Genomic DNA, 219,027 nt, shown 5'->3' with positions numbered 1-219,027 from the left:
TAAAAAAAATAAGATCTATATATTCATATAAAATATTGCATTTTACCAACTCTTGCTCTTCTTTGCTTCCTGTTATCTACTGTATATTTCACCAATACAGATGTAAAAAAGCAAAATTTTTAAAAAGCAAAAATCTTCTATAGCAGATAAAGCTTAAAATGGTTATAATTTGTAGGTTAAAATGTCCAATCATAGATACATGGGATAGGGGTGGGGGGAAAGGACACAGTTTGAAAGTCAACATTAATCAAGAGGATTCAGGAAATATAAGACTTCAGGGAAGCCCATGTGAATCCAAGTAAGTTTAAGTTCTTATGATCCTTATGATGAAGCATCTGTGTAACCAAGAGACCAATTAAGAAATGGGAGACTTCATTATGCATTTGACTAAACAGAAGTTTCTATTATGACTTCTATTGTTTAAAATGGTAGTGCCTAATAGAAAGGTCTTTATGGAGATACGAAATGTTGTTTATCCTGTGACACTCCAGAGATTATGATAATCCACTCTGGTGATCCACTCCATGTTATGTGTTATGGGCCTTCACAAGCAAGGGTTCACACCAAATGAAGATTGTGGATTGGCAGTGCTGTAGACAAAGGTCCATCTGACACAACCCATCTCATTCAAATAAAACCAGTCTTTTTCTTACAGCTTCCCTGTTCCCTGTTGCTGGTTGCCTTTCTCTTAGACTCCTGACAATTTTCTTGTAAATAATACGCTAGAGTGTCTTAATGAGGGAGCCAATTATTGGGTGCAGGGGAATAACAGGCTGCTGTGAGCCTCAGTGAGATTAATTTCAATTATCGGAATAAACTGCTCCATGCACAGTGGTTACTGAAAGGATACCAAAATTGTGTGCTTGTGATATTAACATCCAGAAATATTCAAGTATACAGAAAGAAACAGACACTGATTACTTCAAATTAATATTTTAATTTTTTTAATGTTTAAAAACACCATGAAACAGAATAAGTTACCTTAACACGCTGCAATATCTCCATCTAACTCTTACTGGCTTTATTTCCAGAAATGATTTTGCAGAAATTGACAGAGTAAAAGTTGGTTTCCATCACAATACAAAGCATAGTTAAAATGACTGAGGACTGGTTGGTTTGAATTTCCTATCCATCTTGGACATTTCCAATCCTACTTGCCTAACTTTCGGATAACTACTTGGTGGAATCTTTCTTGGCTTTATCTACCTGACAAAATCTCAAGTTCTGATCTTGTCACAGGCTGACCTCCCAATAACCTCCACTGGTGAGCTATTCCTAAAGTGAAGTTCCAGGTAGAATCATCTAGATAATATTTTTTTGTGTTTTGTATCATTTCCAAGGAAAGTGGCAATTTGGTCCTTTGCTTGCTTATGGCCCTCTTTGCATGCCAGGTTGCTTTCCACTTATACTTGCCTGGTTTTTAATAAGATCAAAGTAGAATCTTGCAGGGGGCTGCCTAGGTTAAAAACAAGCCAAATTGCTGTTGCAGCATTAGAATTGAAACCCTCCACCTTTGTACATACATGTGACATCAACACACATGCCAAAGGGATGAGGCTTGCATTGCGGTGCTATGATGTCCAGTTTGAAGCTCCCCTATAGATCTTGCTGGTTCAAAGAAGGCTCTAAAACAGGCATGTCCAACCTGTGACCCATGGGTCACCTGTAATCCTGGACAGCTAGTAATGCAGCCCCATAAGATTGTGATATTTCAACATTATAATGTGATTTTAATTATATGTAATGATGTTAACTATATAATATCAACTATATTATATATTTTATATAGGGCCCAAGACAATTCCTCTTCACTCAAGGTGGTCCAGGCAAGTCAAAAGTTGGATATTCATACTCTAAAAGGAAAAATAAAGTTCCCTTCCTAAACACATCATGTCTAAACAACTGGGTTTTGTGTATCTGGAATAAGAATGATGGCAGTGAATTTTTTTTAAAAAAATGATATAGTGTTTTCAAGGCTTGACCTATCTCATAGCTCTAATTCCACAAATATACTTGTTATATATGATCATGTTATGTTCAAAGAACATTATCATGTTTAGAAGTGACCACGGAGAAAGCAGACACACTGTTCTTCTAAAGTATATGTGGAATCTTATAATGCTGACAAAGATCAGCTTTATAAATAGAGGGGAAATCACCCATACATTAGAACATAAGTTATTTTGTATTGAGCCCCTCTGTTGCTTTTAAATGGATGTTATGCTTAAATGGATGTCCATAGGTGGGGGCTTGTGAGAAAAACCAATCAATTTGAAAGACGGCGGTATGCCAGCACTAAATCTAAATTCATTTTAAAATGCAACTCAGCAATTGCATAAATGAAGTCTACGTGCTATGATCCAACTTCCTTGTTTATCCATAATTCCTGTTCCTCTTCTGAATCTCTCAAAAATGGTAAATCAAATCCACTTTTCTAAATCTGAGAAGATGAGATAACAGAGCACAAAACCAGAGCTAAATGTTCTTATTTATGATGTGATGTGAAATTTGTGGAGGGAGCTCTGCCAAACTAATCAGATCTGTAACATTCATGCTGCCTCAGAGGAATACAAGGTCCATCATAGTGCTATGTCCAGAGACCTAGGGAAGGCTCTGCTATTAGCTAGAGAAGATAAGATTGTCAGTTGCAGTTACCTGGAATGCAGCCTGTGTCAAAAGTGAGACTTAAGATATAAGAACTGTTCGATGGTGGGATAACATATTCCCTGTAGCCTAACTAAACAAAGAAGAATTGCAGGACTTTGATATCTCAACTGCAGTTTGCTTCTGTTTGGGGTCTCTATTTTGCAATCTGCTTAAGGATATTTTATGAACCAAGCAGCAACCAAAAATCGAGAAAGTATTGTTTGAAAATGAAATGCAAAAAAAATCATATCAGTGTAAATTGTCAGTGATGATATTCAGATTATCTCTGCCTATTCTCCCTTGGTAAAATAGGCGAATGTATTCTACTGAAGAGAATTAATCATTTTAAAATAGAATTGAATATACTGTATTTTACAAATTATGGCAAATTTTACTTAGAGTAATTTAAGAAAAAAATCTGAGTAATAAATGAAAGCTATTCAATCAGCATAATGGTTTTAAAAAATCAGTTTATCTATTATTGAATGTGAAAGAAGAAAGTTTCATCTCTTGACAGCCAATACAGAAAGCAATCATACATTAGTTTATGCAATGGACCAAACTTGTGCATTTTTATTAGGACCAAGCAAAATGAAAGAAAAATGGCTTGCAAGTAATTTACACAGTTCCAACCACTGCCATAATGGCAGTTTTTTCCTACATCCAATATTTCATTGACTCAACTGTACTAGGAGCAGGGGTGGGATTCTACCAGTTCGGACCAGTTTGAGTGAACCGGATGTTAAAGTTACATCTGGTTTGCCAAATAGGTATTTCAACTGACCAGCTGGCCCCACCTACCCCACCCTGCTCCTCCCAGGAGTCTCTATGTGGCCCATTTTTGATAGAGGTAAGTGCAGGGTCTGCGTGGAGACTGTGGGAGGGGGGAAAACAAGACTTCCGGAAGTCTGGAAACAGGGCTGTTTCCAGCTTCTGGTGGGCCCGCAGGAGCGTGTTTTCACCCTCTCAGAGGCCCTGGGGAAGCCTCCGGACCCTTGGGAGGGCGATCAGAGGCAGGATCAAAGTTCTCTGTCTTTTCTTCCTCTGCAAGGACTCTAAGAAATACTCAAGTGAGGCAATGCATTTGACAAGCCTCTAGGCCGCACTCCTTGAGATCGATTAAGAATATCCTTGCAGAAGCCTAAAACACAATCAATATGGGGGAAATGCTCAACATGAACATGAATTTGGTTTGGCATAGCAACTTCCTCAGTTTTCTCTTGCTAAGGCCCATGGTTTTGAACAGAATGAAACAAAATGGGAGGTCTGACTCACAAACTGCTCCGATACATGACAATAAATAACTCTCTTGGTTAAAGAGTGCAGCTCTTATGTGATTTCATCATATGTTCTCAAGAATATTAGCCAATTTTTAGGCCATAGGAATAAGGAAGGCTTTTTCCTGCTGTTATATGCTGAGATTCCTCATCTTGGGTTATTTTCCTTCTGTGGCCTGGCAGACAGAAGCCTTCTCCCACATATAGTGAAGTAATCAAGTCCCAAAAGACAATTTGAGCCCTGTTGAAAAAACTAAAGTAGAGCTATCATTAACATGGAGAACAAGTCTACAGAACAGATTTGAGAAATTCCATGCAGAGCCTTACTGTAGTCAGTCTGTCATTTTGTAGTGGAGGGAGGCTGAAATTTAAGAAAGGAATCATCCAGTTGGAAGGTAAATCCAGAGAGTCTAATGTATTGAGAAGTTGTGGAACCTTGTTCAAAGTTAACAAAACAGAACAATTACAAATGCTGCATTTGTCAATTAGTCTCATCCTTCTGCAGTTTTCAGTCTAACACAGAGCAACTCTTCCCCTGGGTTCTGGGGCCATGGAATTGAGCCCGTGTTTGTTAGCTGCATGGTTTCCCTACAGCTATGTTATGTTTTTTTATTATCGTTTGTTTCTTATTTATTGTATTGTTTTTTAATCTTTGTTAGCTGCTTCGAGTCCTATTCAGCAAGAAGGGCAGCCATATAAATCAATCTAAAAAATAAACTAAGCAAATGCTTCTTTATCTTTAGGTGTCCAGATTTCATAATTAATAATTCCTTCTATCACACCCTTATTATTTTTACAAATAACTCAAGGTGGGGAACATATCTAACACACTTTCTTCCTCCCATTTCCCCCATAACAATAACTCTTTGTGGTGGGTTTGGCTGAGAGAGAATGACTGGCTCATCCAATTGGCTTTAATGACCAAGGCAGGACTTAAAACTCCTCCGGGTCTCTTGCTTTCTAGTCTGATGCTTTTAATCAGTAGACCAAAGTGCCTCTCCCTACCTACCTAGTACTCAATTTTCTCATATTCATTTCATCTAAATATGCCCACGTCTGCAGATTCTCAAGAAGATTTTGGTGGACAAATATCCAGAAATCCTTTAGAATTCAGTTTTGTGGAATACTGAGGTTTGGATAAGGGACAAAGATAGTAGTAGGAATAAATGGTGTCAACAAAGGTTAAAATGGTGAAACAAAAATTAGAGAAAGTCATAGATTGTCCCCATAGATCTCTTCAGTCTGAGATGCTATTAGCAGAGGTGCCCCAGTTACAAACTCCATAAATGGAAAATTGGAATATATTTCCAACCAAAGAGGAGTGCTTAAAACATAATTTTACTTGATTGACATGCAATACCTTCTACTGAACACAGTAGATTACCAGTGTCTTAACTTTAAGCATCTGAAGATGTCCACAAGTAAAGCCATTTTTAATATTATGTATTTATAAGACATAGAAGGTCACCCAACTAATCAATGTGGACAGTAGGGCAGCATACAATAGATCACATTTTAAAATCCCATGTAATACACACAAACACACACACAATACACACACACACACAATATTGTAGAGGTCATTTTCAGCATCAAGAGTGTGCCACTCCCATCAATTCTGCATATATGCATGTATATTTCTGCCTTTGTCAAAACAAGAAAGAGAATCTTTTTGAAGTAAGATTGATGCCATAAACATTGGACTATATTGGAGCTGCAAATTTTCTGGAATATGGATCTTCAGTGAACTTAGTTTACTGCCTGGGTCCGAAAAGGTTGTTCCATGCCATTGTTCTGCACTTCTGTTTTGGGGGCATTAATTAATAAAAAAAAAATGTAATGTCGAAAAGGATAGAGATCTTACGGTAGTTAATTTATCCCTAATACATTGACCGTTTTTATAATGGCAACCACTTTGTTTTAAAATGTCTATGCTGTTCGCTCAGAGTATCTGAGAGTCACGGTGAGACACTATAGATATTTCGCTGATATCCCAGCTCAGAAATCACTCGCGTGGCCTCTCTTTTTGAAGCAGATTCGTGAGCTTAGTTGACTGCTTGGTCGGTCGTTTCGGATTCCAACCTTTTATGCGTGTTTTCCCCCGTGGGAGGTAAGGCGCGATATTGGATTTGAGACAAAACTGCTGCTTAATCCATCTCTCTTCCTTCGTTCACTTAGGGAAGGGGGGAAAAAGGCGGAGGAGGTCAAGCGGAGGTTAAAACCTAACCTTGGAAGAAGGTCTGAAAAGACCCACTCTCCCCATATATCACTCTGCCCGAGTCCTGCAACTTCCCCAGCGCTCTCATTCTTCCTCTTCGTTTTCAACGGCCGCTTCGCTCGAAGAGGCGCGCAGAGAGATGGGGCCGGGGGCCTGGGGAGAGGAAGGAGAGAAATCCCGGCGGCTTTTCTTGTTGCTTTGCAGTTGATTTGCCTTGCCTTGCCTCTTGCCTTGCCGTTGGGTTTAGCCGGCTTCCCTTCTCCGGCGGGGCTCGTGTGCCTTTAAGAGCCCTGGTGGATTGGAGCACACAACCACATTGTCTGAGCGGCCCTGGCCGGGGAGGAGTCCCCTCCCGCATCTGCAAACTCTGGACAGAGGCAGACTGGAGGAGGTAGAGCGAGAGGGGGAGGAGGAGGAAGAGGAAGCAGACGCCGAGGGTGGTGGGGCTCACTCCTGCCTATCCAAGTTGCCCGCCAGCTGCGCCTAAAAGTTTGTACTGTACGTTTCTGTAGCAGCCGTCATTTCACCACCCTCCCGAAGAAGGGGGCTCTTTTGCCCGCCTCTCTCTCTCCCTCTCTCTCTCCCTCTCTGTCTCCCCACCACCCCACCCCGATTTCCCTCCCTGCCTTTCAGCCCGAGGTTTGCCCCGTTTTCTGCTTTGCTTCTGGGGTTCGCGTTGCACACACGACCAACGCTATGCCCCGGAAGAGTATCGTGGAGGTGAAGGTGCTGGACGTGCAGAAGAGGCGAATCCCCAACAAGCATTATGTGAGTCTGGGGAACTCCGGGGTCGGGGGGTGGGCAGGGTGCAGATGGCCAGGATCTGGCCCGTTCCTGGTTTTTCAAATGCAAAAGCGACCCCCTCGGAGCTCGTAGACAAGGATTCTTCTCTCCTTATGGGCGATGGGGAGGCTGGGAGGGGGGACCGGGGGAGCCTAAACTGGCTAAGAGCCTGCCCGGCGGCTATCCTGACTGAGGATGGTGGAATTGCAGTCCAGTGCATCTGGAAGGGCACCAGCTTGGAGCAAAGGCCCGCTCAAGGATCTCCCTCTCCCACCCTTTTGCAACTTCTGTGTGGTCCCTTTCCTTTCTCGGCTAGATTTCTCCACCGTGAATGCTGTAATGGGAGCATTTCGCCTGTGCTGCAACTTCCTAACGAGCCAAGCAGGAAGTTCTTACTGCTGCCTGGTGTGTTTTCTTTTTTTCTTTTTCCCTTCTCCCGTTTCTTTTTTTTCAGTATTGATTTTACAAAGGCAGGACTCTATTGACCATCCAGCATTTCTAAGTGACTCCGTTGAGAGTCACCACTTCCCTTGGCGGTTTTTTTTTTTTTTTTTGTAATCTCAAAATGTGCTTGAAATGTTAAACTGCTGGAGAGGGTTTGGAGAGCAGCTGCTGTCCTAGCAGAAAATCCCACTACATGGGGGTCTCTCCCTGTTGAAGAGAAAGCAGTGGTTTTTCCTACCTGATATGTCTTCGCACTCCATGCTTTGGGTTTCATAGAGAAAGCCATTTGCCTCCCCTGTGATAAGTCATCTGGGCTTGGATGTAAGAGAGGTATCCTTCAGACAAGATGCTGAAGATGATAAGAGCTGCCTATTCCCATAGACTTACAGCGCAGCCTACAAATACAAAGGAAGAAAAAGCAGTTTAAAAAGATTTTTGGATGATCCGAGTTACTGCCCAGTGTGCTTTGCAGACACTGCAGCGCAAGAGAACTCGACTGCATCGGTCTGTAGCACTGGATTCTCTCTGGGGACTTGAATCCTCAGGGGCCGATGCCTGCAATTGGTTGGATGCTGCAGCGTATCATCTGGAGAAAAACAGAATGCATCTGCAGAATAAGCAAATACCTCTCCTTTCAGGGTTTATTCTCATCTTGAGTATCTGCTTTACTTCCTGATGAATCCCACAGTTAACCAGCCCTGCCACCACTTCATTTAGTGCAATAAACATTCCTTATGCATTACAGATTGGGGTGGGAATGCATTGTTTTAAGCCCCCAAAGAGTTGGCTAGCAACTGAACTGTTAAAAGAATCCAAGACAATGTTTAATCAATTCATAGCAAAAGTGGAAAGACCATAGGAGTGAAAAAACAAAAACAAAAAAAGGTCTGAAGGCTGAAACTGATTGCTCTTGATCATAATGTAGAAAGAAGTTGAGTAGGAGATGGCTAGGATGCAGAGGAGAACAAGGATTGAATGGTGGTGTAGAATGAGACAGTTTTGTTAGAATACAGGTTTCTCGTGTGTTGCAGCCTGTAATTTCTACTTACTGAATTTAAAGCAAATGACCGCAAATGTGTATACCTCTAGTGGGCGGTTTTATATTCAAACTTTATTTTCTTTTTGGCAAAATATACAGTATATATGTATATATCTTATCAGGCATAAGACTGCTTTCTCTCTCTTTTGGGGTGATGTATTGACAATGGGAATCCAATTCTGTTCAGATCATTCTGCCTTTTTATAGAGCTGTCTGCTCATCAACAGTGGGCAGACATTGTGCTTACGAGATTTACTTCGTTTTTGGGGGGAAATACTGGAATCTTATCTATAGGGAAAATAGTAGAACAACAGAAGCCCCTTTCCACTTGGAATTAAGAATAAGGAAAGGATATTTCAGGGCATAGTCAATTCAGAAATATGTTTTCAGGATCAAAGCTCATCTAAGGGTTTTGTTCCCACACACAGTTTGTTATTCAGTTATCTTTGCTTTGACAATTTTATTCAAGATTAGGTAGGTAGAAGAAGTTGTTGATGATACTGCTACTAAACAATATGGAGTTAGAAATTGTTTCAAATCTATTGCAAATTGTCCTGATCTACCAGCCTATTGCTGCCTATATTGTAATGCTTCAGAGTTTTGTAAATAAAAGAGGGGGAAGGAAACTTCTCAAGGATCTTTGAATGGAACTTTTTAAAGGAGGATCCCGGTTCCATTTTTTCTCAGAGGAGCTCAAGATGATATGTACGTGATCTCAGTAGGTCATGTTTTCATGACAAAAACCCACCAAAAAACAAAGGCTCTAGTGATGGATCCCACTCAGCCAGTAAAGGTAGAGTAGAGAGTCCATTCTGGAACTCTCTTTCCTAATCTGAGATTTCCTAATCTGAGTACATATGTCAACATAGCTGGCAGTCTTCCAAGACCCAATATTGGTGTGAGACATTACACAGGGGTGGGGGGAGGAAGAGTGAGGTTCAGAGGGAAAGCAGAAAAAAAGGAGAGAGATTAACTTCTTGTGCATATTTGTTTATTTCCAAGCAGAATTTTCCTTACAGTCAGCAGAACTTTATTTCCAGTTAGGTTTGTGTAAAATGATGGACCAAGTGAGTTATATCTGCTGGGGTTTGGACAGAGATAAAGTTGTTTTTCATCTGTAGGCAGCCTGCTATCATGTTAAACTGAGAGAGAGAAAGAGTTATGGAAAGTCTCATTCTTGCCTGTTATTATACATAATAACAGATACCCTTCTGCTTTAAAATGCACCTGAAAATTCCATACAGAGAAATGCTGATTAGACAGGCATTAGTTTTATGGAGCATTAGAGTGTGCAAGAAAATAGGCGGTATGAGGAAAGGATCCAGGGTGCTCAATGTTAATATTATTACTGCAGAGCACAGAAAAAGAAGGCGTTTTTTTTTTAGTTCTTTGGGGAATGATAGGGAATTGTGTCTTCTGATGCTCACAGTGTAATCATTGTGATAGTATAGCTGTTCATTTCAAATATTTGTAAGGTTTAACCAGCATAACCTGTGTGACTTAACTGAGCCCATCCTAATTCCTATCTAAAACTGAGCTGCTCTGTAGCATTGCTACAACCACTTGTGTATAATCTCAGACAGTGACTTAGCCTTATCGGAAGAATCTCTTTCCCTTTTGGGAGGGACAGATTTAATTAGTTCCTGGTTTGCTCAGGTCATACTCTGCTGTTACATATGAATGGGTAAACTACACCTTACAAGCTACAACAGTACACGCATGAGTCATGGTTTGCCACTTGGAATGTAACAAATACGGTATGGCTTGCTAAACATTGTTGCTAATTGTGTACTCTATTTAAACATATTTAAGTTTGTTCCTGTAGCACCCAACTGTGGTTCAGTGCCAGTTTTGAACCAACTTTTAGCATTAACCTCCTTTCCTTTGTGTGGAACATTTCTTGAGGTTGATTTATATCTGTCCTCAGCTTGTGGATATTTTCTTTCGGAGTATGCAGATACAGGTAGTTCTTGACTGATAACAGCTCATTTAGTGTCCGTTTGAAGTTACAATGGCACTGAAGAAAGTGACTTACAACCATTTTTAACACTTATAATCATTGCGGCATCCCCGTGGTGATATGATCAAAATTATAACATTTGGAAACTGACTCATATTTTTGACATTTGTAGTATCCCTGAGGCATTGTGATGTTCTGACAAGCAGTCAGTGGGGAACAGAGTTCACTTAACAACCATATTAACTTAACAACTGCAATGATTCGCTTATCAACTGTGGCAAGAAAGGTTGCAAAAGGTGGCAAAGCTCACTTTAAAAATGTCTCACTTAGCCACATAAATTTTGGGCTCAATTGTGGTCATGTCAAGGACTACCTATAGTTTATAATTCAGAAATGTTAAGTGGGCAGACAATGCTCCAATTGTTTGTCCAGCATTTTATAAAACAGGTACATGGCAGGAATGGTCACTTCTGGGGAAGAAATGGCAAACTGAAGATAGCTCCATGATAAACAGAACCAAAGACTGTAATGAAATGAAGAGCCAACGAGTGGGCCAGCTCTTCATAATTTCTCTCTAGACAAGGAGCTGTCCTGAGATTACCCACAAATACTCCCCCGGACAATTGCTGCTCAGGAGGAGACTTCAAAATAGCAGACTGCAAGGCAGGTCTGCAGGTTTAGAACTCCCAAGAGATGAAGGGATAATCATCTTGTTCAAACTACAGTTGGGACCTTTAAAAGGAGTTGTTTCCTTTTCTAACCACTTTCAGAAATTGTTTTTAAGTGGGTTTCAGCTATTAGGAATCTTTGGATCAGCAAGTTTTATAGCACTGGAGGAGTTTCTTTCAATCCTTAGTGAAATGAGTTTTAAATACAAGTTTAAGGTCTTAAGTTTTTTTTCTGGAATAAATAGCAAATGGGTGATTAAAACTTTAGTTTTAGAAAGTTACAAAGGGACTAATGGTCCAGATAAATTTGAAATACATTTTTTTTTTAATTATAAAGAATCCTTCCTGTGGGAAAAATACTTTTGCTTTGAATTCTTAAAAAATAGACACTTTTAAAAATGGACACTAAGGGGAACTAGTTACAATTAAAGTTAAAAGTTTTAACAGTTACAATTAAAAGTTACAATTAAAGGAGAAGAGAACTCGAACTCCGTGTATTAATGCAAAATGTAGCAAAAAAATTTAACATTGGACAAGGATATGTTTGAGCAAGACCCAGAATTTCGACCCAGAAATTAATTTTAGCATGTCTGCTTCTATAGGTAGACAGTATGCAAAAGATGCTATGTAAGAGGAGTAAGTATTACCTGAAAAGATTGAGACAGATTTGAAATTGGATTTTAAAATGATTGGCTACAAGAATGACACAGAAAAAGATGTTACACTGTAGATACAAAAGAAACTGACTAATGCCTTAATAATTAAGAGAGATGTTACAAATAAAAATCCAAGAGAGTGACCTGGACTTTGCTATATTAGATTTACAAAAGAGCCTTGTTAAAGTTTGAACTATTTTATGAAAAGGGACAAAGAAAAAATGAAAAGAAATCAAGGTCTAGGACATTATTTAAACTCAAAATCAATATTGTTAGAAGTAAAAGGAATATGAAATTGCTTTATTTGATCAAGGTTAAAATAGATACATTGATATCTCTGATAACAATGGAATTTTGCTGACCTTTTGAAGGAAATGATAAATGTTATGGATTTGTTTATAGATAGATGGGATATGAGAAAAAGACATAATTTATTTAAGGGAAAGTGGTAAGTCACTAAAATTGTTTATACTTGTGATGAAGGAGCAAGTCGCTTCTTTACACATTTCTTTTTCTTTATCCTTGTTTTTTGCTTCTCTTTTTCCTTTCTCTTTTTTCTTTTCTACACCTATTTTTATTTTTATTTTATGTTTTTTAGTTTGTACTAATTTTTATTGTTGTAAACTGCAATCTTTAATAAAATTACTATTTTTTAAAAAAGGATATATAATAGGAAAGGAGTCTTCCCCCGCCTCCGGGCTATGTCTTACACAGAATGTGATTCATCATATTCAAATTTCTGTGCACATTGGGGAATGAACCTGAAATTTAATGATGTATATTTCTACTCACTGTGTGACTGCTTTTGTAGTATTCTTGAAAGGAAAGAACAAGAGTTAGCAATAGCAATAGCACTTAGACTTATATACTGCTTTACAGTGCTTTACAGCCCTCTCTAAGCAGTTGACAAAGTCAGTATATTGCCCCCAACAATCTGGGTCCTCATTTTTACCCACTCAGAAAGATGGACTGCTGAATCTGGTGAGATTTGAACTGCCAAATTGTAGGCAGCTGGCAGTCAGCAGAAGTAGTCTGCAATACTGCAGTCTAACCACTGTGCCACTGCGGTTCATATTTTGTATGGCGGGATGCTGAACCTATGTCCTCCCACTTGTATTATGCTTTTGATTCCCAACAGCTGTAGCCTGCATGGTCAGTATTCAGGAAGATGCAAACATGCAGCATCATAGCAACATCTGGAACCTACCTGCTATAGGAACTGTGGAAGACCAATTGCAGGGAATTAATGGTTGGATCAGCCTTCTAATCAGCTGCCATCCAGATAGTCAGAGAAAATTAGTTGTGGATTTAGACAATAGTGTAAACAGAGGGCTAGGTGGCCTTCATCAATACTAAATCATTATTTGCTAGTTTGAAAACAGGGAGAAATATTTAATGTCTTCTTGTATGTATTGATTATTTCTTGCAAATGTACTTTCTTTCCTTTTTTTAAATGCATTCCTTAGATTTACTTTAAACTATGTGGCCTCATCTGGAGAATACTGCAGAGAGAGGGAGGGAGGGGGAAGAGAGGGAGGGAGTAGGGAGAGAAAGATATATATTTATGAATCTCCATTCTTTGTTACAGGGTATTCTTTACTTACCTTCCATATGTTATTTAGGGTGGAAATATATTGACTTAACTTCTTGGAATAACCTGAAAATAGTCAATGATGTCATAATTTAGTTACAAATTCATGCTTCAATTAAAGACTCACAATTATTACATTTCCTCTTGGCAACTTGGAATCTTTGTCCTCCTCCAAAAATGGAAAGTGCCACCACAAATAAGTTTGCTTTTTTGGATCAGCTACATGACTCTTTAACCCTTAAAAGGAAAATAGGCTTAAGTTTCTATAAACTAGCTTTTAATAACTTTCATAGGAATGTTTGACATATGTTTTCTGTGTAATTTTAATAAATATTTGTTATTTCTGCCACTTGTTCTATATTATTTCTGCCACTTGTTCTATATTATTTCTGCCACTTGTTCTATATTATTCAGCTGTCATACCTGCTTAACTCAGTCATCAAAGCGGAAATATAAGAAAAACTTTACTCTGGGTTCTTATATTTCTATATTTTGAATGTTGGGTATACTCAGGTTAAGAGCAATTTGATTTGGTGCATATAGTGAGAATAATACACAGACTTGTACATTAGTCTCATCATTTTTGCCATGAAGCTTGTAGAAAATTCAGAAGAAAGAGGAACCCGGAACAATGGGGATGCAAATATTTATAGGGAGGTTGAGTGGTACAGGCTGGGAAATCCCAGGGCTTTCATTTGTTGGCTGATTTGGGAGATCTAAGCAGATCCTTGTCAGTGTACCAGGGGTTATTTCTATCATTAGGCAAAACAGCCTTTTCCTGAGTGGCAACAAAACTGGGAAAGACCATTGTGAAGATGATGGAATATTTGAGGACCCCTGATAGCATGAGGCAAGCAGAGGAGTTGGGTTTGACCATGGTCATGACCAAACGACAAGGAAGCAGGGTTTGCCTCCTCCATTTTCTTTGTTACATCCGTTTTTCTCCACCACAAAGCTCTCTTGGCCAAATCAGTAACAAGATACACATGTTGCACTAGGATCTTCTTAACTAGCCTTGCTGTCCCATTGTAGCTTAGTTTAGATTTAATATTATTGAATTACTGTACACAGTGACCCTGAAACACAAGAGATCATCCCACAAAATCAAAACGAGACAGGAAAAAAAATATTCTGTGCAAGACCTAGTTTTCTCAGCTTGTCATCTCAGGTTTGCCAAGAGCAGTTTGAAACCAGAAAATTCCTGCTAAAAGGGTGTTATATGAAATGCATCTATATGTGTATTTGTATGCATAAACAAGCCACAAACTATACTTTTCAAAAATTGCAAGGCGAGGACCAAAAATAATAATAATGAGTCGAATGCATCACTACCACTATAAATTAAAAATAATTGCCTGTAAAATAAGGTATCTAGTATATAAAAATAATTGTTATGCACAGTTGAGATCTGTTTTCAGATGAATGAGCCATTCCCATTTACAAGCAAGTATAGACTTTCTTCTCCCCTCTTTCAGGTAAAACATGAAATAAAAAGAACCAGCTGGAGGGAGAGGAAGGGCAGCAGCCTTGGGGAAAGGAAAAACGGAAAGAGAAAGAAAATTGAACTGGGAAGGAAAATAAGGTATAGAAGCCCAGTTTAAGCACTAGAAAAGGAACTAAACAACTGCACACTTTCAAAACTCAACTAAAAAGTTTGAACGCCACCATGCTTTTCAGTTGCAACATAAATGACCTTTTGCATCTCTCATTGGTTTATTTTCCTCAGTGTCATCTTTTTGTTAGTTTGCCCTAAAATTATTGAAGTTCATCAACTACAGCAGGGGTCTCCAATGTTGGCAACTTTAAGACTTGTGGAGTGAAGTCCACAAGTCTTAAAGTTGCCAAGATTGGAGACTCCTGAACTATAGGGTTGATTTATATTTACTATCTTTGTGTTTGCTCTATAGGTTACAGTGTAATGGATGGATTCTTACATAACACCATAGATATAGGACAGTCTGATGCACAAGGCTGTTCTGAAAGTGCAGGAGGAAAAAGGAGAAGATGTTATGTGCTCTCTGAAAGAAAGGACAAACATGTTTTTTTTAAAAAATGATGTTGTTTCTGAAATCCTGTGAATGAAATGAGTACTGCCGTGAATCAAGATGCTATTTCCATATGAGTAAGACAGATCTGCAACTATAGTTAATTATAGGACCTCCAAACCATTTTTTCCACAATAAGTAGGAAAAATGAGAGTGAGTCATCTTACCATAAGAACCAACGGGCACTATGTACTGTGTTGGAACCAATCATAAATATTCTACTCTGTCCTTTCTAACCATAAACTTGTCTTTAATTTTCTTCCTAAAATCAGCTGCTTTTAGTATGCTGTGATGGGTTGTTGATGCTTTCTGAGCTTGGTGGTTCTCCTGCAGATGTTTCATTATCCAAACTAGATAACATCATTAGTGCATTTGCAAGAAAACAACTAAGCTCAGGCAGCACCAAGGGCTACAAATATTCTCCTTTATTAGTATGCGATGAGCTTGACAAACTTCCTGCTCATTAAGTACTATAGTTGTGAGCAGAATACCTGAAAAGTATACATAACTTTACTTGGGTTGTTCAAACCTTATAATAGCAATAGCAATACCTCTTAGACTTATATACCCCTTTATAGTGCTTTACAGCCCTCTCTAAGTGGTAATAATAATAATCTTTGGAAAGACACAGATCTAGATGATATACGGAGAGAGTGCTAGAATGCAGAAGATAAACACAACCTGCCATCCTGTTGTATGGTCTTCCAGATATACGGGTTGTATTTGAGACTTATAACTTGAATCTGGGAAAGAGCTTAAGATCCAGTAATACTTTACAGTAGGAGAGACACTAGCTAAGATGCTAGTGGGAAAATATTATTGTTGGAATTGGAGTCAAAGGGAAGGAAAAGAAAATGACGAGGAAGAAATAATGGCCTATGATCATCTTGGATTGCTGGAGGTTCTTGGGTGATTCAAGATTGCTGTAGACGGGTTGACATAGAAGGAAGAGAAGAGAATAGCACTGTATGGGATCCTTCTATTTGGTGCAGAATGCCTAGAGAGAGAACAGGATATAAAGGCACCAAAAAGAAAATCAAAGTGTTGCTAATTGCAAGAGGTTGCCAGCCAATTTTAACAAAAGCCCTTGATTAATTCTGGGAAATTTATCATTTTGGGTAGGCATACTGTTAAATTAACTGAAGAAACGTTATTGCCAGAAGACAGATGTTTAATCTAAGAATGTAGATCAATTTGGCCATGAAACAATTCACCTTAATTTTAAGGCAGAAGCTTAAAGAGGGAGAGGAGCTGAAGGTTTGTAACTTTAGCTGAATTCTGCTTGCTTGGATATAGAATAGAATTCTTTATTGGCCAAGTGTGATTGGACACACAAGGAATTTGTCTTGGTGTAAATACTCTCAGTATACATAAAGAAAAGATACATATCTGAAATCATCACTCTTTCTGAGAAGCTATATTTTTCTATCCTGGATAAATTACCACAAAAGTTAAAAATAGCTTGATTAATAAGAACCTTCTTGTGCGTAGTATTTTGATGTTTGTTTGATCCTAAAGAACATACCACAAGGATTTTCGTTACTAGATAATGAGAAATTGGCCAAGTAAAGGGCAATGAGTGCCCAGCTTAAAGTACACACAAATATCTTCTTTTGAGAAGTGCTGGATTTTAACTTTAGCTTGGCTGTAACAGAAGAGTCCAGGATATCTAAAGCATCTCTGCCTTTTCATTTTGCTTCTCTTTTCTGATTTGAGAGGAAAACAGGCTTCAAATAATATCTGATTTGGAATTAATCATATTTATAGTAGGTGGAATATGTTTGAACTTTTATCTTCATGTCTCGGAATAATCTTTCAAATCCAGTTATAGTCCACTTGCTCAGATTCTCATATTAAATTTCCCAAAGTCTTCAATGTTCTGTGCATTTTGAAGCCTGGTTTTTCCCCAGACTTTCTGCACCTATACCACTATACCTTGAAATCAAAACAGTTGCTTTATTCATAGAAAACAGAGCCCATGTATGTTAATCTAGCAGCAATCTCTGATTTAACACCAATTGTATTAATTTTTCTTCTTTTTAAGTAGTACATTGATTTGGTATAAACTTTTGTGAGCTGAACCTTGTTTCATCTTGCATAGTAAGTAGCCAATTGTATGTTTGAAAATCCACAGGAGTACAGACTAATGTTTACCAAGTTGGTGCCCTTTGGATTTCAGGGGTTAAAGCATCAGATAGGGAGACATCATATTGGGGGAAGCTAGTTTACCTAGTTTCCTTGTTGGTTCTGCCATAAAACAAACATATGTAACACATGATTAAATATTAACAGAATAGATCAGATAGATTTTTGTTTAGGATAGATTATTCCACCTGACCCACTAGAGCTAGAGACAGCATGATATACATGTGTTGCTGCATGCCTACTTACAGCCACTTTGTGTCACTAGTTGTCCCTGCAAAACTCTTATACGCATCTTCATAGAGAACTGGGGATGGCTTTTAGAACAATCATCTGGACTTGTCAAAGGATGTAGCCTTTCCATTGCTTTAACGAGAGGGTGTCTCCCTTGGTCAATCATGCTTTTCAATGCATCTCTATTGAATGCTTTGCACAGCCCTAATGCAAATGCTGTAAATTATGAACTAAAAGCTATCCCTTGTTAACAGCTTTCCCAGTTAAACCTTTCATGTTTATCCATTCCTTTCTTTGTCAGCGTTTGTATTGGTTTGGCAAACCTTTTTTACAGTGTGTTCTTGCATGTTGGGGCAACCATTTGAACTACAGGCATAAGAGTTGCTGCTCTTTGGATTTGTATCTAGCGTGTAGTTGAATAAGTCAGACAAAAGGAAAATAAGTGTGATATATGTGAAAGAAATACACACAAATATTGAGATATAGCAGTTTGAGAATGGTGATCCTGTTGAGATCATTTCAATAAGACTTACAAGGAAGAACACAAATTTATTGTGAGGGTGGGCAGTAGGCCTAATTTCATCTCCTATTGTTTTCGGATTTCTGGTCAGTTTGAAGATAAAACCATACGTTGGAAAGCAACCACTCTCCATCAGATTATTATTGTAATTAATATTTTTATTTCAATTGAGTAGTGGATGGTTTGCATATAACAGCTCTGCCCTGCTTTCTTGCCACTTAAAAAAGAATTCCAAAACAGGAAAGCAGGATTTATAACCTATTGGTCTCACCTTCTATAAGGGTGCAGTAATCTTGCTATGAGATTTGATTTCATCAGATTTGATTGTAGTCCTGTCCTACAATCCTGTTTTGTCTTTTATATTGAGACAGCTATATAAAAATCCTACAGATGCAGTCTTTGAAGTCAATGGAATTTAAAAGAAATCTAACCGGCCTCCCTACATCATTTGATTGACAAAGGAATCGTTGGTTGAGCATAGAACAAAGCAGTCATGATTTTATAGAAAGCTGGTGATGTTACTTCTCATATTCTAGAAAAGACAACCCAAGTCTGTTTTTCAAGGTGGCAGAAGTTAAGAAATGTAAGCCCGTTGTCTCTTCCATAGTTAGGAATTGTAGAAGCCATGAATCAGCAAGAACCTGGTATCACCTCTTCTGTTCAACAAACATGATGAAAAGGCCTAAGTGATAACTCATTCCATCAGATGCAAACAGATTAAGCTGATGAATAGGGGACAAGGCAAGAGGGAGAGGAAGGCATGATGATTATGTAGGTGGGGGTTATGTGTGAGACTGATTGTAAGTACCTCCTCAATTAGAAAGTGTAATGTGTTAAAAACTTGTGTTTGCAAGGATCTTCTGAGATACCTTGAAACCTTTCAATGTATGTGAATTCAGAATTTTTCACTCTAAAATGCATAATTTCATTATTCTAAAATGGCAAATTTGAAATCTGTAGTGTCTGGGGGGGGAGGTGTTAAAATGCATGGATATTGGCTTCTCTTTTTGAGTCTTGATGTCAAGTTTGTGTCCATCAAAAGCTTTGTTTGCATAAAAATTCTTTGTTACTAAGAAAAGGTGCTACAGGGGCATCTTTGGATTCATAGTGGGGGATTTAAGTTTAGTGTGTCTAAACCTTTTGATTAAAATACACTTTAGATTACAGTAAGAGGTTCAGTTTCAAAGTAATGTATCATTTACATACAGCAAAGTACATCAGGCTACAGCATAATGTGATAGCCACTGTTTCTTAGATTTAATGTTCTGTACTCACGATTACCACAACTTTAAAAAGGCACAAGATGTCCAGAAATGTTCCCAGGACATGCTTGGAATGCAATGAGAGAAAGCTGTTTAGTCTCTCTCCCTTTCTCCTTCTTCTTTCCCCCTCCCCCTCCCCCCTCTCTTCCTGTTTCTCTCCCTCCCTCCCTCCCTCCCTCTCTCTCTCTCTCTCTCCCCCTATACCTTCCTCCTCTCCTTCCCTCTTCCTCTGTCCCTTCTCTCTCTCCCGCTTCCTCTCCATTTCTATCTAGTATGCCATGCAACCCAATGACTCTAGGCAGCTCACACAAAGAAATTATAATGAGATCAGTAAAAGATAAAGTTAAAACATGGCAAATGCAATACAGTGAGGGGTGTGTGTCTCACTTTCCCTCACCAAAAGCCTGGGTGAAGAGGCAGATCTTTATGACTGTTCTAAACAAACAAAGGCAGGATCTGGATCATAAGAGAACCTTGTTCTGGAGGGCTGCTACAGAGAAGGTGCACTTCCTGGATCCCAGTAAATGACACTGTTTAATCCTAGAAACCTGCAGCATGCCAACCCTGTAAGATTGAATCAGCTAGGCAGATACCATGGGAGACAGTGTGACTTCACAGTGGCTTTATAAAAAGAAATTCCCTTGGAAGGATCATATGGTTATGAATGTGCCCTTGCCTAAAGCAAACTCCCAACTCATATACAAGTTGAGTTTCTGCAGAAACCTGATGTTGTCAGCCAAATGTGTGGGCTAGCAGATACAAACTTAATCAGATAACAAGTTAGAATATCGACTCAATCATTGCTTAAGTCCGCATAAACTTCTTTTCCTTTATGTACACTGAGAGCATTTGCACCAAGACAAATTCCTTGTGTGTCCAATCACACTTGGCCAATAAAGAATTCTATCTATCTAAAGTACATCATTTGTTTGCTTTGTAAGGAAAAAATAAATAAAAGCAGCATTGTAGAATACACCTTTTTATAAGAGCAAAGACTTTCAGATTACTAATCATCTGTAGTTTTTTTTCCCCAGACTGATTGAAAATTACTGATTTGATTAATCTGGGGATCTCCTTCATTGATATAGCTTGTTCAAACTTTGATATAAACTGTCTTGCTCAATGTAGAGGAATGTGAAAATAATTTAGGGATTTCACTGGCACTAGCAATTAGCGTGTAAGTTTTAACTAGTTAAAATTGTCATTTCTATTTTGTTCTGTTTCTATTTAACATTTTATACAGTAGATGGTAAGAGTTCTTTTATATTTTGTCTGTAAGACAGAAATCTGGGATACTCATTCTTTGAGGCACCTTTTCCTTAACTAGTGTTGATTAAGGAATTCCTATAATAATCAGAGAGTATAGCCCCAGGGAAACTGATGACGAACTTATATGAAAGAGTAAGGTGGGGAAGGCTGTTTTTAAAAATAGTCTTGAAGCTTAATTTTGATTGGGTTGGGAGAGGCAGGGACATGCTATGACACAGAGTACCAAGTAAGGTAGTTCCCTAATATATATATTCACTAGTGGGAACATGTTCCATGAAACAAAGACCGAGGGGGCATTAATCTGGGAAAATTACTTCCTCAAGTGCAGATAAAGAATTGAGTGCAATTGGATTGGCTAGGACCTCTTGTGAAAGGAAAATATAATGAAAGGAAGCCAAAGCAATTAAGATAGTAGACCACCAAAGCCTCCAAGAACAAAGAAGCTGCACAAAGGCAGAAGAAGAGCAACTTCAAAGGAAAGTAATGGAAACACAAAGAGGAGCAGGCCAATGAGACAACATGGTTTGAGGAAACTTCATCATAACCAGCTGTAAACTGCTTCAAGATTTCCCCGAATGAGGAGTGAGGTTAAAATGCTGTAAATAAAGTTGGGTCAGAATTAAAGATGCAACAGGCATTTTTCTGCAAATCAGTTATTCTGTCCCATCCATTCTTCTGAAAGGATAATAGCTTAGAGGAGAACGATTTGTCTATGGCGAGGAACTTGATAGCAAGGGGGAAATGTTGGCTTGTGTTTTAAATAAGGATTGATATCTTTCCAAACAGTCCAAATCTTTCAATTCTGTGCATAAGGAAGCCTGCACAGATCTATAACTTTTTACTAACTTGTTTAGATTCTACCTCAAATTATATAGTCTTGACTCCAGCATTCACTAGGAGCAACTCCCAGCACTGTTGCTAAGTCATTTGATTATTCCACTTTCTTCATAACCCAGGGTACAACTTTCCACCAAGACTGACTGACTGGCAACTGGCATGTATTTATAACGGTTTCCAGGGTCACATGATCACCTTTTGCAACCTCCTGACAAGCAAAGTCAAAGGGAAACCAGATTCACTTAACAACTGTGTTACTAACTTAACAACTGCAGTGATTAACTTAACAACTGTGTCAAGAAAAGTTATAAAATGGGGCAAAACTCACTTAAAAATGTCTCACTTAGCAACATAAATTTTGGGCTCAATTGTGGTCATACGTTGAGGATTACCTGTAATTATAGATTTGGGATTTAAAAAAAACTATTGAGTTAAATACAGTGATACCCTGGTACTCAACTGCTTTGAAATTCATTGAATTTGGTACTCAGTGCATTTTGATGTGAAAATTTTGTCCCGATACTCATTGTTTGTTTGTACTCAATGCACAAACTAGAACGTGTCGATGTTAGCTACCTTGTGACTCACTACATTATTCTTTATGGGAAAAATCATCGGTTTTGGTATTCATCATGCCACCTGGAACCAATTAACTATTAGTACCAAGGTACTACTATACAATGGCTTTTGTACTCTCTTCTATTAACAAGAGATTTTTTAAACCTTCCTTGATGACTTATAACTTTGTTATTTGTATCTTCTGATTTATTATTGTATCTTATTTACAATTTATGATTTATCACTTTGCTGTTTTTATATTGAGAGTTATGCATCAGAGAAAGATACCTTGTGGGTTCTTGGCCAATAAAGAATATTCCATTCTATTCGATTCCAGCCATCAAGTGATAGGTTCAACATATCCGTGATTATTAATATTTCTCCCATCAATTTTAATTACAGTTTATGTTTAATTAAAGATACAATTTCTGATTCTCTACTCCAATATTTCTCATGATGTATTCTTCATAAAGTTAAATAAAGTGAGAGTTTGCAACCCTGGGTTTCTCAATTTTGAGTGATTTAGTTCCTTTGTTTGATTGCTTCATTTTGATTTAGTTGTCTCATTTTCCATTTTTGCTTCCTTTCGTACACATTTTTCAGTAGGAAGGATGACCGGTATTCCTATGTTTTTAAAGATTATGTACAAACTGTTATGATCAAATGTGTTTATGTAACTAAACAAAAGTAGTAATTGTGTTTGCAACTCTTTTGCCATTTCTTTCTCAATTAATGTTAACAGTGTAATCATTAACCTGCCTATTTTCAAACTATGTTGGACCCCTAATAGTTCAGTTTCTATATATTATTTAAATCAGGGTAAGAAAGCTTTGAGCATTCTCTTAGTAGTGTGTGAAATAAAGTGCAGTTGTTCAGTGCTATGAGCCTTCTTTAATACGGTTTTGTGTTGTGGGTTATGGACTTTTTCCAGTCACTTGGCCATTATTTTGCTTTCTGGCAACAAAGTGCAGTTAAAGCACTACTTGTGGTTTCTAGCTTGCATAGTTTTAAATAGTTCTGCTGATATTTCATCCAATTCTGCAAATTTGTTGTTTGCAATATTTTCTAGACCCCAGTTAACTTCACATTCCTAGATATGTGACTCTAGTTTAGTGATCAAAACTTTGTCCGTATCATCAATGTTACATGCTTTTTCTATAGTTATTCTATGTATTTACACCAACTCTTATTTATCATCACTGCAACGATAAAAAAATGAAAGAGGTCATATCTTGTTGTTTCATGTTTTTGTTTGCTTTAGTTGAAGATAAAATTTAAAGAAGATCTGAGCTGCTGTTTTGGCTGGCTGATTGGAAGTTCTCCATCTTTGCTTTCACAGCATATATTCAATTTTATTTTGTTGTACCTCATCAACTGATTTCCATATGTAGGTCAATCTTTTAGATTGTTGGGAGGAGGAATGTGCTATAACAATGGCAAGAAGGTTATTAGTGTGTGTCTTGCTTTATTTTATACACCAGTGGCAACTTTTCTCATTCTTTCAGATGCTATTTTACTCTAATTTCAGCATTCCAAGATCTTATAATTAGCATGGCTTTTTTGGTGCTGTGGGTTGATAACATAGTGTATAGACTTGTTCAGCTTTAACTTCTGAGGTTTGAGTTGTAATGTTTGGTATTGATTGGTTTACCTTGGACTCAAATTGAGATCATCTGTCACTCTTGACTTAACTTCCTTTTGTTAATAACAACAGCTACTCCACTTCTTCCGAATTTCTTGTCCTCAGTAGAAGAACTGATGGTCCTCTAATGTAAAGTGGCCAATCGCGGACTATTTCAATTTCCTGATTCCCAACATGTTAAATTTTGACTTTTCTGCTTGGACATCATCATGCCTTTACTACTACAAAGTGATTCTTCATAAAGGGGCTAATTAGAAAACATTGGTTTCTATTCCTGTGGACGTTTTTTTTACTAGATGAATTAGAGATGATGCTTCAGAGTCTAGATGGGTATATCTAGTACAAAAACTCCCTAATTTGCCATTGTGAATTTTGTGTGATTTAGACAATTCAGAAATGTCTAACACCAAGCATGTTAACACTATTGGCCAGTCAGATGCAATATATTAGAACCAATAACTCTGCTGGCATTGTGTATGTTTTCAAATGAATAAGTGCTATGCAGCTGTTCTTATGAGAATTCTGAGGTGATGGCACAGTTGGGCACTTCTTATCTGGCATTGTTGGAAACTGAGACTTCATCTCCTACACAAAGTATAGGATCTCTGTTTTCTAACCTACCTGGCTCGTTAAAGTCAGCTTGCTACATTGAATTAAAACAGTTGCACGTCCTACAGCAGTATATTGAAACTTTTAGAATTGGAAAGATAAATCATATACAAAGTTAGCTGCAGCAAATAAACTGAAATTGATTTTTTAGATACCCATGAGTTGAAATGGACTGATTGTCAGTCCATTGGTTGTTGGTCACTGTTGATCAGAAGATCCTACTATTTACTGCCCAGGATATGAAAAACAAAGAAGAGTCATAATCAGAAAGGATATAGTAAAAACAGTATTCTAGTACAATGTATTCAATGAGCAAATAGTATCAATTAGACTTGGTAGACAATTGTTTAATGTAGTAATGATTTTGGTAATGATTTTGTAGTAGTGAATAGTTTCTGCCTTGTAGGATTAACTATCAATAGTAAAGGAACTGAGAGACAAGAAATAGGTGGCAAACTAGCATTGAGCAGCACAGCAATAAAGACTTGGAAAATATATTCAGATGGTGTTGATGTGTCTGTTCCTACAAAGATTAGAATCGGGCAGGCAATGAATGGTTTTCCTGTAACACTATGAGGTTGGGTTCTGAAGAAGCAGAATAAAATGAATATTCATGCTTTTGAACTTTGGTATTGGGGAAAAAAAAACAAATTGTAGCACAACTCAACCCAGAGTTTTAACTCCAGGCACAAACAATCAGGCGCAAATTATCATGTTTTGGGACATTATTCAAATACCTAGTTTTCTTGAGAAGCTCATAGTGTTGGGAAATAGGGAAGGAAAGGAAAGATGAGAATCTTCCAGAACAAGATGGATGGACTTAGTTTCAAGAGCAATGTTGGAAGACCAGCAGGGCCATATTGAGGACAAATTATCCTGGAGATGGTCTGTATATACGTCACTAAGAGTTAGCTTGATGCAGAGGTGGTATTCAACAGGTTCTGACCAGTTCTGGAGAACTGGTAGAGGAAATTTTGAGTAGTTCGGAGGACCAGCAAATACCACCTCTGACTGGCCCCACCCCCACCTATTCTCTGCCTCCCGAGTCCCGGCTGATTGGCTGGGTCTTCTTTTGTTGCCCTGAACAGGAGAACGGAGCTGGAAAGCAGGTTAGTGGGGTGGGGAGGGAATGGAATTTTGCAGTAACCTTCCCCCAGGAATGGGGAGGGATTGGAGATTTTACAGTATCTATCCCCTGCCATGCCCACCAATGCATGCCCACCAAGCCATGCCCACAGAACCGGTAGTAAAAAAAATTGAATCCCACTACTGGCTTGATGGCACATCCTGACTTGATCAAAGTCCCTGAGTTCATCTCCAAAAGATGTAGGCAAACTAATTCTTATTTTGATAACAATACTATTGGTTCATGCTGCTTCCTAATTTTCTCTTAAGAGGACTTCTCTTCTTCAAGTGTAAATTGTTACAGGAATGAGCCCACCACTTCAAAAATGGAAGAAGAAGAGACATATTATTTGTCCATTTTTTTCCTTTGCACCATGTTGCTCGGGCGACCCTTTTTTCCTTGACAGCTCTGTAACAGTTGGACAAATTACATTTGCATTTCTCCAGCAGTCCAACTTGTCATTTTGGACAGTTTTTTCTTTAAGCTCCCCCCCCCCCCTGTTTTATTTCCCTCAATATGTCAAAGAAAATCTCTGTATGGAACAATCTGCTTGCCAGCTGTTTGTCTAAAAGGCTCTTTTTCTTCCCCCTTTATAGACAGAAACTGAAACAAGGGCCTGTTTAACATAGCAAAGGCATCTTTTTGAAATCAAATCAAATATCAGTGCTGTTCTTTATTTTTTTTTTATTTCTCTGCCATGCATGGAGATTCTTGAAGGATGACAATATATGTGATTGTACAAAAATAAATATAACTTCTTGTTACAATTAACTTTTTTGTACATAAGTGTTGATAATTATATGGGAATTTACTAAATGGGCAGCAGATATATTTTATGCCAGTTTCAACTTCTGAGTTGCCTTTAAGGGCAACCGCATGCAATATGAATTGCGCTAGTTTAGCCAAGATGTGAAAAAAGCACGAATCGCTCTCTTCAACAACCCCTGGTTGGGAACAGATAGTGGACAACTTGACCACAGGCCAGAGAGGAGAAGTGATAGAAGTCTTCATCTAGGGCAGTGATGGCTAACCTTTTTGGCACCAAGTGCCCAATGTGCATGCCCCCTGCCCCGCGTGTGCCCCCTGCCCCCTGCACATGTGTGTGTCCCTGTGCATGCACTCTGCCCCGCACATGCATGTGCATCATCTACGTAAACCCCCAGCCCCACGCATGTGCACACATCGTCCGCACACATGACCTATTGTCCCCCGTGCATGTGCGCACATCATCCGCACACACACACACACACACACACACCACATGCATCTTGCCCCCCACATATGCGCAGCAAAGGCCCAAAGACCAGCTGGCCGATATGCACATGCATGCGCAGCAGAGCTGAGCTGGGGCAATAGCTGGTGTGCCCACAGAGAATGCCATAGGTTCACCATCAAGGATCTAGAGCTTGATGACCATAAAAGACTGAGTGGGACATAAAGGCTGAAGTTGTATCACAGCAAGACAGAGTAAGAATCTCCTGGTTCCAAGGATTTTCCATCTATCGCTCCTGATGGAATCTGTCATGCCCCTGTCAGAATCTGATTCCGAGGGGGAGGCCGATCAGCTGACAGGGAGTGGGAGTGTGGCTCCATTGGCTGTGGAAGAAACTGGGGAAGGGCACAGTCCAGCTGGGCAGAACAGGGGAGAGGTAGAGCAAGGCAGAGGGAATTCAGAGGGAGACCCAGGCCCACCCCCTCTTCATCCTAGGGCACGCAGGGAGGAAAGGAGAAGGGAGCAACGTGAGTTGCATGGCTTATGGGGGAGGAAAGGGCCCTGATTCCCTTCATTAGCTGCAGCTGGGAACACTGTTTAAAAAGGGAGTTTGCGCACAGCAACTTGTTGGAAACAAATCGTGTATTATCTTGTTTTGTCGAGGCGTCTTCCCAACTGTGTGTGTTTTGTTGGCCTTTGAAGTCTGCAATTCCTTATCCTGCCCTGTCCAGTTAATTGCTGCAGCGTGGTTTGTGTGGATTTTTATTTACAGTTTATATGTACTTTGTTTTCGGACTGAATTTCCTCCACTTAAAGACTCTTCTTGGGAGAGATTTTTCTCCATCCGAAGGTAACCTGGACATTGGGGGCAAAGTTGGAGGTATTAAAGGGACTTTTCTTACTTATGTGACTGTGTTGCCTTTGTGCCACACCCTGGGTCATCATAGAATCACGCTACCCTAGAAAGAACTGTGTATAATTTGAGAGTTCTCCTCGGTTCACAATTCCTACTGGAATGGCAGTCAAGGCCTTTGTTGAGCTTTGGCTGGTCCACTGTCAATGTCACTCTCTGCCAATCATTCTCTCTGAGCATAACCCACCTCAAAGGATTGTTGTTTTGGGGGAAATAGGAGTAGGGTAGAGTATTAGGTATCTTTGCCACCTTGAGTTATTTATAAAGAATAATAAAAACTAAATAATCTCACAATCGAAATTTAGTTTCTAGCACTTTCAGCTATACTCATGTGATTGGTATTAAGTGTATCGCAAATACTGCCTCTCCCAGACCATCTTTCAAGACCACGTGTGGGACTCTGCAGTCTGTGCACAAAGGAAGCCATTAGAAATGTGACATATTGCCCTTTATAAAACTGCTATTTCTGTCTAAGGATTGCATCACTCAGTATCAGGGTCTCTCCCACTGCAAAGGTGCGTGTTCACTGTGAAATGAGCTCACTTGGAGTAGAGTAATCCCCTTGGTGGTGTCCATTGTTTTTCTTTCCACAACTGACAACTTGGGCTGAAGAGTTTTTCCTGTGCTGGAGTTGACCCAAGAAACTGGTGCTTAATAAAGCATTTTTAATCAGCATATTTTCAGGGGAAAAAAACAGTGTTGTAGTCACTCTATTACTGTGTTCCTCTAGAATTAAAGTCTGGATCAAATGTTGCGGAAGGAAGAGGTCGTCTTGTCAGGGTGTAATTTATTTCTGTCGGCCACAGTCTTTTAGTAAAGAAACCATGGCAGTATAATTCATCACTTTTTATTGGTCTGTCCTTGCTAGGGCTGCATAGTTAAATGTTGGGGGTAGCAGGCTAAAAGCCTGCTTTGTTTCCTGGAATAATTTATAAAATGAATAATTATTATTATACCAGCCAGAAACCTAGTTAAGCCATTTGTAGAAGAACATTATGGCTGCCATCCAAAGACCTACTTGAAGCATACCCATAGGCTGAAATGGGCCCAGTGAGATAGTTTATAAATTATCAACTCCTCTTTTTTAATGGCCTTTGCTGTGTTGTAGGAAGTGCTGTGATCGAAATGGAAATTCAAAGCTATCTTAGACACACAGATCTGTCTGCCCAGTTCCTTGGATCTTGTCCAGGATCTGGTAAAGTTCATTTCATTTTATTCAGATGGAAAGTTCTGTATGAGAACGGTCTAAGACAGCGGCCCCCAACCTTTCAGGCACCAGGGACCAGTTCCATGGAGAGAGGTTTTTCTGCGAACCTGAAGGGGCGGGATTTTGTGCATTGCCTGCATCCCATGGGTGGAGCTTTGATTGTTTCCACGGCCCGGTTTCTGGCGTGCTGAGGACCGGTGCCAGTCTACGGACTGGGAGGTTGGGGACCCCTGGTTTGTATTTTTTTGTGCAAAGTGTATTTGAATATTTTCTCATCTCTATAAAGTGATACAGATTGGAAAGGAATGTGTATCTTTAAAATTATTACCTCTTTTAAATAATTTGACTGTATTTCTGTTACAGTAAATATGTACACATATTATATGGTAATAGGTACACATAATTTATTTGCCATTCTGGGGATGTTTCATAATACCAGTTGACACAATTGTCCAAACTAGTAGCCCGACACCTAATAAGTATTGTATTTTGTACTCCAATGTCAACTTCTACACGAGAAGTTCAGCTTGTGAGATATATGCACCCTACATGCATATGCCCCTTTGGTTGGTACTTTTGAATAAGTGGTCGTTGTGTGATTAGTTTCTAACACACACATCCGTTCCTCAAATAGAATTCTCAAAATGCCAATGGTGTGAATCAGCCTACAATTTCAGCCTGCAGTGAAATATATATTGAATTGGTAATTGAAGAGCTTTTAAGAAAAGCCCTCCTCTCCAGTTCCACCCCCTCCCCTGTAATTTCCTTCCAAGAACTCACAATAACATGCTCAAGAATGCCGAGGCTCTCTCTAGCTAAAAGAAAGGGTTCCATCCCCTTCCAAAGGAATCCCAGGATGCACTTGGTTCACAAAAAGGCCTGTTGCAAAGCAGCCAACGTGATGACATCATGCAGGCCTTTGGCTCGTGGTGGAGGTTATCTTGCTAAACATTTGATAGCGTTTCAGTAATGGATAGTCTCTGGCAAACTGCCCTGGAAGGAATGAGAATATTCCATTGGTCTGGGAAAGCCTGTATCGGTTGCTGCCTTTCCTTTCTCATAAGTCTTTAATCAGATTTATGGAAACCGCTTTTAGGGGCAGATTTTATTTAAAGCTGAGAATAGTGAAAATGAACCTGGGAAAATAAACACTCACAATATACAGACATGCACAAGAGAAAAAATGGGAAAGGAAAGGAGAAAACATTTGAACCCCTGAAATATGTATGTGTGTGTGTGTGTCTGTGTGTGTGTTTTAAACTAAGTATTTCCTTTATTATTCTTTTTGGTGCAGTGCTTTAGAAGTAAAGCTCAATCATTTCTCCTGCAATTGAGAAATTGAGTTTTTATTCGAGAATGTTTCCTGTCAAAAGCTAGATTTACACCATATTAATGTGGTTTGATTGATTTTGCATAGTATGTTGCATAAACTCAGCTCATGTATTTTGTTTGCTAAACCATCTTTAAACAAATCATGGTTTACTAGTGTGTAGAACAGAGAAGGAAAGCAAACATACAAATGATGCATGTATAGTATACAGGATGAATACTTTGTCTTCATGTATACATAAGGGTGAAAATGGTTCTTGGCCAGGTGAGTGGAAAGGCTAAAACATTAAGAAAGAGTAAGTTATAGGGAGAAACTTGATCACAGCATCCCAGAGATCAAAGGTGGACATAAGCAGTGCAAGATAGGTGGGGGAAAAAGTAGAACAGTGCAAAGGTATGGCATCAGAAGGTGAAGTTTGCATATCCTAGCAAAAATGTACACTTCATTTCCTGGATGGGGAATGCAGAAGGGATTGTGCTATCCTCGCAAATACAACTGGAAAAAGCAAGGCCAAGCATCTCATTTTCCAGTTGTGAAAAACGCATAACTAAAAGTGGACAAAATATTTCAGAATTCAAATGTCGCACTGAAATGGCTGTTTCAAGGACAAAACTGGCTGTTCCAATTGCTTTAGGAGTCTTCTGAAATGATTAAAGGAACAAGAAGGGGAGAGGAAATCAAATTCCAATCAATTAGAATCCAGAAACATTTTGTACATGATTCTGTGTAGCCAAGCCAGGAGAAGTGAGCTAGGGTTTAAAGCAGAGGTGGGAAACTCTGGCCTCTTTATGACTTGTGGACTTCAACTCACAGAATTCCTGAGCCAGCATGGCTGGTTCAGGAATTCTGACAGTTGAAGTCCACAAGTCATAAAATGGCCTTCGTTCCCCCACCCCTGGTTTAAAGATAAGTTGGTGTTTCTGTAACATGTTTCCTACATTTGTACAAAAAGTAAATGAAGACAAAAATGAGACAGCAAACTCTTTTAGTGAAAGCTCTGCATAGTGCCCTGGCATGGTTAGAAGTGGAGCACCTAGGACTAATCCATCACTTAATAAAGACCACCTCACATTTCCTTGATTGACTGAGGTTTAATACACATACAGTCCACACATAATATTTTCAGAGAGGCTCTGAATGAAATTATTCCTACCTTTAAGAACATAGCACCAGGAGTCATAAGCAGCGGTAGATGATTAGGTTCTCCTGGCTCACAAAACAAAAGACAAAACTTTTTCCATTATAATTTGGAAAGGTCACTCCGATTTGATTTTACTACTCCTTGACCATAGAAAAAAAACTTTGGAAATCTACATTTCTTTGGTTTTCTTATAGGGTTTTTTGGAGGGGGAGGGGGGGTGGACAGTTAAAGTTGCTGAGAGCTCCTCCGAGACAAAGGAATTTACTGGAAAGGGAGCACTGGAAAATATATTCCCTTGTGGGAATGTTGCCTTCCCTTCCCTTAGGGAGATTTTAAATGTGAAAAATATGTAGCAAATCCTGATGATGATTAGCATGTTTATTTGTGTCTCTGAAAGGCAAACATTACATTCTAAATGTACTAATTCAAAACAATGTATGTGGCCCAAAACCAAGAATGACACGTGGCAGTTCTTCCAAGCTTCATTGTTTCCCCTTCATTGTTTCACACCTATAGAGGAAATCTTGCCAGACTAAGGACTATACTGTCTGCATCTACAGTATTTTCTGTAAGTCAGGGGTCTCCAAACTTGGCAACCTTAAGACTTGTGGACTTCAACTCCCAGAATAGCTATGCTGACTGAGGAATTCTGAGAGTTGAAGTCCACAAGTCTTAAAGTTGCCAAGTTTGGAGACCTCTGCTGTAAGCTATTAGGGAGGGGCTGTCTTCACCCTCTTTCTCTCACACATGATATCTGGGCTCAGCTGCCTCTTACTCCTCTGGATAAATCCCCAGTTCAGTCTTCTCCTCAGATTCTGTGGCTGAGGTGAATTTAATGTTGATTTTTTAAGTGCTGTCCACTAGGGCTTCTTTTTACAATCCAGTGAGTAGGACTGTATCATCAACAATTCTGAGCCACAAAACATTAGCTGGAGATTAAAATTAATTAGAATTTTAATTCTAGTTGAGAATATCTAATTTAGGATGTGTTTCCTGATAGCTAGGAGCCTATCTATGTTGGAATGTAAATTCATGACTTGCAGAAGTGGCTCTCTTTCAGCTGAGTGTATTATAGGAGAAGGTAAACAGTGCCCTATCAGCTCCACCATCATAGATAATTGTAATTGTCACTGTTGTGCTCTGTACATCTGGAGCTCTCGTGTTGCCTATCTCTGATGCAAGATGAATTGTTTTGGGGAGAATTAAACCTAATATCGTATCAATATAAAGATAGGCTATATCAGTGGTGGCAAAACTTTTTCGGCTCCTGTGCCGATAATTGCACGCGCGCTCATGCGCTGGCGTGCCAACACCCAGAAGGCAATGCATGCTGGTCCCCCCCCACCCCCTGAGCCTGCGCATGCAGTCCCCTCGCGGTGCTGCACATCTGTGCATGCGTGTGTGATTCTCCTTGTTGCGTGCTGTGCATCTGCGCATGTGCATGTGATTTTCCTTGCTGCGTGTTGTGTGCCTGCACCTGCATGCACGATCGCTCCCACATGTCACGCAGCACTGTGCATGCGCATGCGATCACTCCCATGCGTCATCCATTTGCACATATGCATGCGATCCCTCCGTGTGCTGCGCATCTTTGCACATGCACCCGCGACCCCCAGTGTGTGCTGCGTGTCTCTCTGCATGTGCATGTGTCTCCTACGCACCCCTCAAGCATGCGCGCCAGATACCCAACAATCAGCTGTCGGGCAGCGGTGCATGCGCATGTGCAGTAGGGCTCTTTCGGGCAAGCTCTCGCGTGCCGGGGGAAATGGAACTCGATTTCATTGAGCAAGTGGCATCAGGGTTCCGGCACGCATGGCATAGGTTCGCCATCACAGGGCTATATCTTATCTAAGTTATCTAAGTATTTAGAACAGGCTAAGGAAGAGAACAAAATTTCTAGGGAGCATTATTTGGACTAAGGACCTGATTATATATGAATGGACTCTCTAAGATGTCTTTTTTGCTCATATATTTAGATAAGATATAGCCTATCTTTATATTGATAGGATATTAGGAGTCATGATGGCACAGTGGTTAGAATGCAGTGTTGCAGTCTAATTCAGTTCACTGCTAGGAGTTTGATCCTCACCGCTCAAGGTTGACTCAGCCTTCCATCCTTCTGAGATTGGTAAAATGAGGACCCAGATTATTGGGAGAAATATGCTGACTCTGTAAACCGCTTAGAGAGGACAATAAAGCACTATGAAGCAGTCTATAAGTGCTATTTCTATTTGTGCTCTTAAGGTTCTTGTGCAAAGGTGTCAAACTCTATTTCATTGAGGGATGCATCAGGGTTCTTTTTGACCTTGTGGGGTTGGGTGGGCATGACCAGGGTGCATGTGGTCAGGGTGGGCATGGCCAGCTTGACATCACATGTGTTGGGGGCACCTGTGATGGCCTTGGTGGGGCTGGGGAGATCCTCCTCTAGCCTTCTGCCAGCAAAAATAAAGCTCTGGAGGGCCACATGTAGCTCTCCCAGACTCCATTTTCGGCCACAACAGCCTCCTCCAGCATTCTGCCAGCAAAAATGGAGCTCAGGAGGCGGCTTCATTTTCACTGGCAGAGGCACCACGGGCCAGTCCTTCACTGTTTCCAGGGAGGCCCTACGGGCCGGATCTATGTGATTGTACGTGATGCTTAATAGCATTAGTCATTTTTTCTCTCTCCTAAGTGATAATGTGAATTCAGGGTGATTTGGGAAAAGAGTATTGTGCTAGAAATCAGCCTACTCTTTGAGGGAGATGGGCAGTTCAGAAATGCAAAGGTAGGTAGGTAGGTAGGTAGGTAGATAGATAGATAGATAGATAGATAGATAGATAGATAGATAGATAGATAGATAGAGCAGTAGCATTTAGACATACACCGCATCACAGTGCTTTACAGCCCTCTCTAAACATATTGCCCCTAACAATCTGGGCCCTCATTTTACTGACCTTGGAAGAATGGAAGGCCGAGTCAATCTGCTGCATTGCTGGCAGTTGGCAGTCAGCAGAATAGTTTGGTAGCAAAAGCAGGCAAATATTGATCAGCATTGCCAAGTCTAAAAGTCTTTGATCTCTAAATACTCCCTAGTTACCCCAGATAGCAGAGTCTGCAAATGGGTGGGAACTAGCTTAGGGAATTTTCCCTGTTTCTGATACAACTTCTGTTCTTTTTCTTTGCTGTAAAGACAATTGAGTCATTCAGAGTCTCTATAGCCCTCACACTCTTAGGATTATGGGAAGACAAAAGTTGCTGTTGTGAAATTTAACTATATGTCCTCAGGACTTGGATATGACTCAATAATACAAATACAAAGGATAGCAAAGCACTAGTCATGCTTCATCTTTATATTAAATAATTTCATAGAAAGTTCTTTGTCAAACAGAGTGTTTTTGTTGCAGGGGGCTTTATTTAGCTGGAAGAAAAGCTTCAGCTAACATTCTCCCTAACTTTATGGTTTTCAAATAAAAGGAGGCTTTGAGCAGTGACAGAATAATTATTCCTTGCATCAGAATGATAAACTACAGTATGTACCTAGTACCCACTAGAAACCCTTTAATACATTGTGATTAAAATGTGTTGGTCTCTATAGATCTGCTGCATTATCATGCAACCAGAAGTAAAACATGCTGTCCACTCTCAGAAACCATCCTTGGTTCTGACCATGACGCTATGAGAGAGAGACCACTGTCAATACTAGAAATAAATGACAAAAAGCAAGAACAAATGGGCAGCAAACAAATCCAATCCTTTCAGATCTTCCCCGATATCTATATGTTCCCAGATAAAGCAAAGTGAGATGTGCTACTGAAATCCCAGCTTCAATCTGAGATTGTGGCGATAAATCTTACTTAGATGCTTTGAAGTGACATAAAGTCACGTTGGGTGCATCCTGAAATTCTGAAAGACTGTCTGAAAAGGAAAATGCGATCCTCCCGTCTGTTCAAGAAGTATCTCGTAAAGTAGAAATGTGCTCCGAATTTTATATGTTCTCCACGTTCAACTCAGATGTCTTTCAATTCCTCTGTGGATGCTGAGATTGGTTCTGCATATGGCCTTTTTGTACAAATAACCCATGCAAATTACTGCCCAATTTATGGTATCTTCTGTGAATTAGGTTATTTATTCTAGACTAGCTCTTTTGCTGAACACTTAGTATCGCAACAATCCACTTGCCCAATTGGATCTGATATTTCTAAACCATATGTCTTCTTCCCCGCAGGTGTACATTATCAAGGTCACTTGGTCCAATGGCTCAACAGAGGCAATTTACCGACGATACAGCAAGTTCTTTGATCTGCAGGTAAGATTTCTAAATTTCTGTCAGAGAAATTTTACAGCTCATTTTATGGAGCTGTAATATTATTTTACCTGATTTTGTGCTCACACTGTATCTTTAAGGCAACATCTTTTATACTTATGTGCATGCAGCCATATACCTAATATTACTGCCTTGGGTACTATTTTAGACTTGATACAAAAATAATTCACCCTATTTGTCTCCAGACTTTTGCTCAGCTATTTTCTTTTCCTTTGTAATAGCTAGCAGGAGACTTCTTTCCTGTAAATATATAAGATCATTAAATAGGTTATAACAATATTAAAATACCAACTTTTAATCAAAATCAAAGCATATCTATAATTATTATTGAATAATCCAAAGAATCATATCTACATCTGATCAGAGATAAGAAAGATTCTGCTTGGGTCAATCTACCCATGTTTTTAAGTGATCTAGACTAGGTCATAACCATGTTCATATTAGTAACCTAAATAGGAAGAGCTTTATCAATTACATTTCAATTGTGGATTGGATTAATGTGTGATGATAACTTTCTCTTCAGTCACTTCAGACAAAGGGATGATTTTCATAGGAGCAGGATTTTTTCTATAAGCTCCTACTGTTTTGTGCTGGGCAGGAGATTTTAGATGCCACTATCAAGAGAATATTTGAGGCTCAGGGCTGAACATTATCTTTGAGCTTGGTTGTTTTCTTGCAGACATTTCTGATGATGTTACCCTGGTGGGTAATGAAATGAAAAGAAATGTCTGCAGGAAAAACAACCAAGCTCAGAAAGTACCCAGGACCCCACAGATGCCACTATTTTGAAAGGAAAATGCTTTTGGCACCTGAATAGATTTTATTTATTGATTTAATGAATTTGTAAGGTAGCATATCTCAACTCTGGCTGGTGAATAATATTAAAATGAGTGAGAGTCAATCAACAGTCACTAATACAGCCAGAAAACAATTCCAATCAGTTCACTAATCTATTTGGCTGATATTGTGGACACTTTGCTTGGTATAAGAACTACTGTTTTAATTCTTTGCCGAATTGTACCACAGAATTCCTACCTTTTAAATTTTGATACTTTTTTTTTAAAGGAGGCTTTTGAAATATTTGGACAACAATCCTTAAGCAGCATAACCAAGGTCTACTTGGTTTTTTTCCCCTGTTTTCTAAAGTTTACCTTCCAGAGTTTTGAAAAAAATGTAAAATTTTAAAACAAAGGCCTGTTTTTCTTAGAAACTCAGGTCTATTTCCCTAGATGTTGTCTGTTCCACACCAGTATTCCCCTCTGTTCAAATTACATGTGAGATTTGCTGAGTTAATTTGCTCCAGTCCCAAGGAAGTGAGTGAATATATTACATGATGGTTCTGTGCAAAAGGACTATAAAACTTGACTATTACCATTCTCTGGTATCTTTAGCCAAGCTGCATTAAGAGTAGAATTTGTCCTGTCATGATTTACATGATTTGTAAATAAAAATACCTTAAAGTGACCCTCTGACTACTCAAAAATTCTAATCTTTAAATTTACACTTACTCACTTATAAAAAATGTTTATTATTGCAAACATTCTACATTATGTAGTTCGAGCACTGCCATGTCTTAATATTGTTATTATTTCAGAAGTCATTTCAAATAAATCAAAACATTTTTAGCATCAACTTATAATTGTAGAAGAAGAGTGGCTGAACTGGAAGGCAGAATTAAACATGTCATCAGTTTGGAGCCATTGTGTTGCCACAAAAGACCCAAGTCCAGCAGCCCCATGAATTCCATTGACCCTTATCCAGTGCTAATTTAGCTTTGATGATTACAGTAGTTGGAATAGAATAGAGCTGGAAGGGACCTTGGAGGTCTTCTATCCAGCACCCTGCTGAAGCAGGAGAACCTATACTATTTCAGATAAGTGACTGTCTAACCTCTTCTTAAAAACATCCAGTGTTGGAACACCCATGGTTTCTGGAGGCAAGCTGTTCCATTAGTTAATTGTCTTCACTCTTAGGAAGTTTCTCCTTAATTCCAGGTTGCTTCTCTCTTTGATTATTTTCAAACCATTAAAACCACTGCCCCTCTGATACTTTGGAGAATAATTTCATCCCATCTTCTTTGTGGCAGCCTTTGAAATACTGAAATACTGCTATCATGTCACCCCTAATTCTTCTTTTCTTTAGACTAGCCAAACCCAAATCCTGCAGCCATTCTTCATATGTTTTAGTCTCCAGGCCTTTGATCATCTTAGTTGCTCTTGTCCGAAATTTTTCCAAAGTCTCAACATCTTTTTTGTAGTATGGTTACCAAAATTGGTGCAGTATTCCAGGTTTGGTGTTACTAGGGTTTTATAAAGTGGTACTAGTATTTCACGTGATCTTGATTCAGTGCCTCTATTTGTACAACCCAGGATTGTATTAGCTTTTTGGGCTGCTGCTACACATTGCTGGCTCATAGTCAAGTGATCATTTACTAGAACTCCAAGGTCCCTCTCACCATTACTGTTTTTAAGCCAGGTCTTGCCTAATCTGTACTTATACCTTTGATTTTTCCTGCCTAAATGTTAAACTTTGTTTTTCTGCACATTAAAATCAATTTTGTTTGTTCAAGTTTGTAAGATCTTTTTGGATCCTGAGCTTGTCTTCAGGGGTGTTGTCTATTCCTGCAATTTTAATGACACTAAAGTTGAATAGATTCTTGTCTATAGATAGCAATAATAAACTCTTCTCACTTGAAATAAATGAATGGTTCTGCTTACTTGCTCCTGACAATAACTGTCAATTGTAGTATATGTAGCAGAATATGACTTGCTGATAAATGTTGTTTGGTACTTAATTCAAACTTAAAAGTATGGATTATCTATCTGTCTGTCTGTCTGTTTGTCTGTCTATTTCCAACCTTAATTATTTTTATAAATAACTCAAGGCAGCAGATCTATCTAATCTAATATTCCTTCCAATTGTCATGAAGTCTGGTGCTTTTCTCCGAAGTACTACAGTCTAGTAGCACTAGCTTTTGGTCTCAGTCCATGCAGGGCTTTCCTGCATTGGCAGCTGGCAGAAGACTCATTCCACCAGGGCCCCAGAATAAGCCAAGCTGGTTGGAAAGTCGCCTTGATATTAAATCACTGCTGCTTTTTATGCACTTCTCAGTTGAGTTTTACTTTTTGGAATTATCTGAGAAATTCCCCCATATTGTGCCAATATCCAAAATAGAGTGAGCAAGTGGCACATAAGGGAAACCCATTACAGATACATGACTCTGGAGCAGTGTTTGAAATCCAAGATCATGAATGGCTTGTTATGTCACTACTCAAAAGCCTGAACCTTATAAGGAGAGAAAACAGCCAGCTCTCAGCACTTTCTGGGCATCAATTCTCTTATTTGTGGAATATGTGTATGATAAGCAGACTGAAATCTGTGTATCACTGCTCTCTTGGCAGTGTCATTGACGATGGGATAAAGATGCTATAGTATGAGTTACAGTATTAGGCATAGGAAATATCAGATTCCCAATCCTGAGTAACTTGAATATAAAATGATCAGAAACACACAGAGCCACAGAAGCAGAAATGTTATTATAGAGGGAAATCAGTATGGTAGTCTTTAAATAAACATATGGGCACACTCTTAGCCACAACAACAATGCATAGAGACTTGAAGAGAGATGAGTAATTCCAAATTCAGGTAGGAATTGTATACTCCTACACTTTAACTCCTCATGTCTTAATATTAGCATGTTAGTAAGAAAAATACATTTGCCATTGATATCTACAATATCTAGCTTTTTAATAAGGAATAGTTATCAATTAATGCAATCCCCAAATGCAAGGGAATCCTTAGATGATTTTGATGCCAGCCAATCTTAGCTGAGCATGGAAAATTGAGTTATTAATGCATAGATGAAAGACCACCAGATAATAATAGGGCTGTAGCGCAGTCTGGGAAGTAAACAGTAACAATCCAGGGGAACGCAATGTTAAATCCCTTCCAATTTTTTGCAATAAAAGTACCATGCATTCATTGGGAGCTGAGTTCAGTCTGAGAGAAGCTTTAGTTCTCTAAAAGAAAAAAAGAAGTTGCTTGTCTGTGTTGCTTTCTTCAGCTATAACTAGTTTACCTTTTTCAGCCTTGCTGAATAGATCCCAAGTAAGTTGTTTGCTTCCTAATCCTGCAGATAATGCAATAAAAAGTCAGCATCACTAATTGGGTGTATGCTAGAAAGAATACAATGTTGAAACACAGGCACTGCAAACTGGGAGATGGGATACCTTCAGAATTTCCAACTGAATTTTCTGTCTGTCTTCATTCCCTCAAGAGGTGATAAAAGTTGGAGGGAAAAGTTCAAATGGGAGCTAACCACTATATAATCACTTAATAAAAAAAAACTGTGACAGAAAAGCTGAACCCAGCCGTTTTTGACAGAATTGGGTCAAGGATGCAAGATCCCGTTGTTAATATCTCAGACTTAGAGAAAATAAGTTAGTACCCCATTATCTTCTCTTATTGAAGATTTAGTCATTAATTGGAGGTATGCATTGACTAGAAATAATGCTTAAATTATATTATTAACCTTCAAGAAGCCTATATCTTATTTTCTATGATCTGGCTTCAGTCAACGCTGCAGTTTACTGTAAATGCTATTTGTTACACAAAACTTTTTTTTTACCAAGTGGTAAGTCAAAGATTTGTTAACTTCCAGAAATGGTATTCAAGAAGAAATGATGATTTTGATGTTCCTTTATGAGCTGAAGAGGTCATCAGTAACTGCTTGTAAGAACTCTTATCTATACAAACACTTTAGACGTGTGTCTTTCTGGAGGTATGCATGAGCATATGGGTGACATGTCAAGACAAGACACAAATATTTTTGATTTTGCAGAATGCTAAAATGTTGATTGATGTAGCCTGATCTGCTGCTTTATATGTAAAAGCTTTCACACAGCCACAACGTCTGACCCATTTTGAATAAATAGCATAGGGCTACATTTTTCATTGTTTCGAGGGAATGCATATTGAAAAACTATTAAATTGGAGGTGCCAAATCAGCAGTTTCACATAAAAGAAGAAAAATTTCTGCATGGCTCTTATGAGATGTCAAAAGACTTTTTAAGTGAAAAATGCAAAGCTTTCAAAGAATGTATTAATGACTTGATATGCTCAGCACCATTCACTTTTGCTGATCTAAGTAAATCATTACGATGATAGTATAGAAGCTCTGGGTATATTGCTACCCCAAGAGCTTAGAAGAATAAAGAAAAAAGCATATGTCTTTTGTTAGTCAGGGCCATTTTTGAAGAACGCATTAACGATTTACAGATTATAATCTTTAACACAGCAGTGAAACATTCTTGCCAAACAATCTACACAGAATACAATTCCAGACATGGCTGATAGTAGCAACATGCACACATATGCCCAGAGTAAATGTTATAAGGCAGGGTTGGTGACCAATTTTTTTAATTGCTTAGAAAAATGTAATACAACAAAATAGTATGAAGTTGCCCCTATTCCTAACAGGCTTTTCAGTTAGCGCAATGCTATTAATGGCAAAAATTTGTGAAAGTTGTTCTTATAAAATTTCTATAATTGCATTGCATTGCATTAGATCAGTCTTACATAACCTGGTATCCTTTGGATGCTTTGGGACGCTTACTCCCAGTGCATTAACATCAAGTTGAGGAATGCCTTGTTAGATCAATCCCCATCTTAAAGTACATGGTATCTTGATATTGCTTTTAATCTTGGTTTGGTAAAATGTTCCCAAACTATACATTGATCAATAGCCACATAAATATATTAGCTGAATATGATTTTTTGTTTGAATGATGCTTTGAATGTTTCAGAAATCATTAAATGCCATAATAATAATAATAGAAGTAGTAACTGAGACCCAGTTTAGTATAGTGGTTAAGGCATCAAACTAGAAACAGGGAATTCTAGTCCTGTCTTAGTCACAAAGCCACTAACTCAGGGGTATCAAACTGGTGGCCCATGGGCCGGATGCATCACACGCAGGTCACCCCAGCTCCGCAAATGGGAAAAACACCATGAAATGTCATATGACGTCAATTGCCATCATGAGTTTGACACCCACACACTAACTACTCTCTTTCTCTCAGCCCTGGGAAGGAGGCAAGGGCAAACCACTTCTGAAAACTGTAAGGAATAATTAAATAATAATTTCAGTTGTCACATATGGATTGTTTTATGGATTGTATTTGATGTATTTGTGACTGTTGGGTAACCACTAGTACAGATAAAGAACCAAGATGAGCATGTCGTTGCAAATATTATAAAAGAAAGTTAAAGTATTTCATTTACTGATTTCCTGAATTGCAAATTGCATCATGGTCACAGTGAGTAAGCAAGCAGTAAACTAAGTTGCACGTAGTTCCTTTGAGGAGGTATTTGGGTAATGGGAAAGAACAGCTATAAAATTACCAAGTTGGGTAATAGTTGTTTTAGTGACCTTTGAGTGAGCTCACTTGAGTCATTGGTAGATTTATTTCTATCACATTATCTTTGAGGAGTGAGATGAGTTTATCTGGTGTAAATAGGGAGGAGGTTTCCTTTTTGAGTAAGGGGGAAAAGAGTCCATTCCATATGAACAGGAATTACCTTTTTTTTTGGGGGGGGGGGGTCTGAAGATTTACTAACAAGCTTTGAAGAGCTGAAGTATGAACAGAATTGATCTGAATCATACAATAATAACACACATATAATAATGTCACCAGCTTAGGATATGGAGGATATATGCCTGTTTAAATAAAGAGTTTCTCTTTTTTTGGCTGAATACCTGGACAGATCTGCACATTGCAGTACAATGTGCAATACAATATGTAGTACAACATTGCAGTACAATATGCAGTACAATGCAGTGAGCCATGTGCAGATGTGCACACTGGGGAAACAAAACAACTACTTCATAACACTTCAACATAGGAGAACAAACACATCAGGACTAGATTCAGCAGTCCATTTGCATTTAAAAGACAAAAACCACTCTTTTGAAGACAACAAAGTCCACATTTTGGCAGAGAGGACTGCTGGTTTGAAAGAGGGGTTAAAGAGGCCACCTGTGTCAAAATTGAACAGCCCTCTCTCAACAGAGAGGGAGGGATTTCTAGTCTATAACAGGGGTCGCCAACCTTTTGGACCCCAGGGACCACCAAACTCATAATTTTAGATCCCAGGGACTACTAACCGGTTCTGTGGGCGTGGCCTAATTTGTGGGTGTGGCTTGGTGGTCATGTGACTGGCTGGGCATGGCTTGTATGTAAATATTATAAATATTTATATAAATATTGATTTTTTTATAAAAAAAGAGCAACTTTTACCCAAAATCAGGCAAAGCAGGCAGATTGAGTTGCTCACAGAATCACAGATTCATTCAGAAATCTATCTGCCATTGGCTACTCAGTCTGTCACATAAAATTTGCTTGCAAGCAAACTCACAAAATTAACTCACAACACACCATGCATGTAAATATTGAATTTTTTATTAAAAAACAAGAACAACTTTTACCCAAAATCAGGCAAAGCAGGCAGATTGAGTTGCTCACAGAATCATTCAGTGATTTATCTATCTGCCATCGGCTAGCTCAATCTCTCAAATTTGCTTGCCATGAGTCTGCACTGAATTTGCTTGCAAGCAAAACTTCAGTCCTAAGGGAGGTTCAGCTGTGCTGAGCTGAAGATCTAAAGACTAGCTAGAAAGCAAGAAACCCAACCATTTCCTGCTTCCTAGCTAATCTAAATCTCCCGGCACAGCAGAACAGATGATGGTAGGAAAAAGGAAAAATGGCAATTTAGCAGGCAAGTTTACTGGGTAAGGAGTGAGTGGGTGGAGAAGGTTCCTGCAGGCCATGTGGGTGGCGCAGCCTTGTGTTTCTGCACAGCCTGGATTAATTGCTTTTGGGGGGGGTGCTCTGAGGGTGAGATTTCTCTGTGGCCCACCAAAATTTTCTCATGGCCCACCGGTTGGCGACCACTGGTCTATAACATAGTCCTTTCAACAGTTCCAGGAAGGCTCCACACACCCATTTGCACCACACAGGTGACCCTGATGACACAGATAAACCTCCAGGTGACCTTAACGATTCACTAAAAGAATGCAAATGACCAGCTGTCTGTAGAGAGTATAAATCCTTCTATTCTCCACCATCCTGTCAGAGCTGAAGAAGCTTCTTGGATGAGAAGCAAAACATTTTGGAAAAAAAAACTCAGAAAGTCCACTTGTTTCTTGAAAAAAGCACCTTTGGGACATACAATATTGAGGCATCTCACTTTTGAACTGTGTAGGGAAAATGTATACCAAGATGATAGAAATGAGATTAAGACCAATTATAGAATCACAACTAGCAGAAAAGCAGATGGGTTTTAGAAGAGATTGGAGCTACACAGATGCAGTTTTTTGCATTTAAACAACTAATAGAAAAGAATATGGACACAATAAGAATCTCTTTGTTGCCTTTGTAGACCAAGAGAAAGCGTTTGATAGAGTTGTTGGGAAATTGCTATGGCAAACATTGACCCAATATGGAGTAAGTGAACATCTTATTAGAATATACAAAAGCTTATACAGTAATTGCAGAAGAGTACTTAGGACAAACCAAGCAACATGAGAACCTTTCACAGTAATATCCGGAACAGAACAGGGATGTATACTGTCACCACTGTTGCTTATCATCTACGTTTACAGCATAAGCAAAGAAGCCAAACCTCAAATTGGAAATATATCAACGAACTATTCTTTGCAGGCATTGAAAGCAAGTACAGCTATGAAAGTGCAACAGCATCTTATAACCATAAACCAAGAATGCAAGACAAATAATATGAGAATCAGCAAAGAGAAAACAAAAGTAATGGCAATCAGAGGAAAAAAGCATAACTTAATCAGAGTAATAGAGGGAACAAGCATAAAACAAGTATTAAAGTTCAAATGTTTAGGAACAACATTCTCCAAAGATAGTAAAATGGATGAAGAGATTAACATAATAATGAAGTAAAGAAAACCAAGTATTGGAACAGCCAACTCTACTCCAACAAAATAAGGCACTGTCAATCAGCACAAAGAAGCATCTCCTACAAAGCATATCCATCTCCACCCTATGTTACCAGTGCCAAAAATGGACACTTAACTATAAGACATAAAGTTAGTCACCATGGAAATGAGAGGTTTGAGAAAAGCTGTTGGAATGACCTGAAGGAATAAAATCAGAAATGAGACTATCAAAGAAAGAATTGGCATAGAGCCAATCCTAAACTACATACAAAAACAGCAAATAAAGTGGTTTGCTCACCCAGAGAGGATGTCTTGGGATTCCATACCATACAAGGCAAAAACAAAAAAAAGGAGAAAGTCAAAACAGGTTGCAGATCCAGAAGAAGATAGAGAGAGAACATCAAAGACACAGCACAATGGCATCAATTCATCATGGTTGAGGTTGCCAGAAGAGCAAGAACCAGAACTTTGTATCTCCTTGGCCCCCAAAGCAGTAAAACAGGAAATAAAGAAGAGGAAGATGATTTTAGGATAAAGGCTTGACCCCACACTTTATCCTTCTTTGCTGCCTTGCCACTGTGCATTTCATGACATCATTTGGCACGAATTCCACACTAAGTTTAGAAACTATTGCTTATATACATCTGTTCTTTATTCTGTACTACTATAATTTCTGTATTTTGTCTTCATATACAAGGCTATTGGAGATTTGAAAAATCAAAATCTTAATGATAAAGATGAACTGGGCAGAAAGTTTTTGGTTAATTAGGAGTGCAAAAATGTGATCAACATGTGGTTAATTTAATGTATGAAGTTAAAAAATACCTTTAGCTCTGTATTCGTATGACAAAGCCTGTTTACTGTAGGTGACGGGTCATGTTGAACAACTGGAAACAGTACAAGTTTTTCTTATTAAACCTATTGCCAGTATAATGGGATTAGCTAAAGAAAATCTAAAGAAACCAAGAAAGGCATCCTCATGCACAATAATAGAAAATCTACTAGGGAATTTAAACACTGAGAAATGAATAATCAACGATTGTATTAATATCTGTTGCCAGTTCATTTTTAAATAGTGTAGTTAAGTTCCAGTTTTGTCTGAGTTCATGGGAGTGAGGATGCCTCTTACATATATTTATGTTGGCTTCCCTCTTGTAACTTTCTCAGGGTTCGTAATTGATCACAGTTTTAGAAAATTAAGCTAATAGTTGTTTATTGTGTTCCTTGGATGCTGTTTTGCTTGACAAATCTGTATCCATAGCCTGGTTTTGTTGTTTTGTTTTATTGTAGGCAAAAAATGATCTGTGCCAAGGGACTATCTTGGGTTAACTGAGGATTTTTAAGAAATACAGGGACACCCAATATACATGCTGCGTCTGATGTATGTGTTTCTTTGAGCTGTAGTTTGGGGCAAGCGAGGAGAAGCTAAATAAACATTTCAAGCTAAGGAAAACATCATGATTTTTCCATCAGATGGGTTCCAGCAAGCGGCCTTCCTCATCTCTTGGATCACATTAGCTCTTTTGCTGAACTCAGTGCCATTTCAGCTGAGGAGCTGAACTCATCAGAATTAGAAACCCAAGCTAGAGAAAGGACAGTGGTCGGTTAAATGTCTGCACCTTAATTGTACCTCATAACTAGCCTTAAAACCAAAGAATCATTGACATGAAATTTTTCTTTAACCCTTAAAGTAAATGTTTATGGAAGCCTTTTGTGACTAATTTGTGGGTAGGAGTGGTTATATTTACTGTGGAGTATGGGTACAATAACCATTTTTTGGTTATTGATGAGCCTCTGTGGCGCAGTGGTTAGAGTGCAGTACTGCAAGCTACTTCTGCAGCCGGCTGCCTACAATTTGGCAGTTCAAATCCCACCAGGCTCAAAGTTGACTCAGCCTTCCATCCTTCCCAGGTGGGTAAAATGAGGACCCAGATTGTTGGAGGCAATAAGCTGACTCTGTAAACAGCTTAGAGTAGGCTGTAAAGCATTATAAAGCAGTATATAAGTCTAAGTGCTATTGCTATTTGTCCCTTACCACAAAAGACAACTCTTTATTTTCAGAAATCTGTTGTTTAGGTTTATTTGATTTAATTATTTATTTTGTTGCTTTGGCTCTTGAATTTCCCTTTATAATGCAAAATTAGGAACTTAAAGATTTTGTTTTAATCCCCATGGTCATGTGGCCACATTCTAGTGCTTGGCAAGTAGCCCATATTTATGGCTGTATGCAGCACTCCATGGTCACATGATCACAATTTATATCATTTTTACTGAAAACCAATATTTACTTCTGGTTTTACAAAAAAAGAGCAGAATTTACTTCTGGTTTTCAACAAAATTGCCCCATAGCAAATAATGGTTTCCCATGATGACCATAGCATTCCCTGTACAAGCACCACATTTGCTTAATGGCTGCTAGAAAAAATGTCATAAAATTGAGCCGGTCATATGATGACCTGCTTTGCAAGCATCATGACTTAAACCATAATGGGCAGGTTCCATTAAGCCATAAGTTGAGGTCTGCCTGTACTTTTTTCCAAGAAAAAAAAGAACATTATAGGCATGGTAGCCATTGCTCATAAAAGACAACCACATTCTGGATAATCAATGAAGCAAACAATGGCTCCACTCAAGTGTGCACACTGTAGCTATCACATGCCCAGGCACAAGTTGCATCTCCTGCTCAGTGTCAAAGTATGTTTTTACAAGAAGGCAGGCAGAGGAAATCGAGAAAAAGAGAAAGGTAGGAAGAGGAAGAGAAAGCCAAGAGAGGCTCTGCTGAAAACTAGGCCGAAGTTGCATATTGTTATGGCAGACAAAGAGGTTTTTCGCAGCAGTGGGAAACAAAAGGGGAAAACAATGCAGAGAGAGAGAGACAGATGTAAACTTCTCATTTCATGTTTTTGTATAATCTTGGAAACTTCTAACTGTATGGTATGTTCTGCACTTTTTTAAAAAATAATATCTGCTCTGGATAATTGACAATTGTCAAATAAGCTGTTTACTCAGAGTTGCTACAGGTAGTCCTCAAGTTACTGCAGCCTTAGCAAGAGGTGCTTTCTGATCCATAAAGCGCTTCCAGGCATGATAAAATGTTGTGCTGCTCCCCATGATCTCATGATTGCATTTTGGGCAATTGGCAACCCGCTCACATTGACCAGTTGCAGTGTTCTGTGGTCCCACGGCTGTGATTTGCCAGGTTCTCCCAACCAGGAGACCAGATTCATTTCATGACATCATGATTTGCTTTAACAGCCACTGTAAAAACAGTTTTTTTTAAAAAAGCTTCTGGTCATGGTGGGTGCTTTGACTTATGACCACAATGACTTATGACTGTAATTCCAGTTTCAATCACGGTTATAAGTTGAAGACTTACCTGTATTATATTTTGGTTAAGAAACTAAAATACAAATGGTTAAAATGGGTTTGAAGAGAGAGACTGAGTCAGGAAGAAATAGCCAGTTTTATTGGATTTCGCTTTTTAGAACTGCCGCAATGAACGGCAATTAGAGTTGAGGCTAATTAGAGTGTATTCATTTTGTGCAGTATGCAAAGTTAATCAAAGTGGAGTCATCTAATCCCAACGGCTTCTCCATCTTCTAGATTATATGTCAATTTGGAGTAAAGGGAGTTTAAAATGTCATTAAAAATGGACCAAAAGCAGCAGGTTGGAGAAAATGTTGTTAAACCACACTTGAGATATTATTCCTTGAATACCTGGTTTCGTGCATCCTTGATAGTTGAAGATTTTTGACAGAGCAACCAGAAAGTGATTAAAAAAAAGTGCCGCCTGTACACATTAGTGCTACTGACTGTTTACTTCTTTAAATACAAAGATCAGTTCAGTTTTGTGGTTTAAACTGAAAGGACCGTGTTTAGGTTTTGAAGTTCAGTTTTGTATTATTCCTTGTTGGTGTATATTTCAGGGATGGACAGTTGGCTTGCTGAACTAGGGACATTTTTTTTAGTCCACCTTGAACAAAGTTTTGGTTACAGCTCTTCTGACCACCCACCGTGGTCTGCAGGAGGAAGATGAAAAAAGCAGGACTTCTGAAAAAGAAAAAAAGGGTACACAGAATAGTTGGTTGCGATTATATTCTATAATGGCATTCTACATTTTCTCTCTCTATGATGGTAAGCGTTTATTGGCAAGGTCAAATAAGTTTTGACCTAGATATTAAACACAAGTTTTCACCAAAGTCCACTCTTCAAAGCAAGGGTTTTTTTTTTATAATAAAGACCATGTTGCATATGCCACACATTATCTGCTTGTGCTTACCACACAAGTGGTAGAGTTTATTTTATGTGTGGAGAAAATAAGCAGGAGAAACTTTCCTGAAAAATAAATACTCTAGAATTGTAATCTAAAATAAAAGGTATCATTATGTTGCGTAGGAGTAGACTTTGAGGTGAAAAGGTTATAGGAAGCACTACTGAAATGTCAGTAATCTAATTTTATACACAACTGTAGTCCAATCTTTCTGTTATGTCTACAATATAGTCTCAGGTTGATCCGAAGATAATCAAAACCTGCAGGTAATATTCCTCATTACTCTACATTCAGTGTGAGACCAGCTTTTCCTTCACTCCTCTCTACCCGGTGATATAGCTTAACTTCAGGAATGGGTAATGTCTGATCAGCTTGAGGGAAGTTAAATGTAATATCTTTCTCAAGATGACCCACGCTGCTTAAAGCTGCTGATCCTCATAGTTTCCATGCTTTCCTTTACATGTGATATGTAGTAAGAGAACCTCCTGAACCATTGGTTTGTCAAGCCCCGGGGAAATCAAGAGATACAGACAGTTACAATGAGTATGAAGATCAATTGCAAGCTTAAGCTCTGTACAAGAATATGAACTACTAAGGTCAAGGGAAATTAGAGGGAGTTAAGAAAGGTATTCAAGGTGGGCTGGACTTAGATCTCTTGTAGGCACACAGGAACTCATGACTGATGATGCGTTTGACTCCTCCCTCGGGCTCAGCCTGGTCATCCCCTATATCTCCCTGGAAATAACTTATTTGAGCAACTGGCAGGGTATCAAGATTAAACTTAATGATACTGAGTTGATGCCTTGGACCAAGGGTCTTCAAACTTAGCAAGTTTAAGACTTGTGGACTTCAACTCCCAGAATTCCTGAGCTAACATGACTGGAGGAGGAATTCTGGGAGTTGAAGTCCACAAGTCTTAAAGCTGTCAAGTTTGAAGACCCGTGCCTTGGACACTTTTTGGAATGTGGGAATGGCCCAAGCCATTTCATTTGAACACATTACACCAGTGTTTTATCACCTGTTGTCAGCATAGTTCAAATTGCTCTTGAAATCCTAACTCACATGTTTCTCCATATGCCAAGGTCTTCATTAATGGAGTCTCCTAACCAAGAATTTCCTGCACTAAGAGATAAGCAGGTCATTGGATGGAAAGTGAATTTTCACTAGTGTTGCCCTGGTTATAAAATTTGCTTTCTAGAGAAAGTTGCCTTGCTCCTACATTATGGCCCTTTTGACAAATCATAAAGGCCTTTATATATCCATAGATCTTTTAGGAACTGGTTTTTAATGTCATTTGAGCTGCTTGTCTACCAAGTTTTCCATTACAAAAACTTACTGTTTTGAATAAGGCTGCCGATGATGTTTGAGCTTTTTAGTACTGTAATCTTCGTTTTCTTAAAATTCGCTACTATATTTATATGGCATATTTGAATGTTTAAATAGCTAGTTACCGAACCCTGATCTGAAAGTACACTACTTAACTGACTTGATAATTCTGAAATTCTGAGTCATGGCTGTTTTGGAAAACAGACACTTTGGATTTTGCTCAACTTAAAACTATAGTATCGAAGAAGTGCAGGCTGATGCAAATTTTCAACAACTGATTAGAGTAGGATAGTGAAAGGAAGTGGATGAGACCGAAACTTTTTTTTCTGGTCTGCATTTCATTGCAGTTATGTTGCTAAATGTCTCTTTCATGAATAATTTCTCCATGGTGGGATGCTCTGATGCATTATTCATGGTATATTGATTATTTATCCTACAGTATGTGCAGTGTCTTTAATGCTCTGTTATAGGCCTGCTTTGCAGTTGATTTTTCTTCCTGTTGCCTTAGCCTTATATGCTATGCTTAATTGGATTTGGAATGTATAATGCAGCATGGATTAAATGCAGGTTAAGTGCAACATAGATCAATACTTACTGAAAAAGAGAACTACTGTCCCTAAGGCTCATTTTCTGAGGTCAAGTATTAAATCTATATTTTTGATGCAGAAACCCTAGTGGCTTTCAAAGAACGCAGTGTGTATGTCAGGAGTAATCAACATGAATTTACTAAAACTCATCAATGTTCATTTCCTGCAAACTTTGCAGGGGAAATTTTCTACAAAGGAGGAAAAAATACTTGGCTAAAATTAAAATGTTTATAATGGCATTTTTCTCTCTTCAGACCATTGACATCTTTTCTTGTTTGGACCACTTCCATGGTTGTTTTAATTAAGTCTCTCTGTTTTGTATGAAGTGAGAGAAAGAGAGAAAGAGACATGGATTTGAGATATTGGGACAAGGCAGGAAAGATTTTTATTTATTTATTTGATTTGATTTGTCAATTACTTACAAGATAATAGGTATAAGTATAAACATAGTTATGAATACATGGATACATATAAGAAAAATAAAAGGAACAATAGGAGAGGGATGGTAGGCACGTTGGTGTGCTTATGCACGCCCCCTACAGACCTCTTAGGAAAGGGGTGAGGTCAATAGTAGACAGTCTAAGGTTAAAGTTTTTGGGGTTTGGGGAAGAAACCACAGAGTCAGGTAGAGTATTCCAGACATTGACCACTCTGTTGCTGAAGTCGTATTTCCTGCAATCAAGTTTGGTGTGGTTAACCATGAGTTTGTACCTATTGTGTGATCTTGTATTGTTATGGTTGAAGTTGAAGTATTCACTGACAGGCAGGACATTGCAATGTATGATTTTTATATGCTATAAAATTGATCGGACCGAAGGCGGCATAGTTCTAGGTTTTCTAGGTCTAGAATTTCAAGTCTGGTGGCATAAGGTATTCTGCAACAAGTAGAGGAGTGGAGAACTCTTCTTGTGAAATATTTCTGGACTTTATCAAATGTATTAATATCAGATACATAGTACGGGTTCCAGACTGATGAGCTGTATTCAAGTAATGGTCTAGCAAATGTTTTGTATGCTTTAGTTAGTAGTGTGATATCACCAGAGAAAAAGCTACGTAGGATTAGGTTAACAACTCTTAATGCCTTTTTGGCTATGTAGTTACAGTGGGCTCTAGCACTTAGATCATTAGAGATAAGTACTCCAAGGTCCTTGACAGAGTTTGGACCATCAACAAGGTCTTGACTATTCAGCTTGTATTTTATTTTCTGGTTTTTTTTGTTTTTATGTAAGACAGAGCATTTATTTGTTGAGAGTTGCCATTTGTTGTTGAAGTTGCCATTTGTTTGACCATTCTGATACATAGTTGAGGTCTTTTTGAAAGGGTAGCAGAATTATCTGTGGTGTTGAATAGCTTTACATCATCAGCGAAGAGAACGCAGTTGCTCTTAATATGATCACAGAGGTCATTTATGTAGAGTTTGAAGAGAGTTGATCGTAGAACACTGCCTTGGGGGACATCACTGTTGACAGGTACAGAATTTGATAGGACGCTCCCAATTTTGACCATTTGTTGCCTGTTTGACAGGAATGCTTCTATCCAGTTGTGCAAGTGTCCAGAGATACCATAAGATTTTAGTTTTGATAATAGTTTGTCGTGTACCACTGAATCAAAGGCTTTACAGAAGTCTATGTAGATTGCGTCTATTGCTTTGCCCTGATCAAGTTGTGTAGCCCATATGTTTTTGCAGTGTAAGAGTTGCAGATTACAGGATAGTTTTTTTCTGAAACCAAATTGTTTATTAGAGAGTAGGTTGTTTGTCTCTAAGTGGAGGATAATAGATTGGTTAATAATTGATTCCATAAAATTATTAATTATTAATTAATTATTAAATTATTATGAAAGAGTCTTTACTCTGTAAAATGATACAAAGCTATCTAAAATTTTGGTGAGGAGGGGAGAGAGAATAGCATCCCCTGTCATTATCTGTTTAATTAGGTACTGCGGAGTAACCCTTCCTCTGATTCACAGTACTTGTGATTGGTTATGAAGTCTAACAAGAACAGTTAGTTGAATATAGCCATAGACTGTATGCTTGAATCACTATTGAAAGATTTCTATACTTTGACCCCCCCCTCCAAATAATCTTGCAATTTTTATTAATTTGATCAAACTGGATTTACTAAATGTGGCCAAACAGCAGAACCTATTGAAGAATTGTCCTTTTTTAATGGGGAAAGCTGTAAAAATTCACTGACTAATGCTAAATTAAAATTGTTGGCCAACTCCTGTGGTTCTGTCTGTTTAAACTGGTAGAAAAGTATAAATGGCAGAAAAATATAGAAACCTCTTTCAATACTTCTAGAGTAAATCTCTTATGTTCATTTCTATACATTCCTGTAATTCAGAATATTTCACAATAAGTAGAGATACTAAGCAAAACTGTCGAGCTACTTAACAAAACTGTCGTGTTATGGAACCCCTGTTGCTTAAAAACAACTAGAGATCAACATCAAAGGCTTGACTATTGGTGTGTGTGTGTGTGTGTTTGTGTGTGTGTGTGTAAGAGGAGAACAGTTGTGGGGGAGGTTTAAGGAATTGGTTCTTTAAAAAACTGGATGTCCAGGACCATAAATAAAATGTTAAAAATCAAGCCAGTATGAATAGCCACTTTTTTATTGCTTATAAACAAATCATAAAAGCCAAGTTCTAATTTTGATTTATTTAATTATTTTATTTATCACATTTCTATAGCCACAAATTGACTCTGGACAAGGAACAACAATAAACACATAAAAACAGTCATATTAAAAATATCACCACAGAGACATCCCTCTATTAAAATTGAGGGCAGGATAGGGACCTATGGGTTGAAAATAAAAGAAGATTCAATAGGAGGAATTTCCTGATTGATGGATTCACTGAGCAATGGACTGGACTGGATAGCGTCTAAGGTATTTTCTGACTCGTATATTCTGTAATTGAAGACCGTTCATATTCTCACTGAATTTATGCTGCAAATAAAACATCAATAGAACATTCAAAAAAGCAATTTAGTTATGAATTCTTTTAATGGTGCTGGTAAAGGGACTTCTGTCCTCCTATCTTAACATTGTTTTTACATTTCTGTAATGATGAATGGGAATCTTTCTCAACCTCCTTTTAATTACAAATGCTCCCTGGCCAGTCATTGAGATATCCTGGATAGTCACTTTCAGCTGGGTGCACTGTAGGTGAAGCAGAATACATAGGACTGTGGTGGCTGGGGATTATGAAAGAGCTACAGTGCCACACTTTCAGAGGGCAGGACTTTCTTACTTTGAACCATGTTCCTATTGTGGCATGTTCTTTTGAAATAATAAAGAAACGGAAAAAATCCTTGCCAGTTGAGGAGAAGCAAAAAGAAGAGCAAATAAGATGCAAAATCTCAGCTGTTCAAAGCACATATGAGTTCCTACAACCTTCAGTTTTTAGAAGGATGACTTCCCCAAAACTAGTTAGAACTTTAAAGTTACCGTATATGCCGGCGTATAAGACGACCCGGCGTATAAGACGACAACCCCCAACATTTCCACTCAAAATATAGTTTGTTATATACTCGCCCCCTCTTCCGCACGCCTTCCACTTTTGCACTTTTTTTTTTTTTTTGAGGCACTTTTGTCTACCGTGGAAGCGAATCCCGTGAAGCTGAAAGGAGCAGCCAGCCTTCTCCCAGCTCCCAAGGAAGCGAGGCTCGCACCGCCCTGGCTCCGCTGAGGTATCCGGCTGGGGCTGTCAGGAGTTGTTACCGCTGGCGCGGCTCCGTGCGGCTCCAGTCCCCGCGTTGCCTCGGGAAGGGAAAGGCAAAAGGAAGAGCCGCGGCGGCGCTTTTGTAATGGCAGCAGCGGCTCCTGGTTTTGCCTTTCCCTTCCCGAGGCAACGGGACTGGAGCCGCGCTGAGCCGCGCCAGCGGTAACAACTCCTGACAGCCCCAGCCGGATACCTCAGCGGAGCTCGGGCGGTGCGAGCCTCGCTTCCTTGGGAGCTGGGAGAAGGCTGGCTGCTCCTTTCAGCTTCACGGATCTGCTTCCATGGTAGACAAAAAGTGCCTCAGCCATGAGCAGCCACAGTGCTTCCCAATTACTATTTGCCGGCGTATAAGCGACCCGGCATATAAGACGACCCCCAATTGGAGGCATCTTTTTCAGGACAAAAAGTCGCCTTATACGCCGGCAAATACGGTAGTTTGGGGAAAGTTTGTTGGTGTCCATTGGATGGAGTCTCTTAACTGTTCCCTTTGTTGTCTTTATTAATCAGAATTTCTTGGCTTTAGAACGTATGTAAAACATGTTGCCCAATGGTTAGAATGCAGTTATTGCTGGCAAACTCTGCCTGCAGCCTGGAGTTCCATCCTAAATGGGCTTCAGATTGACTCAGCCTTCCACCCTTCTGAGGTTGGTAAAATGAGGACCCCTAGGTTGTTGGGGGCAATATGCTGACTCTGTAAACTGCCCAGAGAGTGCTGTAAAGCAGGGGTCCCCAACCGCCGGTCCGGAACAAGTCTTACCGGGCCGCTGGTTGCTGGGCGCCGCCATCTTTTTGATAAAAAGTGCTTCCGGTGAGCTTTTCGGGTAGAAAGCTCACGGAAGCACTTTTTCATCAAAGATGGCGGCGCTCGCTTGGTGAGCTTTTCCGGGTAGAAAGCCATTTCTGCCGAAAAAGCTCACCGGAAGACTGGCGCCCGCCATCTTTTTCGTCAAAAAAGATGGTGGCGCCCAGTTGATGCCGGTACTGGGCCGTGGCGCCCAGCTGATGCCGGTACCGGGCCGCGGCATAAAAAAGGTTGGGGATCACTGCTGTAAAGCACTATGAAGTGCTATTCTAAGTGCTATTGCTATGTCAGCTTCAATAGAAATGTCCCATAGCATGTCTCTCTTTTGAAAGACCTGGGGACCCCATATTAACCCAGGGCAATATGGAATATGGAATCCATCAAGTAGTTGGCTTGATTGTTATTGTCAGCGGAGTGGGGGTTTCTTGGGTTTTGTACTGGGGTTTTATTTCTGTAAGCCGCCTGGAGTCACCATGAGTGAATTGGGAGGTCGTATAAATTTTCTTCATAAATAAATAAAAATAAAATGGAGCACACCTGCATTGTATGCTAAAGAACATGCTGGAACAAAGAATATGCTGGAATGACATGTAAAGGCAGGTTTAGCCATAACATGACAGACAGCAAAATCTTTCCAGCACTTAACTGCATTATGTCAGCCTCATTCTATTTCATTGGAATCACTGACCACACGTTCTCTTTTTTTATTTTTGCTGGTACCAACAATAAGAGACTTTTGATATCTCCTGCAGTTTGACTCTTTTGTGAAGAAAAAAACCTAAATGAGAACAGCACACAAGGCTCAGCACTTGAAAAATGTGATCTTCAAAACCAAGCTGAATCTTTATCTCTGCTGAGGATTGTTAACAGTTTTCAAACTGATTTACTTCTCTTTTGTTCGATTTAATTGGGCAGGAATAAGAGTTGCAGTAAACACAGTGATAGCCATTGTAGTGGCTTTGATGTTGGGCTTTGCACCTTTAGAGGCAGCTTTGGTACATTTTTGGTTTTTTTCTGCTGTTTCCAGCTGCAGCTCTCTTGCATTTTTCTCTCTATGATTAATTTAGAACAGTGTACAATTACAGTATATAGTTTCCAGAGACTTCACAGGAAATTCCTTTCTGTATTTATACTTTCTTATCCTTTATAGCCTCTATTTGTTATATGCCATAGACTGGTTTTTGGGGTGGTTGTTTATTCTATATGCCTCTACTAATACAAGAATCAGCACTTCATTCATTATACAATATACATAAGCATGACTAAATAAATAAATAAATATAATGCACATACCCACATATATGACACAGAGAAACAACACAGTCTAGTACAAATATATACATGTATATGTATATGGTGAGAGAAAAGAATCTTGCGAGTTTACCAGACAGATGGCATAGGGAGCAAAGCTGTTTGCAGAAACCAGTAGTCCTGCTAGAAATATTTTGAAATCTCCTCCCAGAGGGGAGCAACAGAAATCTTATGTATATCCCTGTACCTAGTACCAGAATATTTTCTAACATTTATTACTATCTTGTTCAAATCTTGCTTAATATAATTGCTGAATTTCTGAGACTATTTTAGAAGGGTTGGACATCAAATTATGGTTATTTTTTTATTTGTCTGCCATTTCTTAGACATTAAGTCAAGAAGATTGGCTCATGGTGATTTCATGGAGAAAAGTGTGTAGGTTTTTGGACAGCCTTATGGAAATAGTTTTTCTCTTTTCTGGGATTTTTTCCCCAATTTTCCAGTCTCATGTCCAGCCCTGCAATTGCATGAGGGACTCTTATTCACATACTAACCAGGTCCAATCCTCCAAACCTAGACATGGTTGGCCCATGCTGACATTTGCTGAGAAGTTGGATGTATCTAAAATTCACTTGGAGTGATGGGGTGACAGAGAAATATGATAGAAAGACTATTAAGTGGCTGTTCTTGGAATATCACCAGCCTTCATTCATGCTAAAATGTACACTATTTATAACATAGTATTTGGATCTCTTGTGAGTCTACTTTAAGTCCAGATATGTATATTTGTAATTCAGAGAGTTCACAAAACAGTTCTTCTGTTTTTAGTGACATCTGCTACTGGTGGCTGGCAATTATCAGTGCTGTTTATTCTTTTGATGTTACTGTCCAAAAGGAAGGCATTATATTTTTCCCCAAACAATGTACCTAAAATTTTCTTCCAGGTTATGTATCATTTTCTTGTCCTGAAGTAATTTATATTCTTCATAGCATAACATTTATTCAAAATATTCCACTTTTCTTGATACTAGTCAGTGTCCCTATCTTTGCCCTTTTGTGGAAGGCTCATTTTGCACATGTTCATCCCTTTATGTCCTAGGTAATATTTTGTCAATATACATTTCAAAGGCTTTCATTCTCCTGATTGTCATTTGGATCAAAGCAATTTCCCCTTCCAGTTGAATAGAATAAATTATACATCAAGTGTTGTCAAAGATGAGTCCTTAATAGCATATATGGAAGTGAGTTTTATTGAGGGACAGAACATCTTGTACATTGCAAATTGAATCTATGTTTGTGATAGAGGGTACATATAGATTTATTAAAATTACCTCTGTTAGAAATGGTCTTAACTATTTATTTTGGGGGAAAAGTAAAAAGAAGCTAGGCTTGATTTTCAGTTCTTTGCAGCAGTTTTGTTTTATATTCTTTTGAAGGGGAGAGTTTGTACAATTCCATAACTGTACAAACTATTCCTTGAAATTCTGCTATTTCCTAAATCTGATCATGCAGGCTTGCAAATAGTAATAACAGTCTTTTTTATTGTTATATCAGGGGAAATTTTCCTGTGGTAGTATTTTTTTTCCTGCTTTAAACTTGGTTCCATGATTGCATTTGCTCTGTGAAAACAAATTTCAGTTTCTAAAACTGTACGTAGCTGTGGGGTAATACATAAAAATTGTTATAAAATTATTTTAAGTATGCCAGTCTTTCTTTTTTATGTTTTGTAAGTTAAGTTTTAGAAAAACACCAACCCAAGTCACCGAGCCTGCAACTGTAGTCTTTTTTATTTAAAAAGTCTTAAAAACAATTTCGTCTGGCCTGGACACTTTCTAGATGCTCAAATATGTATAAATTTTACCTCATGAGCCTGTATCGATTGATTGCTGGAGGGAGATGATAGAAGATTCTTAGAATCATGTTTGTATATTGTATATCGGCTTCCATTGTAGTTGGAATTTGCTGTTGTTGTTTGTTGCAAGTTGCAATTTGGATTTTCTTTTCTCTAAATTAGAATGGCTCCCTCCTTACTTGTGTTCTGGAAACAAAGACCTCCTTTCCTTGAACCTTATGACCCTAGTAATTACATTTTTATATTTCAGGATGATTACTGTACGCTCTCATGGTTTTATTTGAAACAAGTTTTATTTTTATTTTTTATAGATCTGATGTCTTGATTAGGTTTTTACTGTTTAGCGCTGCCCACATTTCAGAAAGTGAGTGACCTACAAATACTGTAGAATAATTTAACAAATTATAACATAGAGACTATTATAGCTCACTGTAGCTATATAACGAGCCTGGAGGATTGCATTGGTTGGATTTGATGATGTAAAGTCATTTAAGAATATAACATGTAAAGGTATTTGCATATTCAAGAATTATGATACCATATTGGTTCAAGAATGTGAAAATAAGCAAGAAAGTTGACCAAGATGATTATATGGAATCATGTTGTGTTACACAACCCTGGAGAAAACAGTAGCATCCCAATTTAACAATACAAAACGTAACCCTGTCATGTCATGGATCCACCTCCAAATCCCTCTTCAGATGCAAGCTGAGAGGAGGAAGGTGAGTTTGAGTCTGCAGAAGAAAGTGCAGAGCCAAATATTGGTCAGGATCAGGGCCCAGAGAATGCTAGCATGATGGATCAGCCTCAGCTGGGGTCTATCCGACAAGGACAGGCTGAGACTGAGGGAGGTGAGCCACAGCTGCAGCAAGTTGGTCAAGAGGCTCCAGGCTAGGACTGTGAGCAGCTGCAGCCTGTTAGCAATGAGGAAGAGGTGGAGTCCACTCCTTCTCTTGATTCAAGGATATGTAGAGCAAAGAGGAAACAGGCACAAGGCTGGTCAGCTAGACTACTCATGAGGAGGCAACCTCGCCTCTCATGAAGGACTGCACCAACATTGCCTATTTAATCCTGCCCTGAGGGATTGAGTATTGCTGGACCAATGTGCCCAATTCTGGGCCTTGGTCTTGTCTCTTGGCTTGTTTGACTCCTGGACTGCTTTCCTGGACTTTGTGTATGCCCATTGGACTTGGCTACCTAGTGACTCTTTCTGTACTGAGCTTGGAATCTGGACCTGTGCAACAGGGGTACTTTCTGAGGACCTGTTTGGAGGGTTTGCCTACATTGGGGAGTACAGTGGGGCAGCATAGTGATTAAGGAAAAACTGATAATCCATTCCAGGCAGAACAGTCTTTTAGCTAATTTTATTTATAACAAATGTTCATTATTAAAACTTCTGTAGGTTTGGGATACCAACTGGTTGAATTGATCCTTGTTCACACAATCGGCTAACTCTAAAATTAGAACTATTGGAAGTTGGACATAAATCCAAGTCTAAATTATTTTTTAGCTTCTTGGGGAGAAAGTCTGGTTTGGGGCAGAGGATTGTTTGCATTTCTAATGCAATCAGATGAATTGAGCAGCATGATGTGCATAAGTAAAACACCTAATTTAATCCATGCCAAATAGGATACTATGCCTGCATTCATATTCTTAGGTGCTGTGAATTGTGAATAGCATTGGTCAATCCCACATGTTCTAGGCTTGTAAAAACCAAAAGTGCATGAGACTATCAGACGTGTCTCCCATGCTGATATGGATGCTGGGGCTTCAGTTTCCATGGAAGTAGTTGCTATCTGCATTTGGTTACAAGAGAAAGAATTGGGAGGAAACAGAATCATCCTGGGGAGAACAGAGAAATTGTCTAGAAGGAAAAAAAATAGTCATTATATACTGTATAATCATGAATTGAATGGATTTGCAACTCTATTTCCTCTCCTGAGAAACCGAGTCCTTCAGTTCAGCAGACATGCAAATGTATCTCATTTTTTGCTAAAGCCTCATTTCTCCCATGTCTAGTATGGCATCACATTCTCCACTCCTTTATCTGCTATAAATTTATCTGCTAAATGTTAGTGTCCTTCCCAGACAGAAAGCATGAATCTGAATCATTCAGATCTTCTCAACATAAAATCATCTCCCGGTAAAATTTTAATTGGCAATATTTTTAGCAGATGAAAATATTAATGTAGGCCATTAATTTTACAAGGAAATGGAACAATGTAGGTATCCTACAAACCTAATTACTTTCATAAATTACATTTCTGACAGTTGTGTGGTCTAGAAAGGGCGAAATGTTCTAATTTAGCTCTTCGTGATCAAGCTCCATCTTTCTGTCTTCTTGGTACTCAGTTGTGTGCTGTCCAGACAGTACAGAGTTAATTGGGAATTGGGATAGTTAAGTTAGAATTGGGAGCTGTCCCCTTAAGGGAATGCCTCATGGTAAATGTAGTTAATGCATCATGGGAAATGACATGTGGTCACATCTGTAATCTTGATTGGTCACTGAATTGGTTGGGTTGGGGGAGTTTCCTTTACTTTTGCTTGGACCCCAGCACCGTGCTGGTGTCTCACCCTTTGCTCCAGCATTATGGGATGAAAGATCACTATAATTTTACACTATGAAGTCAGCTATGCAAAGAATTGGACATTAGATGGATCTCGACGTAACCGTGAGTTATATTTGAAGATGCCTTGTGACCCAATAAAGAAACTTTATATGGAAGCCTTTATAGAGCATGTCTGTCTGTCTTTATATTCAGCCAGTGATTAAAAGACAGAACAGTACAATTATAGTGCTAATCTGAAGCCCAGCAGTAAAATTATATTGTTATCTGAATCACTATGTCAACTATGCAAAGAATTGGACATTGGATGGATCTCGACATAACCATATTTGAGGATGCCTTGTGACCTAATAAAGAAACTTTGTATGGAAGCCTTTGTAGAGTATGTCTGACTGGAACAAATAGTAACCAACAATACTAGATTTAACAACTGCCTCGATCTCATCTTCTGCAACAGTTTGAATTCAATTTACGGAATACAAATTAAAGAATCCTTTTCCAACAGTGACCCCAACATGATTGACTTTTGTCTCAACATACGTCCACACAAAAATCATCATAATGATGGGATCCCCAATTATAATTTCAAAAAAGGCAACTATGATCTTATAGACAATGATCTCTCATCTCTTGATTGGCAATTTCTATTCACTTGGATGCAATACTGTTGAAGACCATTACAACATATTTTTACTTGAAGTCAAAAGAATCATCAAACTATATGTACCAATAACAACCCAAAACCAGAAAAAACAAATTACCCATAACAATAAGGAAAGTTCAATCCAAAAAGAAATCACTTTGGCAGAAAAACAAATCTGGTCATGTTGCCAACTTCAAAAGCCGATACAAAAATGTATGCCACCAGATAAAGACTGAATGCACCAATTATCACATTAAACAAGAGGAAAACCTTCTATGCACCAATTCTACCCACACTTTCTACAATTTTGTAAACAACAAACTAAAGGACTCAAGGTCCATCCCACCCCTGAAAGGACGTAATGGTAAAGACCGCAACGATGATACCATTAAAGCCAACATCTTTAACGCATTCTTCGGCTCAGTATTTGTAAACAGCAATGGATCATGCCCAGTGTTTCCTAGCTGAACCACAGACAACTACAATGATCTAATACATATTGATTTTACAGAAGACAATGTTGAAAAAGCACTACGCAATCTAAAACCATCTCTATCTATTGGACCAGATGGAATATGTGCCTACTTCTTAAAAAAGCTATCCACTGCCATAGCCGAATCTCTAAGCATAATCTTTGAAAAATCTTTCAGGACCAGCTCCTTGCCTAACCTATGATCACAAGCCACGGTCATCCCCATCTTCAAAAAGGGAGACCCCAGCCTAGTTGAAAATTACAGACCAATCTCCTTATGCTGTGTTACCTGTAAAATCATGGAATCAATTATTAACCAATCCATTATCCTCCACTTAGAGACAAACAACCTACTCTCTAATAAACAATTTGGTTTCAGAAAAAAACTATCCTGTAATCTGCAGCTCTTACACTGCAAAAACATATGGACTACACAACTCGATCAGGGCAAAGCAATAGATAACATTTATATAGACTTTTTTAAAGCCTTTGATTCAGTGGTACATGACAAACTACTCCTAAAACTAAATTCTTATGGTATCTCTGGACAACTGCATAACTGGATAGAAGCATTCCTGTCAAACAGACAACAAATGGTCAAAATTGGGAGCATCCTTTCAAATTCTGTAGCTGTCAACATTGGTGTCCCCCAAGGCAGTGTCTTAGGACTAACTCTCTTCATACTCTACATAAATGACCTCTGTGATCATATTAAGAGCAACTGCATTCTCTTCGCTGATGACGTAAAGCTATTCAACACCACAGATAATTCTGCTACCCTTCAAAAAGACCTCGACTATGTATCAGAATGGTCAAACAAATGGCAACTTCAACAACAAATGGCAACTCTCAACAAATAAATGCTCTGTCTTACATATTGACAAAAAACCCCAGAAAATAAAATACAAGCTGAATAGTCAAGACCTTGTTGATGATCCAAACTCTGTCAAGGACCTTGAGTACTCTCCCACTGTAACTACACAGCCAAAAAGGCATTAAGAGTTGCTAACCTAATCCTACATAGCTTTTTCTCTGGTAATATCACACTACTAACTGGAGCATACAAAACATTTGTTAGACCAATACTTGAATACAATTCATCAGTCTGGAACCCTCATTATGTATCTGATATTAATACAGTTGAGAAAGTCCAGAAGTATTTCACAAGAAGAATTCTCCACTCCTCTACTCGTTGCAGAGTACCACCAGACTTGAAATTCTAGATCTAGAAAACCTAGAACTACACCACCTTCAGTCCGATCGATTTTATAGCATATAAAATTATATATTGCAATGTCCTGCCTGTCAATGAATACTTCAGCTTCAACCATAACAATACAAGAACACACAATAGATACAAACTCAAGGTTAACCGCACCAAACTTGATTGCAGGAAATACAACTTCAGCAACAGAGTGGTCAATGTCTGGAATACTCTACCTGACTCTGTGGTTTCTTCCCCAAACCTCAAAAACTTTAACCTTAGACGGTCTACTATTAACCTCACCCCTTTCCTAAGAGATCTGTAGGGGGTGTGCATAAGCACACCAACGTGCCTACCATCCCTGTCCTATTGTTTCTCTTATTCTTCTTTTATTTTTCTTATATGTACCCATTTCATGTATTCACAACTATGTATACACTTATACTTATTATCTTGTAAACAATTGGCAAATCAAATAAATAAATAAATAAATAAATAAATAAATAAATAAAATAGAATCAGCCAATCACGATTCCTTTTATTTTTCTTATATGTATCCATGTATTCATAACTATGTTTATACTTATACCTGTTATCTTATAATCGCTTGACAAAATAAATAAATAGTTTTCTATTAATGATTTCTTGAGAAGGGGGAATATACTTAGGTATGAGTGTAGGATAAAGTTGCTATTGCTACATCTAGCCGAAGGAGTAAACTGTCTGGGAAAATTGTATTTTAGCATTGCTAAGTCTGTGTGCATTTCTGTTTTTATTTTGTTATCAGTTATTCCAAGGTGCTTCCAAAAATAAGGAGAGCATTCCCAAATGCCTATTCAGCCTTCTTCAAAGTACAGTAGTGTCTTCCAAATGGCTAATGATTAGAGTTGCAGTCAAGCATTTCTGGGTGGTATGAAGAAACTTGTCTTACATGAATCCTACATCTGTTCTATGCAGCCCTTTATTGAGATCACATAATGTGATGCAGTCCTACTTGGGGTGGAGGTTGAGGAGAGGAAAAAATAGTAAAAATACAGGTTCATCCATGCCTGATGTTGGCAATCAGATTTGAAGCTAATGTAATGTTTTGCTTTAGTAAGTAAAAAAACAGACTAACTTCCTCAGCCATATATTATATATGTGCCTTTCCTGTTAACAGCAAGGAGACAATATTGGTTAGTTTTAAGTATAATGGCAGTGGCACCAGTTGTCTTCAGGTCATGGAAAATGATGCATGTTTTATTTGTGTTAAAATCAGCATTTGAACGTTAGTGCTCTGTGATATCTGGATTGTGGCATTCAGTTGGTTATATTATGGATCAATACAGTTGGCAGCCTCTTTATGGCCATTTAACATGTTTGAGAAGGTTGAGAGCCACAATATCAGTGGAGCAATATCCCTGATACTCCTGATCAGGCTTTGGTTTTATAAGGGTCCTAAGGATTGTTAGGTTTCTTTTAACTGTGACCTGCCTATTTCTAGCTTTATGTGAGTTTTAATTACTTGAAATGCCTTACTTGAAATGGCATGAAAATATATCATCATTGTTCATCAGTTATGGTCACAGGGAGCCTCTGAGAGCAATGGATTTAACTCTTCCAAGAAAAATACTTGTAGAATTAATTGCTTCCATCAAGCATTTGGGAAAGTGACCCGATTACTTTTATAACATGGCCTTAGGCAGCTCTAATTTTACATACGTTGGCAGCCATTTAAGACATATTTCTGTGTCTAGAGTGTAGACCCTATTGCTATATATAAACTTCTAAGAAGTTTTCTCACTATAATATCGTGCCCTGTTCATAAAGTTGTCCTGGGAAGTTTTAGCCTGGGAAGTTTTGCTACTAAATTTGGCTGAAACTGTGAATTTTTAAAATGTGAGTCTTCTGATATAAATCTTGCCTTTTACAGTATTGCGTGTTGTGACTGTTGATTGTCTTAGAAAATGCTGTGTAGTAAAGTGCATTAGAGTATCTGCAGTATTTGAAATTGTAACAATTTAGATTTGAGAAGAAAAAATACAGGTGAGGTCCTGGAATCTTGATAGTGCTGTTTTTTGTTTTCTTGCATACTCTTTTTGCAAAGATTCTTCATCTGCCACAAGTTAATTAGTGAATCGCCATGAGTCCAGTAGATGTGAACACAGGAATCTGTCTTTCTTTGTTGAATCAGGTCATCTGGTATGTCCTGTCATTTATTCTGTAGTGTAAGATAGGCAACAAACGCTTTCCAAGTGTTCTAGCCTCCAACAGGGTGACCAATAGAGGAGTTGAAGCTGAAGTTTAAAACATCTGAAGGGCCCTCATTACGTTTCTAGATCAGATATTGTTTTAGCTCTCTGTTTGGTTTCATCTCACATCCAGCTTGAGCAGAATTCAGACAAAGATCTCTACTTCTCTCTAAATTCAATTAACACTTGCTATAGATTTTTAAAAGGTAGCAATATTTCTGCTTATTTATTATTTCAGTTTATGTAGCTCTCCATCTCAAATATATGACTCTGGGTGGCTCACAATATTGGTGTGGTGAAAAATGCTCTTGCCCAAGATATTTCAATACAGGTAGTCTTACAACCACAATTGAATCCAAGATTTCTGTTGTAAGAAATTAAGTAAGACATTTGTTAAGTGAGTTTTGCCCCATTTTATGACATTTCTTGTCACGGTTTTTAAGTGAATTTCTGCAATTGTTAAGGTAGTAAATGAGTTGTTAAGTGAATCTGGCTTCCCCATTGACCTTATCAGATGGTCAAAACAGGCGATCACAGGACCCTAGGACACTGCAACCATTATAAATATGAACTAGTTGCCAAGCATTTGAATTTTGATTACTGCAAAAGTTGCAACTGTGAAAAACGATTCTAAGTCCCTTTTTTCAATGCCGTTGAAACTTTGAACAGTCCCTAAAGGAACTGTTATAAGTCAAAGACTACCTGTATATCATTGTGGATGGTGTCATGGTGGACCTTTTTACCTCGTTTCTTCTCTTTTTGTCTCATGAGCTGCCTATGCTGATGAATCCGGAAGAAAACACACAACAATTTGACATACATTTTCACACATACTGTAGAACATGCCCATAAATATTTTCTTGTTCCAGCTCATGCTGAAAGGGAGGAAAATTAAAGCTATCCATCCCTTCTCTTACTAAGATTGAAAAAAAAAATCTGTTCATTGCAAGGTGTAGCAAGCATGGATTTGCACAATATAGAAATCGGAGAGATTGCCTAAAGGCCTTAGAGAAATTGAGCTTTTCCTGTTTCTGCATGAGGAGGCATTGTTTCCACAAGGACTCTAAACATGAAATCTTTCAAGAAATTAAAAAAACAGCAGATGCAGCATCAGTCACTTAGAAAGTCTGTCTGATGAAGTTTGTATTTCTGAAAAGCTCTGCCAAAGGCCAGGTGGCTAAGGTCATATTTGTTTGTCTGCAACACTGATTTATTTTTAATGTAAAAAAAGCATTTATTAATTTGTGGCAATGTTAACTGTGTCTCTCACATTTCTCCCCCCCCCTTTTTTTTTCTTGTTTTAAAGATGCAAATGTTGGACAAATTTCCAATGGAAGGAGGACAGAAGGACCCTAAACAAAGGATAATTCCCTTTTTGCCAGGTTTGTAGGGTGAACCGTATAGTTCTCAAATGAAATACTTTTATATATTCCATCTGTTTGTCTGTCCGTCATCTATTTACTCATCCATCCCTCCATCCTCTCTCTCATTCTGTTTGTCAATCAATCTATTGTAGATCAATGTAGCTCTTTATTTCTCCACTTTTCGGTAATTAGAGAACAGAATTGGAAGGAACCTTGGAGGTCATCTGGTCCAATCCCCTGTTCTTGCAGGAGACCTATACTATTTCTGACAAGTGGCTGTCCAGTCTCTTCTTAAAAGCCTCCAGTGATGGGGCACCCACAACTTCAGAAGGCGATTTGTTCCACTCATTGATTGTTCTCAATGTTAGGAAATTTTCTCATTTCAGATATATTGATTTCTGACTTCTCCATCAGATTTGGCCAAATAGTTATGTCAACTAAGAATGACAGGGTTTTATGTCAACGCATTTAGACATTTGAATGGAGATTTGCGATTACACTGGCTATTTCCAACATGGGGAAATAGCCAATCTATATGTTCCTATGATCAGCTGCAGGGCTTTTCACTGCTTCGGTCTTATTTGATCCTACTTATTTATGTTGATTTTAGCATGGTTCTGGCCTGAATTTCACAGAGAAATGACATTAGACAACCTGGGAAACGATTCATGCTGAGAATGTATCATAGAATTTAGTTAGAAGATTCTTAGATATTTGGCCCTAGGATGAAATCGGTATGTGGATGATACATAGCTCCATTTTTCCTATCTGAACAGTTTTACAATGGATGAGAGAAAACAAACTGTTCAGAGAAGGGGTTCTGGAAGCTAAACCCTATGTAGAGGGATTGAAGGAAATTGGAACATTTACCATTGAGAAGAGATTGAGAGTGAGGGTATTCCTAAATATTTTAAAGAATGTCACACTGAAGAAATGGGAGACCTATTTTCTTTTATTTGAGAGCGTGCATCATGGCATGATAGGTTTAAATACCAAATGGCAGACACTGATTTACTGTTAGCTAAACCTTCTAGTAGTAAGACTAATGTATCCTTGGAACCAATGTTGACTTGTCTCATGTTTACAAATCAACTGTGGACAACTCTTTATTTGGTTAGGTTAACTTGGATTTCTGCACTGAACAGGGAGATGGATCACATGGCCTATATGTCACCTTCTAACCCTATCCTATTTAGGGATACAAATATAGTTGTTCTGAACTATTGACTCTTTTGATTCGGATTGATGGAAGTTGTATATTTGGAGGAATCAAGGCTGGGAAAGGGTGGCTTTAAAATTTGGACTATGTTAGGCAACGGAGTACCCCAATTTTCAGATCAACATTCCTCCCCACCTCTCTCCATTGCTGCAGTATAGTATCACAGATTTCCAAATAGCCTTATGCTATTTGAATGTGTAAATTTTGGCTGTGTAAATATTCCCATGGAAACATTCCATTATGCAATGGTACTCTTCCTCAGATATGGGCAGAATTGCAACTTAGTATCCATCATGGATATTTCCAGGAGTTGCCTTCTGATTCCAGCTGTTCCTTGGATTGTGTTAGCAGCAAAGCAAGACTCACTCTGGCATGAGTGCAGAGAAAAAGAGCATGTTGTGCGGTTTTCCATGCCAACAGAATGAAATAGGAGAGATATAACATCAGACCCAGCTTGCCAGCCTCTCCAATTTGAACAAACAGAAATTACAGTTTGAGTATATTCTGTTTCTGAAGCATTGTAATCTATTTTTGGATAGCCAAGGGAACTTTGTTTCCAAAAAGGTTACAGCAATGGTACATTTTGCTTGCTTGGTGCCTTCTTTCCTTTTGGGAAGCTTGGAAATTTTCCTTTTTGTGGGCTTATTTTACAATGGAAAACAGAAGGGATGGTGATATACTCCCATTGTGGGTTCCCAACAGAATTTGGGGAATTCTATAAAAATAATCACAAATGAGGAATTCAATATACAATATACAAATCTCTGACTCCATAAAAGTAGTGGAATGGACAGCCCCTTCCTTCATTTAAAGTTAAGTTTGAATCCAATTGCTTATATAAGTGTTTCTTCACCTTAGCAACTTTAAGATATATGGATTTCAATTCCCAGAATCCCCCAGACAGCATGCTATCTGGGAGCTGAGGTACACACATCTTAAAGTTGCTAAGATGGACAAATACTCTTAGGAATCTTTGCCTGATTTTCAACCAGAACCTGTTGAATTCCCTCTGCCTTAAATGTTAGACTTGAAGAAGTGTTACCAGCTTCTCAGGCTCAGACTTGTTTTGTACCTCTGGGAGATCTTTCTTGGCCAAGCAAAGCTTTTATAGGCTGAGATTTATAAATGGTTGGAAATAATCAGACATTCTGTGTTTGGCACTTTTGCAAGGTCAGAATGAGGTAGGTCTGCAGTTCCTTGAATCTTCCCTTGTTCATCCACTGGAACAAGTTATTTTATTTCAAACCCCAAATGGCTGGGAAACTCAAGACAGGAACCAGAGTTTTCTGTATCAGCTGTCACTTTTGACTCTTTCTAAAGAAAATGTGAAGGAAGAGGGAATAGCTTTTGTGATTGAGTGTGTAGATGTGCTCCGGAAAGATAAAGTGTTGGTTTTACAGTAGAGAGCCTAGGCTTGTTTGCATTCCAACTTTTTCCAGTTATCACCTTTCTTATATTCTTCCTTTTTGTACAATTTTTCTTTTAATACCGTAATACCATACCAACCGGTAAATTTCACTACCAGTGTGGGAATTTGGCTCTTGCTTTATAATTCAAACATGCTGCTTTCTGGGAAGCCCTCCTTGGTAATATTATACATTGTGGTTCCTGACGTCTGAAAAATGTTTCCAGTTATCCTGTCTACCCAGCTGCCTCTAGCTTTTTCTTTCTTTTTTCTTTTTGCAAACGTCTAACAGATGTAGATGTGAAACCTTTGATAGGAAACAAAATAGTCGATCAGAAGCTTTGAGTATTTTGTATCTAAAGAAGGTATTTTTAATACCATAAATATTTAAAATTACATTTTAAAGGATAGTAGCAATGGTTTTGCTATGATTACTTCACATTATTATTTGAATGTGTAAGAAATATAAGGGACTGGATAGAAATTTGGAAATGTACAAAAATGAACACAAGATAACTGAGCTTGCAAAGTTAACTACAGGGAAGAAAATCATGCTTAACTTTAGTTTGTTTTTTTTAATTAAAAAAATATCTCTGTCACTTGATTGCCAATCTATGGTTTATTACAGAAAAACTATTTCTAAGTTTTCAGGATTGTTCCTTACTTCTTCTCATGTTTATCTTATTACATTCTTGGTACTTGCATCATAGATTCTGTATTTATTAAATCGTGTTAGCCATTAAATATAATAGCTAACACGATTTAATAAATACAGAATCTATGATGCAAATACCATGATATATACTGTATATAGGGTACCTGTAATTTAATTTCAATTGAATAAGAGTGTTTGATAAATGAGAAGACATTAAGCATCAATCACCTGTAACAGCTGATTGCATTTTCATTAAGACAGGTTATAACACTCCAGATTATAATTCTATACCTCAGATAATAAAACTGAGATTTAAACAGAGTCCATAATTGGGCCTCTGTCTTCTGCAGAGATTACTCTTTTTTTTAAATACTGGATCACTTTATAATATCGTGGAACCAAAAGGCGACTGAAGCTTCAGACATGGATCATGCTTTTATGGCTTCTCTTGACCCGTCGCTCCCAATATTCCCCATGGTTTACAGAGGAGCTATGGGTTATAAAAAGAGCTAAGAGAGGGCTAAAGAGCTGCTGGAGGAAAACAAGGATTAGTCTGACAAGACGTAACTTAGAGCTGCTATTAAAGCATGCCTCATGGCACTAAAGTGTAGCGAAGCACCATTATATCTCTACCCTTATTGCATCTATAGGATGTCACCTGGTGGCCCTATTCAAAGAATTTTGGCCAGTGGGATCTGGGAAAAGAGCTGTGGCTCCTGCACTTTAGAATATCATGTTTCTTGATGTGGGATCTGCCCCTCCCCCATCCTTTTGGCCTTCTGAAAGAGCTAAAGAGCTGACTCTGTCAACTGGCCTGGGCCTTCAATGAAGGTACATCATTCTGGAGGTGATCAATGGACTAAGATAAGAACCCACCTCCTCCTTGTGTACATCTTGCCCCCTTCCTTCCCATCTTCATAGATTTTAAATTAATTTAATGTTACTATTTATTGTTTTAATGTTTTTGATTGTTTTTTAAATTGTTGTAAGCCACCTAGAGTTACCCTCAGGTGAGATAGATAGCATATAAATAGAATAAATTATATTCTATTTACACACACATAATATAGTCTTAGAATATAATGTAATGGAATGTCTGCAACAATGCTTACTCAGCCATTTTGTTTAAAGGTTTAGAGAGAGAAGATGAAAAATGAGTACTCTAATTCTGAACTCTAACTATCCTCATTGCACACAATATTTTGAGGCCAGACATATGAAAAGATATGAAGTGAAGGTGTTTTTCCATCCATCGTGTTTCCCATGTAGTTTAGAGCCCTAGATAATCAGAAATGTAAGGTGTCTCTGATCCTGGATGTCACCATTAGTTTTAAACTCCTAATTTGGCACTCCAGTGATGGTTGGAGGAATTAAAATGGTCAAAGTTGAGCACATCTGAAAGACACTTAGATTGGGAATAATGACCTAAACTAGATATTTTTGGGGTGTTTATTAAATTCTAGGAAACAATTCTAGTGTAAACTGGAAGTAATTCTTTCCATAAATTGCTTCTTTAGCTTATTTTTCTCAAATGCACATACTTGATTATAATGAATACACAAAAGCAAAGACTGATTAAAACACCCCACATGTAGCACAAACGTTGGCATATAGAAAAGACTGGATGATTTTCTAAATATGGAAATATATATGCAAAGTCCTCTAAGGGTGGCATGGACAGGAAATGCACAAGGGGGAAATCTGGACTAACTGTATACCTAGATCTCGCCAAATTTCTCAGGAAACAAACTTTTATATACAGAGCTGAGTTTTCCAGATATTATGTTCATTGTAATCTAGGGCATTTTCTCACTAGTATTTCCCTAAAAGGGCTAAGATGAGCTTCATGGAGAGAAAACTTTGCCCAAATTTGAAGTGTTTACTTTTAGCTGTATAATTGCAATGATCTTAGTTAAACCTCTATAAAACAATACTTGAGTGAATAAATGATTTAACACAGTATGCATAACTAAGTCCAGTCAAATCTATGACCTTTCTTATAAAACCTCAGGTTGACAAATCCTTACACCCATAGAGTTTGTTTATCCATGCCACTATTTAATTATGTGCTGTCCTCTCCACCCCCCCACCCAAGCCATTGTGTTCCCTTCTCCAGTTCTATCCTCACAATAGTAATGGTCTTGTACTTTATAGTTTGAGCTATAGTGTATAATATATAGTATAGCTATAGTGTGACTGCCTCAAAGTTGACCAGAACTACCATGTTTTTGTGTTGATTTGATCATGCCTTAAACTAAGTCAGAATGTGACACTCAATCCTATTTAGTTTAACCTGGTGCATTGGATCTATATATTACAGGTTATAAGCAGAAGGGAGTGTGATGACCCATAGTCTCTCAAAATAACCCCAAACCCAAAACATACATTGAAGTCCGGTAATACCTTCAACTTAACTTCACTGTTTTAATAAGCACAGTTTAAAGTCACAAAAGTAAATAATGAGGCAAAAGAAAACCAAAACAAACCGCATTGAGTTCCAAAGCAAGCCAAGATAATTAATCATACATTCCAGGAAGATAACAGGGAGAGTCCATGGGAAAAATGCCAACAAAGATAAACCTCTTTCAAAGGAAACAATAAACTTTGACTCCAGCAATTCTGACTACGCAGTTACAAACTTATATACATAGCTCCCAGCTGCAAGCCACGAGGAAGATCATGGTAATCTCCTCCTGAGTAGACCTCACTTTTCCCTGATCCTCTCCTCCCTGTATGATCTAGGATGGATAGGGGATGGGCCTGGATCCTCCTTTGATTGCTCAGCCAGCCTCTGCCCTTCCCCAGCCTCCTCCACCACCTCTGGAGCCACACTTCCACTCCCTGTTGACTGTTCCTCCTCTTCCTCAGAGTCAGTCTCCACCAGGGACATGACAGGGAGTTTGCCCACCTAAGTGCACAATACGGTAGTCCTCCACTTATAACAGGTCACTTAGCGATCTACCAAAGTTACAACGGCACTGGAAAAAAATGACTTATGACCATTGCAGCTTCCCCCATTGTCACGTAATCAAAACCTGAATGCTGGTTCATATTTATGATGGCTGCAGTGTCCAAGAGTCATGTAATCACCTTCTGCGAACTTCTGACAAGCAAAGTCAATGGGGAAGCCAGATTCACTTAACAACCGGGTTACTCATTTAGCAACTGCAGCAATTCACTTAACAACTGTGGCCAGAAAATGGGACAAGATTCACTTCACAAACATCTCACTTAACAACATCAATTTGGGGCTCAGTTGTAGTCATAAGTCAAGGACTACCTGTACCTGTGTGAGAAAAGATTATTAAATCCATTAATGCTTCTTTGCTCAAGGAGTTCTGTGGAGTCTTGTGCAACATTTCGTGGTTCATGTAGTACCAAATCTGCATTGTAAAGAGACTTCTGCTGCAATGGACCCTTTCTATTTCTCTCTCTTGTTCTAACCAACTCCAACCCTCCCCACCACCCAAAAAAGCTGGTAAATTGGCCTCTTGTTTATTGCAGAAAGCCCAGTGTATTAATTTGAAAGAAAGGTCTTTTATTTTTCACCTTTGTCTTTTGCAGTTTTTCCAAATTTCACTTCAATTTATTTACCATGCCACATGATCTGTCAAATGGCAGCATCGTATGATAGTATGTCCTGACACCATATGGGGCCAGAAATGTAAATTTCTAATTGAATTTCCACAAAAAGATGGAAGATTCTGTGTTTCCCTAGGCAGCTTTTAGTCTGGTGTTCCGTCCATTGTAAATAAAAAGCCTGGTCTATACATTTAGTTTGATGTTAACAGAAGGCAGCACCACCATTTATGTGTTGAACATTGTTTGAAACTGTAGCCGTCAGGCATATCTGCCAGTTCCTGGCAACCATCCGTTCCTTCTGGAAAGGAATTGTGTCCATATGTTTAAAAGTGAATCACAGCCAAGGGTGTCTAGGTGAAATCTGAGAAGTGATGAATAGCAAATTACTTTCAAAAGGGGGGGAGGGGTTAAGGGGGAAAATGGAGAATACAATGGTATAAAATCCCTTTATGAGCTGAGAGACTTCTCTGTGCAAGGGGTGGAACATTTTTTTCTCTATGCAAGGGAAAGAAAGTCATCCCCCTCCGCTAAAAAGGAGCAAGGATTGTGTCAGTGATGCAATGATATTACTCAGATAAACAGGCCCAAAACTTGAAGATGAGTTTAAAGCAGGGTTGGGATTCAAAAATCTCAGCAACCGGTTCACTGCCTAGTTGCTGGGTGGGCGTGGCCATGGTGGGCATGGTCTACCGGAACTTCCTGTTTCCTGCTTCCGGTGGGCCTCCGGGAGGGCCTTTTTTCACCCTCCCAAGGATCTGGAGGCTTCCCCCGGGCCTCTGGGGGAGCGAAAACAGCCTCCCCCGGGCTCTGGAGGCCCACCAGAAGCCAGAAACAGGCCCGTTTCCAAACGTCCTGAAGGCCCGTTTTTTTTCCCCGTCCAGAGCCTCCGCGCAGACCCTGCACTTATGTCCATCGAAAATGGGCTGAGTGGAGATTCCTGGGAGGGGAGGCGTGGGGTGGGTGGGACCAGCCGGTTGGTTGAAATACCAGTTCTGCGAACCAGATGTAACTTTAATATCCGGTTCTCCTGAACTGATCCGAACCGGTAGAATCCCACCCCTGGTTTAAAGGCTGTAGTTTTAAAACATATATTACTTTTTATTTGAAAAGGAGAAAAAAAATCCAAGAAAAGCTGTGTGGACCCAAATCATCACATTGCCACAAATGTCATCTCTGTGATCATGAGAACTTTGGGTTAACAAAGTTACTTGAATGAGTCCCTGTAACCCATAGGCTGTGGGTTACCCATTATTATTATTATTATTATTATTATTATTATTATTATTATTATTATTATTATTATTATTATTATTATTATTATTATATCCTAACCGTCTACTTAACATAACAGCTACTCTGTATGCTGACTCTGTAAACCACTTAGAGAAGGCTGTAAAGCACTGTGAAGCAGTGCTATATATAAGTCTTAAGTGCTATTGCTACTGCTATTGCTTTAATGCAGACCAGCTTTCCACCAGGTGATAGATCAGGGGTATCAAACTGGTGGTCCACAGGCTGGATGCCTCATGCCACGCCCACCCCCAGGTCCACAAAGGGGGAAAAATTGGGAAATGTCATGTGATGGCAACACGACACAGTGAATTTGACACCCGTGAATTTGACTTTTTCTTGCTGAATCACTGTCTGTAAAGGACCTTGGAATACTCACCTCTAATGATCTAAGTGCTAGAGCCCACTGCAACTACATAGCCAAAAAGGCATTAAGAGTTGTTAACCTAATCCTACGTAGCTTTTTCTCTGGTAATATCACACTACTAACCAGAGCATACAAAACATTTGCTAGACCAATACTCGAATACAGCTCATCAGTCTGGAACCCACATTACGTATCTGATATTAGCACAATTGAGAAAGTCCAGAAATATTTCACAAGAAGAGTTCTCCACTCCTCCACTCGTTGTAGAATACCTTATGCCACCAGACTTGAAATTCTAGAACTAGAAAACCTTGAATTACGCCGTCTTCGGTCTGATTTAAGCATGGTATATAAAATCATACATTGCAATGTCCTACCTGTCAATGAATACTTCAGCTTCAACCATAACAACACATAACAGCTTCAACCATAACAACACAATAGATACAAACTCAAAGTTAACCGCACCAAACTTGATTGCAGGAAATACGACTTCAGCAATAGAGTGGTCAATGTCTGGAATACTCTACCCGACTCTGTAGTTTCTTCCCCAAACCCCAAAAAACTTTAACCTTAGACTGTCTACTATTGACCTCACCCCTTTCCTAAGAGGTCTGTAGGGGGCGTGCATAAAGCGCACCAACGTGCCTACCGTCCCTGTCCTATTGTTTCTCTTATTCTTCTTTTATTTTTCTTATATGTACCCATTTCATGTATTCACAACTATGTATACACTTATACTTATTATCTTGTAAACAATTGGCAAATCAAATAAATAAATAAATAAATAAATAAATAAAATAAAAATAAATAAATATTGCATAGGGGGTATCATTCAATATTGTTCTATGTGTTGTAAAATGTCCATCCCTTTTTGAAAATGCATTGCTTTATACAGAAAACTGGATTTATGAAACAATGCAATTCAAACTGGCAATTGAAGTGATTATACAACTAGTGGTATCCGGAATCTGTGTAGCAATTAACCCTTGTCAGGTGGCCATTCCCCAGGAAAATACATATGTTTACTCTTCTAGGGTGCTAAAAATAGCAATAGCACTTATCACTTAGACATATACCATTTCATAGTGCTTTTACAGCCTTCTCTAAGCAGTTTACAGAGTCAGCACATTGGCCCCAACAACCTGGATCCTCATTTTACCGACCTCGGAAAGATGGAAGGCTGAGTCAGCCTTGAGCCAGTCAGGATTGAACTCTTGGCAGTCAACAGAATTAGCCTGCAATGCTGCATTTTAATCACTGTGTTACCACGGCTCATAAATGAGTATGTTAGCATCATTTTTTATTTAAAACCATACAAAAGAAAAAGAAATAACACTTCCCAAGTTGCAGTAAAACTCATTTCTTAATGGTAATCCACTAATTGTTCTTCCTGATGTAGATCTATGACTGGAAGAGGGGGTGGCAAATTTGAAGACATGACTAGGAGGATGGGTTTAGCCATTTGTCAAAACCTTTCCATCTCCTTTAGTGATGATCAAACCCAGGCAGTGTGGAAAAAGTACACTGTCTGACAGGCAGGGCACTTTAGAGAGCTCCTGTTCTGTTGTTGCATCTAGCAATCTTGATGCTGTTTGAGCAACTGGATAGGTCCTGCACGCCTGTTTTCTATAAAGCAAACTGCCTCTGGTGACCCTGGTTTACTCCTTTCTCCAGCATTCATAGTGCTGCTATTCCTCTCCTGATGTCATTTCGGTCTAGTAGCACAAACCAAAACGACTGTAGAAGAAAATTGGCAGTCCGGGGGTGGGGGTGGCAGAGCGCCAACAGGAGATGATAAATTCCATCCCCTGTGGGCTTTTCTTATCAAAGCTTCACAAATCATACAATACAGCTAGGCTTTACTGTAAATTGCCTATTGTATGGTTTTTTTAAATAAATAAATTGAGTCAGGAGAAGATAGAAAACACTGCTTCTATATCAGATCATTAAAAAAAAGTAAACTTGGGTGATCTGAGCTGGAGAAGAGAGAAATGCTGCAGAAATACTGGAGATGAGAGGTACTCCTTGAGACATGTCCTGAAGGAATGTCTTGAGGCATTTGCAGACTGCAGTTAAGATAGGTCCTGTTAAAGATGGTGTGATGTTTTTACCCATGGAGTTTAGTGCCTCCATGGAGGTCCAGGAACTGTGACTGAACCATATTTCAGCTTAGTGCAGTTCCTCTAGATAAAATAAATAAGTTTGTTGAAGTATATACTGTATAAATACAATCATTGCATATAACCAATGGTTTACCACCATTTACTTGGAAATTCTTTTAATGTAGAAATGTTAAAGAGTTGGTAGCAAGTGCTATTTTTTTAATTGCAATTTTCCATTCTCACAGCCTAGAACAAGGGTCTTCAAACTTGGCAAGTTTAAGACTTGTGGACTAACTCACAGAATTCCTGAGTTAACATGACTGGAGGAGGAATTCTGGGAGTTGAAGTCCACAAGTCTTAAAGCTGTCAAGTTTGAAGACCCCTGGCCTAGAATATGTCTAACTTCAAGACATATTAATTCAGTTCTCCAATTCAGTCAACTAAATTTCAAAACAATCAGTTTGCTGTTGTGCGTTCATGAGTGCCTGGCTTGCAATTTATAAGTAATTTTGCCTATGAAGAATAAGGTTGCCTATTGTTTTGTTTTGTAATTGAAGTGAACATCTTTCTGAGTCTTGAAAAGCTTTCCACCTTCTACTCCTCCATCTCCTCTCTGTTTAGAAGTAGTTTGTGGAAAAATGTAGCTTTATAAGCAGTTTATTATTTAAAATAAGCAAAAGAAGGCAAAATATAAATGGTTGAATGGAAAAATTAATGTTATATAATCTTCCTTACCCCAGTTTCTTTCTCTCAAGCCTGAAGTGGTTAAGTAATCACAGCCCCATCATGTTGCAGAAGTCTGCTCCAGATGTTGATCTACACACTTTGAATGTGTATAACAAGGTTTTGTGTAGATATTCACTGGTTGTTGTTTTTTTAAAGCTAGGGTCTGTGCAGAATTTTAAGAGCTGGAAGGTTCTAATCTCTTTCAAATTAGCTTCTTACCATTTTTGCCTACAGAAAGCTATTGTAACTATGCATAATGAAATAATTAAAGTAAATCAGTGGTTCATGTTCATGTAAGAGGAAAATAATCTTGGGTATATGCCCCTATTTTTTTAAAGTAAATTTGCCTAAACCTTAAGGGTAAAATATGCTGTCATTGTATATCTTGCAGAACATTTTGGGAGTTCTAAAGACCAGGTCTACATTTATGTTAATGACAGAGTTCTTCTTTCCAAGAATCAAGAAAACATCTTCTATTATTGAGTGTCTTTTTGGCTTCCTACCAACTCTGTCCTTTGCCTTCATTTATCAAGTCAAAGTATGAAATATTTTACCCTGCTTTACATATGTATGAATGGTCAAGAGGTGTATCAGAGATTAATGTTGCAGCTTTTTTACATTTTATTGGAAATTAAAAGTGTTTGTAAACTTAGAAACACCTTAATTGAACATATTTTTTGAAATACAGCAGTGATACATCTGGTACTTGTGTTGTTTCTTTGACAGATGATCAGATAAATTGGTAAAGAAAGCAGCACCAGCATGTCTGTCATCAGCTAAAAATATGACAACTGCATTCTGCTTTCTGTAAGACCTTAAAGAGCCCTTGTGCTTTTTATATGTTATCTGTTGTCTTAAAATAATGTAAATTGTAAGGAAAGCAGCACCTCTGGATTAGAAGAAATAGCCCTAACGTTCCTCATTGCAGTGGAGACATGAGCATGCATTACTCTGATTGCTTGTGCAAATGGCAAGCAAGATTAACTGGCCATTTACTTTGATTGCCTGAATGGTTTATGGGTACATCAATAAGAAGATATGGGTTGTAAATTTTAATTTACTTCTGCCGGCTATGAAACTCAGATAAACCAACCTAGATGCTTTTGGACTTCTAAATATAAACTAAATTGTTCTAAACCAACTCACTGGAAAACTAACTTGCTATTAAACAATTTATCAAAGAAATATTTGAATTTATAACAGTGATTTTATAGAATTTGAAATCAGTTCTGGCCAAAAATAGGGCTTTCCTCCTTTCTGTGGCAATTAAATTTGTTGCATATAGGAAAAGAAGAGAAATACCTTAAGGAAGGTGTGTTAAATTGGTGGCCCATGGGCCGGATACATCACATGCAGGCCACGTCCAACTCCGTGAAGGGGAAAACTTTGTGAAACCTCACGTGATGGCAATGTGACGCTGTGAGTTTGACACCCGTGTCTTAAAGTGTCTCCTGGAAGGAATCCTTTAAAATCATTTTTGACGTGATGGCAGTTACATCTGAACATTTACATTTGTTTTCACGGGGAATAAATCTAGTTGCCTTATAGATTTTGCTGCATTTCAAGGTGTTCCTTTGGCCTTTGAAGCTTTATATGTAACACAGCCAGGTTATTGGATGGACTGCCTTTCCCGGTTACATCTACTTGTCCCATCAGGTTTAGCAGGGCAGGCAAGTCGTAGGTCCTGCCTGCTAGGGAGTGGCATCTAATGGGACTTAGGAAATGAGCCTTTTCTCCCATGGCATCTACCTCTGGAATATCATCACCCTAGAGGTGTGATTGGCTCCGATCCTAGTGATCTTCCAGAAGCCTCTTAAAATGTGTGTGTGTGTGTGTGTTTTTTTAAAATGGATCTGAGGATTTCCTGGTAACAGGGAGCCTGCATATTGGTTGTATTACAGGTAGTCCTCAACATACAACCATAATAGAGCCTGCCCATTATGTCCCTATGTTGTAACAATCATAAAAGGGGTCGGCCACATGACCAATTTTATGATCATTTTTGCGGCAGTTGTAACTTCAAATGGTTGCTAAGCAATCAATCATAAGTTGAGGACTACATTTATGCATAAGATCATGTATTCACTCATGATTTTATTTCTACTTATGTCTAATTGTTTTGATTTTTTTTAAAAAATAATGCTTTATTTGCTGGTTTTATTGTACATACCTAGAGTCACATAGCCAGCCAAAACAAAAAAAATGAAACAAACAAAAAGCAGAGGTTGGGCATGCTACAAGGATTGATAAATGTCAAAAATGTGTCTGTGTTCTGCTAGGTCATGTCTTTGAAAATAGACTCCTCTGTTAAATCAAGATTTTGATTCTGCATAGTGACAAGCTACCATATAAATTAGACATGCACATAAAACATAAAAAGAGAAAAGCATAAACAAGTAAAAAAGCATAAGCAAATTAAAAAGTTACAGCCAAAAACAAAAGCTAAATATTACAGTGTCAGCTTTTGTTTTCAAACATGCTGTTCTAAACAGTTCTTCAAATTATTTTATATAGCATATTTTCTTTTGCTTGAAAAAGAAACAGTGCCTTTGGATTGTCAATGCATAGCTCCCTTTGCTATGCGTTCTTTTGTATTTCAAAGTTTCGTCTCCAAATAGAGTTAGCCAGTAAAACGATATGGCAGCCTCAAATATTTCAGTAAATGAATGAAAACAGTTTTCTCTTTTGCCATTTTTTGCAAATATAAATGAAGTAGATGACAGTTAAAGTAATATAAAATAAAAATCCATCACACTTTTTGCAGCCTTGCAGTCAGTTTATGGGGCGTTTTCTGTTTGGCTTTGGGAGGAACAATGTGAAATTGCAATTTGTATAATTGGGTCCTTAAAAAAATAACAGGGAAATCATTTCCTTCTGTAATCTCATTTGAATAAACACATACTATCAGCCTGGAAATAGATGGCTTTTAACAAATTATATATACTGATATTATTAGCTTTTTAATAGCAATCTCTTTGAAATATGAAAAGAAAAGTGAGAAAGAGATTTGTTTTCAGATTGGGCATTGAGCTACTACAATTTGCAAATGATTGTTTGCTTAATTACTTTTAGATATGGTTTAATGTGGTCTTTATATATAAAGAAGTATTGCTGTTTTATAGAGTGACATTTTAAAGAATATTTTTATTGTATACCCCTGGAATCTTTGTAGTAGGAAGTATTTAAATATTGTAAATAAATGAATGAATTATGTATCCTAATGGGGCATATGTGTCTGCTACCGTAATTATATTCTATTATAGTATTTGTTGGCTGGGTTTAAATAACATTTTCCTGCTCCTTCAGCCTCATGTGGTTCTTAGAATTACAGATGATTGGCTAGGAAGTCCAAACCATCTGGAAGTCCAATATACTATATTGGGGAAAACTGGTGTAAGAGAATTGTAAGGTTCTCTCAGAGAACTGTCTATATCTGCAATGCACTTAGATGGTTCCATTTGCGATTTCAGTTTCATTATACTGACAAATTGATACAAACAGTATTTTGTTTTTCACTGATTAGTTCCATATTATTTTGGGGTATGCATCTAAGAGTTTGGTGTACTCTGTGTCCTGTTGCTATTGTGTATATCAGAAAGAACTGTCTAATAGCTTTCCCAGAGGGTTATTTTGGAAATAACTTGTAATGGAGAGAGAAATCTTCCACTTTCATCTCCAAATCCACTTATATTTCCCAGAAGACCCAAGTTTCTAAAAATTTCAGTTATCATAGATATGAATAAAACAACTCTATCTTTGAACATTTATATGTGAATGCCGTTCTGCCTTTTCTCAGTCTGGTGCCTCCCAATATGTTTGAGTTTCAAGATTGGAAAAGGCCCTTTTATATGTTTGCGCTGAAAAGTATATTCATATACAATTGACTAGGAATTATTATCACCTTAAAGTTTGCAGAAGAGTGGGTTTCTAATAAAACAACTAATAACTTTATTCTTTCTTTATGTTATCACAGGCAAAATTCTCTTCCGCCGAAGCCACATCCGTGATGTTGCTATTAAACGTCTTATACCCATTGATGAGTATTGTAAGGTAATGGATTTTTTTGTTAGTTTGATCAGGGCACCACTTTTAACATATGGCTCCATATTATGCACAATCATCATTATTGGCTCATATTTATGCATTTTCATGTGGCCTTGAATGTCACTGCTGTTCATTCAGCTGTTGTGTACATCTGATTAGAAGGTACTACCAAGTAGTAGAAGGTTACTTTATAAAGACTTGGAATTGAGGGGCAGGAGACACCTGCTTTCACCCCCCAAAATCCAGCTACTATTTGTATGATCCTCTATGAGGGAGATGGCCAGTTGAGAAGTTTGACGTTTGTGTGTGTGTGTGTGTGTGTGTGTGTGTGTGTGTGTGTCCCAGAATTCCAAACTGTCTTCAAATTTGGCAAGTTTAAAACTTGTGGACTTCAACTCCCAGAATTCCTGAGCTAACATGACTGGGGGAGGAATTCTGGGAGTTGAAGTCCACAAGTCTAAAAGCTGTCAAGTTTGAAGACCGCTGGTCTCGATAATCAAAATTGCAAGCTATTTCAGTTAGCATAGAGGTAAATCAAAGAGTTATATTTGTTTCATAAATACTACAGCTTTATAGAATATCTATGTAAATGTTATATAGTTGTGTATTTTCTCTCATTAGATCCTTTGGACATTTGTAATACATTATGGAAATGGTGATTTGTTATTAATATGTTATCATTAGATTCATTCAGCATTTGAAATTCGCTATTAAATGCTAAATTATGGTAATACATTGTCATTAGAACCATGTCAATAAGTAGATGACATAATGATTCTATTAAAGCCAAACCTATGACATTCTAATTTAGCTTCATTTATTACTCAATCACTTATTATCTAATTTATTCCTCGATAGATCTTAGCTGAAAGATGGAAGCAACTTCCCTTCTCAGCTAGAGGGAAGTTACTTCCATTAGATTGCTCTATTTTCCCACTGCTGAAAGTAATTCACATTATATCCTTCAAATAATAGCCTTTATAATACAATTACTGCCCAGTTACAGGAATCCCAAATCCATTTGGCTCATGGACGCATTTGGAATTTTGATTAAGTTTACCCTAAAATTATTGTCTGGAATGCATATGGATATGTGTGAATATCTGCAGGGGTAAAAAAGGTACATAATTTGCCTGAGATTCTGAACACGTGTATGTATTTCTCATTCTAAAAAGATTTGGCACCAATGCAAATAAATCTGGTCCTCATTTCAGATTTTTACAATTTCCACTGTATACAATTTTAAAGTGGATCAAAGCAAGAAAGAAAGGTTGATAGTTTATGTGCCATCATGCTGGTATCATCCTTTAGTGACCACACAGATTTTTTGCATAATGATCTATCCATAATCTGGTCCTTCAAGTTTTCCAGTGTAGTTGGCATGTATTTTAAACTTCAAAAAAAGGAGCAGATTTTAGTATAATCAGAGTAATGATTATTTATATATTTATAATGACCCTTGGTGGTGCAGTGGTTAGAGTGCTGTACTGCAGGCCACTTCTGCTGACTATCGGCTGCCTGCAATTTGGCAGTTCAAATCCCACCAGGCTCGAGGTTGACTCAGCCTTTCGTCCTTCCAAGGTGGGTAAACCCAGATTGTTGGGGGCAATAGGTTGACTCTGTAAAACCGCTTAGAGAGCACTATAAGTCTAAGTGCTATTGCTATCAAATTTATAGCTGCTCATCTTATCTAAAGGGAACTCTTGCATGGCAAAAAAAAAAAGTGAGAAAGGGAGCTACAGATAGGTTGTATTTCCTAAAGAAGGAGATACAAAATGCACAATTGCAAACAATTTCAATGATGAAAAAAAATGGAGGATAGCAGAAAAAGCCACAATGGCCATGCAAAGCAAAAATCTGAACAGAAAAGGGACACATTTAGAAAAGGAAAAGAGGGCTGGATGAAGAAGGAAGAATACAGGGAACTAATCCAGAACTGTCGAATGAAAAGTCAGGAAAATGAAATATCCAGATGAGTCAGGCAAAGTATTTAAGACTAAAAGGGCTGTTTTCAAATGTCATCAAAACTAATGGGAGAGGATCTGTATGTAAAGAAAACCAGAGCTATACAATTATCCTGAAACTGTTTCTTCTATAAAATTATGAACAATAGGATGAAGGGGGCAAGAGAAAAGCTTGAGCATGTTAGAAACCTGTTCAAGGATACTTCTTTGAAAAAATAAATATGTAGGATCAGATGAATTGTAGCTTTCCATTCTGAAGTAGCTGGTGATAAAACCAAACTCTTATGTATTTAGTTTTGAGAAATCCTGGAGTACTGATGAAGTGCCAGATGACTGGAGGAACACCAGCAAGTGGGTGTTCCTTTTTTTTTTTTTTTTTCAAAAAGAGAACAAAGGGGGATTCAGCAAAGTATAGATCTGTCAAGTCTGACATCAATACCTGGAAGGATTGTAGAGCAGATCATAAAGAGATCGGAGTGTAACTGTCCTCAAAACAATGCAGTATTTACCTGTGGTCAGAACTAATCTTTCCAGACTAACCTTATCTCATGTATTGACTGGGTGCCTTTGATAGATTGTGCTAATGCTATTCACCTAATGTATGTTGACTTCAGCAATGCCTTGATGAAGTACGATGTCTAATGGGATGTTAATTCACAATCTGATTTTGTGTGCTCTAGAGATAGAGATAACTTTCAAGTGAATATATTGCTGGCTTGAAAATCATAGTTGACTGCTCCTTATCACATTGGAGAATTGGTACCTATCCCCTCAAGGTGCAATCCTAGGTTTTCAACCGTTTAATATTTTTATTAATTGTCTGGATGAAAACGTGAAAGGGTTGCTTACAGTTTTGCAGGTGGCACAAAATGGAATTGGTTTGCGAATTCCTCTAGGATCTTGATGATTTAGAGCAATGGGCTGAACTTTTTTTTAAAAAATGAAATTTAATGAAGACAAATGCAAAATTCTTGGTTTGCAAAATAAAAATAAAATACGTAACTATTGGATGGGAGAGATGTGACTTGGATTACTTTGAATCAATCAGAATAGAGCTGGAAGGCACCTTGGAGGTTTTCTAGTCCAACCACCTGCTCAAGCAGGAGACCTTATACCATTTCAGACATGTGACTGTCCACTCTCTCCTTAAAAACCTTCAGTGATGAAGCACCCACAACTTCTGAAGTTTCTCCTTAATTCCAGGTTGCTTCTCTCCTTGATTAGTTTCCAACCGTTGTTTCTTGTCTTGCCTTCTGGGGCTTTGGAAAATAAGTTGACTCTTTGTTGCCACCTCTCAAATCCTGGAATACTGCTATCATGTCCCCACTAATCCTTCCTTTTTCAAGACTAGCCAAACCCAATTCCTGCAACCATTCCTCATCTGTTTTAGTCCCCAGGCCTTTAATCATCTTACTTGTCCTTCTTTGCACCTTTTTCAAAGTCTCAACATCTTTTTTGTAATGTGGTGACCAAAACTAGATGCAGCATTTCACGTGTGGCCTTACTAAGGCTTTATAAAATGGTATTGTTACTTCACATTTCCTCTATTTATATAACCAAGGATTGTTATAGCTTTTTCAGCTGCTGCCACACATTGCTGGCTCATATTTAAGTGATAGTTCACTAGGACTCTAAAGTCTCTCTCATGGTTACTGTTTTAGAGCCAGGTTTTGCTGTCTGTACTTGTACCTTTGGTTTTTCCTGCCTAAGTGTAAAACCTTGCTTTTCTCCACATTAAATTTCATTTTGTTGGAATTCTACCAGTTCGCACCTATTCTCTAGAACTGGTTGTTAACATTCTAAGCAGTTTGGAGAACCGGTTATTAGAAGAAATTATTGGCCTAATCCTGTAAGGAAGGCAGGAAGGAAACATTCTGGTGTTGCTTACAGAAACTGCTTCTCCATTAATTCTTATTACATTCTTGGCAGGACTAGACTTCCTGTCTCAGGAACTTTTCTGGAGTTTTTTCCCCCTCCTTTGCTGATACTTTGCTTGTGTGGAGTGACCATTCAATGTTACAATGGCACTGAAAAAAAGTGACTTATGACCATTTTTCACACTTAAAGCTGTTGCAGCATCCCCACTGTCATGAGAGGCCAGGCGAGGAGATGCGTGCCTCGATGTGAGTGATATTGAGTTGGCCACACCCAGCAATAACATGACCACCAAGACATGTCTACCCAGTCACATGACCACCAAGCCACACCCACCACCTAAACCACGCCCACAGAACTGGTTGTTAAAAATTTTGAATCCCACCCCTGGATAGGACCCATTGTATAAGTCCGTCAAGATCTTTTTGGACCCTGAGCTTGTCTTCTGGGGTTTTGGCTATTCCTGCCAGCTTAGTGTCATCTGCAAATTTGATGAGTTCCCCTTCTATTATGTCATCTATTATCTTTTCCAATATCTTCTCAGGTACTGATGTTAGGCTGATTGGTCTGTAGTTTCCTGGGTGTGTTTTTGTAGTTTCCTGGATCTGTTTTTGAAAACAAACTCCAAGAAATAGTTGATTGCACACTGAACATGGTTCCAAAATATGATATGGCTTCAGAAAATTCAGATCAGTTTCAAGTTTTCATCAACATTAGTACTATTTACAAAACACAGGAAGAAATCATTTTGGCTTTTTTTATCATTTGCATGATATGTTTGTATGTTTGGTTTATTACATAATTTCCTTTTGTGGTCCCAAGTAAATTGCATATTATTTAATATGTTTCTAAAAAATTTGTTTCTTTGTGGAAAATGCACAGAAGGGACAATGGTATGCAAAATTGAAGCAGCTTCTAAACAACAATCTTATCTCTTAAGATTAAATATACCAAATAAATTTAGCATAATTAAAATTGTTATATAGGCCACTCTAGCATTCTTTTTTTTTTAGTTAATGAGTCTCATAAACTCTGCACTGCCTTCCAACTAATGGCACCTACTGTGTGCATTTGGTGACTAGGGAGAGTGGGTTGCAAAAATGCTATGAAACTTGTATGTAAGCAATTTTAGTTTCTCACAATATGAATACCACTTCAGTAGTACTAGTATCATTGGTTTAGTGCTTTCTCTCATGAGAGACGGGTAAAATCTTTCCATATAAGTAAAAACAAAATAAAACATGGAAATTGCTGTGGTTGTGAATATTTACCAAATGTTGCTGAATGCTGCAAGAATTAAGATTAACCACGTCCTTTTGACAAGCTGTATAAGCAACTATCACTTCTCTTATTTTGCTTTCTTGGAAAAAAAAGGGGGGGGAGTATCGTTTCCAAGGATAATCTTGTAATATTTTCATGAAAACAAATGATAAATCTTCTAATAATTTAGTATCATAGTATCATGGCTATTCCTTTTGGGTAAAAGGAAAAGGAATAGCCATTGCATAGGAACAGAGATTTAATAGAAATAGGAAAAAAAGTTGGGCATCCTCAGAATGAATGTTGTGGAGTGCTTTTGACCATTGGGTGGGAAAACCTACATAAAAATCAGGTTTAGCATCATGCTGGTATTGGCTGATCCCAAACACTAAGGAGAAAATAGAATAACATAGTTGGAAGAAAATTGGAGATCTTCTAGTAGTCCAACCCCCTGTTCAAGTGTACCATTCCAAAAAAATGGCTATTCAATCTCTTCCTAAAAACTTCCAGTGATGGAGTACCCACAACTTCTAGAGCAGGGTGTCAAACTCATGTCGTCACCAGAGGTGGTATTCAGCAGGTTCTGACCAGTTCTGGAGAACCGATAGTGGAATTTTTGAGTAATTTAGAAAACCAGCAAATACCACCTCTGACTGGAGATTTTACAGTAGCCTTCCCCTGCCACACCCACCAAGCCACGCCCACAGAACCGGCAGTCAAAAATTTTGAATCCTATTACTGGTCATCATGGTGGCGTCACGTGACGTATCAGGACTTTTTTTCCCTTCACTAAATCAGGCAGGGGCGGGGCCAGCATGTGATGCATCCGGCTCACAGGCCTCGAGTTTGACACCTCTGTTCTAGAGGGAAACCATTCCACTGGTTAATTGCTCTCACTATCAGGAAATTTCTCCTTAGTGCAAGGTTGGATCTCTCCTTGATAAGTTTCCTTCTGCCACTTCTTTTTAATGCGAGATAAATAAAGAAATAATCAAATTCCATTTTTAAAATACCTGATAGCCTAAATAAATTAGGTTTTATGCAGTTTTATCTTATAGTGAAAGAGATTTGTTGGTTTGTTAAAAAATATTCACATGAATTTTAGTCAATTTAACGTTCATTTAGTTATGTACGTTTTAAAAATTAATCATTTTCTTTCAAGTAGATTAATCTTCTCTTTTTGTTTCTTAAAGATATATCTGGTATTGCTCTATGTAAAAAAAAATCAGTATATGTCTGAATGTATTATGCATATTGGGAAAGTTAAAAGTGAATTTAAAGGAGTAGATTTAGTTTTTTCAACTCAGTACTCTCTAGAACTGGTGTGATTCTGTTTCTAGACTTAACTGAGTAGGGATTCTCCAAATTGGTTCCCAAACATATCTGAAGAGCATGAGATTATGGAAAGCTAATACACATATCTTAGTAGTTAGTAGTTGACCTCCTCCAATAGTGTCATATATATATATGACTCACAGACGAACACAATACAGAAGCCTGATGATGGCAGATGAGATTCTGCCGAAACGTTGCTACAACTTTAAAAGCACAACTATAATGACGTTGAAAATACCCGAACAAAGCTGAATAAAACACACACACATACACACACACACACACATATATATACTGTAGAGAACCATGAAGAACTAAAGAAGAAAAATAATAACTGTTACATAAGCAAAATGGTCTGAAACATTCTTTAAGTCCCGGGAAGGAAGATAGTTTTCAGAGGAGACTCAGGCAGGGTCCTCCTTGACTCACTGGAAATATGAGTGAGGGGAGGTAAAGCGTATTCAGGCTTGTAAGATCTTGTTACTATAACCTATCTCAGTTAACTACAGTTCTAGTTAACTCTAGTCCTGTGGAATCAGTTTCCTGATTGGGTCAAGTTCCCTGATCAGTAGCCAAATAACCATGTTTCCAACTCCCTAGAGGGGCTACTTTATTTTTTTTCCTGTTTGATTCACATATAGCTGGGGTGTCAAACTCAAGGCCCAGGGACCTGATCCGGCCCATGAGGTACTTAGATCTGGTCCACAGGACTGCCCTGGAAACAGCAATGTCTCTGCCAGTGAAAATGGAGCTCCATTTTAGGTTGTAACCTAAAACAGAGCTTGGGAGTTTTCATTGGCAGAGCGTTTGGGCCACCACAGGCGCCCCCGACATGAGTGACATCAAGCTGGCCATGCCTACCCTGGCCACATACCCCTGGCCCCCTGAGGTCAGACATAACCCTAATGCGGCCATCAATAAAATCGGGTTTGATACCCCTGCCATAGTGTCTCTGCCCTTTTTAAAAAAATATTTTCCTTCTATGTAAATTTTTAGAATAATGGTTTCGGGAGAAAAATAGATGTTTGCCTTTATTCATGAGAAAAATAGGTGATGATATGAGCTAATTGACTCGGACCTATGACCATAACATGCTATTTTGAAAGCTAGGTTTAATTTTTATGGAAAAAAATAAATGAGTCTGAGAAGAAGAATTTAGCAGAATTTGTATTTTCTACATCGGAGTTCTGGAGTGCTCCAGCTAGTAATTAAGCCATTTGAAATAGATCCATGAAAATTAAGAAAATCTGGATATGTGAAAAAATTAAGACAGCATAGTCAATTAAAGCTAAAATTAAACTTTGTGTTCCTTTTTACTAATGAGATTCTCGTTTCTCTTCTGTAACATTCCCAGGGAATATTTATGGCATTTTCAAAGCCTGAGAAGCTATAAAAGTCACTCCCTGCTTTCAGCAAATGGTTATTCACACTACAAACAGTGGCTTTATATTATGCTGTGGTTTGTAATAGAATGTGCACATTACATTACACATTAGGTCATGCTTTACATAGCACATGGATAGGTTTTCAACAATGTTAAAGCAAGCAAGATACAAAATTGCAGATGATTTTGCTACTTCATATGACAAAAGTGTGTTTAGAATAGAATAGAATAGAATAGAATAGAATAGAATAGAATAGAATGGAATGGAATGGAATGGAATGGAATGGAATGGAATGGATAATGGAATGGAATGGAATAGAATAGAATAGAATAGAATAGAATAGAATAGAATAGAATACTTTATTGGCCAAGTGTGTTTGGACACACAAGGAATTTGTCTTGGTGTAAATACTCTCAGTATACATAAAGAAAAGGTACATCTGTTAAGAATCAAGAATCATAACGTACAACACTTAACGATAGTCATAGGGTACAATCAACAATCAAATCATACTAGGAAACAGTCAATATAAATCATAAGGATACAAGCAATTCCTCTGTATTCCTTTAAACAAACCACTTTCTCTCATACTCTGTCCTAATCATTCATCTACACAATTCTGTTGACAATAAGTAGTCTGTTAAAGAGATTAATAAGGTTTCTACCAAGAAGATGTACCATATATAAACATATTTGAGTACTCCTGAACATTATTGAAATGTTGATATTACCAACTGCAGATCTTCTTTAAAATCTCTTTAAAATTTTAATTTTGTAAAAAAAATATCATGGGCATCCATTCACAACTCAGTAGGCAATAGTAATGGTAAATCTCAATAGATAGGCAAACTGGTGAATTAAAAGATAAGTAATTTGCCCAGGAACTCAAATATATGGCAAAGATACCTAAGTGTTAGGAGAGGTGAGAAGATTGAGGTATAGGTGAACCCATAGTTTAACTTTGAACCTATAATTCTCAATCAACTTTTTTTCAAATCATTGTTTCTAGTTCATACATAAACATTTTTTGGGCTTTCTCTTCAATTGTTCCCATCAATATTCTGGTCTTTAGTCAGTCAGTAATCTTTTTTTTTTTTTAACTATCTCTAAACCTTCAACTTTTACCAGGCAGTAGAAATGGGATCCATGCTATCTTTTTTTTTCTATTAAAAAGTCCATTCACATCTAATAAAGCTGACAGTAAGCCTTTGGTGCATTTCTTATTATTTTGATTAAATATAATGTGTGTATAAATCATAGGTGTGTTTGTTTTTCAGGCTCTGATCCAGTTGCCCCCATACATCTCTCAGTGTGATGAGGTTCTTCGGTTTTTTGAAACAAGGCCAGAGGACCTAAATCCTCCTAAAGAGTAAGTTATTGTTAATAAGGTATAGTTTTGTCTTTGTGTGTGTGTGTATGTGTGTATGAGAGAGAAAGAGAGAGAGAGGGGGGGAGGGAGGGAGGGAGGGAGGGAGGGGGAGAAGGAGGAGGTGAAAAATGAAATGTAAAAATGAATGTCAGACCTATCCATTGTATGTAGAAAATAGACATTTTCTAATAACATTTTATTAACAAGAATAAATACAGTAGTACTTGGTATTCAACTGAATACCAAACTCAATAAAACTAATTGAATTTGGTACTCAATGCATTTTAACATGAAAATTTTGTCCTGGTACTCATAGTTTGTTTGTTATGCTATACACAAGCTAAAATTTGATTCTGTCAGCTGCATTGTGATTCACTACATTATTCCTTATGAGGAAAATTTGTTTGGTATTCATCATTTTTGATACTCATCATGCCTCCTGGAACTAATTAACAATTACAAAGATACCATTGTACAAGAGTTTAAGATAAATTAGCTTAGACAAACCTGAAACCTATTTTTTAACAAAAAGAGTTATATTTCTGGCATCTGTTCATTGCATACAAAAAGTTATCTATCGTCTTCATAAACATAACAGAGGGTGATAACTTCTTGTTTATGATATCAAGAAGTTGAGAAATATTTCACTTTTCTTCAGGGGATTCTAGAAGTGATAGTAGAGTTCCAAATATTAAGAAAGCTTACTGAAGATGATGCGTGTTTGTTCATGCTATCACCTGGAGCTGACTGACTGCCTCTATCTAATTGCTTTAGAGTCTGGTCTAATGTATTTATAAGTCAAATTTTACTACTAAAGGGGCTTACTAAGTTTTAACTGAAACCTTTGATTAGCTCTTTGGGGAATTAAGTAGCAACTGTGTTTTAGAATATGTAGGCTGATGAAAGAGTGCTATTTCTGGCAAAGAGATCTACTAATCTTGGAACTGTAGAACCACCTACATTCCATCTTCTTTTGAAGGCAAACACAGGAAGGATGGGAGAGCTGTAGGATCTGATAATCATATATTCTTGTAATGATAAGAGTAAAGAGGGGAATTAGAATTGTTTTAAGACCCAAGTTGTCATATTTTATCTGATCGTTCAAAAAATGTAAACACTATCACAACCAAATTCAATAGAAAACCTTTGCAGACGATAATCTGACCTTTCTCCAACTGTAATACAAAGTGATGGAAGGAGAATAAAGCGCGATAGGCAGACAACGGAAAGGGAAGATTGTGAGGTTCTTGATGCTCTCTGAGGTTGTTTTCTTGTAGAGGTTTCCTTACCAACTACCGATAATATTACCTTTGTAATGAAACCTCTGCAAGAAAACAACCAAAGCTCAGAGAGCACCAAAAACCTCACAATTCAACCCTGAGCTACAAATATTCTCTTTGTGTTTGAAGCTGTTGATTTGACTTGCTAGTATGTTCTCTGTCATTTCACAGCTGTCAAAATTCACTCAGTAAGAGTGGCTGTGGAGCATATCTTAAGTCTGCATTTCAGTATTAAGTTGGGGTTTTTTTTTTATAAAACAGTGCTACAATATTTTTTTTGTGAGTTTACCACTGCTGCTAACAAGATCTAAATCACTACTTCAGAGACATTTCTTCTTTTGTATCTCAAAGGATACATTATTTCTCCCACCAGTTTTTGTATTCTATATCTCAACCATCTCACACTTCGAAGTAAAATGCCAATTACTTGTTTCCTCGCTTATTCTTTTTTTGGTCACTTTAGCATCTCATTTAAATTAGCCATTCATGGTGCTTTATACTGTTCCAATAGCAATGAACCTTGGAACTGCTTACTTTTTCCATTAATGAAAATGTGCAAATATCAGTGAATTATAAAGTTATAAATTTCAGCAGTAGGAAAATATATTACCATGTCTAATTGTATACAATGGTTTTATGTCAAGAAAAAGCAAAAGCAAAAGGCATTTTCCTGTTTTCAATTTCTTGAATAATGCAAACACATGTGTGTGTTTTCCTTGCAAAACAAGGATATTTGCAATCCATTCTTCTGCCTATCCTTGCCTGATGTAACATTTGCCTTGTGACCATCAGCTGCCTGTGGCTGGAAGCTCTTTTGTTAACCATTTTGAGCATAAATATAACCCATCCTCCATCATCTATGTGGAATGCACAGTTATGCAAAGATATTGTGCAAATTGATGTTGAGAAATACTTTATTGGAAAGATTAGAACAGTTGTTATTCTCTATATCTGAACACAGAGCCTTCCAATACCCATGTCATTTACAAAGAATTGTTTTCAATTGGACAGATTTTCTTTCTGCATCTGTCTTTAAAAACTTTATATTTCTGTCTTCTTTCAACTTTTTTCATATTGTTTGCTTACCCAACTTTCTTCTTTCAGCCATTTAATTCAGTTGGTGCAAAAACCCAGAGCCTATTAACTATGCTGTTTTCTTTTGTCAACTTGGTTTTTCCTCCTTTAGCTTCCTTTGCTTCTGTCAATTCATCAGCTAATGCATTGAAAGACACAAAGAGAAACACAGACTTGAGTACACGGCATGTTGAATGGTATAGAGCAGTGATGGCTAACCTTTTCAGCTTGGTGTGTCGAAAATCGGGAAAAAGTGTAGCCTTCCTCGGGTCGTGTGTCACTTCAAGAAATATCAATAATTTGGTTTATGACGGACTGGGCTGGGGTGATCACACAGGGCTGTGAAACTCGTCTCCCTGGTCTCAGGGCTGCAGGTGCAGGATGTGGGGATCGGAAGGCCACCTTACAGGGTTGTGAACCTCATGGATCTCCTTTCCTCCTGTAGCGTTCCTGAGGTAATGAAACTGACAAACCTCAGTTTATGGCGGTTAAAACTGGTTCTCTGCTGCAAAGATCTTGAGGCAGCGGTGACACCACGCCTCCACGCAACAAGCAGGGAGCAGGGATTGGAGCAGAGCACAGGCAGCCTCTAAATATGCAGGTTTTCCCCACACCAACAGGCGTGTCAGTCAAAGTGCCTCGGCGTGTCACGAGTGACACGCGTGTCATAGGTTAGCCATCACTGGTATAGAGACACTTATTTTGTTACTTTTAGGATAGAACCATATTTTTCTGCCTCATCAAAGGAGAAGTGGAATAATAGAAAGAGATTGTTTCATAGGTGTTCAGGCTTTATGTTCTCCGAGGTTCAGTTTTTTTGCTGTAGGACAGAACCTTGAGTGGACTGTCCCTCCCTCCTATAGAACTGAGCTGAGCCACATTTTTTTAAATAAAACTGTAGAATTTACTGTATCTACCTATACAGGTAAATATGTGCTTGCTTCATGACTTTCATTTCTTGATTTCTAGCATTTGTGAATCCATATCTTTTGTAGACTGAATCTTTGACCTTTGCTGACTTAATCTTCTACTCTGTTCTCTGATGCCATTTGGACTGTATGTGCTATAATGTTGGTTTGGGAGATATTAGAAACATCAATAATATGTATTATTATGTGGATGATATTAACCTGAAAGCCTAAAAATGCAAAGGGTCTGCAGACTGTAATAATAAAAGTCAAGAAGCACAGTGAAAAAAAATAGGGCTATGATTAAATATAAAAAAAGACCAAATTAATGATTGTAGGTAAAACCAGCCAGAGAACTGTCAGCGGAGGCATTGAAGTAATAGATATTTTCTGCCTTTTGAATTAACCATCAACACTAAAGGAACAAGTGATCAAGAAGTACATCATAGACTTAACACTTGTTAAAGTGAAGCCTTGAAGCCAAATGTCGTGTCTATACCTACAAAGATCAGAATCTTGCAATCCATGATATTCTTTGAGACTCTCCGTAGAAGTGAAAATTGGACTTTGAGAAAGTGAGATGAGAAGAGTACAGATACTTTTGAACTCTGGTGTTGGAGAAGACTCTTGGGAATACCATGGACAGCCAAGAAAACAAACTAATGAATCATTGAACAAATCAACCTAGACTTTTCACTTGAAATATAAATGATCAGGCTCAAATTATCCTCCTTCAGATTCATGATGCAAAGACTTAGTTCTCAGGAGAAGCTCTAATGCTGGGAAAGACAGAAGGAAAGAAGAAGGTGATCAGCAGCTAGGTAGATAGACCCAATTATAGTGGCAATACGCCATTGGAAGACCTGAAAGACAGGTTAAGGGCAGATCATCATGGAGAAAATCTATCTGTGTGATCAGTAACAACTGACAACAACTTGAGAGTACATAATTAATCACGTCCAGTCTGTTGCACTGCTATTGAGGTGCCCTTAAACTGGAACACAACCTCAAAATATTGTATTATATTAGAGTATTTGTAATACTTTATTTTGTAATTAGTTTCCCATATATAATTGCCATGTTGAATTGATCAAGATGTTGCATTAGAAACTTTCTCCCTTGGGTTCCTGCTTCTTTCTTGAATGACTTGGATGGTTTGATGGGCTACAACATGATTTCTTTCCCTGTCCTAATTCAACACTTTTATGTAAGAGGCATGTAAGGAATTACATGTAGTCCTTGCATATTGACTACTACTTCAAAAGCCATTCAAAATTGTGACAGTGTTGAAGAAGTCGTACTTATAACTGGTCCTCAAAATGCCTGCTATTGTAGCATCCCTGAGGTCATGTGATTACAGTTCAGGTGCTTGGCAACCAACTCACATTTGACATCATGTGATCACTATTTGCAACTTTCCCTGCCAGTTTCCCACAAGCAAAGTCAATGGGGAAGCCTGCAGGAAAAGTCACAAGTTGTTCTGGTAAGTTCTCCCAGTCTTGTCACACTCTCCATTCCTTGGTCTTCCTGTGCTTCTGCAAAAGCCTACATGAGGCCTCCCAAGCCATCTGCAAGCTCATGCATGGTCTGTAGAGGCTCTTCCCAAATCTTCCTGGCCATAAAGCACTCCCCCCCCTTGTGGCGCCCCTGGATTCTTACTTGGGACTTCTGCTTCTCATTTAATGACCCATGCATTTTGGAGTTATGACAGCAACTGGGACTGCCAAGATTGTTGCTACTTTACAAAGCAATGAGGTCATGTGACATCATGCTTTTTGACTGCATCCTGATCCCAATTGTCATAACTTGAAGACTGTCTGTGTGTTGTAGCTTCCTAGGCACCAGTGTGAACATCCACTCTTTAGAAAGCAGTAGAACTGTAAGACGTGTTTATAAAAGTATCACGGCATTGCAGAAAGACCTGATATGTCTTCTTCCAGAATGCCAAGCATGGAATAATACATTTAAATTGCAGGAAAGTAGACTCTAATCGAATCTTGGAGGGGGGCAGTTCCTAACAAAGCAGCTGGATAGTGGAACCAATTGCCCTGAGAGATGGTAGCCTCCCCTTCAAAGCTGAGTTCAACCAGAGGCTAGACAGACACATTTTTGGGATGCCTCAGTTTGGATCCCTGCACTGAGCAGAAGAGGTGGACTCAATAGCCCTTTCTGCCTCTATGATTCTTTGCAGTCTGTCTTTCCTTTGTTTAAAGGAGGCTTTTCCCCTCATGTTAAGAAACAGAGGTTGCACCAAACAGGACACAAAGAGGTTGTTGAGTCAAAGGATTCATTCAGCTACTAAGAGTCCTCAGCTGAAAGCCTGGAGCTTTCACTGGGCAAGTGCTAAGTGGTGATTAAAACAATCTGCTCTGCTCAACCAGAGAGAAGTAACAGACAGAACAGATTAGTTTCCTTGCTAACTCCTTGTTCATTCCAGGAACATGTCTTGCAGGCATCCATTTATCATAATAATCTATGCCTAGCAACATTAGAAAGGGCAGAGCCATTCTTCTTAAAAGGAATGCTATAAATGTGGTGCACTTTGATTTGTACTGTAGAGCAGGGGGAGGAAGGCGGAGATGGGGATTTTTAATCTGCAACTCCATCCTTTTTGAGTGGAAAACAGAACTGTGATGGTAAAATGCCTTAGAAACATTTTTTTTTTTTTGGTAACTCCTTATCTTTGGATCTGCAGGATTACTGGCTGGGAGAAAGATAATCCTTATACTTTATTTACCCAGCAGCAGGAGTCTTTGGTATGGGAGTTCAGATTGTTAAGCTTAGTGTTTAAACTCGTACAAATGCACAAAGACTTTCTTCCCTATTTATTACTTAAGAATCAACCATTTGCAGTACTTGCCTCAAAGGTCCCAGCAAATGATGGGATTTCAAGGAAAGAGACCTGAAGCATGACCACGCTATCTAACTTGGTACAATGAATAGATGCCCTCAGGGCCATCTTACAAAGAACTTGTCCGCCTATTATTCAAGGCTATTTAGGTGAAAGCTAGCATTTTGAATTGTACCTGGAAAGAGACTAAAAGCCAGTGCAGCTTGTGTAACAGCTGGCTATCTTGGGCAAAATGTGGAGCTCCCAGAAATACAGAGGCCGTGGCATTCTAGAATAGTAACTTCCAGGTAGTCTTCCAGGCTGTATTCATGTAGTGCATATTGCAGTAGTCTAACCAGGGAGCAACTAAGACATGAGTGACTGTGAGCAAAGCTTGGTCGATGAGATGAATTTATATGAAGGTTCTTCTAACCATGACTGCTAATTGGTTCTCGAATGGGAACTGCAGGTAAAGGTGACAACCCAATGGACTCTTGAGGGGAAGCAAAGACTCCCTTTGGTTTGCTAAGGTTGAGTCACAGCCAGTTCCTCCTCATCCAAGCCCTTACAGTGTACACACCCTGGATTAAATGATTAAATGGACTATAGGTGTATAGCTAAGTATCATCTGTCTACTGATGACATCACATTTAAAAGCTGCAGCTTCATTTAGATAGGAGAGGTGAGAAGACCTAACATAAGATAAGCCTAGGGCACAACATCAACTGAAACTGGCCACCAAAGGAAGGATGAAAAACCACTGTAAAACACTTTCTCCTACTCCCAACTGCCAGAGTTGGTTTAGAAGGATAGTAGAGTTGATAGCATTAAAAGACATCAAAAAATTCAGGATGCACAAGATGGGTACACCAGACCTTCCAGAATCATTCATAAATTGTGGCCAATGCCATTTCAGTGCTATAACTCAGCATAAACTCTGAAAGGGTCTAGATAATCCGAGTTGGGCACCTACCACACTCTCTACAAATTCCTTAAAAAAGGAAGACCAGACATTGCACTAAAGGGTACCCTGTTGAGAAGGGCATACAACCAGTGGTTCCCAAACTTTTTCAGTCCACCGCCCCCTTGGTGCTACAAATTCATCCTCAATGCCCCCTGCCCAGGGGCAGGATTCAAATTTATGTGGACGTGGCCTAATTTGAGGGTGTGGTTTGCTGGTAACGTGATTGGGTGGGCGTGTCTTGCTGGTCATGTGACTGGTGGCATGGCTTGCTGGTCACGTGACTGGGTGAGCATGGTTTGGTGAGTGGCCAGTTGCTTAGCAAGTGTTCTTATTTATGACTGGCCTCCCCAGAACTACTTGACCTGTTTTTGGAGTTTTGACAGCCATGCACACACATATACACGTACTCCCTTCCAACCTTGCTGGAGCAGGTCATTGGACTAGAATCGGCAAAGCATCTCTGATTAGATTCTAGTAGTGAATAAAATCTAATCAGAGATGCTTTGCTGATTCTTGTTGATTTGTTTTATTTGTATTCCTTTATTTTATATTGCTGAATTGCATTGACATGTGGGACACATTTCTTGTGCACAACCCAGAAGCTTTTATGATTCTTTGCAGCAAAAATTACCGACCTCTGGCTTTGCTCTACTTTTAAAATGTGCCGACACTGCCGTGTTCTAGGTGCTGGGCCTGCAGGTCCACCCCATTGAGCCCGCTGCACTGGAGGGACCTGCCCAAGCAAGTCCGAGTGGAGCGGTGCACCAAATCAATGGAGTAAGCCTGGGAGAGGGAAAGAGAGAGAGAGAAAAGAGAGAAAGAGAGAAGGAAGAAAAGAATGAGAAAAGGAAAATAAAGAAAAAGGGACAAAGAAAGTGGGGGCATGGAGGGATGGAGGGGGGAGGAGGAGAGAGGGAGAGACAGACAGACCGAGGCCGAGACCTGATGCATCAGATTGAAATGAGGCCTAGTTTAGAGGCCCTTTTCCACATTGAAACATCTTTGGTTTCTATTAATTAAAGGTTTTGTGGACGAAACATGGCCAAGACTATCAGGAAGCTCTCACATTTTGTTGAGGCTTTAAACAGGATCCATTGGACCAGATCTCCATTCTAAAAATTACTTTTCTCCAATGTATTATAGTGCCAATTCTGAAGAAGGCAAAACCAAAATGTATTGGTAAATTACGACAACACACACACAACACACACACACACACACACACACACACACTCCCTTCTAACCCTGCTGGAGAAGGTGATTGGACTAGAATAGATATCTCATTATCTTTCTTCTCCCTCCCTCCCTCCCTCCTTTATTTCTTTTTTTCCTATCCCTTCCTTCCATTCCCCCCTTTCTTTGTCCCTTTTTCTTTCTTTTCCTTTTCCTTTCTCTTCTTCCTCTCTCTCTCTCTCTCTCTCTCTCTCTCTCTCTCTCTCTCTCTCTCTCTCCTCTCTCTTTCCCTCTCTCAGTCTCACCCCATTGACTTCATGCACCACTCTGTTCGGACTTACTTGGGCAGGTACCTCTGGTGCAAGGGGCTCAATGGGGTGGAACGTGGTGGCGGCGGGATGTTTGAAAAAAAGAGCAAAGCCACTCTGGCTTTGCTCTCCTATTCCCAACGCTGCATTCAGGGCGCCGCCCCGCCACCCCAAACACAGTGGTCGGATGTTTGAAAAGGAGAGCAAAGCCACTCTGGCTTTGCTCTCCTTTCCCAACACTGCATTCGGGATGGAGCTCCTTGCACCAGAGCGTGCAAGTCAATGGGATGATCCTGCGGGGCCTTGCCTCCAACGCGGTGGCGGGGGGATTTTTTCTCACCCCTGAATTGTGCCTTGCTGCTCACCTCCAGTGCCACCCCTGCTGCCTCTTAGTGCCCCCATGCTGGCCCGCTTGCCTCTCAGTGCCCCCCAGGGGGTGGTACCACCCACTTTGGGAACCACTGGAGTATATCATCGCTTACTTCACCATTACCTGCAAAGAGACATTAATCACTGCTTGGGCCCAACCACATGCAATTTCTTGGGAGGCCTTAACCAACCAGGAGTGGCATGGTCCAGAATACAGGTGGCAAAACTAACAGTAAGAAGGATCTTGTATGCTACCTCAGGATTGGCCAGTTCAAACTTCTTTTAGATAACCAAGCCAAGACGTGCCTTGGTCACTTCCATGAGGATCTGCCTAGCCAGTATCCAAATCAAAATGAAACCAAGCAATTTAGTCTGACAGATCCTAGTTGGAAGTTGGGGTTGTCATTCAATGGGTGCCAATATGTGGGAAATTAACTTTGGGGCATGTTAAAATTTCTTAGCCCCAAAGGAAAGAAGTCAGATATAATTTTGCCCGTATCAATCACACACTGTTCTGAAATGTCAGCGAGCAGCGAGATGTAGTTGGCAGGTGCTTCCAAATGGAACGTGTCCTGCTCTATTAACCAGAAGGCATTCTGTGCTGTGCCATTTTTTAAAAAAATATACTTTAATTACAGGAAAGAAAATGGAAAAAGTGCTGAGCAAGTACAGGAAACTTTTGAATGGGGGATCCTTTCCACTGCCCATGAAATTCCGTGCATATGTCAGGGCAAAAGCACACAATTAAGATGCATTGCCTGGAAGCTTTTAATGCTATGAAGTGAGCTGATACCTGTATGAGCACTTCCTCTCTTCCCCTGGGAAGTCAGTCACAGAAGTACAAAGAAAGCAACCCTGTTGCAGACCATATAAAAAGATCATTTCATCTAAACAGTTTACAAGTCAAAGAAGAGACGAGAAAACAAAAACAATATTTGAGTTGGTTCTTATTTAACTCAATCTTTTCCAAATGAGATTTAAAAAGCACATGCAGCTTTATTCTATTTTTGCCTGACCCGGAAACATTTCACTCATATCTGTTGGAAAGAGACAGACATCCTCTAAACGAGGATCTTGACAAAAGTGAAGAGCGTTGCCATTGAGCACTCAAACTCTTGCTAACTGTGCCTTTATATTAATTTTTTATTTTTATACATGTTGGGAGATCCAGGCACAGTTCACTGGGGCACAGTTTGATTTAATTTCAACATGTGGGGACCTAACCGGTAAGTCAGCATGTAGCAATGTCTTCATGGATTGGATAATCCGCTTCACACAGGACCCTCCAAATTTCTACATCTTTCCCCCCACTGCAAAAACCGATTAAAGTCTGATGCTGCAAGTCCTGAAGCAAAGGAATTTTTAAATCCTTTTACTATGCCATCCTTTTGATCTTTGAGCCATGTCGGAATGGATTTTCTACCTGTTTTCCTTGCAGGAGGAGGCATTTTAAATCATGTAAACTGTACCTTTATATTAACTTCTCTTTTACTAGTCAGTAAGAATTCAATGACCAGGAGAAGGAGAGAGGTAAGGATAGGATAGAAATAGCAGAGCAGAGCAGAGCAGAGCATAGCATGGAATAGAATAACAGAGTTGGAAGGGACCTTGGAGGTCTTCTAGTCCAACCCCCTGCTCAGGCAGGAAACCCTATACCATTTAGACAAATGGTTATCCAATCTCTTCTTTAAAACTTCCAGTGCTGGAGCATTTACAACCTCTGGAAGCAAGTAGTTCTCCAGGCAGACAATTTTATTTATTGTTGCCTATATTTTGTTGCCACCTCATCAGGGGGAATAGATAGTTCTCACCGGGCTTCAATATATCCTTTAAAACCAACCATCTTTACTTTTGTCAGGTTCAGTACTATATAGCTGAAAATAACCAATTAGCTCTCTCTAGCTGACTATTAAGAGTTGGGAGATTGTTGAAGAAAAGTAAAGCCAATAGAAAAAGGGCAAAAGGAAGTAGGATGAGATCCAACTCTGTTCTGTTTTAGGTAAACTGGTGCAGTCAGAAGAACGCTTGGCTTAGTCCTCAGAACCAGCTATACAAGAAGGCCAGGGGCAGAATTGATCCAGAAGTAGTGCAAAGAGTGCTTGTGAAGGCGGGGGGTTACAACATTCATTTATTTAAATTTGGATTATTTATTTAGAGCATGACCTTGGAAAAAAAAGCTGTCTCAAGCCTAGATTTTATCTATATGTTTGTCTTAGATCAAGAACAAAAGAAACCATCCACATTGTCTTCATTTTCATTGCCCTCCTTCTTTGACTTCTGGTAAATCTTGTACTCCTTATTTCTTGGGAAAGACCATAAATGGGAAATTTGCCCAGGAAGATGTTGTGACTTTGGGATTTGCTCAAATGCACAAGGAAGTCTTAACCAATTTTTTCAGCAGTCATTCTGTGGCTGTGAAAACCAATTGGTTGGAGTATCAGTGTTTTATTCTCAATGCCTCTTGGTGTACAATAAAAATGTTGCGCAAGAAGAAATGGGCAACCACAATTTTCTTCAGATTCTAGGGACAGACCATATGATCACATTACAAAGCTGAAAGGACCTGATCTCCTTCTCCTTCTCATTTAGTCTCTCTTTCCTCCAGCAATATCCTGAATCTGATGAACATGCTTCCTCCTTGCTTATCTGTAGTTGTGTTCTGAAAACTTCAGGATTCTTCAGATCTGTGGTTACAATTCAGTAGTAAATGAGGGCTACAAATGGATCTAGATTTGAAGACTGGTCCCGTCCCCCCCCATCAGTGAAGATAAGTTGGAGAGGCAAGCTTAGTTACAGGACTGATAAATGTAGCAACCGATGCATTTGATTTGATTTTGATTTGATTTATTTGGTTTGTCAATTGCTTACAAGATAATAAGTATAAGTAAAAACATAGTTATGAATACATGGATGCGTATAAGAAAAATAAAAGAAACAATAGGACAGGGACGGTAGGCACATTGGTGCGCTTATGCACACCCCCTACAGACCTCTTAGGAAAGGGGTGAGGTCAATAGTAGACAGTCTAAGGTTAAAGTTTTTGGGGTTTGGGGAAGAAACCACAGAGTCAGGTAGAGTATTCCAGACATTGACCATTCTGTTCCTGAAGTCGTATTTCCTGCAATCAAGTTTGGTGCGGTTAACCTTGAGTTTGTATCTATTGTGTGCTCTTGTGTTGTTATGGCTGAAGCTGACATTTTCATTGACAGGTAAGTCATTGCAATGTATGATTTTATATACCATACTTAGATCAGACCGAAGACGGCGTAATTCAAGGTTTTCTAGGTCTAGAATTTCAAGTCTGGTGGCATAAGGTGTTCTACAACAAGTAGAGGAGTGGAGAACTCTTCTTGTGAAATATTTCTGGACTTTCTCAACTGTGCTAATATCAGATATGTAATGTGGGTTCCAGACTGATGAGCTGTATTCGAGTATTGGTCTAGCAAATGTTTTGTATGCTCTAGTTAGGAGTAGACTATTACTGGAGAAAAAGCTACATAGGATTAGGTTAACAACTCTTAATGCCTTTTTGGCTATGTAGTTACAGTGGGCTCTAGCATTTAGATTATTAGCGTTGAGTATTCCAAGGTCCTTTACAGAGCTTGGATCATCAACAAGATCTTGACTATTCAGCTTGTATTTTATTTTCTGATTTTTTTTTTGCCAATATGTAAGACAGAGCATTTATTTGTTGAGATTTGAAGTTGCCATTTGTTTGACCATTCTGATACATAGTCAAGATCTTTTTGAAGGGTAGCAGTATTGTCTGTGGTATTGAACAGCTTTACATCATCAGCGAAAAGAACACAGTTGCTCTTAATATGATCACAGAGGTCATTTATGTAGAGTTTGAAGAGAGTTGATCCTAGAACACTGCCTTGGGGGACACCACAATTGACAGGTACAGAATTTGATAGGACACTCCCAATTTTGACCATTTGTTGTCTGTTTGACAGAAATGCTTCTATCCAGTTATGCAGTTGTCCAGAGATACCATAAGATTTTAGTTTTAGGAGTAGTTTGTCGTGTACCACTGAAACAAAGGCTTTACAGAAGTCTATGTAGATTTTGCCCTGATCGAGTTGTGTTGTCCATATGTTTTTGCAGTGTAAGAGTTGCAGATTACAGGATAGTTTTTTCCTGAAACCAAATTGTTTATTGGAGAGTAGGTTGTTTGTCTCTAAGTGGACGATAATGGATTGGTAAATAATTGATTCCATGACTTTACAGGTGACACAGCATAAGGAGATTGGTCTGTAATTTTCAACCAGGGTGGGGTCTCCCTTTTTGAAGATGGGGATGATCGTGGCTTGTGACTATAGGTTAGGCAAGGAGCTGATCCTGAAAGATTTTTCAAAGATTATGCTTAGAGGTTTGGCTATGGCAGTGGATAGATTTTTTAAGAAGTAGGCACATATTCCATCCGATCCAATAGATAGAGATGGTTTTAGATTGCGTAGTGCTTTTTAAACATTGTCTTCTGTAAAATCGATATGTATTAGATCATTGTAGTTGTCTGTGGTTTGGGCTAGGAAATACTGGGCATGATCCATTGCTCTTTACAAATACTGAGCCGAAGAATGTGTTAAAGATGTTGGCTTTAATGGTGTCGTTGTTGCAATCTTTACCATTAGGTCTTATCAGGGGTGGGATGGACCTTGAGTTTTTTAGTTTGTTGTTTACAAAATTGTAAAAATCGCAGGTGGAATTGGTGCGTAGAAGATTTTCCTCTTGTTTAATGTGATAATTGGTGCATTCAATCTTTATCTGGTGGCATAAATTTTTGTATCGGCTTTTGAAATTGGCAATGTGACCAGATTTGTTTTTCCGCCAGAGTGATCTCTTTTTGGATTGAAGTTTCCTTATTGTTATGGGTAATCTGTTTTTTTTGTTTGTTTGTTTTGGGAGTTGTTGTTGGTACATATAGTTTGATGACTCTTTTGACTTCAAGTAAAAATATGTTGTAATGGTCTTCAACAGTATTGCATCCAGCGAATAGAGATTGCCAATCAAGGGATGAGAGATCGTTGTCTATAAGATCATAGTTGCCTTTTTTGAAGTTATAATTGGGGATTACATCATAGTGATGATTTTTGTGTGGGGGTATATTGAGACAAAAGTCAATCATATTGTGGTTACTGCTGGAAAAGGGTTCTTTAGTTTGTATTCTGTAAATTAAATTCAAACTATTGCAGAAGATGAGATCGAGGCAGTGGTTTAGTCTAGTGTTGTTGGTTACTAGTTGTCCAGTCCCAGATTTGTAATAGCATTGTAGAAGGTTGCGTATATGGGTTCAGTTGTACATTCATTTAGGGTCCAGTCAATATGAGGTAGATTGACGTCACCAAGAAAGATAAAATCGTGTTGGCAGGATGCTGCCCATGTTAGTAGTGTATTTAGCTTGTTTACATGTTCGATGTCATAATCAAGTGCTCTGATTATTTCTTTAGTTATTTGGTGGCTCAGACCAGAAAATCAGCTGAATGTGAAGGAAATATTCTCAACAAGAGAATAAAGCGAGTTGTCTGTTATACTCCTGCATTTCATATTTTTTCTGATTCTTAATACTGTATCAGAAAACCAAGTGGGGTTCATAAGAGAAGTTTTGCCTGATGTAGCTCTTGTAGATTGCATGTTCCAAGTTCAGGACTGATGCTGATCCCATCTTTGCCACAAAAGAATCACTTTTCTCCCATTGAGAAATGTTCTCTAAAAATTCTGAGGTTCCTAGAAGCTCAACGCTGGTACCAGGATTTTCAATATGAGTTTGATAGTTTCCTGTTACACTTGCCAAGTTTGGCCAAAATAATGAATAATGAAGCAACAGAGCACCTGTTTTGGTTTTGAGCTTCACTTTGTCATGGCCAAATTTTGTGTGTGTGTGTGTGTGTGTAGCCTACTGAGATGTTGGTTTTGTTTCAAGGTTTCCTCAATTTTGGCAAAACCTTTCTACTTTTGTTATTTGCTTATGAAAACCAGACAGAAGAAAGCATTCAGTAATATACTACATCCCCCGTCAGACAAAAATGAAACAAAACACAAAAAACAACCTTGAGATGGGTCTTAAAATACCCAAATCCCTGAAGTGCATCCGTAATTTGCATAATTATCTTGCTTGTCTCTTTTATATTTGATAAAAGCATTGGGGGGGGGAGGGTTCCCAGTCCCCAGGCTGTGCAGTCTTGTTCCTTGTTTGTTGACAGACAGCTGTTAACATCTTAACTGGCTCATCTCCTGCAGTTTTAAACATACGTATGCAGATATAATTATGCAAAGTCAGCATACAAGCATCTATTTTCAACATCCGGAGGAAGCGGTTCCCAAAGTAAGAAAAAACATTCCTAGCAGCTATAAAGTAAAATATACTATGTGAAAAGTATTGGTATAAATGCATTCCGTGGAGCTGGATGTTATTTTAGAACATTTGTTTGAAAAAGTCAAATGTTTAAGTTAGAAAGCAAAGCCTTAGATTAGACTCACTTTTAATCCTGGTGGACCAGTAGAATCTTAATGAAGCTTTTATGGGAACAGCAAGCCTGTGGTTTATGTGAAATGGAAAGAAAAATATTCTGCCTTCAGTTCCTTTGTTTATTTGTATATATGCCTACTGAGTGCTGATCTGCTAAAGAGCTGATGTCACTATGTCACAGTATTAAGTCCTTTGGAAGGTACAATGAATCAGAAACAAAAGGCATACTAAAATATTGCAATTAGAATGTTGTAGAACTCAAACACCAAGAAAATGGGATTTGGTGGCTTGGAAAGCAGGGAAGAAGAGTATATATCAGGGGTGTCAGACTCAAGGCCCGTGGGCTGGATCCGGCCCACAGGGCTACCCTGGAAACAGCCAAAGGACCAGCCCGCGATGCCTCTGCCAGTGAAAACAGAGCTCGGGAGTGCCACACGTCGTTTTCACTGGCAGAGGGTTTCAGGAGGCCATCGCAGACAAAAACAGAGTTCACAAGGGCTGCAGGCGGCCTTCCCGAACTCCATTTTCGCTGGTAGAGGGTTGCAGAGGAAGCTGCTGCAGGAGAAAACAGAGCGCAGGAACCTGTTTTCTCTGGCAGAGAGTTTGAGTCACCACAGGCGCCCCCGACACAAGTGATGTCAAGCTGGCCACTCCCACTCTGGGCCCCTGAGGTCAAACCCAGATGTGGCTCTCAATGAAGTCGAGTTTGACACCCCTGGTATATATGAAGCATATTTGGACTGACATCTTCATTTTTTTGCCATGTTGTTTTTCACAATGGATAGACAATATGTAAATTAGTATGATCTCTGATAGACTTATCTGTCCTCAAACAGAAATTTGATAATATTTTCCAAAAGTCAACTTTGAGACTTCAAGTTCTAAATATTTCTGGAAGGGAAGATCAGTAATTACTAAGCTATACCACAGCCATATGACAATAGACTTTTAACTTGTGGCTCCCTTTTTTCCTCTGGCCTGTCTCCACTATCCTTTTTTGGTCTGTGGTCAACACATATATCAGCCATTTCTCTAAAATTCATATAACTTGCCAAGAAAGTATTCTCTGTATAAAGTATTCTCCCAGAAAAATACACATTCTTTACTTTTTCTCTTGTTTTTATGTTTGTAGAAAAGCAATAGAAGATGAGTAGGAAGTAGGAAAGAGATAGCTGATTTGTGTGCATTCTTGTGTCAGAATGTTTCAGAAGAAAATCAAAAGAATCTCTTTGAAAAAATGAAAGATCTTTAAGCATCGTGTTGGCAACTAATGTGCAGAACTGTATACTGTAATTCAAACAGTCAGTGACTGGACTACTATGTAGATCTGAATTTTTATTTCTTGGCTTTTGGAATAAATCCACTTTGATTCAGATTAACAAAGCTGTTTCATTGTCTTACTGATTTTAAATTTTTTTTCTCCTCAGTGAACCAATGGGAAAGAAGAGATCTGGTAAGGCCATTACTTGTACTTTTCTGCTTAATATTTATCTCTTTTCAAACTTTTTTGACCGGTTACAAAAGTATTTGAATTTGCCCACATATATTGGACATTACAAAGCTTGACCGACCTACATGCTTTTTGAACCATCTCTAAGAAAAACTAAATGAATTCTTCCCAAATTGCTATTTGAATTTGCCTTCTACCTTTTTATTTTCCCATTTTGTTCCACTTTCAGCGTAGAAGCTAATGCAAGGCAGAAATGCATATGCCAAAAATAAAAGGTGGCAAGGGGTGGGAGTGGAGGAGGATTTCATCTTTTATCTGCCTTTTTAAAATAACTCTGATGTTCTGTTTGAGATCCTTGGCTTTTTTTCTAGATTTTCAAGTGCAGCTTAAGTTCTTCAGAGAAAAGCTGCAATTTTATCTCCTACCAAATAGCAGATAGCACAGTACTAAACGAGATGTGATTGAAACAGAATTTATATAATCCAATGATACCTAACAAAACAAAGACTCTTGACCAGGGGAAATATTAAGGGTTACTGGAAATAACAAAGGACATGCCTATTCCAATTGACAGACGTTTCTCTGTGTTTTGGTGAGGCACTTATAAGGCCAGTTGAGCAGTATATATTCCATATGTCTGAGGGGATCTACTTTTGCTTGCATCACATTGTACTGGACTTCTTTGTGATATCACCTCAGTGTTTATGGAGGGAAGAGAGTGTGCGTACCATGGAAAGAAGTTTTAAAAAGTAGTTCTAGAAAAACGTAGTTAAAGTAGTTCTTGTTGTTTAGCAAAAGTTTAAATTCTGCATTACTTTTGCTCCTTTGGTTTCATGACAAAGACAAACTGATGTCTTTTTCCCACTGGGCTATTCTGCCTGCAAGTTCACCCTGCAAATTCACCTTGAGGTTTTCCTCTAATAAGCAAAACAATCACTTGCATTTTTTTCAAACACACCAACATTTATGTTGTGGTTTAGGAACTTGGTGATGCCTGATGGCTCAGCAAATATTTGATGAAATGCACATGTGATTATTCCCTTAGCATTGTCTCTTCCTTCAGGTTTTCTTTCCACAACAAATGATATCCTCTGAGTTGTGAATCCTAGCAGAAAGAAGGCAGAATAGATTGCAGACATATACCATTTATTATTATTTTTTATTTATTTTTATTTATTTGATTTGCCAATTGTTTACAAGATAATAAGTATAAATGTATACATAGTTGTGAATACATGAAATGGGTACATATAAGAAAAATAAAAGAATAAGAGAAACAATAGGACAGGGACGGTAGGCACGTTGGTGCGCTTATGCACGCCCATTTACCTTCGTTTCGTAAAGATTGAGTGAATCTGTCCCATTAAATATACTCCATTTAAATATATTAGTCAAACAGGGAAATGTTAGCTAGATCCATTGCAAACAAGGCCAGGGACTGCTTTTCAGTCGATCTTTTCCTACAACTCCAATTGTCTCATGGGGCAGGAGTGAGGAAAGACTGCTGTCCAAGAGAAATCAGTTAGACATACACACTCAGCCTCACAGCTAGCACAGTCTTCACTTTCCTGAACAGGAAGTGGCAACTGTTCGTTGCCTTTGGCTGATTTTTATTTAAAAAGCTCATCCTAAAGTCCACAAAAACTGCCAGATCAACATAATTCAGAGGAGGAAGAGAATATTTAGTTTTGCATATGTCTATTACACAGGGTTGGATCTGTAAGTATGTGGATAGAAAACCCCCCAGAATATTCCAGACTTGTGGTCTAGATTGGAAAATTTTAAAAATAATTCTGAAAAAAACTAACGGTCCACTACTTTTCTGTTCTTTCCATAAGAACCACTTTCATATGTTCACAGTCACCAGGAATTGAGCTGAATCTAAGGGACTTCACCTTTCACATTTTCTAAATCTGATTCACCAAACTACAGTATTACATAAGAAGAAATAGAATCAATTATCTACCGATTGTGGGACTTCCAAGAGTAAAAATAATTGACTAATTTTTCTATCTTTATCCTCCAGATTTTTTTTTCCCCCTTGCTTCTTCTGTAAGATTTTCCCAAGTTCATATCTCTTGTTCTTAGATGGATGGTGTTTGTTTTGGCTTTAGTATTCATAACTAAATTATGTTGGATTATGTTGGTAGAGGTGATATCTTCCTTAACTTGAAAATCCAAACTGACATACAGTTAACCTCTCTGATACTCTCACTTCTCTGAATTGATATTCTTCCTCATGGCCATTCTCCATCATTTTTGTTCTTTCATCAGGATTTATCCAGAAAACGGCTTCTTTCCCGAGAGGTAGTAACAGCAAAACATTCTGCTTAACTTTCTTTCTTTACTGCTGGGCAACACTTGCTGCTTCTCTTGGGTATTCTGATCAATCATGGCTTTGTAGGACCAAGGCTTCCTTCTGGGTTGAGTGTGAGACCAAAAAGTAATATTTAAAAAATCTGCGCAACAGTTAATAAAACCCCACCTATTTGATTTTCAGCTAACTATGTAGCAACTGTTCTGCTTTGCTGGTGGCGGCCTCAGCACTCTGGTGATAATCTGGGAAGAAATTTCATAATGTGTTCAATGAAAACAACTTGGGATATCTGGTGAAAAATTGTATGGTTAAATTGGATTTGGATAAATCACCATGGTTTGTTTCTAAACAGATAAACGGATAATCAGAGTTGGAAGGGACCTTGTAGGACATCTAGTCCAACCCCCCGTCCAACGGGAGACCCTGCACCATTTCTGACAAATGGCAGTCCAACCTCTTCTTGAAAGTCTCAACTGATGGCGCTCCCACAACTTCCGAGGGCAAGCTGTTCCATTGGTTGATTGTTCTCACTGTCAGAAAGTTTCTCCTTATTTCCAGGTTAAATCTCTCCTTGTTCAGTTTCCATCCATTATTCCTTGTCTGGCCTACAGGCGTTTTAGAAAATAGCTTAACCCCTTCCTCTCTGTGGCAGTCCCTCAAATATTGGAAGACTGCTATCATGTCTCCCCTGGTCCTTCTCTTCACTAGACTAGCCATGCCCAGTTCCTGCAACTGTTCATTGTATGTTTAGCCTCAGTCCCCCTAATCTAGTCTCCAGTCCCCTAATCTAGTCTTCTATACTTTCATTTTCATACATACAGATGATGAAAATGTCAGATGCCTAATCACAGGATTGAATTACATGCATTTAACGTGAATAAGCCTATCTATTATTCATAATTGTATATTATTATTATTATTATTATTATTATTATTATTATTATTATTATTATTATTATTATTCTGAATTATTCTAAACAAGGAAATAAGTATTTAAAAACCTGTTCTTATGGCTGTGGAGTAAGGGATGCAATCGCTCAATGGCTAAGACCCTGAGGTTGTCGATCAGAAAGGTTGGCAGTTCGAAATCCTAGCACTGCATAACGGATTGAGCTCCCGTTACTTGTCCCAGCTTCTGCCAACCTAAGAGTTTGAAAGCATGTAAAAATGCAAGTAGAAAAACAGGGACCACTTTGGTGGGAAGGTAACAGTGTTCCGTGTGCCTTTGGCATTTAGTCATGCTGGCCACCTGACCATGGAGATGTCTTTGGACAGCGCTAGCTCTTCGGCTTTCTAACAGAGATGAGCACCGCCCCTGAGAGCCAGATATGACCAGCACGTATGTGTGTGGGGAACCTTTACCTTATGGCTGTGGAAAGGCAACCAAAGGGTGATGTTCTTGACTCAACAGGAAGTGCATTCCCAGGAACTGTGGCTACTGCAAAGGCTTGGCTCTAATTTACCATGAACAGCAGCTGCAGGCAAAACCATTCAGAGCATCTCAGTAATGAGGGATCCAGTAAAAGGAGATTCTTGCTAGCAACTTGTACCCAAATTGTCTTGAACTTCAATTCAGAAACTCCTTGGTAGCTATTGCAGGACTTTTAGCACAAGTGAGTTCTCCCAGGTCGCTGAGTTCTTCACCCACTGGAAGTTCCAAAGTAGGAACTAAGGCAGCCCCATCCATGTAAGCTTCATTACAGTAGTCAAGCCTGAAGATATTCCAATTCATGCACTACAGTTCTAAGACCATTATCTTCCAAGAAGGCGCTGTTGAGCTGAAGCTAATAAAAGGCCATTTCCATCTTGTGAAAAAATAGAGAAAATTCAAATGAGAAATGTCCCTGAAGTGCAATTGTGATCTTTTGTGGGGCAGGAGTGTGTGCAATCTATTTGTAACAAGGAAATCTAGCACCTCCCTGGCTTTATGACAATTCATAATGAGCAGCTCCTTATTATCCGGATTCACTTTATTTATTGTTCCACCCATTACCAACTGCAGGCAGGCACTCGAGAGAGCTATGCCATTAGCTGCAGCTATTACAGAGAAATAGATTTGGATATCATCAACATACTGATAGCAGGCATCTTCCAGTGGCTTCATCTGCATGAATGAAAGACAGGAATGAGAGATAGCAAGACCCACTGAGGGGTATATATGATAGCTTCTGTTTCAAGGAGTGATTGCCCCCAGGAAATTCCATGTGAAACCTGTATGAGAGAGAGAAACAAAACAGCACTTTTTATCTCTTCGATCTCTTGGGTGATCCAAGAGATTACGTTATGATGGTCAATGACATCAAAGTTATTGAGAAGTCAAGAATAATCAATAGAGTCACATTCCTTCTTGTAATCCCTAAACAAAGATTGGCCATTGGGCTGACTGGTCAAACCCAATTTGCAACAGCTTGTGAATTGATTTGAAGTAGATTTATTTATTTATTTATTTATTTGGTTTGTCAATTGCTTATAAGATAACAGGTATAAGTATAAACATGGTTGTGAATACATGAAATAGATACGAATAAAAAAGAAACAATAGGACAGGGATGGTAGGCACGCTGGTACACTTATGCACACCCCCTACAGACCTCTTAGGAAAGGGGTGAGGTCAATAGTAGATAGTCTAAGGTTAAAGTTTTTGGGGTTTGGGGAAGAAACACAGAGTCGGGTAGAGTATTCCAGAGATTGACCACTCTGTTGCTGAAGTCGTATTTCCTGCAATCAAGTTTGGTGCGGTTTACCTTGAGTTTGTATCTATTGTTTGCTTTGTATTGTTATGTTTGTTATGGATATGTTGTTATCAAGATATGGTAACATTGCCAGAAGATGAGAAATTAGCACTTTGAATTATTTTAATATTTTTAAACTATAGTTCAAACTGGACTATATTTGCTCATTTTTGAAGAGGCTTTTTTATCAGTTGTTTAATAATTGGTTCTTTGAAGACATTTTGCTTTCCCTCAGAGCAAGATTTACAATGTTAACTAAAGCATTTCTATTAGCTTGTTAGTTGGAAATGCAAATTAGATTGGACAAGGATTATCTATTTTCAGGAGACATCAAAAATTAATTTAAATCAATTATTACGACATGTTAAAAATGTATAGCCTAATAGGCTATAACCAATTAAGTATATAAAGTAGCTGCTTGCAAATACTAAAAACTTAATGAAGTGAAAATCCTTTAATGTAATCAAAAATTACTCCCAAATAGTATAAAAATTGTTGTCTTTGAAAGGAATGTTAGGTCTCAATTCCTGAGCTTTTTATCTGTCAGTATCCATTTGGCTAATGATTTAGTTTTGTCCATCAATAATTAAAAAGTATTTAAAATCTTATTTCTAGAAATAAGTCATTTAAAATCTTGCCTTTAGAAATGTGTCATTGAAGCCTTCTTCAGCACTTAATGGTGGTGTCAGTTCTTTTTCCCAATAATGTTCATAAATAAGAGTTATATAAACATATACATTTATATCTGTAAACCACCTAGAGTCATCATGAGTAGTTGGGAAGCCATATAAACTTTCTTAACACATAAAAATAAATGAAATAAAAATAATGTATTCTTGAACAGACCTGTTGTCCAAAACTCATGTCAAACAATGGCAAATGTTTGGGTATGTAGAAGAATGGCCATTTCTTTAAATAATATGCCTCAATGCACTAAAGTCAATAAACTTCATAATCAGGAGAATTCCTTCATAAACTTTTATGGCAAGTCACAGTTTTCCTAAACATTCATTTGGTTTCCAAAACATGTTTTATTTGACAGTGTTTGGGAAATCACAGCTTGACACAAAAGCCCAAAATTATCTCAACCTTTGTGCTATGTCTAAATTATATCATTTAATTTCATGCATGTGATTAAAGAATGTAATAATAATAATTATTAATTAAATTAAAGAATTAATTAAATTAATAATAATTAAAGAATGTAAATTGAGAACTAGTTTATTTTTTCTCTCTGGTAGTATCTCTTCTGTATATTTATTATTCCCTGAAATAAGTTATCAAGGACTGTGTCAGATTCATTTTCTAACGTTGTGGTTCTTTATTTTAACTTGTCATGCTGTGTTGAGCCTTTGTTCTTGCAACCAGTGGTGGGATTTTTTTAAATGTCAGATTTATATATCTTTTTCATGTCTAATACTTCTACATTAGTCTTGGACTTTGGAGCTCAGTTTAACACATCTTCCACAAAATAGTTTTTATCTAACCCATACATTTGTAGAAAAATGTTGTTTTCTATATAGCTCTTTGATTAAATTTAGTAACCAACTGCAGCCAATCCTGACTCATATTGCTGCTTCTGAGGAGCCAAAAATAGTAGGTCAATTTAAGAATCTCACACTTATCCCAGAAAAAGGCCATTTCCCCCCTCCAAATATACTTAATGTCTAGTGTTTGGGAATGATTGTCCTGGGAAGAAGAAAAAGCTGCTGAAAATAAACTCGAGCTTTTTCCACTCCGTGCTGTTTACTGCAGTTGTGATGATGGCTGTAATAGGCAGTTTGGAGGTGCCAGAGCTGCATGTTAAAGCTGCAAATAGCCCCAGGATACTGTGAGTAATTATATAGGGACAGGAAAAAGACTTTCTTCTCTTTTCCTGCAGTTGTTTGCCTTCTACTGACCTCATTCTTTAGTCAAACCAGAGGGGCAGTTAGCAACAGGCAGGAGATGGACCCTCCAGTCATCAATGTTCTGGACATTAGACTTGTGCCTTTGTGGCATTAATCTTTCAGAGACAGGATACTGTAATTAGAAGCAACTATGCCTCTGCCCTGCTCGCCTGGAATATCATAGATCCATGATATTAGAACCTCATAGCTTCCATCTTGGTGATATCCAGCCGTGTTGGACAATTTCCAACCAACAGGACTCTCAGTCATATCTGGAATACATCTAAGAATATACTGAGAAACAAGTAAGAGAAATGATCTCTTATTTTCAAATCCTACATTTATGTTCCTGGGAAGATGTATTTAACAGTAGATCTTGCCAGGACTGATCATGCAGTCATGCACAAGTTAGAGTGGTGCAGTCATAAGTTGGCACTGATAGTCTGCCTATACTGTACAATTAGGCTATTCTTTCTGCAACATATTCTTGTCTTTTCTTGCTGGTTTCATCATGGTGTCTCCGATAAATTTTCTTCATAGTATTTATGTGCTTTGCATATATTCGATTAAAAGCCAACTTATTGCCTCAGTTGGAGAATCTGGCTTGTTTTTGTTTCCTTTATTACTTTTTCTTATTTGCACAAAAACTGTTTCTTTTCTTGGAATAGTAATTTAGATCAGTCCCTGACCACTGTGAACACTGAAATTTGCAAAGACCGTAAACTTACATAGTTTTCTATAGCAAAGTAATGACAATAGCTTTTAGATTTATATACTGCTCCATAGTACTTTACATCACACTCTAGGTAGTTTACAATGTAGAAGCATTGTTTTGCATATTATCCCTAACAATCTGGGTCCTCATTTTACTGACCTCGGAAGGATGGAAGGACGAGTCAACCTTGAGTGCAATACTACACTTTAACCAGAGCTCATTCCTATATGTCTTCACTTCACTTATATAATCCTCTTAGAAATTATATGTGGTGATGCTCTCACTGAGGGAGAAGCAGCATTCGTACTTCTTCTTTACAGGAAGAAGTTATTTGCATAAGTCCCCCTCAGTCCCAAGCTGTTTCCCCAGGAATAATGTATTCCACCTTCATAAATACACACAGATTTTATCAATGTAAGTTAAAATCTGTCTTCATCATTGTTATATCGGTACAGAAGTGCTGCGGATGATATAGTCACTAGAAAGGCCAAGCACAATATGCAAACAGCGGCAAAATTTTAAGAGACTTACATAGAAATTATTTCTTTTTTTGTAAATAAACTTTATTCAGTTTTCAAAGGTTTAAAAACATAAAATAAAATTATATACACAATTGTATCAATGTCAAGACATAATTTACATTTCCTTATCTTATTTCTATACATACTATCTTATTACACTACAATTGCATTTTCTTTTCCTTATTCTTATTCCTAATTTATATCACATATTTTCTTCATATATTTCTATTTATTCTACATTCAATATAGATATGATTTCCTATTCTTTACTTAATCATAACAGATATATTATGCTGCATATATTAACTGCTGCTAGGATCTCATATGCACAATCTTGGAAACAGGGAAATATACCATCAGAGGGAGCAGTCATAAAGAAAATATTAGACTGTGCAGAAATGGACAGGCTGACTCTAAAAAGTTAAAGAGGAATCGACATATTATATAGTCTGGGACGCCTGGTATGCACGGTTTAAAAATAGGCATAGAAATTATTTCTAACCAACAAACCAGGGTTGGCCTGTCCCACTTGCTTCAGCAGAAAGGGCTACTTCGTATCCCATCTGCCAAATAAGTTTAGTTGGCAGGATCCAGGAGAAGAGCTTTCTGCTGTAGTCTCCACATTCCTGGCCTTCCAGAAGAGCCAGACTCTATTGGCTGGCTCGGGCCCCCATGAGGCAATCTATGCCGGGACTAGCAGATGGGGTAGAGAGAAGAATCCCCACCCTTACGTTCTCTGTTCTCTTGGTTTTTAGTTTCTCGTTTCATCTTTTTACTTTAACCATTTCATATTTTCTTTTTTTTTTTTTTACCTTTTTATCATTTTGTAAGCCATCCAAAGTCACTGCAACAGTGAGATAGGCAGCATATAAATTTAATAAATAAATACACCTATTCCTCAAGAACACGGATGTCAAATTCACGGCACCACGTTGTCATGTGGTATATCACAATTTTTTTCCCCTTTGCTAAACGGGGGTGGTGATCCACGTGATCCACTCAGCCTGCAGGCCGCAAGTTTGACATCCCTGTTCAAGAATAGTCTGATTAAAGGGCATTTCCTTCCCCTTAAAGCAAAGACTACTTATTGCTAAAGTCAAGCCTATTTAATGTTAAATAGGTAGTAAATATACTTCTAAAAGAAACCAAATATTCAATGTACGCCTTTGTAATAGGGCAAGCGTTACCTTTAAAATTATTGTCACACATACAGTAATGCCCTCATCTGGGAATAAAACCTAGCTGAAAATTGGACTTAACATTGTGCATAGGATTGGGCTGTCAAGGAATCTCTGATCACATAAACTTGTGCTTTATTTCATGTCAATTTCTTGCTGGAGAAAACTGAGTATAAAGATCCTATCTGACAAGAAAAATACTTGTACAATATTCTCTTAGTAATGTAGCTCGGTTCACTTTTCTCATCTCAGGTTGAAAAAGGCAAAGCTTTTTTCTGGTAACTCTGCTGCCCCCTAGTGGTTCTAAATTTCCGGATCCTGGATTTTTTTTTTTCTGTATGCACTATTGAAAGCTTCCTTCTTTATATGAATATGCTGAATAATGTTTTCTAGGCCTTATGGGGTTTGGGTTACATTATCTTCTGGGTCTTCCCACAGATGGCAATTAGGGTGATAATTTGGTGTGTAAAGGAGGAGCTTTTCTTCGTATTCTTTATTAGGTATGTCTAGTCTAACAAAGAGAAGGACTAGAGTGACATGGCCTTCCAATATTTGAGGGGCTATCACAGAGAAGAGGAGATCCATCTATTCTGCAAAGCACCTGAGGGCAGGATAAGAAGTAATAGATGGAAGATTATCAGAGAGATCCAACCTAGAATTAAGGAGAAAGTTCCTGACAGTGAGAACACTTAAGCAGTCTTGCCTCCAGAAGTTGTGGATGCTCCATCACTGGAAGTTTTTTTAAAAGATAGAGGATAGCCATTTGTTTGGAATGGTATAGGATCTCCTGCTCAAATAGGGGATTAGACCAAAAGACCGCCAAGATCTCTTCTAAATCTGTTATTCTAAGTTCTAAGCTATGCGCTTAATTGGAAAAAACTAGCTTCATTTTAAAGGGCTGTGGAGCTTGTGGCTTTAAACCACATCCTCCGGAAGTACAGATATGCTGCTGTTGCTGGGCCAGATGGACTGACCACAGGAAATGAAATCAAATAGTTGTATTTAGCATACATAAACCCAGTATAAGGCCCCTCCAGTTAATACAGATTTTTCTGTTGAAAATGGGGTATCCAAATAAGTTTAACTACATTGGAAATACCCTGTTATTACATTTGAAAAGACCTTCTGTTTTTAAACTCACTTTGATAAATTCTTCATTTTAGCTAATACGCTTAATGACTTTGGGCATTTTAATTGATTTCTTCCCAGCCTAATTTGTACTCCAATTAATCAAGCAAACCTTTGAGTCAATGGAAGTCAAACCTTTGAGTCAATGGATTTCAGAAATCAAAGTTCTGCTTTTAAGTTTAAAAAAAAATCTTCCATCTTTCCTGCTTATCCTGGGTTTATCCGTTTACAGTACGATATGAGTCAGAGTTAATGTCTCAATCTGGTTCTCTAATTTTTGTTTTTGTTCTGGTTTTATTTATTTAGTCATTGTTGATTAATAATGTACTGACTGATGAACACACTTCCAACCAGGGGTGGGTGGCTGGGGATTCAGAGGGGATTTGGGAGAGCCTCTAGCTAAGATTCTGTGCAATTTGGAGAACCCCCAAGTCCCACTCCTGGCTGGCTTCTCCCATCCCGTCCCGCCTCTCCCAGGAGTCCCCATGTGGCCCATTTTGGATACAGGTAAGTGCAGGGCATACGTGGAGGCTCAGGAAGGGTGAAAAACAGGCCTCCCGGAAGTTCAGGAAGGCTGGAAATGGGCCCGTTTCTGGCGTCCAGAGTCCCTCTGGAGCCTAGGGAGGCCATTTTTGCCTCCCGAAAGCTCAAGGAAAGCCTCCAGAGCCTGAGGAGGGCAAAAACACCCCCCTGCCATGGTGCAGGAGGCTGACTAGGCCATGCTCACCATGGCCACGCCCACCCAGCAACCAGGCAGAGAACCCGTTGCTAAAAATTTTGAAGCCCACCCGTGCTGCCAACCATTAAATCACCAAAACTTGCGGGTGTTCCTGAAGGTCAGGGGAAAAAAAATTGTGCTGTACCCAAATAAGTGGGAAGTATCATCAAACCTTAGCACACAACTTCTCCATACTGTAATTATAACCGAAGCTACGTGGCATTCAGAAATCTCAAAAACCAAAAGAGATGTCTACTATAATCCAATTGAACTAAAATATATAAGTTAATGCCATTGCTTTTGTTCATTTTACCATCCTGGCCAACCCAGGAATTAATTCTGCAACTGAATACCTGGCCATTCAGTTAGAAAGGTTTACTCACAAATTTCAATTGTTGTCTTGCCTCATGTACTTTATATAATCCATACTGGATTCTAAGATGCAAGTTTTCTAAGCCAAAAAAAAAAAAAAGGAAAATAACTATTTTTTCAAGATATTACTTCAGTTACCAAGTATGCTGTCTTGTTTCCTACAATATAGCTGGAGATTTGTCATCTGCTGATCCCATGGTCCTGGAACAATATGTGGTGGTGGCTGATTACCAGAAGCAAGAGAGCTCTGAAATTAGTTTGTGTGCTGGCCAAGTTGTCGATATAATTGAGAAGAATGAATCTGGTAAGGGTTACTTATCTGAGATATAGAGGAGTCCAGAAAAAACGATTTGTAAAAAAGGATCTCTTGTTTCTTATAACTTCCTAATATACTTTGCCTAAATATGTTCTAATGAGGATATATTTAGGCAAAGGGGTGGCCTGCATAATAGATTTCATGTTTGAAAGCAACCTAGTAAGATTTTGTCCGAGCTCCATTTCACAAATCGCTTGTCTAAATTTCTAAATTTGGGGACATGCTATCTAGAACCCAGCTTTCCATTTTGGAATTTCCATATTAGTGAAATAAAAATATTTCATACACAGAGTTGCCTCCCCAGCTTTTATTGTTTATTTGTGTTAAATGCTTCCTCTACAATAATCATAGTTAATCCAGCAGCTTCATGCATCTGTGTCTGGATTTGGATGTACTTTGACTTTCAGAAAAAATAAACAGTAATATTTGTTTTGCCTGTTTAAGTCAAATAAACAATGGGGTCCAAAAGTTATGTTGGATTTGCATTTTAACATAGGGAAACTTTGAATACACTATTTTGCTGGCAAAAAATCTTGTAACAAAACTTACTACTCTCTATTTTAATAGCTTTTATGTAAATTACTAATCTTGTATTGCTTTATTGCTAGGCAGAACTGAAATGACTTCCAAGTTTTTCACTCAGTCATTTAAATATCCACTCTGAACAGAGTTTGAATTATGAATTCACATAGGAAGAACACAATAAATGGTTTGCTATATGAATTAAATTGGAGTTATTATCCAAGCATAAAGAAATAAAGGAAAATCTACAGAAATAAAATGATCTATTTGCAACATTTCATAATGCTCTCTCAGCATTCTTTCTCAGTTCAGTGAAAAGCTATGGAAAAATAGATAGCCTTCTACTTATGATAGCAATAGCACTTAGACTTATATACCGCTTCACAGTGCTTTATAGCCCTCTCTAAGAGGTTTACAGAGTCAGCCTATTGCCCCCAACAATCTGGGCCCTCATTTTACCCACCTCGGAAGGATGGAAGGCTGAGTCAACCTTGAGCCGCTCAGAATCGAACTGCTGGCAGACGGCAGAATTAGCTAGCAATCCTGCATTTTAACCACTGTGCCCCATGGCTCTTATGATCACAATAAGGGCAAGAATTTCAGTTGCTAAGCAAGTCATTTGTTAAGTGAGCCAGACCCAATTTTATGAACTTTTTTGCAACAGTTGTTTAGTGAATCCCTGCAGTTGTTAAGTCCGTCATGCAATCATTAAGCAAATCCAGCTTCCCTCATAGACTTTGCTTGTGGGAAATTGACTAGGGAAGTTGCAAATGGTGATCACATGATCGTGGGATGCTGCAACTGTCATAGATACATGCTGGTTGCCAAAGTGCCTGAATTTTGTTCATGTGACTGTGGTGTGAGGATAGGTCTTAAGACATTTTTTTAAGTGATGTAACTTTGAACAGTTGATAAATGGTTGTACATTGAGGACTACCAATGGACTTAGATTCTCCACATTTTTTGTTTGTTCTCATGGAAGTTATTCACTGTTTCAGCATCAAACGTGGCAATATTTCCTAAGACAACAATCTTGCACTTTGCATTCTGAAGAGACAGATTGGAACCTCCTTTAGTAGATTGAAATCAAGTGGTGCAATTAAAAGTAGGGGAAAAGTGAAATGAAGCACCCAGCATGTCAGCCTACCTTTGAGTGCCTACCTTTGTTTTCACTACATTAACATATTTTGTTTGTAAGGAGAAAAGTCATATGGTAGTGCAGTATTGATCGTCTAATTTCAAGGGACCTCAGCATGCCTCTCATCTTCTTAACTGGAAGCCAGACCACAGACTGATGTGATCCACAATTGGTATAGGATTGGGATGGAACATTCCATGATGGAGTGTGTTGCATAATCCTCTCTAGAATAGATTGTGACTCTCCACTTAACTCTTCTTTTCTTTATGTTTAGGCTGGTGGTTTGTAAGTACATTGGAAGAACAAGGATGGGTTCCCGCAACGTGCCTAGAAGTCCAGGATGGTGCCCAGGATGAATTTTCGATGCAAACTGAAGAAGGTGGGAGTAGATCAAGATTCTTTCAGATTAGCCCCAAATGGTTTCGTATTATAGGTTTTGGTGGGGCTTTGAGTCCACATAAAATATTCAAGATAATATTCAGAGAGGGGAAATACACTAAATACTTAACTACCAAGAGAGTACTTCCAAGGGAGTCCCTATATGGATTTTTTTGGCCCATAGCAAGTTCTTGTGAAGATTGACGTCATTTAGTTTGTTATTTTTGGCAGAGGAGACTGCTTTGTTAGGGGCTCCTTCTTCATAAGCTTTCACACTCAAGTGCTTTTCCATTCAAAAGTCATGCCAGACTTTGGCATAGAAAGCCCATCTCCTGTACAGGTAGACCTTGACTTACAACCACAAGAGCCCAAAATTTCTGTTTGCTAACTGAGACATTTGTTAAGCGAGTTTTGCCCAATTTTACAACTTTTCTTGCCACTATTGTTAAGTAAATCACTGCACTTGTTAAATTGGTAATATGGTTGTTAAGTGAATCTGGTTTCCCCCCTTGACTTTGTTTGTCAGAAGGACACAAAAGGTGATTACATGAACCCCAGGACACTGCAACCATCATAAATGTGAGTCAGTTGCCAAGCATCTGAATCTTGGTCATGTGACCTTGGGACTGCTGTAACGGTTGTAAGTGAAAAATGACCATAAATCACTCTTTCGGTGATGTTGTAACTTTGAACAATCACTAAACAAACTGTTGTAAGTCAAGGACTAGCTCTATTAGTGCTCATGTAGATTTCAAACAACAAAGAACAAATGAACAGTTCATGCTTAACCCAGGGCATAGAATCTGAACAATAGTTATACTCGGGTGACTCTGAGAACATAGAACATAGAAAAACTTCCAAGTGGCCTCAACGACTCTCTAAAAAGAATGCAAATGACCAGCTGTCTGCAAGGAATATAAATTCTTCCCTTCCCCACCATTGAGTCAGAGCTGAAGAAGCTTCTTGGATGAGAAGCAAAACTTCTTCAAAGAAAAACTAGAAAGTCCAGTTGCCTCTTGAAAAAAGCACCTTTGAGACAACCATAACCTGCATGACTGATAATCTCCATAGACACTTTGACTAGAAAGTTTTTTAAAAGTGCTTTTGAAGGCAATTTCTAAAGTAAACCATATTTTCATGAGGAATGCATATGAACATGAATTATGAATTTTTTAATGGACTGATGGAGGAGGGCATCTTATGCTGAGAAAATTCCTCATTGAACAGGAGTTTATTCTATTAAGGAATAAGGGAGTAAAGTCCTACTAATAAAACTTACCAAAGTAATACAAATGTTAGAAATTGCAGTGGAAGTTTGATTTGCTGACTACAAGGTCAGTTGCATTGAGGGTCGGTAAAACTAAAGTTTTACTATAATTATTTTTTAAAATTAAAAAAAAAACCGAGATGCATTTTAGTGTACCCATTTCAATCAAACTGCTCAAGTCCCTGCCATTTACCTGGGAGGAAACAAGACATATTTATATACTCTAAACCTCCTTGTGTGTTGAACAGTCTTAACTGAGATGTATTAGGTAAATCGTGGTTAAATCATTGCTTAGTGTGGTATGTGGATCATGTCATTGTTAACCTTATTATAGCATTAAATCTTCTTTTTAAAAAGGTAAACTTTCCCCCTCCTTATATCCTGTTTTGTGCCTTTCCTGCTTCCCCAACATGCTCAACTCAGTCTCATGGAGATACTGGTCTCTTCCCAGACATGTGGGTCGCCGTCGGACTCTTGGGGACTTGTACACCAGTGGATGGGGTCAAGGTGGATGTTGTGGAGAATCTTTGTGCTTTCTTCTGTGCCTTCTTGGACTATCTTTCTCTATGTTTGCATGTGCTGTCCACTGTGGCCCATTGTTGCATGCAATTTATTTCGTATTGATATCCAGAGTGTCTATTTCCTTAATACATTGCTTATTGTAACTGTTAAAACTGCTTACACTTGAGTATGTGTGTCCTCCTTTCCATTCCCTCGAAACTACTTGAGACCCTGATTATGACCATTTATACTGTTGAGTAAATTGTATTTTATTTGATCCTAACTGACATTAAATGCATTTTTATCTTTTTTTTAAAAAAAAATATCTGCATGTTAAATGCAAACTCAGCCACTTAATTGCTGCCACTGCAACAGACAAAATAGGGTCCATGGGAGAAGGCAAATTCTCACATATTGCAATGCTTGTGACAGCCTTCAAAATCATTTTTCTCACTCTATCTCACCCTATCCCATTCCCCCCAAAGCTGTTATAATTTGAATTTTTTAAAAAATATAAAGATGCATTTAAAATCACATTTATTTTGACCTTAAATTGTTTTTTTTCCACAGTCCATTGAACATATTTCACAATAGATCTAGAAAGGGAAAAAGGTCAACATAGAACTACTGGATGTGAGAGTAGTTCTATACGTGGGGCACTTCAAAGCATCACATAATTGTCACTGCAGTAAGATTTGTTTGTGTTCAAATGATCATTTTTGCTAACACTCTATTGAAGAGCTTTTAAATTCTTTTCAACTTGCAACTAAAACAATTGCCAACAATTACCTGTCACACACTTTGGACACTGTCTAAAATTTAAAAAAAGTGATTGCAAGCATGTTTCTTCTCAAATTTTCTTCATCAAGATTTATTGAAAAGAAAGGAGCCAGGTTATAAAAATTACAATGACTGAACTGTTTCCCAATCAGAACAATATACAGCTATTAGGGCAAAATCTTTTTCATTTTCTTCCTAAATAGTCTTCCTGTGATCTGGCAGAAAGTAAGGAATTGTATGCCATCCTGACATTTTAAATCACCTCTTTTGCAGTCTATTGGCATTAGCCATTTTAACTGTGGCTGACAGCAAGTGAAGCCAAAGCATCTGGGTGGGAGCAATTTGTTTCTGCTGGATATATAAATCTTGCAAATCCAAAATGCTTACCACTAAAATGGCAGTTGAAGTTCTGTCCTAAAATACCCTGATCTGTTACAGTATCACAAGGGGAAAAGTTTTGATGAAATGTTAGAGTCTGCTTTCAATGGCTGTATTAAAATTATTTCTGTTGAATTGATTCCATTCTATCCACTGGGCATATGTAGAAATGAGAAAGCAATGTGGGATGTTGAGGAGCACAGATAGTAGGGTCTTTTAGAGATATTACCTGACATCATTTGGAAGGCTTATATACTCTATGAATGTTCAGTATAAGATCATCTTTCCTCTACTTTATAAAGGAGAAGTGCCGTTTATCCATTGACGTGATGTTCTTGTACTTTGTACTTTTTCTTGTACTTCATTTTCTGTTTTAGAGATAGTTTTACACTAAACCATCTCTAAACTGCATCTGAAAAACAATCCTTAATATTTGCATAGAGGGCCATTCCAGCTTCATTTCCTACAGAATAACCTAAGAATTGAGCATTAGTAGCTTATGGAGATAAAGGACATTTTGGCATTATTTGAAAGGTTTAATTGGGAGTTCTTTAGAAGAAGAAATAATTACCAGGAAAACAACCTTAACATGGGCCAGCAATTACTATAGCTATGACAAACCTACTTCCGGGATACCTTAGGGAAACAGATGACATAACTGCGTAGTATTTCAGCTGACAAGAGATATGTCTCTTATTCCATTGTTCAAATAAATAGTTCATTTGAATGAACTGTCATTGGTTCTGATAAGATTGCTAAAATGACATCTGTACTGAAGCATCTAGTAGTTTGTAGCTGACACTTGAAATAAATGAAAAAAAAAAACATCACGTAGAACTGGTTTGGTCATCTGTCAAACAAAAAACATATCACATTATTTTCTGGATTATCAGGTTCCATAAATAACCATTTTTGTGTGCCTGCTTCGATTAGAAAAAGAACATAGAGGTTCTTTGAAAGGCATTCTGAGGCTGCATTAGGTTTGAGGAGTTTTATTATAAATTATGAAAATCTGTCTTTCAAAGGTGATGTTGAGCCCTTGGTGAAAAACGGACAGAATCAACCATATTCAGTAGATTCGACTGTATTGTGGAATATCAACAATCAGTTGATTCCACTCTATTGTGAGGGCCCATTCACTGTGCTAAATTATCTAAAATGGGTGGATTTTTCAGATTAGTTCTGTTTTTAGAAGAAAAAAAAAGATGTCTTCCCAATTATTATTTACCTTTCTCTCTCTCTCTCTTTCTCTCTTTTACTGCTATATTTCTCTTTCAATAGAGAAGTATATGGTGATCTACCCTTATGCTGCTCGGGATCAAGATGAAATAAACCTGGATAAAGGAGCTACAGTGGAGGTGATGCAGAAAAATCTGGAGGGATGGTGGAAAATCAGGTACATTTCCCATCATGACTGAAAAAGCATTAATGGGAAGTAGAAACTTTAGATCACAAGGTTCAGGTTATTTCATTATTTTTGCAGTTTTCTTCAATGAAGGGATAGGAGAATAACTTTCAAGTACAGATAGTCCTCGACTTGCAATACTTCCTTTTAGTTACAATGGCACTGAAAAAAGTGACTTATGATAGTTTTATATCCGATATCTCCAAGCAAATTTTTTTTTTAAAAGGTTAACATTCTGATTCAGATCATCATCTTAACACTGAATTTGGAACACTGGTTTTGCTTTTGGGCATTGCTATGGATGAGATTGGCTATGTTGGGAATTTGTTGACTGTAGTAAAAAAAAAAGACAAGATATCAGATGATTTGTATTTCTTTAGATATCAGGGTCAGGAGGGCTGGGCCCCAGCATCTTACCTGAAAAGAGGGAGTGGAGACCTACTTACATCAAAACTGGGATCTGCTGCTTCAGCCCATTCACATGCATTGGATATGGATGGACTTTCTCGACAGCAGAACTCCCCAGGTCGAGACAAGGATGGACCGAGTAATCAAAGAGATGGAAGATATGATGGTCGCCCATTGCCCAATGTGGACCTTCAACGAAGTAAGTTGGGAACAACGAAGAAAGTGCTTAATGCCTTTTGAAGAAAATTGGTCAATCAGGTAAAAGCAAGAAATCTTCATGGCTCTAGAGTGGCGTTATCCATTTTTCTTTGAACGGAGTGTTGCATTTTGCTTTTGACTGGCATGCAGGGATTCTTGTAGTCCAATGATAATCAAACCAGAACAAATAGTAAATTTGATCTAATTTTAAATTTACACCAACTTAAATTGTCTTGGACTACTTAATCTAATTACACCCAAAGCATTCAATAACTTATCCATCCTGGCATGGTTTTCTTGATAGGATAAGGTTAAGGTTAGTGTAGATTTTAAGAATCTTTACATTGGAAGAGAGATATTGAGAATATGGAACAGTTATTTTATTGATCACTCAAAGCAGCAAGCATACCTAATCCTTCCTCCTCCTCCTATTTTCCCCCACAACAATAATCCTGAGAGATTGGTTGTGCTGAGAGAAAAGGAGCAGCCCAAAGTTAGTATTTACTGTTCTCCTTTGCTATATTTTATTTTTCTTTACAGCTTTTATTTTGCTAAAAATTTATTTAATAAAAAATTATTAAAACGAAAGAATAATTTTCCATCCTCTTATGGTAAAAGTTTCATTTGATGATACCATTTGGGATTATTTTCTGAATTTCATGCAGTCCTGTTGTATGGGTAGCCCTCAGGTTACAACAGCAATTCGAACTGGGAACTCTATTGTTAAACAATGGAGTCATAAAGGGCAATGTCATGTGACTGCATTACTTACCAATGGCAATTTCAGCAGTCCTGACACCCACTGTTAAACAAGGATCATGCACGTTGTTAAGCAAGGACTTCACGTGAACATGACTTTTGACTTCCTGCCAGCTTCTCCAGGACAACCTATAAGGTATGAAGGCTTCTTATTTAATGGTTCTGGACTCCAGTTGTGTCTCTTTAATGCTAAATCCTCACCCTTCCCAACTTTTTGTTCCTCTGATGGAGAATTGGTTGGGTCATAGGCAATAAATCTATTTTTAACCCGGGATGGCTGAACATTAGCTCTACAAGGTAGACTAGGCTAAGAAACTAATGTTGTATAGCTTAGGACTATTTTTATTGCAACTGTATCTTGCAAACCTATGTTGCCCCCCACCCCTGCCTCACTGCTTCCTTCATGTGAACAAGGGAGTGGCTCATTCTTTTCTTAGCCAAGGCTCAAGCCCTGTTTATTCTGACCATTGCCTTGGTAGTAGCTTTTCCTCCTATCCTTCAAGGCCATTCCCTCAAACATTTCTAATGGGTGCCTAGATATTACAAGTTCCCCTCAAGGGACACAAGCATTCCACTGTTCCTAAGTTATCTATGAAGGAAAACCTCCTTTGTTTTCTTTCTCCCTTCCTTATCCCTTTCCCCACCCTGCCTCTGTGGAACTCAGTGGAGTGCTTAGGGCCATGATGGCGAACCTATGGTACGCGTGCCACAGGTAGCATGCAGACCCATTTGTGCGGGCACGTGAGCCCCAGGCAAACGTACCTCACTGCGCATGTGCGCCCTCCCAGCTGATTTTCAGACCCTTTTCGGCTTGCCAGAGGCTTGAGGAAAGCCCCTGTAGGCTTTGCAGGCTGAAAAATAGGGCTGTTTCATCACTTCCTGTATTTCCGGAAATACCAGAAGTGACAAAACGGGCCCATTTTTCGGCCTGCAAAGCCTGCAGAGACTTCCTTCAAGCTTCTGGCAGGCCGAAAAAGGCCTCAAACAGGCCAAAAATCAGCTGGGAGGTGCAGTGCAGGTAAAGGGGGGGAATCACGTGCACATGCACAGGGGGTGTGGGGCCCCCCTGCACGCATTGCCTTCTGGGTGCTGGTATGGCACACGAGTGCACGCGTACAAGCAAGAGTGCAATTTTTGGCACAGGAGCCCAAAAAGGTTACCCACCACTGGCTTAGGGCAACGGATTCAAGTTCTACTAAAACCTTGATTAGATGGCTCATGGCGCCGCTCATGGAGGCTACCAGGGCGCCGCTCATGGTGAAAAGCAAATAGAACAGCTATAGAGATTTACTTTCTCGGATTAGAATACAGGTAGTCCTCGACTTACAACAGTTCATTTAGTAACCGTTCGAAGTTACAACAGAACTGGAAAAAAGTGACTTATGACCATTTGTCACACAATCATTGCAGCATCCTCATGAATCTGATCAAAATTCAGACGCTTGGCAACTGGTTCCCATTTATGACAGGTGCAGTGTCCTGGGGTCATGTGATCACCTTTTGTGGCCTTCTGATGAGCAAAGTCAACGGGGAAGCCAGATTCACTTGACAGCCATTATACCAGCTTAAGAACTGCAGTGATTCACTTAAAAACTGGCAAGGAAGGTCGTAAAATGGGGCAAAACTCGCTTAACAAATGTCTTGCTTTAGCAACAGAAACGTTGGGCTCGAAAATTATCTGTAATGCGGTGTTGTTCACAAATGTTTTCCAAAGCACATGCTGATACCTTTGAAGCACATTTAAATGCTTGTTTTGACAGAGTCACCCAAGATGAGGCAAAGACCCCCTCCGCGTCGAGATCTCACCATAGTAAGTGTTGCTTCCTAATGCATTTAAGCCGTCTGATGACAACCCATCAGATGGAATGAAAGACGTTGGGAAGATAAAAGAGACACAGGTCTTGCCTACCTCTTCTATATATCTGCATAAATCCCCATGTTCAAAGCATTTTTATAATGTCGTTTCAGGAGGAACTTGGCATGTCTAACTTGCTTTTCCTTTTCAAAATATGAGTAGTAAATAAGGTTCAGCGTGGTATGAGTTTTGTTTCCAAGGCATTTAATTGGGTGGGATGCAATCACAGTTTTTACTAGTTTGTTAGAAGTCTGTTTCTGGAATTTGTCCCTGCAATCAAACTGATAGCATGGGGTTTTTTTCCAACATTGAATAACTTTACTATATACAATTAATGCAGGGTTTAACTATAAAACCGCAGACCCCCACTTTGATTTCTACTTAGATTTGTTTCTAAACACTACCAAAAAGTTGGTTTTTCTATAAAGACATAATTTTGATTTCATAGTTGGAATTGACCAAAGAAACATTTCATCTCTTGTTCTGCAGAGGCTCTGCTGAAAAACGAGTTATGGGTTTGTCATCTCCTTGGGCTCACTTGCTGTGTGACCCTGCAGATGGAGACTGGAAAGCTTAATGTGTAAAGAATTGCTCTTTTGTGGATGGGAGATGACTAATGCATATTTTTAATATTCTTGTAATAGCCACGGTGTGTCAATTTGCCAAAGCCTCCAGTGCCCCCACAGGTGGAAGAAGAGTATTACACCATTGCTGATTTCCAGACCATCATCCCTGATGGGATTAGCTTTCAGGCAGGACTGAAAGTAGAGGTGAGACTAAATTTTGTCAAGCCCATCTTCATAATCCTTGGCTTCTTCCACATAGCTCCCTTTAAAACTCGCTATATACCTTTTACAATGGTATAGTATTGTCAGCTAACCCAGTTCTATGTGTAGTGATTTTAATCATAGTTTTCTAAAGAAGTTTTTCTTCTTTCATCTCAACTACTTGAGTCAGAAATATATTCCAGAAAACAAGATGCTGCTTCTCTCCACTTAAATTTCATAAGACGTTTGAACAAATCAAACTGGAAAAGTTTGGTCCAACAGAATGTACTACTAAGATTCTACTTAGATTAGATTCTACTTAGATTCTACTTATGTGACTTTATAAATAAAAGAAAGAGGATTATCTTCCTTGACTTCAATCAGTAGCTCTTGGGGAACAATGCTTTACAAGAAAGGCAAATTTTCTGTGCTCCCATTAAACGTATTTTTAACTTGAGGAAGTGGAGGAGACCTTATCTTCATCTGCCATCCATGCACTGCTAAATTATAGGACAATGTCCTCCTATCATTATATTCCTGGTTTTAAAATTCAGAAGTGTATTTCTGGATGTGCAGGCTATGCACATTTACAGATGGCTCAATGCTGACATCTAGTGACTATTTTCTTGTCATATCGGAGCATCTTGTACCTCATATAGAAGTCAGTTGGGACCATATGTTTTGATGGCCTGCCCATGCTTAGATAGGTAATCATTCAGGAAAACTGCTCATTTCATGATCAGTAACATAAATCATCTGGAAATGCTTGATTCTCTCTTGGGCTTGCATCATAAAAATTTTGGTCATGCCCTGTATTGTACAAAAGCTAAATATGCTCCTCTGAACCTTCAGATGTCCAGATGGATTCAGTGGCAATCATTGTATCAAGCTGAATTTAAAAGTGAACATAAGAAAGATGAAGATTTTATCAATAATTTTAGATGATAAATGCTAACAATCATATATTTGTTAAACATTATTTAATTATTATTTATACTGTAGAGAACAAAATGACACTAAATTGATAATTTTATTTATTAATAAAATTTACAAAATATAAGTAAAAATTATTTTAATTTTATTAACTTAGGTCAGTTCTTAGGGTTAGAAACAATTAAATGGAAAACACTTAATGAAGTGATTTTTTTTGTGGTGGTTCAGTTGCTAAGTCATGCCCGACTCTTCACAACCGCACGGAACATAGCATGCCAGGCCCGTGTCCTCCACAGTCTCCCTGAGTCTGTCCAAACTCTTGCCCACTGACTCAATAAAAGGTCTTTTGAGCCTCACTGAAGCCTCAGAGTCCTGATTCGATTGGGTTCATTACTCAGAACAATGACACCATGTAACCATCTCACCCTCTGCCGTCCCTTTCTCCTTTTGCCTTCAATCTTTCCCAATACCAGGATATTTTCCAGTGGGTCCTCTCATCTTGTTTGATGGCCAAAGTATTCGAGCTTCAGTTTTTGTCCTTCCAAAGGACAGTCAGTGTTCCTTTAGGATCAACTGATTTGATCATACTATATATTCATTTTCAGCCCACAGACTCATCACTGTAAACTATCTTGAAAGTAGTTTTTCAGTGACGAATCTGTAGGCTGAAAATAGATGACTACTTGTCTATTATATGAAATATGAGGGTGAAAAAAAGACCTGTTAAAATCTTAATGCTAAACTTAACCTCAAAAATTTTAGGTAATGCAGTTCCTATGGAGTTCTAAAGAATGGTGACTTTATTTCCTTCTCCAGGTAATTGAGAAGAACCTGAGTGGTTGGTGGTATATTCAAATTGAGGAGAAGGAAGGCTGGGCACCGGCTACTTTTATTGACAAATACAAGAAAACTAGCAATGCATGTAGACCTAATTTCTTGGCACCATTACCAAATGAAATGGCACAGCTACGTCTCGGTGACAGCACAGCAGAGAACAGCTTTAATGGAGATTCTGCTGGGCCATCTCGACCTCTGCCTGAAGCACCACCTAATGGTATTGAATATGGAATCAAATGGAAAGGAAAGGAGATGCCCCAAGATGCTTTGCCTGAGAATAGTGATGCTTCTTTGTGTGTTGGGTATGAAGAAATAGGTGATCGGGATATGGAAGAGAAACCAAGTCTTCCTCCAAGGAAGGAATCCATAATGAAATCAGAAGAGGAATTAATGGAAAGGCAAAGGTTGGAGCAGCGGCCTCCTCCAAAACCTCCTGGAATGATTTTGCCAGCTATCCCCCCAAAGCAGATCGTGCCTCCAAGGGACAACAAGAAGCCAGAGCTCAAAACAGAGAAGGGCAAATTGTTCCAGTTGAAAAACGAAATGGGTCTTGAGTGTGGACATAAGGTTTCTCCAAAAGAAATAAAGAAGCCCAACCTCCGGCCTACAAGCAAGCCAATGAAACCAAAGATTGAGCCCCCCGAGGATAAGCCTGAAGCAACTACCCCAAACCTTTTCCTGAAATCAAAACCTCAGATCAAACCGAAGCCAGCACCTGCTCCTAGGACAGACCTTCCTCAGTCAGAGAACAAATTAGATCTTTGCAACCTGAGGAGCAAACTCAAGCCTGCAAAAGCTCAAGAGAAGCTGTCGGAGCAGGACCCTGTGGTTAATGAGAGTGCCTTCAATAACAGTGGACTTCTGGTAGAATCTTCTGTCAAATCTCAGGAAAAGCCCAACGTGGAGATTACACCTCCTTCTAGACCTGACAGCCAAATTTTTAAGGAAGCTCCTTTCCCCAAAGTTCCTGTGGGTTTATCAAAGCTAGGTGAAAATGAATCCAAGAGCAGCTTTCCAGTACCTAGGGAACCCCCTCTACGCCCAGTAGTACCTCCCAGAAGACCTCCACCTCCAAAGAAATCAAGTGTGCCAGCACCCTCAGCTTCATTTGCCCCCCCTGCAGAACATAAAGTCCCACAAAAGGAAGTGCCTGAAGTTCGAGCTGTCCCAGTGTCCAGTAGGCCAATATTGGTTCCACCAAAAGCCAAAGCCTTCCTGCCGTGTCCTGGCCAAGAGGAAACCAAACCAAAAGGCAGCTCTGGGCAAAAGTCATTGCCCAAGCCTATAGAGAAGGAAAGAGTATCCATTCCAATTACCAACCTGGATGTCTCCAAAGAAGCCCTCTATGTGGCTGTGGCAGATTTTGAAGGAGATGAAGAAACTAGCAGTTTTAAAGAAGGGACTGTATTTGAAGTCCGTGAGAAGAATAGCAGTGGCTGGTGGTTTTGCAAAGTCCTCACAGCAGGGCCATGTTGGGAAGGCTGGATTCCTTCCAACTATCTCCGAAAAAAGCCGTAGTCCTGTTGTTGCTTTTGCATTACAGCAGCTCAACAAACCCCGTTTTAGTACTGCAATATTTAATTAGCTTATTTATAGATCTTCATAAGGCCAACTCTATTAGAAACAACAAAAAGCAAAGAATCTGGGATACCACACATTCCAATTTGGGTGTGTTTCCAAAATGAATTACAAGAGGAAACATGCCATTATGTAGCATTATACCTAGGCTACTCTTCCTTCTGTAGTTCATTTCTTGAACAATTGTTCATTTCTTGAACAATCTTCAGAGAAAAAAGGAAAGAGAGAAGAAGAGCCACTTTCCTTTTTCAGCATCATGTGCCATTTAACCTCACTAAATATAATCATGGGCTAAGAAACTTCATGGCAAGGACAATATATAAGTAATACAATTCCATAATAGGGTACTTAGGTGCAAAGAGCTATCCCAGTTGTTGTTGTTCATTATTTTAGTCTCCTGTCTCTGTATTTTCTTCTGATATGAACAATGCATCTACCATAGCTCCCTTTTATATGACAGCTAGTGTTTTTATATAAGCACCATGTTTGAAGACTTGCTAATGAAGTTCAATGTACACTCTGCAATGCAGATCTCTGTCTCACTTGGATTTTTCAGTATCTTAATCTCGTTTCAGTAAATGTCGAGGGCATGACGTACAGGTTGTCCATGTCCATACGGTTGGTGCTGCATCTTTGAGACTTGCTCTACCAAACTTTTATCTACATCTTCTGATTCTTCTAGATTTTGGCCCATCTTTTTTAAATCTAGAAGGTAACAGAATGGGAACCCTCCAGATTCAGCCTTTCTAAGAAAGTCTTTAACGTTAAAGTTGTACTAAAGGAAATGTACGAAGGATTTACCTCAGCCCTGTTATCTCTTCCTCATATATTTTACTGTGAGAGCTTTTCCAAAAAGCTTGGTTTCCTACTTTTGTGGTTTCTTTAGAATGCAAGCTGAATTGGCCATGTCTTTTGAAACATGCAGCCAGGCTAAAAGAACGGCACACTCTAAGAGCTACGTGAATTGTTTGAATCATCTTGTATAAATCATCTAGCCTGTTTAAATCCTGGTCAACTAGTGACAGGTTATGGCAATTTTAGTGACATGAACTGGAACCAAGAACCATTTAATAAGATGCATTTCAATTTCGGAGCTACAGCCAAGAAGTAGAAGATTCATAAATATGAAGATTAACTGTATGGAACTTGTTCTTCTAAAAGATGCAGGGGCCACCTTTTTTCCTACTTATTTCTGTATACTTAAACGGACAAGCATGATTAAAATAAATGTGTGCTTGCCTTTCTTTTTTCTTTTTTCTTTCATACAGTAGAAATACATGAAATAAGAACATGCCAAAAAGTGATAGCTTCTCATTTATAGCGTGACAGTTTTTAAACAATTGATGATGCAGAGATTTAAACTTCATCATTTTCAGTAATTCTCACATGTTCAATTACATTGTGGTTTGAGGGTGTAGTTGAGAATCTGGTATGCAGAAATTAACCATACAATTTGTGTTGAAAAGATTTCACAGGAAAGGGAAAAAAATACTAGTTTCAAAAAGGCAATACAGCATTTGTGTTACAGGAATTTGTCTAGTAAGCTCCCATGAGCCGAATCTCACTAATTTTCCTGAAATTAAATCAGCTTAAGTCCAGCTCTAAAATTTGCCTGTAAAAATCAGTTCTTGGAGTTTAAGTGGCTGCATTTTTCTCAAAGGCAGGTCAGTCTGACTATTACTTAGACAGATTCAGGATATTAATAATAGGAATATGATTCATTTGTCGATTGATTAGACATGAGATCAACAGAAGTCATTCTGAGAGATCCTGCTACATAAAAGTAGAAATCTTACTTTTTGTTTGTCATGACTGACTGCTCTAATTTTACCATTAGTCTCTAACTACTATTAAGCAGTGGTTGAACCATTTGCTATTCTGCAACTTTTGTTCAACACCTAACTATACCTTATTTCCTTCTTGGAACTATTCAGTATGTGTGGTCTAGTGACATTACAATATTCATTTCAGAATCTTTGTATAACTAAATAATTTGTATTAAAATACATGTTTCTTGTACAGTATTATTTACCCACCTCTAATCCTAATCCTTTTCCTTTGCCCTATTCCTAAAAACAAAGACATTCCTAGAGTAGAAAGAACTAAAAACTGTTTCTAGTATTTCTTGTTGCTTCCATATTTCTTTCTTGAAAAAAGCTTTTCTCAGAAAATGGACTGAAGGATCAGGATGGTCTGGGTTAATAAAGCACTCTGATTAAGGAAGCCATTACATTACACATCTGTGCCTCACTTTTTATATTACATGGGATAGACGCAATTATGAAGACCTGACTTGCTGGAATATGAGAAGAGTTGTTGAGCTAATATTTGCCTCAACACTTTTGTTGCCGTATACCAAAAGGTATATCATTCTGAAAGGGATAACCAGATGACATAACATGTAACCTGCTCTGTTTACTTTCCAAGTTCACTGACCACATATCTGTTGGACTAAAGGATGTTCTTGTATTCCAATTCCCTAGCCTTCTAACTGGGATGTTCTCCAATGGCCTGAGGCTCATCCACATCTTTAAAAGCCTGTTTTAATGTTTAATGTTATGTATCAATCTGTATCAATCTGTACGTTAGCTGGGTGGGATTTATGGGGATGGGATTTTTGACAAGGGTAGACGTAGCCTATGTAAAATTCATGTACACTTCCAGCATTAAAGGCTAGGTGATTGTGTCTTATGTGTGTGTTTTTTAAGATAAAAAAATAAAAAATAGGCTTGACTGGTTTCAAGCAGAACTGATACAATGGCTTTTTTTATTCTTCTTCCATGTATATTTCTCGGCAAGTGTGCAGGGGTGGAATTCTACCAGTTCGCACCTATTCGCTAGAACCGGTTGTTAACATTCTAAGCAGTTCGGAGAACCGGTTGTTAGAAGAAATTACTGGCCTAATCCTGTAAGGAAGGCAGGAAGGAAACATTCTGGTGTTGCTTACAGAAACTGCCTCTCCGTTAACCCTTATTACGCTCTTGGCAGAACTAGACTTCCTGTCTCAGGAACCTCTCTGGAGTTTTTTTTCCCCTCCTTTGCTGGTACTTTGCTTGTGTGGAGTGACCATTCAAAGTTACAATGGCACTGAAAAAAGTGACTTATGACCCTTTTTCACATGGTTGCAGCATCCCCACAGTCATGAGAGGCCATGCGAGGAGATGCGTGCCTTGATGTGAGTGATATTGAGTTGGCCACACCCAGCCAATAACATGACCACCAAGCCATGTCCACCCAGTCACATGACCACCAAGCCATGCCCACCAACTAAGCCACGCCCACAGAACCGGTTATTAAAAATTTTGAATCCCACCCCTGTGTGTGTGTGTGTGTGTGTGTTGCATAATTAGTTGAGATGTGATGCTATTTGTCATTCACATGATTTGCAGGGATTCTAGAGAGTCTATGATTATATTTTTAGGGATGAAGTGATCCTCTTCAAGAGCTTTGTTTAAAAAAACAATAATATGAAATGGCTGCTGTAAAGAAGCTACAACATTCGAGCCTCCATCAAGATAATTGTGGTTCGGCCCTCCTTAAAATTAACACAGAACAGTGTTAACTTAAAGAACAATGAGGGCACTTCAGATTAAGTGGGATGGAAAAGACAGAGTTTTATGAATTTGCAAATGATTCAACAGGTGGTGGTGAATTCAGTTAAACTTTCAATAGAAAGAGCTGACAATTTTGAAAATATAGTAGGTGGTTTGGAGAAAGGCATCTGTTCTTTTTTAAAGTTAACCACTACAGAGTGAATCTCAAGCAAAAAAAAACTGTTGGTGACAAACCACACAACTGTCTATTGTAACACATGCAAAATTTTACAGTTTATGCCTCTGAAAGAGTGAGTGGGGAAAATTAATCTCATAAAGCAAAATGGGGTCTTTAAGAGTTATAATGCAGAAATCAAATAATGTTGAAGCATTCCCAACATTTCACCAGAGAATTGTAGTGACAACTCCTACATTTTGAAGAGTTGTTGAGAAAAGATGAGAAAGAAGAAGATAATTCTGATAAAGCATAAGGACAAGAGGTTTTAGAATGCATGTACAAAGACTAGCAGTGAAAAATAAACTGAAAGATTTGGCAGGGACAAGGCCTCATTGTTTGGGGTGCAAGGGAGAGACAGGCTCTTGCCAAACAACTCTTTAAACTCTAGGACAGGGGTCTCCAACCTTGTCAACTTTAAGACTTGTGGACTTCAACTCCCAGAGTTCCTCAGCTAGCTGGCTGAGAAACTCTGGGAGTTGAAGTCCACAAGTCTTAAAAGTTGCCAAGGTTAGAGACCCCTGCTCTAGGACAGGGATCCCCAACCTTTTCGACGCCGCGGCCCGGTTCCGGCGTCAGCTGGGCGCCGCGGCCCGGTTCCGGCGTCAGCTGGGCGCCGCCATCTTTTTTTGACGAAAAATCACTTCCGGCTTTCTACCCGGAAAAGCTCACCCGAAGCGCTGGCGCAGCCATCTTTTTTGACGAAAAATTGCTTTTTTTACCAAAAAAAGATGGCGGCGCCCAGCAACCAGCGGCCCGGTAAGGCTTGTTCCGCGGCCCGGTACCGGTCCGCGGACCGGCGGTTGGGGACCCCTGCTCTAGGACACTGTTTCTCAACTTCAGCAACTTTATACTGTGTAGACCAGTGGTTGCCAATCGGTGGGCCATGGCCACTGGTAGTCCCTGAGAAAATTTTGCTGGTCTACAGAGGAATGGCACCCCCAAAGCAATTAATCCAGGCTGCGTGGGAACAAGGCTACGCCACCCACATGGCCCGCAGGAACACAAGGCTTACGTCGCATTATGAACAACATAAGGTAGTGAGGGGAGGGGGGAAATGGCGGAGTGAGGAGAACTTGCCCCATTCGCTCCATGCGCCTCGCCTGGCTGCCAGGCTGCTTCTTTATACTTCTTTGTTCTGCTTTTGGCTGCATACAAGGAAAGCAGCAAATGTCTTTCTCTCCCCCAAACTCCCACCAGAAATGAATCTTTGGGACCCTGCAAGGCATCCTGCTCCAAGAGGCTGCACTGGCAAAGACTCATTTCTGGTGGAGTTTGGGACTTCTGCTGCTTCTGCTGCTTTCCTTGCATGAAGCCAAAAGTCTCTCTCTCTCTCTCTCCCCCATGAGAACGGAGCTGAAGATGGTAAAGAATGATCGATCAGTAGGAAAAGAGGGTGGGGAATTCCCCCACCCCATTTTCCTATCAACCAATCGTTCTTTATTTGGGATCGCAGAATACCCCCCCTCCCTCTCCTACTGAGAATGGAGCTGAAAAGCAGGTTAGGAATGTGGCTGCCTTGGAGGGTGGTGTGTGTGTGAGAGGGACCTGTGTGGTGTGTGTGTGTGTGTGTGAGAGAGAGAGAGAGAGAACATCACAGCCAGCCCTCCGAGATTAGATCTCTCTCTCTCTCTCCCCCTGACAACGGAGCTGAAAAGCAGATTAAGAATGTGGCTGCCTTGGAGGGTGTGTGTGTGTGTGTGTGTGTGTGTGTGTGAGAAGGCCCTCTGTGTGTGTGTGAGGGGGGGAGAGGGAGGGAGGGAGAGAGAGAGAGGGAGAGAGAACATCACAGCCAGTCTTCTGAGGCGCTCTCTCTCCCCCCCCTCTCTCTCCCCCCCATCCCCCAAGAATGGAGCTGAAAAGCAGGTTAGGGATGTGGCTGCCTTGTGAAAAAACTCAAGCTAGGCCTGAATATAATTGCCTGTTAACAGAGGAAGGCAAAAAGTTAATGGATTGGGGAATGGAACAGGAACATTTTTGTATTTTTGTTGCAAATCCCATTTTGTATCTTTAGTAATTGTGAGGAAGTACGAGAGTAGGAATGCCAGTATGCTTCTGAGGGTTTCTCAGAACCATTATTTCTTTCTTAAATTCACCCTGGACTTCTCAGGGATAGTCTGTGAGCATTCTAAAGGTGGCTGACAGTGCCTGGCCTTTGTTGGAAACCTGAAGCTGCCCTTTTGTGGCTATTTGGTGTGATGCCGCAGAAAAGAAATGAACTCTTAATAACTTTTTCTCTCTGGGTGTGAATAAATATATCAGACAGGTCAGTGTTATTGGCATTCTAGTTCTTGTTTCTGTAAACACAGCAAGCAAGCTAGATCATCCAGTTCTAGCAGGAAGCATGCTCTCACAGCAAGGAAGACAGTTGTAGGAAAGCATTTCAATGAAACAATCCATTAAAGGCTCTCCCAGGAGTGGTGCTTGCATTGTCATTCCCATTTTGAAGTTGTCCGGTAGATAAAGCCAAAGAATGATCATTAAGCATATTTACCTATTGATCTAGGACAGGGGTCATGGCAGTGTCACGTAACGTATTGGGACTTTTTTTTCTCCTTCACTAAACTGGACCAGGGTGTGGGCAGTGCATGGTGCATCCGGCTCATGGACCAGGAGTTTGACAGCCCTGGTCTAGGACTAGTTTACTAGAGAATAATGTGAAAGAGAAGAGGGGCCATTATGCACGGGAAATGGAGATTAGACAAGCTTCCATTGCTTTTATCAACTTGGATCTGCCTTAAGCAGTCCTGCTTCAACTGACCACTACGTGGTGCTATTGCAAGGGTCTGTGCTCCCTATTTTTCATGCCAAATCATCGCTGTGTAATCCTAAATAAGCAGTGCGGAGACTTTGCTTAGCTAGGAGCGGTGTGCGTACTTGTAATGGCTATATCTAGAAATCAAGACTTCAAACAACCGAGTGTCTCTGCATTCAGGAGGCCAAAGGCATGAAACTGCTGATTGTATCAAGGCAGCTAGAGAGGAAATTAACCATTATGGGATTCTCCCGCCCCATCCCTGGTGAATTATGGAGACTTGATTGAAATGATATTACCTTTTCTTTTTTCCCCGTTATATTGAAAGGTAATGTGATATGCTAAATTGACAAGGACAACAATAATAATACTTTTCTATTCCAAAATTTCCATGCATTGTACAATGAAATCAAATGAAAATTAAAGAAGAAACTGAGAACCCAGCATAGTAAAAAGGCTTTTAAGGCCTCAAGGTCCTTCCAGGTTGATACTGGTAGTAGGTGGGTTCCATCTCATTGAACAGAAGTAATTTTCAGAAACTTGTACCTTAGCACTTTTCCAATACGATAACACCCCAGTCAGAAGGTTTGCTAAAAACCAATTATCAACTTTGGTTTTCTGGAAAGACACACAGAGACAATTGCGCCATATCCCACATTCCTTGGCCTGCTGAAGGATGCTAGCAATAAGCTTTGAAGTCTCAAAATAATTATATTGACATTCAAATACTTCCTCCGTTTCAAAATAGCAGTGCAGGATGGTATCCATCTGAGATCATAGCTAAATTGTGGGAGTTCCTTTAGAAGAAGCTATGAAATATATTATTGTTCCAGGTAATCCTCATTTAGTGGCCACAATTGGGACTGGAAATTGCATCATTAAGGGAAGTGGTTGCAATTACTTCAACTTTCCTTTGCTTTACAGACTTGCAAAGATCATAAATGTAAGGACTGATTGTAAAGTTACTGTCAGCTTTGGAAGTCATATTAGTACCAGACGCTTCCACACTGCCACATTCTTGAGCCTGAGAAAATGAGAGGGGGGAATTTCTTGGAACGTATATGGTTCGACATCATAGCATTCTTCTTCTAAGTCAAGGTCATGTTATTTCTGCACCTGGCTGAGGAGTGATTGAGGGGATGTCTCAAGTTGGGAGGGATGGTGAATGGGGCATGGGATGCAATGAGGGTGCAGGGGGTGGATTTGTAATTTTTTACTTATCGAAGGGAAACCCTGGAACTTTCAGATTCGGGATTTCCCAGATGTGCCAATTTACTACTCTAATAAAAGGAACCTTTGAGAAGATGTCTGTCTCGGAGTCATTGATTGGAGTTGAGGTTTTCTGGAACGCTGACAGTTACGTTTCATCACTGTTGTAGCTGCGGTTGTTAAATGAGGCTGTTGCTAAACAAGGATTACTTGTACATTCTTGAACAGTGTTCTGGTTCTTCTGTCTCCTAGATTTGTTTTAATTCTGCCAGAGACCATAATCTCTGTGTTGTTTTGGTGTTAGTGTTTGACCCAGCCCTTGTCTGATGAGTTGGAAGTGGAATGTACAGTGCTGTAACTACTTAGTGCTATAAACTCCATGTTAAAATTCTATTACGGTTTAGAGAAGTGTTTCCTCTCCCTTGCGTACCTAAAAGAACCCTTCACAGAATGCCATATATGTGCAGCAATTCAGGTTCAGAGGAACAAAGAACCCCCTAGAGTATGCAGGGACCCAAGCATGCAATTCCAGACCTCTCTTTTTCTAGGAAAAACAGTAGCTGCTTTAAAGAGTGTCAGACAAATGTTGTATTTGCATGATCTGTCCGTCTTTCAGTCTAAAGGACTGACATTATTATGGACGGTCCCTCTGTTCACAGAATGCCTGTCACCAAATTTCTGTACCCCCGTACTTGACATGAGTTAAGTGAAACAGCTTGTTTTACTGACTTCCAGCAAAAACAGAAGCAGGAGTACAGAAATTTAGGATAAGGGCACTGAGATATCATGGGGGTGGGGGTCAAAGTGGTTTGTTTTTTTTGAATGATAGGAAAAATGTTACCAATAAAAGTCCTTTCATAGTAGAGCTGATTCTCTAAAGAGGTGGTGGATTCCCCTTCACTAACTGGTACAACATGCTTTAATTTGGATCCCAGCATTGAACAGGGACTTGAACTTTATGCATGCCTATGCATGATCGTAATTTTATTGCCATTTACCCTCACTCTAATGATGGTCATTTCAACATAAGAATGCTGGTGGATTCTGTTCACAGGCCCAAGCTTCGTGTAGCATCCTTGTTGGCTCAGCTATTATACCATTTGCATCTATGCAGCTGATCTGTTACACAGTTTTGTTCACTAGCTTCTCCTCAAGATACATTAGAATTGGAGTCATCTGAATGTGTGCTTGTTCTCCTATAAGTAGGAGAAATCTTTGTGATTAGAAAAATTAAGAGTGGTAGCTGAAGCAGATATCCCAAAGGTGCTTTTTCCAGAGGCAACTGGACTTTCCTGTTTTTTCTTTTGAAGATAACAGATAACAGATCATCAGAGTTGGAAGGGACCTTGTAGGTCATCTAGTCCAACCCCCCGCCCAAGCGGGAGATCCTACACCATTTCTGACAAATGGCAGTCCATTCTCTTCTTGAAGGTCTCAAGTGATGGCGCTCCCACAACTTCCGAGGGCAAGCTGTTCCATCGGTTGATTGTTCTCACTGTCAGAAAGTTTCTCCTTGTTTCCAGGTTAAATCTCTCCTTGTTCAGTTTCCATCCATTATTCCTTGTCTGGCCTACAGGCGCTTTAAGAAAATAGCTTGACCCCTTCCTCCCTGTGGCAGCCCCTCAAATATTGGAAGACTGCTATCATGTCTCCCCTGGTCCTTCTCTTTACTAGACTAGCCAAGCCCAGTTCCTGTAACCATTCTTCATATGCCTTAATCTCCAGTCCCCTAATCATCCTGATTGCTCTTCTCTGTACTTTTTCTAGAGTCTCAACATCTTTTTTATAATGTGGTGACCAAAATGGATGCAGTACTCTAGGTGTGGTCTTACTAAGGCTTTATAGAGTGGTATTAGTACCTCCCTTGATCTTGATTGTATCCCTCTGTTAATGCAATTTAGGATTGCATTAGCTTTTTGGGGTGTTGTTTGTTTCGCTTCTCATCCAAGAAGCTTCTTCAGCTCAGACAGGATAGTGAGGAAGAAGCTTCAGAAAACTAAAGTTGAGAAACAAAACAAAACAAGGAAGTCCAGTTGCTTATGGAAAAAGCACCTTTCAGACAACCATGACCTTGGTTGAGAATTTCTACAGACTTTTAACTGAACCAGATAAAGACTGGTTTTTAAAAGTTTTTTTTTAGCTCTTTCTAAAAGTAGATGAATTGCATTAGTAGCATGACATTGGTAAAGGGTGCTTAATATTTATGGATGCTGAGTAATAAACACAGGCTTTCATTTTAATACCATGTTTCTCCAACAATACGCCCCCCCCCCAATAGGAAGACCCAGCATGTTTTCTAGGCATAAAATGAAATTAAGCCCCTCCCCCCAAATTTAGGCCTAGTTTAAAACATGCGAAATTGAGGGGGGAGGCAGGGGGGAACTTGCCATTAGGAGTGCCCTGCGGGCAGCTATGCCTCACCATCAGCCGCTCCTAACAGCCAATCATGGTGGAGCACAGAGGGCTCCCTTACCCTTCCCTTACCTGGGTCAGCAGGCGGGCGGCGTCGGCGTGGATGTCTGGCAGCTTTTCAGCCGCTTCTCAGGCCTCCGTAGCTTCCATGGTTCCCACCGGTGCTGACGCCTCTCTCGCCAGCACCGTCTCCAACAACAGCTTCTGAGTCTCTCCCGCTTTTCCCCCATCCCCGTAACAGGAAAAAAAACATTTTGAGGTACCTGGGTGGGCATGAGAAGAGCCGAGCGAGCGTCTCTGCTGCTGCTATCCTTGGTGCTCCAGCCTCGGGCTCTGCAAGTTTGCAAAAGTCCCGGTGCGCAGCCCATTCCTGCATTCCAAGTGCCCAGGCCGAGCTGCAGCTGTCCCTCTCTCGCCGGCGCCGTCTCCAATAACAGCAGCAGCAGCAGCAGGAACCGTGGAAGCGTTTCAGCTATTTTTTGGGTGGGGGAGCCGCCTCCGTAACTTCCATGGTTCCCGCCGCTGCTGCCGCTGTTATTGGAGACGGCACTGGCGAGAAAGGGACAACTGCAGCTCGGTCTGGGTGCTTGGAATGCAGGATGCGCACCGGGACTTTTGCAAACTTGCAGAGCCCGTGACTGGAGCACCAAGGGTAGCAGCAGCAGAGACCCTCGCTCGGCTCTTCTCACGCCCACCCAGCCGCTCGGGATTAAACCAAAACACAGCACGTGGCACTCCCAGGTACCTCAAAATCTTTTTTTCCCTGTTGTTATGGGGACGGGGGAAAAGCGGGAGTGACTGATGCTGTTGTTGGAGACGGCACTAGTGCGCGGGGGGGGGGATTAATTCACCCCTGAAAAGACGTCCTAGCCGTTTTTTCAGGGCTCAAAAAAAAAAAATAACGCCTGGCCTTATTTTGTGTGAAACACGGTAGATGAAACTATGTTAGTTGCATTTTCTGCTGCTTCCATCTCTTTTTATTTGTTAAAAGCCTGAGTGTCGGGTTCCAGTTCCTATTTTTGGGCTGCAACTATCCTTCTACGCTGTAACCAAGCAAAAATGAAACATGATGCCTGGGCATGTAATTTATTCTGTTTTGTAATAGCTTAGTCACAACGATATTGTTCAGAGTATTGTGCCTTCAAAAGTTGCAGGAGGTGGGTGTGGTGGTTTGAGAAGGAAAGACACAAGAGACTCTGCCTGGCTACTGAAACAAATACGAGTTCAGTAAAAGAACCTTGGGAATTGTCTACACTGCCCATGATAAGGAGGGGGCAAAGAATCTAAGGGAGGCTACACAACACTAACAACAAACCCCAAATTTCAGTTTTTAAGCTGCTGCTTCTAGCATTTTTCTGTTGTCCGTTTTTTCCCCTAATCAACTGAGCGCTAATCCATTAGTGATAGTAATTGACCAACCAGCTTATTGCTTATTGTGCGCTGAGTGCGTGTGAGACTGGTCCAAAGTCATCCAATCGGCTTTCATCCTAAATGCGGGACTAGAACTCACTGTCTTCCGATTTCTAGCCTTAACCAGTGGATCAAACTGGCTCTGTTACCAGCTGTCAAGCTACTTATAGCAAAATAGAGATGTAACAATTTGACTTTAAAGGAAATCTGGGACTTTGGGAGGCAAACAAAGAGAAGCAAAAGACCATGACTCCTACAAAACTAAACTGAACTTGACTTCTAATCACATCTTCTTAAAGAGTGGTAGAAGCTGCTCTAGGAAAAGAGCTGTCTTTTTGTTTATGGCCACCTTTCATTTTATACAGGTAGTCCCTGACTTACAACCATTCATTTAGTGTCTGCTCAAACTTACAACGACATTGAAAAAAGTGACATTTCACTTTTATGACTGTTGTAGCATCATACAGGTCATGCGATCAAAATTCAGACGCTTGGCGACTGAGATGTATTTATGACCGCGGCAGGGTCCCAGGGTCATGTGATCACCTCTTGTGACCTTCTGACGAACAAAATCAACGGTGGAGCCAGATTCACGTAACAACCATGCTATTAATCTTAACGACTGCAGCGATTCCCTTAACAATTGTGGCAAGAAAAGTTGTAAAATGGGGTAAAATTCACTTAACAACTGTCTTGCTTAGAAATGGGTATTTTGGGCGCAATTATGATCATTAAGTTGAGAGCTACCTGTAGTTAATTCAGGGGTCCCCAAACTTGGCAACTTTAAGACTTGTGGACTTGAACTCCCAGAATTGGCTGGAGAATTCTGGGAGTTGAAGTCCGTAAGTCTTAAAGTTGCCAAGTTTGGAGACCTCTGAGTTAAATGAACAAAAAGAGTGGAACTTTCAACATGAAACAACATCATTGCAGAAAAATATCTATTTTCAAAATGAGTGTGTTTGTGGGTCACAGTATAGTGGAAAGAAATTCAGCACAAATAGTCTTTAAAAAATAAAAAAGCAAACAGGGAGTATGCCCAGTTCCTCAAAAGAGGATACAGGTTAGGTTAATCGTACAAACTCTTACATGCTCCTATCATATTCCAATGTTATTCCAATCAAGAAGATTTGCCTTTACTGACCCAAGAATGTGAAAAGTTGTGTCTCTTCCTCTGTGTGTAACAGCATCTTAATGGCCAACAAAGAACAGCTGCAACCACAGTTTACTTGAATGCTAGGATCAGATGTAAAGCAAAGTAACCATTCAGTGCTCTCTGCTGTTTGTGAGATGCTGAATATTTTATCACAACCCTTGGCATAAAATAAGATCAAATGGTTTTTACAGTATACTTATTTGCAGAAAGCTCCCTTTTCCAGGCCTGAATGTAGCAGGTTCAGAAGTGGTATTCAGCAGGTTCTGACCAGTTCTGGAGAACCGGTAGCAGAAATTTTGAGCAGTTTGGAGAACCGGCAAATATCACCTCTGACTGGAGATTTTACAGTATCCTTCCCCTGCCACGCCCACAGAACTGGTAGTAAAAAAAAAATAGAATCCCATCACTGGGCAGGTTGCATGTACGATTTCTTTCAAGGCAGAGATCCTAAGGGCAGTTTAAAAAAAAACCAAAATCTTCTAAGCTTTTGTACTTTGTATGAACATGTAAGACAAAGGGCCTCTGATAACACAAGGTATTTTACATTTTCTAAATGTAAAGCCTATGAATTGTATGGCCAAATTCTGGGAAATACAATGGGTGCAGTGGAATCATTGCAATGGCTGGACAAAACTCTTGCGTCCCTGTGTTCCTTAAGCCTCCTCTTGCTGGTCACAGTCACAAAGAGCCTCAAGGTAAACTTAACTTAAGGGAAGGGAAAGATAACTCAAGAGGGATGGCAATTTTTCCATTACCACTCCTGTTGCTCAATTCTACTCTTCATTAAGGATAGTAGCGATACATTTAAAAGACTATACCAAATCCCTGAGGCCCAGCAAAAGCTCCAAGCAGCTTTCAGTGTCTTGTCTAGCTACTTCTAAGCTCTGGACTTCTGCCAGAGTCACACATTGATCCTCCTCCTATTACTGGGCACCCAAAGCTGTAGAGAAGATTCACAAGGCAACATTTTGTTTCATAAACAGGTAAAATTTTATATTCATGTAAAACAGACCAAAATAATAAAAAATATATACACACACGCACTACAGATCACAGTACTAGAGAATATTAACATACAGAGAAGTGCAAACTTCCCTCCCCAATTAATTGGCTTTTAAAGTTTATTACAGAGATTAATCTGGCTTATTCGAAAATGTGAAATACAGCTCACATCATGTACTACAGATATATCAAGAAATTCTAGAAATCTGGAAACTTTTTTTTAAAAGCTTTTTATACAAAGGGGAAAGAGAGTGCCAGCAAAAATTTAATGAAAACATACATTTGTCACTCCAATATCAAAAAGCATAATTATTGGTGAACACAGGAAAGTCTATAAAACTACCAGCCATTTGTGTTAAGATCTTTTTTTTTTTCACCTCTCCATTTTAAAGTAGCATTAAAAAGGATAAAAAGTGCACACACACCCTTATAAGGCACGAACAGATTTTCAGAACCAATTAAAAAAAAAAGGAACAAGCAATAGCGAAAACTAATTGCTAAGTAGCCTCCACTTCCTAAATGTTAAGTCAGCGTATGAGACTTCCTTCTGAAACTTCAGTAAGCAGAACTGTGTTTCCATTTAAGCTTATGACTACCTCTGAACCTCTGTCAGATGCTGCTTCATTTTTAAGATAAAGGCCCTTTCTCTGCCTTGACACCAAGCCTTTTGCTTTTTGTAGTTATATTTTGTAGGCATAAATTGCCAGGCCAGGAGGAAATATGTTCACTTAGCTAGATCAGTTCCAGTGCAAAGGTTTAGGGCAAATGCTCAGGTAGATTTTATATTAAATGGCTGATGATTAAATAGACTCAAGTGACAGTTCTGAAAGAGATACTAGGAGGCTACGTGTTGCTGAGAACGTTAGTCTTGGAGGTTGTAAATAGCACCCAAAGTGGGAAAAACATCCTTGCCACAATGTAGAGTTTTGTCCTGTTAATATACTCCAGCCCCTTGATGAGGTCTGATTTCTGAGACCACCCCATAAGAGCAGCAAGAACAAAGGAAGTCTGTAATATTCACTATTCTTCCTTGCAATCCTATTGCTGGGAGACATGCTAGAACTACACAATAGCACTGTAACACTAAAAATCTGTAGTAACAATTAGGAATCTGCAAAAAAATTCTGGATCTGAATAATCTCATACTGACCTTGTCTGAATCCACCACCTACCAAGTTCTCTCGGTGTGGAACTTGAGCATTCCAAATATTTTGGAAGAGTTTTGAGCTCAGGACACTTCCAAAATGTTCAGAGCAGCCAATTCGCATTCAAGAGAGGGTGTTTTGAATTTCAAACGTTTTGCACATCCTCAGGAGCAATCTGTAAAAGTTGTGATCACATTAATTTAGAAACTCTCTGAGAAAGAACTCTCTAATCAATGGTAGTGAAAAAGTAGCAAAAAGTCAAGGAAAATATTGCTGCTGATTTGAGCCAGAAAATTTTCTACACAAGTAAAAAGTTACAGTTCACAAAACCACTTCTAGCAAACAAGTATCTTAACTTGTGAAATTACCCTTGACCAAGCATTTAAACTTACAATGAGATAAAGATTATAATCTTTATGAGTTTCTTCCTCTCCAAGTCTAAATGCAGCTTCTATGGCAGGAGTGAGCAGACTATACAAACCATGTGTAAGCCCTCACGTTTTTCACTCCAGGATCACACTGTCAAAAATGGGCAATGTAATCTGAAATTACACTGGCATTTTTAAAAAAAATGAAAACCAATTTATTAATAGCAAAAGTGCTAAAATATTCATGCTAAAGCTCCATCCAAAAGTTTGAATCTGGCCATTCTAGGGTTATTATTATTATCATTCTTTATTCAAAATATTATTCCTTAGAAAGTTTTGCTGGTAATTGCTCAAGTCCATCATAATGCAGTCTCATCTTAAACAGTAAAACAATCTCAATTGTTCTGACATCTATGGCTAGAAAACCTGCAATTAAAGTCAGCTATGGTCAAGTTGTTGTAAGAATCCAGAAACTACTGAAAGCGGTCTGTGAATAAAAGTGTAGTTGATGATTTTACAACTCATTATTTATTTCATCACAAAACTCGTTCTCAGCCATTTTTTTTCTAATAACTGATTGCACTGCAATGCTTCATTACTGAAGTTTACATGGTAGGTTGAATTCAAAATGCATTGCAATGTTTACTGGAAGCTATCATGTACCACAAAATGTCCGAGAAAAAAATTCAATCAGAGCTTAGATGGGTTCCACCAATGCCATTGCTAGAAAGAAGAAATGAGTGCATATGGTATCCTTGCAATTTCATCAGCTCCTTTAGGTACAGGTATTACAGGAACAAATCATAAAAGAGTTTAAAAGCAGCCTTGGCTCCCATCAATTGCATATCAGAATATAGTAATTGTCATAAAGGTAGTGCTTTATGGTAGATCAATTCTACTAGTCATTTTGCTGACTAAATGGATAGGCTGCAATTGGGGATTAATATGGCCAGAACCTCGAAAATCAGTGGGCAGGAGGCATCTCAGACCTCAGAGCCTGAGAAGGGAGCAGGGCCAGGGATGTCTTCAAGTTAGTCTTGACTCCTGGTGATTGTCTGAATTAATCTCTGCAGTATTCTTGGCAAAACTTCAGAAGTGGTTTGCCACCACCTCCTTCCTAGGGCCGAGAGAGAGTGGCTGGCCCAAGGTCACCCAGCTGGCTTTTCTGCCTGAGGCAGAAAGGACCCTGAAGAAATAAGGGGAAGAGATGCTGCCTAAGTCAAATAAAAAAGACTTCAACTGCATAATGGGCAGACAAACTCAGGAACTACCCTAACTTATTAAGCTGTAAATAGAGATGGCAAGTACTTTCGGACCCGCAAGATTCTGTTCATGTAGCAATAAAACAGAATTAGCTTACAATAGGGTTCAATAAAGTAGAATTAGCTTGCCTGGTCTACTTCCTGTCTGAGGTACCCGGGAAAGTCATGTGTACAAGTGGTCCTTGACTTACAACCACAATTCCTATTGCTAAGCAAAACATTTGTTAAGTGCGTTTTACCTCATTTTACGACCTTTCATAAATTACCACAGTTGTTAAGTTATTAATATGGTTGTTAAGTGAATCTGGCTTCCCCATTGACTTTACTTGTCTGAAAGTCACAAAAGGTAATCACAAGACTCCAGGCCACTGCAACCGTCATAAATATGTGTCAGTTGCCAAGCATTTTGATCACATGACCATGGAGATGGTGCAATGGTCATAAGAGTGAAAAATGATCATTAATGACTTTTTTCATTAACTTTGAATGGTCACTAAATGAACTGCTGTAAGCTGAGGATGACCTGTATTTTAACCACTACACCAAACATGTTCTGGTTAGCTCATCAGAAATTTAAATTTTCAAAGAGTGTTGAACCCTGGAGCCGTCCAGTACGGTGTACAGGATCGCTCTTTTAGAAAGGAGAATCCACATCTGGGCCTAATTTACTAATTCCCCGATTCTCTCCTTCACATATTATTCAGGTTATAATTCAGCACTAATACTATAACCAAATTTCATTAGTCTTTTGAGCACGTCTAATAATAGCTTGAAAATTCCTTTTCCCGCAAACAGTGCCAAATAAAAAAGCTTTTCAATTTCAGTAAGATGCCTCCATTGTGGAACAGCAGACCATTTCCTGGGGTGGAAGTTTGACATTGCTATATACTCTGTTGACAAAATCTCTGGAGAGAAATGAAGGAAGATATCAATCAACTGTATTTATAAATTATAAATCAGAAAACACTGGAAGCTTGAAATTCTAAATAACCCATTAGCCACTTTTGTCTGCAACTTAATTAAAAGCATATCTTCATGTGTTACACCTTACAGATGCTGGGCTAATAACTATTCACAGCCTCTATCATAAGCTGGTGGATCACATATAATAAGTCAGGACTGGTTGCTTATTCCAAGTGATCTGAATTCATACAACATGCTAAGTCAAAATCAAACTAACAACATGACACTGTACTGCTTCTTCTGCCTGCAGGGGCCTACTGCTTTCCACACAACTCTCCACTTGTTAATTGCTCACTAGAAAGGCTGGAAGTATCAAGTCACATAGAGGTGAAAAATCAAATCCCGAGAGAACCTTTATAGCTCTCTGTGTGTGCCACTCTCTCCCAAAATGCCTTGTTTTTGATTTCATAAACTGAGCCACAACTTCTTACATTTGGAGAAAAAAAATGAGTAGTCCACGTTGTAAACCAAAAATAAAACCTAATAAACTTAGATTTAGGAAAATATCGCTGCTCTTACACACTTGATTGGGAGTAACTGATTACTTAGACCATCCCTATTCACGATCTTGACTTATGAATAATATGAAAAATACTTTGAAATTAGCAAACTAGGTAATAGAATATTTGTGACCTGTTATTCCTGCTACCCAAATTTACTCTCATTTTTCCCTATTTGAACTGGCTTACAAATCATGTTTACTAATGTTTAGCATTCCTAGACATAGCAGGAAAGAATCCCAAATGTCTAAACTGGTCTAGTGACTTCTCATTTATCCCACTCAAGATAGGTCAGCTGCATATTTGAGTGAAAACAACGCACAAGATCTTTTTGGTGTTTTTTTTTAAAGAATCAACACGGCAATTGTATTAGGACTCCTCTTCCCCAGCGCTCCACCCTTACCCATCGGAGCAGCATCTTTCCAAAACTCTTCCCACTCTGCAGCTGTATACTTTCAGCCTCTTACAAAGACAGAGTGTTTCCCAGTTCACTTAAATTTTCCCTGATTTGTTTCTACTGGTCAAAACATGGAAATACAGACAAGAGTCACTCAGCAACCACTGACCAGCACAATACCCATAAAGCAGGGACAGTAAGGTATGGCAATCGCTAACAACATTCTTCATCCTGCTCCTCATTAATCACGCCCTGAGGGGTGGGCTGAGGTGAGGTTAAGGACGGTAGATTTTGATAATGTCTTTAATGACCCGTCGGCAGATTGGACAGCAGGCATTGAGCTGTTTCTTCAGTTTAAGACCACAGGTGTTGCACAGGCACATGTGTCCACAGGTATAGATCACCACATCCACTTCGTTGTCAAAACAAACTGTGCATTCCCCATTCTTGCTGCTTGAGGGCTCTGGAGGTGAGAACACAGGAGACACTGGAGGACTCAGAGGAGAACTTGGAGCAGTCACTATATGGGATGGGAAACAAAGGAACTGTGGTTAGAAAACTCATCTCCTTTTCCACAAGTCAGGCTAAAAAGGAGTAATTCAAACCATTTTTCTAATGAGAAAAAGAACCTTTGTAAAGTAAAAATTAAAGAGGCAAAAAAGACAGGGAAAAAAAGTTATATCATTATACTGGAAGTGAAATCGGACTGCTGGGCAGAGAAGACAAACATCAGCCAGGCATTGGAAACAGTTGGCCAGATGAAAGTGCATTAGAACAAGTAGAAGTTGAATTTTATATAGCAATGTAGACCTGCTTTCATTGACAAATGTTTGCATCTTCTAAAGAACATTTTATTTGTGTGCCAAAGACGTGCATGTCAGGAATGGAATATGGGGGTGGTGAATAATTACATAGCATGAATGCTTGTCATCTTGAGGGGGGGGCATGTGCAATTTTTAACTATTGTTTAGTTCATTATTTGTAATGATGAGTTGTTATAATAGTTGTACCAGCCTTTTATTAAGGGTATTTACTTCTGGTACCTAAAAATGCTTCTCAATTGAACATCCTTCTGGTGCAGAGGAGGAGGAGGAGGAGGAGGAGGAGGAGGAGGAAGAGGAGGAGGGGAAGAGGAAGAGGAAGAGGAAGGAGGAGGAGGAGGAGGAAGAGGAGGAGGAGGAAGAGGAAGAAGAAGAAGAAGAGGAAGAGGAAGAGGAAGAGGAAGAAGAAGAAGAAGAAGAAGAAGAAGAAGAAGAAGAAGAAGAAGAAGAAGAAGAAGAAGAAGAAGAAGAAGAAGAAGAAGAAGAAGAAGAAGAAGAAGAAGAAGAAGAAGAAGAAGAAGAAGTCTTTTAATACAACTGTGGCTGGGAAGAAGCAGATTTTGCATTTTACGCATCTATTTGGACACTCATACAGATTTTAATAGTGTATGATGCAGTCACTTTGAATTCTTAAGTTTCAATGGATAATAGGATAGTAGCAAACAAAATACCCTACATTCATTCCCCACATGACTTCATTTTTCTGGTTGAGAATCACCTTTTCTGATGACCCAAACTATGAGCTAAAGTCTCAGTCATATTTATAAAACAAGTTCTTCTTGACTGCATGCATATTTTGACAAGCACATTCTTAAATAAGATGAATATATTGGAGAAAACCATACTGAATGCCTTTAAAAATGGTATAACAATTTTAAAGGAGTGAAAATATCTTCCTCCAACCTAATAACTGTAGGACAGAAAATGCAATGGAAGAAATAATCTCTCTCCCACCTCTATCATTTTCTCTCCCTCCCCTACGTTTCTTTACAACTAGATTAGTAACTGAGAGGGAGATGGAATCTCATCTGTATGAATCCCTTCATGCAGTAACCATCAGTGCACTGGGAAACTAAGTACATGTATGTTTGCTCTCTCTTTCTGAGGATCAGTCAATATTCAGGAAACCAATGAACTATCATAGTATGTGAAGAACAAGTGTGTCCTGGTGAAATATAATATTTACAGAGTCATCAGTTTGACTGATTTTGCCATTTACTTTTATTTTCCACCAATAAATTCTCTAGCACTAGTTTTGACAGATTGAGATTTCCCACTTAGTTACTCATCCCTTAAATACTGTTCCTTAGCTCTGTCAATTCATTTCAGCTTTATTGGGCTTTTGTTGCCGCTTTTATAAAAGATTTGTGCACAACCTAAAGACATCCAATGGGGCACTTAAAAGCAACCTCAGGAAATTGAATGTTCCTTCCTCTCAACAAAAAGTGTGCTATGCTTAGCACAGTTCAGCAGACCTTCTTTCAGACAACTCAGCCCACACAGCTTGGTTTATACTGTATTTATTAGGGTATCGAATGTAAATATTTCAAATGCAGAGATCAGCAAATGATCCTTACCGAGGGATGACTCAGAAGCCGATGAAGACCGGTTCACGCTGAATGCCATATCCGAATCACTGTCATATTGTGAGCCTCCAGGGGATCCTGAGGGGGAGGTGGTGACAGGGCTAGATTGTACGGTGCCTGAAAGGAAAAAGTTCAGTCAGCTGCACAAGTTGGGTTGGAATCTCTCAGGAACAAGTGCTAAGTTTGAGTTCAATCTGGGAACAGGAGAACAACTTCTATTTCAGCTTCAGAACAGTCTTACACAAATAATGGTGTCTAATTACATTGTATTACTTTTTAGAAGGTTTGATCGTTTAAGATGATGAGCATCCTCTACTCTAAAACAAGATTCATTTTCATGAAGGAAGGCAAATATAAGTGTCTTAGGATAATGTTGCAGGGTCCAATCTGAGTTGATCACCAGGACTAGAGGTTTGTCTTCTGAACTTTTCATTAGAGAGAAGTTCCCTGAAGATGGGCTCCAGCATCAGTCCGAAAGCTCAGAGGACAAAATCTTTGGTGATCAATCGGACTTCCGGTTTGCAGGGCTTCGGCGGCAGGCAGGAATCCACGATCGTGCATGGTTTCTGCCTGGGCTCGCTGCTGGAGCGCCCCGAGCCAGCTGGCTTCGGGGCTAAGCCACCCCATAGAGGTGGTGAAGACGGGGGAGACCCAGCAGGGTCAAGGGAAGCCGCACCTCTCCTCCTTAGCTGGCTAAACTCGCTTTCCTGAAGGCGGTAAGAGCGGCAGTCAGAAATGGCCACCTCAAAGAAGCACTCAGCCAGAAAAGAAAGTGCAGGAGGAAGTTAAGAAGAGAAAGTTTTTGGCTGACCGGGACAAAAAGTAACAACTAAGGTACCCTGGAATTTAAATTTTGCAAAAGATACATCGCTCCCAAAGAAGAGTCGGAAGCAGTGAAGGAAAGTGAAAAGGGAAAGTTTTTTTTCTTTCTTCACGCTGACAACGAGAAGACCTGAATAAAGAAATCGGAAAAATCCACTTTGGCACCAACAGGTAATTAAACTGGAAATATAATTAAATGCCAAAGGGACAATAAAGATTTCTGAATATTAAAAATGCTTTTTTTGCTATAAGTGGGAAGGGAGAGGAAAAGAATAAGGGCAGGACTTGGAAGGAGGAGACTGCTTGGAATCCAAAAGAATTTAAAGTTAAATCTTAACAAGACTTCTACAGGATACATTTTAACTGGAACTTTGCAACTAAATAGTAACCGCAAGAAGAGAAAGTGAAAAAAGAAGTGTTAAAAGAAACAGCTTGTGTGTATTCGGATTGTTTGGTGATTTTGGGACTTTTGGAAATCATATTTGAATGACTAAAAACAATTGGGTGGTTGTTTTAAAAAAACTCTACAATGGCATCACCTCTGGATGAACTGAATGAACTGAATGAACTGAAAATTTAATTTAAAAAATATAAAGAAGAGGAACAAGAAGGGAAGGGCTCCTTTGGTTCCATTTTTCAATTCTTAGAAATGCAATTGGTATCTACAAGAAACAACAAGAAAAGACTGCGCAACAAGAAGATTGGGACAAAGAAGAAGCCATTTTTAATGAACAAGTAATTCTATCTGGGGAAGAAAAGGGAAAGGGGGGAAAGAGAATGGAGAATCTAAGACCTAAAAAAAAACAGCCAAAAAATGGAAAAATAATGTGAAAAAGGGATATAATATTGGAAAGCAACAGAAAAGGGGAATACAGAAGAGGGAAATGGAGGTGGAGAGACGGGGGTAAAAAGGGGAGAGAGAAGAAAGGGAAGAAGGAAGGGAAGAGAAGTTACAAAGGTTTGGAGCAAGATGTAAAGAAACAGGATTTATTCAGAGATAATGGGTGAAAATTTAACTGAAAAAGGGATTCTGTAAAGGTACATAAGATTGTATTGTTATATTTGTAATAGAAATAATGTTAGAAAATTGGAAACAATATATGATTAAAAAGTGGAATAAAATAGTTAGTGTAATTTAGTGAAACTTTTGTAAACAAATAAATGAAATTAAATAAATGAGAGAATTGAACTAGGAAGGAATGGGAACATTTTAACTACTCAACGTTTTATAAAATATAAGTGAAGTGGGAGGGAAGTAATTATGGAAAGTTTATAAGTGTTTCCATAGAAGTAGGATACTTATTTGAAAAGTAATGTGTAAAATGTTCAAGATTTAAATGAATATTAAAAATAATGATAGAATTGAATTGGTATGGATTGTTGTTTTAATTATGTTATATACTTATAATTTTTTCTTTTTTTAAAATACATTGTATAGTTTTAGAATGTACCAAGCAGAATCCGAATGGAAGTTATGTATTATATTAAGTGTTATAATTTTAGGGGAAAGATATAAAGGCGTCATACTCCAATCAGTGATTACAGGAGAAATTTTGCTTAATGAGAAAAGATAATAGACAGTTGAAACAGGACAGACAAAGAATATAAGTATGATGATTTGAATTGAGATGAAATAAATAAAATAAAATTAAGAAAGTTGAAAGAGGGGAGAAGTTATATAGAAAATGTAGAATGGTAATAAGATATGGAATGGAATATAAAAATGAGCATGAATTTGAATTTGTGTCTGCACGAAGAGATGTAACCCGGGATCAGGCTGCTTTCAAAAAAGATTTTATGTTTTTATGTTCTATGTTTTGTTTGTTTATGTTTGTTTTTAAAAATCAATAAAATTTTCAAAAAAAAAATCTTTGGTGATCAATCCAGATTAGATCTTGCAAGGTTCACTTTCTTCCTAGCCCTTCCCCCCGCCCCCAGGCTCTGGACTATATTCGAGTAGCAATATTGAACCAGGAGAGATCCAAATTTTCTTTCTAAAATGAAATGGATATTTAATCTAGCACACTCTGATGCAAGGGAAATATTTCCCCATTCTTCTAAAATGGCGTTCTGTTGTGTCCTGGTAAACAGATGCATTATTAAAATGTGGCCTCCTCACCTCACTAATAAGGATACATACAAAGAAGAAGCATACTAGCCATTATAGCTAAGAAGACCCTCCTGTTTCAATACCTGATACTAGAAACAATAAAGAACAGGGTAGACCTCATGTTCCATGCTTAAGCACCTAATTCTCCTTTTTTGAGAAGAAAATGCTGATTAAGTAATCCCGTGGTTGATTACATATGGCAGTTCTTTCTACACTAGTAAATCCTACTCCAGAATCTGTCATTTTCCAGCTGTTAAACAATCCCTTCAGTTGCACTAAATGGCTTGTAAGTCCTAGCAGTGGTGCTAGAGAGCAATGCTAGGACTATCACAGATGCTTGCTGGCTTCTTCTGTTCTTGTACTCTGTTTAGATTCCTTCTTTTCTGCCTGAACCTAATTCGGCGGACTCCAAGAAGTGGCAACTAGCGCAGGCCATTTAGCTTCAGTTTATACAAAGGAGCTAAAAATACATGCTTGACAAATAAAAGACAGACAAAACAGCTGGATCTGTCTTTTGACTCAGGTATAACAGAATAACAGAGTTGGAAGGGACCTCTTCTAACCCAGACCTTCTGCTCAAGCAGGAAATCCTATACGATTTCAGACAAGTGACTGTCCAGTCTTTTCTTAAAAGCCTCTAGTGTTGGAGCACCCAAAAGATACAAATTCATACTTTAAACATCCCCATGAAACTTTAGTACAAAACGTTTAGCCATTTGGCTGTTACAAGCTAAAAAGAAAAGAGGATCTCTTCAAATAGCTGTAAGGGTTTTCATTGTTTCACTAGCACTTCCTTTATATTATTTTGATCATTGACTTTGAGGCTATCCTTACTCACCTAATATTTTTAGCTGATTGATTACACCATGGATTGAGAAGAAAACCCACAGTGATTGTGAGGTATCAACACACATCAGCATCCCACGGTTCATCCCATTGATTCCATGATGCACTTCTCCATTTGGCAAAAGCACAAAGTTGAGGATGTCACCATTGTTGAGGACTGGGAAACCTCGGCAAACCACCCAGTACTCCTTGCGATCCAGAAGAAAATCTGGGTCTGCTGGGAGCTCATTTGTCCGTAAAGTACCAGGATCACAGGAAGTGATACCAAATGTGAGGGCCCCATAATATGGCAAGCCCAAGTGTCCCACTTCCACAAACAAGCTTTCACCCATGTGCAAAGGTCGGTCAGAAAACACCAAGGTCCTGTTGCTTTCCTGCCAGTTGGTGCAGGCAGACATACGATCCTGAGAAAAGTTAATATCAGGCCCATGAGTAGGGTGGAAATGAAGATCTGTGTCTAGAAAGGCAGGCACAATTTGCCCAAGCTGTCTCCTGCTTGGGCAGCAGGGGATTGTATGGTTATCTGTGGGAAGCCCAGGCATACGGCTCAAATTCAGATTTGCAATTTTGGCAACCACTTGATTGTTCTCCAGCTCATTGTTGTTAAAATTGGCTGAATCGTGGTTGCTCTGAGGAAGGCAAGTGCTGAGTCGTGCGTTGCTCAGACGGGTGGAGGTCATGGTCTCAGCAAACATAGTATCTGTAAAGTGAAGCCAAGATTACAGATAAGTTACAAATGGTGTTCCATTCAGACTATTGTTTTGAGCTCTGTTATGATTAATTTGTTTTACTTTAGCGCATTTTGACTAGGTTATTAATAGTTTCAGCTCTATTTTTATCATACACGAATGTCAGCAGTATTTTATACCAGTCTTTCTGAGTTTTCAGTGTTTCAGTGTAAACCAGTTTTTGCTAGTGGTTAAGGTTGCAGTCTGGAAACTGGAAGCCCCTGAATTCTAATCTGATCTTAGCCATGAAAGCCAGCTGGGTGACTTTGAGCCAGTCACTCTCTCTGGGCCCACCTCAACTCACAGGGTAGTTGTTGTGGGGAAAAGAGGAGGAGGAAGTAATATTAACTATATTCACCACCTTGAGTTGTTTATTAAAAATAACAAGGGCAGAATGTAAATTAAAAAGAAAAAACAAAGTGGAATTGAAGATGGAAGCATAGGATTTAAAAATCAGTAGACTTGGGGTCTGATGTTTTAATGAAATTATTTTTTAAAATTTGCACTTGTTATTTTTATATTTTCTACTTTAACTATTATTGTCCATTACCTAGAGACGCCTTTGGTGAGATGGGCAGCTATATAAATTTGATAAACAAAGAAAAAAAATGAATAAAAATAACTTGTAGTTCAAACATACTGGGAGGCTGAGGATCATACGTTAACTACCCTTGCATTAAATTAAAACCCGGTAAGTCAATTTAGTAATAATTTCCCAATTTATTCAAGTAGTTCAGTATATTCTTAGCATTCTCTTCAGGAGTCCTTGCACCTTGCAGCTGCTTCTTTTTCAGCCATAAAAGAGAGCGTATCAGGAGAGAAGTCCATTCCTGCGTTCTGATCTCCCTCCCTCAAACTTGCATTTAAAAAAAACAAAACACCTTCCCTATCTTCCTCTGCCTTTGTCCTGGCCCCTCTAATTCACTAAAGAGGAAAAAAAAACATTTAATCACCTTACAGATCATAAATAATATATTTGGTAATACATTGAACATTAAAGCAACAGTTGTGACCTTCAAGCACACGAGATTCTTTGTTATTGACATGCCATGTGAGCAAGCAAGAGACTCTCCCAGAGCTACTCACATCTGATAACTTCAGATGTCAAGAAAAAAAAGATGCTTCTCATCCAAAAGCAATAAATCTGGAAGCAGACTGCCCCACAGTAAGCCATTCTTCTCACTCTAAGCGTCACTGCTCAGAAAGAGGGCAGAGGCAAATTGAAATTGTGCAATAATTTGCCAAAGGCTTAGGGTGTCTTCTAGAACTACAAAGCAAAAGACATAATGCAGCATTTTAGTTTCTGTCCCCTTTCAACTTTTTCCTTCCTCTTTCATTAGTGGTCAGAAAAATGTTGCAAAACACTTCTGGAAAAAGAGGGCAGCTACAAAATGCAAGACTACAACTTCTGGCTCTCTTGTCCAATTCCATTTTTTTTTTTTAGATGAGGCACAATGAAAGCCTTGTCTGGAAGCCTGCTCAGCTCTCTAATTTTAGGCCACTCTATGCATAGTATTCCACTGAAATCATAGCACAATTTGTGGAAATAATATGGAGAATGCATGAGTCCTACTGGTGGATGACCTAAACCGGAGATAGGATGGGGTGGTGCTGACTCTTGATTTTTCGGCGGCTTTGGATACAGTCAACCATGGTATCCTCCTGAACTTGCTAAAGGGAAAGGAGGACACTGAGTTACTGTGTTTTCTTCCTTTTTCTGCAGCTGGTTCCAATTAGTATTAGTTTGAGGGAAGAAGTTGAACCTAAAACTTTCGATTTGTGAGGTGCCTCAAAGCTCAGTGATTTAGTTCCTCCTGATCCAGAATGCAGTAGCATTCTGCACAAGCAGTGATGGGAAAGTCTTGCTGTGGCACTGGTATGTGAGCTATACTGGTTACCAATTGGCTTCTGGGGCAATTCAAAATGCTGGACATCACCTACAAAGTCCTAAAGTACATATGACCTAGCTATTGAGAACCGTCTGGCTCTTATAACATCTACCTGTTCTGAGCTGGGACAGACTTGGCTTGCTTCGAGTTTTTTTTGGATTAAACAATGATCTAGTGAGACCCATAAAGTGAACCTTCTCTACTGCACTTGCCCTTTGGAATAGCCTCCTCCTAGAGCTATCTCGCTGGTCCCAGCTAGCTGGCCTTCAAGTGTCCTTCATTACATGCTACATAGAATCAGGATATGCTAGATCAAGTATATTACCATCATTTCATGCCAATATTTATTCCTTCTTTTTAATACAACTCCACAAAGAGTGGAGAAAGAATGAAATGTTTTTTTCAATTTCTATTCCTTTTACAAAAAGCATTGGAATATAAGATGAAGTCTGGAAAATAAAGTCACTCTGATCTGATACTCTTTTGAATTGCTCAAAGCTTGATGCTGTGTTGTTACTTGGTAAATGTATGGCTCTTGAAGAAATTGACAGGACATTGTGATTGTTACTCCAGTGATCTCTTTATTAGGTCCATGAGTCTGCTGATTGGTAAAATCTTCCCAAATTGTGATATAGTTGGATCCATGTAGTGGTAAATTCATCTTTAAGAAAGGGGTAAGGATCCTTCTCTTTTGGGTAAAGTTGTTGAGATCATCAGACTGCAAGTAGTCCTTAATTTATTGCTGGTCACTTAGCAACCATTCAGAGTTAGGGTAGATCTCCATAGGACTACTTACAGGCCAGATTCAAAGTTATGACAGTCATTTGCAGTGGCCCATATTTATGGCCATTTACAAAGTCTTATGGTCACAATATCACACTTTATGGTGGGGGTTTTTTGGGACGGGGGCTGGAATTTACTTCTGATTTCCGGCAAAAAATGTTCATTCTAGACAAAGGATTCATTTAACAGCTGCTGCAAGGAATTTGTAAAATCAGTTGCTTTCACATGGCGATCTGCTTAACAACCACCATGACTTACAGAAAGAATCTGGAAAGAATTTATTATCTGGACTTGTTTCAGTGAGATTCAAGCTGGGGATAATATGGAGGCAGCACTGATCACACTGGTTGATGATTTTGACAGAACGGGGATGAAGGAAAAGTGATTATCATGGTTCTTCTTGATCTCTCACTATCTTTCAATAGAACCAGTCACGGTAAATGTTTAAATTAGATATGGGGTTTGGGAACATAATGTTGTGATGGCTCTTTTTAATAGCCATTTTTTCTCAATGTTGATAGATGGGGAGAGATTCAGCCCTAAGATCCTGGTTTGCAAAGTGCCTCAGGGTTTGTTGTTCTAGTAGTTTATCTGTTTAACATCCACATGAAACTGTTGGATAAGTCATATAATGATCTGGGGTCAGATATTATCAGTATACAGTATTTGGTACCTATGGCCAGGAAGGCTTCACACGGATTCATCTGATTGAGGAAGCAAATCCACCCTTTTCCTGGAACAGGCATTCCTTCTCATAGTCACTCATGTCTTGATCATCTTGAATGTGGATTATTGCAATGAATTCTACATGGGGCTGCCCTTGAAGACCACTTGGAAGCAGCAAGTGACCCAAAACGAGCAACATGAGCAGTTATGGGATATTTATAGGTGTAGAGCGCCACAAAGATGGTCTTGAGGAGAATATTCAAAAGCCATCACAGAAACAAGTGCATAAGTATTCCTTACACTTTGGAAAAGAGATAGTAGGTTGGCTCTTCAATGACTCAATGGGGTATATCTTATATTAATAAAACTTAGCTATTCTTGTGACATTGGTGCTCTATTCTGATGTACTTCATAGGGTTGACATGTAAAGCCTCTGCTATGTGAGTAAATAGATTAGGTTTCTGCATTCAATTTAAGATACAGGCCATTACCTGTAAAACTTAATAACATATGCATTGTCTCTCTCTCTCCTATTATTCTTGCCTAGCCCCAAATTTCTGACAAACTAGATATGCTTATTATCTGGTGGGACTTCAGAAACGTGTCTTCTCTGTTGGGCACCAGAACTGTATTGCTGTGGTGGTTCAATACCTCAGTCTCTCAAGATTTATACGAAAAAAATTCTTTTTGCCAAATTCTGAGATAGGTTGGACTGTGTCTATCAGATGTGGAATGCCTGTATTGGTTAATGTATGTCTGTTCTACCCTATTATGCCTTCTGTTATAATTCTGTTGTGTTGTGCTGTGCTGTGCTGTGCTATACTGTATCTTAACACTGACAAGAGTCAATGTTGGGTTGGAAGGCCTCAAAAATCAAACCAATAGAGGCAGGTTTTAAAAAACTTGATTTTTTTAAAGTGGCCTTTGCTTTTTATGGATGTGTGTTTAAACCATAATCTGACAAGTCCCATCAATGTATTCATTATATCATTTATAGAACATCACATAACATTACCCTGAAGCTAAATTATCCTCTGCAATCATGTCTATAACAGCAGGAAGGGACTCTTTTCTTATAGAGCTGCAGAGAGATGCAGTAAACACCAAAGAGGTAAAACAGGGTGACTGGCAGCAGCTTTAGTCAGATAACCCATATTACACCAGAGGCATGTTCTGAGAGCAGTTGCAGTCTGCATCACAAGCATGAACTGAAAATCATGCTTCCTAATTTTCTGTAAACATATCCTAAAAGACTTGCCTGAAAAGACAAAAGTAGGAACTGTATTTCTAGATGGGATGAGTGAAATCATTTCCCCTCCCACATCCTAAACTCTGTAGAAATTGGTGTTAAATCAAGGGAATTAAGTCCATGTCTACATGAGATAAGAATCACAAAAGAGGTGGGATGAAGGAGAACAAAACTTTCAATCTCTCAGATAGAAAATCACAATCCTGTTGTCCATGCTGGAGTTTCAGATAGACAGAAAAGTGGTGTTTCTTTTCCATCGAGGTGCAGATCTTACTTAAAAGCATGATAGGTCTGGAATGTAATGTGAGACTCATAAATAGCCTTTAAAGGAGATAACAGATGTAAAGCCTACACTGCAGAAGAAGGAAGAGGATAGTCCTTCCTAGGACCAAGATGCATACAGCTAGCATCCTAGGAAGTCAAAGGATGAACGAACGAAACTTTCTTTCATGTACGTGGCCTTCACAGTCACTGGTATACACGATTCCAAAAGCTAAACCCTAATTGAAACTAAGAGCAAAAATTTGCAACCTTATCAGGAAATAGACACATGTTATGAAGGGATACTAGAAGCATTAAACCTTTGCCCGCATATATTTATTACTGCATAATTTAGTTAAAATCCAAATTGGTCATATTAGAGAATACAAAGACAGATTTCCATAGGACTTTTTAAAAGAATATTTATTAGCTTATATCCTGCCTCTTCCTCTGGAGTTCAATACTTCCTTTGAGAAACCAACTTCTCACATGCTAAGTTTGTATTAGTGTGCAGCTGCTGTTACATGCATGCTCAGGAGATCATAGCAATGAAGGCTTCCTACACTCAACTCGCTGAGCTTCCATGAAGGCTGGACTGCTAAATGTCATCTACACTTCCAGGCTAAGATAGCCTGCTGAATGAGATATTTGGGGTCTTTCCAGTCCCTTAATGATGGTTCCATTTCTGGTCATCTGATTGAGCAAGAAGAGGGTGGCTTAGAACAATGGAGTCACCAACGTTCTGTAGTACAGGCCAATAACCACTTCTTGAGGGATACCATAGGGACAATGAGCATTGGATGAGCATTTTTCTCCATAGTCCCTTTTTAGAACCTGCCCAGTTTTCAGCATTTCTTTTGTTAGCTTTGTTAGCAGCTTCGAATATTATCCAATTCTGTTCTAATGGGAAGACAAGGAGAGTCTGTCTTTTTCCCCCCAACATTGTCTTCAGATTAAAAAAAACCTCAAAATGTTAATTTTGCTTGGAAAATAATCAACCTCTTAAGAATTTTGCAAGGCTTTCTTCTATGGAATGAAAGTGAATACGTTTAGGTTGCATTCACAACATATTCAATCAGGTCAGTTAAAAGCCTGGAACTACTTCTTAACTACATCACTCTAAAGTTTGCTAATTATAATTTTGCTTAATTTTTGTGGTTTAATATTGGATGAATCCAGGCCATCTCATTCGTTTATGGTCAATGTTAATCTAGGAAAAGGATTATTTTTTTAAATGTGTTGGGTAAACAATGTTTCAGCACAGTGAAAGAATTGGGTGACCCAATGAAAATGAAAATCGGCACCTGCAATTTACATTTTAAACAGCTTCACTTAAAAATGCCTTTTTTCAAGAGGCTAACTGAGGGAATAAGATTGTTCATCTGTGACCAAAGGTCAGTTCAAGAAACTACTGCATATGACATTGGAACCATAAATGGAATATGTCCTACTTTTTTATCAATAATATTTGCTGATACTTCTAGCTTCCTACTTCAATCAAAATATAAACGACAAAGGGTGGGGGGGGGGGAGAAAAACAATCTGCAGCAATTTTATTTCAAAGTTCAGAACTTCAATTTGGCTTCCTGGCCAGCATATAACAGTTCCTGTGTTTCTTTTAAGATTAGCATCTAGAATACACCTACCTAGTATTTGCACTTCATGAGTGATTCCATAGACATCTATCAGTGCCCAGAGAGGACCAGAGACTTTGACGCCACAGTGAAACAGAACTGGCTCTTCATCATTAATGCTATAGAAAACTCTCCCGTGGCGATCAACCCAGAATGCCAGGACATTGTTTCTTAATGCAAACCTCTCTGGCAGAGCTTTAGCCCAGAAGCCTGGTCGAGTTACCAGGTCTGGACAGGCATATTTTGGAATATCACCGGCACTCATCTGTGATGGGTCATGAGTTGTGAAGCCAAACCGCAACGCTCCACTCCAGCCATGGTGCACAGATACCAGCTTCAGACGCACTTTCTCATAGAGGTGAATAGGACGGTTAGTGAATGTGATGCCATTGCAGAAACTGTTCCTTCGGATGGCCTTCCGAGAATGGGTGTCCAGGCGGATGTTTTTTCCTTTGGCCTGGAAGTGGAATCGTGGAGGCTCAGTAATGGTGAGGACAGATCTCCTCTCATGGTTACCGTTGGGCAAGGTGTAATAAGGCCTGTGGGATATGGGACGAGCTTGATGACTGGTGTCTGCAAAAAGAGGATGGAAAAAATCAGTTATTTAGATGTGTCTCATAAAAACCATTCTAAGATTGGCTGTAACCCTCTGTTTGGTGGGATTTTCAAGCTCTGTGCTTCGGTAACAAGAAATTAAATAAATAAAAGTGGTTATCATCTTATTTCTTATATTTGCAAAGATTCTCTGTATTTTGGCATTTTTTTTTCTAAGTTAGAAAGGCCACCTTTCGAGACCAATATGTAACTTAAATCAGAATTATAATGGTGTTAACTAACTTTTGCTATCGAATTAGCAGAAGTTAGTGAAGGTGTAATTGATGAGCAGCAGTGGTGGGATTCAAAATTTTTTACTACCGGTTCTGTGAGCGTGGCTTGGTGGGTGTGGCAGGGGAAGGATACTGTAAAATCTCCACTCTTGGGGGCAAGGTTACTACAAAATCCCATTCCCTCCCCACCCCTCTATCCTGCTTTCCAGCTCCGTTCTCCTGTGCAGGGCAACAAAAGAAGACCCAGCCAATCAGCTGGGATTCAGCAGGCAGAGAATAGATGGGGGCGGGGCCAGTCAGGGTGGTATTTGCCGGTTCTCCAAACTACTCAAAATTTCCGCTACCAGTTCTCCAGAATTGGTCAGAACCTGCCAAATACCACCTCTGATGAGCAGCAATCCCAAACCACTGGCAGTGGTGGAGGAAGCAGTGGTGGCGGCTGGGGGGAGGAGTGTTTCGCATGTGCGCCTGACACTTGCGCAAATGGACCTGTGTATGCTTGCGCAGCCTGGTTCCATGGACCGCTATCAGTCTGCAAACCAGGAGTTGGGGATTCTTGCTATATAGCATTTAAAAAGACACCGGTTAAGCAACTTTTCTGATTTTGCAATAACTATAGGAAGTTGATTTGCTGAACAATTGTTTCTAGATTATGAAATATTTGAGGCAGTTGCTAAATAACCACCAACCAACACTTCGGTCTTCAGAAGTCAAGGATATCTTTAGTTCTGGGTGCAAAGAGCCTTGTCTGATTTAAGAGAGGAAGAAAGAAATGTGAAAGAAAGTTACCATGCACATTACGTGCCATTCTTTTTAATGACCCTCCCCTGCCAGCAAAAACCATGGCTGGACCATGCTCTTTGAAGTGCTTTGAACCACTAAGGTTATTTTCAACCTACATATTCCAAAGCAGAAAGGAAATTTGGTAATTCTGAAACAATGGAACATGCTATTCTGTTTCAAGGGAATTTTTTTTCATCACAGAAGTATTCATCTCCTTCAGGATATCATGTCTATCATTTAAGTTGGAAGAATTAGACCACATATATTAACTTATTTAGGGGCAACAGTTGATTCAGGTCAAACAACTAAGCATTTACCTCACCTAAATATGCAGAAGTCCAGGAGAAACATAGCTTTTTAAAAGAGGTATCTGCTTACTCCGATGAACTTTTTCAACTCTGGATCCAAAGTGCAACACAATCCTACAGAGAACTGGTGCTTCATACTTTCCATTTTATCGTTAAAAATCTATATTGCATGGAATACATATGTCCTAACCAAACATTTGTTTTGATAAAATGGAGCTTGCATCCTACACTGTATCTATCAAATCCCACCACAGATTTATATCTTGGGACATTTGTTAATACCTAAGAGGTAAGGGGGTAAATATATCCCCATCACAATAAAAAACCATCTGATCTTGTGGAGCGGGTTTGTTGTATATCTTTTATTGATTCCCCATTGATCACCATTTTTGCGAGCATGTGCAGAAATTTGACCAACTGCATCCTTATCCCTCTTAGAAGCCCAAGTTCTCTGTTGTATCACTCACTGAAAATATCACGTCCTAAACCATCCTTGTCTACTATCTATCTATTGTGGTATGTATATCATCTGAACTTTGATTCCTTCCATTTTACAATTCAGAGGATTGGATTCTATCACACTTCAGATCCAAGGCCAAGAACAGTCCTCTGGCTTCTTAAAAGCAATTCAAAAGAGCTGATTATGCAGCTAAATGGAATTTTTTATAGAATGTGTCATAACAAAAAGACAGCACCTCCTCTTTTCTAATCAAAAAGTGAAGGGCTTCATAAAATGTTTCATTCAACCTTATCAGCTGGTATTCTTACTTGTTCCCTGCCTGATGCCTTTCCTTCATCAAGCTCCATAATAAACATTTTCAAACTTATAATCTACTATTTCCATTCATCTATCACCTATTACTATCATAGTAATTTACCTTTCTATAATATCAGCTTGGCAAGCAAGAAAATTATGTGCTTTATATAAAGATTATACTTCCTCATTTTTCATAGGAATAAAGTAATCCTTCACCAGATATGCCTTCTTCCAAAATCCATATTGACATTCCAACTGATTCAGGACTTTTTATTACCTATCCTTTCCTCCAGTCTCTTGATGTTAGAGATTGCACCATTAATTTGACGCTTTCCTTCTATGTGGGTCAAACAATTAAACAGTATTTAATTTGCTAAGGCCCATCCAAAATACTGGGTCCCTCTCCCCAATGTATTCCAAATGGAACAATTATTAAACTTTAGTAATAAAATAGCTAGTCATCCATGTATATGCATTACAGAGATCAGGATGAAAAATAGGTTACTTATGTACAAATCAAGTTCTTTGATGGATCTTCTGTGAATTCATGCAATTTCCCAGAGCCACCAATTCTTTATCAGCATTTTTCTCTACTCTGCAACAGTAGGAATATATGGCTCTCAGGGATGCTTATATTTAACTTGCAGTCTCAGCCTTGCATAACTCATTCATACCAATTGACAGGAATTTCTTGGAACGATCAAATTTTTCAGTGTTTGGTCCCACAACAAAACAAAAACAGGCTCCAGATTACTGAAATCAATAAATATGGTTTCAACAGCTCATGTTATAATCCCTAGATTGCCTTTGCTTCTCCCCGCTGCCCCATTATATGGACTTTTTCTAGATATGCTTTATCTAGTTTATCAGTGCAGTATTTATCATATTCCCACTGCTGAAAGTAAGATTATTTTGTGGCTTGTTAAGGATACCTGATAAAGGTAAAAATAATAAATTAATAACCCTAATCAGCTGCCTCCCATCTGCAGGTTAATCTATTTTTTCTGCATTCAAAATTTTTGCATATTGTACAATGCACGAAACATTAAATTAGCCATGTCCCTATTTCTCAGGCTGAAGTGTTGACAAGTATAATTCATTGTATAGTTTAATAAGCATTGGAAATATGTATTTTGTTTCCCCTTTCAGCGTTTGGATCAGAGCTACTTATAGTAACCAGAATAATAAAGCTACATTCCTTGATTATTTTTTTCTGGTTGTACAGTAGTTTATTACAACAAAACCTTTAATCTTGTCTTAGGTGGTGTGCGTCATTCACTACAAATAGTGGAAATAATTACTGAATACTTGCCATTACAGTGTTCCTGTCATAAGACAAAGTCATACATTAGAAACATACAAAAACAGCTTCATAGCAGCCAACTTTTTTATCAGGTCTCACATGTACTGAACTGCTTCACATAGCTTAATTTCTGAATTTTTTAAACATATAATTCAGGATGGCATTAGATACACATATTTAAATGTTGAAACAATCAGATGAGGAATAATTCATACTATTTACAAGATCTAAAACTAGTTTAAAAGAACTGGTTATTTATTTGTAACTAATTATTTGAGTGTTCTTTTGTATATTCACATGTTCACTTGCAGACAGCCTCTTCTGAGCCTTCTATAGTTCATAGAGTTTTGGTAGGATCCCCATTCTTTGTGTGTAACAAGCATGATATAGCTCAAGAAATTGGAACTCAGAAGGAACAAGAGAAGGAACCGAAAGCCTCGGTGGCACAGTGGTTAGAGTGCTATACTGAAGACTACTTCTGCTGCCTATCGGCTGTCAGCAATTTGGCAGTTTGAATCTCACCAGGCTCAAGGTTGATTCAGCCTTCCATCCTTCCAAGGTTGGTAAAATGAGGACCCAGATTGTTGGGAGCAATAGGCTGACTCTGTAAAACTGCTTAGAGAGGGCTGTAAAGCGGAGTAAAGTGGTATGTAAGTCTAAGTGCTATTGCTATTTGAAACTAAATGTAGTAAGTGCATAGATTAGCATATTTTTCTGTGTACTTTTTTTAAATATGGGAATATCACTCAAGCATTTGGTGCCATTTCTGATATGCAGTGTGAAATAGTTGTTCCACTTTATAATTCTAATTCTTTCACTTTTTCAATTTCAGCTTATTATTTTTACAAAAGGAGGAAACCATCTCACAGTTCATGTTGGGATAAATGAGAAAAGAAAAATGCTGCCATTGCTGAGATTATGTAGAAGTACTACTTATTCTTCTCTTTCCCCATCCTCCAATAGTATATACTATCAATGAGACAAACAAGGAAAACAAACTTCACAAAGTTATATTTAATTTATGGAACTGATGAGGGGGACGACTCCACCCAGTGCTATAACAATGCAACCATTCTTGCATTATTACTCCAACATTTCAAGTCACCCAATTCTGCAAAGCAGATGGGAGTGTAACACAAATGTCAATTAAAGAATGCTATTTAAAACACTTCAGGTTTTTTTGTACTGTACTGCTTCTGTTGAGCAATTAAAGTGGTAAACAGCATTAATGACAAAAAAGAAAATATTGCAAAGTAATAATGCAGTTTAAAAACAACAAAATAAATATTATAGTCACCTAACAATGAAACATCTGTTAAAAGTGATATCTCTTTAGAAACTGCATAAATGCTGAGTAAATGAAACTCTGTCTGAAAGGAGTGTTCTCATAACTTGAGAGCAATACAGGAAAAGGCAGATTCCACAGTCTTAGAAATTCAAAAGATCCAGAGAACGGGACATCAGCCAGGGGGCCTTTCCTGCCACTCTGAAAAACCAGACAAGTTGTAACAGGTGAGCTGGTCCACTGACGTTTTTGCCCTGTTGAGTTTACTCCAGGACTATAGTGGGTCATTAAAGATTACATGGCCATGATATCCCACTTCAGAAGACATACATTAAGTGGAAAAAAAAGTCATGGCGATTTCAAATACTGGGGATTACCAGTTTTTTTTTTTAAAAAAAACAATCTTCAAATATTGACCTGTTAGTAACTTTAATTTCTTGTTTTAATTGGGATTTAATTTGGTTTTAAGGGAGTTATTGCTTTTATTGAGTTTTGTATTTGTGTTATTGATTTTGTTGTTTGGTTTAATTATGTGAGCCATCTAAAGTCACAAATGAGATGACTGGCTGGCTATTCAAATCAAATTAAAAATAAATTGAACAATCACTAAAATATATAAGGTTAATTTTCAGAGGAACCAGGAAGATCCAAGTAAGTACAATTTTTCTGAAGTAAAAACCTCTCCCTGGCTCATGTCCCTTCTAGTTATATCGCCAAACTTAGACACTACTTTTGTTCATCTCTGTGTATATCCCAGTTATTTTTGCAGATTTCCAGACAATATTGTGGCATATATCTCTTTCTGTGAAAACAGCCCAAGGATACAATATTCTGCCTACAAATCTGTACCCAAATCCAACTAAGAACAGTAGGTTTATTTTCAAATTAGCAAGCTGAGAGAAAGATATTTGACAGCCAGTTCTGTCCTTTGTGGGGTAAAGGGACAGATGTCAAAGATACGAAGACAAATACTAACAGCACAAACACTGTTGGCAATATGATGATAGATAAAGCAGACCTAATCCATAGCTGAAGTTCTACCTCTGAGGAGACCATTTGGGTACTTCCATAATATAAACATGCAGCCAAAGATAACTGATGAATCCTTTCCAAATGCAGTAAAATGAGATATTATACTTAACAAAACTAAATGAATAAATGGGAAGAAAGGTTTTGAGTTCTGCAAAGGCCGGAGTGTGGGTCATTAACCAACCTCCTTCCAGAAATTCAGTCAGAAGCCCTGAGGGGCCTTAATAATTGACAACTTTTTATAAGAGAAAACATTTCAGCCACAACCTGGGAATTTCACCAACATTGTATTAACACCTAACCGCCTAACTACGTGGCAGACATGAAGAGGTGAGAAACACCTGCTCTTTCAATGTTCTTTTTTTAAATAATAGCTGTTGGAACAGCAAAAGCACACAATTTTATCTGTAAAGATAAAATTGATAAACAGAGACAATAGTTTTAAGGTATTAACCTTTCCTTATATTTACTTACAGAGCAAAGAGATATGGAGAAAAAAAACAGTACTTTGTTGTAATCTCAGTAGCCTACAGATAGGCTTAATAGGAAATACTCTCAGGCAACTGAACAGCGGAAGTTTTAATCATAAATTTGTGTAAGGCTATGATAAAGCCAAACAGTCCTGAATCAAAGGCCGCACATCAAAGTCGTAAACTAACAATGTTTTATGACTAAGTTGCAACTGATTTTCAGTTATCACTTTCTGGTACAGTAACCTCAATTCAGTAGAGCTTGTGTGCTTTCACAAACTTAATCCACATTTAATACTACTAGAAAGAAGCAATTTGTATCTGCCCCTTAGATGTTTAAAAGGCTGTAAAATGGCCCTCCTTCTCCTCTGTTATCTAGTAAGAGATGACAAGCATGGTACTATTATCAGACAGTGTGGCTCCACTGCAATGGTGAAGAAGGAGGGATTTAATGGGAAATGTTTTAAGAAATATAACCTTTTGTACAGAAACAATAGTACTTCAGTTTCTTCAAACACAGTTCAATACCTTGCACTCTATAAATGTCACAGAGGTGTTCCCAAGGAACAAAAAAATATGTGTGTAATTGTCCCCAGGGTCTTTTGTATGAGTTGATTCATCTTTGCTAATAAAGAGAAAAGAATCAACATAGAACACTTAGAAACTTAGTAGTTTTTTTTTTAAAATAACACAATTTTCTATGTATTTATTTATGCAGTTTATACATGCAAAGAATCTGATTATGTCAAATGAGATGGAAAAGCAGCTGTATAGCCAAAGTGCCAGTTTCATTCCTAGCTGATGAACAGGAAGTTAAGGCCAGTGGCTATTTAAAAAAAAACAACCAAACAGGATAGCATGTTTTGTTTATACAATAGGAAATTATCCAAAAGGAAATGAATGAATAATTTATTTATAGTGCCAAGGCTTAATAGCACGGACACCTGTCAGCTACCCTTTGTGATGGGGATAGGGGCATTGAGTTGGCTTGAAGCAGGAGAGGCATTAGGGAAATGAAAAAAAAATATTAAAAATGCAGCCGTGCTGTTGTAAGCATTTTGAAGCAATATACCTACTAACTTAGAATAGGCACCCTCCACAGAAGAAGAACGGGAAGGAAAAGTGGCAAAACATTTCCACACATTAATACTTTTCATTGTATGAAAAACTGTTATAATGGGAAGATTAATCCCTACCAACCCCAGGCTTCTAGTGAAAGGAAAATTACAACCGTATAAGAGATGTCTAACCCCCAAAAGGTTTGGAATGTTTTAATGCACAGGCAGCTATACTTAAAGTAACACTTAGTGACCATACCCACAGATCAATGTAAACTACAGAGTTACATAAGCTATCAGGAATATAGTTTCATGGTCAAGGATCTGTCTCACACGTAGAAGATCCCAAATCTAATTTATGGCATTGATAGATACAGTTGAAAATGCTTCTGTATTAAGTCTTAGAGATTATTGCCAGTCAGAATGGATAATATAGTTTCAGATAAGTGTTTCCCAATCTTTGGTAAGGTTTAGATGAATGGATTTCAGTTCCCAGAATTCTCAGCAAAGGACATGGTGGATAAGGAACTCTGGGAACCGAAGGCCATATATCTGCACATTGCCAAAGCTTGGAAACACTGCAGTATAGTAGGTAGGCAACTATATGGTAAAAATACGGTAGATGTGGTAACATGCAAATTGTGCAGCTCCACCTCTGCTTTTTATTCATAATTTGAAGATTATTGTAGATTAACTTTTTAAAAATAGCAGCAAGTCAGTTTATTTTATTTTTATTTATTTATTTGATTTTCCAATTGTTTACAAGATAATAAGTATAAGTGTATACATAGTTTTGAATACATGAAATGGGTACATATAAGAAAAATAAAAGAAGAATAAGAGAAACAATAGGACAGGGATGGTAGGCACGTTGGTGTGCTTATGCACGCCCCCTACAGACCTCTTAGGAAAGGGGTGAGGTCAATAGTAGACAGTCTAAGGTTAAAGTTTTTGGGGTTTGGGAAAGAAACTACAGAGTCGGGTAGAGTATTCCAGACATTGACCACTCTATTGCTGAAGTCGTATTTCCTGCAATCAAGTTTGGTGCGGTTAACTTTGAGTTTGTATCTATTGTGTGCTCTTGTGTTGTTATGGTTGAAGCTGAAGTATTCATTGACAGGTAAGTCATTGCAATGTGTGATTTTATATACCATACTTAGATCGAACCAAAGATGGCATAATTCAAGGTTTTCTAGGTCTAGAATTTCAAGTCTGGTGGCATAAGGTATTCTACAACGAGTAGAGGAGTGGAGAACTCTTCTTGTGAAATATTTCTGGACTTTCTCAATTGTGCTAATATCAGATACGTAATGTGGGTTCCAGACTGATGAACTGTATTCGAGTATTGGTCTAGTTTTGTATGCTCTGGTTAGTAGTGTGATATTACCAGAGAAAAAGCTACGTAGGATTAGGTTAACAACTCTTAATGCCTTTTTGGCTATGTAAGTGGGCTCTAGCACTTAGATCATTAGAGGTGAGTATTCCAAGGTCCTTTACAGAGCTTGGGTCATCAACAAGATCTTGACTATTCAGCTTGTATTTTATTTTCTGATTTTTTTTGCCAATATGTAAGACAGAGCATTTATTTGTTGAGATTTGAAGTTGCCATTTGTTTGACCATTCTGATACATAGTCAAGATCTTTTTGTAGGGTAGCAGTATTGTCTGTGGTATTGAACAGCTTTACATCATCAGCGAAAAGAACGCAATTGCTCTTAATATGATCACAGAGGTCATTTATGTAGAGTATGAAGAGAGTTGGTCCTAGAACACTGCCTTGGGGGACACCTCTATTGACAGGTACAGAATTTGATAGGACGCTCCCAATTTTGACCATTTGTTGTCTGTTTGCCAGGAATGCTTCTATCCAGTTATGCAGTTGTCCAGAGATACCATAGGATTTTATTTTTAGGAGTAGTTTGTCGTGTACTACTGAATCAAAGGCTTTACAGAAGTCTATGTAGATTGCGTCTATTGCTTTGCCCTGGTCGAGTTGTGTCGTCCATATGTTTTTGCAGTGTAAGAGTTGCAGATTACAGGATAGTTTTTTTCTGAAACCAAATTGTTTATTGGAGAGTAGGTTGTTTGTCTCTAAGTGGAGGATGATGGATTGGTTAATAATTGATTCCATGACTTTACAGGTGACGCAGCATAAGGAGATTGGTCTGTAATTTTCAACTAGGCTTGGGTCTCCCTTTTTGAAGATGGGGATGACTGTGGCTTGTGACCATAGGTTAGGCAAGGAGCTGGTCATGAAAGATTTTTCAAAGATTATGCTTAGAGGTTTGGCTATGGCAGTGGATAGCTTTTTTAAGAAGTAGGCACATATTCCATCCGGTCCAATAGATAGAGATGGTTTTAGATTGCGTAGTGCTTTTTCAACATTGTCTTCTGTAAAATTGATATGTATTAGATCATTGTTGTTATCTGTGGTACGGCTAGGAAATACTGGGCATGATCCATTGCTGTTTACAAATACTGAGCCGAAGAATGTGTTAAAGATGTTGGCTTTAATGGTGTCATCGTTGCAGTCTTTACCATCAGGTCCTATCAGGGGTGGGATGGACCTTGAGTCTTTTAGTTTGTTGTTTACAAAATTGTAAAAAGCACGGGTAGAATTGGTGCTTAGAAGGTTTTCCTCTTGTTTAATGTGATAATTGGTGCATTCGGTCTTTATCTGGTGGCATAAAATTTTGTATCGGCTTTTGAAATTGGCAACTCTCTTTTCTAAGCAAAAAGGCTTGGAGGAAAGGTTCATATTTTCCTTTCTCCACGATGGGGGTGGTTGGGTCATGATTTGGATCTAAATAACCTGTGTTGATAGAAGAATAACAAAAAGTGTAGTTGCATGACTCCTACTTGGGCAGAGAGAGCAGTTTGGACCAGTGGTAGGAATCATTTTTTTTTACTACTGGTTCTGTGGGCGTGGCTTGGTGGGTGTGGCAGGGGGAGGATACTGTAAAATCTCCAATCAGAGGTGGTATTTGCCGGTTCTCCGAACTACTCAAAATTTCCGCTACCGGTTCTCCAGAACTGGTCAGAACCTGCTGAATACCACCTCTGGTTTGGACCCTTTGATGGAAGGCAAATTCTCATACTGTCTTTCTTCTAACATGATTATGAACAGATATAAACTAGACTTCAAGTTCATTACAACATATTCCACCTTGGCTGAATGTACATTAGGAGTTGTGGCTTTAAACAAACTCTAATTTAATACACAAAGGACAAAGACTAATCCAAACATTAAAGCTGGTTTATTTAGCAGATGACAGCACATAATAACATACCAAGAATGTACTAAAATGCTATTACATTTGGGTGTAGACCCAAAGGAGAAAAGCAGGGGGAGTTTGAGATTACGTATGCATGCAAACCCATTAATTGTGGTAAAAAAATTATTTTTTTACCACAGCATATAAACGTTATCGATGACATGTAGTAATTGGTGACATTTATTGGCTAAGTTGGTACCAGGCATCTTTTAAAGCTTTTGGGATTGCAATTAGGTCAAGCTGGGAGTATATAATGGGATTTGAATTTCCAACACTTTTCAAAGTGTCAAGGTGCAAAGTACTTCAACATTGAGCAATAGGACATTTTACATTCATTACATTAGAGCTGAAGCATTTGTGTACTATCCCCTATAAAGCAATAGAAAAAAATGAGAATAAATTCACAGTGTGAAGAGCAAAAGGAAAATGTATGGCACTTGAAATGAATAAGGAGAAGCTTCACTTTCCATCATGTAATTATTCAGCGGAGAAAGATGATCAGTATCTACTTCATTTAATGGCATTAACATACATTTGCTCCTTCAACTGATTAGGTTTCATTTCTTCCAAATCAATTTTGGCTGTAAACTTTCACCCATGTCTCCACTAGCTAAATAAAACAGACCTATGAGGGTTTTGAGGGGTATCTGTGCAAAGACCCAAAATACTGAATCTTACCTTGTTGAATAATGCTGAAAAATTATTGGATGTTAATACTAAGGTTTTTTTTAATAGCATGATTAATGTGACTTAAAACCATTGGTTTGCTTTTAAGAAAAAACAAGAAAATTGAGTATTAAAAATAGTTGTTATGCTTGGTACATTTCTGGTATTTGGCTCTGGAACTGAGAAAATGACCAACAACCCTTTTTTTAAAAAAAAAATCTGAATTCTACTAACCTCAGTAAAGCTATTAAAATTCCATTTTAGAACCAATCTACTGTAAACACTGTTTAAACCAAAAAGTTCCCAAGACATACAAAATGCATTCTTTCCTCCAGCGCATAAATCACTTCTGTTTTTGTTCTCAGCCACATATCAATATTACAATCACACAATATTCATCTCTTGAACATTTGGGAGATTTATATTGCTTGGGTCTCCTGAGAGCAACACAAAATCTAGAGGAGCTAGTATAATGGTTGTAATTAAAGGCCAAGTTTTAAAAAGCACACACTTCTCTCTAAAAAGTCAATAGGAAAAATGAAAGACTATCTGGCCTCAATCACAGATTGCTACATGATGATTCAACAGATATTCACCACATAACCCAGATAAAAAAATCCCACAAGTAGAGGATAGAAGCAGAATCAGACAAGATGCCCAGGGATTCAAATATAGCCAGAGGACACATACAGAGAAAAAATATGAATCCCTCCCAACATTGTTAATCAGGAACAATATATTTCAATATGAGAAATCTGATTTTTTAACTCCAAATATGGAATTAAATTAGGCTCTGAACAAGAATAAAGCCACTTACTATGTCTCTCCAAAAGTTCACCCCAAATAGATTCACTGCTTCCAGCAGCCCGTCCCAAGCTGTGGGAGACTCACTATCCCATAGGAAATGGAAAATTACCTTAGGTGTGGAAAAGAATTCTTTCTGTCCAAAATATGCTAAGAAACTAAAGCATCAGATGGACTATTGCAAGGGAATGAACTCTATTTTGAATGCAGTAAGATTCTAGAACAGCAAACTGAATTTGTCTTCTAACACTTTGGAGCATTTCTGGCTGCCACTGACTAAGAGGTTATAAAATAGTAATGTTACAGAAAGACAACTTTATTATTCAATTAAATCAGCAAAGACAAGAGCTGAATCCACCTAAGAGGACCTGCTGCTCTTGCTTGTCCCCACAATTCCCCACAATTCCCCACACTACATTTTATATGGCAGAAACAGTATCACCATTTACCTTCCATCTGCCTAACAGTTGCTTGTGGTCGACATCGCTTTTTGGGCAACCTTAGACATTTCAGGAATTCTATCTCTTTTACAGCCTTGAGGTTGACTCATTTGTACAGGGACAATTCAATTAAAGTACTTAAAGAAAGTTTCAAACTTTAGAGACTTTTCCTTTACATTAGAATCTAAAAGCCACAAGGGTTGCACCAGGCTTTGGGTGATATATAATGGGTTATATTTCATAAGAGGGCTGAGATAGGATCTTGAAGGATGGAATAAGAGTATGAAATGGGTATCTTAACCTCTTCAAGGCCTAAGACACCAACCGGTGTTATAAAACCTTAACCATACCTGTCTCCAAAAATTGTAAAAGAAACATTTAAATGTTCAGCCTTATCTACCTTGGGGGATAGATGGCCTATTTGTACCCCTCTTGGCCACAATTCTGAACCTGAGCTTTAAGAAAAAATGAAGTACGATGCAGGAAATGAATGATGCAAAATGCTGTTAAGAGACTGGGTGATTGTCTAATGCAAAGCATGACCCATAGTTTAAAATAATCTCCATATACAAGTTTTGATCTTACACATTTATTTGCAAATTGGCTGCAGTAGATAAATAGAGACCAGCTAGGCAGGGGCCATAATGAATAGAAAATAAACAGGTGAGACAAAGCCAAACTCCTGGCGTGGTGGGTGGTACTTGTTACTTTTTTACTGTGTTTTTATTTGCTGCAGTACTCCTAAAATTACTGAGAGACAGAAACCCTTGCCAATTTACTGGAGATCATCTGGAGACCTACTTAAAGATACTGATCTACTTCTGCTCACTTTAAAACATACGAGACAAGAGCTCCAGAGATTATTATCAATAGTCTCAGAGCTTGTATGCATAAATCAATTGCTTTTTTATTTTACTTTGCTTTCTCCTGAGTATTTAAAAACCTCTGTTCCCCTTGTGAAAATGCTGTGGAGGTTTTAATTAAGTCAGAAGTTATGATAATGAAAACCTACATGTAATCTAATAATTGTGCAATCACTATGGGAAAAAGTGTTAGTTCAATATTTCTAGCTACTACCACATTGGTTAGTTTCTTTGAAACACCTTCCTTATGCATCATGCATGATGAAATCAAAATGGAATTTTAACTGGAGATGCAAATAATTTGGGAGCTATGTACAAGTAAAAAAAGCTGCCATTTCAGCCACAATTGCTTCAATATTATCTCTCAAAGAACCAATCTTATGCTCCTAATGATTAACATGTTCAGATTGGAGAAGAATGATTAACACTTTCAGATTGGATATGGATGTAAAAATTGACTTACTAAAATGTTATCTGAAGTACTGGAATGTTAGAGTCATTCTGAGTGGGATAATAGAATTAATTAACGTTTTAGTATAGCACATTTTTATCTCTAACAGTACAGCTCAGAAATATACCAATGCAAAATACAGCATCCTGAAATATTTATTTTAAAAAAACAAGATTTAATGTATGTATATAAAAAGAATGTTGTTAGTATGGAAAATGTATGCGCTAAAGACAGAACAATCTCCGCTACATTTTTTTGAAGTAAAATCAATTGTTTTCTTATCAAAGAACCAATTAAAATTAGAACCATTTAAAATTAGTGCATGCGATATACTTATTTAATTCTGTGATCTTATCTGGTCAGAGGACAGGACCAGCCTGTCATAAGTTTCAGCTTCAGTGTTACAGAAATATGATAAAAGAGTATTCATTCTAAATGTGGTAGACTATTTTGAGGTTTCATGGTTCAAATGACATGACCAATTGTAATAGCTGGACTCTTGTTGTAATTCTGACTATTCTATCTAGATTTAAAGTTTTTTAAGTGGTAAAATAGTAAATAGTAAGATTCTCCATTTCCATCAACTAAGACAAGGCTGTTTAAATTACTAGAATTGGCAGAGATGAGTAAAATATTAGAGATGCTAGTAAGCAGTAGCAATCAGAAAAAACAGAGTTGCTGATAATAGATTAGTTTTTACAGATGAAAAGTAAAAATCAACGTGTAAAAAGTGCATTTTCAAAAAGATATTCTGAAATTACATATTCAAATACAGTAATTTTTTTTTTGGCTCTTGTTTCCTTTCTGCCCACCAATGAATTTCATGCAACAATCAATTATGACCACTTATTTCAACACACAAAAACTTTTGCACATGCAATTTTAACACTAGTAGTAGGCCATTTTCTCTATATATTCTGAACCATGCATATGAAGGAGAAAGCTGGTTGTAAGGAACAAGGATTTGAGGAAAAGGATTCTATCTAATGGTTTTGAGATCAAGTTTTGATTGGCTAGCTAACTGTAAAGATTCCCAGAAGAAAAGGCATAGCTCCTTTAAGGGTGAACAGATTTCTAGAGGGAAACAAGTCCAATATATCTAGGCCAAGGAAGGATGGGCAATGATAGCTAATAGAAGGGGAAATCTGCAAACAGCAAAAAGTTAATGGAAAATACTTCCAAATTCCTAAATCAATACAGCCTTACACCACTTCAACTTCATCATTTTCACTTGAAAATATCAGTCATAAATATTGAAGAAATATCTATGTGGCATGACAATGACTATGTTCACAAAACATGCTTAATTTTATTTTTGAGTCCACTTTCTGGGTTTTCAAAGTATGTTGAACCAGGCTGAGTTCATGTAATACACTACGGCCCAACCCCTCCCTCCCAAGGTAAAACTAACCAAGCCTGTCAGGTTGGTTTTAAACTTGTACAAATGTAGCACTAAGTCTTATGAAATCTGAACAATCCAATGTAAAGCAACCTCTTTTCTTCTGGTTGTTTATCTTGCAAATATTGTACATGCTATTTAAGGTTTGGGGGGTAGTAAATTTTACATTTCACTTGTGACTTAAGTCTTCTTTTTCCATATTCCATATTAAAACTCTTCAAGATGTCCTAGAGCAATGAATGTGTATGTCTGGCAGTTCCTTTAAAAATAAAAACAAGCTTGTTCTCTCTGAGGCTTGTACAGTAACACAATTCAATTATAAAGACATGCATAATAGAACTCTTGGTTGAATATCTTCTAGCCGAACTAGAAGAACAAACCAAACTACTGAAAGAGAAATAACTGCTGGCTAATCTCAAGGTTCATTAGCTAACAAACAAGATAGATTATTTTCACTCTTTGTAGTTTAACAATTTCAACTACCAGTAATAAAAAATTATCACTGGATTGCATGCAAACCTGATGATGAAATAGTGCATGAGTATCTTTCTTCCCTCTTGGATAACATACATGATTTATAATGAAATTACTGGTTTCAGATCCTGACATGAACAGCAAGGGTGTCTCATTGTCCTGTTTGGCAATCTGGTACCCTTCAGATGTTTAGGTTCTTGCTATCAAGGTTGATTAAAGAGGAAGCTCTAAACATCTGGAGAATACTGTGGAACTTCAAAATACTACTATATACCAAGCAGAAACAAGCCTTTGGTTTAGGTATAGTTTGCCCCACCACTCTTCTAATTCATTTCTTGTTTGAGCGCATCTAAACTCCAAATTTAAATATGGTGCTGCTATTGGTTACACAATCCTTTTCTATGTAACTATTTCTATTGTTCAAACCAGTGGTGGGATTCAAAGAGGTTTACCACAGGTTCATTGGTCGTGGCTTGGTGGGCGTGCTTTGCGCTCACACACTTTGTGTGCACGCGTGTGCCAAATGCGCACTTCGCGCAGACCCAGAGGCGTTCCAACTCACCTCCTGCAAGCCTGCCCTCTCCCAGTCGCTTCAGCAGCTGCCGCACGGCACTCTGCTGTGCCACGCGAAGCAGCTGCGCTTCAAAAGCAGAGGATAACGGTGAGTATGGGAGCCCAGGTGGGCAGGTGGGCCCAACAGCAGAGTGGTGGAGAGAACTGGTTCGGTCTCCGCTGCTCATCACTGCTACTGGCTCGGCAGAATTGGGCCGAACCGGTAGAATACCACCTACTGGTTCAAACTGGAAAAAACATTTGAAATTCTTTGTCTTGCGAATCATTTTATTATTGTTACAAAGGTTGTATGTTATCATAGTACATAAATATTTCCCTATGATTAAGAGTGCTGGAGGCTGCACAGATCTGGATATACAAGTAATCCTCGATTTACAACAGTTCATTCAGTGACCATTCGAAGTTGCCACGGGACCGAACAAACTGACCTATGACCGTTTTTCACACTTACAACTCTTGCAGCATCCCATGGTCACATTATCAAATTTCAGATATTTGGCAATTGATTCATATTTATGACAACTGCAGTATTCCGATTCCCAGGGTTACATGATCACCTTTTGTGACCTTCTGACAAGCAAAGTCAATGGAAAAGATAGATTCACTTAAAGATGTTACTAACTTAACAACTGCAGTGATTCACGTAACAGCTGTGGCCAGAAATGTCATAAAATGGGGCAAAATTCACTTTATAACTGTCTCATTTAGCAAGATAAGTTTTGGGCTCAATTGCAGTCATAAGTTGAGGACTACCTGTACTGGAATTATCTCTACCTCAATCCTATGAAGACAGAGTGGTTGTGGGTGTTTAAACCACTCAGATCTGGGATATCTCATCTTTGACTTTGGATGGGTAGCACTTCCCTCTTCAGAACTGATACAGAATGTGAGAGTCTTCCTGGGCTCCAGTTCCTTCTTGAAAGATAGTATGAGCTTTGGAAACAATCCAGGAAATCCCAGAAAAATATGGTAGGATTTGGGGTGTTTTTAATATCTTCAAGGGAATGTCTATGCAGTATCCAAGCTGTGCAATTGTTCTAGTAGTTTACCATTCCTGTGGTGTTAATCTTATTAGAATGACCAAATTGTTTTCACTAGTGTCTTCAAATATGCATGTTTCAGACAACAACATACATAGCAAGGGATAGCTGAATGTGTAGCTTAGCTATGATTACATTATTTATATCAAAAGATGTACTGTTTAATTTTTTACCTTATGATATGGTCATTTTTTGATTGATATTAGTGGGCTTTAGAGTGGGAAGCTGAACTTCTGACAAAGTGGCACTGGTGTGTGATGATTACTATATTGACTTGTTGAGCATTATGTCAAGTGCCTGGGAAATCAGGACATTCAGGCAGTATAAAGATTTATTACAAACTTAAGTTCTCTACAAGAATCTGACCAACTAGTGGTCAAGGGAAATGAGCGGGAGATAACAAAGGCATTTAAGGTGCGCTGGACTTAGACCTCTTGCAGGCACGTAGGGATTTGTGACTTATGATGCGTTTGACTCCTCCCTTGGGCTCAGTCTGGTCATCTCCTACACATTATAGTTTTAGTTATACTTATTTTGGAAATATTTTTAATCCAATTGAGAGGAAATGCAAACAAATCAGAGAAAGGTTCAGGGAAGTGGCTAAGTAATAAAGATAAATAAATAATTAATATAATAGATCTATCAGAGTCTAGATTATTTATTAATATGCTTTGCTTATGTGTTGAAACATTATGCAAATGAAGCAACGTATCATTTGTTCATTCTAGTTGGCACCATGCTGAAGACTTTTGATCATGGAGTTTAATTATATTCTTAATCACATTAATTTTCTTTGAAAAAAGAAAATGCAAGCATTTTTGTTCTCTACTGTTCTTGTGTATTTTTTTTCCTAATTCACTTGTCATTCAAGTTATACCCTTACATATGTTTAGCCTCAAACTAGTTAAGATTTTTTTCTGAAAAAGAATGCACAGGAATAGGATGCCAATTTTCCAAGTTTTAACTGAGTCATTTTATTAGCTACTATCATATGCTTTTTCCAAATGCCTGCCATAATCTATCCAAATTAACAATAGAGTATTCAGTAAACTAAAATTCCATTGCAAAAATAGATCCAAGAGTTATATTTTAGGTGCTAAGTATGAATAGTTATGCTATGTTAAAGCATTGTACAACGTTGACAACATGACAAATTTGGGGTCAAAGTGCCCATGACGTGAGCATACTTCCATAAAGACAAGCTTATGAACTTTCCTCTCTATTTTCAGAAGAATACCAGGAAAGCTTGTTTAATTCTTTTTGTTACATTTGGGCTTGCTTGCATTATTACATTTCTATTACAAAAGCTAACTTAATAGCTGTAGTTGTTAAAGTATTCATGCAATTTTCTATCCAAAAGATTACCTATCAAGTCTAACAATGGTTCTAAGAGGTTATAACAGGAAAAAATGATAGTATTCTAAGATAACATTTACAAAAGTTGCTTGCCTTTGGCATGTGCTATATCGAATTAGCAGAACATCACAGCAGAAGTAATGGTCAGGCCAGTCTGTATAATGAGTACAACTATCCAAGATCTGATCTGACACATGATCCATTGGCCTTCAACTCTACTTCCTTTGTCCTCACTTCACTAGTTCACAATTTTGTTACGTTTAATTTTGTCTCCAATAAATACAGAAATGATGTATTGGCCTATAATATGTATATCATTTTTACAAGGAAAAAAAGCCCACTGCGTAAAGCCAGAAGCATATAAGTTTTATGGGGAAAAATATCCCTCAAGTCAAAGAGCTATGGTGTATTGCAACAGAAGACTAATGGTTAAATATATTAGAAAAGTAGAGAAAATACGATTTTAAAATAAAGGACTGAAATTCAACAGAGATAAGAGATCTCAAATGGGGAGATAGAGCTCAAGTATTTAACTATTATTCTGAAGCTCAAGTATTTAACAATTACAAATGCCTTCAGCAAATATTACATCATTATTTAGTATTTATCCTTGTAGAAAGTTGCTTCTTGTATATATTATTATCTTGAGGTGATCTTTAAGGAAAATCATTAATATCTATATTATTCCATTGTTGCAAATATATCACTGAGAGGATAAATGAAAAAGAAATTTGCCTAATGACAATCAGTGAATTCCAGTAGGCCAGACAAGGAATAATGGATGGAAACTGAACAAGGAGAGGTTTAACCTGGAAATAAGGAGAAACTTTCTGACAGTGAGAACAATTAACCAATGGAACAGCTTGCCCTCGGAAGTTGTAGGAGCGCCATCACTTGAGACTGTCAAGAAGAGATTGGACTGCCATTTGTCAGAAATGGTGTAGGGTCTCCCGCTTGGGCGGGGAGTTGGACTAGATGACCTACAAGGTCCCTTCCAACTCTGATTATCTGTTAGCAGTAACAAATTTTGATTTATACAGGTGTTTAGTTTAGCCAGATTCATTCCTTGCTACCTCATTTATCCTTTCCCATCCCAATTTCCAATGGCTGGCCCTCTTTATGGTGGGAATTTAGAACCACAAGCATTTGGGGTCATTTTCTGAGACCGTCTACCTGTCATTTAGGTTCATGGCACAATATCATATTAGCCCCTATATTACTGAAGACAACTGAATGTGGATGTTTCTGTAGAGAGAATTGCACAATCCAGAAATAAGGAAGGAACACAGATTTAAGAGAAATCTTAGTTTGCAGATTTGGAGGTGGGGGAAAGTCCTGAGACAGAAAACCCCTAAAACAATGAGAAGGAGCATGCTCAATCGCCACGGAATGCTGACTGAAGGGGGAGGAAGGAATGGAAAACTGAGTGGGAGAAGGAATGGGATGGAGCATCTTGGGGGAGGAGAGATTGAGATGACATGGAACATTAAACAGAAGCTTTCTACTCTGCAGTGTTAACTGTAGGCCCCACATGTAAATACTAGTTGTGAAATATTTTGCATGCTGTGATTTAATATGACAAAGATGGAAATGCTATGAATTCCTATGCACATTCTTACCACAGTAGAATGTTTAGTATTTTTCTGGGCATAGTTGTGTGTATAAAAAGGTTGTTGTTTTTTTCCTTTTTCTCTCTTCTTCCAAAATGCTGTATTAGTAAAGTATAACAAACAAGAAAATAAAAACAATCCTTTTGTAAACCGTTAAGTGTCCTAATTGAAATAGAATTGCCAGTTTCCCAGAAGAGAAGTTGCAAGTGTTGAAAGAATTACTTTATTTTAAACAGCAATCCTGCTACCTCTTTCAATTTGAATATCCTTTTTTTCTTAAAGGAGACTGATGTCTTACTTCATGAAAAAACTGCAAGAAAACGGCAGATCACAATATAACTGGGATTTGCTCCATTAGCTGGAAATAAGGTCCATTGCATTCTGTGAAACTTCCTTATGAATGTAATGATGTAGGAGGGCACTGTAAAAATATCCATTATTAACTATAACTGTATTACAGAGATAATGTATTTGTTCCAATACTGTCTATGTTCATAACTGAAACTTGCTTTTGAAACTTTCTTTAACTTCAAAGACTAAATTGGATTGTGAATTTATTCTGAGACTGTGAAAAGGACAAATTAAATTGATCTTTTCCCAAGTGACAAGCCAGCTCACAGGCATGATCAACTTACTAAAAATGTTCTCAAGGCAAGTGTGGTATAGCTGCAATAGCTCTGTTAGCTAAAACCCTTCACTTACTCAGTCACTTCAGGGCAATTAGAGCTCATTTTAAGCAGGCGTATCTGCTAGGCATACACAGAGAGTAATGCAATTTTGTTTTTCAAAAAGGAGGAAATCACAGCACCGCTTCCATTCATCTAAGTAAGATAGCGAACTATGTTTAGCAGTAGACCTCAACAAAGGCATGACATAGGGCGTTCTCTTTAGAGAAACACAAGTCCCATTCTGAATAGGACAGTGAAGCTTCTGAAAAAAATGTTACTTTCAACAAGTCTAGATTCAATGATTCTGGATGATATCCTGGTGGTAAATGGTAACCTTACAGATAGTTGGCAAACAGAAGAGAAAATCGTTCAGAAAAAAAATTCATGGGCAGATAATCAAAATAGCTAATGGCCTGTTCTTCAGTCACTGGATTGTTACGTAGCTACCAAACTATAATTCAAACACACTTTTCACATGCCTTATATAAGGAATCTAAAACATAATCACAGGGGGGAAAATTGCTTTGTTAATTAAAAAAAAAAAAGAAGATGCAGTTTTCCCATTTTCTGTGCTACAGTTCTTCCAATACTGCCTTATGATAAAAGCTTCCAAGATTGTTTACAAAAGGCTAATATAAATATAACATTCAAACAATAAAATTATATGTAAGAAGGTGGAATTCCTGAAAAAGTGGTCATGTCACTAGAGAGCATGTTTGCCCAATTGTTTCCTATGTTTCATTCTTGTGACATCACTTTCCAGCATGCACAAAGATGGTGCTCATCAACAGTGTATCAGACTTACCAGCAATCTGGCATACCATTATCTGTCAAATGAAAGCTACTGCAAAAAAATAATATATTGTGGAAGTTCAAAGTATTAACCACAAGTATGAGCAAAACCATAAACATTATTCTTCCTTTCTTCTGACAAAATATCTTGTGGCATCTAAAAGACAAAGAAATGTCAAAAAGACAAGAAAAAAGTATGGAATATACTGCAAAAAGCATCATAAAAGTACACAAATACACCTTGCTGTAGTTTTTTTTAGTGGCAAGAAGCATTATTTTGTGTGTATGTATAGCAATAGCACTTAGACTGATATACCACTTCATAGTGTTTTATAGCCCTCTCTAAGCGGTGCACACACACACACACACACATACACATATTCATTCCATATTTTTCTCATATCTACACACAAGACACAAACATGTGTTTGTAAACACATACCTAAACACATGCACAAATAGATACATAAACAGCGACCTCTGATTTCATTTATCAAGGCTTTTGCTAAAACGTTTTAGTAAGAAAGAAAAGGTACGGACAATGTCCTTATCATTTCAGATGTATCAATGCAGTATGCAATACGATGGTAAGGACAGCATGTGTTAGCTTGGCATATCTTGGCATATCTCAACTGAGGCCTAGTTATACTCTAAGCTTAGTCCAGGAGTGTCAAACTCGCATCGTCATGGTGGTATGACATGACATATCAGGACATTTTTCCCCTTCACTAAACCAGGTGGGGGCGAGCCAAGCACGTGACAAATCCACCCCGTGGGCCGTGAGTTTGACACCCCTGGCCTAGTCTACGCAAATTAGGATCTTTAGTGTAAAAACTACATTGGAAATGAACATTCTGTTGCCTATCCCATCAACTAGGAAGAATATTCTGTACTGACAAACACCTACAGATGTGTCATCTTTTTAGGTGTCATTATGCAGCCTTTATTCCTTTTTTGTTCCTTCTGACAATACAAGCACCCTTCTGGAATTTGCTCCTGAGAAATAATTGATAGAAGATAGGTAAAGTTTTGGAAGAATGCAAAAATTTCATCTTAATTTTTAAATAATCTATATTACCGTGGGTAATAGGACTTTTATGTTGTATCCTGGGGAAAAAAAACCATTGTATTATTCACCAGTCTTTTCTTTCTGGTAATTATGCAAACAACTGCAGTTTTAGACTTTTCTAATACTATCCTAAATAATTGCAAAATATTCTTTAGGGACAAAGAAGAGCCAATTATTTTTAGAGGATAGGGAAGGGCATTTCTGCATCATAGAAGGAATTTTGTTTGGCACTAGAAAAACAATTGCTTAGACCTCAGGATGAACCAAAACAGTCATGCCAAAGAAGAGAAAACCATATTTACAGATTGATAATAAACTTAGTCATCAAAAAAGAATTGTTAAAGTTTTGGGGATGTGCTATAGCAATTGGGTGGAAAAGTTTCATGTACAATCATTCTGTTAGGCATGCCTCCTTTGCCAATGGAGATGAATACAACTGATGGTACTCCAAAAAATTGGAAGCAGTAGAAGGAGGCTGGCAGAAGACAAGGCAGGTAGCTTTTAACACTGATGGTGCAATCATAAATTTATAAGGACTCAAGCAATTCCTGAGACACATTTCTGGAGAAGGGTTATTGGTTCTTGGGGTGAAATGAAACGTAGAATGTCCATCAATTCACAAAAACTGCAAAACAACCAACAACAATGTTCAGGATCAGGAAGCTCTAATCATTCCTTGAGGGAAGTGCAGAAACCTTTCCCCCCAATCACTTACTCAGATCTGTCATTTAGCTTAGTTTATACCTGAAAATGAGAGTGGAAAGTGACTTGCCCATCACCCTGGCCTACTTAGATGGGTTTTGGCATATCAGGCTGAGGAGAAAGGAGGATGCCAAACACAGGTAGTCCTTGACTTAAAATAGTTCCTTTAGTGACTGTTCAAAGTTACAACGGCAGTGGAAAAAGTGAATCATGACAGTTTTTCACACTTATGACCACTGTAGTAGCATCCCCATGGTCATGTGCTTAAAATTTAAACGCTTGGCAACTGACTCATATTTATAATGGCTGTCATCCCTGGGTCATGTGATCACCTTTTGTGATCTTTTTACAAGCAAAGTCAATGGGGAAGCCAGATTCACTTAACAACCATGTTACTAACTTAAAAGCCACAGTATTTCACTCTAGCAAAAAACATCATAAATTGGGGCAAAACTTTAACATATTTCACTCAGCAACAGAAATTTTGGCCTTAATTGTGGTCGCAAGTCAAGGACCAGTACAAGAAATGTAAACTCTGTCCAATTCTTGGCAATCCTTCTTCCTTGCAGTTCTCTATGTCATAACTCATCTCATCAGGGTAGTGTTCTGAGACTTAGCAAAGTGCACCATTATCTTCCATCCACCATCTTCCCATTCATAATCCCATGGAGTTAAGAGGGTACAGTAAACAAAGGCTTGTTAAGAACGCCTAAAAGATTCTAAATCTGCAGCACCCTGGAGATCAGATACTGAATTTTATCTGTGTGTCACTCACATAATATTCAATCTATACAACATTCAACATATGAGACCTTTGGACACAACACATCGTCCACTTATATTGTTCAAAAGATGTGGTGAGCATTCCAGAATTAGTAACACATGTACAAGATTATGGATGCCATTTAGAAGCAGCACATATTTTACACCTTTGATTACAGAACAGAGTTTCACAATGTGTATTCTTACTGAATTTAAATAGACCATACTTCTAAGGAGGTCCATGTTGATGTTTTTCTCTTTTCAACTCTATATTCATGAACAGACAAGTGCCAGGGTGTAACTTCCTTTACAGGATAACAGTCAAAACTATAGCACCATATATTAGTTAGGTGTCTTACGGCTGAAGCCAGAATCAAAACATTTTGATGGCAAATCCAGTAGGTTTCATCTGAAATATAGTTATACATTCAAGAGACTAAAGATAAAATGCCTAAAGGAAAGGCGTTTTCCTTCTAGAAACTGCCAATTTAGTGTTGAGGGTTGTTAGGCAATAGTGCACAGCTGCTGCACCTCTGGGACGTGAGATTTCGGCTGTTCCCTCTCACGGCGTTAATAAAACAAACCATGAATACTGACAAACGTTTACGCTGTTCAGACAGAATGTGTCAGAACCTTTAAAGTTAATGAATGAAGCACTTCAGTTGATTTCAGAAAGGAAGAAACACAGCCCTACTGAGAGGTATTCAAGAATGTGTAAAGATTCTACTAATTTTTCCATTGGTGGATAGGAGAGGCGAGAAGAGTTATCCGAGTTCTGTTTCTACTGTATGAGTTCTAAGTATATTATAGAGATGTAGTTTCATATTCTGCTAGCCTGAAAAACTACTGGGATTATTTTTCTTCACTACACAAAGGCCTGTCCAAATTTCTTCAGGAGTTTATCGAAGAATATTACTTACGTAGTTTTGTTTGCTTTGCTGTTTTTTGCAGCCTATTACTTGAATTCTGGGAACAGCAGTCCAAAGACATCAGGAGGCCATTTCAGTTCAAAACCCTATACCTCAAATGATTCTATGGTCCTTCAGTGACTTTTGAGTCCTGACCTTATTCAGTCTTGTTCATCTCATGCCATCTATACTGCAGGTTAATAGCTACATGGAATGGACAAATGAATATTCCAAGAACTAAAAAAAATATTTATAAATACAAATAATAATGCTCAACTTTATAATTGTTCAGTAACCACACCCCACAAAATTGTTATTATTGAAAAGATAACATACTGCAGTCAACTTCAGCTCAAATTTTTATACTAAGTTTGATTAATTTTGAATCCAATCTATATTAGTATTCAAACAACAAAAGAAGAGGATTTTCTTTCCAGAAGTTTCTTCCTGCCTAATTCATTCGGGATGTAACTGCATCACTTAACAACAGCAATCCTGGCAATCTCTGTTGCTGCCATTAAGTGAAGATTGCCAGTGGTTAAGAAAGTCCCAAGAAGCTCACAAGGAAGATGGCAGGCAAGGAAAGTACAGTGTGATGATGGAGAGTGGGGGCCAGGGGTGGCGGCTGTGGGTGGGAGATGGTACATGAGTGACCTGTGAGGTAGGCCCCTGGGTGTGGCTGGGCCAGGGATGGCTGCTTCCAGGCAGAAGAAGATGTGAGCAACTTACCAAAGTGACTTGCCGGCTTCTCCCCATCAACTTTGCTTGTGAGAAGCCAGCTAGGAAGATTACTAATGGCGTGCAAATGACTGTGAGATGCTGACAGTATCCTAACGGCAAGGCGGTTGTCGAGCATCCAGATGACAATCATGTGACTGCAGGAATGCTGGGACCACAGGAACTTCAAGGACTAGTCCTAAGAATCATTTATCATTGTAACTTCAAATGGATGCTGAATGAATGGTTACTAGTAAGGAGCCTCTGCATTTCCTTATGTTTATTTCTCTATGTTCATGTAACCGTGAGGGTTTTGGAGGGTTTTGGGCAAAGGTATGCTTAACCTAAAGATGAGAAGGTTAAAGGGAGACATGATAGCAGACTTGATACATGAAAGGATGTTAACAGGGAAGAGGATTTCCCATAGTACCAGAGGATAAAACAAGTCCCATGGGGCTTTACAGAGAGGGATCCAAACTTGAACTATGGAGGAATTTCCTAACTATGTGAGCTATTAAACGGTGGAACAGTCAGCCTTCTAGAGTTCTGTATGCTCTATCACTGGAGACGTTCAAGGAAAGATTGGACAGCCATTCCTGAATTGGGCAGGAGGGTGGATTAGAGGATGTCCAAGGCCCCCTCTGATTGCATGGTTCCACATCATGTTTACAGAACTTTTAACTTCCTTCTTCCACTCCAAAGGCACTTCCAAATTAAGCACGATCATCAGTTGCAATAAAAAGCAAAGCACATATAAAGCATTTCTGTTTAAATCATTAAAACAGCCACATTTTTTGCTAAATATATGCAGCTGCTTGAAAAGGTGTTTCCGGATTTATTTTCATGTTGTTGTTGTTTTTTTACTCTTTCAAGTATGCCTGTGGAGACCACTTCGAGCAGCCTCTTAAGCAGGCATGGAATAGTTAGAAACATTGTGATTGCTTTAATGATTGCAAAGTAAGAACTTCATATACATACTTGTGTACTGTTTCAAATGGTTTACAGTGTTGCATACTGGGTCTGTGCAACAATTCCAACTCCAATGAAGAAAGGTAGTTCAAAGGAAGAGTGTGTACATTCAGCATCTGTCTGCTACTCCTCAAGCCAAATGTATTTTTTTCCTGGATTATGTTTCAACTGCAGAAGTGTACAATCTTAGGAAAAGATACAGCTGCTTCAAGGAGTTGCAGACAGGTGCTACATGAGGGCCCCTTATGTGCCACGGCATCCTTTTGTGTTTAGAACCAAAACACTGAACAGCCCTATTTTATTTCCCCACAATTTGGAAAGCCAAGCTGATCTACCTCCAGCTGAGAAATTGAAAAAGGGATGCCTTGTTTCTCACAGGAACTTCTGGCCATATGGGGAAGGCTAAAAGTCATTGAAGTGGCTGTTCTATCAAAGGCACTCTACAGAGACCAGGCACTGCTCTGCAGAGAAGCTTCACAAAGATATTTCAATCAAGTCTTCAGTCAAAGTTAAATCCAGCTTTGAGGCGTTGCACAATTTTGATACCTGAAGTGAGTTTTCCTAGATGTGGTGTGGTTTAGTCCCAAGAAACAGGTATAAAACTACAGCATCTTCAAAAATAATTAAAATATGCAGTCATCACACAAATAATACAATAACAGGCTCATTCATCCCGCTCTTTTTTTCCTTAACTAATACAAAGCCATTTATGGAAACAGGATTGTTGGGTTTTTCTCTCTCCCTGAAGAACAGTAGTATAAATTGCTATTTATACAGTTATGTATGCATATTGAGAGTTATAGCCAACAGGACTCAATCAGATACATTCCCAGGCAAGAGGATAATAGGGTCCTCAATCCAAATTAAACAACAAGCATAATCACACATCTGTCACTCAGGAGGAGGAGGAGGAGGAGGAGGAGGAGGAGGAGGAGGAAGGAGAAGGAGAAGGAGAAGGAGAAGGAGAAGGAGAAGAAGAAGAAGAAGAAGAAGAAGAAGAAGAAGAAGAAGAAGAAGAAGAAGAAGAAGAAGAAGAAGAAGAAGAAGAAGAAGAAGAAGAAGAAGAAGAAGAGCATACTTTCACCTCCTCTCTCCTGACTCCATTGGCCATGACTTATATTACAGAAACAAATATCAGGAAACATCAGGAAAAATAAGCAAGTTGTTGCTTTCTGTTGCATGTATATCAACTCTATCAGAGAGTTACATAAATCTCCCTTTTCCTCTCATTGCTCATACAAATAATAAATTGTTGTGACCCACACTGCAAAGGGAAGACTAGTTGTTATTTTATTATTTTTACCACTATGATGTGCCTTTACCCTAACATAGATGGGGAAACATCCTGTTACCCATAACAGGAGGATTAAACCCTGCATTGATAATTCACACTTGAGTATATCCTGTAGAATCCCTCTGGAGGATGGAAAAGAAAAATCAAGGGATTTAGGGAGGAACAACATGAGTCGCTCAAAGAAAAATTCTGAAATTTCAGCTATTTATGGCTCAAAGAAAAAAAATTGTTTTGGGGCCCAAGATTGGAATCCTGGGAAAACTATAACATTTAATAGCTATGTGAAATCCATCTATCCATCCAGGTCAGTTTTAATAATATGAGTGGAAAGAAAAAGGAGAAAAGCAGTTCACATATAATTACAACAAGATTATTAAATAATGAAGCTTACAAATTGCACACCTTAACACATCATAGGGAGACGCGTGTGACAATTTAAATAAAACAGCCTAAGGACCAACTTATTAGCTATGAAGAAAGAATGTGTCTCATGCAGCTGGTCTGAATCTCAGCAAAATATTGTATAGAGGACTATATACAGTCGCCCACATACACAGACCTCTGCACTTGATAGGACTTTCATCAGAAATAGTAAGGACTTCCATAAACTATTCTTGGCCTCACAGAAATGTAAGACAGAGGCGGTAGAAGTCAGAAATAAACCAATTAGGGAAGAAATGCAACCCTGTTAAATAAAGGATATGAAAATCGCCATGATGAACTATAGGAGTTTTCCACATCTGATGCTCTCAAATGTGCAGGCTTACAGATTTCCCAACACTACAATGTAGGATTAATACATTTTCAGTCATTTCTGTCTTTCAGCGTCAGTCATTTCTTTGGTTTATCCAGAAAGGAGGGAATAACAGAGACTCCATTAAGGTATGTGAAATGAAGTATTTAAAAAAATAATTCTAAAGTTGTAATGGTTTATCAGTTATTAAGCAGAATTCCAAAGCAGAATTTGTTAATTACAATAATTCAGTGCATTAAAATATTGTTTCCCTCAGGATGAGAAAAAAAAAGAAACTGAAAAGGAAAAGGACATTTCCAAGGCCTTAGCACAGTGTGTTTTCCTGCCTGGGATGGAGATTTCAACTGAGGATTGTCCAATAGAAACTGATGTACATTATGCATGGGCCTACAGATCATGCTAAATCATAGGCTGGAGTTATAATTTGCAATAAGTGGCAACCTGCAAAATCATAAATTGTGGGAACAACCTCAATGGCTAGGTTCAAGCCTAAAGTGCAATTTGTGAATTGTGCAAGTGTCAACTTTTTAAAATCAAAATTCTCAAGTCAGAACTCTAGCACCAAAAGGTCCATTCTTGCCTCCCTTTGCCCTCAAAGAGAAATTCCTGGGACTGAGGCAAAAAAGATAGCAGTAAGAAAAGCTTTAGAACCACTTTTGAGTCAAAGACGAAGGGTTTTTTTTAAAAAAAGGGGGGGAAAAGCATTTAATTTCTTGAGAACTAAGTTCAATTACTAGTGATTTCATGAATATGGACAGATAGTTGTCTTGTCAACAATAAATTAAATCGTTTGTTACTCTTGCAGTCTAGCATACCATTTTGGGAATATTCTCAGGTTTCTCATCCAGTTATTAATGAGATCTAATTTTTTTGAGATAATCCCAGATTAACAAAGTGTTGCCATCTAGTTGGATGAAGAGTCCTTGCTTCTGGAGAAAAGAAATGAAGGTAAGATAAATGTTGTGCATATGTGAATATAATTTCACCTTTAAATAAAATGAACACTTATAACCACAATTGAACCCAAAATTTCTGCTGTTAAGTGAAACATTTATTAAGTGAGTTTTGCCCCAGTTTTTGACCTTTCGTGCCAATGTTGTTAAGTGAACCGCTTCAGTTGATAAGTTAGTAACCCGGTCGTTAAGTGAATCTGGCTTCTCCATTAATTTTGTTGTCAGAAGATGACAAAAGGTGATCAATGAACCAGCTCCAAGCATCTGAATTTTGATCACATAATCATGGGAATGCTGCAAATGTCATAACTGTGAAAAATGGTCATAAGACACATTTTTTTCAGTGCCATTGTAACTTTGAACAGTCACTAAATAAACAGTTGTAAGTTGAGGATTACCTGTAATGAAGGATATGGTTCTGAAGAAGAGAAAGAAATTATCCAATTTTTGTGTAACACGGAAAAAAATGTAGCTATGATCCAAGTTCAAGCTTTAACTTACAAATACCGAGAATGACACATAACATGATGAGAATACAAATTGCACCTATTTTACTGCAAGTGTTAACTGCAGATAGTCATAGATGGTTTTAGTTTGGGCACAGTTTGGCCTATAATCCTTACCCCACTTTCTTCCATTAGTCATATCAAAATCAAAAAATCTTCTCTATGGAGCGTAATTTGAGAAGTTAGATAATCAGCCATTTCATTTTGAAAAATTATGACCAGTAATCTTTACTGCTCCAGAACCTCATAAAACTGTCCTCAAAGATCTGCAATTCTGACAAGCATTTTCAAAGACAGATGATACCGAAACAGAAGATATGTGGGAGAATTTGGCAATGTGGCAAAAGGCACAGGAAAATGTAAGGAACACAATATACTTCAGAGGCTCAGAAATGTTCTAGTGTCATACTTCACTTACGTCAGACTCCAAATGCTGTGAATATTCTCAACAACAAATCTTGGATCAAGGAATGTACAGCTTATAGTGAGTATACAAAAGACTTAAAAAATGAGAGCTGAGCAGCACACCAGCAGAACCGAGCTCCGTTTTACTGACTACATTTGGAAGTCAGTACCAGCAACGGTTTTATGTTACTGATCACTAGAAGAGTTTAAAGAAGGAGAGATTTATATACACAGCTTCTAGAAAATGGAGATGTCTTCATCATTTGTGCCATGGAAAAAACACAGTTTTCACATAAAGGAAGTCTTACATTCAATACTTGGTATTTCCAGTTAAAAGGATCTCAGGTTACAAGTAGTTCAGAATTGTGTGGTTGAAATCCTTGAGGAGCCATCTCTTAAAGCAAATGATACTGGACTAAACTGGTCAATTGTCTGCTTCAATATAAAGACTATAAATTAAATTTACTTCATTTAAAAGTGTTACAGAAATCAGTCCCCTGAAATTTATGAATAAGAACTATGAAAGTTATTTTTGTACTCGTGTGTGTGTGTATGTGTGTGTGTGTGTGTGTTTAAATAACTATGTGAAGTACAAATGAAGTGCACTACATTAAAAACAAGAGACAGATAAAAAGCTGGTATTTCCACAATCCATATAAATAGATGCAAATTGAATCAATAATAAATCCCTATTTGAAAAAGTAAACATTTCTATAATAGGCAAAACAGTAATTTCTAAAAATATGGGAGGAGATTTTTGAGACATGCTTTGTTTGAAGTACCCAAAATTAGATTTATAAGGAGATATATTTTTTCAAATGAAAAATTATACACAGCATTCCTTATTGAGCAGAATGTTAACACACAAAATCTAAATCTAAACACAGCCAAATTCTTCTATCAATAGCTTCTATTTTCAGGGTGATTACAAATAGCGATTTCTGTGCATCAGTGTATGCTTTACACATGAAAATTTCATCTACTAAATTAAACTATTAACTACTTGGGCAACCAAAATGAACAAGAAAGAAAAAACCTTTGCTATCTGAAAAATCTTTATTTGCCTTTAAGGTTATGCACTTTATTTCCAAAGTTTCTCTATCTACAGCTTGGTTGTTTTCCTTGTTCCTCAAGCCAAAGCAAAGTAAGAAGAAACTTCACATGAGAAACTGTAAATGCTTTTTCTTTGTAAGGGACAAAAGGAGATTAAATAGATACGGTAAGTCTGTAGAGAGAACCACTTCTCCAAAGCCGAAATAAAACAATTCAGAAATGTATTGACTGAGTTCTGATGAATAATCAATATGAAACATAATTAAAAACAATTATTCCATAGACTTTAATATTATGAGCACATGGAACAACATGAAATAAATATTTCACAAGTAGTCTACATCTCTGCCCACTAGCAAAAATTAAATATTAACTTCCCAGGAGTACCTACTTACAGGAAGATTTAAAATAAGTTCACCTTGTTTATGCCAACTATTGAGTTCTTGTTACATTATTTTACGAGACTTACAATTCCCTGTCCTGGCCAACATGGGACCAACTTCTGGCATGAGAAAATACTATTTAAAAAGATCAAGGTAGCTGTCTAATTATTCCCCATAGGTTGAAAAAATTGATTAGATGAAAGTGAGATGTAAATCACAGTAATTTTTTGAAAAGGTTACCATCACATTTAGTCAAAGTATGAGGAAAAATAAGATTAAAATTTGATTATCTCTTTCTACCATTTTTAAAACACTGGGTACCTTTTCATTAATCTCTTACTCATTTAACCCAGTAACCATTAGACAGGTACTCAGAGACAAAAGTATCAAAGCAATTATACTTTCTAAAAGAGAAAATCCAAAGTGATGAGTTCGTGTCTGAACATAGTGGGATGATTTCCAGAATTTCCATTTTATTTTATTTAACCAATATTTTGGCTCACAATATCATATTAATTTTATGACAATTCATTTTTAATCTACTAAATGCTACAGGAACTAGTTTCTAAGGAATAATGCTATTTTTATGTAAATAATGAAAATACAGAAATCACTATATCCATTTATAGAATTTGTCACAGCATTGCTCCATTGCTAGACTTCGAGGCAGAACAAGTAGACTTCTAACATTTTAAGCCAGAGGTCTCCAAACTTGGCAACTTTAAGACTTATGGACTTCAATTCCCAGAATTTATTTATTTATTTATTTGTTAAGCAGGTATTAGAAAACAGGTATAAGTATAAACATGGTTATGAATACATGTAATAGATACGAATAAAAAAGAAACAATAGGACAGGGGTGGTAGGCACGTTGGTGCACTTATGCACACCCCCTATAGACCTCTTAGGAAAGGTGTGAGGACAATAGTAGACAGTCTAAGGTTAAAGTTTTGGGGGTTTGGGGAAGAAACCACAGAGTCGGGTAGAGTATTCCAGACATTGACCACTCTGTTGCTAAATTCGTATTTCCTGCAATCAAGTTTGGTGCGGTTTACCTTGAGTTTGTATCTATTGTGTGCTCTTGTATTGTTGTGGTTGAAGCTGAAGTATTCATTGACAGATAGGACATTGCAGTAGATAATTTTATGTACTATACTTAGATCGGACCAAAGGCAGCATAGTTCTAGGTTGTCTACATCTAAAATTTCAAATCTGGTGGCATAAGGTATTCTGCTATGAGTAGAGGAGTGGAGAACTCTTTTCGTGAAATATTTCTGGACTTTCTCGACTGTATTAATATCCATTATGTAATGTGGATTCCAGACTGATGAGCTGTATTCAAGTATTGGTCTAGCAAATGTTTTGTATGCTCAAGTTAGTAGTGTGATATTACCGGAGAAAAAGCTACTCAGGATTAGGTTAACAACTCTTAATGCCTTTTTGGCTATGTTGTTACAGTGGGCTCTGGCACTTAGATCATTAGAGATGAGTACTCCAAGGTCCTTGACATAGTTGGGGTCATCAACAAGGTCTTGATTATTCAGCTTGTATTTTATTTTCTGATTTTTTTTTGCCAATATGTAAGACAGAGGATTTGTTTGTTGAGATTTGAAGTTGCCATTTGTTTGACCATTCCGACACATAGTTAAGGTCATTTTGAAGAGTAGCAATATTGTCAGTGGTGTTGAATAGCTTTACATCATCAGTGAAAAGAACACACTTGCTCTTAATATGATCACAGAGGTCATTTATGTAAAGTATAAAGAGAGTTGGTCCTAGAATGCTGCCTTGGGGGACACCACTATTGACAGGTACAGGATTTGATAGGGTGTTCCCTATTTTGACCATTTGTTGCCTGTTTGACAGGCATGCATCTATCCAGCTATGCAGGTGTCCAGAGATGCCATAAGATTTTAGTTTTAGGAGTAGTTTGTCATGTACCACTGAATCAAAGGCTTTACAGAAGTCTATGTAAATAGCGTCAATTGCTTTGCCCTGATCAAGTTGTGTAGTCCATATGTTTTTGCAGTGTAGGAGTTGCAGATTACAGGATAATTTTTTTCTGAAACCAAATTGTTTGTTAGAGAGTAGGTTGTTTGTCTCTAAGTGGAGGATAATGGATTGGTTAATAATTGATTCCATAACTTTACAGATGACGCAACATAAAGATATTGGTCTGTAATTTTCAACTAGGCTGGGGTCTCCCTTTTTGAAAATGTGGATGACCGTGGCTAATGACCATAGGTTTGGCAAGGAGCTGGTCCTGAAAGATTTTTCAAAGATTATGCTTAGAGGTTCTGCTATGGCAGTGGATAGCTTTTTTAAGAAGCAGGCACATATTCCGTCCGGTCCAATAGATAGAGATGGTTTTAGATTGCATAGTGCTTTTTCAACATTGTCTTCTGTAAAATCGATATGTATTAGATCATTGTAGTTGTCTGTGGTTTGACTAGGAAATATTGGGCATGATCCATTGCTGTTTACAAAGAATGAGCCAAAGAATGTGTTGTTGTTTTTTTAAAAAATTTATTGGTTTTTTAAAAAACAAACATAAACAAAACATAAAAACATCAAGCCATCTTCCATATATGTACATACAGTGTGCCGGTTGGTTTACAAATTGTTTTGTGCTTCCATTTCATAGTCTTCAATTACAATTACATTACATATAATCTCATATTGTCAATCAAAAACTAAATACCTTAGTATCATTATTAATCAATCATTTGACTATACTTTTATTCATTCATATTTTACAAGATAACCATAATTTACTTAATTTATTGTATAACAGTTCATATTATCATCTCAAATCTATCCTATAATCATTTTGTAGTTATAATAAGAAAGAAGTACATCTTTATATATTTATTATTTTCTAAAAATCTACATATTTCACTACTGTACTTTATTATCTAACCATTGATAGAAAAGATCCCAAATTTTATAAAATTGTTTATCCTCTTGTTCTCTAATTTCAAATGTCAATCTACTCATTTCAGCACATTCCAATATTTTCTTAATGATTTCCTCCTGTGATGGTATCTTCTCATTTTTCCAGTTTTTAGCAAATACAATCCTAGCCGCTGTTAATACATTTACAATCAGGTATTTCAAATCTTTACTATATATTTCAGGTAAGATTCCCAATAAAAATATCTCTGGTTTCAAGTCTATATGTTTTTTCGTCATTTTCTCCAACCACATGTGGATTTTAGTCCAGTATTTTTTGGCATCCGCACAGGTCCACCACATATGGTAAAATGAGCCAGGTGTCTGATGACACTTCCAACATTTTTCGGATTTGTTCTTGAACATTCTTGCTATTCTTGTCGGGGAAAATGCCACCTGTAAAACATCTTATACAAATTTTCTTTATATGCTGTTGACATTGTCATTTTATAATTTTGAGACCACAATTTTTGCCATTTCTCTAAATCAATCCCATATCCAAAATTCTTCCCCCAAGCAATCATAGTTTCTTTAACTTAGAGCCAAAGAATGTGTTAAAGAGGTTGGCTTTAATGGTGTCATCGTTGCAGTCTTTACCATTAGGTCCTTTCAGGGGTGGAATGGACCTTGAGTCTTTTAGTTTGTTGTTTACAAAATTGTAGAAAGCGTGGGTGGAATTGGTGCATAGAAGGTTTTCCTCTTGTTTAGTGTAATAATTGGTACATTCAGTCTTTATCTGGTGGCATAAATTTTTGTATCGGCTTTTAAAGTTGGGAATGTGACCAGATTTGTTTTTCCGCCAAAGGGATTTCTTTTTGGATTGGAGCTTCAGCCAGCTGGGTGGAGAATTCTGGGAGTTGAAGTCCACAAGTTTTAAAGTTGCCAAGTTTGGGACCTCTGTTTTTAAGCTGATGCAAGAGCCTCCTCAAATGGATAAAATTGGCAGCAATAATCAGGTTGTGAGTGAGTAAAGGGCTACCTTCCTGTATAAACTCCCCTGACCAAGCTTAAAAGACTACAACCAGATGAAAGTTATTTGGAAGACTCTTCAACTCACAGAAATAACACTTAAAAATCTGCAATTATATAATTGCAACAAGAAAAAATTAAACAAACAATGAGTAAATAAATGTAAGAGATCTCCCTTTCCCAATTTGTTTTGCTTTGCTGAAAACTAAAACGATTATTAGTTAGCTTTGAATACTTAAGACTATTTTTCTCAATGTATGAACTTCATGTCACCTGCTCCTACAAAAACTTTGACTTGACATTAGAAAGAGAAACAGCAGTCACTTGGGAAATTAAACTGAACAACAGCTGCAAAAACAGAATAACTTTTTTATTTTTTCCTAATTGGAAAAGACCTTAATCATTACATGAACTTGAACCAGGTGAGAACTGGAAAACACCATCCGTTCCAAAGAAGGGCCCAGTCACAGTTAACAAGATATACTCATGGAATTCAGCAGAACCCAAATCACAATAAAAATGAAATATAAGTGTCTCTAAATAATCATATATGTTGGATTCCTACAGGTTTCTATTCTTTATCCTTTTCAGAGACAGAGTCTGGAAAGAGATGAAGAGGTCTGTTACCATTTTGGGTAGAGTTTCAGTTTACAAGATACAGAATTTTTTTCATTTGTTACAGATGTCTAAGTTTAATTAAAATGTAAACTCTATCAATAAATAAGTATTAACATTTACTTTCTCATACTTGAATCATAGTATTTACTGCTGATGCTTGTTTCCAACTATTTTAGATTAGTTTACTCTATTCGACTATACAAATGATGTACAGCTTTATATTTAAATTATATTAAACTGAAACAGATGATGTATATGCCAAACCAGTTTGTGAATTTTTTTATACCCTGCATAAGATCTAAATTTGGATTTCTACTGCAACTATACATGAACCAAAACAGAATGATTTTCATGTTATTATTCCCTGCTCCCTGAAGTGTGCGCAATTCAAGTTCAAAAAATGAAGAAAAAGGAATTGACATGATCAGATTAGTTTTAGGTATCATTTTAAAAAGCCAGATATAAATTGTGGCCGTTCAGAGAACACACAGGCAAAAAATTATCAGAAAGGAATACAGAAGAACATATGCTGACTTACATTAAATAAGGCTCCCTACTCCCAAAAGAGTAGAAATGTGAAAATAATGGGTTATATTATTCTGAAGGATTGTTTTTATCCAATGTGTCCTTTATCTAACTTTCTAAGAATTCCAATGCTGACAGATAGGCATCTTTTGGGGCAAGGAAAGAGGGGAGGGAATACCAAAGAGGCAGATTCCTATTATTATAGTAATTTGAATTGTTATAAGGGAAATCTCAAGCAGCTGTTTTTAAAAAATGGGGGGGAAAGCTTTCTGATAACATTCATCTTCTATCCAGCCCTGGGAAGTGAAAATAGGTCCCACTTTGCATGTGTTGTTGTTAGTTGCAAAGTTGTGTCTGACCCATTGTGACCACACGGACAACATTCCTCCAGGCCTTCCTGTTCTCTACCATCTTCTGGAGACCATATAAGCTCACACCTACTGCTTCAGTGACTCCATCCAGCCACCTCATTCTCTGTAATCCCTTTCTTCTAATGCCCTCAATCTTTGCATGTAATTAATGTAACTTTTGCATGTAATTCCCCTCAAAACATTATTGAGACCAAATTTGCCTTATGTATTTTTTGAATAAAATCAGCATATCCTAATAGCACAAAAGAGGTCATGACTTAGAACCAAGTAGCCCAATAATCTCAAGTTATAAAAAGTGAAATCTGTGACAAGTGAAAATGTTCCATTAATACTTTCTTACTCTTTTTATCCTTCTGTGAAACAGACGCTTTTCATCTCTCTTGTCCCTGCTAGCTCCCAACCCTGTTGTTTCCTTTATTTAGAAACAGTTAAATTTGTTTGGTGTTAAAGACAAGCATGTTTGTTCTTATGTTTGATTATGATAAGATTTGGGGGGGGGAATTAAGATGATGATGAGGGACTTTTTGAAATCTTGCACAGGAACCATCGCTGTAAATCATACATGGATGTTCACTTTCTCTAAACAAGACTATAAAACTTTAACACTGAAACAAAAGAATGTGAATGAATAATCCAAAAATCTTAATTGTTTTCAAAGGTGCCAAAAATCATGTGTCTAAACAGGATATCCAGCCCTTTATGTAAACATACAAACTCTCAAACAGAAGTGAAACGTTTTAAGCAAAGTGCAAATGGTAAGCTGGTCAAACTCATGGAAACTCAAAGGCAATCCAAAGGCAGGGCTAAGACTTGGTGCTTAAAAAGGCTGTTCAGAAAACACAATCATATTCCCACTGTAAAGAATAGAAACTAGGCTCCATTCCAGGAGAATACCCTGTGGTATAGGATGCCCACCCTATTTTTAATGGTATGTGAAACAAGCATGGCTACCTGAGTTTTTTTCCCCCCAGACATTGGAAGTAAATGCCACTGGTCAGTCTGGAAAGATTCTATAGGCCAGAACATGAACCTATTTGAATAGTTTATTTATTTATATCCCACCTTTGTCATTTTTAAAAAATAACTCAAAGTGGCAAATATCTCCAACACACCTTTCTCCTCCCATTTTCCATACAACAACCAAACTCTGTTGGGCTGAGAGAGAGAATGATTGGCCCAAGGTCATCCATCTGTTTTTCATGGCAAAGGCGGGACTAAAACTCATGGTCTCCTGGTTTCTAGCCTGGTGCCTTAACCACTATACCAAACTGGTTCAATGCAGGCAGGCCTGAATAATCCAAGATGACCTCAGCAAAGCTGGATTCAATATGTCACTGAATTTATTTTGGATTTAATTATGTATAGCAGGGATGTTAGTTGCATAAAAATGCCTTAGAAATTAATAGCAATTTCTTTGTTTGTGTGGAGGAAGAAGAATACAATGTTATCAGGCCCTTTCTCTCATTGATGATAGATGCTAGGTGCTTACGCCATGACTAAGTGGATGCATTAGAAATAAAGCAATTCATTTAATAACATAGTCAAATACTGGACCCAGGAGACATTTCAATTTCAAGTATTTGTCCATAAAGGCTGCCAACTATGTTTACTCCTTCTGTCCCCCATCCCTTCCATTTCAGATTCATCTGAAGAAAGAAAAACAAATGTTGCTGTAGCTATTAAGCTGCAATATTTTTTCCTGGAATTGAAAAAAATCCAAGGTCTAACTGTTAGATGCAGTCCAGCAGTACTATATGGTTCAAAGTTTGGCCAAACTATTCAGGTTTCCCATGCCTACCACTGGTTATCCAAAATGATTCATAGCCTTCTAACCTTCCCTCCATTCCTGTGATTTTTGAACAATCCAGTATAGATAGGTGTTTTATTACTGGCCTCTCAGTCTGAGAGGTGGTCCAGTTCAGAGATTCAACTACTTTTTCTGATGTTATCCTGAACAAGCTGGAAAGTTTTTCAGCACTTCTGGAAATCTATCATTCAGGTTCTCTAAAGAGAAACTGAATAAAGCCAGATGCAGTGAAAACATAAAATCTCATTGAACTTCAGAGATGAACAAATCTTCATTATCTACAAAAACTAATGTGAAAATAAATGTGGGACCCTTGGTGTTCCCTGAGCTTGGTTTCATTACTAAACTAGGAAACATCAACAAATGGCATTAATGTTGTTACCTAGTTTGGCAATGAAAAGTTTACAAGAAAACCACCAGGCCCAGAGAGCACTAAGGATCCCACAGTTCAACCCTGAGCTATAAATATTCTCTTCTATTGGAAAATAAATGTGATACTTTCTAAAATGACACAGAACTTTTTTTCCATTAAAAAGGGAAAAAAGAAATATCAGTCTAACAGATGAGAAATTAAAACTCGTGAGGAGAGAAAAGTTTAGAAGAGCAAAGCTGAAGATAGATGCCATCAAGGGAAATCTGTTAATGATACGTCTTATACTGTGTTTGTCTAACAATATATCGTTCCCCCCCCAATGGGAAGACCCAGCATGTTTTCTAGGGATAAAATGAAATTAAGCCCCTCCCTCCAAATTTAGGCATATTTTAAAACATGCGAAATTGGGGGGGAGGGCAGGGGGAAACTTGCCTTTAGGAGCGCCTCACGGGCAGCCACGCCTCGTCACCAGCCACTCCTAACAGCCAATCATGGTGGAGTGCAGAGGGCTCACTACCCCTGTCAAGTGCCTTTGCTGCAGACCCAGGTATGGTGCTGGTTGTAGGCTGGGTCAGCAGGCGGGTGGTGGCGGCGTGGATGTCAGCCTCGGCAGGACACTTTAAATCGCGAGACCTTCGGCGCCTGCCGCCGCTGCTTCCTTCGCTGCTCTTGCTTTCCCTTCGCATTCCTCCACCGGCAGTGTTTCAGCCGCTTCTCAGGCGGGGGAGCCACCTCTGTAGCTTCCAGAGTTCCCGCTGATGCTGGTGAGAGAACAGCAGCAGCACTGGCGGGAACCGTGGAAGCGTTTCATCCGCTTCTCAGGTGGGGGAGCCACCTCCATAGCTTCCACGGTTCCCGCTGGCGCTAGTGAGAGAACACTGGTAGCACCGGCAGGAACCGTGGAAGCATTTCAGCTGCTTCTTGGGCGGGGGAGCCGCCTCTGTAGCTCCCACGGTTCCCGCCGCCGCTGCCATTTTTGGAGACGGCACTGGCGAGAGCGGTACCAGCGCCAGTGGGAATAGTGGAAGCTACAGAGGCAGCTCCCCTGCCCAAGAAACAGCTGAAACTCTGCTGGTGGAGGAATGCAAAGGGAAAGCAAGAGTGGCAGAGGAAGTAGCAGCGGCGGGCGCTGAAGTTCTCATGATTTAAAGTGCCCTGCCGAGGCCGACATCCACACCACCACCACCCGCCTGCTGACCTGGCCTGCAACCAACACCATACCCGGGTCTGCAGCAAAGGCGCTTGGCGGGGGTAGGGAGCCCTCCTCACTCCACCATGATTGGTCGTTAGGAGTGGCTGGTGGTGAGGTGTGGCTGCCCGCAGGGCGCTCTAGGCGAGGGTGCACGGGGGAAGAGAAATTAATTCACCCTCGAAAAGACAACCTAGCCGTTTTGGTGGGGCTCAAAAAAAAAAAAAAAACCCAGCCTTATTATATGAGAAACACGGTATTAGCTCTGAACTCAGGAAACCAACCAGCTATTTTTCATAATTACATTAAGCCATCGTGTGTAACATCTACTTTTACATTTCGCATGTCTCACATCTATATGCCTTCCATATGTATGGACTTACCCAGAACGGTCATTTAGAGGGAAGCAGGTTGGAAAAGGTGACTTAACATGAAATGTTTTTAAACTGTACATTTCCAGCTTGACCATCTGTTGGATACTATAATATAATAATAATATAATAAGGCCGGGTCTTTTTTGTTGTTGTTGTTCAACAAAAGAAACCTCCTGGAACTATGCAAGGTATGAATGTTTATTTTAAATGCTTCTCAAATCACAAAACAGAGTTTTGCAATAATTTCAAAAAGAAGATTCCAGCATTAATGGGATTTTCAATTAATAAAAGGAAAGAAAAACCTTTAACAGTTAAATCCTTTGTCCTAAGAGACATTGAGACATTATGTGTCTGGTCAAATATGGTGGTTATGAATGCTAATTATTGAAATATTTGTTGCAATGTTAGGAATATTTATGCCTTTCCAGTGCTCCCTCAATACACACATCTTGATGGATATACTATCACCTGACAAAAAGGCACAGTAGGTAGTATTGAGAGAGAATGCTCACACATAAAAAAAGGTCAGTTAAAGTCTTCCAGTCAATTTCAGGAACACATCCATACATTTTTCTTAGTACAACATGGAAGTGATTTTCAGGATGTTTCTGTGAATCCCATGACTAGCAAAGGGTTTCAATATTTTCTGATGATCTCTCAAGTACTAACCAGTATATTGCTGGCTTAAGGAGATAACTAATTAAAGATAATTCAATTCCTAATTTTCTAACACATTTTTTCAGGCTTAAATAGAAATCTGGAAAAAAATGGGAATATTTTAGAATAGAGTAGAATTCTTTATTAGCCAAGTGTGATTGGACACATAAGGAGTTTGTCTTGGTGCAAATGCTCTCAGTATATGTAAAAGAAAAGATACATTTAATGCAGTGGCCCCCAACCTTTCGGACATCAGGAACCAGTTCCATGGAGAGAGATTTTTCTATGGACCAGAAGGGGCATGATTTTGTGTGCTGCCCGCATCCCGCGGATGGGACTTTGTTTGTTTGTGCAGACCATTTTCTGGCATGCTGGTCCATGAACTGGGGATTGGGAACCCTTGCTTTAATGAATAATCAGGAAATTCTGCATATATGGAATATGAAGCATTTCTTCCAAATTATTTTCCAAATGTGCAAGACTATTTAACAAAGAGGAAGAAAATGTAAAATGAAGACTAAAAGAGTATCAAAGAGTTAGTGAAACAAGATCTCCCCAGGAACAGATAGCAAGTTATCATCTCATTTAGAAAAAGAAAAATTTGGCTCAAACTGTCATCACTATACACCCACAAAGTATCACACAATTAAACTTGTGGCCAATGTTATACCATCCAGTGACATCGATACTGCCTTTCTGCCAGTTTGTCAAGTCAGAACAAAGTCTTGTCCACATACACTTGCTTTATTGGGAACAGAATGAAGAAAAACAAACTTGAAATCTGCACTCTTAAAGGTCATCTGACAGCTACTATCCAGTGGAATAGATGGCCCACATCACAACTTATCTCCAACAATAAGGTAATAAATAATATTTATTTATAGCATTTGAGCATGGACAAGGGAGAAATTTTGCAAGGATCTGAAAAGATCACAGTGAGCTTGTTGACATGATATAAACCATTTTTTTCCTCTCTCTCTTTGCCACATGCCTCTCTTCAGATTTTGAGTTCAGGTTATTCACTGATACCAAATAAAAGCAACAAGCAGATATAATTCAAGAATTCCACTAAATGAATCAGAGAGTCATTTATCCAGGTAAGTCTGCATGGTGACCATTGGTTAGTAGGCAATCTAAGATCTATGGATTAAAAAATACAGAAGATTAGGAGAGATGTTCATTTTATTGGTGAAAGCATTTTCGATGTCTGCAATCTCTTATCTCAACTTAGTTATTCTCACTATTCTAGAATATTACTTACACTTTTATTTCTTTATTCAAATAGCTCTGAGACAACATAAAATACTGTTTTATTAGCCATTACAGTTTATAGTAGTACCTAGCTGATATTAACTTTAGCTAATATTCAAAAGCTAAGCAGAGTCAGACCTGGTAAGTCCTTGAATAAATGACCACGAAAAGAACTCAGATATTTAAGCTAAGTTTGGGAAATTTTAAAAAAAAAATCCCAGAAGGTAGCAATGACAAACCACTTCTACACTACTGCCAAAAACAATTTCATGGACATAAGAAACATTTTCATGTTATCAGAGATTTTCTAGCACTTTCTCTACTATGGTTAGTATGTGAATTGCCTCCATTTTCTGTGTACCAAATTACTAATTAAGCAGATGTTAAAACCAATTCCTCCCTTCCAAGAAGCAATGTTAAGTGTTAAAAGTGTAATTCTATAATTATCATCTCCCAAATAAGCAGGACTCATTTGGGATCTAACACTTTAAAGGACACAGACATGGAAAATATAGGCTTTTTGATTACTTGGAATTTCTCTATGATGTTAGTGAGAATAATGTACAGTATCTGGGTTTTCTCTGCATGCAATTAGAACAGAAGTATCAATTTCAGCTTTTCATGTCAAATTTAAGAAAACAAAATAAACTCAGCAAATATCTGTAAAGCATAGATTTATCATTCTGCTTAAGTGCTAGTCTACTATTTGTATCTTCCATGCGTTTGTAACAATAGTTGCCTCTTTAGTCAACTAGGGCAAGAGATATATTTGCTTCAATAAGCAAAAAACACCATATACCCAAAGAGCTCTTCACCCTTTGTTATGTGATACTGAAGACTCCCAAGGATTCTAGAATTGTTGCACAGTCTTTCTAAACACCCATGGCATCTTCATATAGGAGCTGGTCCAAGAATTTAAAGATGCACAGAAGAATTTCTAACACTCCAGCAACTGTTAGGGTAAAATACAAAGATGCCACTTGAATGAAAAAAGCACATTTCAAATGGAGCATCAACATTACCTATACCATGTATATATGTGGGGGGGGAGATGCATATCTAGAGAATGTGAAATGCATATGCCATCTATACTACTATTCAACTCTTGTGTCTGTAACCTTTCAGTAAAATGGTGCACCATAGGACAAAACTTTGTCACCCATAGGTTTCTCAAATGGGCTAACTTATAAAACACTGGGAGCAATTACTCGTGAGGGAAAGAAATTTGGGGAAGTTGTAGCTGGTTCAGTGCTACCAGGCTGCTGCTACAATAATGTGATCCTTGTTTTCAATGTTCCATTAAAGTTTCCCAGTCACTTGAGTAATCCCTTGCTTCCTCCCTTCCTGTGGGAAAGGAAGGGAAGAGAAGGGAAAAGGAATTTCTGATGCTCACTGCCAGCTTCCCACAAGGAAATTTAATGAGGAAGCTGACAGGAAATTGGAAGTCGCTGCTGCTCCCTATGACTTTTTGCCTAACTGTGTCTCCCTGTTCAGGTAAGGCATATCTCTTAAATGACATGTGATCCTCATTCATAACTGCCCCTGAAATCTTCTAATAAGTGAACATAAGAAGCTTGTACTCATATCACACTGGTCAGCCTTGACCCAACAAGTTACAGATTGTCTAGAATCTTATAAAATTGTTTGCATGTCAAAGCCAGAATTGTAAGAAATATATTAAGTTAATGCAATTCAAATACTCTTTTTCATTTGAAATCTTTTGTGAATTACATGCTTTTCTTTATCTCCCTGCAATTTCAAAAGGGCTAAGAATTTAATTATGCAAAATCTAGGAATTTATTTCATAAACATTAACTGCTCCACTCCAATGCAAATTTTTTCCCCAAACGTACTAAGAATTGTGCAAATCTATTTAAAAACACATTTTTTCAGCATTATTAATAGATGGCATCAGAACAGGTTAAAAAAACAAAAGTTAAAGTTCATTGATATTTGCAAGTATGAACATTATTTGTTGATCTGTGCATGTATGTATTTTATGTATTTATATGGCTGCCCAACTCAAACTATGTGACTCTGAATAGTATATAAAAACAAAAAATCTATATAATGCAAAATAATATAGTACATTAAAACATACTATCCAATAAAATGGTGAACAGATTTGAACACTTCTAGAACTCAGACACTGAGGTCTTCATTCAACCTGAGTGCAAAGTATTATACATAATATATATGACAGTCAAACTTAGAATGGAATCTAAACTCACTGTAACTCTTACCCTTAATAGGCTTTTATAATTACAAAAATAAGCTTTGTTCAAGTTTTTTACGATATATGATATAAAATGTGGATACACAAAAAGATACTTGTTAGATAAGAGCTTAGGGTCCTTTGAGTCAAGAATGTTTAAACTAGCAGTTATTAACTTTAATATTCATGCAGGTTGCTCTTTTCTAAAGCTGATTTTGTAAAGATAAGCAGCCAAGCAGAGCAAAATGAGAAAAGTAGCTTTATTAACCTTTGAACCTTCTTCATGGGTTTGTGTAGGAACTCCTTATTGTTTCCCCACATTAAAGGATTGAAAACTGGTGTTTTTCAGCCTTGCTCTCCCACCACTCTTCTGAAGTCATGTGATGTGACAGATAGCACATCGTTCTAATGGCATATTCATATTTATAGTTATTTGCCCATTCTTATATTGCTAATGGACATACCAAAATGCTCAATGAATGGAATTCCCTACAGCTCATTCAAGTGGTGGGCAAGTTAATATTAAGCCTGTTTATAAAATCGCTGTTGTCCAAGGTTGCTCTTATTTCTATATTTGTACAATAATCTGGAAAATCTATATTGATGGTCTAGTTAGCAAGAACGGGTCACTTTCTACCTATCCCTTTGTCTTATGCTTTCTATAATAAGCCTAGGATAACAAACATAGATCTTCTTTTACCTGCCCTGTCTTCCCAACCATCCTATGCGGTAGGGCTGGATTAAGAACTAATAACTTGTCCAAATTGCATATGTTACTGTAATGCACACAGACTGTGGGCATTTATGGGGCACAGTGTCAGAAATTTATCTCAGTGTTTCATGCACCTCCAAATCAAGAGTTAATTCAAAATCTAAACCACATTTCAATTATACAACTACTGTCTGAGTGAATGACATCCAGTAACATCCTCTGGAAGAATGAAGGGTGTGACTGCAATTTATTTGGATGTGTAATTCAAACCCTAAGGATAAGAAAGAAGTAACAAACATAAATGTCAAGTAAATGTCAGACTAGAGACAGGTACTGTTTCAATTCCAGCACCCTAAAGCCACCAAAGTTTGCCATGCCATAAAGAGATATTAAACTTTGGGCCCCATCATGCAGCAGGAGGCCTTCATAACTGCTTTGTGGGATAACCATAATTTGGCAATTTGCCTGCAATTTGAGTACATAATCCAAATATCCTGAATGTGATATTGTGCTTAAAGAAAAACAGCAAGAGGAACAATGATTGAGACCAGCAGCTGGAAATAAAAGGGGACAAGCTGACCAAACCTCAAAGCAGTAATCCAATACTGTTAATTCTTCATCAACAACTGTTCATGTTACCCATTCAAAAGAATGAAGGGAGGGATCTCAATTACCCATTTGCAAGCATAAATCAGAACTCATTTTCCATTAACACAGAACAATATGGGCTGTGTGAGTCATGTATTTTAAACCAAGACAGGGACTGCACCAGATTTATAAACATATTTCAATATTATTTTCTCTTATAATGACCCATATAGACTTTTCAAAAGAAAAATAAGATTCAGTTTTCATAATAGCAATGTGTGTGTCTTTTCCATTCAGCTGCAAATCTGCCTTTGGAGTGTTCTGTAAGAAAAACTCCTGCTGCCTTTTTTTTTGGGAGAGGAGGTTTCAGGGTATCAAAATGCTTCCCAGCTGCTGCTAAAGTTCATTGTCTTTATTTTAATGGTTATTGGGGGGGGGGGGGCACATGGCACCCTGAACATGCTTGTGTTTTTAAAAAGTATGGTTCATTCTATTAAAGAGACACAAAGGTTTAAAAGAAAGGACAAAACCCTACTTTCCAAGGAAGCCTTTTCTGTCTGAAATTGGCCATTTCTGCTGCCAGTCTGTCTCTTGGCTGCTAAACAAAAGCCACCAGTTCCAGCATCTGTCCTCTTGTACATGTTTAATCTGCCAACTGTGCACACTACCCAACCCTCTGTGTCAATTCAAGCACATTTATCTGCCAACGGCACTGATTTATCAGGGAGATTATTTCCATGAAAGCCTGCTAGGGATGACTGTTTTTGAAGAATATCATGAATACTGGTATCATTTTATACATTAGCCCATGTTAACTGGGATTGATATATAATATTCTCATAAAACTAGTGTCAGTTCTCCTTTTCAAGTCAAAATGTATTTAAAGAGGATTTTTTTTCTTAACCAGGAAAATATGAAGCTTTTCTGACACCAAATCACTTATCCATTTTTAACCATTATCTGTTTGAAAGGAAGCAGCTTTTCAAAATCAAAAGCAAGAATCCTTCATGCGCTGCAAGCTGAAAAGCTATTAGTAAGAAGCATCCAACCTACTCCTCGACTATCACTATTCCTGCTGTCTGGGGGGGTTTCGCTCTAGATACACCTGCAAGGGTTTAAGATAGATTGCAAGAGGCATGATGGAGTATTTTGTGCAATTTTATTCATGGACACGGGAGAGGATGACAAACTATAAATGCAGTCTCTAAATGCTGCTAATTTAACTCAATTTCTTGCTCTGAAATAACGTTTAAATTCGGGAGGGGGGTTTAATTGAAACAGGTTTTAAAAACAAAAAAAGCTTCAAAGCTTTGGGAGAAAAAATACATACAGGTAAATACATAGAAATAAATTACCTGCTCTACAGCTCCCTTATAGCCTAACCTAACCTAAGCCTATAAAAGCCACACCATCCACGTTCGACGGCTTATTTCAGTCGTAGCCGAGGATGTAGCCCACACGGCCTCATTCTCCGGCCACAGGATTTTCATTTATCAGAATAACAGAAGGGTTGAAAGGTCCTCTAGTCCAACGTCGCCCCCCACCCCCGCCGCCTAAGCAGGAGACCCTACCTACAGCATTTCTGACAGATGGCAGTCCAGGCTCTAACTGGAGGACCGAAAGCAACACGTGCCACAAAGGGGGGGGGAAAGGCGGAGCACAAAAACGCACACACTCAGACGACCAAAAAAACCGCCGCTATTTGCACCACCAGGCGAACTGCAACGACGCGCGGACAGCGTTGATAAGGGTAATGCAAATAAATAAATAATAAATAAATAAATTCCCTTGGTTGGACAGAGGCTTGCTGGGAACTGGTAGCTCCGTTCACCCAGGAGAAAAAGAGAGCGGAGGAGGCGCGGGGGACTACAACCCCCCCCACTTTTAACCCCAGCGGACACCAGAGAACAGCTCAGCCCTAGCAGCCAAAGGGAAGCATCCTTGTCTCGGGAGGGGGAAAAGGACTTTCCCGGAGCGGTTTCCCGGTCCAGTGTGACCTCCGCAGGGACTGCCCGAGGCGCTCTTCGACGCCCCGCCCCAAGTACCTGCCAAGCTCTTGTGCGCTGTGTTGCCCATCGCTCCCTCATTCACTCACGCCGCTCAGAGGGAGGTTGCCGAGTGGGACGCTGTCGGAGCTGCGCCGCGCTCTGAATCAGGGCCATTGACGGCCCCAGGGACGGAGAGGGCCACCGGCGGTTCCCGGCTGGGCTGCTCCTTCGCTCGCTCTTTCCCTGCCCAGAACCCGGAGCGGCACTGAATGCAGCCCCGGCAGCCAGCAGCTCCCCCGTGGCCGGGGCCGCCTCCTCTGAAGGGTTGGCTGAGGGCTGACAGCCCAACCCTTTCCTCCGCCCAGCTGGGGTGGAGTCCGCCGTGCACGCATTGTTTGAAAGTTGGCAGCCGCCTGCCTGCCGCCTGGCATGAACGTAAGGCGGGACCGCGGCGCTGAAGCGAAGGAGCAAAAGCAGCGGCGATTGTGTCGTCACAATACGCGCGAGGGGGAGGCTGCGGGAACGGTCGACTTGGTGTGCGGTGTTGTGTGTGTGTGTGGAGGGGCACCTCCGGTACCTTAGAAAGCTAGTCCCCAAGGGTGAGGGAGGAATGGGCGCCCTTGGGGTCAGATACATTCGAGGCTGAAAAGCAAAGGATCGTTCACAGCCCTTGGCTGTATTTGGGAGGGGGCCAATTCTGCGACCGAAGAAGCACCGACCCCTCGGTGATCATTTGGAGGTATCTCGGTCGAGGGAAGCCGGTAAAATTGCTGCGTCCAGAAGCCTGTTAAGACGAATGGCCATTCCTTCCGTCCATCCTCGGCTTCTCTGTCTTACACTTCAATGAAAACGCATTTCGACAAAACCGTGTCGCAGACCTAAATCTGCTCTTTGAAACACAACAGATGTACCCCCCCCCCCCCCTCTCTCTCTGCCCCTCAAGACATTGGGAAAAGTGCAGAGAAGAGCAACTAAAATGCCTGGGGACGAAAACATACAAAGAAGGGATGCAGGAACTGGGTATGGCCAGTCTATAGAAAAGGAGGACTAAGGATGATGTGATAGCAGTATTCCGGTATGTGAGGGGCTACCACAAAGAGGAGGGGGGGGTCAACCTATTTTCCACAAGCACCAGAGGGCAGGACAAGACACAATGGATGGAAACTAATCAAGGAGAGAAGAAACCTGGAATTAAGGAGAAACTTCCAAACAGAACAATTAACCAGTGGAACAACTTGCCTTCAGAAATTGTGGGTGCTTTTCAAAGGAGAGAGTGGCCAGCCATTTGTCTGAAATTGTATAGGATCGCCTGCTTGAGCAGGGGTTGGACTAGAAGACCTCCAAGACTCCTTCCAGCTCTATTCTGATTGTCTGATTGAGAGCAGGTGGTACTTATATCTGAACTTCATAGAGCGGACAAAGCAAACAGCAATTAGAAAAGGTACATATCACAAAAGGAATAAAACAGCTTGAAAATGCTAAACGAAGCACTTCTTATACTCTGCCATTGCACCTAGAGTCATCAAAATCACTAAAAGAACATAAGAGATGAAGCACTAACTGTATAATTTTACATACAGATGTCAGTACACAAATGCCCGAAATAAATGTGTAAATTGCCTGTTTTGTATTGATTTTGCATAGTAGAAGTGCACATTTCTTTGTGGTTGATTGCATGTCTCATTAATAACAGTTAAATTCTTAAAAATTCACCTTGCCTTGCTATCAGCAAATACTGAGGTCAGTCAAAATCTCCAAGACAGTAACTTAGTACCAAATTAATTATATTCTTTTAAGTTTGTATTATATGCAATACATTTTTTAAAAAAATATATTAAAATGACTTAAAGTTAAATCTTCCTTGAGATCTTTCGGTGCCCTGTACTCAACACTGTATATTTCTTTTCCATCCGTGACTGTTTAAAAAATGGAGACAATTCTAAAATAATCATGCCAATTATTTTGAAATGGCTTATTGAAAACACATAGGATATAAGACTTTATTAATTATGCAGGGATAGAAAATGTTGGGAAAATCAAGTTTATGGTTAAGGCACCTGGTTAGAAACTGGGAATTCTTGAGTTCCAGTCCTACTTTAGGCCCAAAATCAGCTGGGTGACCATAAGCCAGTTCCTCTTGTTCAGCCCTAGGAAGGAGGTAATGGCAAATCGTTTCTGTTATCTGCACTCTACAACTGTCTGGTTTGGTTCTGCAACCCAACAAGACAGACACAGACTTCAGAGAGTAATTAGGACTGCAGAAAAAACAATTACTACCAACCTGACTTCCATAGAGGACCTGTATATCGCATGAGTCAAAAAGAGGGCTGTGAAAATATTTACAGACCCCTCACATCCTGGACATAAACTGTTTCAACCCCTTCCCTCAAAATGACGCTATAGAGCACTGCACACCAGAACTACTAGACATAAGGACAGTTTTTTCCTGAATGCCATCACTCTGCTAAACAAATAATTCCCTCAACACTGTCAAACTATTTACTAAGTCTGCATTACTATTACTGTTACTATTAATCTTCCCATCCTTCCTTTTACCCATCTCCTCCCACTTATGTGCCTACTTCTTAAGAAAGCTATCCACTGCCATAGCCAAACCTCTAAGCATAATCTTTGAAAAATCTTTCAGGACCAGCTCCTTGCCTAACCTATGGTCACAAGCCACAGTCATCCCCATCTTCAAAAAGGGAGACCCAAGCCTAGTTGAAAATTACAGGCCAATCTCCTTATGCTGCATCACCTGTAAAGTCATGGAATCAATTATTAACCAATCCATCATCCTCCACTTAGAGACAAACAACCTACTCTCCAATAAACAATTTGGTTTCAGAAAAAAACTATCCTGTAATCTGCAACTCTTACACTGCAAAAACATATGGACGACACAACTCGACCAGGGCAAAGCAATTGACGCAATCTACATAGACTTCTGCAAAGCCTTTGATTCAGTGGTACACGACAAACTACTCCTAAAAATAAAATCCTATGGTATCTCTGGACAACTGAATAACTGGATAGAAGCATTCCTGTCAAACAGACAACAAATGGTCAAAATCGGGAGCGTCCTATCAAACCCAGTACCTGTCAATAGTGGTGTCCCCCAGGGCAGTGTTCTAGGACCAACTCTCTTCATACTCTACATAAACGACCTCTGTGATCATATTAAGAGCAATTGCGTTCTCTTCGCTGATGATGTAAAGCTGTTCAATACCACAGACAATACTGCTACCCTACAAAAAAGATCTTGACTATGTATCTGAATGGTCAAACAAATGGCAACTTCAAATCTCAACAAATAAATGCTCTGTCTTACATATTGGCAAAAAAAATCAGAAAATAAAATACAAGCTGAATAGTCAAGATCTTGTTGATGACCCAAGCTCTGTAAAGGACCTTGGAATACTCACCTCTAATGATCTAAGTGCTAGAGCCCACTGCAACTACATAGCCAAAAAGGCATTAAGAGTTGTTAACCTAATCCTACGTAGTTTTTCTCTGGTAATATCACACTACTAACCAGAGCATACAAAACATTTGCTAGACCAATACTCGAATACAGTTCATCAGTCTGGAACCCTCATTACGTATCTGATATTAGCACAATTGAGAAAGTCCAGAAATATTTCACAAGAAGAGTTCTCCACTCTTCTACTCGTTGTAGAATACCTTATGCCACCAGACTTGAAATTCTAAAACTAGAAAACCTTGAATTACGCCGTCTTCGGTCTGACTTAAGCATGGTATATAAAATCATACATTGCAATGTCCTACCTGTCAATGAATACTTCAGCTTCAACCATAACAACACAAGAGCACACAATAGATACAAACTCAAAGTAAACCGCACCAAACTTGATTGCAGGAAATACGACTTCAGCAATAGAGTGGTCAATGTCTGGAATACTCTACCCGACTCTATAGTCTCTTCCCCAAACCCCAAAAACTGTAACCTTAGACTGTCTGCTATTGACCTCACCCCTTTCCTAAGAGGTCTGTAGGGGGCGTGCATAAGCGCACCATCGTGCCTACCGTCCCTGTCCTATTGTTTCTCTTATTCTTTTATTTTTCTTATATGTACCCATTTCA

At 38.5% G+C, this 219,027-nt stretch overlaps 2 protein-coding genes across 7 annotated transcripts; one reads left to right on the top strand and one right to left on the bottom strand.

Moving 5' to 3' along the window:
- Positions 1–5,358: 5,358 nt before the first annotated feature.
- On the top strand, positions 5,359–136,647 carry SH3PXD2B (SH3 and PX domains 2B). Of its 6 annotated transcripts, XM_087955441.1 has the most exons (15): positions 5,359–6,909; positions 35,535–35,615; positions 66,836–66,911; positions 82,216–82,292; positions 91,383–91,474; positions 108,277–108,302; positions 110,574–110,606; positions 120,039–120,173; positions 122,120–122,224; positions 123,914–123,997; positions 126,431–126,545; positions 126,935–127,161; positions 129,680–129,729; positions 130,419–130,544; positions 132,291–136,647. In XM_087955441.1, the coding sequence occupies exons 1-15, from the start codon at positions 6,838–6,840 to the stop codon at positions 133,827–133,829; spliced, it is 2,838 nt and encodes a 945-aa protein (XP_087811567.1). In that variant the 5' UTR covers positions 5,359–6,837; the 3' UTR covers positions 133,830–136,647. The 6 variants fall into 6 exon arrangements, with proteins under 6 accessions (XP_087811567.1, XP_087811568.1, XP_026544039.1 ...); XM_087955442.1 differs by lacking the exon at positions 110,574–110,606; XM_026688254.2 differs by lacking the exon at positions 123,914–123,997.
- Positions 136,648–147,562: 10,915 nt separating this feature from the next.
- Positions 147,563–215,317, bottom strand: NEURL1B (neuralized E3 ubiquitin protein ligase 1B). Its single transcript, XM_026688244.2, has 5 exons — positions 214,981–215,317; positions 165,641–166,201; positions 158,411–159,118; positions 154,632–154,757; positions 147,563–152,753 (listed from the first exon to the last, which is right to left on the bottom strand). The coding sequence occupies exons 1-5, from the start codon at positions 215,009–215,011 to the stop codon at positions 152,509–152,511; spliced, it is 1,671 nt and encodes a 556-aa protein (XP_026544029.1). The 5' UTR covers positions 215,012–215,317; the 3' UTR covers positions 147,563–152,508.
- Between the last annotated feature and the right edge of the window lie 3,710 nt (positions 215,318–219,027).

The sequence above is a fragment of the Notechis scutatus genome, chromosome 2, assembly GCF_049901735.1.
Source record: "Notechis scutatus isolate UNSWTSFEM ecotype Mainland chromosome 2, rNotScu1.2, whole genome shotgun sequence".
Lineage (NCBI taxonomy): Eukaryota > Metazoa > Chordata > Lepidosauria > Squamata > Elapidae > Notechis > Notechis scutatus.
This window is presented reverse-complemented; position numbering and strand designations above follow the sequence as displayed.

Coding starts and splice junctions, on each gene's coding strand:
- SH3PXD2B (XM_087955441.1), top strand. CDS start 6,838: ATGCCCCGGAAGAGTATCGTGGAGGTGAAGGTGCTGGACGTGCAGAAG. Junction 108,303..110,573: donor AATGGGAAAGAAGAGATCTG/GTAAGGCCATTA, acceptor TTCTTTCATCAG/GATTTATCCAGAAAACGGCT. Junction 127,162..129,679: donor CAATGTGGACCTTCAACGAA/GTAAGTTGGGAA, acceptor TTGTTTTGACAG/AGTCACCCAAGATGAGGCAA.
- NEURL1B (XM_026688244.2), bottom strand. CDS start 215,011: ATGGGCAACACAGCGCACAAGAGCTTGGCAG. Junction 166,202..214,980: donor AGCGCACAAGAGCTTGGCAG/GTACTTGGGGCG, acceptor CTCTTTTTGCAG/ACACCAGTCATCAAGCTCGT. Junction 154,758..158,410: donor CAATCAGCTAAAAATATTAG/GTGAGTAAGGAT, acceptor TTTTCCTTTCAG/GCACCGTACAATCTAGCCCT.